Genomic DNA, 288,358 nt, shown 5'->3' with positions numbered 1-288,358 from the left:
TTTATATTCGTGTGAAGAACCTGAAAATCATTTTTTATTTTTTTACTTTGGACTGCATTGAAGCTAATGATGCTGGACACTTCTCTGCTCAGTTCTGTTGTAGCTGTCAGATGTAGTATATTGGATTATTGTCCTATTAGAGAGAAAAGACTGTAACATACTGATATAACCAGTTTTATGTTCACTTATACTTTGCATATACTTAGGCTTTATTATTAGCCTTGTAGTGCACACACAACTCCCTGCCTTTCTGCAGATACTGTATTCTACAGTAAGGCCAAACATCAATGCAATCACAATTGTTCCTTTAAATTTGGTCTTATGCCTTGATGATGGTGATCTTGGAGATTACTAGCCTATAAATGCTACAGCATGGGGGCATCAGTCTGTGAGACCAGGGGCAGAAATAGGGGTAGTCAGAAAAGGCACATGCTTAGGGCAAGGTGGCAAATCACATTGTCTAGGGTACCTGGTTGGCTTGGCCTGGCACTGTGTGAGACCAATGCTTTGGTCAGGAAACATTTTTCCCAAGAAACACAACCAATCAGGCAGGTGGCATCCTGTAAAAAATAGTAAGGAAGGTAAATAGTTAGAGCCATCATATAGTATTAAACCCCTATTTGCTAAAATATGTGCACATGAACAGAATGTATTACAGGTATAGGATCTGTTATCTGGAATGTTTGGGACCAGGTGCTTTCTAGATAAGGAATCTTTCCTTAATTTGGATCAGCCTACCTTGAGTCTGCTATAAATCATTTAAACACTAAATAAACCCAATGGAATTGTTTTGCCACCAACATGGATTTATACAACTCCATTAGGATCAAGTATACCGTACACTTTTATTATTACAGACAAAAAGGAAATCATTTTAAAAAAATCAGAATTATTTTCTTAAATGGACTCTACTGGAGATGCCATCCTGTAATTTGGAACTTTTTGGATAATGGGTTTCCAGATGAGGGATCCGATACCTGTACTAATAAAACTCTGGGACAGGGAATGTGCTTTGATCAATTCCCCTTTTTGCCTGTTAAAACTGTAATAAGAAAAGGAGAAGCAGCTACAGCTGATTCTCAGTATAAATCCATTCTTTAAACAACAATTTTCTTTATTAATCATATTATATCATATTATACGTGTCCTTTCCAGGGTTGCTTGACTTAATGGGCAAAAGGCCCATCTACCCAGGGCCCATTGATTTGGGGTGGGGGCGAACACTGTGCCAGAATGTTTTTAACTTTCATTTTTTCGCTTCCTTCCCTACTCCCCTTCCCACCACTGCCCTCCTCACCCGGCTGCATTGCCTTTTCTGTTCTTTGCAGAAACTCATAAAAGCAAATCCTAAGTGCAGGCTACTCTCCCATTAGCTGATGCAAGGTGGCACTCTCCCATAGAGAACTCATGTGTTTGTAGAAATCTATTAACGAAATGGTCCAGGGACAGATTTGCCACCTTTCAACAGCACCCATCCTTTACTGCTAATGAAGTAATACTTTATAGAATTCCTAGCAGTTGCTAGTATGAAATACTTTATTGTTGTTTTCTTTACTTTGGCTCCAACCAAAATCTTTAAAAAGAAACATTATGATAAAAACCAAATACAACAAAGGGAAAGTTGCCACAGCTAACATCCTGCAGCCCATTATGATGGACAGTTTCATAATTACAAAAACTGTAAAATGTTTTAAGATGCTTCTCCAGTTCTTCAGTTCTTCTTTCTAGATATTTCTTGAGCCTTCTTTGCCTGTGGGTTGTCATCCTTATTTCACATAAACTTAAATGTCATTTAATACCCCTTTCTTGGTTCTGCATCTTTGTCCCAGAGAATACATTCAGATCTTAACTTAAAGTGATACTGACACTAAAAAACATTTCTTCAAAATAATAATGTACATTTAAAGTTACCTATAGGTCATGTTGATCATTTTTCACTGATAGAGTTGTTTTTGTTAGTAATTGTTACTTGAAGTCCCTAAACCTGTTGTGCCAACCTGACTGTCCCTTCTCAGCCTGTCAGTTATAGCTTGTAATGCTTACAGCCTACTACTGCACAAATATGGCCGCCCCCTCATAGAGGAACATAGGGGATCAGATAGGAAATGTGAAAGCATTGGGCAAGTACTTTTTAGGCAAAAATATAAATAGCATGCAAAGACAATGTTATGATAGATATAAAAAAACATTTAATTTCCAGTGTCAGTATCTTTTTAAGAAATGCCATAAAGCAGATCCAAAATTCTAACATCACGTTTCAACATTTCTGCTCCTGCACTTCCTGTGTTCTTAGAATTAGTCAAAATGGAAGAGTTGAAATTCCCCTAGAGCTTACAATCTACAACTAAATGCGTGAAAAAATAATGTATGTACAGTGCTGCGGAATATGTTGGCGCTTTATAAATAAATGTTAATGTAATGTAATGTGCTGCAATGACCACAGTTTGCTTTTTGGAGATTTTTATGTTTGTTGTCTTTGTGAGATGTGGATTAGTTTGCTATTTTGCATGTGGAGCCAAATGTTATAATCTAGCAGGGATCTCCCTCATTTTTTAGGCACAGATATATCCATGTCACCTGCACATGGTACAATATGTGGGAAACAAAGAGTTTTATTGAATTCTTCCTACTCTATGTGCATCAGTTTGTATTATATCTTAAGGGTATGGAGATCTAGTGGGCATTATTAGAACAATGGATTTCCCAATAACTTGTCTATGTAATTATTATATATTTTGTATATTTTGTTAAAGACAGACACTGGGGGCTTCATTTAGTTTATAGATTAGAATATATTAGGCCTAATTTAGGTCCAGTTGAAAAAATACCACCCAATCTGCTATGATGAAGATGAAAGCAAAAACCTGATTGGTTGCTACTAGCAGCCATTTTTGTGTAATGTTGAAGCAGCCAGTAACAGCTAATCAACAATCAGCTTTTATTAGTATGCTATAAGATGAATGAAAAGATAAAAACAATGATCTGATTAGTTGCTATTGACAACTCTCCTTGTACAATTTTGTATTTGCTAATAACACTCAATAAGAAATTTGTTTTGATCAGTAAGTTACAAGATAAAAGCAAATATCTATTTGTTGCTATTGGCAACTAGGCTTGTACTAAAGACTTGCACTTTGCGATGTATTGTTTACCGGGGCTATTTTTATAAAAAGGCAGATTTTTCTGCATAAATAGGGTTTCTGAAGAATGTGCTTTTGTAATGTTTTGGCTTTCTGAGGATAAGTGTGGGCAATGTGCTGTAACCCAAGTGTACTGTATTTGACCTCTGAGGTAAAATGTCTAAAACTGAGTTCTGAAAAAGAACTAAAACTGAAAATAACTTGTATATCTTTTCCATCTCTTGAAAACCTAAATACAGTTTTCAGTATGACCCCCAAAAGCTGTGAGGAACAGAAGGGGGTGATATCATTCCAAGTCACATGGCTGAGGGCACCTGGGATAGTACGAAAATGGATAGCCTCACATCAAAGTTTGCTCTTTTGGAAAACAGATTTCAGTACAGGATTCTGCTGGAGCAGCGCTATTAATGGGTGCATTTTGAAATAAATCCTGTGGTGGACTCCTCCTAGCTTCTATTTTATAGCCTGTGCCAGAAAAAATGCTGCTAGTCAGTTTTTTTACTTCTACAGTCCAGATCCTCTCTGGTGTCCAACATTTAGTCAGGACCCCTGTTACATCATAACAAGGTTACAGATATATAAAACACTGCTATAGTTCTATGTTAACAAATAAGTGTTCATCCCAAATCTCAAACTGAATGACCTTCCTGATGGACTTCAAGGAGTAATTATAAGCGTATACAGGTATCGGACCCCTTATCCGGAAACCCGTTATCCAGAAAGCTCCGAATTACGGAATGCCCGACTCCCATAGACTCCATTTTAATCAAATAATTCAGATTTTTAAAACTGATTTCCTTTTTCTATGTAGAAATAAAACGGTACCTTGTACTTGATCCCAACTAAGATATAAATAATCCTTATTGGACGCAAAACAATCCTATGGGGTTTAATTAATGTTTTATTGATTTTTTAGTAGACTTAAGGTATTGAGATCCAAATTATGGAAAGACCCCTTATCCGGAATACCCTTGGTCCCGAGCATTCTGGATAATGGGTCCTATACCTGTATAGTCATTTCCCTATACTTTACTATATCCATCACCACCAGTGGTCTGGCCACCACTTAGGGAAAGCAGAATCTCCTTTTAAGAATTACCTGTTCAGAGTGTTATACTTTATACAAACTTTTATACTTTTATACAAACATTAAAATAGAAACATGAGAAGAGACTACACTAGTAGAATGCATTGATATCATACAGTGACATATATGGCAGGTGAAAGTCATACAACTGATCTGTGACTGTTTAGAACAAGAATCAATTTGAAACATTCCCAGTTGTCACCCTGAGAGAATTCATTTCTTCTGAAATTATAAACAACATCCCATATTAATGTTTGCTTATGTGGGCTTGGGCTGAATCCCACAGATATTGTGGCTTGTATTTTTTACTGAATATAAATCTCCTGTCTTCCCCAAAGTACCATGAATTTCTGCAAGGAAAGTGCAGAGGCTGATTGCATTGCCAGGGAATAAAAAAGCTACAGATGTACAGAAAGATTCATATTCCTATGTTTCCTTAAAGAAATGAGCGACTGAACTGTTATTGCTAGGTTTATAAATTGAATTTTATACTACCAAAGTTCGCCTAAAATATATTAAAAGTCTGAAGTTGTACTCCTAACATAAATAACAGGGAAATAAAAACATATATAACTTTTTGCATAATGAAAAGACATGTCATTTTCAACTTTCTATTAAACTACAGAGTGAATTTTGATATATTAGTAAATGTATTTGCTATGGAATGCAGTATTTGTGCTTTGCTGTTCCCTGCGCTGCTGCGTGTATCCTGCATGTTGGAATATCCATCTCTCCTGTAAATCTCCTTCTTCTCTGTATGTTAATCACAGAAAGTGCAAGTGGAGTCTTGGCTGGAGGAGAGCTGAGTGCTGCTACACGTATTCATTAGTAAATGTAGGCAGGCCTTACAGTGCAGAAATTTGCAAGGGGCAGAATGATACTTCTTTCAGTAGCAAATGCTTTCATTCTTTTTGCTTTCATTATACATAATTTTATATTTTGGTTTACTACCCCTTTAAATGGCTTAGAGTGGGACTAACTGCAATTTCAGAGTTGGATTTATTATCTATTTATAATAGTATCTCTGTTGTGGTTTATTGTGCACACAGAGAATACTTCAATAATACTTGTATAAACTATAATATTACTTGTACACAGGTATGGACTGAAATCAGGGTTGCCATTAGTGATGAGCGAATCTGTCCCGTTCCACTTCGCAGAAAAATTCAAGAATCTTTAAAAAGATTTGCAAAACGGCGAAAATGTCGAGCGTCAAAATTTTTTTTTGCGTACCAAATTTTCGTAAATTGTCGCGACTTTTTCGTAGCCGTCACGACTTGCGCAAATTGACGCGACTTTTTCGTAGCCGTTACGATTTGCTCGTATATTGTAGCGACTTTTTCATATTGAGCACTCGTAAATGGCGGGCAAACCTTTCCAACTTTGCATGATTTTGGAAGCCTCCCATAGGAATCAATGGCACTCTGCAGCTCCAACCTGGCCCAAGGAAAGTCACCCATAGGACTCAATGGCACCCTGCAGCTCCAACCTGTCCCAAGGTAAGTCTCCCATAGGGCTCAATGGCACTCTGCAGCTCCAACCTGGCCCAAGGAAAGTCTCCCATAGGGCTCAATGGCACTCTGCAGCTCCAACCTGGCCCAAGGAAAGTCTCCCATAGGGCTCAATGGCACTCTGCAGCTCCAACCTGGCCCAAGGAAAGTCTCCCATAGGGCTCAATGGCACTCTGCAGCTCCAACCTGGCCCAAGGAAAGTCTCCCATAGGGCTCAATGGCACTCTGCAGCTCCAACCTGGCCCAAGGAAAGTCTCCCATAGGGCTCAATGGAACTCTGCAGCTCCAACCTGGCCCAAGGAAAGTCTCCCATAGGGCTCAATGGCACTCTGCAGCTCCAACCTGGCCCAAGGAAAGTCTCCCATAGGGCTCAATGGCACTCTGCAGCTCCAACCTGGCCCAAGGAAAGTCTCCCATAGGGCTCAATGGCACTCTGCAGCTCCAACCCGGCCCAAGGAAAGTCTCCCATAGGGCTCAATGGCACTCTGCAGCTCCAACCCGGCCCAAGGAAAGCATCCCATAGGGCTCAATGGCACTCTGCAGCTCCAACCCGGCCCAAGGAAAGTCTCCCATAGGGCTCAATGGCACTCTGCAGCTCCAACCTGGCCCAAGGAAAGTCTCCCATAGGGCTCAATGGCACTCTGCAGCTCCAACCTGGCCCAAGGAAAGTCTCCCATAGGGCTCAATGGCACTCTGCAGCTCCAACCTGGCCCAAGGAAAGTCTCCCATAGGGCTCAATGTCACTCTGCAGCTCCAACCTGGCCCAAGGAAAGTCTCCCATAGGGCTCAATGGCACTCTGCAGCTCCAACCCGGCCCAAGGAAAGTCTCCCATAGGGCTCAATGGCACTCTGCAGCTCCAACCTGGCCCAAGGAAAGTCACGATACTGAAGCTTGAATGAATCCGAAACTTTCGTACTCGGCGCGACAATACGAAAAAGTCGTGACAATTTGCGCAAGTCGTAATGCTACGAAAAAGTTGCAACAATTTATGAAAAAGTCGTAACGGTTACGAAAGAGTCGCAACAATTTACGAAAAAATCGCAAAATACCGATCATTACGTGGATTAGTAAATGTGCCCCTAAGTATCATAACGTATCATCTTAATTGGCCAGGATAGTAAAACACAGGAGAGGTGCCAACCCTGAGATTCAAAACAGGTCCTGGCATTTAAAGTACACAGAAAACTCAACAGCAGAAAATAAATGATTGAATCTTATAATCAGTCATTTCCAAAAACCCAAACTATAAATGGTGTCATTCTAAGTGCAGCCTATGCAGTGCTCTACTAATAACCTGCAGGCCATAAAAAGCTAATGAACTATTGTTGCTATGGGTTACTGCCCAAATGAAAATTTTCCTAACGTTGGTAAATGAGCCCTACTAAGTTTTCCCAGGTGCAGTAATGCATAGCAACCAATCAGCAAGCAGCCTAGGTTACCTGTTTAAAGGGGACCTGTCACCCAAACATAAAAAGCTGTATAATAAAAGCCCTTTTCAAATTAAACATGAAACCCAAATATTTTTTTATTAATGCATCCATACCCATTTTAAAGGCATTTAAAAATCCCAGCTGTCCATCATATCTTAGGTATAGAGGTGGAACAGACAATACTGCTGCCTGCCTGCTTGTTGTGATTGTGTAATTCCAAGACTGAAGGAAACAAGAATTATATTATTTATATAGTGTAAGTGAAGGTAATTGTGTTCAACTAACATGAAATAAATTTGGAATTATTTCTTAGGGTGACAGGTCCCCTTTAAAAGTAAACATCTTATTGGATGCTATGGGTTACACCACCTGAGAAAACTTAGTGCCTTTTATTACATATAGTGGATACAGCTCTGTGACTCTGCGAAGAATACCCTGATTGGTATGTAGTTCATACTATACCATATACTTGCAGGCTTACGTCATACAGAGCCTTACACTGGCTTGTATTACTGTTGCTATGGGAGATGCAATGATATGAAATAATTTATTGGGCCTTCCCCCCACTATCATTTTATATATCCATCATTCCACTGAAATTCTGCTTTTCTTTCTTTCTTTATCCTGCGCTTCTATTTTTCCCTCTAACTCTCCTCCCCTCCCACTTGGTACACTGAGAAAAACAGAAGCCTGCTTCTCTCACAATTATTAATGACAATAACTATTTTTATTATCTAGCTACATGATTAGATATAGATATACAAGTGACTTTCCATAACACAACCTTCCAGAATATTTAAGATGTGGATAAATAAAAACCACCACCGATGCGATACGGCATAAATGAAATTAATACACCATCTAAAGCAAACCCTTGGGAGTGAAATACTGAGAATGATGTGAGCTGTAAATGGCTTTTCCGGTACAGTACCTAATAGCTAATGTCTGTGCCTGCAGAGCTAAGGATGGAGTATTATAAATGTAATCGGAGTTTTGCTGCAAATAAGGATAATCATTCACAGCACCTGAGAGGAATGTTTCAGTTGGATGCTTCATGTGAAATCTGCAGTGGCGTACACGGTAATCATTTTAGCAACATGGCACAAGGTACTGTAGTTTAGGGGGGTTTAAATGGAACTGTTTTACTAACATCTATAAATGTTTTGTTCCTAAACAAAACCTAGCACCTACAGGCACAGACTGGCAATCTGTGGATTCTGGCAAATGCCAGAGGGGCTGCTATAAGATGCTATAGACAGTCACTATTTATTGGGCTGGTGCGGGCTGTTTGGGCCTCTGTGTACTTGAAATGCCAGGGCCTTTTTTGGCTCCAAGTCCAGACCCATCTACAATGCAATGATTGACTGGAAGTTTCCCACAAAAGAAAGATAATATGGAGAAGTGATGATGGCCATGCAGCACATAGCAACCAATTTCCTATGGGTCACCAGACCTGTGTCACCCAGGCTTGAGTGGAGCAATACCTTAAAACGTGTATTGTAGAGATGAGGTAAATTAGGACTCCCTACTGGTTTCTTTCCCTATCATAGTGCCTAGGAGCTTACCTAGCTGTTTGCATGTTTCCCTCAGCAGGAATATGATAGGAAAGCTTAGGCTAGCCCACAATGTAATGAGACATCCTAGAAGTGTCTGTGTATGTCATTATGGCAGATTTGATCACGTGTAAATGGATCAGATGAAGTATCTTTTGGAGGAGGTTGAGCTTAAAGTAGAAGGACCCAGAGAAATCTAAATGACAGTGGGGAACATTGCGAGGGAGAGATACAGGGCCGGATTTAACTTGGCGGCGCCCCGAGGCCGCCCCCGCGAGTGCGCATGCCCAATCGCACAGCGCCCTCTCCCCCTGATTGCGCATGCGCATTCGCGCATTTAAACTCCCATACGGAGCAGTGGGGACAGGTCCCGACTGCTCCGTATGGGAGACAAATTTAAAAATTCTGTTGCGGCGGGGCGTCATACCGCCCCTAAACTTGTGCCGCCCTAGGCCCGGGCCTTTGTGGCCTTTCCACAAATCCGGGCCTGGAGAGATATGAGCCAGAGCAGAGGGAGACCTTGACTAGATGTAGTGGTACAGTGTGAGACCTGAAGAGTGGGAGAGAATACCAGTGACAGCACTGATTAATGGAAATTTTCAAAGTGATATGGCGAGCAATGCAAACTGTAAGCAATGCGCTCGTCCCATCCATTGTTGGGGATGTCACCTTGGGAAATATTTACTTAGATGAGAATTTGTCAATACATCATTTATATTTTCAGGCAACATTACATATTTACATAAAATCACATTTATGCCATTTTGAGCAAAATGTGCCAATATTTTGCTGGAGTAGAAACTTTGTGTAACTACCCCAGTGTATTCTCTTACCCAGTCCTCCTAATAAAATTATAATGGCGAATTATTAGCAAAAAGCAATGACATGAGGGATATTAGCATGGAGAATAAGATGTACATAGTGAGATGCAAATTTGTAATGGTGCGCTTGATAAATTGTCATGTTTTTGATGTTTCACAGTAGATTACACCTGACAAAAAGATGAAAATGTTCATCTATTTGAAGTTAGCCGAAATTTGTTGTCCTTACATCTTCAAATATTGCAGATGTCATGGCCAATTATTGATTTTGCCAGAGGCTCATCAGATTTGAACTTTCACACCTCAGTAAATATAGAATAATTATAATGTGCAAATTAGTGTTCGGATTTGATTTAGTATTGAGACCAATTTTTTGTGGAAGGTATGGAATTTAATAAAAAAGAATCAATTTGTTGTGTTTCTAAAAGGTTTTTACTTTTGCCCCAGGCACAGTTGGTAGAAAGGATAGAAGGGTATTGGCTTCTGGCTCACAGGTGTTTCTCTCAATTATATCTTTATACGTTAGCAGAAAAAGCCTTATGTGGATTCAAAAGCACTTCCTTTTACAAAAATGTACTACAGAGATCACAGAAGAAAACCAGACGACCAAAAAAATGTTTAGTTAGTTTAGTATCCATAACACAGCCCCTGTTATCTATGGTGGATAATAAATTCTGCCAGTGTATATGTAACACAATTTAACAGATTTATTCAGTTATTGTTAGAGCAGTTCTAAGGTAAATGCCACATGAGATACATTTATATGTGTAACTACATCAGTGCTGGTCTTAAACCATCAGCCAGTTGTATTGTCTAAACTGAGGGTCGCCCCCTTGCTATGAAATAAAACATGGACAGTGAAGCCAGTGGATCCATGGGATGATCATCAACAATCTTCAACAAATGAAAACACATAAGGCTCAATATTATTGCCCTGGAGTTCAAGATCACTAAGTTGTGCCAAATTGTGCTCATGTTGGAATAACATCTGTGGGAAATGGTGAAATGGCAGCACTCTGAATCTTGCGCCAAATGCTCCTTGAGCCCTCTGGTGCATCAAAAAGCTGGGTGTGGACAGGGGAAAGTTCAAATAATGGCCAATTGTTTTTTGAACTTTGCCCTTGCTCAGTAATAGCAGACGAGGCATCCTGGGCTAAATAACAACATTATATGCAATAAGCACTGAAGGCAAAAACATATATTGTCCTATATTGCCCTTTATTGCAGTGATTTTTATTGGTCCAATAGTTTGTTTTTTTAGGTAATTCCAATGAGGTGTGGGATTACGGTGTAGTTGCAATATAGATGCGACACGTGCTGTATGGTAGTACAGGTATGGGATCCGTTATCCAGAAACCCATTATCCAAAATGCTCAGCATTACGGAAAGGCCATCCCCCGTAGACTCCATTTTAATTAAATATTTGGAAAAAAGAATAGACACAAATCTATATCTCCACTCCCAGAGATGAATTATTTTCAAGCTGTGAGGGTATAAAACATTTTTTTCATTATTATTATTAAATATTATTACTATTACAGGCTTATGCTATACTAGTGGACATGGCGTATGCCACAAATCTATACTTTTGCAATCTCCCCTACTAATCTGTAGCATTATGTAGAAAGTCTTCTTATGGTTCTTGAACAGTATATTCTATTTTCCATATGTAATTAAAGACTCTAAATTTGCCCATAGTAACCAATAAGATGTGACCAGTAAATGCTACCTGTTGATTGGTTGCCTAACACCTAACCAAACTTAGTGCCTTTTATTACATAATTGTTTATTATTTATTACATAACCCATGATAGGTTTAAAAGAAAATTACGGAAAGGTCATCTCCCATAGAGATGACCTCTATGGGAGGTCACATTTTTAAAAATGACTTCCTTTTTCTCTAATAAAAAAACAGAACCTTTTACTTGATCCCAACTAAGATATTATTAATCCTTATTGGATGCAATACAATCCTTTTGGGTTTAACTACTGTTTAAATAATTTTTTTAGCAGATTTAAGGTAGGAGATCCAAATTACAGAAAGACCCCTTATCTGGAAAACCCCAGAACCCGAGCATTCTGGATAACGGGTCCCATACCTGTATATCCTTGTTCATGGACAAGATCTGACTAGGGTCTCTTCTTGGGGATGCAGTTTAAACTGTGTACCCTAAAAGTATGGAAAGTGAATTTTCTTCACTTAATGAATCAATAGGAATGTCTGAGCTGATCCCAAATGCCCACTCAGCCCTCGGCGAAGGGTAATTAGACAGAATGATTACTTTTCCTGAACAAAGTGCATGCTTGACTAAACAGACTACCCTAATTATATCATTAACTGCTAGAGCGCCTCTGGACTAGAATAAGGATAGTAATAAGATCAGTCAGCAAAGTCATATTGCTTGTATCATGCAGGAGGTCAGTACTAGTCCCTAGAACACCAAACTGTATCTTTCTGATGACCCATTTGCCATGATCTTTACAAATGCAACCTTAAAATCAAAAAAGTGACAGGCTTTAAGCTGAGGTACAACAGGTTAAACACATACATACCTACTAGTAATGGTATTATAATTATTCAGTCATAATTATCCTTGCAGTCTTGACATTTAATAGCTAAAACATGTTAAACATAATGCACAGAATAGCTTTACACTAACATGAATGGAGTCTCAGAATGCTGAACGCTGGTTTTCAATCACCTTTCAAGGGCTGGCAAGTGTTCTGACATGTTGTATAGCCCAAACTAATGCATAGCTTTAGGATTTCTTTTAATGGCTTAGGGCTCTTACAAATGGGCATTTTGCCCTGCATTTCTCTGAAGTTGATTTCTCCTGCATTCACCCGCAGGGGATAAAATTCAATTCATTCTTTCTTATATGCCTGTACTGACACAGGCACATGTAAGCACTGAATGCAGGTGGAACGCAATATAATAAACGTCATACAATGAAGCCACACAGATTGCCACATGGGACATTGCTAGGGTTGCCACCTCACAATTTTAATACCAGCCATACATTAAATCCACATCTTGCACGTTATATTAGCAATTAATTTAGATGCATGCTGCAGACTATACTGATTTATGTGCAGCCATGCAACTAAATTAATTATTAACTAGCCATGCAGGATGTGGATTCAATATGTGGCCGGTAGTAAAGGGGTTAGGTGGCAACCCTAGACATTGCTCTAATATAAATAAAGCAGCAGCAGATGAGCCATGGCATAACTTAGTGGGGAGAAACTGCTCCCATCAGGCCTGGGGTCAGAACATTAGAGCAATAATTCCAAAATCTAAAATAAAGCTAAAAGTCTGAAGCCATCCAAATGACTTCGTTTGCACTCTGTCTAATTACAGTACTACATATTACTTTTGTTATTACGTATTTATAAAGCGCCAACATTTACATCAACATTACATATTTTGCCATATACAGGACAATAAATTGGTATAAACACTGAACATCCAGATTTGCTTAAAAAAACAACCAATAACCTAGAAGAAAAACTCAAAACAGGGAGACTTGGAGCCCAGGAGAATTTGCAGTTAGCACTGGGTTTTTCAGGCTCTTTATCAGAGAAAATACAGACACTTATGCCACATAAAAGTAATGCAAAAAAAACTCATCCCACAATGCAAGTGCATCAACCATAACTGCACATGGAGCATTTTGAGCACTGCGTTTTTATGTAGCCAAAAATGGTAGCACTAAACCACCAAAAACTTCCATCATAAAGTTGTTTACTGACAGCTGAAATTGCCCAACAATGATAGGGCACAACATTTTTGGACAATTTAAAAACATGGTGCACAAAGCACCCAAAAGCATCCCATTAGCTATTACCCTAAAGCATGTGAAAGCTACTGCATTGATAGAGAAAGGAATATAAAACAATTTATTATGCTTCCCTATAACAGCTAAAAAGGGATTTATGTTAACAACACACTTTGCTCTCAGGCAGGAATACTTGCACAAATATTATTTGTTTTTAGATAAAATTGAAAAAGATTCACTAAGATCATAGACAAAACAAAAGGATTTGCCAGCTTGCAGGTGGTAAGTTGCTTTCTTCACTGGCATTCCGAAAGGACAATTTCTGTTTATAACGTCAGACTAGTTTCCTAGTTTCAGTATTTTTGTTTGTTTTGTATATAAAATATGCATTGGCAACTAATTTAAACTTCCTTTTCCCATAAACCAACTCTGAGCTATTTTGACAAACAAGTTTCTCTAGGAGTCTTGTTATGGATTCATTGTATTATCTCACATTCATGTTCTTCTTCAGCATGCTAATCTTCTGTACAGGGACTGTTCCCTTGGAATACTGAACTGAAGGAATGAAAAGCTGAAGACAATAATTACACTTTAATATATAGATTAGTATGTTCATATATATATATATATATATATATATATATATATATATATATATATATATATATATATATATATGAAATGTATACATTTACTATGACCACTAGCTTAAGTGCAAGAGTAGCTATAGGGACTTCTGTTCGCTGGGGTGTACTACCCCCTTCCCAGACTGCATGTAGTACTGTATTCATGGGGCCAGCCACAAACCTTTGTGCTCCATGGAGAGAGCATAGAATTGCAGCAATTTATTTAGGCTGGAAGAGAGGTTACAAAGTGCAAAAAAATGGCAGATTGTACCATTTCTTGCACTTCTTTTTTCCAGTTTATAAATGACAGCTTTAGTGTCCATTTAATATATACCCAAGTTTGGAGATAGAGAAAGGTCAGAGCCTTTTAACCTACAGGCCTCCTGCTATTGTTAAACTGCAGCATGCAGACTTTGACAGACTTTGATGGACTTTGCAGTTCAACAGCTGGGGCTATACTCAAGAGAAAATGCCTAAAACCTGCCATACAAGTTTTCTTACTGCATAGACTCTAGATAAAACTAGAAATATAATTCTTGGCAAGGTTTTCCAAGTCTTTTCAACGGCTGGGCCCGATAACATCATCAAGTCTCAAAACATGCAGTACAACTGCAGGGAAATAAGTATCAGACTCTCACCATTGGTTGGATAGATGAGGGAAAGGAGGCAGCAGGTGGAACTGCAATGTTTGGGTGCTACCTATTACTTTGAGGTTATTTAGGTCATTATGTGGACTCTCCTTGCAGCATAAGTCCTGCCCTTGTCTATGCTGAAACCTGACATATGCTGCCTAATTTAACTACCTACTTTTGGGAGTAAAACATTTTGCACCTGGTTCCTCAAAACAGCTCTGTGATCATGCCCTTTATATAGATGAGCAGGACAAGAAAAAGAAATCTGAACTTATAGTATGTGAGCTTTTCTGATGCAGCTTCTTATTAGCTCTGGTTTGCATCTGGGGTCCATACAAAGATGATAGTTTTTGATCTTTTGTCAAATTCCACAGTAATACAATTATGGCAGGGAATTCTTTCTCAAGGTAATCATTCCAGGGCTTTCTGCCTACACAAGTGTGGGATAAATGCCTATAAGGCAAAAAGGCATGGGCAATAATAAGGGGTCCCTACTTTTAATACATTTTTTTTTTACAAATTACACCTGCCTAACACATTTATTGTTCAGTCACACTGCTCCTTCTATTTAGAGAGTGTGAGGCGAGTAGTTAATCAGTTTGATGGTACCCAGAGGAGCTTTCCTGGATGTGAACTGAAAGGTCAAAATCCAGCAACGTTACTTCCCAATTGGCTCTCTGAGGGGCTCCCTGGGAACATTGTGCATATTATTTACATGATATTTTATAACAAATCATCTCTGCACAGAAAGGCAGGAGCTTTCTAAAGACATGCTGCTCAAAACAGGCAGACGACAGCAGTTTCTGTTCTTTTCTGGTGTTCCCTGTGGAGTTTTTTCTTAAATTCTTAAACTGATCCTTTTGTTTCTGAACTCAAGTCATACATTACTGAGGCCCCGGGATTAACATTTCTGTCAGCAGCTTGCTCATGTCATTAAACAGGGGCAAGTTACAGTTCTCATGTTACATCATTTGGCACGGGTTAGAGGAATACACTATAAACTATACTGAAAGTGTCCAGAATAAAATATGATGAAGTAGTGGGAGGCTTGTGCAACAGAAAAGTAATATAAATAGTGCAGTGCTGTGTGTTTGTGTATATAACACTTGTGTTAATAAGGGCTGGGGGCTTACAATGCAACAGGCACATTTAGGAGCCAACTAAAGGCAGCGCATGCTATGCAACTTTCTATGTGCTCAAATTCTTGCAGCGATTAAGCCTATTTATGTGCAGCGAACCATTCCGGATCTTTGTCAGAAAGTACTGCTGAGTGAGACTGTAATTTCCAACTTAATTTAAAACTGACTGTACTTCTTTATATCCTGCCAACATTCAAATATGTGTGTTTGGCATCTCTCCATTTATCCTTTGCCAAATGCCCTCAAACTGTATTGCAACTGTTGGCAAGATCTCAGGCTACAAGATCATGAATGAAAGCAATGGGCACTATCAGAAAGTGGTGCAGTGTAACTTTAAAGAAAAGAGCACCTTTAATATTTTCATCAAACAAGCTTACATACTTGTAATATTTGTATCTTATCTAATATTATATGTGAATTGTCTGTGTTTTTATCAACAAGGCCAACAAAGATATATGAACAGCCTGATTTTTTTTACTAGGTAGAATTTTTTTTGCCCCTTCTCAGATTGTTCCATTATATCATAATCACACAGGAGCTGTTTATATAGGTGCTAGTTCTTTATCATGTTATTATTTATTTTGTTAGTTTGAAGCTTTAGGCTAATACCACATGGGTCTGATTCTCGGCTGGTGAGAATCAGCCCCTACACCGGCACAAGCCTCTCTTTGCGCCAGCATTCAGAGCCATTGTGTCAGCCCGGGTACCACCACAAGGAACTGATTTCGGTGATGGATTTGGATTCAGTGAATTAAAAGTATTCAGCCAATCAGAACCCTAGAAAGGATGTGACTTTAAAGGAACAGTAACACTTTCGTGAAAATTTGCAGCAGAAAAGTTTGTTGCACGTAAAAAAATTCCGTCGCGCATCCGTCGCGTCAAAAACAAAAAAAGACACGGGCGACCAAAAAAGACACGGGCAACAAAAAAAGACACGGCCAACAAAAAAAACGTGCAACAAATGCATTTCACGAATTTTCTTGCCGTTTCACGAATTTTATGGCAGAGCGAAATGGGACAGATTTGCTTATCACTAATAGGCCAGTAAATAATCCATATAGATTTATAAAAGGAGATCATTTTTGCCTGTCTCTTTTTGGTGTTGATATGTTGTAAGCAGGAGTAATAGCACTAATAGGCACAGTTTATATCACTGTTTGTTATTTACAAATCTTATTGGATTACTGGTGTAGATGCCCCAGTTGTAATCTAGGAACATTTGGCTAAAAAAAACTGTAGTTACATTTATGTCCCCTAAGCTGGCCCAATATAGACTCTAAATCTCTGTACAACCTGCTTACACACAGATGACTTACAAAGCTACACATTTGGCTTGGGTTGTCTAATGTCATTCAAGTAATTTGTCAGAGTTTAATGAGCAGGACACAAGAGTAGAGGTGACAATGACTTTCCACTGGGAAAAACTGAAAGTTTTACAATTATGGCACACCCACACAATGCCAGTGAGAGTTATCAACACACTAGATTTTTTGGACATACAGTATGTACAAAAACACAAACATAAAAAAATATTTTTCGATTTCGAAGAGACAGTTCCCTCATTCACTGGCCTACCCTACCAGGGGAGGTTGTGTTGGATTTATTAACTGGCATCAAAGAAGGCTTAGAAGTTTTATTTTACTTTTCTTTGGATTGTTTTACAGTGCACACACTGACAGACAGTGATAGGCAGTCATGTCTTTTTCTTTTTACATAATGTAGGGGTCTGTTTACTAACATTCCTATTTATTTTTTTTCATGATTCATATTCTTTGTGCTAAAACTCTGTTTTTTAGTTTCACCATTTATTATGCATCAAAATCATGAAAAACACACATACAAAACTTTGCCATCTAAAAGCTGTGGAGGTAATGTATAAGTCAATGGGAGATGTCCTCAGCGAAATGTAACAATTGTTATTTAATTTGTAGTTGTAGAGTTTTTCAGGGGATTTTTGTAAGGAAAACATAATTTGTGATTTTCGCTTTCTTTTCATTTTCATTCCATATTTTCCTTTGTTCATGCTTTTTCAAATTGGATCTATTAATAAATGAATATATATTTGTGTTTTTTTTGTTGAAATTAGTTTATTTGTGGTTTCAAAAAATTCTAAAACCACTAAAATCTGCCCCAAATTATATAACATTGTGACTATGCAAATTATAAAACCCACCTGCTACAGAGCTGCAAAAGTGGTTATGTAAGGGGTTATGTAATAAAAGGCACTAAGTTTGCCCAGGAGCCATAACCCATAGCAACCAATCAGCAAGCAAGATTTACTGGTCAACTGTATAAAAGCAAACCTCTTATTGGTTGCTATGTGTTAATGCTCCTTGGCAAAATTAGTGTCTTTTATTGCATATGGGAGTAAGAGTCCTACCTCTTATTTATGTGTTCAGTTTCAAAGGGATATAGTGGCAGCCATATTTATGACGCATAAAAATATCTTATATAGCAGAATAATTTTAAGATGAAAAGCAAACAGAGTGTAAAAGCCAATACATACTAAATACATATATTATAAGCAATAGAAGATAAGAATATCTAAATGTTTATTTAACAAAAGGTACTTCCAGTCCAGATAACAACTGACTTTTCCATCTGAATTGGACACGTACAAACATTAAATAAATTGGTTCCCAGAAAGCTGTGTGTACCTGGCACTTTACAAGGCAAACCTCCAGCTAAACACCAATAAACATAACAATGTTGCATGAAGTTGCTAAGTAATCTTCCTACTTTTGTCTACTTTTACAGTTACATATCCATGTTAACTCTGTACTGTGCTGGTTGGACTATAGCAATTGTTTGTCGCTTTCTATATGATTTTTAACTACTAGCAAATAAGTTAAGTACAGGAATGGGACCTGTTATCCAGAATGCTCAGGCCCTGATAAGGGGTCTTTCTGTAATTTGGATCTCTATACTTTAAATCTACTAAAATATAATTTAAGCATCAATTAAACCCATTAGGGTTGTTTTGTCTCAAATAAGGATTATTTATATCTTAGTTGGGATCAATCACAAGGTACTGTTTTATTATTACAGAGAAAAAGGAAAAAAAATTAAAAATTGGAATTATTTGCTTATAATGGATTTTATGTGAGATGTCCTTCCCTTAACTCAGAACTTTCTGGATGAACAGGTTTCTTTATAATGGGTCTCATACCTCTACATTTCAGTAACAGATGTATTAAAAAAATTGTGAGGTGCACACTCTTAGCTAACAAACGGTAAACTAAAGACATTGCCATATTTAAAATGCCATAAACAAAATGCCATAGACAGTCATTATTTAGTGGGCATGTGGGAGCTATTTGGGCCTCTTTGTAGCTAAAATTCCATTTCTAAAAGTAAATGGATATTACACATCACTATAGCCACTTTACAGCAGTGGCATAACTACACAGCACTAGTAGGCCCCCCCAAAAATAAATTCTTTAGAGGGGCCAGGCTCGTGGGTGTGAACATTTTCAGGCAGAAGAGCAGCTGGGGAGGGGGGAATTCTATAGTGCAGAATATAATGCTACTGTATATTTCAGCATTATAGCATGAATATCCAACAGTAAAAATAACTCAGGGGATGTAATGTAACAGAAGAGCTTCAAACATTCCCAAGGGATGCAGGGCATATGTCCCCAATATGACTCCCCAGCAGGACCCACATACAGACCCTCTATGTGCTACAAACAATGAAACTAGTTTGAATAGTGACACCAGAAGACAGATTACTTTTGCTTTAGGCCTTTAATTCACTGTACTGTGTAAATCTATGCTATCATGCCTCTCCTTAAAGGGTACCCAAGCAGGTTGCAGTTCTTACTATGATTCATTAGAATATATATACAAAAAACTCATTGAATATGGTTCTTTTTTTAGAAAGCCCTTGAGAAAATGAAATGTTAGCTAAGCATAGCTAAGCTATTCTTATTAATATTTATAATTATATTTGATTTATATTCCCTTTGTGAAGATGGTGAAACAGTCCTGGACATATTTACATTGATACATATGAAAGAGACAGCAGTACCAAAAGACACTTATGTATGCCTAATAGAGAAGCTGTGGTAATTGGTACCAATTGTGAACATCTTTGCCTATTTACAATATAAGGCCCAATTTACTCATATATATAAATGCAAATATCACAAATGCTAATATTACTGACTGATGACCATTTGGAATCTACATAATTACTTCTTTTTTATATTATACACAACAGCCACATTATGGAATTCTAATTGTCATAAATAGACCACATACGTACAATGACACTGTACATAGTTATTGCATACAAACTGAGCAATAAGTAATAGACAAAAAGGGAAGCAAGTTCATCTTTGAATCTGCTGCTGCCTAAACTATAATAGTAAGGCCTATTACTAAAGTGATGAGAATATGATTTAGTAAAAAATACTTGCCAAGTAGGGTGGCCTTGTAATGGTATGCTGCATGTAACACATTTGTTAGTCTACCACTGATTGTCAACAGGAATAGAACACAAATCATATGCTTGTGTAGCCCACTTTTTAAACGTTGGTGGCACTACCCGCTGATTTACTTGTACTTGTCGCTACAGGAGTCCTGAGCCCCCGCTTACTATGGGGGTTTACAGGGATTTCTCCCTTTAATGGCGTGCCTCCACCCAGGGATAGTCTTGTGGAACTGTAATCCACCCCCTGGGAAACGAACAGGATGCTATGCCCCTTTGGGATCCACGTACTCCTGGTGTAATGTAACCCACCTTGGGGTTTTTCCTTACCCGTAGTAGTGGTCCTCTGGGCTTGACAAATATTCCAACACAGCAGTATAGATGAAATAGATATAAAGGTTTATTCAGGCAGAGACCTCTCCAGGAGTGGCATATCATTTATACACAGTGCAGGGCATATCTCCATACTTCTCATTGAGAACCTTTTCCTGTGGGACTACCCCACGGACTCCCGTCCCGTGCTCCCCTCTAGGTGCTCTCCCCGGTACTCATGGCAAGACACTCCCTTATAGAGTTCTCCCAGTACTCACGCTAGGACGTTACACCACAGGGATCCACTCTGGGACTCTTGTATGGCACCCTCAGATCCGGCCTCCTGGACTAGCGGGGAATTGTTCCACCTACCTAGCCACTTTGTGCCCTGCACTCCAGCAGATGTAATGCTGGGGGGTCTTAACCCCACTACCACTCCTGGAGGGGCAATATCCGCCCATTCTAACTTGGTGTCCTACATGACACTCCTAGAATGTCCTATTACTTGAACTGTCTATCTAGTAACTGTGCATGGGAAGCTCCTATACCCAGAAGCTATCCCAGCCTAAGATAGCTAACAGCACATGGCTGCATCCCTTTATATGGGCCTATGCACCATCCTGTGGCCATAACCCGAACTACAGGTATATTCCCTGTTAAATATTTAGAACCCAGTCATCCCAGTGTCCCTGTTAACTAGCACCATCCAGTGGCCTAGTCTGGGGGTGTCTGTCCTAAGGGCCCATTTTTGGTAAACCCCTACACTTGGTATGGCCCTTGGCCATATGCCTCTGTAGGACCAGTCACAACAGAAAATGAGCATAAATCATCTAAATCTTGTGATTCCTGTTCTGTATGCAGAGCTTTATTTACCATATAGGCACCGTGGACCTATAACTCGGATACCTATTTGGTACATTTAAAAATGTTAAAATGAAAACTATCTCCCAGCCCACTAACAATAATGGTAACTGCTATTGAGAGTAAAGGGAAGTAATTCATGGCCAACAAATTTAGAAATGATGCACGCATGATAATATTCTTATACAGCATTTTTGGTGTTGCCAAAACATAGTTTATATAACCCCAGTAACCACATAAGAAGTGTTAGAGACTTAAAACATTATCCTACTTATTTCTAAAGCTGCTTTGACAATGTACTCAAAGTGCTAGGTTCCATAGATGCGTCACTAACCAAGAATCTACACCCTATAACATGAAATAACAGTGGGAGATGACAAGGGAGTGCAGAGATCTTAAATGGTAACATAAGAAACATCAGCAGGTTATTTCGCTGCATCTTTTCTAAAAACAAATAAACACAGATCTAAAGGGTCATGTAACCTTTGTAAAGGCCCTTTTCTTCTGTAACAATGCTGGCAGTGCTTCCTAGATGTAATAAAAGGCACTAAACTTGCCCATGTGCAGTAACCCATAGAATACCTTAAATTGTAAAATAAAAATGCTCAAACAAATGTAAATTGTTGTAAATGTATGCTTTGAAGCTTTATTATTATTTTGAAAATAAACAAGTTTAAATACAAAAAAAAAAAAGAATACCTTTAGCTTAAAAAGCTCCACTGGGGCAGTGGCTGATGTCAGTGATGTATGATCCCTGTAAAGTGCTGCTTATATGAATTTTAAATAATAATAACCAATTAGATGTTTACATTTAAACAGGTGACCTGCAACTCCTTCCTTGCTATAGGTTTTTAGCAGTAGCAAATTTTTCAGCCATATGAATGGGCGATGTAACTAATTCTGCTCAGAGGGCTGAGCTGCATACAAATGAAGTTTCTGCTGGAAAGGCCAGTGGCCGAATCAATGAAGATACATGGATAATTCAGTAGGCATCTTAAGAACAAAATGTGCTGGCATGAATGTTTACTTAATATAAGTGATTAGAATAGACATTTAGGTTACAAATGAGGTGAATAATAACTACAGAGGCAGAGATAAATGCACCAATCACAGACACATAGCGAATGGCACAGGACCAGAGTTTAGATGTGGCCAGTGCAGATTTAGGAGTTGTTGTTACTCACTCCATGTTTTATCCAATGTGCTAAATCCAGCACTTTTTGGACCCCAGCACTTTTCCCAGGATTCAGATGTAGTTCAGCTGAAGACTTATAGGGGCTGATTTACTTACCCACGAACGGGTCGAATGGAGTCCGATTGCGTTTTTTTCGTAATGATCGGTATTTTGCGATTTTTTCGTATGTTTTGCGATTTTTTCGGATTCTTTACGAATTTTTCGTTACCAATACGATTTTTGCGTAAAAACGCGAGTTTTCCTATCCATTACAAAAGTTGCGTAAAAAGTTGCGCATTTTTCTTAGCGTTAAAACTTACGCGAAAAGTTGCGCATTTTTCGTAGCGTTAAGTTTTAACGCTACAAAAAATGCGCAACTTTTCGCGTAAGTTTTAACGCTACAAAAAATGCGCAACTTTTCGCATAAGTTTTAACGCTACGAAAAATGCGCAACTTTTTACGCAACTTTCGTAATGGATACGAAAAACTCGCGTTTTTACGCAAAAATCGTATTGGTAACGAAAAATTCGTACAGAATCCGAAAAAATCGCAAAACATACGAAAAAGTCGCAAAATGTTCGTTTTCAAGTCGGAACTTTTCCAATTCGGGTCGGATTCGTGGGTTAGTAAATCAGCCCCATAGTCATGCGACTTTAAAGCTCTGGATAACTGATTTTTTTGTTCACAGATGATACAATTTTTACCCTCAGATTTGAAAATGCAGTATGGGTTTGGACAGTATTCTTTCAATATTCAGATGTTCAGTATTCTTTCAAAATTCAGATGTTTAGTTAATGATTTAGTGTTCATCCAAATCCAAAACTCAAACTTACAATGACCTTCAGTTAGAAACAAAGGATTGATTTATGATTCCTAGGCGCTATGCAGAACTGTGGCCATTAAAATACTATTTACAACACCCTTGTGCCATTTGCTCTCATCTATACAAGCCTTGTGAATCTATTTGCTGGCTGTACCTGATTTGCTATAAAAGGTTCAAGGGCAACCTGTACTCCAAACCTGCCATGACCAGGGGATAAGTAAAGTGCTCCCTTTTCTTGTTGTACAGATGCTGCTGTATATATTACAAATAAAACGAGCATTTATCAAGGACACATTTCTGTGTACTAAAGTATGGAACACAAATTAGAGTTATGAAATAAACAACACACTGTATCATTAATGGTAACTGATAGACATTCAGGACATATATACAGCAATGCACAGTTCTAGCTACAGGACTTCTATGTTTGTACACCATAACTGAAAGGACAAAAATAAATGTATATAAAGGACTATATTAAATACCCATAGATCTGTTGCCCTTGGCATTGACGCACCATTGGCCACAATCAGATAATGATGTCCCAATTAATCGCTATCCCTACTGCATTCTAGAGCCCAGCCATAACTCACTGCAGGTCCCATTGATGCCTGACAAATGACAGCTACTGGAAATCTTTTTGTTAAAAAAAATCTAAAACCCTTCCCTTATTCTCTGCCTTTTGTACAAATGATATTAAGGGAAACTAAATATTTAAGTTGAAACCTTTAAAAGCGTTTGTATATTTGACACAGAATTTTGAAAGTGATGTGTAGGAGGGAACAATGGCTATCTAGGCCGTAACTTGTCATTGCGCCAGGGGCGGGCCAAGCCGACAGGGCGCCCTAGGCAACCCGGTCAGCCACCTCGCCCCCATCCCCCGTGCTTTGGCGGGCATGCGCAGTCTGGGGGGGGTGTGCGATGCGAATTGCACTCTAGGCAGCTGCCTCTTCTGCCTACCCCTAGTTCCGGCCCTGCATGGCGCCGGGGAACACTTCTACCTTGAGTGATTGTCTAGAGAAGGGAAGAACTGCTATTTTGCAAAATATAAAAGTGTTTGTTTCCCCTTTAAATGCTTAGGTTATACACAGATTTCCCTCATGACTTACCCAATCAGCAAGTCTGTGTGTTATACATATTAGAATGAAATTAAATTTCTGATTGCAAATGATTTTAGCAAATAATAATGGTCTGGTAACAATGGTATGATATTGGGCATCTGTCTGCTCTGTGATATTTTAGATGATGACAGGCAGTAGAAAAACAATTCACTTTCCTCTAAACAAATTCCCCTTTGCTGCAGTTAAAACATAACATTTTCACACACTGCTAAGCTTCAAAGTAATTTACTGTATTACATATTCCTACTGTACTGCATATTCTAATAGCCAAGGATGATGAACATAATGTTCTCTGAATTTGCCAAGCACACTTGCTCGCTGTCTCCTCACAGTTAACACTTCATGTCGTGTAATGTGCAACATATGGTACTGACATACATACTGCACCATTATTATACAGTCACAGATGGTGGTTTCAGACCCAGATCATTTTTTCAAAAAGAACAAAGCACAAACTGCAAGAATTAAAATGGTTTCATGTAACAGAGCAATTAAGGTTGCAGTACAAGTTTAAATTTCTGGTGCCCCATCCTTGTAACCCTCAAAAAATCCTAATCATTTCTCTTCTTGGTATGGTGCCAAGTGCCAACCCACCCCCAGATGCAGCTGCATACCTTACTCACAGATATAAATAGCAATCATTTACAATCATCTACAATTATTGTAGGTGTTAAACAGATATTGGGGAAAAAATTAAATAAAGTTGTTAAAGGGACATTATTCACAATGCAGTATAAAAATACTTTTATGAACCTACACAAGGAATTCTGGCAACTTATCCCAAAGAGCTCCAAGAAAATCCTATAGGCTAAAGCTCACCCACTGGGTTTTTAAAGCAGAAACATGGAAGAGCTTTATCCTATAGGATAACCCCATGTGAATGGGATTTTCTTGAAGCTCTTTTGTATTAGTTCCCAGAATTCCTTGTGTTTATTTACATATGTATGAGGCAGTCTCCTCAACCCAATCTGGGTTTTAGGAACCCAGAAAGTTTATGAACTTTATAGCTTGCACCAGTGTATGTAATGTGAACAATGTATGTAATAAAACGTTTTACTGAACAAAATACTATGCCTAGTATGCCACCTTCAAGCACTCTGTAAAGTTCCCTATATGCAATTAAAATCCTCAGAGCAATAACTGTTTAAAAAAGGCTTACATTGACAATTTTAATTCATAATTATGCCATTTGTTATGGCTTTTATTACATTTCTCCCATAAAGTTTGCCCCAGTTCTAGTAACACAAATGTTTCCTTTCAAACAGGAGACCATTTAATGCTGCACTCCTATTGGTTGCTATCAGTTATTACAGTAAGAGAGGATTTTGATCCTAAAATTACATTACCCACTTAATAACATTTTCTTTGCATGTGAGTACCATAATTGTTTTTGTCTCCAATTCAGGTATTAAGAATTGTGCTGGGGGGATTCTGAAGCCTTACAATGTGACCATGTATCATGATTTATTCTCCTAGTGCAACTGCATGTGATTATGCTGCCAATGAAAGTTCAAGGGTGTAAATTGGTAGGAACTGACAATTCTCTTGTGACTGTTATCATTTTTTTTAACACATATGTTCTAGTATGATGTCTTTGTGTAATACATGATCGGTTACAACTGCAATTATTTGTGCCTCTGTGGCACTCAGGGTTGCTGTTTTACTGTATCTTTAAAATATTTTTTAAAAAGTTAGATATTCACTAGCTAAGTATGTCTAAATTATACTCATTCACTTCATCAGTTTTGCTTTGAAGTATTTGGAAACCAAATGATGGATTTTTGGTAAAGTATACTACATTCCTAGGCAATAATATCAATTCAGCATATTACCAAGGCAACAGAACAGAACATAACAAGGAATGTTTGGAATGTACTGAAATACAGTTTAATGTAAAGCAGAGCAAGATCTAGTACTAGTGAATATAATTTACAATTCAGGCATTTCCAGGACTTTAAAATTCTCTGCTGGGACAACAAAGGCACCAAAATCAAAATGTCAAGTCATCTTCTAAACTACGAATGTGTTTTCTAGACGCATACATATACCAATAACAATCTTTCCTGTAACCATTGGTCGTTCCTTCCCTCCATTGATTTTCAGGGCTGAATCGTCCGATATGGAGGTAGAAACAATAGGGGTTCTACCTTCACCTGAACGATTCAGTTCTAAATGCAGATTTTGCTCAAAATCTTTTGACCCACCCAGGCCCGGATTTGTGGAGAGGCCACAAAGGCCCGGGCCTAGGGCGGCAGAAGTTTAGGGGCGGCATGCTGCCCCGCCGCAAAAAAAAATTAAATTTGGCTCCCAAAGGAGCGCCTGCGCACTGGTGGGGTCGCTTTCGCGCATGCGCACGGGTGGGGAGGGGGCGATCGACAGGGGCGGCCTCGGGGCGCCCAAAACAGAAATCCGGCCCTGGACCCACCCGATTAACAAGATGACCAAAGCTTTTGTGATATCGGTCTGCTCTTCGATACACGCACCAAATATCGTACGAAACTAGGTTTTGTAAGATACTATCAGTGCGTAAATGGCCAGCTTAAGAAAGAGCTTCTGAATTTAAAACTAATGGCAATGGGTAATATAACTTTATCTTTTAGTTAACTCAGTGCCCAATATGTTTAGACAAGGGCAATGAAATGTGCTCTTAAAATATATTAGTGCTGTGGGCTGTAGTACATTTGAAGGAACAGGGTATAAGCTGGAGTCCTGGGCCCATGAGCAGTTACCTCTGTCTGATAGCTCTGTTTTTGCTTTCTTGTCCTCCACATGCATTCTACAGGGAAAAATATAAACAGAGTTAGATTTAGGGTACCCCGCTGAAGGTACTTTCATAAATTCCACGTACTAAGGGGATAAATGATACGTTTGTTGCATGTGCAACCACTGACCCTAGTCCTCATGTACATCCATCCAAACTGGGTTGACAGGTAAGCATGGATAAAGGAAATGGGATTAAGAAAGTAGTGACTGGGGCAAAAAGGTGGGGTTGACAAGTAGGGGCATGAGTTAGTTATGCTGCCTATAAAACAAATAAAGAATTGGAACATGCGCCATGTTACACTTTTATTTTTTACTAACATAAACTTTTTCAATAATTACATTTTATGACAGCTTAGGTGATGATAGCTAATAAATGGGCTACGACAGTAAGGCCTGATATAATACAAAGCAGCTCTAAGAAAACCCAAACCTTACTCTTACTCCCACATATGCTACAAGCTGTCAAATATATATTAAATATGAGTCTTGAGATTTTAACATTCAAGCTCATGAGAGGGTGCTGGGGCTTCTGGGAAGCTGGGGTAGTTATCCAACGATCTGTGGGCACATACAGTAAAAATGCAGGACTATATTAACTGCAAACGGATTTCATTTAAACTGTTCTAATTCTCTGGTTTTATTAACATGAATGATTTTGTGGGTTCAGTTTAGTTAGCTTGTAAAATGTCTGTGTTATCATATTCTGAGGGATGTTTTATTTATTCCAGTTTAATAAAGAATTTGACCATCCAACAAATTCAATCAATCGATTGTCTGGCAAAGGCTGTTATTAAGTGCCGTTAGGTTATTCAGTAATCGTGTAGGGCTTGTCTATCCCTGCTATAAGATTTCTAACAGCTGGAAGAAATAAGATAAACCCGAAGGGAGTGCATGCATGTATTGGTCCCATGTCTGCTGGCAGGCTGTTGGATTGATCACACATGCTGGGATATTGATGTACATCTCTGTGCAGGCAAATACTTTATCTGAGCGGCACTAAAGTCGCATTACATTGCTCCAAGAGCAAGTGCAATGGTTTCTCAACCTTTTGAAACTTCAGAGCTCCCCGTGGCTTATTCCACACGCACTGCATTTTTTTATAGATTGCTTTGTTTATTGCTCCAGCTGTATCCCTACAGGGCAGCCACACAATTAGTTCGACATATGCTGTATAACTCAACATGTATTCTCTGTATATTTTTTAGAATACAAGATAAACAGGTGGTTACTCAACAGATATTAAGATATTATATATTTTAATATCCCATGGTTAATGTATTTAATTGTTTTACTTGCAGCTAGATGTTTATCTTAAATCTGCACAATGGTTTCACCAGGTATAACATTCTTCTATACTACAGATTCCATCTAAATAAGGTTTTGTGTCATTCTACAAAAGAAAGCAATCAACCAGTTATCTTGACATCCATATAATTTAAAAAAGAACTGTTCAGAGAGAATACAGGTACAAAAGCAGATAAACAAAAGGGAAGCCTATCTAGAATTCAAAATCAAAATACATTTATTGAAACAGAGAGCATTTAGGAATAAGCAAGTAGATATAGAAATATGTAGAATAAAAACCCCAACAACAATAGATGTGGGGCCATCAGCTTCCCAAGGCCATTATCGGCATTAACCTTAATGAGTAGTATGTTACATAGTTACATAGGGTTGAAAAAAGACCATCAAGTTCAACCCATGCAAGTAAACCCGGCACACACAACCCACGCCTACCAATCTATACACTCACATACATAAACTATATATATACAACCACTAATACTAACTGTAGATATTTGTATCACAATAGCCTTGGATATCCTGATTGTTCAAGGACTCATCCAGGCCCCTCTTAAAGGCATTAACAGAATCTGCCATTACCACATCTCTAGGAAGGGCATTCCCCAACCTCACTGCCCTCACCGTGAAAAACCACCTACGCTGCTTCAAATGGAAGCTCCGTTCCTCTAATCTTAAGGGGTGGCCTCTGGTGTGTTGATCGTTTTTATGGGAAAAAAGAACATCCCCCAACTGCCTATAATCCCCTCTAATGTACTTGTACAGAGTAATCATGTCCCCTCGCAAGCGCCTCTTTTCCAGAGAAAACAACCCCAACCTCGACAGTCTAACCTCGTAGCTTAAATCTTCCATCCCCTTTACCAGTTTAGTTGCAGTCTCTGCACTCTCTCCAGCTCATTAATATCCTTCTTAAGGACTGGAGCCCAAAGCTGCACTGCATACTCAAGGTGAGCTAAATTACTAGAACTAGGCATAATAAAAGGGAAGCCTTTATTATCTGGCTCCTCAGATGTATAGACAGATGAAAAATAAGAGTTCAAAATTTCTGCCTTTTCCCCGTTCTCATCAACCAACTTACCCCCCCGTGATAATAAAGTTCCCACCCCTTCTTGCTTCATTTTTTTAATATTCACATAATTAAAAAATAATTTTGGATTCTTTTTACTCCTAGCTGCAATATCCCTTTCTTTTTCTATTTTAGTTTGCTTGATAGCTTTTTTGCATGCTTTATTTGCTTCCTTGTACCTGATGAAAGTTTCTGCTGTCCCAGCTAACTTGAATGCTTTAAAAGCGCGTTTTTTCTTACCAACCTCAACACTAACACCTTTATTCAGCCATAAAGGTTTTGCTTTGCGATGCCTCTCCTTGCTTACAAGGGGGATATACTGTTGTGTATACCTGCAAAGCAATGTTTTAAAGATGTTCCATTTTCCTTCTGTGTCTAACCCCATGAAAAGCCTTTCCCAGTTGACACATTGCAGAGATGCCCTTATACTGGCAAAGTCTGCACGTCTAAAATTGAGCGTTTTAGTTACTCCCTTATAGCGCTGTCTCTGCAGCATTATCTCAAAGGAGACCATGTTGTGATCACTGTTCCCCAGATGCTCACCCACACAAATGTTAGAGATGAGTTCAGTATTATTAGATATCACCAGGTCCAAAATAGAGTCATTCCTAGTAGGTTCTTGAACCGCCTGAAATAAAAAGTTGTCATTTAGCATATTTACAAACCTACTAGCTTTTCCTCTGTATCTCTGTGCACACTTACAAACGCATGGGACATGGCCACTGACCTATTCAATCTCCAGAGTTCTTGGCCATATATACTTACATAGCAGCTCTTGGAGACTGGGATGTCAATGTCCATTACATTCTTTAGAAGTCCTGTTTCATATGTGCATATACCATTGTGTTAGGTATGTTGAAGCTGCACAATCACTAGAATCTCTATTCTGACCTCTAGTGGTCTTTATTAATGAATAAGCACGTCCCCACCTATAGGTTGTTCACTAAAATTTAAACTAAAACAATAATATAGATATCAGGTATGTACATATTTACAAATCATGTTATGTCTATGCTGAACAATTCTATGTAAATCTGCACTTCAGTAGGCAGGTTATAGCACAACTGACAAGCAATTTAAAGGCAAAACTTGGTTAGGCATTTGCCAAGGAGTCAGTGAAGAGCGAGAGTGTAAAGGTATAGTGATGTTACAGGCGTAATGTCATTACAGTAATGATGACCTCTGATCCGCTCCACTGTGTGTGCCTGCACTTAGGTGGATACTGTAGTTTTCAGTGCAGACACATGGAGCAGTGTAGGGAAGTGGATCAGCTCCTCTCAGCCTGACAGAAAAAAACAGGGCTAAGAGAAGCGGATCTGCAATCCCTAATGTAACTAATGTGTCACAGTTTTCAACCAATAACCAATAAGCTGGTCAGTGTTTACCTAAAGGGCCACATCCAAGCAGTATGCCTAAGTGACAAAAGGAGCTTCCCTTTTTCAAAACAGTCCTTTACAAATTTACATGATGTTGAAAATGCTTGTGTGGCCAATAGCACCGATTCAGAACTTGGAAGTATTGATGTTTACCATGCAGATACTGGTGATAGATCTGTCATCTGGTTAACACCAAAAATAGCTGGCATTCCAGTTAAGATGGAACTAGACACAGGGTCTGCTGTTTCAATAATAACACACCCAGAATATAAAAAGTTGTTTAAAGACACACCACTTCAGAAAACAAAGCTGCTACTAAAAACATACACTGGACAGAAGATAGTGCCACTCGGAGTTTTAAATGCTAAGGTAGAGTACAATAATTTTAAAGGCCAGCTGGATTTATATGTAGTGGAGACAGGTGGTCCTGCATTATGGGGCCGGGAGTGGTTACACAAAATACCCATTGACTGGAAATCCATTAAAATGCTACATTCAGTGTCTGCTGAGAACTCCAATCCAGTGGAACAATTAAAGGCCATTTTAGCTCAGGCCTCAGAAGTATTTAAAAGAAGGCATGGGTACTTTAAAACACATCAAGGCTAATATATGCCTTGAGGAAAATGCTCAGCCCAAATTTCACAAAGCTCGTCCAGTGCCTTATAGTATTCGTCCAAAAGTAGAAGCAGAATTGGATCGTCTAGAACAAAATGGAGTCATTTCAAAAGTCTCTTGGAGTGACTGGGGCACACCTATTGTGCCTATTATAAATATATAAATACTATAAAGAGGGATGGTTCAGTTAGAATATGTGGAGATTTTAAAGTTTCCATTAACCCAGTTCTACAGTCTGATAAGTATCCCTTACCTTTGATTGAGGATATCTTTGCCTCTCTTGCCGGTGGACTAAAATTCAACAAAATTGATCTTGCACAAGCCTACTTACAAATGGAGGTAGAAGAAAATGCCAAACACTACCTTACAATCAACACGCCAAAAGGACTATACCGATACAACAGATTAGTATTTGGCATAGCCTCTGCGCCTGCCATATGGCAAAGGGCCATGGATCAAGTCCTACAAGGCATTCCACATACTAAATGTTATCTGGATGACATAATTGTGACAGGTACAGATGAATCAGAACATTTGGAAAACTTAAAGAGGGTTTTGACACGGCTGGAAGAATACGGGCTAAGAGCCAACAAAGAAAAATGTGCCTTCTTTAAGGACTCTATCCAATATTGTGGACATATTATAGATGCCAGTGGCTTGCACAAGTTTCCAGAGAAAATCCAAGCAGTGTTACAAGCACCACTGCCCAAGGATGTAACGCAGCTCAGATCGTTCTTGGGGTTTATTAATTATTACAGCCGGTTTGTGCCAAATCTTGCAACTGTGCTATACCCATTAAATCAATTGCTGCAGAAAGGTCAAAAATGGGAATGGAGTGTACAGTGTGACAAAGTCTTCAAGGAAGCAAAGACATTGGTCACATCCGATGATGTCCTTGTGCATTTCAATGCTTCTTTGCCATTAAAACTGGCATGTGATGCTTCTCCATATGGCATTGGAGCTGTGATATCTCATGTTCTCCCAGACAAAAGTGAAAGGCCAATAGCATTTGCATCAAGGTCACTCACGAGTGCAGAACGCAACTACGCACAGATAGACAAGGAAGCACTTAGCCTTATCTGGGGAGTGAAAAGATTTAACCAATTCTTATATGGCCGGAAGTTTACACTGGTAACAGACCATCAACCGCTGGTTGCAATACTTCACCCAAAGAAAGGAGTTTCTGCAACAGCTGCTGCACGTATGCAGCGTTGGGCTTTGTTTCTTGCTGGTTATGACTATGATATTGAGTTCAAGCGGACAGCGGCACGCGCAAATGCAGACGGACTGTCGCGTCTGCCATTACCAGGTCAGGAAACGTCTGAGGAAAATGCTGAATATGTTAATGTACATAAGATTGATTGTCTTCCTCTTACCTGTAAAATGATTGAGAATGAAACCAAAAGAGACCCAACTCTAGCATGTGTCTATGAAGCAACTCTTAAGGGCTGGAAGTACACGGACAAAGCCTCACTAATTCCTTATTACTCACGCAGACATGAACTGACTATACATGAAGGATGTGTAATGTGGGGAGTTCGTGTTATTATTCCTAAAAAGTTACAATCAAGAGTACTCGATGAGCTTCATGAAGGCCATCTGGGCATAGTAAAAATGAAGTCACTTGCTAGGAGTTTTGTGTGGTGGCCAGGAATTTATCAGCAAATAGAGCAACTGGCGAACAAGTGCCATGGATGTCAACAGGTACAGTCTATGCCACAACCTGCTCCAGTTCACCTATGGGAATGGCCCTCTGCTCCTTGGCAACGTATACACATTGATTTTGCAGGACCATTTCTGGGACTGATGTTTTTCATTATTGTGGATGCCCATTCAAAATGGCCAGAAGTTTTCGGCATGAAGTCTACTAGTACCTCATATACAATTGATATATTAAGAACCTTGTTTGCAAGAACGGGAATTCCTGAACAGATTGTCAGTGATAATGGTCCCCAGTTCATTTCTGAAGAGTTTCAATTGTTTATGAAACGCAATGGAATTAAACATACTACTTCAAATCCATACCATCCTGCAACAAACGGTTTAGCTGAAAGATTTGTACAAACTATGAAACAGTCACTGCGGTCAATGACAAACGACAGTGGATTCCTGCAGCATAAACTGGTAAGGTTTTTGTTATCCTATCGGAATGCAATTCATGCGACTACAAGCTGCACACCTGCAATGCTATTCATGGGCCGCAATCTTAGGTCTCGGTTAGACTTGCTGAAACCAGATCTCAGTCGTCATGTGAGAAACCACCAGTTTAATGTCAGGGAAGGAGAGAGGAGAACCTTGCGGCAGCTTAGTGTCGGACAAACTGTATTGGCAAGAAACTACAGAGGGCCTAATAAATGGCTACCAGCATTTGTCACTGCTCAGAGAGGTCCATGCAGTTACACAGTAAGAGTGGCAGACAATCTATATTGGCGTCGTCATATCGACCAGCTACGTAATACTGCAGTGACCACTGAGCAAACCCAGACTCAAGGCCTTGTTGGACTTCCCCTTACCAAGGAGGTACCCCTTGAACCCCAAACTGTGGCATCACCAGAGGCAACAAGCCCTGTAAGTCCAACAGAAATGGAGAGCACATTCTCTGAAGCATCGGTTGAACCTGGTTGTTCTGAGTATCAGGTTTCTTCCCGAGAAGAGAGCAACAATGATAGGCGTTATCCACAAAGAGAGCATCGACCCCCGGATAGACTTAACTTATAACCTGTGGCTTTTATTAACCATTTCTTTTACAGGTGTTACCACCATGAATCTGATGGGGGAGAGAACTGTTGAATATGAGATAAAGTAATTGTGCATGTTTTCTAGCTGATCTGCTGATGCTGTTCTAGGACTAGAGCCATATGTATAAGGCTTCATGTTGAATCTGCTGTTATGTTTCTCTGTTACTTTATTCTTACTGTGTTATTGAGTTAGCTTCCTGTTAAGCATTACAGAAATTACTCCAGCAGCTACTTGTCTGTGTGTTACTCTATATTCCATGGACACAACATTACCCATTATGCAGGAAAAGATGTGCAGGCAGAGAAACAGCCGGTGTGCTAATAGCACAAAGCACCTGCAGCTGCCCTGGCTGAATAGGTTTGAATACTAAAAGGCAACCAATCACATACAAAATGCCATCTCACACCCTGCCTGTTAATATATATGTAAAAAGTGCAACAGAAATAAATGATTGTATAAAAAATTGCTATAAATAGAAGTTGCACGTATTGCCCTTTGCGTTTAACAATACTAAGTACTAATATTCAGATTATCTGCCCTGTTCATGAAATGTATTATTTTTTGCCAGTCTTTTTTTTTTCCAAAGACAGGTAAACCCAACCAAATGTAGCTGTATACATCAAAAAGCAGCTAACTAACTGGCATCCTATTAATGAGTAAGTAATTGCCATATTTGTCAGGGGTAGGCAGATTCCCAGGGGGTGACTTCAGCAAAAAGGAAGGCTTTGTTGTTCTCTTTCGAGTAACACTACTAACAGACATTTTGCCAAATAATCTTTGAGACTGGAAACATCCAGATTCTATTTATGTTTTGCTCTCCCCTGAGAGGAACATGATGTACTGCTTTTAAGGATCACCAGCATGAACCCATCTTTATTTAGCAGCCTATCATGATACATTTGCAGTTATTAAGATTAATGTGAGGCAAAAACACAAAATTGTTGTCATATGATTTTAATGTTTTCTACTATAACATTAAAAAAGTCAAGCTCTTGCAAATAAGCTTACTATGTCCATTGCATAAATAAATAGTGGATATATGTTTAAGACATACATTCGGAATTGCAAATGTCACCTGGGTTTGTAATGTATTAAAAATGTGTTATTTTTATTAACACAACATTGTGCACATATAATGACAGTTCCTGGCACAATGGAGCTTGCAATCTAATTTGCCTGTCATAAGAACATACACTCACAAGAACTCACATTTATCATCAGCTTGGTTCATGGTTAAGGCAGGCAAGATTACCTGCCATAAGCATGATGAGTCCAAATAAGCCCTTAAATGATGGTTCAAAGATGTGGCATTCTACATGAGCTACAGGAGAGCTACTGAGGAGATTGTAGACAGAAGGCTAAGACACAGAATGGAGAGCTGCCTGGGTGCAGATGCACGGAATAGATATTCAGTGCCAATATTCATACTCACCCATTTCTGCTCTGAAATCCATTCTGTGGGTCTGCACCGAGACCAATGCAGTGCTTGGTAATGCAGACACAGAAGCAAGCAGAGGCAAGCAGTTCAGCTGTTTCTCGACCTGCATTAATACACAGGCCAAAAAACAGCGACGTGTGACTGCAGCCTTAGTATAAAACCAGAACTATTGAGGACATTGTAGCAGTTATGTCTGGCCTAAAAAAAAAAAAAAAGAAAAGACCTAAGAGAGAGACCTGCAAGGTAATGGCAAACTAATGAATTTTACAAGCATTTGCCATATTTGGATGTTGGAAAGCAACAAAACTGTAAGAATATAAAATAATAAAAGGCACTAAGTTTGCCCAGGTGCGGTAACATATAGCCACCAATAGGATAATTACTCTTAAACAGTAATTGCTATCTACTGATTGGTTGCTATAGATTACTGAGTCAAGGCAACCTTAGGGGCCTTACGGGCACTAGGCCTTTCCAAAATTGCCCTTGTTATAGCTACCTGCAGAGGCTATTTGACCTTTAACAAGAGACACAATATAATATATGAATTCACTGCTTGATAAAGTATATAGGGTATTAGGTATCTTCACAGCACCAGTCATATATCACTGGGGCAACTCAGCTTGTTATAGCTGACTCCTTAGGGCGTTTAGCCTTTTTGAAGAGCCAACAACAACTACAAGTCAATATGACAGGAGAATGGATACTTGATATAGCTAGCTGCATATGAGTACTGGGCCTTTCCATAGCAACACTGAAATATCTCTGGGGAATTACTGTTTTATATAGAAAATTGCATTTGGCCTTTCCCCATTTTGAAACTCAGTAGGAAATCATTGCCTGCAAGCAAATCAGCAGAGTGTCTCTAACGACACTTTTTGCTAATGTATTGGTGTTGCTGTAATAGGTGTCCTAATAATGTATTTTGACTTCATTTCAGTAAGTAATAATTTAGCTAGAAATAGGCTTGTCTGAACCTGGCTTGGATTTGTTATCAAGATTTAAAAATTGCAGACTTTAAAACTATTTCATTATCATTACACCTATTTCCTATACTATCCAGCACTGTTCAACTCCCACAAAACCCATATTATCTCAGCCCTGTTTGTTTTTAAAGAGTTCACTTGGCAGTACAGTAAATCAACTAGGGATCATGCCCATGACACCCTAGCATGGGTCATAGTAGAACTGATTCTGGAACTGCATATTATTCGGGCCTCACCAAATTGTTTTTGTCATTTTAATGTGTCTGTATATATGCTTCAAGTAGTTGGGTGTTAAACAAAGGGAGCCCTGTAATTTTTAGATTTTTACAAGGCTTTTTGAATTGTCAGGGGGCTCAGAGTGCACAATTTTGTTGCACAGAACATTATTTTACTATGGCAGGTCCTGGGTATAGACAAAGAAGAAAAGGATAAAGCATTTGGTTGGTGGGGCAGGGTCAGCTCATTTCTGTCTCTGTCATTCAAAACATACACAGAAAATTGTTGAGTCAACAAGCCCAGATTTTTATGAGGACACAGCACTTAAGCAAATAAATATCAGCACACTCAAATATAAAAGCAAAGGCTGTTTTGTTTTCCACTTTTCCATCCAGGATTTGTTATTTCATTAAACTGTGGTTGCAAAAGAGCACCCGGATGCAATTCCTCCTCCCGTATTTGATTCCTGGCACTGGTTTTCTGACAGGAAACATAAGTGTGTTTAACCTAATCCCTACTCCACCATAATATCAACCACCTATCTGATAAAGAGCTGAATCCTTTATTAAAAACTGCTTTTCCCTAAATCATAAATTACAGTCAAATGAATAATCTGCACTGTATAACCCCCTGTGGCACACAAATGTGCTGGGAAAAAGCTGTATAGTGTGGATATCTCAGTATACAGACCATTGTGTGTATAACTGATGAAACTGTGCAGAGGCAAAAAATGTTCTCTGTTTTACTGGGAGTTAAGATAACAAAACTTTGTAATGAATGTTTGACTTTTCCTTTGAAGTAAAGTCAGTACAAATCAGTAAACGGTATTATAATAACTTTCTACTAAAGTGGTAATCAGCCCCAGAGAGTCAAATTCCATTTCAATAGCCTTAATATTCTACAGTGGTTTCTTATCCACAATACCAACAAGTATAAGGGATTACTATTCTAACAGATACAGGAAAGCCAAACCCAATTTAATTTAACAGTCAAGTATGCAGATTTTTGTAAATAGGATGGTGAGTGACTCACAAAATGGAATTCCACCTGCTTCTGGCTTCCCCATTAGACTAAGGGAAGGAAGGCTTAAACTCATAAGGTTAATTAACAAACAGACGAACAACTGCAAAGTGTTAAAATGGACACATATTTTACAGGTACTTCCGTATAACTTGTGCCAAGTGCCAATGTACCTGTTCATTTTGTTCTGAATCATTCAAATTCATTTGAAGCTGCAACAGAATCTATAACACGTCCAGGCTATGCCAATAACACTTGCAGGCATTCATGCTTCTAATTATCTAGTGAAGGCAACTATAACTTTTAGGGAATTCTTTGTTCCAGGGTCCATAAATGTGTTCTGTAAAGGTGCTTGAGACTAAGCAAAATCTGGGTGAGATTCTGTAGAATTCAGTGGATATGTAAAACTGTAAATAAGGGCAGGGAAACTAAATTCCATAAAAGCCATCAAACACCATTTTGTGTCAACTGCTTTCCACACCCCAGTGATTAACACTTTCCTATTCCTTTAACTTTGTAAAAGGAAAACTATACCGCCGAACAATATTGCATTAAATAGCTCATACGTAAAACCCTGCTTTATATAAATAAACCATTTTCATAAAAATATACTTTTTTTAGTATGTGCCAGCCATTTTAAGAATTAAGGGCCGGCCTCCTGGGATCATAGAATTCACAGTGCACACAAACAAGCCAAGGCACACATACATGCTAGGCCCGATCAGCCAATTAATGGACAGAGTTCTGTCTTTTACTCCCACACTACTTCCTGTTACAGTTAGAGCTGCATTATTTCTGGTCATGTGACCTCTGAGGGAGCACACAGCCCATCACTAAATGGTGGATCAAGGGAAAGGATGTAAAAGGGCAATATTTACTGAGATATATATTCCAGTTTTGTAAGATTCTTTTATAGGTAATTTAGGTCATATAAACTATCTGTTGGCTAAGTAGAGTTTCTGGGGGTATAGTTTTCCTTTAAATTGTTTGTAGTCACTTATATTACTGTGCCTTCTAACAGACTGCATGCTCTTTTACTTTTCAGATTCCATTTAATACAGAATTCACCTGCCACATATGGTTTCATTTTACTAGGAATTCCTCTTACTGCACTTCAAATATTATGTAAAGCTTTTTACATTGTTTTTTGCCTGCCTCCGAGACAGCCCTGCTTATCCGCCTTCAAGCGTCTGTGAGTAACTTAAATATAAACTAAAATATACTTCTCTTCTAGTTTCACTTTTTTAAATAAACTTGCATAGTTTCATGGTACCGCTACCACTTCTAAAGTTTATATCTGTGTCAGTTATCAGGCCATTATGCAGCTACAGTAAAGCCACACTAGTTCCCCCAAATAACACTACAAAAAGTCATATGGGTTATGTAATAAAAGACATAATAAAAGACTGAGGCAAGTATTTCCCAGTGTAGCAACCAATCAGCAGGTAGCATTTAATAATCACCTGTTTAAATGCAAATATCTTATTGGTTGCTATAGGTTTCTGCTCCTGGGCACTTAGAGGCTTTTATTACATGTAAGGTGCCTTATTTTCCCTGGGTGCTCCAGGTAAGTCCCAACTATATGAACTCTGGCCATCAAGCTCCATTTAACTAACCCTAAATATTGTATAAATGTAATAAGGAAATTGTATAGTAAACTTCATTTGTGCAGTGGCTGCTAAAAATGATTGAGCTTGAAAGCATAGATAACATATGGTTATACTAATTAATAATGATAAAGTACATGGCTTCAAAGCCAGTTCCTAATCAAAGTGTTGTATTAAAGAATCACATATAAAATCCTGGCTCCATTATATCCGTTTATTAAACTTTATCCGGCCACATTTTAAAAGATTCTGTGTATGTGAAAAAGTAATGAAGAAGCGTTAAGGATTACCCAGCACATGGCAGGTTTCACATGAGCATCACGCTGATTCCAAAGGCTGCATTCCTCTTTGGCCACAAGAAAGCGTCCAGCACAAAGTCACAGCTGTACTGTTAGTTTGGGATTTCCTGTTTACTCAAAGCAAACGGAGTGCATGGAGGAAGTCTGGAGGGGACGGCAAGTTTGATGTTTTCCTTTATAACAAAAACATTCAGTATGAAAGCCTTCAAATAGATTTTTTTAGGATGCTTTGGTTATCAACTGGGTTTGAAACAGGCTAATATTTAAGAGAAAAAAAAAGTTTGGTCCATAGTTAAGAAGTGCTGGTGAATTTTTGGCCTAATGTATATTTTGGGATGCCTGTGAATGCTTTTCTAATATCACAACAGTCTAGAGTTTTATTAAGACAGAATAAGGATCATTTGCGATGGATGGGTGCACCACCTAGCATCTGCACCTCCCCACTCTTCAATGCAACAGGATGCTGCACCCCTGTACCACTCAGCCACAGAGGCTCTCTCTTTGCCTCTAACAGTGTGTGTGAGTGGAAAACTGATGGGCCGCCATACTTCATCTTAATTCTCTGCTTACATGACAGACCCCGGCTGTACCCCAGATACATACTATTCTCCACCTGCAACAAATCTTTAAAGTTTTACTACAGGGCATAAAGATTTGCAGGTTTCAGGAACATAATAAGTGAGCCGCCATGTGTCCAGGTTAATTTTGTGTTTTTATTCTGATGTTGATTGAGTTTGTTGTAAACTGCCACAGTATTAATAGCCCATTTTCCCATATATTTCTTTGGTAAAAGCAGAGGTTGAAATGTATTGGCACAGTGCCTAAAATAGTGAGTTCTTACTAATGATTATTGTATATGACAGTAGAAATGAATCCTCTAGACACAAAAAGCTTGAATGTGTTTACCACTAGTGATAGGCAAAATCCAGGCCAGCCAGGCATGGATTCGCAGGTAACAAAATGCGGCACATAAAAATTTGCCGTGTGTCAAAAAATTGCTGCCTGTGTGAAAAAATTGTTGCCAGTATCAAATAAAAAAGTCACGTGTTAAAAAAATGATGCACGTCAAAAAAAGTCATGTGCATCAGCATTTCACTCTCTTATACATGTCAGGCCTTAATGGAGATGGCAGCTTACAAGCAGGGGGCAGACTTTTGTTGTCTATTTTAAATGTTTTCAAATTTTCCACTCTACCTTTATTCCTCCTGACAGTATGTTTAGATAATGATAAAAGGTATGCTTTCATTTTAACATATTGTTTGTGTGTTGAGTAGGTTTGTGGATACATTTATAATGTATATATTTTGGGTCAGCTATTGAAAATAAAACATGGAAGATTCTTTTGTAACAGGGTGAAAGTTTATTCTTAAAACTAATTTGTCAATACTCAATAGGACATCTAGCTCACTTATCTTGCAGAGGTGACTGCTCTAAGAATTATAGTTTTTAGATGTTTAGGGTAATGCCCCACAGAGGGAAAGCAGGCATTTTCATTCCAACCTCCAATCGTCCCATGCTTCTCTCTGAAAAAAACCCACCAGGCTGAGAGCAGCGGAGCCAACACTCCATTGGACCTTACCTTAAAGAAGTAGATTTGAATGGCTCCAAAGCATGCAGAACTAGGATAAAGTCCCGAGGAGGGGTTCTAGGTTAAATTGGCATAGGAATAAATGTGTTAATAAATTTACCACAAGAGGTTCTTTAACCAAAGGTTACTCACAAAAACCTGATGAAGCAGACATCTAAAAGTTTGTACTTGTAGCTTTACCCTTAGTCAGACCTGCTTGTTTTATTCATGATCTACATTTAACTTTTGGCACTATTTCATATATACAGAAAGCATGAATTCAGCATCCTTTAGCAATTATTTTTTGACCACAAAGATCTTGTGATTGGTACAAAAGAGCCACAGCTATGGCAGCTATAAATGACTGCTTTTACCATGAAGTCAGATGTTACATTGATCTCATGTAATGCATCTCTGATCCTGGCTCTACTGATATTATTCGCTAATGCTTTATCAACATTTGGATATCCATTAGCAAGGCAAATTGTATCAGTATATTGTTTTTTTCCATCTGGGGTGGGGGGATTGAACAAATGTATTAACTTGCATAATTATTGACCCTAACAATAATGGGGCAGAGCCACATCCAAGTGAGCACATTGTGCAGGAATTATATGTTAGTATAAATACTACTTCATAATTCATAATTATGGATTTTTACTATACTGTACCACCTTCATCATGGATTAATGGAAAATACTGTATTTTTCAAATGTGCCCCTTAGGGACAGATTTATCAAAATGTGAGTGTAGAGCTTAATTCATAAAAATTCACCCACATTCTATTCATTCCTATGGGATTTTTAAAAGAGTATTTATCCAATAGCAATCAATAGAACGTGGGTGAGTTTTTATGCATTAAGCTCCAAACTCACATTTTGATAAATCTGCCCCTTAGATATTAGTTCCTCACTGTAGTCACTGGGACTAGCTGGCCCCCCATGTTAAGATTTTTGTCTCCCTAATGACCAATTTCAGTGCGACCAGACAAATTTAACATCTGTGGATTTTTCATCCGACATTGGTCAGAAAATTGATTAGGCAGTTTTTTATCGTTAGCAATTAGATTTGCCCATTGTGCAACTGTTTGCAGGACCAAGCAGGTAGTTTCCCTACCTTCAACTAGGCAATATTGCTATTGATGGATAAATCGTACTTTTGAACAATCTTTTCAAGATAATCTTGGTCCTACGATAATGAAAAGATCTTATTGTATATGGCCAGCTTTAGTTTTGGTCTTTATTTAAGATATCTGCTCTGCAAACGAATAGTGGATCTCTATATCCTTCCTCACTGTCCATTTATTCACTTTACTGAGTGATGTGAATCATAAAAGATTTGTTCTTTTGTCTGGCAATGGAACTGGTAATGTGGTGAGAGCTCTGACAGAGGCAGTTTGGCTAGAGGGCTGAAAAGATATAACTACCTTATCCCTTGCTTTGCCTAACACTTATCCAGGGTTTATAGCCACAGGGTAGGATAATAAACCCTACTGTATAGTACTATTCTTTTTTTATTTACTGCAGTGTATGTCATGCATAAGTTGAAAGATCCCTGCATAAGTTAAAAATCAAGCTAAACAGAGGCTTACTCAGAATTTCCAGTGCAACAAATATATATATATATAGCATTGCTGGAAAGCTGTTTTACCCATTCCATGACCTTTTCTCTGATCTAATTTCACTGTTTCCCCTGCTTGACTTACCCTGATCATATCTCTAGATGTAAGGGAAGAACACATTCTGAGGCATGACAGTTACACATTAGTGGAATATTCTGGAGAACATATTTTTTTTGCAATTCTGCATATCAATGCAGATAGATCTTATTATAAGAAATTATAGATTATTAAATATAGACCTGTCCACTGCAAGGATGAGTGATTTCCTTCCTTTGATTCTGTTACTGTATGGTTAAATAAAACCTTCTTTCTAAATCCCCAAATGAAATCCAATAAAGTGCTAATTTACTTCCAGCACGTGCCTTGTAGCTAAACAAGTCACTGGGCAAATTATGCTGTCCCCTTAAAATGTTTCACTATCAGCCTGGGATTCTGGTAATTGGCTCTCGCCAGCTCCACACCATGAATATTTCATGAACAGCTAAAAGCGCCTGTTCCTTTTTTTTCTTTTCTCTTTCTGCAGGTTGTGCTGTTCAGCACCAAAGTAAAGATCTTCTAGCTGCTGGAAGAAAAGTAGTCTTTTTCAGTTATAATAATAATAGCAATACTAGTCTAATGATAATTACAAAATAGCATTCCTGCTTTCTTCTGGTTTTATCCATTTAAATCTATTATTTATGGTGGCAGCTTATGAGTAATCATTGCAGATCCAGTATTTTTGCACAAGGCATCTAGAGGCAAGAAATGGGCTGCAGTGCAGCTTCTCCTGCACAGATTACCTGTGTCTATTAATGACAGCAGTAGGTAATTTGACCATGGGTGTGATCTGCCAAGCTAACATTTTAGTACCCAAATGTAAAGAATACCTTTTGCTTTAAAGGGCACGGTTACCTTAAAATTAACCTATAATATGACATAGACAATTGCAAGCTTTGTTCTCTAGCTCACCTGTTTGACATTTAGACTGATATCTGGATTTCATTAGACCTGCACAACGAAGAAGTATTTCAATGTCAGATTTTAAAATGAATAGGGGACAACCTTAACAGAAAATCACTAGATAATAAGAATCATTTGGCTTCACAATAAATCAGTTTTCTGTGTGATTGGGTTATTCACAAGCTAGCTAAACCCCAAAGTCCCTACTTTCCCACTGCAGCTCCAAAAGACAAACCTGAAAAGTTTGTGAATTGTTTGTAGTTGGGAAAAGTTTGTGGGCTTGTGCAGACTGAGGTTATGGTCGGCATAACAGGCTATACCTGAGATGGTTTTGTTGACTGGCCACAATTATGCCATATTTAAATTTCAGGTCCTGGAAAAGCAAAATTTAGATCAAATAATTTCTAAAACACACATTTTAAAAGATTATATGTTCTTACCATTACTTAAATGTACACTTTGCATTAAAGTGATTGCTCGTTAAACCACTTTCATTAAAAGTACTTGCATCAAAATGTGCTCTATGCACTTTTGTATAGTTGCTGTTGTTCCTGCCTTTTATTTACGTAGGGGAACCCTGGGGCTACCAACACCTCCTGATTGTGACTGATTTGTGATGAGACGCGCGTGCAGTTTGGCAGACACGTCACTATTGCATCAGGTGCAACATCCCCTTTGCAACCGCAGTGGCGCTGGAATGTTGAGGAAAAAATGCTGCATTGAGAGAAAAAACATGTTGATTACAGAAATTAATGAGCCCTATAATTACACATGGGCAGGGAGTAGACTCTGAAACAAAATGATGCTCCTTTTCCATTTTTACTAATTTCCTGGTAATGGTATTCTTAAAGTTTCTTTAGTTCTGTGCTGTCATACTTCTCTCATTATGACAGCCCTTGCCATCTCTAGCTCTCCAGCAGGCTTCCCATAAAGGGCAATATTCCTTGACGTTCCCCACTGTACACATAGGTGCTGTAAATTATTTTTGCATTCTTAATCACTAGACTTCAGCCATATTTACAGGCGCCTGACAGGGTATCCCACTGAGTGCCTGTGTGTGTTTCCACCACTTCCCTTTCCCTGCAATGATTCAAATGGCTTTAGTCCAGAAAAAGCATTAACAGAATTTTAGATCAAACGAGACAGAGTTTTTTTCTACTTAGCAATGGGGACTTTCTACCGGGAATAAAAAATGAGAAAAAGTTCATTGTCATAAAAATAGAGGTTATCACCACAGGGCACCTTTGGATTTCATGTTGTGTGAATAACAAGCACATGGTAATCACAGGTTGTGCTTTCTGCCTTTTTCTCTTTTCGTTTTAACACATTGCCTGTGTTACAGGCCCTAAAGGCCATGCCAAGACTCACAGTGCCTGTCTACATACAATTCCAAACACAAAGCAGATTGCCATTAAGTTTTTCCACACTTGATTAAACTGCAATACAGGTGATCTTGCTGGGAAGAGCTGCATACCATAAGATATGGAGTAAAGTGAACCAAAAACAGTTGAAATTCACATGACTCTAATTCTTGTTAATAACAGTAGGAGGCTTTTTTTTGGATGGAAACATTTGGAAGCCACCTACAGGGCAATGTAACAAAAGCTGTTAACCAAAAAATATTCACAAAGTGAATGTCTTTGTGCAAACAAATTTTCCTTTGCACAAATTTAATATAGCTGTTGTATACCCGGAAACTGTTTAGGGACCACTTCTACCAATGGAAGAAAAATTGTGAATTTTATAACTTGCACCAATGCGCAATATACGGTATGTAATACATAATCTCCAAAAGATTACGCCACCTTTACACTATGTGCAATTAAAATTTGTAATGGAATAACTGGCTAAGGAAGGATGTTACATTGCAAAATGTGAATTTTTATCATTTGTTAATATTTTTTTCCATTTAAGATGTTTATTAAATTACCCCCCCTATACCCTTAAAGGAGAAGGAAAGGTAAAAACTAAGTAAGCTTTATCAGAAAGGTCTATGTAAATACAGCCATAAGCACTCACAGAAACGCTGCACTGTGTCAGACTTCCTGCTCTCAGAAGGGCAGGGTACGAATTTGCTCAGTTTTCTCCTCTCTCCCCCTCCGTTCTCCACCTACCAACATCTCTCGCTCCCTCTCCAAACTGTACTGTGTAATCTGAGCTACAAGCAGCCAGATCTGCAGCACCAACACTACTGAGACCAAGATAAAATGGTAGCTGCTATCTAAACAAACAGAGGGAGCTTCTAGGGCTGTTTACTCAGGTATGGTAAAGCTTTCTGCAGAATAAATATAGCGTTCTAGCTTGCACTATTGTGGCTAATCTATTGGCAATAAAATGACAACATGCCTTTCCTTCTCCTTTAATGGGACTGCATTAGACAAATCCATAATGGAAAAAGACCTGTGAACATTTGAAGATTATAAATTTGGCTGTAGCAAACCATGGCAGCCATCAGCTGCAGGGACAAGCAAGGTTTTGTGCTGTATTAAAAGGGGCATAGATTCTTTACAGAGCACTGGTAAGGCCCCATTTAGAATATGGCCCACAGTTTTGGTCTCCAGTGCTCAAATGGGATATTACTAAATTAGAGAGGATCCAAAGAAGGGCGACTAACATTTTAAATGGTATGGATAAGTCAAGTTAGGTTTGTTTGCATATGTAGCGGTAAATGTTCCATGAATTTTTCATTAATTCCTAGCACAAACTAAGACATTATATGCATGAGAAGGGTCTGCAGTAAAACTCTCTAAGCACAACAGTAGGCCACTAGGGGAGCTCTGCTTATTGCTGCCAAATGTAGGTATTGCTAATATGCAGACAATGACTTTGTACACACAACATGGTTGGACCGTTTACTTTTCATATTTGTATTATGAATTGTCTCATCACTACTTGTAACCCAACAGTTCCCCAAGGATTTTCTATTTAGCCACAATAATTTGAGGGCAGTAAGGAAATCCTAAATAAGCAACATTTCTAGAATACATATCCCATGGTGCCGTGCACATTGTCAAACTTCTTAGATACTGTTAATGACAGTAATGAATTTGTCTCAACTTGGTAACCCAGTTCTAAACAATGCTAAGATGCTTTTACGATACACGGTGGAAAGAGTTAATGCATTTCCCATCATTGTACAGATATAAAAATACCCAGTGTATTACTGCTTGCTATTTTTTCTTGCCCTTTTACTGAAATACAGCCCACTTTCTTTAAGGGAAGCGTACTAGCTGCATGCATTCACTTCCCCCTCTCTATGCACTATAAATATCAGCAGCTCTTCCAATTACAGTTCCCAGGTTGCAGTTTAGCTCAGAAGTAAAGCTCCAACCCAAGAAGCTGCTCTGTTCCTACAGGATTTATGATATCTGCAGGCTCTTATTGAATCATCGCCCTCAGTATGAGAATGATGGGCGTGTGTGTTCTGGAGGGAGAAACTATACAGACAACTAAACTAGTTAAAGTAAGCAAAACATTATAACATTAAGAATGTCCAAAATAATGAGAATAAAAGGATAATGCATACACAAACACAAGGTCAGTCTGTTGGCTAGGTTTTTCCCAATGTGAAAACAAAATCACTAACTTGCTACCTCATGTTTGTAGGCCACCTTCTGCAGGGTTCAACCAAGATGGCTCCATTGGCCTCACAGGCCACAAAACCTTCTTGATGTGTTGGTCTCTTTGTGGCACCTAGTGGAGCAGAACTGATACATCATATCACAGCTACATTCCGCCCTTTAAATCAGGCTACACTTTGAAAAACATAAATAAGCCATTTTGATAAATGACTTGTTTTTTGTTCTTTTACCTTTTTATTTTGCTTATTTGTGCAAGTTAAGAAAATATGTTCCCTAGCAGTGTTTTCATCACCAATCATCATCAAGATCCAAACATGGAGTAGCTCAGTTGCCCTATTTGCTGTTTAGCCCAAGAAACAACAAAACAGCAGACAAAAAGTTTGTCAGCCCCATTCATTGAATTTATTGATCATTGCAAGCTTTTAGGCTCCATCTTCAGGTGTGCTCCAAATACAACAACCACTGATGGAATCCCTGTAACATGCCTGAAGGAGAGCCAGCGAGACAAAGAACTCACAATGCTTGCGATCATTTCAATATAGTTAGCCGTTAATGGTGTTACTTTTATTTTTTCTTTTCTGGTTACCCTCCTTTGCAAACCTAAAGTTATCTTTGCCCTTAACCTATCCATGGCTACTGGCACTTTATAATAATGGGCAGGGTTACCTTTGGGGTTTTTAATTTTGGCAGTTACATAACACATCATACAAAAGGGGTCAACAGACTGGCTCCCTATAATTTGAATATACTCTGATTCAGTGATCCTCAACCAGTGGCCCGTGAGCAACATGTTGCTCACCAACCCCTTTTATGTTGCTCCCAGTGGCCTCAAAGTTGGTGCCCATTTTTGAATTTCTGACTTGGAGGCAAGTCTTGGAGGCATAAAGACCATGTGTGCTAAACAGAGCCTTTAGTAACCTCCCAGTCCACATTGGGCTGCTAATTAACCAATCTAAGTCTTATTGGTCACTATTGGTACTAGGAAAGATTTTGTGCTTGTGTTGCTCCCAAACTTTTTTTTTTATTGAAATGTTGCTCACGGGTAAAAAAAAAAAAAGGTAGGGGGTCCCTGATCTAATATATATATATATATATTTTACAAGTACAGTAGAGGGGATTATAGGCAGATGGGGGATATTCTTTTTTCCCATAAAAACAATCAACGCACCAGAGGTCACCCCTTTAGATTAGAGGAACAGAGCTTCCATTTGAAGCAGCGTAGGTGGTTTTTCACGGTGAGGGCAGTGAGGCTGTGGAATGCCCTTCCTAGTGATGTGGTAATGGCAGATTCTGTTAATGCCTTTAAGAGGGGCCTGGATGAGTTCTTGAACAATCAGAATATCCAAGGCTATTGTGATACTAATATCTACAGTTAGTGTTGGTGGTTGTATGTGTGGTTTGTGTATGTGGGTGTATGGATTGGTGGGTGTGGGTTGTGTGTGCTGGGTTTCTTTGGATGGGTTGAACTTGATGGACTCTGGTATATACAGTATATATATATATATATATATATATATATATATATATATATATATATATATATTCTGTACTTAATATGGATTTTATTAAATTCACAGCAAAGGCTCACACTGACATGTATAGTAAGGGGAGGAAACTCTGTGGGAGAGCCTTGGGTATCTGTAGCTATATCTGGAGGTGATACAGCAGAACAGAAAGTCATTGGTAGGAAAGAATAGAATTAAAAAGTGCCACACCAGCCCAAACAAAAAGGGAGGAGCAGGATGTTCTCCCTTTAGCAGAAATGTTCCAACTGTAGAAACAACAAGGAAAACAAGTGAAATCTCATGCCTGTGCCTGAACTTACCAGCGTGGGGTCTATCAGAGGCACTGCCATCTGCGAGAACCATTTACTTATAGACATTCAGCATTTGCACTGCACAGATGGGAGAAAATATAGCCAGCAGCCAGGTAAAAGGATGACATTTACAAGCATTACAATGATTGCCTATTATTTATAATTTAATAGCTCTGGAAGATATGAAACCTCAATTTCACATACTGCAATAAAGATATTTTAAAGTGGCACCATATCTAAAACCCTGCCTGTAATTTCTTGTGATTCCTGTGAGTGTATGACATGCCGCCTGAAGCCGTCTAACCAACACTGCAAATACCACACACCCATTCTAATCCACTTAAAGGGGTTGTTCATCAGTTAACTTTTAATAAGATATAAAGATTAATATACTGAGACAATTTGCAATTGGTCTTTAATTTGTATTATTTGTAGTTTTTAATTATTTCAATTTTTGTTCAGCAGCACTCCAGATTGCAGTTTCAGTAGCTAGGGCCCAAATAACCTTAGCAACCAGGGAGTGCTTTGAAGGAGAAACTGATATATAAATAGGAAACGACCTGAATAGAAAAACAAGTTATAGAAAGTAACAATAACAATAAAACAGCAGCTTTCGGCTGCTGGGGTCAGTGACGCCCATTTGAAAGTTAAAAAGCACTAGAATAAAAATTCAAAAACTATTAGAAAAATACATAATGAAGACCAGTTGAAAAGATGATTGGAATTGTTCATTCTATAACATACTAAAAGTTAACTTAAAGGTGAACCACCCCTTTAAGGACACTGAGGGGACACTGTGGGTTGATTGTCTACAATAAAGTGTCAGCAGCTTCCCTGCTATTAGCACTGGCCAATTCGTTATCATTGTGTGTAAATAATCACAAGTGACAGAATTTACTGGAAATATTATTCAATTGTTTATATTATTGTTTGAATTACTCAAATAAACTTATACAGTGTTTTTTTTAAATAGGACACAATGCCACTGATGTATTTATAAGCAAATGAAAATATTGAGAATAGTATGACTGGCCACAACATCATGTCACACAGCCCCCTGCTGCTAAGTGCTGCTTTCTACTGGATTCTTATAATGCAATCATTACACAATAGGGGGCATATTTATTATGTTGTGTAAAATGTATTTGCCAAAAAAAATGGCTGAAAAAGCTATGTAAAATAAACAGAGAAGATCAGTGTCCGAACGCTAGATTTTACGCAGTTATTTTAAGAAAAAACGTGTAAAACATTCTGGTTTTCTTACTGTAATGACAATGGCTACTTAGAAGAAGCTGTATATGGTTCTGATTGTACAATGATAAAAGCATTTATTTCTATTAGAGGGGAAAAAACTAATTAATGTTTATATTTTACTACTAAAATTTCAAAAGCTCACAGGCATTGATAGGTTCCCATAGCACAGTTACGTCCAAATATGCCAAAAGATGAGTGCACAGTTGCATTCATTTTTGTGAATCAGGTGCAATTGCATCATCATAGCATCTGTAATATAACTGGAATTCTGGGGAAAAAATACTGCATTGAGAGACAAAACAGTCAAACTTGCACTTTGCTAACTGTACTGCGGACGTAAATGAGCTCAAAAACTTCTATTCACAAACATCCGGGGGTGTAAATATAGAGAAATTAGACCCTGTGAATGCTGGGGGTCCAGGAAATATTAGGGGCCCAGTAGGGCACTGACCAGTAAATAGTCGCAATAAATGTTTAGAAATAATGTCTATATAAAACTTTAAACAATGTGGGCAAACAGAAAATATGTACTGTAAGAAAACAGAACAAAAAGGAATTTTTTTTGGGTGGAATTTGAGATTTGAATTTAAAAAAATGCTCCCTAATCTGCAGTTATTTTTCATTAATAAAGCTGTGGAATAAAGCATTGTTTTCCATAATAGGTCAGTTCCACATACGCAGATAAATTGCTTCAGGATAACAGGGGTCAGAGGGCCGGCAGGACAGGCAGACAACAGGAAAACACTGTGGAAAGTGCAGAGATTAGAGACAAGTATTAATGTGGAAACAATGTTGGAACGACTTACTACAAATACTGCATCATCAGTAACGGGAAAAGGTAGAAACTGGAAGGAGAGGCTGAGTGTTTGCTGCCAATAAGGGGATGTTAGGTTATTGTTCCAGGCTGTGTGTTGGCTGCCTCTAGCAATGCTGTCATGCCCAGCAACAAACACACATATCAATGGGATGTCAGCGAAATGTCTGCACAGTGTGCACTGAGGCCTAATTATAAAGCAATTCCTCGGCCAGGGCATGGGTGGTGGGGCCCATGGCAGAACTAACTTTGGGCCTGCTCTATTTTAGAAATATATAAAGTTGGGTAGTGCAATCTATTGTTTTACTATAATTCCCACACCTCACGTAGTAGATTTGTTTGACCCAGTAGCTGTGACATAGTTAGTATTCAGACAATGGATCTAGGATGTCACAGAAACATTATTTTTCTGGTTATTCTGTATTCGACAGACAGCACGGCATTATGCAGTACAGGTTTGCAGCAGGATCTCATGTTGAAAAGAGTTCCCACAGATAGAATCTTTCAGTCCTTCATTAATATATATGTCTTCTTTCAGGTGACACAAAGCCAATGTGTTTCTTCCTTCTGTACAACCATTTTCATATATGGCCACCTCAGGGACAGACAGACTGTCCTATAATCTCACTGGATCACCACCAGTATACACCTTCTATGCCTTTTCTTGGCATACCTTTGAGTCATAAGAAGATATAGAAGTGAGGAGACTGGCAGCTCACTTGTATTCAGATTTGCTGTTTTTGGGCCAAATCAGCCAAATGAAGGAATCAGTTGATATTTGACCGTCTATGCATATAGCCATTTGGCACAATATCTGATTGTGTAACTTAAAGGCTCTGTCATACCAGTGATGTGCTGCTTAAGGCCCACATAGTTAAGCACACAGGGCAAGAGATAGATATGTACTCTTTATCCCTGTACACTCTCTCTCTTTAAAAGCCTTTTGGCCTTAAATATCACGATTCATATATATGCAGATAACATCCAGATATACATAGACACCCCTTCACTTAACACTAATGTTTAGACCCAGGTCAATAAACTGCATCCTAGCTATTTCCTCCTGGATGAGCCAATACCGCCATAAACAAAACCTTGCTAAAACGGAGCTCACAGTCTTTCCACCTTTTTCACCATGAGCCCTTAACTCTCAAAATGCTCTCAGAACCTCTTCATAAACAATCTCAGAACCTACCTTTTTAAGCATTAGAAAACTATTTGCCCAGTGCTGGAACCTAATGCAGATTACAGTGGGTGCCACTAGCAGAAGGGTTACTTAATACTAATGTATATTAAATACTCCTAAAAGAAGAGGTGCACTGCACATATTCTTTCCATGATGGACTTAAATTACATTCCCTCATAGGATGCTTATTTCACTTTGATTGCAGTTGCAGTAACTCTCTCTCTGTGAGTCCAGGGAGGGATCAGTATAACTATAGATCACTACAATCGGTGATCCCCACATAGAATATACTTATGCCTCTCTAAGGCCCAGAGACCATTCTTTCTTTTGTCTTTTCCAAAGGGCAAAAACAGTCTCAAAGCTCACAACTTAAATTGCATCTGTGTAGATTTAGTTGCATTTTTCTTTACACCCCCTGAAAATGGTAGCTATTATATTGTGGTGCACCTTCCCCCATAAGTCTGCAAGGGGCTCAGTGCAGGAAACTGCCCACAATTGTATTAAAGTGAGTGTTAGAGCGGTTTCCCCTCTAGGAATCTTGCCTATTGTTTAGTTTAATACAGTGTTTTGAGTAAACTGAATTGAAAGTAAAGAAAGCTATTTCCAGATCTGATAAAATGTACAATAACAGAGAATGGTTATAAAACCACATTTCACATAAGGGTAAATTGTATTTTAGCATTTAAGTCTCTTTTACATTTTGTTCAGGCAGATACCATATGCCATCTGGCAGAAGCTGGGTTACAGGCATAACTGAATTATAGTATTTCTTGCTTTCTTTTATAGCACATGCTGTAGGAACAATTTTATTATGGAAAATATCCCCTACTAATAATCTGGGTAAAGCATTTGCTTTATAGGGCAAGGAAATGAAAATGATTCATTTATACTGGCATGCCAGTTGTCTCTCTCCTGCGCCTGTAATTGGAGAATGTAATTTGCTGTGAGAAATGTCAGGTATCATCTCTCTCTTGCTCATTTTTTATTTGTTGCTTCATTTTTACCCCTAAGTAAAATTAAAAGTAAAAACTAAGTCTTCTTGAGTTGTGTGGGGTTCCCATGGGCTCCTACTGAATTGACTTTACTAACTCAACTCAAGAATAGGGAATATCCCCTATACCATATAAGAAGTGCTGGGGTACCTATTGATTTGAATGGGTCTTATCGGCTCTGAGCTTTTGGCAAGAAAATGCATGAAAATTAATAAATCACAGAATAACTGCAGGAAATCTGTGGGAAAAATTGTTTTTTTTTAGTCAAGATCAAGCTAAGAAAAAAAATCTTTACCTTTAACTAATCTGCCCCTTCGAGTTTAAAAAAACGAATACAGGTATTATAATTAGGGATGCACCAAATGCAGGATTTGGCCAAGATTCTGCCTTTTTCAGCAGGATTCAGATTCACAAAGGATTCGGGGTTCAGCCTGATCCTAAAATAGTTCATTTGGTACTTCCCTAATTCTAATTGTTTCGTTTATAAATCTCTTTAATTTAAACCTTCATTCTACATACATATACGTATACATATACAATGGCATCAAGTAATATTGTATTCTGTATATGTGTTAGCATGTATTTTATTCCAAGCAGTTTTAAAATGAGGTGGGAGGGTTAAGGATTAAAAACTTTTATGAATTATGGTGAGGGGGTTGAAGATTAGAATCTTTTGTGAAATGAGGTGTGGGGGCAAAGGATTTCTCTGTTATGTGTAGTCCTCTAATTTTTTAACCTTATTATGCTCATTTCTAGTAAGCCTATTGCTTAATATTGCTAAAATCAATGTGTAACGTGCTGGCATTTTATATTGCATTGTATAAATTTCAATACATGATTACATAGTAATAATACTAATGTACATCAATATATTGTATTATATTGTGAAGACTATGATTGAGATAGGACTGATTAATGAATTCAAGGGGTGGTTCACCTTTAAGTTAACTTAATATTTAATAGAATGTCCTATTCATATCAACTTTGCAATTGGTCTTCATTATTTATTCTTTATAGTTTTTTTTAATTATTTGCCTTCCTCTCCTGCATCTTTTAAGCTTTCATTGGGGGGACACTGACCCCAGCAGGTAAAAAAACTATTGCTCTATGAGCTTACAATTTTATTATTGCTACTTTTTATTCTCTTCAGGCCCCATTCATTCAAACCACTGCCTGGTTGCTAAGTTAAACAAGACTCTAGCAACCAGTCAGTTGTTGAAAATCCAAACTGAAACAACTGAAAAAACGACAAATAATAAAAAATGAAAATCAATATCCGTCAGTAAATCTGATAGGTAGTAAATGAGCACAAAATAAAGATGACTTTTCCAGCATTATTATCTGATGAAATGTAGGAAAAATAATAATAATAATATAATATAGTTTAGGAGAAAAAAAAATGATAATGCGGCAATGGTAGGGAACAGAATGAATACTCTAGAGGAGAAGTGGAAATAGTATTTATAATTTATAGTTATATTTTTGGGAGGAGGGTTCAGAGACAGGCATAACAAAATGGGATTATGTAGGAAAAGAGGATTATTTATTACAAAATGTTAAAATACATGTTACCAGGATTTGAATACATGATGGGCAGAATCTCTGATGCACCTCTCTGTTGTTGGATTTGTGCCGGAGCCTCCTGCAGGGACTGTTGCTAGCAGCGAGAGGGAGAGATTCATGCTTGAACAGAGAGATGAGTCAATCAAAATTAATGAGCCACTGGCGGCTCTATGATTGACTATCATGTGTTCTAGCTGAGTCTTGGCTTGCTTATGGTTCCTTATGGAATAATTTAAAAAAGCCTTTAATACAATAAACAGTGATTTAGCATATACAATAACCAGGACCACAATGCATCATTCCCTTACGTCCCATACAGCAATAAGATTTATTCTGTCTCCCCTGCTGAGTAGGACAAGTGGAAAAACAATAAAAGGGTTAATACACAACCACACCCATAAATACAGGCAACCAATCCCTGCTCCTTAGTATTTTTTGTCCTACTTGCAGTAGGTGAGTTCCTTATGAGTTTATTAATTCTTTGTTCTTTTTTTTAGGTTTGTTGCCAGGTCCCTAGGGGACTTGAGGACCGCAGGATGACTTTCTGAGGGATTGAACATCCGGGGGTGAGGAGATAGCCCCTTAGGTTTAAGCTGGTTCATTTTCTGTGCAGCCGAGGGTTGCCTAAACTAATATGGTGGAGGAGATCGCTGACGCGCAGCTAAGAGTTGGTTCGAGTGATCAGGGCGGCTTCAGATGATGTTACACGTGCGCTTAAGAAATCACACAGGTAAAAGCCTCTTGCGTTTAAACTGTGTGCCCCTTCTGATGTGCGAAATTTAACTTATTGGTCTCCCGATCTAAGATCAGCTCTGCAGTGGATTTTTCCACAAATTCGACCAGCCAGATTTTTTAGATGCCATGTCATTCAGCTGGAACTTTCACCTAGTGCACATCTTTCCTCCCATACCGATGATATCCAAGGTGTTACTGATCTGATCAGAGTAGAACACATACAGGAGATAATAATGACTCTTTTCTGTGCCCAAGAAAAGTTGGTTTTCCCTGTTGATTAGAATGTCGAGGAAACAGTTTTGGGTTCTACCACAGATTCCAACCCTTTTGACTTAGGGGTCAATTCAATGCCAACAATTACCAAGACTGCAGATGACAGCCTGGATAGTGACCCTTACAAGGATTTTCTTCAAAAGTGCTCAATATCCTTGTTCAATCCAGGGGAAAATCTACTAACAAAGTCTATGTTAGGATCTGGAAGATCTTCAGAGGTTGGTGTAGCAGACAGCATTTTTCATCTACAGAACCAAACATTTGTCATACTTAAGTTCCAACAGGAAGGCTTTGATAAAGGGCTGGCTGTCAATACTATCAAAGAACAGATTTCAGCGCTGTCAGCTTTATTTAATAGTTCCCTATCTTCACTTCCCATTATAAGAAGATTTATTAAAACAATCTCTAAGATCCGACCTAGGATTCTTCAGCCTCCTCCTTTGTGGGACTTACCCTTGGTTCTCAATAAGCTATGTGAGATTCCATATGAACCTACTAAGGACTGTTCAATGAAGTGTCTCTCTTTTAAGACCCTATTCTTGGTTTCTTTCACATCCGCTAAGAGAATTGGGGAACTTCAGGAATTATCAGTTAAAGAACCTTATTTAACTTTACGTGCGTGACGCAAAGTGCAAAAAGCTAATTTCCATATTTCCTTTGTAGTGTAATTTCATGACGATTGCACAGACTGGTGGCCCAGTGATGCCAGAAACCACCATGTGGTGATGCTATCACACTCCTGCAAGTGCAGTGCTGCTCTTGGCACAAAGCTCCAAGACAAAGGAGGTCAATGCCAGATTGTAGGTCCTTACTGAAGGTCCTCAAGAAAAACTCAGAAAAGTCCAGTTGTTTTAGACTTAATTCTTCTAGATACTGTATATCATGAGCTGGATGAATGAGAATCTTCATAGACATATGTCCTTACTGTATGTTCCTGGTAGAACTATTTTCCACTGCAATTTCTGTCCTGTGCCTGAATTACTTGAATACCTCACTGGACCTTTGCCTGGTTTACCTGTACCCCAGTGATAACTTTCATCTAATTCCCTACTTCCTGATCCTGAAAGCATTATGGCCCTGACAGGTGAGCCCATTGCTGCTCTACTGGCTCCCCTAGGCCTGATTCCTGCTCATAGAGTAAGCTATTACAGGATTTAGCTCTGACACTAGCTTAAACTAAATTGAATTTTCTCTACTGAGGCCTGTCTTGAATCTACTTTCCTCCAGTAAATGGGATCCAAAGAGGACTAAAGTCTTCCATTTTACCCTGAAGTATAGTTTTACATATTTTAATAAACATTTCCTTGCATACTTATAAATCTTTACAGGGGAGAAAATGAAGTGTTCAGCTCATATTTAAAGGACTTAAAGAACTGCCTGTTCTTTAGCAAAAGCATGAGGGGTTCTTTTAGCTGACAAATACAATTACAATTATAGTACAAATGTATTTAGTTTTTCAGGCAAGCTAATATGTATAATGAAGCCTGCTCTTCAGAAATAGTTCACTTAAAATAGCTTCTGTTCTAAGCTGTATTTTGGCATCTGGTTAAAGTCACTGCTGAGAAAATTCATGAATCATGCAACTCAAATTCTCAGAAACAACACATTTTGTTAGAGAAAAAAATATGAATGGAATGCCCTGAACACTGTTATTGGTAAACTTTCCAAACATGTTAGAAATCATTACAGGACAGAGCACTAGGGCAACATTCTGAGAGCCCTCTTGCACCACAAAGTTCTTTCTTCCTATTAAATAGCAACTCTATCTTCATTTTTCCCCAAAGATTTGTTAGAACAGAGACACAGATATGCTAGGGTATGCACACAGACCATCACAAAATGGTGGGAAAGAAGCACACATTACTTATTGGAATTTGTTGGTAAATAGCAGATAACTATTATGGAGTTTCCTACTGAAGTGACCAAAAACCTTGATGGACCAATGTCATGTCAGAGCAGTATTTCTCTGGCATGTCCAGGATTAAACCTGGCAACATTTGGCTGTGGGTCCACACAGAGACCCTTAATTAAACATGCAACAAGGGACTGTTGGAAGGTGATACACTTATCTGGAGCCAGCCATTTTGGGCAGGAACTGGGGCCATTGGTTTCTTTGATCTGTTGATCAAAGAGAGGCAATGGTGGACCTAAGAACTGCAGGGGGTGCAGCTTGGAGAAAATATGGATTATAGAAAGGGATCCATATCTCCCTTGCTTTAAGATTCACATCCTCATAAATCATATATTGGTTATAAGGAGGTCACATGATTCCTAATGATACCAAACAGGGACTGTCTATACTCACCAGTTTGAAGGGATAGTTTCTGGGGGACTGGGACATGAGACACCCCTCATGTTTGGTATCATTCTGATCACCCACATATGGATTAAAGTAAGCCAGTGCCAATATTATATGACAAGAAACTGGCCCAGTGTCGTACTGGGGTGCCAAGGGCCCACCAGAAAACCTTAGACCTTAGGCCCACTCTCCAGACAACCTTTCCTTCTCACTCATTTTCTTTAATGTCTTAATTACTTCTTTTTACATAGTATTATCTATTGTTTTCTTCCATTTCTTCTGTTTCTTCTCACATAGAATTGGTAACTGGTATCCTGGTGGGCCAGTCCGACACTGAACTGGCCTGAGAAGTTCAACTCTCTACAGGGGGTCCCAAGGGACAAGTTCCTGGACGCTCCCTCCTCATGCATACGGTAATAAAGTAGGGTCCCAGCAGGGGATGAAAGGGCAAAAGACCCAGTAACTATAGCTCATACTTGAGGTCCCAATTCTGATGACTGAGTGTAACCCCTTGAGCTTTCATTGGCCAAACTCTGTTTTTCTCTAAGAAATAATTTGCTATCTAGGCTGTTTATTCTGGTTTCATAATACTGGGCTTGCTGTATAAAATAGAATGATAGAGTGAAGACACTGTCAAATCTTGTTGTATATTCAATAAGGTATTTTTATTTATTTGTACATTTCCCGTGATCAAGTGCTTTAGCTACCCAAGCAGGATGTTGGATTCCTACTTAAGTTCCTGATTTTATAAAAATGGGTTTATTAAGTCAATCTCTGGAAGTTATTTGCTTTCTGTCATGTGACTAATTTGGTCAACATCCTTTTGGTTTTACATTAGTTTTTTCCACATGTTCATGAAATGATATGCAAACTAATAGTAGAAGTGTCAGAATAACATGGCACAAAGACATGTGCTAGGAATAGGGGGCTCCTCATGAGCCAAACAGTCCGTTGCCCTCCAGGTGCAGAGGAAAATGTTCTCAGAATAACCCTGTAAAACAAATGACAGTTCCAATAACAATACATATGAATTTAAAGCTGAAAACCACAGCTCACAGCAATAACACTCACCTACACATTACTTGGATCCCAAATTCAGTGGGGGTACATTTATTGTGCCTCTATCGTATTTAGCATTTGAAAAAATTAGATTTGATCATACAGTATGTTAAAATGTCATATGTTGATGCAAAGGGGGTGAAAACATAATTTGCAGTTAGGATAGAAGGTACACTCCAGTGGTTAAAGTGGTGTGGGATTATTTATGCAAATACATATTCAACAGATGAGGAAGCCCTATTTTATGTCTGAGATTTGACTTATAAATACCATTTTTTATGGCAGCTCAGAGCCACAGGCCTTCTTGTAACAACAGTATTTCTATCCTGTTTAGTGAACTGTGTTATTAATTGTTATGAATTGTTATGCATTGTTATGAAACACAGGGTCTAAATCTTGGAATACTGAGGTAGCTGCATCGCTGTGGCAACTGTGTCATGAAATGCTGGGGTCACTTAGTAATTGCTGGGACCAGTGTTTCAAACATTGGTGGGGCAACCGTGTCATAAATTGTTTGGTCTGGTGTGTCCAAGAATGCTGTGTCTATATGTCACAGATTGCTAGGGCTATTATATTGTATATTGCTGGGCATTAAATTCTGGGGTCACGGTGTCTTAGAATGCTGGGACTACTTTGTCATGAAAATGGGACCACTGTTTGTCTCTCTCTCTCAGGTTGAATTAATTATAGGTCATCTATTTGTAATCAAGCTCAGAGAGATAGAGGATATTAAATATAGTGTAGTGATTAAAAAAATAGTCCAACTTTGCATATAAATAAGATTTAATAATGGGCATGTCATTAGGCATATCAGAGGGCGGGGTTTCATGGTAATGCGGGTTGGGCTTTTTTCCATGCTGATGTCCACTTTTTTGACCCACTTCAACCACTGCTTAAATGATATTGATACAACAAAGGTTGTATAAAAATCCTGACTATGACTATGACTATAATACATCAACACAAAGTACTTCCACTGTGGCTTTGTTGAGTTTTAACCCTTTTTAAAACATTTGATTGCAGGATCCGTGATCTGCCCAAATAAATTATTTTTATGTAATAACCCTTTCAAGTCAATGGGAAAAATTCAGATGGCAAGTAAATTCTGGAGGTACAAAAATGCCATTTAAAAGGACCACAGAGCCAATACATTTTGTGTAAATGTCTAAGAATGCTCATCTCTCAAATGCAATTAGATAGAGAGGTTTATGCAGTCTTTATACTAGACTTTATATTGAACTTTACATGGAATAATTCATGCTGCACATTTGTTGATTTCTTTATTGTTACTTTCTTTTGCAAGATGCTGCTCAGCAAACTCGAATTTATACAGACAGAATTAGCATTTACATTATTCATGTTACTATTTGTGTCCATATAGCAGACTTTTATAAGCAAGGTTGCTCATTCATGGCCTTGGAGGAAAACTGGAGGAACAATTATTTTTTTAATTAAATGTAAATTGTTTTATTCAACTTGTTTCCAACTCGTTCAGTAATTGAGATAATGGAAGAATATGAAGCTGCCCTTTTAATAGCTGCCTCCAGGTGGTCAATTAACCAATCACATCTATATCACTTGCCTAAATGTTTACAGATCCACAAGTGCACAATGATCAACTAAATGAACACCAGAATATTTTTTAATTTAATTAGGGCTTTTACTGTTTAATGGTAATTATAACACAAAAGCATAGAAAGGTTATCAGACAGAATCCCTTGCAAATACTTCTCCTTTCAGCTAATGGTATAAAAAATAGGACATCTTCATGCAAACTTTTATTTTAAAAGGCTAGTGACAATTCTGTTCTTAAGCCAATATTGTGAGGCTATTAAGGGCTTATTTTTGAAGCATTAGGATTAAAATGATTGCTATATGTTGAAAGTGCAGAGCAGCCTGTGTGAGCGATTACATGCAGAAATGTCCAATATCAGCTTTTAAAATAGAAAGAATATGTTGACTTGACTTATATCAAGTTATATTATGATAATAATAATAATGATATTTATAGTTTACTCATCCTCAAGCTGTACTGTAACTTTTGTACTTAGCAAAGATTGTTATTGTACATGGGCAGCCCTACAGAGAAATATAACCAAAGAAACTGTGCGGTGATTCCACTAACGCTGATCAAGCAAAATGTGGCAGACAGATGAGCCAGTTCATCCATTCTAGGGCATTATTGTCATATCCAAAAACCATCACTTCCATGTAAGGATCTGATAAAATGGCCTGATCCCTACACTATAACTAGCCACATTTATGGCCAGACCCATGGGACATCTTAGACAGTAAAATAACATTTTCTTTGCCTGCCTGCACCAGTTCTCAAACTATGGCTATACAGCTTTAAAACTTTAGATATCCTATCCATCCATGTCATAAATTTACTATTGAAATAGTGGTAGTTATGGATCTGCAATTAATGTAGAGCAAAATGACAAAACTATTTGCTCTAGTGTTGCTAAAGGCTGTCTGGCAGATAAAGAACAGATGACTTTTTCTTCCTATAGCACAGCATGCACAGCTGCAGGTCAGTATTTACAGACCTCCCATATGAGCTGCAAGATAAAATCACATCCAATGCTAGAATAATTATTGGAAAACCTGTCTCTAAAGACTGCACAGCTACAAACACTGGTTCTTGGGAAGTCAAAAGAAAGTCTTGTGTTTAACTAAGATCAGTTTATTCATTCATTTTATAATATAAATCTTTAATTATAGCCCAAAATCTGTTAGAATATGTACATGATCTTATGTCATTTTATGCAAATGTGATCGCTAGGTTCAGATGTTGTTCAGTTTTGCCAATGACACAGTCAAGGTCCTCCTCAAGTAAAATATTGTATCATTAAAGAAATGTGGGACATAATAGGTTGTGGGTGGCAAGGGCAAAAGATTGTAAAATGATATGTGCAGGAGTTCTGCCACAAACAATAAAATAAGATCATTCCAGCTTCAGTCACAGCAGCCAAGCATACAAACTAATTTGTATTTGAAGATGTGTTTTAGGACAAAACTCCAAATAGATGCAGAAAGTTTATGAGAAATGTATTGGATTATTACATTAGGCAGAAAGCAAGCATATGAATAATAATTAGATCTTTGGGTAAAAGGTTCCCAGGATAACGATAAATCTAACAGACTGTACACAAGTTTATTTCTAATGCTGATTTTAAGTCTCTTTTATGGATTTGAAGAACATTCCAAGGAGACACAAACATGGCCTCCTACAATCCATGCATGCCATATTTATACAAATATGTATTGTGATTTCTTTATTTGTTTAGGAAATTGGCATATTTCCAAATTTTCTCAACAAGTTTTTTTGCTATACATAAACATAAACAGCTTGTTAAATAAATGGGGTCATAAAGGCAAAAAGAGTAACCAATGGTTACAGCCAGACACATCAGTTCTGCTGGCCAAGACGCTGCTTCAGCATAATTTACTCTTTAGTAACACCACTGCTCAGTTGCCCAACTGGTTATGGCTGAAAGATTAAGGCAAATTTAAATGCATATAAAGGCAGAGAGAGTTTGAAAGGCAGCACACTCTAATAAAAAAAGGCAAGAAAGGCCCAGGTGCTACCGCAAAAAATTATATCGGTATGTAGACCGCAGAGCACTTATGGGACTTAAATTAGTGCAAACAACGTTACGGTCCTCTGTGTAGAACTGAAACGTCGGCTTAAGGTCCCCATACACGGTCTGATTGTAGCTGTTAATATCGGTCCCTTAGACTGATTCAGCAGCTAATCGGCCCGTGTAGGGGCAGAAACGAGGGGCCTACCCGACCAAAATCTGGCCTGAAATTGGCCAGATATCGATCGGGCAGGTTAAAAGATTCAGTCGGATCGGGGACCTCATCGGCTCGTTGATGCTGTCCCCGAACCAACTGCCCCATTACCGCCAATATTATTCGATATCGGGTGAAGATCCTGTAACCCTTTCTTGGCACAGTCACTTAATATTGCGCTGTATGGCAGGAGATATGTGTTCTCAAAGTGATATTGATACTGGGAACTGGGAACAGCGCAGTGCCTCCACCTAGTGGACACTGAGGAACACACCTCTAGGGGATTTCCACTAGGAAATAATAACACACGGTTTGCAGCAATATCAAACTTTATATAACTTTTGGACATAAACAGTAGAACAGCTTTGGGGTGACTGATAATCCTTTCCTGAGGAAACTTGGGAGGGCTATCCACAACTGGCACAGTCTCTGTACTTGCCCAGCCCACTTTGGATCTGGATAGACCCCCAACCCTTAAATCAGTTCAGTCCCTTCCCCAAGAGCTCTTTAGTCCCCCCAGGTAGCGCTACCTGCCCCAGAGTACCTTCCCTGTTGAAAGGGGTGGCTGCTCCTACGTAGCAGGCAATTGCAATACCTGTTCCTCCAGGGGACACACACACAGAGTTCCACAGAGGATTTATTACACCTTGGCAGTCCAGCAGACTTTGATTCCTTTTAGTTTGAACTCACACAGTTTATGCCGGCTGCTCACTCTGGGACTCTTCCTCTGCACTGGCAAACAACAGCAGGGGCTCCTTTTATAAGCTGCTGGGCCCGCCCCTAGATTTTTGGCTCCAAAACTTAGGCACACCTCTCCTAGACGTGCACTGGGGCAGCCAGCCAACCGGATCCCTCCCCAGGCTGTAGCTAGGCTGGATGAGGTCACAGACTGAGAAACAGGGGGCAGGGTTCTCTGATCCACTACAATCCGCTCGCTTGGTGATCTCGCCAAGCGAGCGAATCTTAACGTGTATGGGGACCTTTACACCATTAATTTACATCCCATGAGTGTTCTTTGTTATACATGCCGATCTCAGTCTGGGCCTGCCAATGAAGTTTATGTAGATATGTCTACAGAAACAAGCCATATGGCAGACAATTGTTAATGGTATGCCACTTTTTCACTGAGCATGCCTAGCATTTCTTCAGGTAAAATATAATGAAGGTGTGCTGCACTTCATGGCAATTCTAACCATCCAAAATACAAGGGAACTCCAAGCACTTTGTGGCTACCTCTTTTGCCAGCAACATTTCAGATAATAATCATGGCAAATGTTGCTGCTCATTTCAAAACACAGATGCTGCAGTGCTCTTCTGCTTCTCAGCATCAGAACTGTGGCAGTTCCAAAACATTATGACAATGGCAGTAATGTGCATGGCTTGAATAGCAAATTCAGGCGAACAGAGCACAAAATCCTTCCCAGCTGAGCCTTGTATTGATTTCTGTGAAGTATTTCAATCAAGCCTTTTGTGTGTGTGTGTAAAATGTAGCTCTGAAATGAACAAGGGCTGAGTTTTATTATAGCAAATAAACATTATACAGTGTGTTCCTTTCTGACTGAATGATATGATCATTGCTCTGTCAGTAATCACAGATACATTTGTAGTCTAATGATAAGGGGCTGTTTGTTGATTACCATTCTGTTCAGTATTAAATATTTTATCTAGAATCGCTTTGTCTTGAATTTTGAATGCATTTGTTAAACATCTATTACTCAACAAATCTAGAAGAAAGGAAAAAACCCTTGGGGCTGCAGGGACCCCATTGGATGAGAATCAGTTAGCGATAGCCTATTTCCTATTACAGTACGTCCCAGGTGTGTAAGATAGTCAGGGCTAGAGGGTAAAAGCAGTTCTGTACTCCACTGAGGAGAAGTAGTGAAATCTGGAGTAGGGGCTCCAGCCTGGTAGGGCTTGGAGCACCACTGAACAATGCAGTATGCTTAGGCTGACACCTGTGGTAAGGTTACCCTAAATGGGCTGCACAGTGTATTGCTGATTTATTGCTTCACTTGCAATTGTACCAAGGGAGTGCTCGTGTGAACGTAAGTGTTTAGTAGATAACTGACCTGCTTTCCCGGGGAAAGTAATGTGTCCTACAAAAATAGTTTAGCGCTTCTCAGATATACAGAGATTGTTGTCCTTTTAAATCCTATAATTAAATCACCTTTGAAAAAGCTTGCAGTTCCATTCAGAAGAAAAACAGCCATTTAAAAAGGTTCATGAGGATATAAAGCGTGTCTCCAGCTGCTATGTGTAGGTGGGTGCTCTATATTCCATTCATAGTTATTATGTGCCCATTATGTTTGTCATACACAATAAAAGCCTACCCTTGACGCCATTCTGTTGCCGATATCCTGCTGCATGAAATATAGGTCAAGCATCCTTTTCCAGTTGGTACACTAACCTCCTGAGGGCAGATAGCAGATTAAAAACTCTCCTGACATATTCTTGTAGTAATTGGTTGCCATGTTATGTAATTGGAGGTGACGCAGCAATTTTTGCAGAGAACATGCAAATACAATTTTTTATTCCATGCCTTGAAGCTACAGTCTGACCTGGATAATATAATCTTGTTTGATGACTAGAACGCAGACAGGAGCCTATGTGTAGGTGTTATTGATTCTGAGACAACAAAACAAAGTTCTGTTTTTTTTTTTTTAGAAAAAATTAAACTTCCCACGTTGTAGGAGGGGAGACAATGTTAACAAGGAGGGGGAAGATTTATCAAAGTGTGAAATTAGAGCTCACCACAGTAAAATCCCTCCACTCTCTATTCATTTCTGTGGATTATAATAGGTGTATTTGTCAAATGATGTGTGATGAGCTCTAATTCCACACTTAAATATGCCCCTAAGTAGAGAAAATGAAATCATATTGGGAACCTAATGCATGACAAGCACAATGTCCAATTATTTGGTGTTTTCAAAAATAGGTTACTTTCTCTTGGTGTACAGTGGTGTAAGGATTCCTGAGCCAAGCATTATAAGAAACCAAAGTGGAAACCAATAGAATTGTTGGATTGTATGATTCTGTCAATCAATAACCACTTCATTCCAAGAATAAGGAAATGATAGGAAACAGCAGGAGTTATACATCTCTTTTGTCACAGTCTACCATAGGACTGGACTATCAGATGAGTACAATTTGTGGCCAAACCTAACAAAATCAACGTATTAGTCACCGGGGAGATCACATGGTGTTATGCGACCAACAATGCAGTGCTAGTCATTCTGATGCTTGGTTATTTAGGGCCCATACCTTTTGTGCTATTAATTTACAGAGCAATAATAAAAGAGATGAGTAAACCTATCCCAGATTCACAATCCAGATTCACAATCAAAAATTCACATAGAATTGTATGCCATTTCATTGCAAAAGTGAATCATGGACATGGACATGGTTTACTTTTATGTAACTGGTGACATGTTCTGTTCATTTCCACAAATTTTTCCACCCATTGTCTGATAAGTAAGTGCCTAGGGACGACAGACGGATGAAAAAGCTGTTAAGGACCCATGAAGTAAATGAAACCTCTCAGTATGCTGATTAAAATATCTGCTGAAATGCAGAAGTGATCTTATGGTAAAGGCTCCAGCATTCGTCTTAGTTATGTGAATCTTAATGTTGCAAATGCTCCTCGTGCCTGATTATCATGCAGTTCTTTCTTTCCTTTAGAGACATTAAGCAAATGGAACGCTAAGAAATTGAATACATTTAATAAAGCAATCCCCATATGTGCAGAGAAATGCAGAACTGGAATAATGAGTTTATATGAATTTAATTCAAATGGAAAGTTAAACTGTTACCAGATGTGCACTAAGCTATGTAGAACCGCCATTAATTAGTCTTAATAAATAAGCATAATGGGGTATGTAGGAGATTCCTTTGGTCTTTCTCTTTTCCCTTCCATCTGTGAAAAATGTACAAAAAGATTGCTTGTCAGTCAGGATAATGTATGTCTTTCCCAACTAATTAGTTTTTCTTATTTGTACTGACAGTGGTGTCATACATCATGCCCACAAGGCCACATATGATGGAAATGACCCTTAACCCCCTCCTTATTTTATAGTGGCTAATGAGTTGCTGTAGATCTCCCAGGAGAGAACAGGATATCTGCACTCACCAAGGAGGGTTAGGAAATGTGCAATTTAGAATGCTGTGAGCAGAAGCCATATCAAAGCCTTATATAGAATGCAATGAAATGAAAGAAAGAGCCACAGGGAAGATTGCACCAGAGAGATACTGAGTGATTGGGAATTTGAAACAGCATGGGATGAGGTAGAATGCAGAAAGGTTAAAAAAAAGTACCCCCTTAGATAGAGGTAAGATGTGTGGGGACCAAAGGTTTATTGTGGGTTGTGCTTGCTATGGAGCTTAGAAACTACCCATGGCAAAGAGCCAATTTAGAGATTTACAAATATCTTTCTCCTTGTGTCAGGAAAGAGTGCTAGAAGAATGGATCCTTGTGAAAGAAAACTAAAGCATATCAAGAAGTAGGGTAGGAATGCTACACATTATGTTTTGAGCTTCAGTACCAGCCCAAAGCAACCACAGCCCTTTAGCAGGGAAGATCTGTGTCTCCAAATTGCCCCCAGTAGCTCCCCATCTTCTTTTCTGCTGATTCACTGCACATGTTAGGGACATTGAGCTTAGGGACAGGCTCACAATATACTGTATAGATAGAATATAAATGTCACAATACAAGGCTGATTATTACATAATTTAGATTTACATTACATTCACAGGGCACTTCAAAACCAGTCCAATTAGCATCAAAATGTAATAATCAGCCCTGTAGTATCAGCATCTATGTCCTGTGAGTCTCATTTTCTGCTTTATGATTTGGATTTAGCTTCTTAACAGCTGCCCAGAGCTCACTGAGCATGTGTGTGTCATTGACACTTTGTTTTGTAGCCAGAAATTACTATGGAGGAACAATCCTTTTATAACAGCTTTATTCAGCCATTACAACTCCAACAGAATCTCCACTATATCACTATTAGCAGTATATAAAGCACTACATATACACAGCATATGTCTTGTACATAGTAATATGTACAAGTCATAAACACTACAAAACTCCTTACAAAATCCAAGATGGGGAGCTCCTGTGACAATTTTGATGGCCTGGATTATTGCAATAGAAGATGCTCAAACTTTTAGCTGGAACATTACACTTAGGGGCTGATTTACTAAGACACAAATTCGAATCCGAATTGGAAAAATTCTGATTGGAAAACGAACATTTTGCGACTTTTTCGTATTTTTTGCGATTTTTTCGGCGCCTTTACGACTTTTCAGAAATTGTCGCGACTTTTTCGTTACCAATGCGATTTTCGCGAAAAAACGCGAGTTTTTCGTAGCCATTACGATTCGCTCGTATCTTGTCGCGACTTTTTCGTATTGAGCGCTCGTAAGCGGCAGGCGAAACTTTCAGACTTAGCATGATTTTGGAAGCCTCCCATAGGACTCAATGGCACTCTGCAGCTCCAACCTGGCCCAAGGAAAGTCTCCCATAGGGCTCAATGGCACTCTGCAGCTCCAACCTGGCCCAAGGAAAGTCTCCCATAGGGCTCAATGGCACTCTGCAGCTCCAACCTGGCCCAAGGAAAGTCTCCCATAGGGCTCAATGGCACTCTGCAGCTCCAACCTGGCCCAAGGAAAGTCTCCCATAGGGCTCAATGGCACTCTGCAGCTCCAACCTGGCCCAAGGAAAGTCTCCCATAGGGCTCAATGGCACTCTGCAGCTCCAACCCGGCCCAAGGAAAGTCTCCCATAGGGCTCAATGGCACTCTGCAGCTCCAACCCGGCCCAAGGAAAGTCTCCCATAGGGCTCAATGGCACTCTGCAGCTCCAACCCGGCCCAAGGAAAGTCTCCCATAGGGCTCAATGGCACTCTGCAGCTCCAACCTGGCCAAAGGAAAGTCTCCCATAGGGCTCAATGGCACTCTGCAGCTCCAACCTGGCCAAAGGAAAGTCTCCCATAGGGCTCAATGGCACTCTGCAGCTCCAACCTGGCCCAAGGAAAGTCACCATACTGAAGCTTGAATGAATCCGAACGCTACAAAAAATCACAACATTTTGCACAACTTTCGGAATGGCTACGAAAAAGGCGCGACTTTTTGCGCAAGTTTTAATGCTACAAAAAAATCGCCAGATTTTGCACAACATTCGGAATGGCAACGAAAAAGTCGCGATAATTTTCCGAAAAATCGCCAAATACCGATCATTACGAAAAAAACGCAATCGGACGCATTCGGCCCGTTCGTGGGTAAGTAAATGTGCCCCTTAGTATATAAAAATATGGCATTTCTAGGGCTTATTGTACAGAACATACTGGCACTTAATAAATACATGTTATTATTATTAATTATAGTAGAGTCTAGTTCTCCTTTAAGAAAAAATCAGGACAGAGTTGCAGCAGTTAGAACTAAGACTATCCAGCCAGAAGAACTGCAGGATAGGCCAATCAATTCTATCCAGGATGTGACATCCCTGCAGCAGGATCTGGCAGATGAGATTTAATGTGGATAAATGTAAGGTCATGCACCTGGGATGTAAAAATATGCAAGCCACTTATACCCTTAATGGGACTGCACTAGGCAAATCCATAATGAAGAAGGACCTTGGAGTCCTTGTAGATAATAAACTTGGCTGTAGCAAGCAATGCCAGGCAGCAGCTGCAAGGGCAAACAAGGTTTTGAGCTGTATTAAAAGGGGTATAGATTCACGGGAGGAGGGGGTTATTCTTCCCCTTTACAGAGCACTGGTAAGGCCCCATCTAGAATATGCTGTTCAGTTTTGGTCTCCAGTGCTCAAACGGGACATTATTGAGCTAGAGAGGGTCCAGAGAAGGGCAACTAAGCTGGTAAAGGGTATGGAAAGTCTCAGTTATGAAGAAAGACTGGCCAAGTTGGGTTTATTTACACTGGAGAAGAGGCGCTTAAGAGGTGACATGATAACTATGTATAAATATATAAAGGGATCATATAATAACCTCTCTAATGTTTTATTTACCAGTAGGTCCTTCCAACGGACACGAGGGCACCCACTCCGTTTAGAAGAAGGGAGGTTCCATTTAAATATTCGGAAAGGATTTTTTACAGTGAGAGCTGTGAAGTTCTGGAATTCCCTCCCCGAATCAGTCGTGCTGGCTGATACATTATATAGCTTTAAGGGGCTGGATGGATTCTTAGCAAGTGAGAGAATACAGGGTTATGGGAGATAGCTCTCAGTACAAGTGAGAGAATACAGGGTTATGGGAGATAGCTCTCAGTACAAGTGAGAGAATACAGGGTTATGGGAGATAGCTCTCAGTACAAGTGAGAGAATACAGGGTTATGGGGGATAGCTCTCAGTACAAGTGAGAGAATACAGGGTTATGGGGGATAGCTCTTAGTACAAGTGAGGGAATACAGGGTTATGGGGGATAGCTCTTAGTACAAGTGAGGGAATACAGGGTTATGGGAGATAGCTCTCAGTACAAGTGAGGGAATACAGGGTTATGGGAGATAGCTCTCAGTACAAGTTGATCCAGGGACTGGTGATGTCACTGGATGGATTGGTGGTTAGCTGGATGGGCCAGATCAGCTGGGATGACAAAGTACATTTCCAGAAAATCTGAATCATCAGCACCGACTTGGTGTTCTAACCAATAATATACCAGCCCTGTGGTAACACTAGTAATGGATTGATGTTCTGTGGGTCTAGGCTGGAGTGCCACCTGTCCTGCTTATGAGGTGCATCTCTGTGGGCATGCTGGGAATTTATTTTAGAAATACTTCTAGGCAGCTACTTTTTTTTATAGAAAGATGACAATAAATATGTTTTAATGAAGGAATCCTTATTGTGGGTTAAACAACATCCTAAACTCGCAGGACCTATCTACTACAGATATCAGTCCCATGATTTTAATAAATGTGGAAGTGATATAGAAGTATAGCTTGTGCTTCTGCATATGTTTATACGTGCAGACTAGAAGGAGCCAACAGAATTTCTTCTGCAATAAAATGTTACAATTCTATGGCCTATGCTGTGTCAGCTAATTTGGAGGAAATAGTTTTTTCTGTCCTGTTATTTTTTTCTTGCTGTCAGAAAATGTGCTTGGAAATAACTGGAAATTGTATTTTACTTTTAACAAGCAGCAAACACAGTGACAGCCTTCTGCTTGTTAAATGATCCAGTCTTCAAAGGTCTCCTTGTAACATTCATTCTGTGACTCTGTTCTCCGTGGGTGATAGGTTCCCCTGCCTACTGGAAAATATTTATTATGTCTTAACAGACATAATATTGACATTATTAAATTAGAGAGGGTCCAGAGAAGGGCAACTAAGCTGGTAAAGGGTGTGGAAAGTCTCAGTTATGAAGAAAGACTGGCCAAGTTGGGTCTGTTTACACTGGAGAAGAGGCGATTCAGAGGTGACATGATAACTATGTATAAATATATAAGGGGATCATATAATAACCTTTCTAATGCTTTATTTACCAGTAGGTCCTTCCAACAGACACGAGGGCACCCACTCCGTTTAGAACAGGGGTGTCGAACTCAATCAGAGAAGGGGCCAAAATCTAAAATCCAGCCTAAATCGAGGGCCGAATGGTTTACTGAACAGTCATGGTGACAACGGAGGCTTGTGATCTCGCCGGCCGTACTTGCTATCTATTAGCATGCGCATAGAATCTATGCGCATGCGTAATAGATAGCAAGTACGGCCCGCGAGATCACAAACCTCCGTTGTCATCAGCGGCGTGCAGTGATGACAGCGCGGTGCGGGCCACATTGCAAGGCCTGGCGGCCCGGATTTGGCCCGCGGGCCTTGTGTTTGACATGTGTGCACTAAACAGAAGATGGGGCTGCTCTACCCACCAGATCTCACCTGCCCAGGCCAATTCCTCACTTCATTAGTATTAAGAAAAAAACTGTCTTTATGTGTCACTTGCTGTAAATTGACAGAGTCAAGGAATGTATATACCAGTAGTAATGCTGATAACTCCTATGCACAGTATTTATGATAGAATATACTTTGTGTACAGTACTTATTACACATTCATACCTTGCTGCATTTAAGGCATTTGTATGTGCCGTTGTTGAGCAGCAGCCGGGAGCAGAGCAGGTCAGACTCCACCTTAATGCTCTGAGCCTTTTCTCCGTACATCGGAGGCTGAGCTCTGGGGTCCCCATAGCGCCCTATGGCCTGCCTGTAGTCTCCGTACAGTCCACGTAATCCTCTCTCTGCGCTGTACAGCGAAGTGGGCGGGGCTTGGGGTTCCCGCTCTCCGTATAGTGAGGGGCTTCTGTCCAATGCTGCGGGCCGGTAATTGTGCACCAACTGTCGGAGCTCCGAGCGGGCAAGTTCGTCCCAGGCGTACGGCTTGAAGGGCATAGAGTAGGGCGGGGACTCATCCAGTGAGGGGCAGGCGGACTTTTCTGATGCTGGGAAAAGTTGTCATCAGCGGCGTGCAGAGATGACAGCGCGGTGCGGGCCACATTGCAAGGCCTGGCGGGCCGGATTTGGCCCGCGGGCCTTGTGTTTGACATGTGTGGTTTAGAAGAAGGGAGGTTCCATTTAAATATTCGGAAAGGATTTTTTACTGTGAGAGCTGTGAAGTTTTGGAATTCCCTCCCCGAATCAGTCGTGCTGGCTGATACATTATATAGCTTTAAGAAGGGGCTGGATGGATTATTAGCAAGTGAGGGAATATAGCTCTTAGATAGCTCTTAGTACAAGTTGATCCAGGGACTGGTCCGATTGCCATCTTGGAGCCAGGAAGGAATTTTTCCCCCTCTGTGGCAAATTTGAAAGGCTTCAGATGGGGTTTTTAAATTATTCAAAAACTATAAAAAAATGAAGAACAATTGAAAAGTTGCTAAGAATAGGCCATTCTATAACATACTAAAAGTTAACCTGAAGGTGAACCACCCCTTAAGGCACATACAAGGGTGGCCTTTATTTATACATTTTGCGCCTTGCCCATGTTAAGCAGCATGTTCTAAATGTGGTGCTAGACATGGGAAGCACCTGGAATGTCCTCTAACTTGCCATACACAGGCTAGGGTGTATCAGGGTGCCAGCAGCGTACAATAAAAAATGAGCTCTCACAGTTCTGCATTACTCAGGAAAACTATAAGAGGTTGGGGTGGTATTGCTCAATATTTGTAAACAGGGTATCTCAGCTGAGCTTTTAGCCCAGGTTGATTATGGGAAGGTGACCAATGAGCTACTGGTAGAGCTGGGGTAATATTATGAACCCAACTGGGCACACAGCTGTTAACTGCCTCCAGGTGCAAGGCTGCAGCAGATGCTGGGGGCTGGTGGATACAGCTAGGGCATATGGGGGGGGGGGCTTTCTTCATATGCACTTTGCTGTCTGGAAAAGCACCTGGACACCCTGCACTCCAGAAAAACATTTAAAAATAACCACAGCTAAAATGTGTACAGTTGCTATGGTGGTGGGGATAGTTCAATTGAATAGATTAACAGCACAACATTTCTTTTGCAGCTTAAAAATAGAATCTTTAGGGTACAGTAGATATGACAATATCATTGTTAAAACATTGTTTTTTAGGGAGGTCTCTGCAAATTGACAGGGGCTGGCTGAAATTACTTTACAATTACACCTTATAATTACGATCTTTTCTGTGACCATTGGTTGCAGAAAAGATTGCTCGTTCCCTCCACTAACGTTCAGTGCTGAATCGTTGATATAGAGGTAGAAACAATAGGGATTCTACCTTCACCTGAGTATTCAGCCCTAAACGCAGATTTTGCTTGGATGTCTTTCAATCTTCAATCCATTCAATTGACGAGACAACCAATATCTGAAGCTTTTGTGAGGAGTACTGTTATATTTTACAAAATATGAGCTACAGAGAAGGAATGTTCAAATGCACTGCTTCACGTCTCTGGGGCTGAGCAATGAGATATAAAATTAGCTTAAGAACTAATTGTCTCCTTTGAGAATAACACCAAAATAGAAAAACAACCAAAAAAACCCAGATGTTTCAGCATAGTATAATTGTTTATAGTGCATCACTAATCTCAGTAGAGATAAGGAAGAGGACAAACAGTACAACAGAAACAAAGTAATATCAAGAGGCCAAAAGATTCTGCACATAAAGAATCAAAATGATGAGACAGCAGATATGTAAAATCACATGCATCACTCTTTTTCTACAGGTATTGCAGTATTGCATTGCATAGCCTCATAAAATTAGCCCCAACAAAGTATAGAAAAATCAGAACATTCACTTATCTGGGGTTTTTATTACTGCAGCAAAATCTGTACTCTGATCAAGTCTGTGCATGCAAGTGCACAAATCATACTATAAGTAACTGTTCTGACTCTCCGATACCCCTAACCCATGCAAAAACACAGAAGGCTGACCAGTAACATCCCTCATCAGCCAACAACAGTTACTTATTATAAAAGGATTCCAAATATAACATTTGGATAAAACTTTCAGGTTAAAAGTTTTATTCAAATGTTATAGTCATACAGTTTATAGGAATCCATAAATCACCGGTTTGAGATCTGCCAAACTCTGTGCTAGATACCAACATATAATTGTTTGTCTTCTTTATTGACATTACATGTCATTACATGCACTAAGGGCTGTGACAGACGGGGAGATTAGTCACTGTGCGACAAATCTCCCTTGTCGCGGGCGACTAATCTCCCCAAAATGCTATCCCACTGATGAGAATGTAAATCGCCGGTGGGATGGCATACAACTAATCTCCCCATCTGCCACAGCCCTAAAAAAGGTAAATCTGAGCTTTTTTATAGTCCTTTATATACTGACCCATTGTAATAGAAGAATAGGAAATCCTATCATCCTGGAAAAAGATGGAAAAAAAAACAATGCTCATCTACTAAAGTCCAGCAAGGTGCAGAGTTCCATGTTTTTTTTCTCTACAATGTACCTTACACCATTGTATTTGTACCCACCACTGTCTGGTGCAAATGTTTGTATCAAGTTCCAGACAGCCAAAGATTTTCACCTAACATTACATGGCATAAGGGAGGCATGTGGACCTACCACTTGTTTAAGGCAATTAGTAAAAACAAGGCTACCTGGAGGCACTCTGCATCTTGCACCCGATCTGCTAACAAAAGCAAAAGCTCCATAAGGGTGCAGAGTGCTGTTAAAATGCACCAGTGGTAGATATGTGTGCAAAGTGTATACCAAAGGTGTATGCCAAAGTTTATACCCTTAATAAATAATAATAAAGGCTATTTGAGCCTTTGTTAAAAAAGCAGCAGCTGGTGCAAATACAGGGGCAAGGTGCACTTAGTATATAATATAAAGAGATAAGGCTGATGCCACACCAGGCGTCTGGCGTATATTTTCGGCAAGCTTGCCATACGCATAAGCACCATATGCTCGGGTGTAGGCACATGTAGCCACAATACGCATAAAAACGTGAGACTTTGTATTCTCTCATGTTTTTATGTGGATATCGGCTACATGAGCCTACACCTGAGTGTATTCTATTCCTTACGGTGCAGGCACAGGTAGGGGCATATGGCGCATATTTTCAGCAAGCGTTTTTCAGCTTGCCAAAAATATACGCCACACCCCTGGTGTGACATCAGCCTAAGAGGCTACAAAAGCTAGCGGATAAATATATTAGCATGTAGCAAGGATTTATCTAAGGTAAAAAAGATAAAGTAAGAATGTCAGGAGTGAAGAACTTTCATGACAAGGGATGGGGTTAATTTTCATTGCAATCAATTAATGCATAGGAAGTATACAGTAAATTTACAGTGATGCCAGTGGTGACCACTTGCCTAACCCAGACTGGCCCAAATATTCTTACTGAAAAACATTTCTATGTACTGTATGAATCCAAATGGATTATCAAATGTAGTCTTGCAGTGAAATAATGAACAATGCCACAATGTCCCCTTTAATTCAGTTACATAAAGTGACAAACTGTGCCTTTACCACATAAAATAGAGGAAGACAATTAGGATGCCATTGGAACAGCAGAATCAGGCGAGTAAAACAATCAGATAAAGAGGACATAGAACAATGCCATAAAAACATCAGAGGTAACGGCGGACCTGAGGATTTACTGCCTTCTCTGGGAACATTACAGTGTTCTACGTCAATAGTAGCACTATGTCTGCTGGCATGTAGGGCTTACTCAGTGCTTCACCAGTAAACTGGCGTCACTGCTGTAATATGATGCTGAGTTTTGAGCAAGCAGCAGTGAATTTTAGGTACAGCTGCCTGAACTGTTATATAGACAATGAAGATGGGAACTTTGTGCTCTCTGAATAAATGCTATACAGTGCATAATTGATGCTGGTTAGAGCCCTTATAATATGTAGGAAACAAAGACAAGCTAGTTGTCTAATGGTTGTTGGCATATTTAATGGAGTTTTCTTGAACAGTTGCTTCCTCGGGGTACAACACCATACAATTTAATACAAGTTGATAGGGATTATTTATTTCTACCTTTCAATTAATTTGTAGCACTTCCTGGACAGTGGGATTGTAAGCCAATATGCAGTGAGTTTTGATCTATTTGTTGCTTTGGTTCGGTTACATTTCAGCTTCTATCTGTTTGATTGGATCACAGATCCTTGCAACCTTTCCTGAACAGCAAGATAAGTAATAAAAAATCTAAAGCCAAGATTCACCTCTAAATAAACTGTAGTGTAAGGAGGGAATCTAGAAGGGCATTCTATCTGCATTGTTCACTCATATATAAATGTGAATATTCATAATGTTTTGTATTTACCTTAGACAGTGATGCTTCAGAAATACCAAATGGAAGGTTCTCTTGCTGCTATCAGTAATAGAAAATGCCTAAGCAATGTAAGCAAAAAGGCAGCTCTCACTCATATATAGAAATACAAATAAGCAAAATAGGAACAGAACAGAATAGGTACAGAATGAGAAATTCTATTAGAGTCGTACCTTTTGTTCAAACTAAAAAGTGCCATCTGTGTCCCAAAGTAAAAGAATGGCAGTTAGCATATGATTTATGATGTTGGAAGATTGTCTCCTGTTGCCCATCACAGGTGTAAAATACCCTAAATCTATAAACAAAATGACCCTTATATAATTTGCCAGCTTGGGACCCCACTCAGAAATGATTGGCTGTTTATTTCTTCTAAAATGATTGTTTTGCTGCAGTTTGTTATTTTCTTTTTAACTCTTTCTCAAAAGTTTATTGAAACTTAACATCAGTGTGCAGGGCTCTCCACATTCCTAGGTCAGGGTACTTTGCCACCCAGTATTTCTATGCTAGGTTAATACATTCACAGCTAGCTTATTATAGTGCATACAAAGGATAAAATAAATAACACTTTCTATCATTTAAATATTCTGAGGTACTGATGAACTCACAGCTCTTCTGTTTTCTCTGATTTCCTTTTGCATTTATTTTTTATTGGTCCAGTTTTCTCTAAACACTGATTGCACTGATTGCAATCTTTAGTTAGATGTCCAACACTTTAGAACCATGTGACTTGCCATTGTCCGCTCTTCATATTCTCCTTCCATGCAACCAACCTTTTATTTACAATGCTACAATTTTGACACAAAAAAGGTCCTTTCATATACAAACCTCGGAATTTTTCCAATTCGGATTCGGATTTGTGGGTTAGTAAATGTGCCCCTTAGTATTTATCAAGGTTGTACTCGTGCCTTTAAGGATGGGTGTGTAGTTGCCGGAGGGAGCTGAAGATAACTAGCCTCACCTACACCTCCCACAGAGAACAGTCACTGAGAGTAGGAACAGGACTGGCCCCTGTGGAGGAGTAGCAAGAGTGCCGTAGGAAGAATCAGACATCAAAGCAGAATCAGCGGGCAAAAGCGTAGTCGGACAGGCAAGAAGGTCGGTCCAGGCGGCAGGAAACAGGATCAGAAGTCAGGCAGGGTCAGGAACACAGAGAATCAGGCAGGTAATAATGCTTAGGGGCAGATTTACTAATCCACGAATCCGAATCCCGAAAGGGAAAAAATCGTATTGGAAAAAAAAAATTTGCGACTTTTTCTTCACCGTCGCGATTAGTAAATCTCCCCCTTACAGTCAAGGCAATGCTCAATGATCACTTCGCAAAGGATACTAGGCCGCAGCGGACTTATATTGTCAAGGCGCATGCGCGCTGCATCAATGCACATGCACGCAGAGTCAGTCTGAACATGTGGTGTCAATCCGGACGCGCACCAACGGGAGCTGCGAACGGAGCGAGCTTGACAGTATTCAGTAATAAAGTAATTCCTGATGTGTTTTAAAGTACCCATGCCATCTTTAAATACTTCTGAGGCCTGAGCTAAAATGGCCTTTAATTGTTCCACTGGTTTGGAGTTCTCAGCAGATACTGAATGTAGCATTTTAATGGATTTCCAGTCAATGGGTATTTTGTGTAACCACTCCCGGCCCCATAATGCAGGACCACCTGTCTCCACTACATATAAATCCAGCTGGCCTTTTGACCCATGGATGTCAACAGGTACAGTCTATGCCACAACCTGCTCCAGTTCACCTATGGGAATGGCCCTCTGCTCCTTGGCAACGTATACACATTGATTTTGCAGGACCATTTCTGGGACTGATGTTTTTCATTATTGTGGATGCCCATTCAAAATGGCCAGTAAGTAGTGGAAGTATTGATGTTTACCATGCAGATACTGGTGATAGATCTGTCATCTGGTTAACACCAAAAATAGCTGGCATTCCAGTTAAGATGGAACTAGACACAGGGTCTGCTGTTTCAATAATAACACACCCAGAATATAAAAAGTTGTTTAAAGACACACCACTTCAGAAAACAAAGCTGCTACTAAAAACATACACTGGACAGAAGATAGTGCCACTCAGAGTTTTAAATGCTAAGGTAGAGTACAATAATTTTAAAGGCCAGCTGGATTTATATGTAGTGGAGACAGGTGGTCCTGCATTATGGGGCCGGGAGTGGTTACACAAAATACCCATTGACTGGAAATCCATTAAAATGCTACATTCAGTGTCTGCTGAGAACTCCAAACCAGTGGAACAATTAAAGGCCATTTTAGCTCAGGCCTCAGAAGTATTTAAAGATGGCATGGGTACTTTAAAACACATCAAGGCTAATATATGCCTTGAGGAAAATGCTCAGCCCAAATTTCACAAAGCTCGTCCAGTGCCTTATAGTATTCGTCCAAAAGTAGAAGCAGAATTGGATCGTCTAGAACAAAATGGAGTCATTTCAAAAGTCTCTTGGAGTGACTGGGGCACACCTATTGTGCCTATTATAAAGAGGGATGGTTCAGTTAGAATATGTGGAGATTTTAAAGTTTCCATTAACCCAGTTCTACAGTCTGATAAGTATCCCTTACCTTTGATTGAGGATATCTTTGCCTCTCTTGCCGGTGGACTAAAATTCAACAAAATTGATCTTGCACAAGCCTACTTACAAATGGAGGTAGAAGAAAATGCCAAACACTACCTTACAATCAACACGCCAAAAGGACTATATCGATACAACAGATTAGTATTTGGCATAGCCTCTGCGCCTGCCATATGGCAAAGGGCCATGGATCAAGTCCTACAAGGCATTCCACATACTAAATGTTATCTGGATGACATAATTGTGACAGGTACAGATGAATCAGAACATTTGGAAAACTTAAAGAGGGTTTTGACACGGCTGGAAGAATACGGGCTAAGAGCCAACAAAGAAAAATGTGCCTTCTTTAAGGACTCTATCCAATATTGTGGACATATTATAGATGCCAGTGGCTTGCACAAGTCTCCAGAGAAAATCCAAGCAGTGTTACAAGCACCACTGCCCAAGGATGTAACGCAGCTCAGATCGTTCTTGGGGTTTATTAATTATTACAGCCGGTTTGTGCCAAATCTTGCAACTGTGCTATACCCATTAAATCAATTGCTGCAGAAAGGTCAAAAATGGGAATGGAGTGTACAGTGTGACAAAGTCTTCAAGGAAGCAAAGACATTGGTCACATCCGATGATGTCCTTGTGCATTTCAATGCTTCTTTGCCATTAAAACTGGCATGTGATGCTTCTCCATATGGCATTGGAGCTGTGATATCTCATGTTCTCCCAGACAAAAGTGAAAGGCCAATAGCATTTGCATCAAGGTCACTCACGAGTGCAGAACGCAACTACGCACAGATAGACAAGGAAGCACTTAGCCTTATCTGGGGAGTGAAAAGATTTAACCAATTCTTATATGGCCGGAAGTTTACACTGGTGACAGACCATCAACCGCTGGTTGCAATACTTCACCCAAAGAAAGGAGTTTCTGCAACAGCTGCTGCACATATGCAGCGTTGGGCTTTGTTTCTTGCTGGTTATGACTATGATATTGAGTTCAAGCGGACAGCGGCACACGCAAATGCAGACGGACTGTCGCGTCTGCCATTACCAGGTCAGGAAACGTCTGAGGAAAATGCTGAATATGTTAATGTACATCAGATTGATTGTCTTCCTCTTACCTGTAAAATGATTGAGAATGAAACCAAAAGAGACCCAACTCTAGCATGTGTCTATGAAGCAACTCTTAAGGGCTGGAAGTACACGGACAAAGCCTCACTAATTCCTTATTACTCACGCAGACATGAACTGACTATACATGAAGGATGTGTAATGTGGGGAGTTCGTGTTATTATTCCTAAAAAGTTACAATCAAGAGTACTCGATGAGCTTCATGAAGGCCATCTGGGCATAGTAAAAATGAAGTCACTTGCTAGGAGTTTTGTGTGGTGGCCAGGAATTTATCAGCAAATAGAGCAACTGGCGAACAAGTGCCATGGATGTCAACAGGTACAGTCTATGCCACAACCTGCTCCAGTTCACCTATGGGAATGGCCCTCTGCTCCTTGGCAACGTATACACATTGATTTTGCAGGACCATTTCTGGGACTGATGTTTTTCATTATTGTGGATGCCCATTCAAAATGGCCAGAGGTTTTCGGCATGAAGTCTACTAGTACCTCATATACAATTGATATATTAAGAACCTTGTTTGCAAGAACGGGAATTCCTGAACAGATTGTCAGTGATAATGGTCCCCAGTTCATTTCTGAAGAGTTTCAATTGTTTATGAAACGCAATGGAATTAAACATACTACTTCAAATCCATACCATCCTGCAACAAACGGTTTAGCTGAAAGATTTGTACAAACTATGAAACAGTCACTGCGGTCAATGATAAACGACAGTGGATCCCTGCAGCATAAACTGGCAAGGTTTTTGTTATCCTATCGGAATGCAATTCATGCGACTACAAGCTGCACACCTGCAATGCTATTCATGGGCCGCAATCTTAGGTCTCGGTTAGACTTGCTGAAACCAGATCTCAGTCGTCATGTGAGAAACCACCAGTTTAATGTCAGGGAAGGAGAGAGGAGAACCTTGCGGCAGCTTAGTGTCGGACAAACTGTATTGGCAAGAAACTACAGAGGGCCTAATAAATGGCTACCAGCAATTGTCACTGCTCAGAGAGGTCCATGCAGTTACACAGTAAGAGTGGCAGACAATCTATATTGGCGTCGTCATATCGACCAGCTACGTAATACTGCAGTGACCACTGAGCAAACCCAGACTCAAGGCCTTGTTGGACTTCCCCTTACCAAGGAGGTACCCCTTGAACCCCAAACTGTGGCATCACCAGAGGCAACAAGCCCTGTAAGTCCAACAGAAATGGAGAGCACATTCTCTGAAGCATCGGTTGAACCTGGTTGTTCTGAGTATCAGGTTTCTTCCCGAGAAGAGAGCAACAATGATAGGCGTTATCCACAAAGAGAGCATCGACCCCCGGATAGACTTAACTTATAACCTGTGGCTTTTATTAACCATTTCTTTTACATGATGTTGAAAATGCTTGTGTGGCCGATAGCACCGATTCAGAACTTGGAAGTATTGATGTTTACCATGCAGATACTGGTGATAGATCTGTCATCTGGTTAACACCAAAAATAGCTGGCATTCCAGTTAAGATGGAACTAGACACAGGGTCTGCTGTTTCAATAATAACACACCCAGAATATAAAAAGTTGTTTAAAGACACACCACTTCAGAAATTACTCCACCAGCTACTTGTCTGTGTGTTACTCTATATTCCATGAACACAACAATTCCATGTTTGGGGGTGTCTATTTCAGCAGGTAGCATTTGCTGGACAGCTGTTCAAAAGCAAGCATCATATTGGTTGAGATTAGTTATACATGTGTGCCTTTTGTTACAGTTCCCATTAAGTTCTTTACTACAGGCCTACACTACAGTGCAATTAATCAGAATCCAATTAGCTTGTCACTATGTTTTTGGAACATGGGAAAAAATCCTTAAGTAAATTTGGGAGGAAACAGAGAATCAAAACTGCAGAATCAAAACTGTTCATTCTAAAATTGTTGTGCTGCCATGATGCCAGAGTAAAATTCTACAATACCCTCAGACCAGGCAAGCCATTCTTCTCATTTATTCTAAAGGAAAGCATTTCACCAGTAAGGTAGGCTCACTGTCACCAACTCTTTCACCATAAGCTAAAGAGACAGTTATAGATAATTACAGCAGTTGGCATAAGGTCTAATGGCATGTTGTATTGTGTGGGGACTAAAATATGTAGTTATGTATACATTTACCTGAGTTCTGGTGTGAATACTGGTTTCTCCTGCTTTTTCTTTTTTTAACCACAATTTAACCACAAAAATTTTGCATACCTCAGCTATTGACATTTGCAATGAGGTTATAGGTAAAGCTTCCTTATTGTAACAACACAAATATAAACCAATACAAACAATGATTAAAGTTGAACAATCTGACAGCATTTATCAGTGATATCATTCGTGATTTTTTTAAGGAAAGTTAGGTCACAATAGAAAAGTTTCATAGCTTCGGTTTTACAACTGCACCTAACTTTGTATAAATTGTTATACTGCAAGGAACCTCTGATTGGTTGTTTTCTATCTAGTTACCTGGTCAAGTACTACAATTAATGCACAAAATACAGTATATGTATAAAATATTACATGTATATACATGTGAACAACTAGGAGAACATTAAAAAGGAGGCTTTGAATATGATGGTTCTCTTTTAGAATCACTGGCTTAAAAAAGCCTTCTGTGTGTTGAAATAAATGTATAAGAAAGTTGTTTGTTTTTGCACTTATTCCTTTATCAGCTTTCTTGTTAAGTGTAAAGTGGAAAACTGCAAAGCTGACTGATTCTGTATTAAGTACAGTATCACAGTATGTCGATCAATTAGTCCTTGAAACAAATCTCTATTCTGATAATAGAACACAAATGTGTTGTTTATGTATATTATTTGCTCATACACCGTACATGCAATATCCATTATAACATTCACTTAATGCGACACCACACAAAATGAAAGTTATTGCACATCTATTCTATGACTTGTGCGGCGACATTAACCACAGAATCTTATTCTCACACACACAGCAGACAGTCATTGATTTTCAATAAAACCCTTGCAAAAGGCAGAAACAAGCTGACTTTACATTACTCCTCAGGGTGAGAGTAATTTAGTTTCAACATATTTGTTGGTTGATGAAGAACGCACAGGCTAGATGAGGTAAATGAACAAGGACGCTTAAACAGCTCACATTCACGTCATTAGCTCAGCCCGGGGGGACAGACTGGAGCGGCTCAGTGTACAAGACTGTTACAGAGGAGGTCATGAACACACATTACATTGCCTGCTCCTAAAAACGTGTCACCATTATGAACTATTCCTGAGGGTGAAAAAAACCTTTTTTTGCACTGACCAAGATTTGAATGCAATACTGTTTGATGACTATACTATAAATGCTGCTGCCATTTGGGCCAGTTACATTAGTGCCAGGCCCGGATTTGTGGAGAGGCCACAAAGGCCCGGGCCTAGGGTGGCAGAAGTTTAGGGGCGGCATGCCGCCCCGCCGCAAGAAAATTTTTAAATTTGGCTCCCATACGGAGCAGTCGGGACCTCTCCCCACTGCTCCGTATGGGAGTTTAAAGTAGCGCATGCGCACTCGCGGGGGGTTATCGCGCGTTTGCGCATGCGCACTGGGGGGGGGGGCGCGTTTGCGCATGCGCACGGGTGGAGGGGGGGCGACGTACAGGGGCGGCCTCGGGGCGCCCATAACAGAAATCCGGCCCTGATTAGTGCAGCTATTAGAACAGTTGGGTTTGCGTGGGACTATGGCAAGTAAAATCTAGCGGGCTTAGCTTTGCATTGCTGACAATAATCTAGAAAATATTTGTGCTTATTCAGGATATTCTGATCTGCACAGACAAATCTTCAAATTTGACTCCAAGAAGAAGCTAATGGGATGACTTACCCTTCCAACAGATGGCCAGTCACTCTTCCGTGGAAACAATTAAGTAAATGGATGCTTCATCATGTTTGAGCATTAAGTAGTAAGTAAAATTGTTTCACCAGTTATGCTGCTTGACAGCAATGCAGAAGTGCCCCTTCCCCCTCCAGTCCTAAGTCAAAGATGTGGGCTTATCCCATGAAAAAACAAGTGCCAACAACCTGTAAAAAAGCTCTAAAAATTGAACTGGGCACATATTAAAGAACAAGGCAAAAATAAAACTGCCTGCATGAATTATAAAAAGATCATCTAAGCAAAGTGCTCATACCACAGCTCTGCATTAATGTAAGCAGGCTTAGCAGTTTTTCTGGGGCTGCCAAGGTTTTCTGTGAATGCAAGCTGAACAAAGCTCTTCCCCACCAACTTTACTTTAATGGGCAGCCAGAAGGGTCCGCAGAGGAGGACTTAACAAACAGTAGAGACCAACTGGTAATAAGTACACAATTAGAAAGGAGAACGCTGTTGGAAAAAGAAGGACTGCAGGGACATTGCATCTGAATTCATGTTGAAAAAACAATTTTCATGTTGATGCCCATTGCTGTTTAGGCCTCTCCTAATTATATTTCAGTCAGTCTTTAAGCAACCAGGTAGTGGCTTGAATGAGAGTAATTTACACCCAAGCAACTAGCTGTTAAAATTCCAAACTACATAGCTGCTGAACAAAAAGCAAAATAATTATAAAAACATCAATAAAAAATAAAGACCAATTGCAGATTGTCTTAGAATAGCACTTTCTATTTCATTTTAAAATTAATTTAAAGCTAAACAACCCCTTTAATGACAGAGACTCAAAGGAAATTCAATTGGTTCCCAATAAAGTCTATTTAAATCAAGAATGCAATGGATTAAATGCTGAATTTAAACTGTGACAGAACATTCGTCTGATTGAGGGAAACTCAGAGCAGATAAATTGGGTACATTTCCATAAGGTTGAAAAACCAATTCAATAACAAATGCATACAGATGCATCTCTTGCTCTAATTTAGTTTATATTTCCTTAGGTACCAGTTTTATTGGTTGGGAATAGCATTGCTCCCTAGAGTGCTAGTTTGAATTCCAGCCAGGGCACTATATACAAGGAGTTTGTATGCTTGCATGGATTTCCTCTAGACACTGCAGTTTTCTCTCACACTCCAAAGACATACAAGCAGATCAACTGGCTCCTAATAAAGCTGATCAGAGTGTGTGAGTAATAGAAAAATTAGACTGTAAGCTCCGCTGGGGCAGGGACTGAGGTGAATGTTCTCTTTAAAGCACTGAGGAGTAAGAATAACAGTTGCTACTTGCAACAATTTATATTCTTTAAAATCCTTTATGGGGATGACACTGTTGTAGAAAGAAAAGGCAAACAGTAAAAGATTTTCTGCCTTTTAGAGCATGATAAGCTTTAGTTACCCACAAATGTGCCATACAGGCTGCCATTCGTATTGCTTGTCATGGTCAGTACAATTAATAGCAGTGGGAACAGTGGAATTTTATAATCTAAGTTACGAACACAAAGGAAAATCTATTCTATTCACCATTCTAGCCCAACCCAATCTTAGAAGCCATGTATGGGAGTCAAGGAGAGCAACCGTCACTAGAATTTCAAGGAGAAAAATCCATTATTCCATTCTAAGGGGCACATTTACTAAGCAGTGAAGCTTCGCCTCAAAACTTCTGTGCAACTTTGCAGGTACTATGTTTAATTCATCAAAATGTGAATTTTCGCTGTGGCTAGAGAAAACTGGCGAATTGTTGCTAGTGAATTTTCTCTAGCGGCACAATCTTTCAGCAAAATTTTGTGAGCTAATGTTAATTGAAATAAGTGGCTATATACAGGACAGATATATGTATGTATTGATGATGCTGCTGAACTTGGTGAAAGTACCCAATTATGTTTTTAAATGTCAATGGAACCAAAAGGAAATATTATTGTTACAGTTCAAGAACAACATTAACAAGCTATTTCTAACAAATTGCAACACAAGGGTTGACATTTCTGAGTGCATTAATACCTGGACAAACGATATACACCTGGTAATGACTTTAATTAACCACAAACAATTAACAAGTTAATAGAATATTATTTCTTTGGAATCATTTCATCATTTCATTTAAAAAAACAAATCTTTGTGGGAGGCTGCCAGTCAGCATGTGTGAAATGCTGTCAGTAACAATACAGGAGGGGGAAAATAGGTTTTACATTAACAACTTATATACAGAATAATATTGTAAATAAGAAAAAACGCATACGTTTTGGCACTGGATATGACTATTTTAGAGGGAAAGCAGGATTTACTTTTATTAATACAGTAATACAGTTACTTTACAGATCTAAGTTAATCACTTCACTTCATCAAATGGTTTTGAGCGAAATGGAGAGCCCTTTAGTTAATTACCAAATTTATACTTCATCGACTTGGCGAAAATTCACAAGACTAAGAGACGTGAAGAGGCGCAAAGTTTCGCTAGCGATGACCCCCCCCTTTTATTTTCCAGAAAAAGACAATTTGCCCTTTAGTAAATGTGCCCCTAAGAATCCAGTTTTACTAAAAGTAGTTTTTAAAGTTTTTGTTTGTTTTTAGCCTACACAGTTACCCAATTTCTATGTGTTTATTTCTGCTTCCAGGCTCATAGTTGTCCAACTGCCAAGCTCCAGGAACGAGGAATAATTTGTTTCAGCTTGGTGTTGCTTGATTGTAATGTCTGTAGATCTAAAAAAAATCCTGTTTTCCTAGAATTGGGTTGTTTTGTGGAAATTACTAGTGCACCACATGAAAATGGTCTCTGTTTAATAAAGCAGATATTTCTCTGCAACAGTTTTTATAATGGTGACCTTATGTTTGTACTTTTGTTTAAAAAATGTTATGTTACCCTCATCCGTTTCATATAAATATACAAAGTCATACGATAGCCTTGCCATAAAGCGCAGCTTAGTTGGTACGAAAGGGGCGGAAGGATTTGGAATATAAGAGGTCAGTATGTGTTTTGCTTTTGAAATAAAGTGTGTAGAGTATTTCTGTGGTGTGTGTTAAAGCTGTTCTGTATATCAAATCAATGGATCTAATGCTGCTGAGAGCATGAAAAGAACTAAGCAATTTAGGGTACATTTTAGGCTATTGTTTCCCTTAGTTTATATATTCCTCTATTAAACAGAGACTTTTAAAAGCCCCCCCCCAACAAATACACTGCTGTTTGCATTGAGCAGTTTTGTATTCACAAGGCACATAGGCGTCATTCAAATGTGCAGGTTAAGGAGGCTAAGCACTGCCCCCCCCATGCTGCAAAAGGCACACGGGCAGGATAATAGACGCAACCCTTCATTATTATTAGGGCCGGAACTAGGGGTAGGCAAAAGAGGCACCTGCCTAGGGCGCAACCACAACGATTGGGGGGTGCCAGACAGGAACCTCTCCTGCCTATCCCTAGCCCGTGCTCCCTTCTCATTGTCCCTGCCAGTTGTCATTATGGCAATGACTTCCCCCCACTTGACAGGACTGAGCATGCGCGCAAACGCGAGGTGGGGGGAGGTGCAGGGGCGAGGTGGCCGACTGGGTTGCCTAAGGAGCCTGGTCGGCTTGGCCCGTCCCTGATTATTATATTACAGAACTGTTTAAAGATTGCACTTCTTGTTCTCGTGCTGCCTGTATTATATAAAGAACATCAAGTTTATTAATAACATCAAGTATAAAGAACATAAAGTGCCTTTGCTCAGAAGGGGTCTCAGCCTTTCAAAATTGTTGCAATCTTGGAGCCCTTTCATGCATTTTTAGCACATTCAGAGGTCCCCTTGCAAAACAATAATTGGCTATGGCCAAGTGCACAAAGGAATTCCATACTTTATTTTTCCATATTTTATGCTTTTATTTCCCATTAGTTGACAAACTGATGCATTTACATTTAATTGCCATGTTCATATCATGGAATAGTCCAAGCATGTCTAGTACATGAGCTTGTGAAGAAATGGCTACATGTTCAGTCACTTCTCTGTCATGTGAAAATAACCCAGGTGTTCAGGTAAGGAAAGCTGGAATATTGCCTGCATCCCATTGTTATTCATCAGCAGTGACATTTAGCTGCACATGTTGATTTCATTTAAATGATGACCCTGGTTCTGTGTTTTTTTTCATGGACAGATAGAGCAGGTTGCGAATACAGAGACTCTATAATATCAGTAATGCTTGAAATGGCTATTCTCTCTATTTGTGCGGGTTATGGTGGGATTGACAGAGTCTAATGCACATATTGCAGCCAGGTTCTAAAAATATGGCCCAGTGGGTGCAGTTGTACAATGGCATTGCTATATGTGACATATATCTCACAACACTGTAATCAAACTGTGTTCCAAAGCTCTTGCCCTATGGTAACCATAATAGCATTGATTGTATGAAGATTGGCAGTTAGTATTAGGATTTATCTAATAGACAATTAACCAGTTTTTTCATCATACTTGTTATTGTTTAGAGACACCTATGACATGTTGTATAATATACAGCATACAAATGTAAAAAGTAAAACAGTGTGCACAATATACATATCACCAGGCTATATATACCAGTGCCCTCACTTTTATATTGCACCTTTTTTACAGTGGTGTAGGTTTTCTCTCATTGTTGAGTTTGCAGTTGAAACCTACAGGTGGAAAACAGATATGCACAGCCCCAGTTTCATTTGCTTTTTCTCAGGGGATCCAAAGCCTGAACTCAAGAACTGGGTTATTTAATTATATACTGTAACTTGTTAGGATTAACACTTACCAAGTCTCTAGCACCAAGATTTGGAAACATGAGTGAGATGAATGTGCATTACCTTACTGTAATGTTCAGGGCTTGGGCCTGACAAGAACCTTTATGTGAGAAGCAGGGAATAGTGAGCATTCAGATGGGAGCCAGCAGTGTGCCTTGAGTACAACACTTGTTCAGAATGATGGGAAACATGACAAATTACCTTTTCAGCAACAAAATGACTTATCACTGCAGTTGGCTTATGAGGAGCATTTAAGTGAATTGCATTGAATTTTAACCTATTTGTTTCAAGACAGAATGCAATTACCCCTTCATTATATTTATCTATTTGCTTTATGAAAAAGCCTTAAATTGGCAAGTACATTTTGCACCAGCAGCTTGACTCTACAAAGTGGCACTGGACATAATGGCTTGTGGATAATAGCACTTCGTTTTCTACATTTCAAACAAATCTCTCTCCAAACACATACATTATCTGATTCCAGTTGGGCCCAGTGTTAGTGAGTCTCTTTGCCAACCGTGCTTTAAAACACTGCTGCATCCTGTGGCCCGCTGTAGTATAATCCACTTGCCAATGTGCATAATAAAAAGGGGCAACTATTGCCCAGTAGCCAAAATATATCCTCTGCATTTATGCTCACTAACCTGATGGCTCAAGAATTCATTTGAAAACTAAAATAATATATTGACTTCTTGTCTATTTAACCCCTATGTGTCACATTACCTGTTGTCTAACTACAAGCAGCAAAGTGACTGGCATGGAAAAAATACTGTACTTTCATAATTTTTTTAATTTAATAGTACTTTTTTCAGGCATAACTTAGTAAAGTGGTATACTGTCTCAGTAAGTGATATTATGGACAGTTAAATGGATGTTTCTTTTCTATTAAAAATACTCATCTATTTAAATATACATATAAACACTGATGCCATGAAAAGCACTCCTTTATAAGTCGAATGTCTGAGTGCTATAATACTGCACTCTCTGGACTTATTCAGTAAAATATCAATATGGTACATTGATCTAATTCAACTTTTCTGTCACTTAGTGTGACCTTCCTCAGGGGACCAGCACACAGTTTTAACATAAGGTCATTTAAAGTGACCCAAACATTGAACAAGATCAATAAACCACATTGTTATTTTACTGCAAGTGTCTGGAAAGAACCACGGGCAAATAGATACTGTAGAAGGGAAAACTGAGCTTAAAGCTAAATGCAATATATTTTAGTATTTTTTACTTGCCTGCAATAGCGTCTCTCATGTTTTTTCTGGTTGTTAGAGGCTGCCGCAGTGTCCTGCTCTGAGCACAGGTCAGTACCTATAACAGATGTGCTACTCTCCCTCTTTGTGGAATCAGATAATCACAATAATCACAACCAAAGGTGCGATTGCAGCCTGCTTGCTGGCAACAGGGCCAGATTTGTGGCAAGGCCACAAAGGCCCGGGCCTAGGGCAGCACAAACTAAGGGGTGGCATGCTGCCCAGCCGCACATGGAGTTGCTTACACCTGGAGCACAGCAGACCTGGCGCACATCCCCTGTGCTCTGGGTGTAAGTCAACTGATGCACAAAAATGTAAGTTTGACAACAGTATCAGTATGGTCCCTGACAGCAAGCAGTTTAGAATATAAATTTAAAGCAGTCAATGGCATTCCTAAAAATAAACAAAGCATTAATAAGCACATGACATTGTCTAGAAAGCACAATAGACACCAAAACCAAGACAACTGCATAGTTGCTTAATATCATATACTGGTCGCTTGTACTGCTTTGAAATGGGCTTTCTGTGTACAGAGGGCAATACTAATTTCTCCCCACAGTAGCTGTCTGGCAATTGATTCTAGATGCAGTCGCCAAGATAAATGTGGCCAAGACAAAAAAGTCACCACAAAAAAAGCCCATTAACTTTAATGCATTTGGAGTAAGAAAAAACGCCCCTTGAGTTTGCATAAAGAAAAAAAAAATGGCAAGTAAAAAAGGTCACCTATTAACATCAATGCATTTTGCTAAATTTTCAGCAGTTTCACTTTTCAGCAACACAGGACAGATTCTAGACTTTTGTTCTCTAGTACAAGACATGGTCCACTAGCAGCGTGTAGGAAAGATGTGTTGCTTGCCGTGAAAAAGCCAGACATATTGTTCAGCACACAAACATTACAGTAGAGCATGCAGACAAAGAACAAGATAGGCCAATGTTTATAAAGACATTTATTGTTACTTTTCAGCTCATGCAATTTAGTGGTAAAAACAACATCATTTGTAATGGTCCAAGCTGTTAGCATATGTTTAATGTGGAACGGCCCTTCAATATTAGCTGGCATGTTTTTCTTTTTTGATCATATAAAATGAGCCAGATAAGAGAAGCAAGAAGAACCTCTAACAGAGGTTAGAACTGAAAGGTGAGGATGTGGAGGGGAAGGGATGCTTTTAGTGGCAGTAATTGCTGTTCAGTCTTTAAAACTCATCTGGAGTTTCGTTTTTAGTCTAACAACCCTTTTAAAGCCTCTAAAACATTCATCAGCATAAATCAGTTTAAGTCAGAATGTGGAACGCTTGGCATTTTCAAGCATCCCGTACTGCCAGCTGAATTTCTAGTGGGTAGGAGGCAGATAATGTAAATTTTCTCAATACTGCACAAAGAACTGGGTCAGAGATGCTTCTGGCACAAGAGTATAGATATTTTTACTCACGGGATGGGCACAATTCCTCATTTACTGTGCCACTACTAAATGAAAAACAAAGGTTTGTACATGAGCTTATTCAACTGGGTTTTGTTTAAAATGATGAAAAATAAAAAAACAATACTTTCAAAAATAAACGTTCACTTTTTCCAGTGAACTCTGCTTTCCAGAGAATCTGTGTACTGCCTACTATGGGAAGCAGAGGGCTGTCAAGTCCCAGAATCCATCATTTCTCTATGGAACAAGGTAAGGGAGGGGTTGGACAACCAGTCCCAGCACAAACAGAGAAATTACTGGAACAAGGTGCTTAAAAAAATTAAGCCCTCTGTATAATGAGCTGCACCTTGCTTCAAAGCCAAACAAAGGCTGCAGCTGGAGGAAGGGAGGGGTTTGTTTATACAGTAGGCTTCTCAGAAAACTGGTTATTTGATTTAAACAGAACATTTATGAGTTCTCTATAAACCTGCCCCCCACCCCAAAAGTTACAAGGTCTGCTTCCCATATGGTTACCCCCCTCCCCACTTGAGGTAGAGAAATAGTACATAGCAATAAAAATACACACACAAAGATCTTGTGCATTATTTATGGCTAAATAAAAGATCTAACAAATGTTGCAGTGTACTATATTATCTGTATGAATGATGCAGAGATCTGAGAGGCAGGGATGTGAGGGTGGAGTGTAGGATCATGCCATGTGTTATTATGCCTACAGTTGTTACTGAAGGTAGAAATAAATCATTGAAGACCTGGGGTTTCTAAAATTACAAATTGCGGCTGGAACCGTTTTCACAATGTAGTAAAAACAACTTATTCAAAACCCATTTCAATTGAAATTCCAAAAAATAGTGCCTTCCAGTAATACTGTATATAAATGCAAGTCACAATCACTGTAAAAAAAAGATATTACTATATTATAACCCATCACTTAAAATATAAGATAGTTAGATAAAATGGTTGCTGCTAAATATGTTTGACTGTGATCCAAAGTAATAAGGCATCACAGCACCGCAGGGTGCAAGGCATAGAGTCAATCCACACTCACCAGTACACCCTGGCCTTTCCACTCTGTTCCACCTGGTGCACAGTATTAGGAGAGACTTTCCAAACTGCACAAAAATACCGGCACAACAGGACTTATTTGAGCGGGATCAACCCTGCTGATTTTTTATACTAGCAAACCTTAGAACGTTTCGGGGACATGCCTGATGAAGGGGCGTGCCCCCAAAACGTTGTATGGTTTGCTACTATTAAAAATCAGCAGGGTTTATCCCGCTTAAATAAGTCCTGTTGTGCCAGTATTTTTGTGCTATTTGCAAGGCATAGAGTCACTTTGTTTAAGAAAAAAAATTTTTTTTCAGGTGCAAATAAGGAAAATTACTATGCTGAAGTGTTGTGCATAGTTCTCTTCCAATAAATGTGGTTTTATGCCAGGTATGTGATACCACAGTTGAATTAAAGGGATTCTGTCACAGAACATTTTTTTTTTTTAATTTAGTCAGGCTTTACTCCTGTGCTGCAAGCTGGTATGATATCACCCCCACTCCCTCCTCCAGCAGATCAGCAAAACAATAGGAAGCAGGGGCGGGCCAAGCCGACCGGGTGCCCTAGGCAACCGGGTCGGCCACCTCGCCCCTGCACCTTCCGCCCCCCCTCGCGTTTCAGCGCGCATGCGCGGTTCCGGGGGAGGGGGGACGATAGTTCATTGCCCGTACCGCGTATTGACAAGCGGCGGGGGCAATAAAAAAGGAGCTAGTGGTAGGCAGGAGAGGTTCCTGCCTGGCGCCCCCCAGTGTTTGCGCCCTAGGCAGCTGCCTCTTCTGCCTACTCCTAGTTCCGGCCCTGATAGGAAGGAAACAAGATAGCAGCTCCCTGACACCCGTATTACTAAAAATTCTCCCATGTGATAATTGCACTCAATAGTAAAACACCGAAGTCCAGCTCATGACTCCTCCAGTTACACACAGTAGGAGAATCATTAGCTTATCAGTTCTATTGTGCAGTACTAGCTCTTTCTAAAAGCACAGGACCAGGCAAAAAGACCCTAGATGGCTGCTTACACACAACTAAAAAAATACATTTATTGGTTCAAGAATAAAATTTGAAATTACAGAATAAATTATTTGCAATGTACACAGTGTAATTTATTAATAAAAACTACACCATAAAAATCATGACAGAATCCCTTAAAGCAACACACTTAAGTTTGGCTAAAAATGTCCAAAGTAATGTATTTCTTCCCATCCAATAACCAAAGTAATGTATTTCTTCCCATCCAATAACCAAAGTGATGTATTTTTTTCCCATCCAATAACCAAAGTAATGTATTTTTTCCCATCCAATAACCAAGGTATCATATTTTTGCCATGTAAATAACATTACATGCCTTAAATAAGTAGTGAATTGTGCAAAAAAAATTAGTTACCTTCTATCCTCATACAAGTTTGCCTTTACCCTCTTGTACAATAAAAAACAAAAGATCAGTTGATGAGCAATGTATAAAGCTATCTTGATCCACTGGCTCTAATAATAATGCAAGTTCGGTGTATCACACATGGCACATGTTGTGCCCTTCTACAGAAAGTCTTCCGTGACACACTAAATCAGTAACAAGTCTCTAAAATACCTCCATGAAAACACGCAAGTTTTCCTTTTTTGGATAATATATATCTTTGTCACAGAATAATCTGTGCTACATCTATTTTACTGATGTATAGGGGAGAGGGGACTTCAGTTCAACATCTATGAATAGTGATGTCAAGTTGTCTCATCTACAGTCATAATGACACCTAAGTCTGAATCCTGATACAGAATTAACCAAATGCTGTGCAAGGAATCCAAAGCTGCAATGAGCTCAAAGTTGTCATGAGGAAAACATTCTTTCACAATAGCATTTATTCACAAAACAGGAGTACAAATAAAATAGAGGGTGCTGCCCATTACAAGATACTGCACTGTTATCAGATATTTGCAATTTGTTGCAGAATGTGAATGTATCACTGAGAGCACAAGAGGTTACTAGAAATCAATTAGATCTGGACAGTGGGTTTTTATAATATCCTCTAATAACCTCCATTTGCTGTAAGCATTATTCTTCTGGAATTGGAGTATTGCAGTTGCCATGAAGAATCTTGATGTTGCCTTCACATCTGTAATAGTCATCAAAAACATCCATGTAGCCATGGTCCTTCCACCAGGTGCAGAGCTGCCTGTTCCAGCCACAGTCCAGAACATAGAACAGTTCTGGGTGCTCCATCCCAATCATGGAGAAAAAGTCTTGATCTCCCAAGTGGCCTTTAAAGTGGTATTTTTCAGCAAGTTGCTGAACAGCATTAGGTTCCAGAAGTTCATTGTAAAGTCTGGACTGCCTCATCGCTTCTAGATTCAGTAGCATCACTCCGCTGTTGAACCCAGGCATTCCGTCAGGTGGAGGCTCACCAACCTTGGTTGATGGGTTCTCTTTGCGATACTGCCAAAATGTATGCCTACCCAAGAAAAAGAGAAGGAATTAACAATTTGGTACCTTGGTAAGGTTACTATTTATCATCACCAGAATAAACACAAACCTCACAGTATGGCACTGGTGCAGCAACACAAAGTTTACAAAAGCTCTAACTAAATAAATGGTGGACATGCACTGTGGGATTTTCCTTCACCCCTTTTTAATTTTCTGTTCTTTTATACTGTAAAATGTAAAAAAGCATTAATATGCTCAAATATTCTTTTTATTCAGGATTTAATTTATCCCTTTCTTCAGCGTGAGTAAATGCAATACGGCTTGTGCTGAACATCCTCCTGCATAATGGACTTATCTGAAAGCCAAAACCATCAAAACAAAGGGTGAAGGGAGGGGTGCTGTTCAAATAGATATTATTTCTATTTAAAGTGAAAGGCTCATACACTTTTTACATTTCCTGCTGCTTGAAATGGCAGTAGCAGGCTTAATAGTAAGAGGGAATGAAATAAAGAGGCTTAGCTGACCAATGCAAACAGATCTGTTTATAAACAATATACATAAATTTGAACATCCATTGAAAAAAATAATGTTTAACACTTCAGCGCAGATTTATTAAAATGTGAAATTAGAGCTCACTACAGAAAAAATCACCCACGTTCAATTCATTCTACATTTTAATAAATCTGCCCTTTAGTGTATGAAAAACCAATAGTATTAAAGGTATAGGACCCGCTATACAGAATGCTCAGGTCCAAGGATATTCCGGATAAGGGGTCTTTCTGTATTTTGGATCTCCATCATTTACATCTACTAAAAAAAACAGTAAAACATTAATAAACCCAATAGGATTGTTTTGCATCCAATAAGGATTAATTAGATCTTAGTTGGGATCAAATACAAGGTACTATTTTATTATTACAGAGAAAAAGGAAATCGATTTAAAAAATCTGAATTATTTGATTAAAATGGAGTCTATGGGAGACAGGCTTTCCATAAATCAGAGCTTTCTGGATAACGGGTTTCCAGATAACCAATCCGATACCTGTATTACAAAAAGGGGAAATTTCATCAAACTTTCTATGATCTCAAACATTTGTTTGTTGATTAGAAACAAATAAAAATTTTGTTTAGTTCAAACCCAAATACATAGTGAAAAAAGACCAAAGTCAATGTCTAAGTTCAACTTCCAAATGAATCCCAGTGCACCTATATACACACACTCATACTGACCTATCTATATTTGCCAATATCTATACTAACTGTAGATTTTAGTATCACAATAGCCTTGGATACTATGCTTGTACAAGAACTCATCTAGGCCCCTCTCAAAGGCATTAACAGAATCTGCCATTACCACATCACTAGGAAGGGCATTCCACAACCTCACTGCCCTCACTGTGAAAAACCACCTACGCTGCTTCAAATGAAAGTTCCATTCCTCTAATCTAAAGGGGTGACCTCTGGTGCGCTGATCATTTTTATGGGAAAAAAGAACACCCCCCAACTGCCTATAATCCCCTCTAATGTACAGAGTAATCATGTCCCGTCGCAAGCACCTTAGCTTAAAGGGGTTGTCCACCTTTGAGTTAACTTTTAGTATGATGTAGAGAGTAATATTCTGAGATAATTAGCAATTGGTCTTCATTTTTTATTATTTGTAGTTTTTTTAATTATTTCCAGCTTGGAGTTTTAACAGCTATCTGGTTGCTATGATCCAAATTACCTTAGCAACCAGGGTGTGGTTTGAATGAAAGACTGATATATCAACAGGAAAGAATCAGAATAGAAAAATAAGTAATATAAAGTAACAATAGTTAAACTGTAGCCTTACAGAGCAATGGTTTTTTGTTCAGGGGTCAGTGACCCCCCATTGTAATGTTGCAAAGAATTAGAAGAAGGTAAATAAATCAAAAACTATGAAAAACAAATAATGAAGACTAACTGAAAAGTCGCTTAGAATTGGCCTTTCTATAACATACTAAAAGTTAACGTAAAGGTGAACTACTCCTTTAAAAGAAAATAACCACAAACTTGACAGTCTAACCTCCTAATTTAAATCCTCCATCCATTTTACCAATTTAGTTGCAGTCCTCTGCACTCTTTGCAGCTCATAAATATCCTTCTTAAGCCTGGAAGGCCAAAACTTCACTGCATACTCAAGGTGAGGCCTTATTAGGGACATACAGAGAGGCAACATTTTTGCCTCTCAACTTAATCAATGCTCTTTTCTATACAAGACAGTAGTTTATGTGCTTTGTAGCCACTGAGTGGCACTGCCTAGAGTTACACAGCTTGTTATTCACAAAAATCCCCAGATCCTTCTCAATTTAGGATGCCCCCAAGCACTATCGAGTGCATAACCTTGCAATTATCATTGAACCTCATTTAACAGTTTGCTGCCCAGTTTTTCAATTTAATTATATTGCTGTGCAAAGTTGCACCATCCTGCATGGAATTTATAGTTTTGCACCCTGGAATAAATACCATACGGTCCTGGACCTTTGTTTATGTTTACATGTTTTAGTCTTTTAATTTCTTCATCATTATTCATATTATTATAATTTGGACCATTAAACTTGAAGCCTTGATTAGCTGGTTCCTCAGTTGTGTAGAATCTCTGCTTTTTCCCAACTGTCATCAATCATTGGCCTCCATCTGATACTAAGGGTCCCAACCCCTTCTTGCTTCATTTTTTTGTTAATATTTACATATAAAAAAATTGGGATTTAACTTCTTGCTGCAATACCCTTTACCTCCTATATTTTAGCTTGTCTGATAGCTTTGTGTACTGCTAAATTCTAAGCACCTTGGCCAGCAGCCCTATGCCACATAAGGAGTTAATCTGAAACCCTTTTGACAGGGTTCTATTTGCATTTTAAAGGAAAGGAAAGACAATGATTACTGTAATTATATTACTATACAGCTGATTAGACAGAACCAGCAACAGACATAATACATCAATTTATTCATGTATCCACTAAAAATGAGAGTCACCAAATGTGTGGATACTTTGCCAGATATGGCTTCCTAACCAGTGGCCCAATCCAGGCTAATTGGGTCGAGTGACCCACATGCCCCATGGAGTCTGACCCACTTTAACACCACCAAAACAAGCACAAGTATAACCAATGCTAAGCCCAAATTTATTGCAGTGTATTTTGACACAGCTGGTTGAACCACAACAGAGGCCTACACATCCACAAAAAAGGAGGGGAGAAAATTCCCTTTCTAAGTAAAACACCAAAAGCCTTGTGACAGCTCAGAGGTTAAATGTGGTATGTTAACACTAGGAAAATTATTTCATCGAATTAAGGTCTTTTCTCCTAATCCCCTTAACAGCAGTTTGTTTGTAGTGAATTTTGTCTTTGCTTGGGAATGTCTTGTAGCTGTCAGCTTTTAATTCAATTTTGCAGTTGATTCCTTATTTATTTTCACACTGTTTTTGGCTACTGGAGCCTGCCAAAGCCAAAGGGAATTTGTTTTGCGTAAAGTAAAAAGTACAAAAAGCTAGGGCTGAAGGGACATGTCCCTGTTTGTGCTCTGTACAAAATATAAATATAAATAGAGAAAATAGTGCAGTGCTCAGTTTGTGTTTGCACTTATTTATAGATAATTTTCTTTATGAATCAGTATTTGTAATCATTCAACAAACAATAAGAACAAATGACTGTTACATTAGTCAACCCTTGTATGTCATCAAGAGTCTAGAATTGGACCCTGGGGTGACATTTGCCACATGGGAACCATAAAATTTTACATCTTTGTAACAACTACAGTCCCAGTGTCATCCACCCCCACAGACATTGCTTTTAGCAACCAAGCCTAGGACAAGAAGAATATTTAGCCAGTTAGTAAAACTGGCCTTTGGCCATGATCATTAAAGAATTACCTTTGCAGCAAAAACAGACATTGCTTGGTCATTGTTTACTTGTTGCAATGATATTGTCAGATTTACTGTTTTTCCAAAGTTGAATTATTTTATAGAATAGCCACAAAACAAAACTGTATTGCTAACCTTGAAATTCAAACCAGCAGGACTTTCACTAGCCAAGAAGCATATTCATACTTGTGTGTTTGTATTGTATGTAGATTATCAACTCTTCAATTAGTCTTCTTTATTATTATTTATTTATTTTACTGAACACTTAACAATGTATTATTATTGTTACTTTTTATTCCTCATCTTTCTACTAGGGCCCTTACTAAGGCTAGGCAGAGAGAAGATTCTAGATAATAGGTCCTATACCTGTAATACATTACAACCTCCACAAATTAATAATTTTTCCATCAGTAAATTAGTTGTGTTACCATATACAATTTTGTTTTATGCAAATACAGAAGAGGTGCATCTCCCTACATTTTTAAGCCTTTCCTGTCATGCCCAAGCTCTTCCCGAGAGGCTATAGATATACAGTATAATGCAAGTGAAATTCAGTCTTTAGCTTCATGAAGCATACTAAATATTTAGTGTTTGCTGCTGCTCCGTAGGGTTATTCAAGGTAAAATGTCTAGAACAGTTTAAATCAACGCTTGAAAAGTAGGTTTAGTAAAAAATTCTAATCAGACTTGACTTTCATGATGCAAACTTCAGATTAGCAACAATGAATGAGAGGAAATGACTGCTCGGTGCTACAGTATTTAACACATTATACAACACTGATCCCAGCAGGGGACAAAATGAACGCCCCAATCACAGGATTTATATTTCCTAAGGGTTAAAATATGACTTAAGCATATCATCATAAGGATAAAGATACAATACCTCTTTGTATCTCTAAACATTCACTATAAATAAATGTGTACGAGTAGGTGCTGCTGGGGGCCATAATGGAATAGCAGCTTCTTAATGTACTTTATGTAAAAAGTTTTCAGGCCATAAATAATTTTGCTGTGGAGCTCTGTAATTTCTATTTAACACAGCTAGTTCTGAATCATTCTGTTTAAGCAAAGAACATGGAGTACTTTGCAGGAGAATGACGGATAAACAGTTCTGTATAGTTTAAGCTTTTACAAGAACAGTTATTAAACCTGGTACTGCACGCTACAATATCTGTATTACTTATGTCCAGTTAATGCATCTTAACAGGCATTATGTGCAGGACAGGTCCAAAGTGAGGTTCAAAATAGGCCCTGGCATTACCACAAAAAAAAAAGTGCCTGTGTAAGAAATCTTACAGCAGCCCCTCTAGCATTTACCATAATGTATAGATTGTCAGTCTAGGTCTGGATGGAGGCTCAGCAAAAACCTGTTAAAGAACTGATTCCCTCTCTACCATGTCCCCCCAGTACCCTGTTCCCATGGGGCCCTCAAGTATAAGCCCAGGCATCCCAAGCTACTCCCTTGCATGTGTATGTAAATTCCGTATGTGCATGCTCTTGAATGCCTATTCCAAAGAGTGGCTATGCCAAAAAATACCAGAAATTGCCACCAAACCTTTACACCACAATGGACACTGAAAATTTTCTACAGACACATGAATTGTTAGTAAAATTGCATGTGCTGCAAGCAATTCTTAAACAATTTTAGTAAATATGCTTCTAGTTCTCTACACTTCATGGCATTGCAAGCCTTTTTACACCTCTTTTATAAACGGTATTCACAAGGATTTTCCGATTCAGCTGTGCAAAGGAAGATGTATGGCAGCACCAATACATATCTATAAATACATATATGTAGATAAATAAGACACTGCAGAAATGCTTATGCTCATCTGTTTTACTTTGGGGGTGAAAGTAATTTCTTACTTATAAACTAGTTTGAAACTTTTCCTTAAGATAGAGCTTTCTTTTTCTGAAGAATTTTTTCAAGCAGATGGCTTGGTTAAAAGGACTCTGAGAATTTAAGTTGACTGCCAAGAATCATTTTTATGTGATGCCATATTTAATGTAGCATTTGTTTCTGTGAGCTGCAGTTCTTTGTCTTATTGAACTGTCTGTAGGAAGAGCCTACAACGTTTTTTCTTCCTGTGTTTGGTAGGGAATGATGTTATTTTAAGAATGACATGCCAGTTTGTTTGCGCGGAAAGGATTTGCTGAGAGGCTGTGGTTCAATGGATGCAATTTCTAATAACTGGCCTGAGCAGAGCAAGGACAAATAACTGGTTTATTGTAGATTGGAGGGACAAGTAACCCTGTCTGGGTCAGCTTGTGTGAAACAAGGTCAGAACATGTTTCAGCTGCCACACAGAGCAATAGCCAACAATAGGGGCGGTAAAACCCCTAAATGACAACATTTAGAGGACAGCAGCAGGGATTAAAACATATTTTTATTAAAACACAAACCCACATTTAACAAATTCCCCTGTATGTATAAATCAATAGTGAAAGCCCTCTGGTACTGGAATTGTATTGCTTAGGCATGCATGCTATGTTGTGTAACAACCGCTGCCAGGTTTCGAAGTTTCTTGTCCAAATTAACAAATGTCACAAATGTTGGTCCCATTCTATATTAGAAATACAGATAAAGGACCTATTATTGAGAACGCTTGGCACCTAGACCTTTCTAGATAAGGGATCTTTCTGTAATACAGGTATGGGCTCCCTTATCCGGAAACCTGTTATCCAGAAAGTTCCGAATTACGGAATTGCCATCACCTATAGACTCCAGTATAAGCAAATTAAGCAAATAAGCCTATTGGGTTTATTTAGTACTTAAATGATTTTTAGCAGACTTAAGTTATGGAGATCCAAATTACAGAAAGCACCAGGTCCCGAGCATTCTGGATAACAGGTCCCATACCTGTAACTTAAATCTAATAAAGTAATTTACCCATAAATTAAACCCAATAAGATTGCTTTACCTTTAATAAGGATTAATTATATCTTAATTGGAATTAAGTACAAGGCTATTGGAGATAGCCTTCCTGTAATTCAAAACTCTCTGGATAACGGATTTCAGACGAAGACAGACGAAGGGGCGTGCCCCCGAAACATTACATGATTTGCTACTATTAAAAATCAGCAGGGTTTATCCCACTTAAATTAAGTCCTGTTGTGCCGGTATTTTTGTGCTGTTTGGATTGTGGTGGAGAGTCCTGAAGTCTCTCCTAATACTGTGCACCAGGCGGAAAAGAGTGGAAAGGCCAGGGTGTGCTGGTGAGTGTGGATTGGCATTTATAACTTGTGTGTCAGCTCCTAAGGCCAGAGGATTAAAACACAAACAAAACTGTCTTGCACTTCCTCCTCTTAATATTTACAAAGAGTTACCACTGCCTTTCCAGCTATGTAAGACTGCAAGCTATAGCATAGTTCTTAGCAGTACCGTTTTCTCTTTAGGAGGCATTTTTCTTGTGAGGTATCCAGGGACATTGCATAGAAACACACACACAAAATGCAAGGTCATGTTGTGTCTCCGCCAATCAAAGTCATTTGCTGAGACCGGACTCTCTCTTTAAGTTATACACACACAAAAGAAGGAAAATATTGTATTATTATTATTATTTCTATGCTGACCTTGACAACACATTCCTTTTATTACCCAACACGTCTCTCCAGAGGAACACTACAGCTTAAAAGGGTTCTTTGTAAACACATAGTCTCTGGCCTGAGGAAACATCTGGAGGATTGTACTTCCAAGCATTGAATCACGGAGTCAGGCAGGACATTCCACAAGGACTTCCCCTGCTGTCTCAGCATTCGCTTACATCTTTCTGTAACTTTGTGTTTTCTAATATGTTGTTTCACTGGGCAGCTGCATGCAGCCTGCGGCAACATCCCCAACCCCTGTGCTTTGTCCCTGTGCAAACAAACACGGCGCAGAGCACAATGATGTAGAGTATAGTTACAATAAAGGCACACGAGAGGCAGAATCCTTGAGGTATGATGCTGATTTTGAGGCGTGCTATATAGGTAAATAGGCCGTGTGTGAGTTTCACCCAGTAGCAGGCCAGGACTGGGATTCAAAATAGGCCCTGGCGTTCCAAGTACACAGAGGCCCAAATAGCCCCAGCCCGGGCATGCGCAGTAAGCTAATGTATTAACAGAAATGTGAAATGAATAATTCTGAGACAATATGTAATTGGAATTCATTTTTTATTATTTGTAGTTTTTTTTAATTATTCAGCTTTTTTAATTATGTAGCTTTTTGCTTTCCAGGTTGAAATTTTAGCAGCTCTCTTGTTGCTAGGGTCCAAATTGCCCTAGCAGTCAGGCAGTGGTTTAAATGAGAAACTGGGATGTGAATAGGAAGATAAGTAATAAAAAAAATAATAAAATTGCAGCCTCTCAGAGACCAATCCACTGTGCAGATGTCCATGTGCAGTATAATATAGGCAAGCACAGAAACATTTCAATAGAGAAAGACATCCCTTCTATAAAAAATTGTTATTGTAAATTATACTGTGCAAACACTACGATATTTGGGGGCTCCTGCCTCTCTTCCTCAGGTGGAGGGAGGCAGGCGATCCCTCAAATAGAAACTCTGTAAACAAACAGAACCGGTCTCACTTCCACAAAACTGCCTTTATTTGCACATTACAAAGGTCTGCACAGAAACTTTTCATGCTCCACCTGACCCTCTATTGAGGTGGATAAAGGGACAGCTAGAGCCTGAAAAGTTATTTTTGAGGCCACTATAAATAGATGTTTTGTGAGGAAGGTATCTTAACAGAGGTTGTACTGACTAGTACTGTATACTGAGCAACAAACAGAGCCACAGGCTGCAAACACCTATATAAATACAAATTTATAGACAAAACCTAAAACCACTAAGGGGTGCCCAATAATTAGGAACTTCGCTGGTTATTCCAGATGCTGTTCTTAAAAAAATAAAATAAATAAGTAAAAAATAAATAAATAAGTAAACAGAGAAAAAAAATAAAACACACTGGCCCAGTTGTTTTTATGCTTGGTACCATGCTGCCATCTTTTTTTGTACAATGATATCTTCTCATGACGCTTAATTACTGAGCTACTGCACACTCTTACTTTATTTCTGTAGTGACAAAATATCTCCTATAATGTTCAGTGCAGCCAAAGATTGCTAAAAACTGTATCTAATGACAACAATTAAGCTAAATTCTCAGCCTTTTCATCAAGAATATTAAAAAATGCAAATATTGTATCCAGGTAATACTAAGGTAATACACAAACGTATACATCTAACAAGAACAAGCTCACATAAGGCAGGCACGAGGCTTAGACTCAGCTTCATTCTTTAAGCACAAGGCTTGACTCAACAAAGAGTACATTAATGTAACAATAGAATCTTTTCAAATATTTACTCTGGGATACAGCAAGTGACACACTGAATGGAATTTCCTTTAAATCTTAAGAACAAGCATGTGAGTTACCAAAAGAAGGATCCCTAAATAAATCTACAAACATCTATGAAATCATTTAAGATCGTGAAAACAATTCACCCAATAAGAGCTCTTTGTTTCCTTTGCTAATGACCATCACACAAATATGGTGGAATAATAATGGAGCAAATTCTATAATAAAATGGCACTAAAGAATTCCTCCTCAACAGTGGGAATTCAATACAAGTGGCTCTATCACATAAGGAGCAATACAGTCCTCAAATACCATGTCAGTTTCTACCAACTTATACCTATAACAGTCTGGTAAGTGTTCATTTAGGTTAGCATGCAGGCCCAGATGGGCAATCTGTGGATTCTGGCAAATGCCAGAGGGGCTGCTGTAAGATGCCATAGACAGTCACTATTTATTCAACTGGTGGGGATCTGTTTGGGCCTTTGTGTACTTTGTGAAATGCCATGGCCTATTTTGTATCCCAACCTGGACCTGTTAGTGCACTTTTCAAAACTCTAATATTTATATGTAATGTTGATCTGTGTAATAAAGCCCTCCAATCTTTGTGAAGTAAAAATACCTTACTGAAAGAAAGAAAAAGATCAAGCCTAGTTTCCATATTTGGCTTCTTGTTTTATCCCCTATTCACAATTTGATAAATGTTGAAGTGACTTCTACTTCCAGCGGTGTACCTAGTGTGCGCCAGGCCTCCTGCAAAAACTAGTAGGTTCACTTCTGTAGTACTCTGATTCAAGTCTTGGTTGAAAAAAAAAATAAAGAACTTCATTAAGAGTCATTAGCAATTCATCATACATCGTAACAAATTGTAATCTTGGCCAAGCATACTTTATTAAATGTCTTGGAAAGGAGGCTTACTCATTTCAAAAGGGGATAAAAAGATTTGGGGGATTAATGCAAACCTCATTGTATCTTCCTTTTCGCAAACTAATGCAAGGGATGCACAGGACACTAATTTGCTAAAAGCAATGGTAAAGGAAAATGAAAGCATATTCTCCTAAATTCTCTTAATCTTATGTGATTAGATCCATATTTGACCTTGGTTGGACTGATGCAGTCTGCACACACCACTGACTTGAGCCAAGTACAATCTACCATTATCTATTTGGGGGATTCCAGGGATTAGAAAAACATTTAATGCAACAGAGGATATTAAAAAGCTGAACTTAACCTTCTTAAGCAATCATAAACACAGCAAGTTCCCTCATGTGCTCTGTGCCCACGTGGCAGCAGTGTCTAAGATATTATTCCCATATTACCAGCTGCAGGCCTTAAGTTTTCTTGGCTGGTGATTTCTAAAAAAAAAATCTAAAATTCATATGTGAATAAAGTAATAAGGGATTTAAGAACACAGTCTAATTTTTCATTGTCTTATGAGATACAGACAGCAGTCTTGAGAGCTACACAAGAACTGCATAACGGGAATCTTGGTTTGAATAAAGCAAAGTAGAGATGCAGCATACCCTTTAGTTCAGTATCAATTCATTAAACAGGCTAAACACTGAATACATGTTGCCCAACAAATAACCAAAGAAACTTTAGTCTCGCATGGATCTCTGTATTCCAGGGGTTAGCTAGGCCCACACTTGTAAAGCCATTGAACAGGTATGAGTGTGGTGATCCACTGTGAACAAGTTACTTAGTCAACAGTAGTGGGGGTAGATCTAGAACCAGAAGTCTAGATTTATTTATTTTCTAAGGGCATCTGTTTCACAGAATTCAAACAGTTTATCATTACTGGTCATCATTAATGTTTGGGAAAGCTTTGGTGAAATAGCTTAAGCCCTTCCATAAAGATTTTTTACTTTTGATTTTGTTAATGAATTTAGCTTTTTGCAGGTTGAACAACAACTGTTTTACCACTGTTTACTGCTTATTATACAGGTATATCAGCACAGAGAATACACACATAAAATAAAGCTTGCACAGCAGGGGAAAAATTCTCTAGGTTACAGTGACAGAAGGCTACATCTTTGCTAAATGTAACTTGGCTGGAGAAGTGTGTTAATTAGATGTGGAAATGGAACATTTGCTTTATTCGATCTGTTCCAGATATATCAAAGCAGAATTGTGTTTTTGTTACAGCTATCTATGTGGGTCAGAAGGGAAAAATGAACAAAAGCCGACACTATGAAGGTTTGAAGGTTCCATGTTAACAAAAGGGAAACACTCCAAACGTATCGAGCAATTTATACACTGGAAAAGAGCAAAGCTCCACTTAAGATATTAAAAAAGGAAAATAAATCTATAAATCATACAAAAAGGACTAAATTCTCCTAAGCAACATGATGGTACACATGTCCAACATTACAGCCTTCAGTCTTTCCAGGCCAGTGGAGCCACCCATTACCAGGCCTAAAAAGGTGACAGCGTTCTGTATGTTGCTGTAAAAGATAATGCAGAAATAAAATATTATAAAAATATAGGTTTTAGTAGTCTAGCTGAAAAAGATCTGGAGGAAACCCATGCTTACACAGGACCTTGGACTCCAGCGCTGCAAAAGAAACAGTGCAAACATTTGCAACAAGATGCTACCTGATGTCACTAGATGAGACACAGCTATGCTTATGGGATGGTTTTATATGTTTTTAACATTACAATTGTAGTCCAGCCCTGCTCAAGGGAACTGTCTGCTTAACTCTAGGACCAAGAGGGCAAGCAACAGATCCATATCTAAGAGTAAGCAAACCACCCACACTGGAGCAGCACTCCTTTCTTGTGTGCAGTGGACGTTGCCTCAGAATTTAGCTATTTCTCTACATATTGCTGTTTTATCATACCTGCACAGTTACTCATAATACTGATTATATGGAAGTTCAGCCACCCTCTGCACTCAGCTGGGTGAGGACCAGATAGGCTGACATTTCTGTTGGCATTTCCAGTCCTTGTGTGGCTCAGTGCAGAGATGTTAAGTGTTCCAAGACTGCCATTATAGACACCTTAATAAAGGTTATTAGTATGCAGGCACGTAAAAATTCATTATGCAGTAGCATTCCACAAACATGATGGGGGGTTGCTTAAGACATACTGCAATAAGGATCAGAAAGTATTAGGAGAGGACTAAAATTAAAAAAAAAGAGGGGAAATGAAGGATAAATGAGGGGCAGGAATATTGTGGCAAAAAACAAACTATATTTTAGGAGTTTTTGAAGAAGTTTTGGGTTACCCCCACCAAAAAATATTTTGTGTTTGGTAGTATAATAAAAGGGGGTTTGGCGCCATGTGAATCTTGTATCTTGCTATGTCGGTTTAAGGAGAAGTTGAGCAAATATCCAGGGAAATCAGCACACATAAGTGGAAGTGACGTTATTATATGTTATTCTACAGGTCGTTATTATGACATTGCAAAGAAAACACTGGATGGCGCAGTGAAATGTTCCCTTCCGGCAAAGGCTGTCATATGAAAAAGGGGAATACATATTCCCAAGGAGAAAAAAGGCTATTTATTTATAGAGAGATATACTGATACTGTGAAGCAAGCCTTGCTGCTTTAAAATGGGATATACTGTGCTTAGCTCTGCATAAGTAGAGACTCAATGCAGCCATCAATTAGAAACAAATAAAAAATCATACAATTGTATTTGTTCCATTTACACAGTAAAAGATCTGAGTCGATAACACAGGCTTTGTTTGTATGTTTGAGGCAGCAAAGGAAGTTGTCTATACACATGCTATCCTGGCATTATGATGTTATGGGTTTTTTTGCCAATGGATAAAGATAAAAAGCATTGCAGATAAAGATTCATCATTGCTGTGGGCCCTGCAACACACAGATATGGTCTTGTAGGGAAAAAGGTTGTATGAGAAGTGTTAACGATGCATAAAATATGCTTACTGAATGCACTTAATTTAATTTTACAGAGCATTTGCTGTTGCTCTTGATGGAAAAGGACTCTGAGATAGGAAATAAATAAGAGACAAGACTGAATAAGATTTAATACATTTTGCATGCAGGTTTGTAACTAAGCATTAAACCTTCAAAATGTATTTATCCACAAAGGTGATGGGAACAAAATATTCAACCCCAAGAAGCTTGTAGATCAGTTCCATCTGCGTATTGGTGAATTGGTGCTATATATATTTATTTTAAATACAAAATAAGCATATTAATAGTTTCCATAATAATCTGGCCCCTAGGTGCACTGTTTTATTGGAGCTGAGTACATACACATGGGGGTTTGTATCTGCTGCCATAGCTACGTCATACTATTCTGACCTGGTGATTTCAGATAATAACTCCTGGCTACAAGGCAATGCATCCTTTTGTTGACAATTATAGCACAAATTTAAGATTATAAAAGCAAGGAAAAGATTTAGGAGCTAGGCCATTCTAAAAGCAAAAGGGCAGAAATATAACAAAACTAATCACTCATTTTAACATTTTATATAAAAACACAAAAAATGTACCTTTAATCAAAATATGGTATTCTGCCGTAGGTCTATAAGTTTCTCCTAAATGTAAGCTTGCCTGATTCTGGACCCACCAACAAACACAGTAACCCCTGTTCATAAATATAAGCAGACGGACTATGCTTGGGGTAACTGTTGTAAGAACAAAATCTTATTCATGCTAATAACAAGGAACCCAATGGCAGTTTTCAGTTTGTTTAAGTGCCTTAGGTAAAATAATTTTTGAAACATGTTCTGTATATTGGGTGTCCAGATAAAAGATTCCATACCTGTACAACCGGAATTAAAGGACAGTACTAAAAGTTAACACAGTACTTATTTTTGTTTGAGAATTTAGTGATACCCTAGTGTTACTCTCAAACTTAACAGTTTTAGCTGAAAGCAAACAAAAGAAATGCTTGAAACACAGAAGAGAAAACAACAGCTTGAGTTCAATTACTAAATCAACAGGACCTGCAAGGCGCATTTGGCTGATGCATCCGCAATCATTTTACAAGTGCATAAATCTCAGAGATTACAGAAGCTTTCAAAAGCTTGCTAAATGGGTCAGTTTTGACACTGCACCTCATAAACTAACACTGAGGGGTCCTGGCAAGAGCACTTATCGGAAAAGATTCACGCTGTCCAAAAACACTCAATCTTTGGCTCGCATTAAGCCTAATTAAAAGCCAGCTCTATGGTGCAGCCTTTGTTTCCCTCGGGAAATTTAGGCAAAGAGGTTAAAGTCTGTTTACCAGTTATATAAGCAATTATATCACTGCTACAAATATTCCTGATGTAACACAACAGAAATTCAAAAGGCGTAGAATATGTAACAGGTGCTCTGTTGTGAAGATTGCTGCTACGTCAAGAAGCGGTAAAATTAGCCGTCCATTGTTCTGCTTACTATTTCTACTCTGGCAACAGAAGGCTAAGATTAGAAAAAGGTTCATTAAGGGAAACAATCACAGGGAAATAAGGCTTTCTAAAATGGCTTAAACTTAGTAACAAGAGAGACACTCCCTGAGGTCATAATACAGGACAAACCTTGCCACATCTGAGCACTACTAGACCTGAGCATAACATTCCTGGGACTGATTGGGCAATGTGCTGCTACAAATCACTGCTTTACACTGGTAATGTCTGCATTACCAGTGTAAAACATTAAAAGCCCTTATAATTACTGAGGATTGTTAAATGTTTATAAGAATTTTAAGCAGTGGCCACAGAATCCTCAGTGGCTGCAGGAAAGAAGGATTTATGGTCTGCACAGAGCTGTGTGGTTATGTGAGCACTTTTGCACCAAAATAAGTAAAATAATGTGTAAAAGAAATGTTTTCTGATAGATACTGATATGAAGTGGGACATTTCAAAACTACAGGGCACTGAAAGTGGTAAGTATACAGTTAACAATACAGGAAAAAACTCTCTTTTTTTATAAGGTAAGTAGGTTACAAAATTCTTTTGTGCTACCTTGCACAGACAGAACCATGGCAACCAGGAAAAGGCTTATTAAGGATGGGAAACATGTTTAAAGCCCTGTTGTGGAAATCTGTTACAGATACCAGCAAGCTGGCTACAATAAATTTCCCTCTCTGCTAGTTCAGCCAACATGCATGTGCCTCTTGAACTACAAACACCAGCATCCTTTGTCAGATCTTATTTAAAGGATCACTGACTCTTCCTAACAGTGTTTCAATCGATCATCAAAAAATGGTGCCTGCCTGTCCAACTTTTGCCCAGGTTCCCATGACCTCAGCAACAAAATAACAAAACGTGACAAAATAATGATAGGCTGTGTGCTTGCCTACATGATTGCAAGTTAAGTAATAGGGCATAATGGAGAAAGTAATGGAAGTCAGGGAAGGGATGGTAGAAATGCATTAAGAACTTGTCAGGTTTTGTACTTTAGTAACAATAACACATTATCACTTAAGTGCAGTTCTTGCCTTTATTGTTATTTTTGGGTGGGTGCCTTGATCATTAATTGTCTATGGTGGATTGGACTTGAGGTTTAATTAATCTTGTGTATACAATCATATACAGTACTTCAAGGATCACCCTTTATGGCGCAAGCCCCCTCGCAGCGTGGCTGATGTGCAGCAGTCCTGTACTGAAAAGAGAACATCTATAAAGAATAAAAGGTAAACCGGCACCTAACAGTAGTGTATAGTATATGCTTAGTATGCAGTTTTTTAATTAAAAAAATAACTGTTGCTTGTTTAAATACAGCCCCCAATATTCTGACTTCTTAGAAAACAGCTGGAAAGCCATGGGTGATCTATACTTTAGATGAACATTCATGACACATAAGAAACCCATTGCTAATAATAATGTTCTGTGCTATAGGCCGCCTTCTGGAAAGCAGGTCAGTGTGCAAAACACGTATCACAGCTTCTCATTGTATTCGGTGAATAGGCATTCAATGTCACAGTGCAATCTAAGGACAAAAAAAACCCCACAATAGAATGAAACTATAGTGGCTATTTATACAGAATAGGACAATTTTATAGATTCATGGTAAACAATTAAATACAATGACATTGCAAAGAAAAGGGAGGAAGTCAAAATTTAAAAAGCATACTGCCCAATAGTCCTCCTATTGTTTAGTAAAAACGCCACACTTTTGGCTCATCTAATCAAATATTTACTCAGTCACACTTACTTCACATTTTCTAGAACAGGCAGCCATCTTTGGAAAGGTATTCTCCCTTCCTTTCCCTCCTTGCTTCATACTGCACGTGTGTTTCATTCCCTCCCCCCTCCCCTCTGCCAGATCCGCTTCTGATTGGCTGGTGGGCATGTGTAGCTCAGAACAGGAGACAGGATCAAGTTACACACATGCTCAGAGAATAGGAAGGCTGCCGCTGGCACCTACAGGAAGGACAGAGAGATTTCAGTGATGTCACTGTAGTCTTCACACTGCTGTAGGCTGCCAGCACCATATCTCAGAGAAGCAAGCAGGGATCTGGGAATTTAGATATGCAGTAAGTACTTAAAAAGAATGCCTTTAGACTTACTTTTAATGACCATTATGACTTTCGTGAATTGTCACGACTTTTTCATAGCCATTATGACTTTCGTGAATTGTCACGACTTTTTCATAGCCATTACGACTTTCGCAAATTGTTGCGACTTTTTCGTATTGAGCGCTTGAAAAAGTCGCAAAACATTGATCATTACGGAAAAACCGCATTCGGACGCCTTTCGGATGTTCGTGGATTAGTAAATGTGCATGTGCACTTGGTCTGGGTGTCTGTGCAGGAGTGAGGCATTTTGGGAACTTTCTTTACACGGCTCAGCATTTTTTCTTCCTGTTTGGCTTCTGATCATCTGAACAGGTGAAATATGGGGAGACTTAAGGGCACTATTGAGACAACTGAAGGTATGCCTGCAGCTTGAGATTAACTCTTTATTAGCCTTTCCTTCTCCTTTAAGGTGGCCATACACCCTACAATAAAGATCTTTCCCACGACCACTGGTTTCAGCATTAATGCTACATTGTTCTGGCGCCTTCAAAGGTGCCCAATGAAAATTTTCTGTCTCGCCCAATCGACAAGGCTACCAATATCCAAGGCTTTACAGATATCGGTCACCTCATCTCCCACCATATACGCACTGATTGTCGTACAATAATTCATTTAGTTTAATTAGTATATGAATTTTACCTAAAACAAGTCCTAAAAGTAGATAAAGAAAACCTAGTTTAACAAATAAAACAAACATGATTGTATGTGGGTTATATGTGGTCATTTAATTATTGAAAAATGTATCCAATAACATATCTGTATGTGGCAAAAGTAAGTGAATCCTTGGGATTATCATATACTTTGAAGGTGAAATCAGAGTCTGGTGTTTTCAGTAAATAAGATGACAATCAGGTGTAAGTGAGAGACGCTGTTTTATTTAAAGAACAGGAAACCAACAAAGCCTGATCATACACATAACACAACTGTGGATGCTTATCGAAGAAAGGAGAAGTCTAACGACCTCAGAAAAGAGTTGCTGATGCACAAAAAAAGTTGGGAAAGACTATCTCTAAAGAGTTTGGACTCCACAGTTCAACAGTCAGACAGATTGTGTACAAATGGAGGAAATTCAAGACCGCTGTTACCCTACCCAGAAGTGGTCAACCATCAAAGATAACTAATCTAATAGTGCGAGAGGTTACAAAGGAACCCAGCGTAACGTATAAGCAACTGAAGACCTGTCTCACAATAGCGGACATTGATGTTCATGAGTCCACCATCAGAAGAACACTAACAATGGTGTGTATGGCAAGGTAGCAAGGCTAAAGTCACGTCTCTCCCCAAAATATACTGATGATCATAATGTAGGTAAACCAGAAGGATGTTTTGTGGACAGATAAAGCCAAAATAAATATTTTTGGCTTAAATGAGGAGGGTGTCAGACAGACACTCAGTAGTCAGAGTTGATCCCTGGTGTACCAACTGTTGCTTCTTTACCAGTCCACTCGATCCCTACAGTAGCAACTATCTGCTGCTGCTGCTCTAACTGCTCCCTTTCCCTGGATTCCCACTTAAAAGCAACACACAGTGGAATCTATTGATCTTCAGCTTTTCTACAATGTGGCCAATAGCTGGGTAGCTTGATATCATGGCAACATTAACCAGGATCAGCTAAAAAGAACAAAAGGATTATGGTACCTGATTATTATCAGCTCATAGAGGAATTAAAAAATATATAGTAATTCACCATCAATATTATAGGCATCAACCAGAAAATCTCCCACATATTTCAAAAATGTCACATACAAAAGTACATAAACATCTGAGTTTATCTTAACACAAAGAATTATAGGGACAAATAACACCATAACACAAGTCAGAAGAAAATATGCAGTACAAATGTGGTGCTTGTACTCAACTAGATTTTTAAGAAGGGATTACATCAGTGGGCATACACAACAAAACACTGCAATTAACAGCAGCGAATATAACATTCCAAGCAAACTGTACGGATATGTTCTGACAGACAACAGCTTGTATGCAGCAAGCAGCTGCTCAGATGTTCCTCTCTGGATCCCCCTTTGGAAAATTATAGTCATTTTGAACATATCCTTCTTTGTACCATTCAGTGTTTCCAATAACATGCCACAGAAGCATTGCACCAAGCTGCAATGAATGTTTCTCTTGTATGGCCCTGATTAGCACTTCCATACAGTTATGGAGACATGTCTGTACAGTAATCATACTGCCAACAATCACTGCTGGAACATAACACAATGAGGCCCATCGAGCAGAGAAATCACAGTAGGTTTTCAAAGTAACCAAGTACAGAGGATACAGAGGGACAGACCTCTCAGATATCATAAGTTACTTGGGGGCAGGGACTTAATTCCAACTGTGTAGTAAACATTCATATTTATCAATCTATAACTGAGCCCCCCATTTGTGTTTATGCCTTGTACAGCACAACATACATTTGTGGTGCTATATAAATACAGTATAATAACAGTCTGTAATATCTCAGTGGCACTGATGGCACTGTACAGACATTTCGTTATATTGCTCCTAAGAGCCCTCTCTACATGGCTAATGCTGCAGAGATCCTATAATCCTAATAGACACTGTTGTGACCATCAGAGGGGTTGGGATCCCCCTTCACTGTATGAGTTTATGATTGATTTCTACCTATAGGCATATGGATTAAAACAAGCAAGATCTTATGTCAGTTCAAATTAATGTAACTTGTATGTAGTGGAATGCATACATAAAATGTAATTTTTTTATTAAAGGGATTCTGTCATGATTTTTATGTTGTATTTCTAAATTACACTGTTTACATTGCAAACAATTCACTCTACCCTTTAACATATTATTCTTAAACCAATAAATGTATTTTTTTAGTTGTAATATTGGTGTGTAGGCAGCCATCTCATTGCATTGTGCCTCATTCTGAGCTTTCTGAAAGAAGCAGAGCTACATATTAGAGTCATTAGCCAGACTTGGATTTTACTATTAAGGGCTGTGGCAAACGGGGAGACTAGTTGCCCGCAACAAATCTCCCTTGTTGTGGGCGGCTAATCTCCCCGAAATACCATACCACCGGTGAGTATGTAAATCTCCGGTGGGATGGCATACGTGGCGCTGCGATTTCCCCAAAATCGTGGAAGTTTACTCTGAAGGCAACTTCTGCAATTTTGGGGAAATCGTGGCACCAATATGCCATCCCACCGGCATTTTACATACTCGACGGGCAGATGGTATTTTGGGGAGATTAGTCGCCCGTGACAAGGGAGATATGTCGCGGGCGACTAGTCTCCCCGTCTGCCACAGCCCTAAGTGCTCTTCTGATATTTACCATATTTAGCAATACAGTTGTCAGCAAGCTGATACATACATACCTTGCTACCTTCCCATTGTTATGCTGATTGGCTGCTGGGAGGGAGTTGATATCACTCCAACTTGCAGCTCAGCAGTAAAGTGTGACTGAAGTTTATCAGAGCACAAGTCACATGAATGTGGGCACCAGGGAAATGAAGAAGATGGCTAGTCCACTGTGAAATTTGAAAATTAAATATAAATAAAATCTTTTTGCGCTTTTAAAAAACGGATTCTGCTGAAGAAGCTCTATTAACTGATACATTTAAAAAAAAAAATGTTTTCCCATGACAATATTCCTCTGAAGTCTGGAGGGTTCAAACCCCTGGATTCTAAATTTACTGTCTGCTTTCAAAGCACTCTTGTATAAGAATGACTATAACTGCACCTACACAGACAACATTTAAAAAACTAAAGGTACAATAAATGGGGGGTGCCAAAATGTTAGGCAGCCCCAGTGTTTATAATAACTTATCTGACACCAGGGCCATTGACTATACCTTTATTTCGCCTTTAACACTTGCTACAGCCATCTTTACTTCTCTTGCATGTATTTCTGCCTCTGCCATGCTGAGAGGAACCAACTCATCTTCCTACAGGCCACTGAATTTGTTAGACTAGTTATGTTAATCTTCCAGTGCCTGAAATGCTTGAATACAGTTGAGAGAAAAGATCAATGAATGCTCTAAATTATATGAGATATTTTAGGCTACAACACTGTACTACCCAGGTTAAAGCACTGATCCTTTTCAAACCTGGTAAAAGAATTGTGTGAAAATCCCCTGTGTGTTCATAATTCCTATAGCAAGAGGGGAGATTGAGGGAATTTTGATAAACTTTAGACCTGAAAAAGCCCTAATACTTTTCCACAACTCAAGGACAGCTCTGTTAGAATACTGACAGGTATAATGTATGAAACAGTGGTTGTGTAGCAACATCTTAGAGCAATGGCCTGAGTCTTGGAGTTTTGTTAGCTGGGCAATTTATAGTCCCACTGGGCAGGAAACAAAATGCTTCAAATTGCTCTGCATTCCTTTGAATGGTGAGCTCCTGAACCTAAAGTTGCACTTGAAGGTCGGGCAACTGTCGCTTGAAAACACCAGTCAGATATTTTCAAGCAACAATTACCTGAGAGTTTTTATCTATCAGCTAGCTGCAGAGTCAATAAACACCTGGGCAACAAATTTCCCAGAACTGCTCCCTGTGCCACAGCCCTAAACAGTAGAACAATGGGCCTATCAAGTTAAAGGTGCTAAAAGTACAACAAATAAAATAAATTTGACATGTTTCATTAAAGAATTTATAGATAGAAGCACTTACACTTCAGATGTTAAAGCATATGCCATGTTTATTATAACCATGATGATCTCTATATAGTAATTAGATAATGTAGAAGGCAGCATGCTAAAGATCTTAGCCCTCCTTCAAAGACTGGTCTCCAATAGAGTAAATACACTTAGGGGCTTATTTATTATGCTGTGTAAAATAAAATTTGCAGAAAAAATGGTGTAAAAAGCGGTGTAAAATAAATGGAAAAGTTCCCTGCAGAAGAAAAATGTGTAAAAAAAACCATGCCAATTTTACCCCTTTCTTTTTTACACAGCAAAGCCTGCCATATGCCTGTGTACCATATTTTGTCGCTATTTTTTACACAGCATAATAAATCTGTCCCTTACAGCAGATTTAACCTACACCTGGTTATGAACCCTGAGGCTATCCGTCTGTTACTGATCTACAACTCTCAGCATCCTAGAGCAGCCACTTGATGTACCACACTTCTTCAACAGCTGGAAGAGCAAAGGAGCAGTTGCACATCTCTAATGCATAAATAGATGCGCAATGTGGTTATAGGTCAAGCAACACACTCAACTCAAATCTGCTGAAATTAAACTGCCATAGAGGATGTGAAAGAAGCACAACACAATATTCAATTACTGTGCAACACAGAATGTATTGATGGTCTTAGCAGAAAGGCATTTCACGTGTTTGACCTTGTCTTTGTCACTGAACATATGAATCGGTTGTGGAATAAAGAAGCTATTGTGTAGAGCACACATAAGTAGACATCACAGGCCTTTACTTTGGAGATTGTGTTGGAAATTACTTTCCGTCATTAATACATTACAAAAAAAAACCTCAGTGTTTCTTACTCAACTACTCTAAAGGTCCCCATACACGGGCCGACTATAGCTAATAGATAATCGGCCCGTGTATGGGGAGAGCAGAGGGGCCTGGCCGACCGATATCTGGCCTGAAATTGGCCAGATCTCGATCGGCCAGGTTAGAAAATCCGGTCGGATCGGGGACCGCATCGGCTCGTTGATGCGGTCCCCGATCCGACTGCCCCATTGCCGCCCACATAATCCGATTGTTTGGCCCCAGGGCCAAACGATCGGATTATTTTTTTTTCTTACCTAAATGCTCCCCGATATCGCCCACCCGTAGGTGGGGATATCGGGGGAAGATCCGCTCGCTTGGCGACATCGCCAAGCGAGCGGATCTGCTTGTGTATGGCCACCTTAACATGATAACCTACAATTCATATTTGCTGTGGGTTAAGGATTTGCATTCTGCTCATGTGTATCTATAAAAATAAGGGAATATCAAGACTTGAGAATAAAATACAGCATTTGCTTGTAACTGGTAAGGCACAGCTGTGCCCCAATCCTAATCATCATTTCTCATTAGAACGTCTAAAGCAGATGTGGTGGCAGACCAGACACTCTATGGGATTCTCTAGGTGTATTCACATTAAAGGGCTGAAACTATAAGGTTGTAGGAGGGGCAGCACTGGGAGGGCAAATTCTTCCTGGGGGTGGATGAAAGGAATAAACTACAGACACACAAAAAAACTGGGTGTCAAAACTCCCATACCACGACACCCTAACACTGCAAAACTGTGTTTTCTAGTTTGTAATTTTAAAAAAAAGAATGCTGAAAATTTCAATTCTCTATGTTACCATTGCAAGAGAGGAAGGAAACAATTTTGACTGCAGTGTATCTGATCATAATGTGGTGTACCTAGGTGCAAAAAAAACTGATTTAAGGGCCTGTTAAATGAACATAATGTACTGTACTACCCACCCACATTCCTAAAAATAATCCAATGTTAAATGGCATACTTTCTGCTTTCACAGATTAATGCCACATCACATTGCCTGGCTTCCTAGCCAATTCTCCAGTCTGTACACAGCCTATTAATAGATAGAACACATTAGTTCAAGTGTGTCTTCATTAAAAAGATTAGTGCAACCAGATCAAAAAAACTTTCTGGAGACTCTTTTCGTAATTAATGTCATTAGGAATACAGTTTATGATATTACTTGACAGCTGCTGGTCTTGTAGGGTTTTGAACAGGGCTAAGTAACAGATCATTCAAATCAACTAAAATAAACTGGATCAGGAAGATGGTGAACACTTAAAAGGCCCATCTGAAGGGCAAGAAAAGAAAGAAAAAAAAAAGAAATTCCTGGTTATGTAGGTGTAGGTTCTCTACAGCACTTTTGATGCACAGACTTAAAGTGGACCTGTCACCCAGATATAAAAAGCTGTATTATAAAAGTCCTTTTCAAATTAAACAAGAAACTCAAATTAATTTTTATAGTAACACATCCAAACCCATTATAAAGGCATTTAAAAATCCCAGCTGTCAGTCATATATTGCCTGCCCTGTCTCTATGCCTTAGGCATAGAGGCAGGGCAGACAAGTACTTTAACTTTCAATTCAGCTCTCACTTTCCCCCTCTCTCCTAACCATCTAATTGTGTAGCCAGTGCATGGGCCTGGGCATCTGGTCCCCCATTCTGGCACATACACAAGATTTTGGGGTGATACAAAGCTTGCCTTGATAACAGTGTCCACAAAATGGCCACTGCCTATTTGATGTGATTGTGTAATTCCAGGACTGAAGAAAACAAGTTTTACATTACTTATATAGTGTAAGTGAAGATTATTTTGCTTAACAGACACAATATAAAAGAATTTTGAATTATTTCTTAGGGTGACAGGTCCCCTGTAAGTTAAACACAATTAAGGGCTGTGGCACACGGGGGGGATTAATCTCCCCGAAATGCCATCCCACCGGTGAGAATGTAAATCGCCGGTGGGTTGGCATACACGGTGCCGCGAGGCAGTTGCCTTGACAGGGAACTTCCGCATTATCGGGGAAATCGCGGCGCCGCATATGCCATCCCACGCGGGCGACTAATCTCCCCGTGTGCCACAGCCCTAAATATCTTAGTACATCCTTAATGTAAACAATTTCTCCACTTGCTAAAATACATGGTAGTTTATCTACCAGCAAGTCATTTGTCCAAAACAGCGCAGTGATAGCAGCATAGAAACATGGAGGTGCTATCAGCTCAGGCAGCTGAATCCTTCAGGAAGACCCACTATCTTGTTACCAGTCCATTGTTCTGTTCTAAGGCTGCTGAGGGGGAAGGGAGATAAAGATATTTCTAGTAAAACTGCCTATTCAAAAGCTAGACAAAATGTCCAAGTAATAACTATGGAATATAGTTATAGCACAGAAGATTGGAATGTACAGATTATAAAAGGGGATGAGGGGGACAACAGTTTTAATGAGGATGAATTGACTGAGATCAAAGAGTAAGTATCTAATATAGTTGACATATACTGTAACTCTAACCCAGTGCTGTCCAACTGGCGGCCCGCGACCCCCCTCTGTGTGGCCCCCCACCTGTCTGGCTGCTTTGATGGCTTACCTTTGAGTAATCTTTAAATGGTATCAGTACTGAGATTAACTGGCCCCCTGCATGGTTCTCACCTCAGATTCAGGCTGTAATCCTCCTGTATTGTTTAAAAATGTAATCCCCTCTGTTTTTCACACCTTTTAATACCTGCATTGTTCCCCCCCTGCAGTGTTCACACCTCAGGCTCAGGCTGTAATCACCCCCATTGTTCACTTCTTCACACCTCAGACATAGGTACTGTAGGTACCTATGTAGGTACTGCCTGGACTATGCTGCCTGTGTGTATGGCACACACAGGGAGCATAGGGCAGGGAGGGTATGGTACACACAGGCAGGGTAGGGCAGGCAGAGTATGGCACACACAGGGAGCATAGGGTAGGCAGAGTATGGCACACACAGGCAGAATAGGGCAGGGAGGGTATGGTACACACAGGAAGTGTAGGGCAGGCAGAGTATGGCTAACACAGGGAGCATAGGGTAGGCAGAATATGGCACACACAGGCAGCATAGGGCAGGGAGAGTATGGTACACACAGGCAGGGTAGGGCTGGCAGAGCATGGCACATACAGCCAGCATAGGGCAGGCAGAGTATGGCACATACAGCCAGCATAGGGCAGGTAGAGTATGGCACACACAGGCAGCATAGGGCAGGGAGGGTATGGCACACACAGGAAGGGTAGGGCAGGCAGAGTATGGCACACACAGGCAGCATAGGGCAGGTAGAGTATGGCACACACAGTCAGGGTAGGGCAGGCAGAGTATGGCACACACAGGCAGGGTAGGGCAGGCAGAGTATGGCACACACAGGCAGAGTATGGCACACACAGGCAGGGTAGGGCAGGCAGAGTATGGGACACCCAGACAGCATAGGAAAGGCAGAGTGCTGCTTGTGTGTGCCATACTCTGCTTACCCTATGCTGCTTGTGGGAGGTGAACCTGGCAGGGGTTTGTGGGAGTTTGTTAGCAGTTGGAAATAGCCATTAAATGGTCCCTAAGGTGTGTAATTATGTACTGGGGGTTGCTCTGCTATCCACAGGGGAGGAGAAGGCATATGGAATTTAAGGGTATATCTTAATATGACATAATTCTTTCACATATGAATGATGGTTGATATCCCCACAGTAAGCACCAAGCATTTGGGATTTTGCTGTGCTACCACCATTGTGATAAAATAGGTGTGGTTTGAAGTGGGTGTGGTTTTAAAAAGGGGAGTGGTCAAAACTGGATTCCATTAGCGGCCCTCCACCATGTATGCTAGAGAAATTCTGGCCCTCGGTACCGCAGAAGTTGGACAGCACTGCTCTAACCCATATAACTCTACCTTTGTCAGCACTTGTGAAGCTTGAAAAAAATTATTTTACAAATCGTAACAATCTACAGAATCACCCAATCTATGGGAAATGATTTGGTTAACACCATAATACTCATTCAAGTGTGCAAACAAAAGTTGTAATAACTTCATTACTTGACTAGTGATGAGCGAATCTGTACCATTTAACTTCTCCAAAAAATGTGTGAATCTAATAAAATGTCACACGTCGAAAAAAAAAAATGACAAGTGCTACTTTTTCTTGATGTAGGCAACAGTTTTTTGAAGCAGCCTAAAAAGTAAAAGTTTTTTGTTTCGTAAAAAAATCCGCTAACGGTGAAACGCGGAAATTCGCCATGAATCCATGCATGGCAAATGATTTCGCCCATCGCTACTTATGACACTTATTATAATGGCAAGCAACAAGTGACTGATTCCTAAAAGAAAAACCATACTTTCATGTTGCCAGACATTTTCCATGGCCACAACACTTCACAAGTGGCAAATTCTAGAAATAATATGGCCCAGAAAAAGATATTTAAGACACCTTTTTTTTAAAGAATTTGTTTTTATATACCAACGAAATGCTATTGACTATAATGGATCTTTGAGTAAAACAGTTGAAACTAGGGATGCACTGAATCCTGGCTTTTTTTTAAGGATTTGGTTTCGGCCGAACCGAATCCAAATTAGCATATGCTAACTGGAATTCGGAAAGGGTTAAATGGGCAGTGAAATTTTTTTATTAACCCCTTCCAATCCTACTCAGCATATGCTAATTAGGATTCGATTGGGGATTTGGCCAAATCCTTCTGGGTGGGTTCGGGGGTTCAGCCGAACCCAAAAAAGTGGGTTTGGTGAATCCCTAGTTGAAACACTTCGGACAGTCACTGTAGTCACTTTGGACTGTACTGGATATTTCTTGGACATTTTATCTTACTTGTGAATAAAGCTTTTTACTAGAATGACCTGTATTAAGTTTTGAGCATCACATATAAGGTTAATGGAATGGTAGTAGACATTAAGGTTTTTTTCACCTTGTGATTTCGTGGTTACTACCACCCCATAAACATTGTGGTTTTTGCTCTAAATAAACACAGTTAACCAGCAATGCATCCTTCTTTTTGGTGTCCTTATTTTGTCTCCTTGAATTAAACTGCCTAACTATGTTAGGTACTACACTGTATATTGTGTTACTGAGAATACCCATGCTCAAACAATGTAGATAGAGTTTTTGAAATGTATTTTCTATTCACGTAGCTGAAGACTTTATTGGCCAATTATACACAATATAGGCTAAAGTGTGGCAGTATGTTGCCAGCAATAAAATCTCTATGCAGTTTCCTTAAAGGTTATATCTCATTTCTTCTGGCCATTATTGGCTATTGAACAGGGACCAATCAGCTGACATTGGCAATCTTACTAATGAATTCTCATTTCAGCAGCCAATCTTGAGAGGGATTTGCTGTAATCCAGCAATTAAGTTTTCAAATCCCGCCCACATTATAAACTCTTAAAATGTGGTCAGAGATCAGCTGTAACAGGCATTAATCACTAATACCAAGACCCTGAATATATATACTTTTCTTTCCAAACAAATCAAGGCATAGCATATGTTTGCTGTGTGGCCTGAACTCACCTTCCCTGCAGGTATACATTTTACAGATGTAGAATAAATGTAACAGTAATAAAATGTAATTTATGTTAATTGACAGTGGCAATAATTTCAGAACATTGCCTATTCCAGTATGTTCTTGTACTGCCTATTTAAGGGGAAATAAATAGAAGATCCACTTGCCTATTAACAATATTCTTTTCCCTGAGGCTGCATCCTATCATGTTGATGCCTGCCAAGCTTTTTGTACATACCCATAATGTGACACTAAGTATTCTTTCAAATACATTACCCCTCCTACACAATATTTATATGGAAATTAAAATCTATCAGTAAAACAGGTTCATGGAGTACATATCTACTTTTGTTTGCTTATATAACATTTTCCCTTTTAGAATAAGCTGTCAAATACTATATGATCCTAAACTTTTTTGCTTTAAGGAAACTAATGTCTGCATTTTTCAAAAATCTTCACCTGACACTGCCAACATCTTCCTTTGCAAGTGCTTTTTTCCTTCAAAAAAAGTCAAAAGCAGCTGCAGGCCAGTTGGTGCTGTCAAGTAATCATTTGTGTGAGTGTTCCTGAGCAATGCCTATATGAAAACATATGGAAGCAGCTGCAGCAAGGCAAGGGCATTCTTGCTGAAGTGGTTTTCCCTGAGAGTACCATGAAGGTTAACCAAAACATGTGCCACTGATCTTAAAGGTCTAGCAGCACAACATATATTGTGAACTAATGCTTCCCAGAGGCACCAGAAAAAATAATCAGAAAGAAAATTAACTAACCAATGGATCACTAGTAGTTACCTAGTTTGGAACCCTCTCCCCACCCCCCGCACTCCTGTCAGTGGCTATTCCCATTTTTTAAAAAAAATAATGTTCCCTCTAATTAAAATGTGCCATTTGTAATAAAAATTGTCATGCGAAAATAGTCCATTTTAAGGGGGAGGAGGCACATGCGCAGTGATATAATGAGGGATGTAGGGCTACGCCACACCCTATATGCTAATCTCAAGCCCGGGAACTTTCTATAGTCTCTGGGTGCCTGATGGGGCCGGGTGGGAAAGGGGCAGCAGGACAGCCTGAATGAAGGGGTTAGGAAGTTGATCAGGCAGGAAGTGAATGGATGGTTTTGAGTGTCGGACTGGGGTGCCGCCTCGGAGCCCCTCACCCATTTGGAAGCTCACACTGATCTCCCGCGCCACACATACTGCTTCCCTTCGCGCTTGCGCAGTTCCGTGCAGGGGAGCGGGCTTAGTCCGACCATGATGGTTCTTCACCTCAGCAATCCCTTAGCCTGGCAATAAAACAGCATTATGCAGCCCCAGCGCAGAGCCAAAGCTTATGGCGTACAGTTGTCTAAGAGGCAAACAGATTCAATAATACCCCTGGTTGCTTTCTTTATGCACTTATTATGCATACCACCCTTGTCTGTGCAATTCACCATAAATGTATCAATCAGCCCTGACATCCATTTTACTGCAATGCTGCTGCAAATAGATCTCGCTATTGGTTTCATTTAGTTATGTGTAAACTTTGTCATCCAGGGGCCTGGAAAGTAATATAATGGGCCCGAGCCCCCAGGAGGGGAGGCCCTACCAGCAAAGTAGTATGGGGATGTATAAACATAGCATTCAGGACTTGTACATACTAAAGTCTCCCTTGCTAAACTTTACTAGTAGCCTTATGTAGTCTTGTTAATAAAGGAAAGTAAGAAATACAGTCTAATGAATAGAGATTGGGCAGATGCTGCTCTCTTACACCTTCATAATTCTCGCCAAATCTAAGATCTAAATCTTGTGTTTTTACTGCAGTGTGCAACTGTATTGTACTAGCAGAAATAAATGTGCAAGTAAATGGCACAAATATTATCTAGCATTGTACTGAGCAGTAAATTATGTTTTTTTCGTTAGGCAAGTTGTGTGGAAGCAAGGCTACAGTATGTTTAGCTTCTGTGTGTCAAGCTAAGAACATCTTGCTCTCAATAGTCCTGCTGCAATGTTAAACAATGCACACTGCACCTCCTGAACCATGGTAATGGTACACCAGTTGAAATAATATATATGTATATTTATTTTTTTAACAATGAACAATTTTTGTACAAGTGCCAGAATTCATTACCTGTACACAGGCTGCATTTCTTGTGCTATTCCAATTATTGACATATGCATAAAGTTGTCAAACTCCTCAAACAGTTCCCTGACGTTGGTCTTAAACTTCAGATCCAGATCCAGCTGAATGATCCGATATATTTCTGCATGGCAAAGAAGTGTGGTTATTAAATGAAAGGCTGTTTTAGACATATATTTGCATTTAAATAAAATCTCACCAACCTAGAGGTAATGCTATGCAAAGATTAGAAAGAAGAACCCTATTTTAAAAATGCATAAACCTATTCAAAAGATAAATAAAATACACAGAAAATTTTTAGCAATTTTATAGTAATTTGTCTGAAAGAGTGCCAATCAGTTCGATATTAGAGGAAAGAACCACAGCGGGTCAACTTACCAATACTGACAATGAGTGATGTACCTGTAGTAATTATCAGGTGTATTGGCTACTGTACATCTAAATGCCCTGTGTGATAGTAACCTTACCTGAATATTCTACAAACAGTTTACAAGTTCTCTGTTAATTATAAATTGGTAAGTTAAGTGTGGTTTAAAACATATACTGTCTATAATACTGCAGAGGTAAAATTTTTCATTACAAACATATTACATAAATATAACAAAGGTATGTTATCCGTGAGTTAAAAAGATGGTTTAAGGGATACTGTATTGAAAAAAAGAATGGGGTTTTTAAAAACGCAAAGAGATTATTTATATCTGATTTGGAAATTTCACATGGGGCTATCCATATTCTTTATTTCCCAAGGTACCACAGCCACGTGACCTGTGTTCTAATAAACTTCAGTCACACTTTACTGCTGAGTGGCAAGCTGGAGTCTGTTTATCACCCCCCCTCCCAGCAGGCGATCAGCAGAACAATAGGAAGGTAGCAAGAGAGCAGCTCCCTGACACCTATATTGTTAAAAGTGGTAGCACTGGCTCTTTCTGAAAGCTCAGACTAAAGGTGGCCATACACGCACCGATAATGTTTCGTACGATATTCGGTGCGTGTATGGTATGTCGGCGAGTCGACCGATATCGCAGGAAGCTGCTGATATCGGCCGACTCACCGATCGGACGCCATAGAAGGCGCCTGACCAAAATCTCCCTTCAGCGCTGAATCGGCAGAAGGAGGTAGAAATCCTATTGTTTCTACCTCCTTACCTGCCGATTCAGCCCTGAATGGTGTGTGGCGGATCTGACGATGTTTCGTGCGACCAATGGTGGCACGAAAAATCGTCAGATCGCCACGTGTATGGCCAGCTTTAGGCACAATGCACTTGAGATGGCTGCCTACACACCAATATTACAACTAAAAAAATACATTTGTTGGTTCAAGAATACAATTTTAAATGGTAGAGTGAAGTATTTGCTATGTAACTGTAATAAAGAAATAAACAAAAGACCCTTTAACTTTTAGAATGTTAGAAAATGTCCTACTCCTAGAAACTTTTCAACTGGTCACCATTTATTTTTTTTAAAAAAATTGTTATTTTTTATTACATTCATATTTTATTATCCCATTCATATCATAGCCTGGTTTGCTAAGGTAAATAAGATCTTAAGGACCAAATAACTGGTGAAATTCCAAACTGGAGACCTGCTGGAAAAATACCCAAATAACTGAAAAAATAAAAAAATGAAGACTAATTGCAAATTGGCTTATCAATATCTACATTATAGTAAATGTTAATTTATAGGTGAACCACCTCTTTAAGCACCCAAGTCAACATCCAAATTACATCAGAACTAATTATCTTATAACAACAAAATGGGGACACAAAAAATAAGGTCAACAAATATGGCTGTTCATAAAAGCTATTTAGATTATGGACTAATCCATAGAGGCACTGAACACTATCAGTGGCCCAGCAAACAAAGCATCCCTTATTGCATTCTTGGCTGCTGTCTCAGCACAGCAAATGTCAAATCTATTGATTTGACACACAGAACAAAAATATGTCATAAAAAAGAAGAAGAACACATAAGGAACTACATGTTTTCTATGAAAGCAACAAGATAAATAAATAGATAATATGGTTTCAGAACACTAGGCCTGAGATCTGCAGTGACTTCAATAATGTGTATTTCAGTGGTTTCCTTGAAATAGCAGAAATTGAATTACAACATGTACAGCACAAACTTCTGAGCATAAAAGCAGGAAAGGCCCAATTACAGAACACTGCTTGGGAGAGGCCTTGTTCTATGATTGCCAAATACATTAAATGTCTTCTTATTAAACAAATGTAACTTCTCCTTCCATGACTCCTTTACCAATACAAGCCATTACTATTTTCCTGATGAATCAAGTCAGATCCCTCACATGGAAAACCAAAACCCCCTTTAACTAATCTGTTATGGCAACTCCAAATAACTGATTTAATTAGTTTTCTTAATTTCTATTGGATTGAAAAATGGAAATGAACAGAACTGAATGCAACTATTTTTAAAGATGTTGAAACCTTCTACACAAGCACTATATACACTGAATTTTTGTAAAATATCCTATACAAAGTTGAGTACAATGCATGTCATACCTTTTTGGATCCCAGCTTACTAGCTGCCGGTATATGATAACTGGTCAGTTATAACTTAAATTAGTCAAAAAAGTACATATAACTGTGTATAATATTGCAGTGTGCTTGAAAATGCTGCCTTTTTGGCCAGTATAAAAGTACAAAAATATAAGTCTTAATTTTATAGGGGCCCTGGCTAAGAGTTGGACCTTCAAGGACCTTCATTATGACAGCCAATGCTTTGTAGTTTGAAAACACTGACAGACCCAAATCCAGGCCTTCAGGGAACAAACACAAACTTCAGATCTATAACATCAATGTTTAATGTGTAAAAACCCACTTTACCAAAAAATAATTTATTTTCTCTTTGTAATAATAAACCAGTACCTTGTACTGTTTATTAAATGTTTACATCTTTTGTAGTAGACTCATGGTACGGTGATCCAAATTACAGAAAAATCCCTTATCCCAAAGTCCCATGCATTCCGTATAATAGATGCTTTGAATTGCTGTTTGGTAGCATCATGAGGTATGCTAGCCTACAGGAGACTCTGCTTGGAGTGAAATCATGTCTCTGTGCTTCCAAAAGTGTCCTCAAGTCAGAAATGTGAAATGGACACCTACTCTGAGGCCACTGGGAGCAACATCAAAGGGGGTGGTCAGCAACATGTTGTTCATGAGCCACTGGTTGGGGATCACTGCTTTACCTGTACTTAATGGACCTAACATATTGGATTTAAATAACTATAAAATGGGTACATTTCATAACTGAAACAGTACTGCAGAATTGTAGCATTATATCAATAAACAACAAAAATGCCTTTTTACTACCTGCAGAGCCTTAATGCCTGCATAGCATTTAAGGTAATGCCACATGTGGCTTTTTGTTGCCTAGGCACAGACGTACAGAGTTGATTTCAGCGCCAAGATGCTTACATCAGAGAAGGGAATGAATTGGCTATGCAACAGAGACATAAGGGATCTAGGAATGCTTGGGACCTATGATTTTTCTGGATAAGGAATCATTCCATTATGTGAAATTTCATGCATTAGAGTCACTTAAAACCTTTAAAGGAGAAGGAAAGGTAAAAACTAAGTTAGCTTTATCAGAAAGGTCTATGTAAATACAGCCATAAGCACAGAAACGCTGCACTGACTTCTCTGTCAAAAGATACAGGATTTCTTGTCTGTTTGTTTTCCTGTGCCAGAGACACACAGCTCTCTCCCCTCTACCTCAAGAATGCTAAGAACTCACTCCCCCCCTTAGCAATGTGGATCTGAGCCAATCAGCAGGAAGCTTCTCAAAGTCTTACAAACTGAGCATGTACATGGGTCTTGGTCTCAATGCATCAGTGAGGCATTATGTGAACTTTTTTTTTTACAGAGCTCAGCGTTTTTATTTCCTGAGACTTCTGATCATCTGCATGGGAGAAATATGGGGAGACTTAAGGGCACTATTGAGACAACTGAAGGTATGCCTGCAGCTTGAGATTAACTCTTTACTAGCCTTTCCTTCTCCTTTAAATGTTAAAAAGGGTTGTTTGGCTATAAACATGTTCTGTTATTATAGGTACCATCAAGTACATGGTACATGATACACAGGACAAAAAATTGGTTTGCATAGCTCTCTAGCTAAAGTTAACCCATAACTAGCCTTTCAACTTTTGTTCACCTTCAAGTTAACTTTTAGTATGTTATAGAATCATTAGTTCTTAGCAACTTTTCAACTGGTCTTCATTTTTTTTTTAAACAGTGTTTGAATTATTTGCTGTCATTTTATAACTCAAGCTTTTAAACTGAGGCCACTGACCCCAGCAGCCAAAATATATTGCTCTTGGGGGCTACACTTCTTTTTTTTTTTTTACTGCCATTTTTTATGACCTACCTCCTATCCTATTCTAGTCTCTCATTCAAATGAGTGCCTGTTTGCTAAGTTAATTTGGATTGTTCAAAAAACACAAAAAATGAAGACCAACTGCAAATTGTGTCAGAATATCATTCTCTACATCATACTAAAAGTTAATTCAAAGATGAAAAACACCTTTACAGGAGAACGCAAGTCAAAGATTAAAAAGCATACTGCCCAATAGTCCTTCTGTTGTTTCATAAAAAAGCTACACTTTTGGCTCACCTAATCAAATATTTACTCAGTTACACTTACTTCACATTTTCTATCTGTTTTTTTGAACGGGCAGCCATCTTTAAAAAGGTATTCTCCCTTCCTTTCCCTCCTCGTTTCATACTGCGCATGCGTTTCTTTCCTTCCCCCTAACCCAAGGCGCACGTCCTTATAAAAGAAAAAATTAATTTATTAAAACTCCATAATTTTATTTTTTTTTTTTAATTTTCAAATTTGACTAAATTAGCTTTCCTGAATGTCTGATATTTACTAAAAAAAAAAATCACTTTGCTCTGAGAAAAATTGTAAAAAAAAAAAAAAAAAACTTGACTTTTTCTAATTGTCGCTGTGAAAATCCCAACTTTACAAAACAAAATCTTTAGAAAACTTTGAAGCGAAATCTCTAAAGAAACTGAGTTTTTTCTCTGCGACTTGTGTTTAAAATTAAATATCGATGGTTAGTAAATGAGCCTCAGAGTATGCAACCAGAAAAAGGTGCTATGAGATACCAGATATTACTGTGTGTGGAAAGTCAGTTGGGAACAACTGAGAAACATTGAGGATCTCATGCTCAAAGATAAAATTGTGTTCAGTATTATCAACCTTCCCCCAAAACAAAATCTTGTTGCTGATCCTGAATAAAAGAGATAAGATATGGGGGCATGTGCAACTGAACAGCAGATGCAAGCTCTTTCATAGAGCAAAGAAAAAACAAAGGCAGGAACGCATAAAGCAAAGCATGCAGAAAACACCTGACATGGGGGCTCATAGCTGCAAACAGTGTAGAAAAGGGGACAAACCAAAGCAGTGTTAAACTTATGGAGCAACATGTGGGGGAAAGAAGTATTTTAAATCCCTCTTTTGAAAATTAACAAAGAGAAGTCAAAGGAAACAGACTCTGTTTACTGGCGTCTTGAAGATGGCAAATTATTGCACACAGAACCAGAAACTGGATGATCCCTGGGTGTAATGATATTACCACTGGAGGAATTACAGTTACATTTAGGTTAGATACTGGAGCAGAAGGTAATGTATTACCAGGTGCACTGTTAATGCACCGACTATCTCTGTTTTTGTTTCATATGGGGGTCTTCATTTTATATCGGGGCCATACAAATTTGAAAGTGATGGCAAATCACCAAAAAGTAACCCCCTAACTGTTCATCACAAATAAAAATATTTTTTTTTAGGAAGGAATGTATGTATGCACATATTTACATCTCATTCAGAGAATCACCCGCAACTTAAAAAGACTTAATGTTAAAATACCCTAAAGTCTGAATGACTTAATTGCTTACCAAGAAAACATAATTTATGTGGACTCTGCAGTGCCACCTGTCATACATGGTTGTAGAAAAATTCCATTTACCACCATGGTATGCTTTCAAAGTTGTGAGCCCTGTGACTGTATCTACACCCAGGGTAAATGGGCTCGTAATCGCTAAAAACAAGGGCAACTAAATGCTCCGAAATGCCTTTCCACCAGCAACACTTGCTGTTGCCAGTGGAAAGGCCTATGTATCGCTATGGCTTTATGTTTTTTGGTGCTTTTTCCAGCAATTCTGAGAATTTTTATAAAACTGTTATCTCTAGAATGCAAACAATATTAATAAGTTATTGGCTGGGTTAAATCTCTCAAAATATTACCACGCTATTAAGTGGAAAAAAAGCAATACAAGTGTCCATTTAATAGAAAGCATACTTGATAAGCCATCTTTGCACTTGATAAAAAAAATCCTTTAAGTATCTTTGGTTACTATAGGTAAAATAACCATAGGCTGGTAAGATAACTGTAGGCTGGTAAAATAACCATAGGCTGTACACTAAAATACCTTATGGGTCATTTGCATTTCCAACCCTATCAGCCCCAGCACACTGCAAAAAGAAAATGCTCATCACAGGGTAAAGAAAAAAACATTTACTTTGTCGGATAGTCCAGTATGTCAAGTACATCACAAGCTTACCACAATTTTTTTCTTCTTAATCTTCCACAAGGTGTTGTGATGCCGACTCATTATCAGTTTATCTCTGTCAAAAGCTATTGGGAGATCATCAGCTGTGAGGTTAACGTGACTGTTCTAAGGCAGAATGACGCAGAGAGAAGGACTTGGTGAGCCCATTAAGCCCTCTCAATATTCTACAAGAAGTGTCCGCTATATCCATTCAGTTGTCAACAAGCTGTAATTCTTTCTCTTACCCCCTCTTGATAACAAAAAGTAACCGTCTTTACTAGGGAACTAGGGTACATTTCACCATGTAGGCAGCAGCCTACTCCAAGAGCCAAGTCTGATACAGAATTCCAATTTTTTATTTCCTAATGACAAATATTCAAGGTAAGCCCACTGTTTAACTGTTTTAGCTTGTATCTTTTAGTTGTTTGGATGAATAAAAGTAACTGAGGCGGAGCTTTTGTCAGGCTGCTCTTTACCAAATTTAGGGCTTGTCCTACTCTGGCCCTGTTGCCACACAATGCCCTTTTTTTTTTTTTTTTTTGAAGCATTCTCAAAGTACTCAATGATGCAATCTTGACATATATGTAGTGTGCCAAGGAAACACCTTTCTTATCTTGTGGAGGTGGCATATTTTATATATTGCCGAGATTTTGTTATCATCAGGTGTGACACCATGTGAAGTTATGATGTGGCCCATGTACTTCTTTCACAAAATATTATTACAACGATTATCAAAAAAAGAGAGAAATCAATCTATTTATGAATAAAACATCAAGTGTGTATGTTATAACCCCTTCACTATTAGAGGAAATGTTTTAACCTTGTTGGCTGTATAAAATACACAATATAACTGATGTAAGGCAGGTAATGTTTTAGAACAGGGCTGTCCAACTGGCGGCCCCCCTTTGTGTGGCCCCCCACCTTTCTGGCTGCTGTGACTGCTTATCTTTGTGTAAACTTTATATGGCATTAGTAATTAGATTAACTGGTCCCCTGCATGGTTCACATCTCAAATTCATTCAGGCTGTAATCACCTGTATTGTTTAAACATGTAATCCCCTGTACTTTTCACACCTTTTAATCCCTGCATTGTTCACACCTCAGGCTCAGAATGTAAGCACCCACATTGTTCACCTGTTTCTACCTCACACAGACTGTAGGAACAGTGCCAGCATTGTGTCACTGTATGCTGCCTGTGTGTGCCACACTCTGCCTGCCCTATGCTGCCTGTGTGTGCCATACTCTGCCTGCCCTATGCTGCTTGTGTGTGCCATACTCTGCCTTCCCTCAGCTGCCTGTGTGTGCGCCTTACCCCGCCTGCCCTATGTTGCCTGTGAGATGTGAACCTGGCAGGGGTTTGTCCTGGAAGTTTGTTAGCATTTGGAAATAGTCATTATATGGTCCCTAAGGTGTGTAATTATGTGCTGGGGGTTGCTGTGCTATCCACATGGGAGGAGGGGGCATATGGATTTAAGGGTGTATCTTAATATGACATAATTGTCAGGTGCAGCCACAAGAGGGTGGCTGGCAGGTAGGAGCCTATATGCTGTGTAATACGGATACAGTGGGTATGGGTACTTCGCTTGTTGATAAAATGGAACCATGTGGTATGTTGAAAAATGATTTATTATAAGAAATGATAATAGAATTAGCAATAACACATACAAAAGTCCTTACAACGGGCCAGTATGTATGTATATGTATGTATAACTTTATTTATAAAGCGCCACAAGGATACGCAGCGCTGTACAATCTTACAAAATACAAAATTACACACATGGAGGACAAGTGATATAATAAATAAATAAAATATATATATATATATATATATATATATATATATATATATATATATATATAAATGCATAGGGAATAAGTGCCATGTGGTATGAGACACAGTAGGAAGGAGGTCCCTGCCCCGTGGAGCTTGGTCAGAGGCAGGCAGCAAACAATACAAGGCCGTATAGCAGGCAGAGGGTCTGGACTGGCAGTAAGCAAGGAGGGTCCGAAATAACAGGGAGTGGTCAGGGGCAGGCTGAAGACAGGGAGAAGTCAAATAAACAGGCAGAGGTCGAAACCAGGAGATCCAACAGTGGTCAGGAACAGGAGCAGAGGAACAGGGTATGGCGAACGGAACCGGGCAGGAATTTGGGCAGGAACCAGGCAGGTACGGGCACTGGATCAAGGAAAAAGGCTTAATGATCAAGCAACCAGGGGTTGCTTTTAATGGGCTTATAAAGCCCGTTAATTGTCAGATTGCAATCACCTGGGCTTACTGAGGGAGGAGGAGGTGAGCATGAACAAAGAAGTGAAGACGGGTTAACAATATGTTTAGGTTCAGATGCCCAAGGTCTCCAGTGGCTTTGCGAGGTAATGCAGAACCTGCCTAACATACAGCCCAGAGTTCGAGCACAGGCAAGTCCTGACACATAATATAATTCTTTCACATTTAAATGAAGGGTGATATCCCTACACCAACCATTTGGATTTTTGCTGTGCTACCACCATTAATGTGGGTATGGCCTTAAAGGAGAAGGAAAGGGTTAATAAAGCGACCCCCTAACTGGAAAGGCCTCGTGTCCCTGTAGCTGATCGCTACCTTTTTTTACCTGGAAAGCCTGCACTTCTTGATTTTCTAAATCGCCGTTGTTGTTTTATTGCAGCCGCCATGTTGGATATCCAACATGGTGCCACGTAAGGAAATGCATAGGGAATAAGTGCCATGTGGTATGAGACACAGTAGGAAGGAGGTCCCTGCCCTGTGGAGCTTGGTCAGAGGCAGGCAGCAAACAATACAAGGCCGTATAGCAGGCAGAGGGTCTGGACTGGCAGTAAGCAAGGAGGGTCCGAAATAACAGGGAGTGGTCAGGGGCAGGCTGAAGACAGGGAGAAGTCAAATAAACAGGCAGAGGTCGAAACCAGGAGATCCAACAGTGGTCAGGAACAGGAGCAGAGGAACAGGGTATGGCGAACGGACCAAGCAGGAATTCGGGCAGGAACTAGGCAGGTACAGGCACTGGATCAAGGAAAAAGGCTTAATGATCAAGCAACCAGGGGTTGCTTTTAATGGGCTTATAAAGCCCGTTAATTGTCAGATTGCAATCACCTGGGCTTACTGAGGGAGGAGGAGGTGAGCATGAACAAAGAAGTGAAGACGGGTTAACAATATGTTTAGGTTCAGATGCCCAAGGTCTCCAGTGGCTCAGCAAGGTAATGCAGAACCTGCCTAACATACAGCCCAGAGTTCGAGCACAGGCAAGTCCTGACACATAATATAATTCTTTCACATTTAAATGAAGGGTGATATCCCTACACCAACCATTTGGATTTTTGCTGTGCTACCACCATTAATGTGGGTATGGTCTTAAAGGAGAAGGAAAGGGTTAATAAAGCGACCCCCTAACTGGAAAGGCCTTGTGTCCCTGTAGCGGGGGACCCTGTAGGTCACTACCTTTTTTTACCTGGAAAGCCTGCACTTCTTGATTTTCTAAATCGCCGTAGTTGTTTTATTGCAGCCGCCATGTTGGATATCCAACATGGTGCCACGTAAGGAAACGCGCATGCGCAAACCTTCTCCCTGCCCCTAGACGCAAGCGCGACCTACTCTGCCCCAGCCGCTCCTACTTGTTAGATGGAAAGCGCGCTCACAGGGTATGTTCAATGCGCATGCGCTTACTCGTTAGCTGGTCGTAGTGTCTGTGCAGGAGCAATACATTCTGGGAGTCTTCTTTACACAGCTCAGCATTTTTTCTTCCTGAGCTATTGAGACAACTGAAGGTATGCCTGCATCTTGAGATTAACTCTTTACTAGCCTTTCCTTCTCCTTTAAAAGCTATTGTGATAACATGGGTTTGGTTTAAAGTGGGTTTGGTTTAAAGTGGGTTTGGTTTAAAAAAGGGGAGTGGTCAAAACAAACTTCCATTATTGTCCCTCCACCATGTAGGCCAGAAAAATTCCAGCCCTCGGTACCACAGAAGTTGGACAGCACTGCTTTAGGAGATTAAGGCTCTAAAATGAGTTAATGAAGCTTTGTTACCATCCATATTCCTGTATAGCTGTGTCTGATCTGAAGAGATCCTTTGTAAGTGCACGTGCGTGCCAAGAGATGACAGATCTGGAGCACCACATAATCAATGGCACATAGGAAAGCATATTACAGAAGTAATTGGGTCTGACATTATCCCCCCCTAGGTAGAACTGGTCACGTTGTGCTGAAATCAATATCGAGCATGGGAATTCAGTATACAAAGACAGCAGGAACTGTATGTGCTATAAAGGACCTGACATGCCACTTGTTGTAGGTACCATTTAAGCTTTATGATAGCATATCTATTCAACAAGCCAGGACTGGAAAATATAAGCTTTCAAATTCCAATTGTGCTTTGAATTTACATTTTAGTTGGGAAGAATGTCAGACTCTAGAGAGGTGTTGTCAGCTTAAAGGTTGTCAAGGACAGCTCTCAGCATCCTCACCAGTGGCTGGCTGAGCAGAGTTCTGGAGTACACAAAAGCAGATGGGTCACTTTACATCAGCACTAGGGAATACTAATCCGTATTGAAGTGTAGCACAACTGAAAGTAGCTATATTCTGAAAGAATTTAGAATTACAATCCCGCATGTATAACAATTCTTCCATGCCTTTACAAAGATTATAGGGGGAATTCACAAACGTGGAGATAGCCCTTTTTTGGAGTAAAAGTGGTGGAAAAACTAGTGGAAAACCCTTTCTCCAGATTCACAAACAGAAATCTGCCTGAATTCCGCCACTTTTACGTTTTTGGTGAAATGAGTTTACAGACACTTTTGTGAATTTGTCGTTTAAACAACATTTATACGTTGTTTTAACGTCATTTTTTCCCGACATTTTCAAAATGAAGTAAAGCTCAGTGTCAGACCAATTCTGAGCTTTTCTGTTTTGTTTTGTTTCACCCAGTCTCCATCACACCTCTGGTAGGGGGCCCCATTGGGGGATCAGTAACATTTTAATGGGGATTAGCAGACTCATTGTTAGGGGACAAGTTTCTGTCTAACCCTAGAACAATAGGTGCAAAAAGCCTCATTAACATGATTGATATCTTATATGTAACAAGTTTTTACCTCACATTTGCATTGTTATGCTAGTTTTAGCTTAATGAATGACACAATAACATTTTCAAGTTAATATATTGTATACATTTTTATTTAAAGGAAAAGTAAAGCCTCTCAGGCAAATTTTTTGTTTTAGCAGCAGTGCCACTTGTCCCAATGTATCTGTGCCCCTATAGCATGTCCAGAACTACAGAGCTGCTTAGCATTGGTCCCCACCTTTAACTGTGCCCCTTTTGTTCCCAGCCGCCATCTTGGGGATCAGCAAACAGCACATACTCACTGGCACCCAAACTGGGATATTGGGGTACAGGGTTGGACTGGCCCAACAGGGCACTGGACAAAAACCCGGTGGGTCCTAGTCCTTTTCACCGGGCATGTTGGGGTAGGGGCCGGACTGCTGACCAGTAATGAGTTTCTTATCTAGATAAGAAAGTATTTAGACCCTTAAATCTTGTTACAGAAGTGGAATTACACAGAATATAGAAAACATTTGAAAGCCCAGCTAGTCCTGAAAAAATGATGTATAGTTTCTCTGGGCAAACTAAAATTACCCCTCAGGAAATGCCCCTAAATGAAAATGAAATGACAAATGCCATATGAAATGAAAAAACTTGCTGATAAAATCCTTATCCCAGGGCTCATGTAGCTGTGGGACAGGGTATGAGGGCGCACGACAGATTTACTAAGAGCTAAAGGCAAATTCATAAACAAAAAATGTTGGTAAAATGACAAAATCTGAAAACTGTCTGTTTAAAAGACAAATTCACAAAAGTGGAGATAGAGGTTTCTGAATTAGGTAGAGAATCCAACAAATCAATCTCCACTTTTATTTTGTCTCAATATCACCACTTTTGTGAATTCCCCCCTATGGGGGGAATTCACAAAAGTGGAGGTAGCCCTTTTTTGGAGTAAAAGTGGTGGAAAAACTGGTGGAAAACACTTTCACCAGATTCACAAACAGAAATCCGCCTAAATTCCGACTCAACCGCCACTTTTCCGTTTTTGGTGAAAGAAAGACAGTTTACAGACACTTTTGTGAATTTGTCGTTTAAACAACATTTATACTACGTTTTAACGACATTTTTTCCCGACATTTTCAAAATGGAGTAAAGCTCAGTGTAACTCTGTCAGACCAATTCTAAGCTCTTCTGTTTTGTTTTGTTTCCCCCAGTCTCCATTTCACACCTAAGGTTAACATATTAATGGGGATTAGCAGCCTATTGTTAGGGGACAAGTTTCTGTCTAACCCTAGAACAATAGGAGCAAAAAGCTTCATTAACATTTTATAAACACTGATTAAAAAAAGTTTAATTTATATATAAAAAGTTTTTACCTCACATTTGCATTGTTATGCTAGTTTTAGCTTAATCAATGCGGCAATAATAACATTTTGAGTGAATATATTGTAAACATTTTTATTAAAAGGAAAAGTAAAGCCTCCCAGGCAAATTTTTAGTTTTAGCAGCAGTGCCCCCTCTTTAATCACTTTACTGACATTTGCCCCAACTTATTTGTGCCCCCATAGCATGTCTAGAACTACAGAGCTGCTTGACAGCATTGCCCCCACCTGTTCCCAGCATTAGAAAGCCCAGATTGTCCTGAAAAAATGATGTATAGTTTCCCTGGGCAAACTAAAATTACCCCTCAGGAAATGCCCCAAAGTCAAATGGCAAATGGCATATGAAATGCAAAATCCTGCTGGTAAAATTCGTATCCCAAGGCTCCTGTCGCTGTGGGACTGGGTTTGATGGCACCGACAGATTTACTAAGAGCTAAAGGCAAATTCATAAAAAAAATGTCGGGAAAATGACAAAATCTGAAAACTGTCTGTTTCAATGACAAATTCATAAAAGTGGAGATAGATGTTTGTGAATTAGGTGGAAAATCCGACAAATCTATCTCCACTTTTATTTTGTCGGAATATCACCACTTTTGTGAATTCCCCCCAATGTGTTTAATTTGCTCTCAATTTAACCCTGCAATACCCAGGGCTGCCCTGCACTATTAGGAATGAATGGGAATAAATGTATTTAACATTTGCCCAGTTTGTGTTGCGACCCCTGACTGGACAGTGTTTTGGCAAATGGAACCTGACCACTTTAATATTCATTTTGTATAAAGATGCAAAGGCAATTCGCTACTCAGAGTTCATTAGTAATCCATTTAGATACATGAGCCGTGGCTGCTTGGGAATCAGTGTAGCCTGCAACATACTCAATACTGGGGCAGTTGTCTAGACAAAACAGCTAAATGGTTAGCGTACCCCCTGCTGAATAATATTCTGGCTGAAGAGTTACTGATAATGCATAGAAGTAGGGTGAATCTCCTGTACCATATACCAGCAGGGGATAACAGATAGCGCTCAAAGGATATCGCCTGTATTACATACCATTTGGGCACTATTATACGGCTCAGGGAATATCTCCATTACTCTCCTATCAGCTCCCCAGTGTAGATTCTGTTCTATGATTATTTCCATATTTCCTAATCAAATTCCCAAAAATAACCCTAAAATGCACTTGCACATTGTCCCTGTGCTGCAGCTCAGCTCACCTATCAATTGGCTTCTTATTGCCAGTGATAAGAAACCGATTTATCCTGTGACAGTTGCTTTCAGCTGCCATAGACAGCACAATTCCCTTGAAAATGCAAAGAGAGGATTTGTGGAAAATGTAAATGCAGCCACTGAAAAAAAATCTGGACATCGCTCCACCAGCCTATTTCTAAAGGCTGATATCTTCACGTTGGGAGGTTATGTGACCGTGCCCAGGGCAGTCACGAGGCGGACCCCGGAGGAGGGAATTGAACCTGCAACCCCGTCGTCACAGGGCGGTCTCCCTACCACTAGGCTATCCTACCTCCTCCCACTTATAGGATGTTTTTTATTTGCTACATAGTGGCAGTTGGTGTATCCTAACTGAGAAGCCTGCTGTTTGCTCAAGACATTTATAACTAGGGGGACTGTTTAATAAGTAGGGAGAATGAATCCTCCATTTATCAACATTCTCTGAGAAAGTTGTTAAGTGAGCCCCGGGGGGGGGGGGGGGGGGGGGGGGGGGAGAGGACAAAAAGCCTCATTGACATTTTATAAGCAAGTAAAACACTGATTAAACAAAAAGTTGAATTGATATGTTTTATATAAAAAAAGTTTTTACCTCACATTTGCATTGTTATGCTAGTTTTAGCTTAAATGGAGCAATAATAACATTTTCAGTGAATATATTCATTTTTATTTAAAGGAAAATTAAAGCCTCCCAGGCAAAATTTTAGTTTTAGCAGCAGTGCCCCCTCTTTAAAGGACAAGGCAACTCAAAATATAATTTTTTGCCTAATAAAAGAAACCAACATTGTTGTTTGGGTGGAGTTCCCCTTTAAATAATGTAAACTCAGAAAAGACAAAGTAAAAAATCCTCAATACAGTGTGCGGCCTCTCATAATGACTATGAATGATTATCCAATCACAACTTAATATGATAAATAATGACTACGATTGATTATCCAATCACAACTTAATATGATAAATACTTCTAAATCTGTTTCTGTTTTGGCAATGTTTTACTTGCAAATTGTTAAGACCTGTGTAAAAAGCTCATGTCCACAAGACAAAAACAAATGAAGCAACTACACTTAGCGGTAAAGAAAATATTTCTGGTGTCCTTCAGTAAGTTTCCTAAAATGTGGCTATAGTTTCAGTAAAACACTCTCTAACACACCCTACAAGCAGCAAAGTAAAGATTAACTGGTTACAGATTTACACTTTTGTGAGTTCTATGTTACAGGGACCTTATTCCTCTTTAACACTATCAAAATTCAAATTTGCAAGGTCTTAAGAGTTTTTTCTACTTTGAATAAGCTCACAATTAAAAAAAAAAACTTGAATATTTGCTTATTTATTAAAAAATCTGAATATAGAAAACAGTTCTACATGAACTTGCAAGCTTTTAGATGTTGAAGTGTTACATTTGAGTTTAATACTTACCAAACATTCGAGTTGTGAATACATAATTCAAATTTAAGCATTGATTAATTACCCCCTTAGTACTTAATTGTCTTTTATTTATATTTTTATTGTATTTTGCTATCTGTGCTAATAATATATTGCTTTAATGTATAGCAATACACAAGTAGCGCTACATGACAAAAGTATTATTAATTTGTTGCCTACAGATACACAGTTTGCCAAAGCAAACAGTTTATCAGCTCACTACATAAGCGAAAACACAAACATTCAGAAAAAGGAAGTTACATTTTAATGATATTCAGACAGACAAAATGTGCCCAGGGAAATACCAGTGAAATAAGAAATGTTCAATGATGGGTTCTTGCTGGATTCCGACGTAATTGCTGTGGCGTCAACTTGACTTCAAATGACGTTCATTTATTTTTATTTTTAATATCTTGGGAGTCACAAATAGGATGTTGCTGGTTTCTCATTGCCACTATGAAAAACTGCAGATTTAATGGTGGAATTTACTACCTCTCCAAGACTTGCTTTATGCTTCTGTGACCAACACATAACTTTTATAATGTGTTTCTGAATTTCAGTATGAAGGTCAGTTAGGGTGAGAATAACGGAGAAAATGCATTTACTCCCCCTAGACTCTTCTGTAACCTCGGCTTGAAGGGCAGCTAGGGTAAGATTGTGGGTGAATTTGTTTTTCAGTCTTCTATGACTGAATGGCTGATACAACAATATTTTGCTATATCTGTAATCGTTTAATGAAATAAGGGGGATCCTAGACAAAAGTAGCAGCTTTAAAGTGGACCTGTCACCCAGACATAAAAAGTTGTATAATAAAAGTCCTTTTCAAATTAAACATGAAACACAAATTATTTTTTATATTAGCACATCCAAACCCATTATAAAGGAATTTAAAAATCCCAGCTGTCAATCATATATTGCTTGCCCCACCTCTATGCCTTAGGCATAGAGGAAGGGGCAGACAATAACTTTAGCTTTCCATTCAGCACTACCTAGATGTCACTGCACATCTCAGTTTCCCCCTCCCTCCTCATCATCTAATTGAGTAACGAGTGCATGGGCACCTGGTCCCCCATTCTGGCACAGAAAAAAGATTTTGGCATGATACAAAGCTTGCCTTCATAACAGTGTCCACAAAATGGCTGCTGCCTGCTTGCTGTGATTGCGTAATTCCAAGACGGAAGGAAACAAGATTTATTTTATTTATATAGAGTAAGTAAAGTTTATTTTGCTTAACTAAGAATATAGAAAATAAGTTGGAGTTATTTCTTAGGGTGACAGGTCCCCTTTAAAGGCACCCTGGCCAAAGGTTAGATCTTCTGGTGATGCTAAAACAGCAAAACTTTGCAACTATTGCCTTCTGGTTTAAAGGTTGGTTAAAGTTAAATATGTGGATTATTAAAAGAGAAACAATGTATTTTAAGTAGTGATTCATGTATTTTCTTGCACTTCAAATTAACTTTAATTTGTATGTCATTTGTACTGATTTGTATTAAATAGTAGAACAGTGGGGAAATCTCAACATTTGTCTGACGATCCGAGCGGTGTTGGCTGCCCCTGAAGGCAGGGCAGCCTAGAAGTAGTAAGAGAGAAATAAGAAAGCTGATGAAAAGATTGCATTCACTGGCTCAATGGTAATTATTTTCTAATTAGTACAGTAATATGCTCATTTTAGTGAGTAGAATTGGAAAATGTATTCTGAATTTTGGACTTTACTTCCCCTTTAATATTTGACTGATTTACAAGATGAAAAGCAAATCTACTTAAAGACCGAGTTCATTTTTTATGCCTTTTAGGAGGTGGGTTGCTTCTAAATGATAGACTTCTTAACACCGCTGCATGCTCAACAGATCTTAATATTATTAATTACTTTGTCATGTACACAAACAACTTATTCACCAAGAAAAGAATTAAAGAGAAGTGGTACTGTATATAAATTCTACCATATTCCAACAGACTAATACTGTTGTGACAAATCTGGAAATAATTAGCAGAGTTGTTGAGATAAGAAACTGTGCAAATCATCTTAAACCATGATAGTATTAAGATAAAAGTCAGGATTAACATGCCAAATAAATGGATATCTAAAGTTTGTTTTGTTTTTTTAAAAATATTTTTAGAAATTTATGTTGCTTACTATTTTCTTTGCTCTTATAGGCCATTCCATTCATCCATAGTGGTTTGTGTCTGTATTTTCTGTAGTGTCTGTATATTATCAGAATGCATTACCTCTGGCCTGCAAGTCTGAAATGTGTTTTTTTTTTTATCAGCCTCAACTACTACCAAACTATATATGCAAGTATAAATAAAGCAGGATGTTCTAATCCAGGGCTAATTGTTTGCAGTGGCATAGGCACCATGCTGTAGCTGTTGTAAAGATAAAGGGCACTTAGGGATTTGAAAGTTCTTGCGAAGATGATGATGATTAAGGAATATTGTACTTTGTATGATAAAGGTATGCAGTTAGGTCCAGGTTGGAGAACCTTGTTTAAAGGGCTGATGGTGCCCTCCCCCATCCTAGTGGGAACTAGGCCAACTTTCTTTTTTTTCCACGTTTACTAAAGAGACCCTAGAATAGTGATCCCCAACCAGTGGCTCGTGAGCAATATGTTGCTACCCAACCCCTTTAATGTTGTTTCCAGTGGCCTCAAAGTTAGTACCAATTTTTGAGTTTCTGACTAGGAGGCAAGTTTTGGAGGCATAAAGACCATGTGTACTGCTAAACAGAGCCTTTAGTAGACTGCCAGTTCACATTGGGCTACTAATTTATCAATCCTTAGTGGTCACCTACTAGGGATGTTTTTGTGCTTGTGTTGCTCCCCGGCTTTTTTTTATTGAAATATTGCTCACATGTAAAAAAACATTCAGGGTCCCTGCCCTAGAAGGATGTGCCTACTCTTTCCATGAGTGCTTGCTATCAATGTGGAAAAGCCTTGATAAACTATTTGGGACACTGAGTATTAAAATCATGGAAACAGTGCAAGTGACATCTATTTAGAGCTTTAGAACAAGTAGAACACAAGCCATTTCTAAATGGCAATAAAGGGATGTAGATATAAATATATACAGATAGTAGTAGTCACAAGACAGCTGCAGGCCCTTCAAAGAATTTAAGAAATGTATAACAACACAGATTATAACCGTGGCTTTAACTGCCAACAACGTGTCTCATATGCCGCTTCTGCAGAGAGATTTTAGCGATGACAGCCCCCTGGGCAAACAGCCAGGGGGCCTGTCATGTCGGTCCTGCGACGTGATTGTTGCAGGACCGACCTCCAAGCAGCAGATCCCCGCTTCCTGCTTCCCCCCAGCGCCACCGTCCACTGATGAGGACTGCAGCAGGAGGACCAGGACTGCCATCCCTGCTCCAGGACAGGTAAGGTGGGTGTTTTTGCAATTACACACACTTACAGCACACAATTTAGCATTTTTTTTTGTTTTTTTTTTCATTTTGCACACTTATATACACTTATTTACACTAATATACACACTGCCACACAAACACTTGTTTTTTTTCATTTTTCCACTTTTTAGTTTATTTTCCCTAAAAACTGTTTATTTTGACAGCATGACTATTGGATCAGATATTCTGACCCCTAATTACACTGTTGTGTGACTTATTTTGTTGTTTCACTGATTTGCACAATTTTTGTGGTTTTATTGCATTTTTATCCCTGCATAAGTATTCCTAATCTGTTTTTAGCATAGCTTTGCCATGTGTAACTTTGGTGTACAAAAATAACTTTACCTATTTTGAATTCATCAGAATGTGTACTTTCCAAAACTATATGGTTTTCTGGTTGTCTCTGTATAGTTAGGGGGTGTTACGGCACATAATATGCTGACAGGGGGCTCTGTATGCAAAAGCTGAGTTGACAGGCGAGAAATCCATATGCGCTATTTTCATTTTGGGGTCAGTACACACCACAGACTTTGGTATATCTATGCATATTGGGCATCAAACTGCTCAGTAGACCTTAGGTGTTCCTATTTGGAGTGATTTGCCTTTGTACGCAAGAAATTGTGTGAGATAAATGCGGCAAATTGCAACTTTTTTAGGCGATTTTCTGAAATGTTATAAAAACCACTAATTTTAGGAAAGCTTTGCAGATTGGTACTTTGGTGTAGAAAGGACTCTTTAACCATGTTGGTTTTGTCAGAATGTGTACTTTCCAAAACTATATGGTTTTCTGGGTTTTTCTGTATAGTTAGGGGGTGTTATGGCACATAATTCGCTGACAGGGGGCTCTGTATGCAAAAGCTGAGTTGGCAGGCGAGAAATCCATATGCGCTATTTTCATTTTGGGGTCAGTACATACCACAGACTTTGGTATATCTATGCATATTGGGCATCAAACTGTTAAGTAGACCTTAGGTGTTCCTATTTGGGGTGATTTGCCTTTATCTGATTTTTATCAAGAAATTGTGATTTTCTGAAATGTCATAAAAATCTGCAAACTTAGAAAAGCTTTACAGCTTGGTACTTTGGAGTAAAAAGAAATGTGTACCCATTATAGATTCGGGGGAATGTGTACTTTCCAAAAATATATGGCTGAGTGTACTTTTTTTGTAGCGTTGTCCCACATAAAGGATGTAAATGTGTGATTTTGCAGAAGCTGAAATGACAGATCATATGGGGGTATGTTCCCATTGGGGCCCCTACATGCCACATATTTAGGTAAATTTATACATATTGGGCATCAAACTGTTCAGTGGACCCCTGGCATTCAAATTTGTTTTATCTTGGTACCTAACTCTATGTGAGAGATAAGACGCTGCAAAGTGGAAGCTTTGAGGGAATTTTTGGAAATGTCATCAAAATCTGCAAACTTAGAAAAGCTCTGCGGCTTTGGAGTAGAAAGACACATGTACCCATTATAGATTCGGGGGAATGTGTACTTTCCAAAAATGTATGACTTTCTGGGGTGAGCGTACTTTTTACTAGCTTTATCCCACATATAATGATGTAAATGTGTTGATTTTGCTGGAGCTGAAATGACAGAAATGATAGATCATATGGGGGTATGTTCCCATTGGGGCCCCTACATGGCACATACTTAAGTAAACCTATACATATTGGGCATCAAACTGTTCAGTGGACCCCTGGTGTTCAAATTCAGGGTGTTTTACCTAATGATACTTGGTTGATAAGATGCTGCAAACTGGAAGCTTTGAGGGGATTTTTGGAAATGTTATCAAAATTACTAACTTTAGGAATGCTTTACAGCTTGGTACTTCAGAGTAGAAAGACACGGGTACCCATATTAGATTCGGGGGAATGTGTACTTTCCAAAAAAAAAATGACTTTCTGGGGTAAGCATACTTTCTATTAGCTTTATCCCACATATAATGATGTAAATGTGTTGATTTTGCAGAAGCTGAAATGATAGATCATATGGGGGTATGTTCACATTGGGGCCCCTACATGCCACATACTTAGGTAAACCTATACATATTGGGCATCAAACTGTTCAGTGGACCCCTGGTGTTCATATTTAGGGTGTTTTATTTGGTTACTTTATGACCTGTAGAAGATAAGATACTATAGACTGGAAGAATCTGTTCTTTCCAAAAATGTACAATTTTCTGGATTAAACCTTCTGAATTTTTGGCCTTGAAATCTAAAGTATGCAGCTTTCTGGAGCAGTGCTTTGGAAATTTGGTAGTTTACTGCTGGGAGTTTTTCACCTATACAAGTGAGAAATCTCCAACACTACATATATTTGGTATTGGCACATTTAGGAGACATGGGACTTTCCAAATCAGTTGTATTTTCGTGCATAAAATAATTTTTGTTTCTAGTATGTGGGTTTATATTATGGTGTATTAGATTTTTTTTTTTCATTTTTAGACATTTAGAAGACTATGTCTTGTTACAGAATTGGAATTACACAAAAATTCTACCATATTTTGAAAGCTTAGGTTGTCCTGAAAAAAACTAAAGATTGTTTTCCTGGGTAAACTAAAAGTCCCCCCATATGGCTGGCAGTAAAAGAGTTAAAGTTAAGGGCCTGCTATTTATTATGTGATTATAATAAATGGCAGAAGAAGAAGCAGAGAACTGTAGACAAATTCACATCATTCTTAAAAATGCACCAGGATGGTTTCTGCCTAAGGGCACAAGGCATAGAGCTTATATTCACCATCTTTAGTTGCCTTTTAAGTAATAGCCATTATTCAGTGAGTTAGAATCAGAATATTTTTTGTGCTCATTAAATTCAATGTTAATAATATGCTGGAAAAAGCCTCTTTCCCTGCCATACTGACAGCAATCATTTTCACTGTAGTATCACTATTACCTCAGTTTCACATTTGCTTCAAATAAAATATGTTGTTTGCTTAGTCACAGGGCCCAGGCAATTGGAAATAATGTGTGTAATCAGGCCAAAAACCCTGGAAGAAAATGATGTCAGTGAGGATGGATTGCCATTGACCATTTTGCTCTGTCTCTTTCCCTCTGCTTGTCTGGTTTTGCTGTGTTACATATACTGAGTACATTTGGCTGCCAGTGATTTATCATGGGAATTCCACTAACCTGAGTTTAAGCCACCATGATAAAATGTGATACATTTCAAATATGTGTAATAAATGTGTATTTCTTTTCTGTTTTTTGTCAGTTCTTCTTTCTAATGCCAAATCATGTTTTCTGTAGCATTCCAGCTGATCACTGGAGCCTGTTTATTGATGGGTCATTATAATAATTTATTCGTATTTTTATTGCCATCTGTGTGTACTGACGGATCACTGCCCCTGGGCAAAGGTCATTAACAGCACTGTCACCGTGGGAAGAAAATCGAACAAGATATCAGTCAGGCAGGTTTGAAAATCCTATTGGTGCAATGATAATAAAGGCCTCATCTGATGCACCTCTGTAGGCCCTAGTGTATGATCCAAATGTTTGCCCTATGGCCACTGATCAGATCAGGCCATGGTATATTGGTGGTTGCCAAATTGGGCGCAGATAAGACCTTCCTAATAAATTTCTAATACCACTTTATCCCCTCCAATCATAACTCAGTATGAAGGCAAAAATATTTCTTACATATTGTCGCATTCCTTATTTTATAAAATAACTTATAGGCCACAAACCCCTGCTAGCCACGCACTACTCAAATATGCTTGAAGTTTTCTTTTTTTATTAAATGCAAAAACAAATACCATTACAGATAAGGAAGATGAGAAAGAGGAGCTGGACAATATACCAGTAAATAAAGACGAAGAGAACTATGACGAGGATGAATCTCAAAACAGCAGAAGCCTGGATGGTAAAATTCAAACTTATTTTCATGAAAACTGAAAAACCTTTTAAAACACCTTAAAAGGCACCATGAACAAATTTCTAAAAGAAAGTATTTTTTTTCCTGTTTGTCTGTAGGCATTTCTGGAGTGGTGTCATCACCAGATGCTGCAGAAAGTAGAGGTAAGCCCATTTTTATATTATGCTCCAAACACTAACCCACTTTTATTAGGTTGCATCCCTTTTTATTTTTCGTGCTGGTACTTTGGTTTATGAGGGATTTGTTCAATGCTTTCTCATCTTATTTCTCTTTAGAAAAGAAAATAAACCTGATCATCTTTGGTTCAGTTTTGGGCAGCGTATGTCTGCTGCTGATTTTTGGACTATGCTGCTGTGTTTTATGCACTGCCCCTTTAACTGCATATTTCCCTAGGATTAATAATTAAAGAACGGCAGCAGTTTAAATTTAAACCAATAAAAGTCAATAGGTAAATTGTGATTGGTGGTTACCAGCATTTTACGGCTGTTGGTGTCTCCGCCCACTTTTGTCTAATTTTGAATGGAAAATACCCAGTGAGTAACTCTGGAAAGTTTCACAACTCTAGAATTAATACTTAAATAATGGCATCAGTTAAATATAAACCAATGAAATTTAATGGGTGGAAATGGGTTGGCTGTTCATGGCTCCGCTCACTTGTTCTAACCCTGAATATGTGGTCAGCCAGTTACTGACTGTGCAAAGTTTTGGGACCCTAATATAAATAGTGTGAGAAAGGCAGCATTTTAAATTTAAACCAAAAATAATTCAATAGGTTAAGTCTGATTGGCTGTTGGTGGCTCCACCCACTTTTTTAAAACCTAAAAATGCAGTCCCCTAGTGACCCTGGTGTTAATACTGTGAGAATGGCAGCAGGTTGTGTTAGACTAGTGTTTGTACACTGTCAGTTAGCAACAAAAGCTAACCAGCTTTTAGCTGGCCAGTAGGTGTCAGTATACATACTGTTTTGTGTTTATAAAGCTTTTATAAACCTATGCATTCTGGGAAGATTCTCCAGGATGTGATGTTATGTTCCTGTTTCCTTCGTGTTGTAAGGTGAATAAAGTATCAGCCATGCTTGCAGCATCATCCTGATTGGTAAGAGTCCTGACTGTTACTGTTACTCCAGATTACCCAGATACTCTGCTAACAGGTTGAATTTCCCTATTGAAAACCAACAGTTAAAATCTGATTGGCTGCTGGTGGCTCCACCCACTTTTTCCAACTCTGAACCACAGTTATCTGGTGACTAGCTCTGCAAAGTTTGGGGACCTTAGTATTAATATTTATAGAATGGCAGCAGTTTAAATTTAAACATATGAAGTCTATAGGTGAAATCTGAAAGTTTTGGAACCCTGACACCTAACCAATAAAATTCAATAGGTGAAATCTGATTGGCTGTTGGTGGCTCCGCCCACTTTTTCAAAACTAAAACTGTAGTCCTCTAGTGACCAACTGAAAAGTTTGGGGACCCTGGTGTTACTTTTGTGAGAATGGCAGCAGGTTGAATTTCCCCATTAAAAGTCAATAGGTAAAATTTGATTGGCTGTTGTTGGCCCCTCCCACTTTGCATTTAAAAAAAAAAAAAAAACTTGAATATGTAGTCACCCAATGACTGACTGCAAAGTTTGGGAACTCTGGCATCAAACCAATAAAAATCAATAGGTGAAATTTGATTGGCTGCTAGTAGCTCCGCCCACTTTTAAAAACTAAAACTGCAGTCCCCTAGTGACCAAGTATGAAAAGTTTGGGGACCCTGGTGTTAATACTGTGAGAATGGCAGCAGGTTGAATTTCCACCAAATCAATAGGTACAATCTGATTGGCTGTTCACAGCTCCGCCCACTTTTGGGCATCCAACAATCATCATATTTTCATTCAGGCTGAGCCCATGACTGTGTGATTCAAGTTTGGGGAGTGTAGCCTCAAAGCTGTAAGATTGGCAGCAGTTTCAGTTTCCCCATTAAAAAATTTGATTGGCTGTTGTTGGCCCCTCCCACTTTGGGGGTCATCAAACAAATGTCGCTGTTTCATTCGGGGTGTTCGGAGCAATGCCACAAAAAGACGGGGGGCAGGATTGCAGAAGAGAGTGTGGAGAGTTGGGTGTTGTACCTCTAAAACTGTAGGAGGAGTAGCGTTTAGAAAATGGGGGGCGCTAAGAAGGAGAAGCGGAAGAATAAGCCAACGTCGAAGAACAGGATGTTGGGGTTTTCAACCCAACATAATTCATCTCCTAACAATAAGATAGGAGACTTTTACTCTACTGCACAAACCTGGGATGCCTGGGAATAAGGTGAGATGGAGGCGCACTGTTAGTTATTACCGCAAATCAGTGCATTTTTTATCTAAAAGGAGCACTTGCCTACAGAAAAAACTGAAGTTACTGGGGGGGGTGGGGCGGGGAACCTAACATCTTAGCAGCCCCAGTTACTTCACCTTTCATTGTGTTTGTATTTTGGATTAAATTATGTAAAAAAATGTAAAGCCTAACTGCCACCTTTGTTAGCAAAACAAATAAACCTCAAGTCTGGCTATGCAGGTTACTTCTGCTAGAAATCATAAATAGTGCTTCCTCATGCTTGGAACTGTATAATTATTAATTTAGCGTGCCATGTTCCATGCATTTCTGATCCCCTAGCTATAGGCAATTAACATGGTTACCCGTATGTCAACCTAAGTCTAGTTGGTAGTTGATTTATTCAAATATAGCTTTAGACTTTAATTTGAGCAACAAGATTTGCACAATCCAACATTTCATTACATGTGTATGATTTTTACCCCATTAGGCCAACAACACCCAGAGCCAATGATCAGATTATACTGTGGGCCCTGAGAAGGTCTACATCAGACCACAATTCAGTCCTATTTGATCAGATTTTCTAACCTGCACAATAGATACCAGTTTGAATTTCTGCCAAATATCAGTTGGGCAGGCCCCACAGATGGGCCAATAAGTTGCTGACTGGGTGAATTGGCAGATTTTATTGGCAAGTGTATGGCAGGTACTGTTCCCTAAAATTCTTGTGAACACCACAATTTATTGTGTGCACTGGGCTCAAAACGCTTTGCATCTACACGAGTGCACAGCTTAGAGGGAACAGTGATGGCAGGTGATTCCAAGTGTTCTCTCACTCAAGCATTTTCCAGGTTCAGAGGCAAGCAATAAAAAAAAAACTGGGATCACCATGTAAATAACAAAAAAAACAAAATCTAAAAGGTCAAAAAATCACAACAGCTGCAAAGTAATAAAAATTTTTTAAAAAAATTTACTTTTATTAGGACATATGAAGCCTTTTAGAAAGCCTGTTGGGATCACCATCCTTTTATTCCTATGGGAATCACATGTAGATGCTTATATGTAATAAGAAATTCCCTATTCCTGCCTTGGTTTCCTTTGAAGCTTTGCAAACCATCCCATTTTTGCAGTGGCTCAGGTAGTTGCTTTTTCTGTTTCTTTCTTTATGTGTTTTACTCTCATTGTCATATTAAGGCAGGCTGTTATTTCTTTACCTCTCAGTTTCATTTGGTTAGTTACCCATCTGTATTGAATAATATGTGCAAGGGCTGCATTGCTTTATAGGAATCAGATAGTCAATAAACTTGCTAATTGATGACATCATAACGGATGTTCACATTTACTGCATTGTGCTGCTGGGATTGGTCAGTAACTGTCACAGTGGTTGAATATTTTTATTTTCTTTATTTGTTTTTCATTTTTCCACTTTCTGATGAAATTTCATGTGCCTCTGATATTATCAAATTATCTTACCATTGATTTTTCCACTGTGTTTTTATTGTCATTATAATATTAAAATACAAAGAAACCCCTATTCACTGGGGAGGTGCTCAAACATTAGGTACCCCAAGGGAATAGAATTAATAGGTTTGATCCCCAGGCTGGTGCTTCTGTTAGGAAAAACCTAGGCTTTACCTTCCCATGATTGGCAGCCTGGGCTTTGCAGACACATGCTCAAAAACACTAGAATTGTTTCCATGTTGCTCTATTGTGCATGCATGCGTGGCAATAGCACTAGGAACACTGGGAAAGGCATGGAAATACCAGTGTGGTACTCTATAAGGATTGCATTGCCTTGTAGGAATAAGCTTGTCACTAACCTTGCAGCTTTATGACATCACAATGGACTGCATTCTGCTGCCACTCTATCCGTGTCACAATGATTTATGACATCACATGACTGATATCAAGCTGAGCTATTCAGATGTTTACTCATTTGCAAACAAACTAGTCATGAAGACACACATGAAACCCTGTTTCATTATTTTTTTCTTAATATTAATTTTATCAATCTACCTATGTGCAGCTGAAGGTAACCATTTTATCATTATGAGTTTTAATGCTATTTTCCTGTTTTACCCCACTTTCTGCTGAGAATCTGTTTATGGTTAATACTCGATTCCCTATTCCTGCCTTGGTTTCCTTTAAAGCTTTGCAAACCATACATTTTTGCAGTGGCTCAGGTAGTTATATTGGGTTGAAAACCCCAACATACTGTTCTTCCACTTTGGCTTCTTCTTATTCTTAGCGCCTCCCAGTTTCTAAACACTACTCCTCCTACAGTTTTAGGGGTACAACACCCAAATGTTCCATACTTCTTCGCCCTATAGGGGAGCAGGTTGCTTGTGCTTTTCTAAGCGATCCCGCCCCCCGTCTTTTTGTGAACCCCCCAATTTTCCCATTGTTTTTGACAGGGAAGATTTTCAAACTGCTGCTGCACTTACAGCTTTGAAGCTACACCCCCCAAACTTGAATAACATAATCATGGGCTCACCCCAAATGAAACAGCGACATTTGTTGGATGACCCCAAAGCGTTTGGGGCCAACAACAGCCAATCAAATTTCACCCATTGACTTTAATGGGGAAACTGAAACTGCTGCCAATCTTACAGCTTTGAGGCTGCACTCCCCAAACTTGAATCACATAGCCATAGGCTCAGCCTGAATGAAAATATGATGATTGCTGGATGCCCAAAAGTGGGTGGAGCTGTAAACAGCCAATCAGATTTTACCTATTGATTTGGCAGAAATTCAACTTGCTGCCATTCTCACATTATTAACACCAGGGTCCGCAAACTTTTTACACTTGGTCACTAGGGGACTGCAGTTTTAGTTTTTAAAAGTGGGCGGTGCCACCAGCAGCCAATCAAATTTCACCTATTGATTTTTATTGGTTTGATGCCAGAGTTCCCAAACTTTGCAGTCAGTCATTGGGTGACTACACATTCAAGTTTTTTTTGAAAAACTGCAAAGTGGGAGGGGACAACAACAGCCAATCAAATTTTACCCATTGACTTTTATGGGGAAATTGAAACTGCTGCCAATCTTACAGCTTTGAGGCTTCACTCCCCAAACTTGAATCACATAGTCATGGGCTCAGCCTGAATGAAAATATGATGATTGTTGGATGCCCAAAAGTGGGCAGAGCTGTGAACAACCAATCAGATTTTACCTATTGACTTGGTGGAAATCCAACCTGCTGCCATTCTCACAGTAATAACACCAGGCTCCCCAAACTCTTCAGATAAGAAATAGTGGGTGGAGCCACTAACAGCCAATCAGAAATTACCTATTGACTTTCAATGGGGAAATTTAACCTGCTTTCATTCCCACAGTATTAACCCCAGGGCCCCAAATGTTTCACAGTTGGTCACTAGAGGACTGCAGTTTTACTTTTGAAAAGTGGGCAGAGCCACCAACAACCAATCAGATTTCACCTATTGATTTTTATTGGTTTGTTGCCAGGGTTTCCAAACTTCAGTCACTGCGTGACTACGTACTCAAGGTTAGGAAAAGTGGGCGGGGCCGCCAAAAGCCAATCACATATCTTTCATTGTTTTCAGTGGGGAAATTTTAACTGCTGCCATTTTCACATGTTTAATGTCAGGGTCCCCAAACTTTGCACAGTTTGTCACTGGGTGACTATGTTCCAAGTTTAGAAAAGTGGGTGGGACCAACAACAGCCAATCAGATTTCAGCTATAAACTTCATATGTTTAAATTTAAACTGGTCCCATTCTTTAAATATTAATACTAAGGTCCCCAAACTTTGCAGAGCTAGTCACCAGGTAACTGGGTTCAGAGTTGGGAAGAGTGGGTGGAGCCACCAGCAGCCAATCAGATTTTAACTATTGGTTTTCAATGGGGAAATTCAACCTGATGCCATTCTCACAGTATTAACACCAGGGTCGCTAGGGGACTGCATTTTTAGGTTTTAAAAAGTGGGTGGAGCCACCAACAGCCAATCAGACTTCACCTATTGAATTTTTTTGGTTTAAATTTAAAATGCTGCCTTTCTAAAACTATTTATGTCAGGGTTCCCAAGCTTTGCACAGTCAGTCACTGGCTGACTACATATTCAGGGTTAGTACAAGTGGGCGGAGCCACCAACAGCCAATCCATTTCCACCCATTAAATTTCATTAGTTTATATTTAACTGATGAAATTATTTAAGCATTAATTCCAGAGTTCTTAAACTTTCCAGAGTTACTCACTGGGTATTTGCTGTTCAAAGTTAGAAAAAAGTGGGTGGAGACACCAACAGCCAATCACATTTCACCTATTTACTTTCAATGGTGATGTGTAAAATGCTGTCAGTCTCACAAGTTTTTTGCCAAAGTTTCCAAACTTTGCACAGTTGGTCACTGGGGGACTGCAGTTCAAAAATAGGAAAAGTGGGTTGGGCCACTAACAGCCAATCAGATTCCATCCATTGATTTTTATTGATTTAAATGTAAAATGCTGCCATTCTCACACTATTTATGCCAGGGTGCCCACTGTTTATCACAATTCACCTATTGACTTTTATTGGTTTAAATTTAAACTGCTGCCGTTCTGTAACTATTAATCCTAGGGTTCCCAAACTTTAGTCACTGGGTAACTGCAGTTCCAGGTTAGAAAAAGTGGGTGGAGCCACCAATCAGATGTCACTCATTGACTTTCAGTGGGGAAATTTAAATTGCTACCATTCAGACACTATTAAAACTTTGCACAGTGGTTTTACTATATAAGTGTGGTCCAAGGTTAGAAAAAGTGGGCGGGGCCAACGTGACTTCACATTTTTTCAACCCAACATGCATGGGCGTCCACAGAAGGGGGCAAGAGGGGGCACTTGCCCCCCCCCTGGAAAAGTAGCAAAAAAAACCTTAGTCGGACTTCTGACTTGCCGGCTGCAGCATCTCCCCGGCACTTCCCACTCGTGACGTCAGAGGCAGCGCCACCTGATAGCAGCGCCATCTACGGCCGGCAGACAGTCCAGCGGCAGCTGTCTGAGGAGGGTCCATAGGCGCTTACATGGCACAGGGTTATGTTGGGTTTGAGTGCAGCTGCTCAACCCTCATAAAATAAACCACTGTCTCCTGTGAATGTTTCCCGCACCGATGTTGTTTCCATACAGGTTGGAACTGGCCAGTGAGTCCAAACACAGGACTGTAATTTTAGAGGCGATTCCGGGATATTATTAGTTATATTACATATGTGCAACACTATATACTGTTCTACTCCAGTTGCCCTCTGTCTACATGTACACGTGCAGCACTATCGCTGCTCCTATCCATTTTCCCCGCTAAGAGAGAGCCTTCCCACACCAAGCATTCCTACACATACACACTCCCATGCCTCCCCCCCAAATCCCAAACAAATGAAAGGGTGCCCCGCCTCCGGCTGCACAACTGGACGCATCACACCGGCCGCTCCCTGAAGCCCTTTCTGTAGCTCCTGTAGCCGCTCGGTACGACCCTCACACCCACCCCAGTTCCGTAAGCGCAGCTTCACTCGCAGCCCCTCTATCTGTACACATCTGCACCGTCCATGCCCCCTATTACTACAACCTTCACCTCAACTCCTCTCCCCGTTTCTCATATGGCACTGTGAGGAGGCGGGCTTTTCCCTAGCAGGTACAGGCGCTGGACAGGCCCCTAAGTGACTTCAAACTGTCCCCGCCCACATTCTGGTCACGTGACTGTGACATCACGACCTCCTGAAAGTCGCTCCAGTCTGGCACCCAGTGAGAGTTTACATCATGTATATGTATATATATATATATATATATATATATATAAGAGCAATACAGGCCAGCACTCACGGGTCTTTGAGAAATAATATATCAAAATAAAAATTAAACAACATTTTGTTGTTTAATTTTTATTTTGATATATTATTTCTCAAAGACCCGTGAGTGCTGGCCTGTATTGCTCTTATATTTGTATTTTTCTGCATAAGCACCCGGGCAATTACCACTCTGTATGTGGTGTGCTTCCAGTACTGGAACTATATATATATATATATATATATATATATATATATATATATATATATATATATATATATATATTGGGTTTATTTTACCAGCAACACAAACACAGGATTCCTAGCTTGCGTGACCATCTGTTTTTTTTTCTTTTTACAGATACAGAGAATATGTTTTTAGATTATGGTGGTGATGATTATGCTGAGGTTGCTACTGCTAATGCTAAACCAGTGGATGGTAAGATTTAAATGTTACTTATTTATTTTGTTTAGGAATTTTCTGCGTTAATCTATTATATGGTTGCTAAGGTATTCTGGATTTGTATTTTTTTTCTTTATTCCCATAGAAATTTCCAGTACCACGTTATCCCCTCCAATCATAACTCAGTATGAAGGTAAGCATATTTCTTACACATTGGTGTATTCATTCCATTTAAATTAGTTATAGGCCACAAACCCCTGCTAGCCACGCATGCAAATATGCTTGAGGTGTTCTTTTTTTATTTCTTGCAGAAACAAATATTACAGATAAGGAGGCTGACAATATACCAATAAAAGAATATGATGAAGAGGACAAATCTCAAAACAGCAGAAGCCTGGATGGTAAATTTTAAACTTGTCCTATTTTCATTAAATGCCTTTTCAAAAACCTTAAAAGATGCCATAAACAAATTTCTCTAATAAAATATTTTTTCCTCTTTAATTTCCAGATGAATCTGGTGATGACACCACTCCAAAAATGCCTACAGACAGAGGTAAGCCCATTTTTATATTATGCTCTAAACACTGTAACCCACTAACATCTCTTTTATTTCCTGCACTACTTACTGTGCTGGTGCTTTAATGCTTTCTCATCTTATTTCTCTTCAGAAAAGAAAATAAACCTGATCATCTTTGGTTCAGTTTTGGGCAGCGTATGTCTGCTACTGATTTTGGGACCATGCTGCTTTGCTTTATGCACTTCCCGTTCAACTGCGTATGTATTTCATTTATCTACTTATTTGTAGCACTTTTCTTCACAGTTTTCTCACAATGATTTTTGTATTTTTTTTAGTGGGAAAGATGAATTGATCCAAGCTGAAGAAGGTAAATACCTAATAAAATGATATATTATATTGCATTATTTACAAGTAGGAATGAATTATAAGCTCTACTGAGCAGGGCCCTAATTACCTCTTGTATTGGTTATCGTTTCATTACATGTAATATGCTTGTTCAGTGTATTCACCCGGTTACTGTACAACACTGTGGAATATAATGGCAATTAATAGATATGTGTTAGTAATAATAATTCTAATTAAGTTTTTTGTTATCCAGGAACAGCAGGTAATAAAGAGGAAGAAGAGTCAGAAAGTGAATGCTCATAGAAGACTTTTAAAGAAAGTTGCCCCCCTGAAATGCTATAATGATTTAAATGTCAACTGTTAGATAAAGGAAGGACTAAAAGAAATTGGTAGGCACCTAGATCCTGCTATCTTGGTTACAGTCACAGTACTTGCTGCTACTCACACTGAAGACTGAGACATGCACAGTCCAGGCATAGAAACACCTGCACATGCTCAAGTCCCTGGGTGCCAGCTCAGAAAAGGGAATTGGAAATAATGTCATAATAGTGTGTGAGAACACAGGGAATAAGCTTTTCAGGAGAACTTGAAGTACTCACATAATTGAGTGTGACCTTTCTACAGCAGTGTTTGCTATGTCACTGTGCTTCCATATTATGTACAAGCTCCTTCTTTGCCTAGGACTTAGTCTTTTTTGCCACTAAGGACCACTGCCTTTTGTTACAGATGGATATTCTTAAGTCATCCCCTGAACCCAGTTGTACCCTGACACTGGCCTGTCCTGAAGAGCATCACACTGAATTCTTGTGGATCATCCAAGAAAACTGGTGATCTTGAACTTCATAACAAGAACTCACCAGCATGAATAACCAACAGACATCTGTCTAGAAGAATAGCGCTTTATTATCAATATTAGTAGTTTTTGTAAATCTTATATATATATATATATATATATTTTAGAAGCACAGTGACGTAGCAATGTTCCTGTCACCATGTCATAGAGAATACAAACAAACTTTATAATAATAATATAATAAAAACTAAATAAAGTAATATATGACTATATTTAAAAAGGGAGGAATCCACGGGTGGTGGTTAAAGAGCACTAAAAGTTGTTTTTAAAAACATTTTTAAAGTAATTAATATATAATGTACTGTTGTACTGCATTGTTGAAAATTATTGTATAAAACAAGTAGTATATATAACGTGTGTCTTTTCTTATTTTTTTCCATTTGAATAGCTACCCCCATGGCTACACAGCAGCTTTGTTTATATAAAATATAGTAGGGTTTCTAAAGAAACACCCAGCTTTTACCAATGCAGGACAATAGCACATAGTATATTAATTACTTTGAGACACTTTAATTTTTTGGTGTTACTGTTCTTAAGAATGAGTTTCAGTGGGTTCTCTAATGCCACTCAATGCATATATTTTTGCATGTTTGCTAAGATTCAGGTAGGTCTTTTTAGTATCTGAACTGCGGAATCTTAGTGGGCCACTCATAGCATTGAGGGGGGTGCAAACACAGGGGACGAAAGACTGCCCACTGGTCATGCACTAGCAGGGGCTAGTGAAGTGGGGGTATAAATGAGGGGGAAAGATTCGTTATACTTAAGAGGGGAGGTAGAGGATGGAAGAGGCTGGTTCACAGCTTGTCCACTCCAACAGAATTTCCATTTTAGGGTGGAGATCCTGGATAGACAGCTCAGAACTGGCATGTATGGAGCAGGCTGACTCTCAAAGCACCCTGAGGGGAAGCTGCTCAAGTACAGGAATGGGATGAGTGAAAGTAAGGAAAAGCAGATTGTAGTATTAGGGGATATAATTATTAGGAAGTTGGATAATGTAATTTGTTGCTAGTAGCGTAACTTGGTCACGTGGGACTCCCTGCAAAAAAAATCTGAGGGGGCCCGGCACTTGCACCACTATTTTAAAGGACATGTAAAGCCTACATTTGCCTACAATGTTTATCAGTTGGGCACGTCTCCCCCACCCAAATGGCATTATTTGTACTGCATATATCCCCTCCGTTTGCCAGCACCATCCCATTTTCCTAAAGCAAATAGCAGCTTTCACCTGGTGGCCATTTTCCTTCTGATACATAATCAGTTACATTTAAATCTGCAAACAGCATATACACACACACAGACCCTTATTCAGCATACGTTTCTTCAAGAATACAGGCTCACACAGGCAGAACTGCCTCTGATAAAAGTTCTGCTTGTTTGAGCTGAGCTCAGGAGAGAAAGGAGAAAAAAATTTGAAGCAGACAGCTAGAGCTGAGTTTCTATGGGAACCAACAATGCCATCTCTTCACTGGCTGCTAGACTGGGGGGGGTGTATTTAGTAATCTGAGCTTAGAACAACTAAGCATGCCCACAAGCCAACAGCCAAAACATATTCTGGAGGGAGGGGGCCATGTGGGTTACAGGAGGAGAAGGAAATCTAAGTGATTAAGGGGATGTTGCAGCCTTACTATTAACCTCTGGGCAACCAGAGTGGCATGTATTGAAAGATTTCAAAGAGGCTGTTCACTGATTACAATTTTGCATGTGGGGTTTACATGTCCTTTAAAGGTAGGAGAGTGTCTGGGGAGACTACAATACAGCAGACCCCACAGTCCGGGCTCACCTGTCAACAGCAACAACGGTGGTTTTCTGTATAGACATTTACACCCCTGCTGCTTGCCTGGTGTTACTTATCTACCCATGCTACGCAGTATATTAGGGAGGCAGACAGAGCTTAGAGTGATTCATTTGTCACTAAGAAATTAGTCTAGTGTAGGGAGGATTTGGATTTTTGAAGAACAAGGCTGTTTTTTACATCGCAAGTAAGCTTTTTTGCCAGGGATCCTCTGTACCTAAATGTTGATGGTGCAGCTGTTTTGTGGGAGAGAATGGCTAGAGGGTTGGATTTTTTTTAAATATAAAAGAAAAACACAGGACAAGCAAAATGCAGTTGTGAAGCAGAATATGGGAAAACAGTAATGACTGATATATTATAAAATACATATTAATTATACAAGTTGTCCTGACTAATCGTGTGTTGTTTGCCTGGGGCATTGATTAGTCACTGCAACTTTTTTAAAAAGTTGTGATGCCGCATGTGTTCGCCACCTATGGTGGCTTAGCAATTTTACCATCATGAACCTATAACTTAAAAACATGTCTGTGAAAATACATGTACCAACTAAATGGCTAATAAAACTTGGCTTCAGGAAATGTGCATTGATCAATCCCTCCATTTTATAAAGCACTGTAGTTACTCAATAAAAGTAAATCTTTGCTCTAAGTTTAGAAGGAAGGGGATTAAAAATAGCATTACCTAAAGGGAACCATTAAGACTTTCCAATGCAGGGACACATCTGGTACCTGAAACACTCCGAGGATTAAGAGACACAGTTTATGGAAAAACCGATTAGCTAAAAATACACAGAAGCCTAAATTATTTTCATGCCTTTAATAAATAAGGGGAAAGCTTAATTAGACATGATGGTTGCCACTATTTCTTTTTAAGTCTGAAGAGCCAAATAACTGGCCAAATAAGCTGAGAAGTCAGCATATACGGTAGGTACATATATGCTATCATTAAGCAGGATAACAAATGTACTATTTAGCATGTAATATTTGATTTGACATTTGGAATACTAATCTACTGATTTACAGATCACTGGTCAGCAGAGCTTCACACACAAATAAAAGCAAGCAGAACACTCCCCTATAGCTACTTTAACACTCTAGAGGAGTTTTGGCGCCAAAACATGTTGCTTGGCAACCAGAGACACACTCCCACATGTAAAGAATACCTGTTTACAAAAAGTGACTAAAACATCTGAAATCACCTGAAAGAATCCAGGTTAAAGCCATATAGTGCTAAGTAAGAACAGCTGCCTTAAAACATGTTAAATCTATTTAACATTCCTTGTGCCTTGTATGTGCACTCAGCATGTGAAAGTGACCAAGCTGTTTGCCTTTGCTAGGCAGCACGTTTACACACACACACTCACACACACATATATAAATATATATAAAGTATATATGGAATGTCTTGTTATTCCATGAGCAATGGAGACTGAAATGTTGGAATAACAAATAATATTTACTCCTTTGTGTTGTGCATAACAAAATCCTAGGCGCTGTCTCCAAATGACTTAACAGTCCAAATGAAATTTATGGCTGTTGCTGTTTTCTGCCTGAGCACAAAGACTGCCTGAACAGTCTGTGAAGATGATCTGCTGAAAAGAAATTAAAAAATTGTCCTTATGCAAAATGAATATTCAGAGAGACTGGCATATTTTCTATTGAAAATTACCTGACCAGCAAATGCACCACAGGATTCAAGTGGCTGCGTATAGAATTGGAGCAGAACCCACAGTGAGTTAAACTGAAAAGGTGTCAGGTGCCAATATTGGGAGAATCCTACCTTGCATTGGGTCAGTATACAGTTCATCAGCAAATTACCAGAAGCACACATATAAATTGTCAGCTAGTGAAAGATTGTATATAGCCGTTGCATACAGATACAGGCAATGTTTTAGGTTTGGTTGACAATTTATCAGCATGCTACTGGATTTTTGCTGGTGTACTAAGAAAAGTGGAGATGATTTCCAGCATCTGCCCAGGTAGCAAAACACTCAGCATGGCCATGTGTTTCAGTGCCTTTACAGATAATACAGTCCCATAAAGCCATAGTTGTAAAGACTGTGAAGAAAAATGCCTCACAGTCACAAAATGGCTGCAGGTTAAGGCTGTGCAACTTTACCATCATAAGAACCAGGGCATAAATCCTTTGTTCCTTGTCCTCTGTCAGACTGGCATGTGTATATTTACATAGTGCTGCAAAAGGAAATCATACAGAACCTCCTCCACACAGCAGTTATGTACAACAGTTACAGCATCCTCTATCTGAAGTACAATATAGCTTCAGGGATGTGTGATACATCAACAATGTTTACAAGTCTCTATCACAATAATATGACATTTTTGCAGCCACAGCATTGCAGGGATTTACCTTTAGGCATTATCTGGTGAAGTGCCACAGACAGGAAAAAGATTGAGTCACTGTAATAGGTCCCAGAGCCAGAACTGAAGTGTTTCTGCATGGCTTCCACTATAGGAAAGAGTTTCTCTGTCAGCATACCCACATCATGGAATATGACCTATGGTATAAATAACATGTATATTAGGTACTAAGAGATCACATACAGTAGTACTTAAAAAACAATTAGAAGCATGGAATAATGGCAAGCACAAAAATTACAAAAAGCTTAAGTAAAGAAGTAGGGCCAAATGTTAAACATTATGTTTTGAGGTTCTGTACCAGCCCAAGGCAACCACAGGGCCTTAGGCAGGGAAGATCTGTGCCTCTAAAGATGCCCCCAGAAGCTCCCCATATTCGGTTCTGCTGATTCACTGCACATGCTCTGTGCTTCTGTAAATTACTGATCTTAGGGACCGACTCACAATATACTGTGTATATAGAGTATAGATGTCACAATATAAGGCTGATTAGTAATGAATTCAGATTATTAGTACAGGTATTGGACCCCTTATCCGGAAACCCGTTATCCAGAAAGCTCTGAATTACGGAAAGCCCGTCTCTCATAGCCTCCATTTTAATCAAATAATTCAGAAATTTAAAACTTATTTCCTTTTTCTTTGTAGTAATAAAACAGTACCTTATAATTGATCCCAACTAATATATAAATAATCCTTATTGGATGCAAAACAATCCTATTTGGTTTAATTAATGTTTTATTGATTAAGGTATGGAGATCCAAATTACGGAAAGACCCCTTATCCAGAATACCCTTGGTCCCGAGCATTCTGGATAACAGGTCCTATACCTGTACATTGCAGCCCGGTAGCATCAGCTTCTATGACAAACAAACCTCATTTTCTGCTTGATAATTTGCAACTCCTAAGCTTAGCTTTTGAACAGCTGCCCTGAGCACACCGAGCATGTGCGTGTCACTGACACTCCAAACACACACCAAGATAGGGACCTGCAGGCTACTACTATAGAGATACAGAACCTTTTGGTTGGTGCAATTAGTTCAGTATAGGAAATATTGCATTCCTATTCATATTAATTTTAAGGGTTTATTTCTATTTCTTTAATCTCATAATCAACTTTAATACTTACATTTAATTTTAAGGTGAAATGCCCCCTTAAGTTCTGTCAATTGAAGGAAATATAGCATACCATTGTGCCAAAATGTTAATTCTACAGTTATATGTGCTGCCTTTGCCTTTTATTTACAATCAATCTTGCAATACTATACAGATTAGGAGCAAATTATTTAGATATCCCTAGAGTACTGAGTGTATCTAAGCAAGCAGGGAAAGAAAATCCAAGTGGCAGCCAATGGCAAGACAAACAGAAATGCTAAAAGCTACCCAACAGGACTGGCTATAAACCAAAAAACCTAAAAGATTAAATACATTTCTGCAACCATTTCCCGGAATACACTTTCTTAGGTAACTTTCCTTACAGTGATGGCCGCTATTGTTAAAATGTTTATCTTGGCTTGCAGCTTATTTTGCCGACACGATCATACATGCGATGAGCATATTTCTCACCTATTTCTCTAACATAAAAACAATCAAGCAAATGGCTGGTCACTAAGGAAGCATACAGCATAGGGAATTTGTCCAGGGCCTCCCAGAGCCATTAAAATAAGCATAGTGTCTATCAGATCAGCAAGGTCATTTAAGTACATGAAGATCTTGCACCACTACCTGGTATTTTTCTGTTTAATGTAAAAGACGGAGCCTTGCTCACCAAGCAACAGAACTGAAAGTAATTGTACTTGAACAAGTACTTCATAGAATGCCATTTAAATTGTAATGCAAACATTTTCTTTTCTGCTCAGTTTGTACATCAAAAGGAATAGCTGCCATTTTACTATTTCAGCTAATTTTACAAAACTATTTACTAACTGTCTTGCTGTATTTCTATGTAGGAAGGGTAAAGCTATTTAAGAGCAATCATCATTGTTTTAAAGGAGAAGGAAAGTTACAAAATCACTGGGGGGTGGAAAATGTTAGGCACACCCCCCCTCTTTACTCCGAGCTCGTGCTCCTGTTATGAGAAAACTGCACCAGCCCTGGGTAGCTGCGAGCCAGTGATCCTCTTCCTTCTTTCTTTGTGCCGCTTGTGGAAGCGCAATAGAGTGAAGAGCTGAACTTTAACCAAAAAGCCGGCTTTCTAAATCTACTTGCAGCTACCCTGGGCTGGTACAGTTTTCTCCTAACAGGAGACTGTGTTCCACACGTGTTTGCTTTTTCTGTATGTATGTATGTATATCTTCATTTATAAAGCGCTACTTATGTACGCAGCGCTGTACAGTAGAATACATTAATACAAACAGGGGGTTATTAAGATAATAGATAAATACAAAGTATTACAATAAAGACAAATAAATAAAAGATACAGTTGCAATAAGAGTCAAAAACACAAGAGGATGGAGGTCCCTGCCCCGTAGAGCTTACAATCTATATGGGAGGGTAGCTTACAGACACAAATAGGCAAATATAAGTGCTGTAGGTCACAGTGGGTGACACTACAATAGAAGTGTTAGTTTCCAGATCAGGTGCTGGTTGAGTGCTCCAAAAGGTAGTCTTTAAGTTTAGTTTTAAGACTGAGGGAGGATTCTCTCAGGGAGGGCATTCCAAATGACAGCAAGGCAGAAAGGTTTAAGGCGGGAAACAGCAGTAGTAGTGGGGGGCGCAACAAAACGGTTGCTCTGCGAGGAACGAAGGGGTTGGCCAGGAACGTACAGAGACACAAGGGAAGAGATGTAGTGAGGAGCAGAGGAATGGAGGGCTTTGAAGGTTACGAGAAGGAGTTTGTAAGATATTCTTTGTTTAAATTCTCTTCCTCTCATCCAGGAGAGTTCAGGCCCTTCCCCTGCTAAAGGCCTGAACTCTCCTGGATGAGAGGAAGAGAATTCTGGCAGTAGTGTTTATTATAGACTGTAGGGGGGAAAGATGGGAGTTAGGGAGGCCGGTTAGTAGCAGGTTACAGTAGTCAAGTCGGGACAAGATGAGAGCATGCATGAGCAGCCTAGCTGTTGCAGTAGAAAGAAAGGGACGGATTTTGGCAATATTGTGTAAGAAAAAGTGACAGGTTTTGAAAGTGGTGTTAATATGGTCAGAGAAGGAGAGACTGGAGTCAAAGATCACCCCCAAACAACGCGCCGAATCGACGGGGTTGATGAGGGTGCCATCAATAGAGATAGAAAAGGGGGGAGTAAGACCAGGCTTAGGCGGAAAGATCATTAGTTCAGTTTTTGTTAGGTTCAGTTTAAGGTGGCGTTGGTTCATCCAATTGGACATAGTTAGGAGACAGTTAGAGATTTGAGTCTCAGTTTAAACTGTTAACGAGGGGGTCGAAAAGTAAATTTGCATATCATCAGCATACAGATGATATTTAAAGCAAAATGAACGGATAAGATCTCCCAAAGACCGTGTAAAGGGAGAACAACAACGGCCCAAGTACAGAGCCTTGGGGTACCCCCACATTAAGAGGAACTGGAGATGAGGTTTTGTTAGCATAGGAGACAGTGAATGAACGGTTAGAGAGGTAAGAAGAGATCCAGGATGCAGCCTGACTACAGAGACCAATCGAATGCAGAATTTACATCAGGAGGGAGTGGTCAACCGTATCAAACGCAGCCGATAGATCTAGGAGCATTAGTATAGAAAAGTGACCATTGGCTTCGGCAACCTGAAGATCATTTGTAACTCTGCACAACGCCGTCTCAGTAGAGTGTGCAGGCCGAAAGCCAGATTGCAGTGGGTCCAATAAATTATGTGCATTAAGAAAGTTAGTAATACAGGAGAAGACGATATGCTCTAAGATTTTGAAGGCAAGCGGTAGAAGCGAGACAGGACGGGTCCAGCATGGCCTTTTTAAGGATAGGCTTGACACAGGCCTGTTTGAACGAAGAGAGGAAACTTCCAGAAGACAGAGAAGAGTAAAGATGTGAGTAAGAGCCGGAGTAATTTCAGCAACACGGTGTTTAAGCAGAGAAGAAGGCATGGGGTCAAGAGAGCAAGTGGTGAGGGGACCCGACAAAAGAAGCCGGGAGACTTCAGAGACAGTTACGGGACCAAAAGAGCTAAGACATGCAGAAGGGGGCTGAGGAAGGAGGAGCTGGTTAGTATTAATAGAGGGGGGGGAATTTGATTGCGGATGGACTCCACTTTGCTCATGAAGAAATCAGCCTGGGGAAAGTGCATAAAGTGAGGTAATGGAGTCATTTTGTCCAACTGGTGGTATGTATATTATGCATTGTCATTGTATTTACTGTTCTGTGAATTTTTTCCATATAAAGAGCATTATATGTTAAACATACCATTTGCTGCCTTTTGTGGTTAGTAGGTGTGCATTGAGTACTGTATATACTCGAGTATAAGCCTAGTTTTTCAGCAACCAAAATGCACTGAAAAAGTCGCCCTCGGCTTATACTCGAGTTGGGTCCCCCCAGACTAGCACCTTCTGTCCTTTGTGTGCAAATTAGGCCACCCGCAACCAGACCCTCCAGTGCCTATTGTTTTTGTTGACCCTCTTCTCCACTTATAGAGCTAGTTTACTGTTTTTCTTTGAAATATATATTTAAAAACACATACCCCACTGATGCCTCAATTAATGTATTTTATTGGTATTTATTTTAATTATTGAAACTTAGCAGTAGCTGCTGCATTTCCCACCCTAGGCTTATACTCGAGTCAATACGTTTTTCCAGTTTTCTTAGGTAAAATTAGGTACCTCGGCTTATATTCGGATCGGCTTATACTCGAGTATATACGGTAATTGATTGACTGAGAGGTTCCATGACCATATAAAAGTATGAGTCATGTAACACAAATTACATCATTAGGCACCAGTTTATAACTGATCACTAAGCACTGCTTATAAGGATATTAGTTACAGGATATTCATGGCTCATGTACCAAGTTCACGTGTTTGGATGTCAGAACATTCATAACTTTAAAGAGTCACACACAGAATGCATGTACTGTACACCATGCAGTACCTGGCTCTGGCCCACTGCTTTCTGCCCCGTACAGAATCTCTCCACCACTTCTGTTTCTTACCGCTCTTGGGGGTGTAACCTGTACCCCACCCTTCTCACACATGCAGACTCTCATTCACGTCCCATTTCACATGGGATATCGTATTTTTGTTATTTGTCACGTAACTGAAAGTTGTCTATTATAAAAAATAATGTACCCCCTCTCATAAAATATGAGGATGTTGGATGCCACCACAGAATTCCATGACTGTATAAAACCACTCTTTCTGTGGACACTTTTGTATGATTATGAAGCTCCTCTGTAACTTCTTATATCCTTATAAAAATTAAAAAATTAAAACTTTAGCCTATATATGAAAATAAATAGTCAAAATTTCTCTCAAATATAGATTTGATACCTGCTGTCAGAGCACATCTCAGTGGGCAAGCATTCAAGTTTTCCTGTGCGTTCCACTTCATTACACACAGTCCGGCTCAAATGAACCAGAACATTTAAGAAAATTCAAGCACGGTACCTGGTGAGACTTGCCCTAAAAAAGGTTTACTTATTATTTAGTCACAAAGCAATGCCTTGGTCAGGATACACTTAACCCAAGATAAGCTACTATGCACGGAGGTGTCAGCCTATGAAAACATTTAACTGGTAACTAACTAAGGTAAATAGTTAGGACCCCCATATGGGGTTTACCTTGAAGTGGTATGGTGACTTGTCAAAATTAATAATCATAACTTTTACACACAATAAAAAAAAAAAGTAAGACCTAATTCAAATGACTAAGCTTTTACCTTTATCTTCTTAGCTCACAAATAGCTAAAGTGGCGGAGAATTAAATTTTAGCTTTATTAAGCAACTTCAGCATAAATAGTAATATTCCAACATGTCTTATATAACAGTTTTTAAAATATTTTTAAATATTCAGTTTTTCTCCTTTCTCTGTATAATTGGCACCCTCAAAGGGAATTAATAATTATAAGTGGACACTGTTCTTCTATTTAAGTAACTTATTAGAATTAGTAGAATTATTGAGATATTGATTTGTGCAATTGCTTTCAACATTGAAATAAAAAGTCCCATCGAATTAGAAAGATATCTTATGGTGTGAGTATGTAACGATGCAAACCGTGCAAACTTTGAAGCTAAGGGGGCATTTATTAACATTTGGATTTCTGTGGTTTTATAGTTTTTTTAAACCATGACTAAACTCATTTCCATGAATTTTAGTCATTTATGAAAAGATCCATACTGAAAAAGCACAAAAAAAAAAAAAAAAAAAGTCATTGAAAACCACGAATTTTTCATACAATCGCACTAAAGCCAGTGTCAAAAACAAGCCTGAAAACCTCTAAAACCACAAAGTAAAGAAAGATCTAGTCATAAAAAAACCCCAACTGAAAAAATTAAGTGTTAGTAAACACCCCCTTTAGTTAACGGGGTGGGTTTGTGAGAGTCTCCAGCTTTCCCAGCTATATACCCATACATACAAATTTTCACACTAGGGGTAGTTAAATGCAGTCATTTACAAAATGAGAACTGTCAAAGCATAATGAAATTTACTGCATGCACTGCACCCTTTAAGGCACTGAAACGTCTAGCAATCTGAGGATATTTAATGTCTGCTCAATCAATCATGGAATAGATTACTTCCGAAATAGGGCATCACCATAGAGACAAGGCAATGACATACAAAATAAGGAGAGGAAAAAGCATGCAAGTGAAAAGAGAGAACACAGCTCAGTGACAAGCTGCGGTACATAACAGCAAAGTGCACATCCAGGCACCATTCATATCTGAGTGGAGCATTAGAGACACCTATGGGTGGTTTTATGATTCAGGGGTTTATAAGGGCTCTGGCACATGGGGAGACTAGTCGCCCGTGACAAATCTCCCTTGTCGCGGGCGACTAATCCCGATTTACATTGTCGCCCGTGGGATGGCATTTCGGGGACATTAGTCGCCCGCGAGAAGGGAGATTTGTCGGGGGGCGACTAGTCTCCCCATGTGCCAGAGCCCTAAAGTCTACAAAAAAAAAAAAATTGGGCAGGTGTACAAGTCAACATGTACACTAAAGCTGGCCAAGTTAAGATTTTTAAAAGATCTTTTCGTTATCATAGGACTAAGTTATCCTGAAACGATTGTTTAAAAGCACGGTTTGCCCATCAACAAAAACTACTCATCATCTAACTGAAGCTAGAAAAACTACCTGCTTGGTCGTGCAAACATTTGGACAATGAGCAAATTTTATTCAAATATTCAAACCTTTCCAACCGATTTTCAGACCGATGGATGTGAGGCACTTTTGACATTTGTCCACCAGCCTATGGGTACTTTGCTCTGCCCCCAATCAGAAAGTCACAACTTCCTTGTTCTTGAAACTTGTGTCAGGGGTCACATCTGAGTAGCAAAAGCTTGCTAATGCAGGATATGTGATGGTCACTCTTATATAGGCACAGTGACATTTTATAAGATTGGGGGACAGAGCAAAGTACCCATAAGCTGGTGAACAAATGTAAACAGCGCTCAACCTATTGGTACTTTAGCCTGCCCCCCAAGCCCAACGTTCACTACAACTTTCCTGTCATTGAAGTGTAGGGACCCATAGGTATTAGAGTCCCTATGGCTTTAAATCCCTAGTTCCTAGTGCTGTTGCTGGGCAAAGCACCATGTATCTAGTTCATACTATATTGTGCCTTATTGGTTTACTTAGGATGACCACTCCCCTTGCAGACTGATAAAGTGTCTAGCAAGGAGGGGTGGCTTCCTCTTTGGCTGCCTTCTGATTCTCAGGTAACATCTCCATCGAGCCTGGGATCAGACTTGGCCCCAGTAAAAGCCATTTGCCCTAGAGTAGCCCCTTGGTGCTCTAGTGAAAGTCGGGGACAGGGCCCCGTGAATGAGGTGAAGTTAGCAGAGGGATAGATCCTGTAATAGCACACTCTATATAGTGTGAGACAGTCAGGGCTATCTAGCATGAGCAGCACTCGCTCCACCATAGGAGATCTAAAAAGGGTTTAGCAATACCCAGGCTCTGTTTGCCTTACTGAAGGGACCGCAGTCAGACATAGGTATCAGGCAGTTTCTTCCCCTGATCCACCGTTGCTGTAGGGATCCGGCCCAGTACCAGGTGATCATCCTTAGGATGCCTTGCATAACTACAACTGTTATTTACTGCTTCACCATCTACCTCAGTATTTGTGAGTATTACCCTGCATCATCCTGTGTGTAACAATAAATGTTAATAGTTGATCAGCAAAGAACCTTCTGGCGTCCTATTTACTATTCACTACACCATACAGCATCAGGGAGGTGTAGTTCAATATCATCCTCATTTCCAAAACAGCTCCTAAAGGTCATCTCCCACCTAGCGGAGGCCCATCCTGGGAAAGGGGCATCGCATGTAACACATGCTCTACCTAATACTAGTCTGGATTGACCCTTTACTGGCCAAATATGTGTTACAGAAGCGTGTGCTTAGTATTGACATGGGGAGTAGTAAAGGTCTGAGGGTTGGCAAGGGGGCAGAATTAGTGCTAAACATTTTTACATAGGGATATTGTTAAAACTGGAATGTGTCACTATACCTTTTATGTTTGGTACTTGATCTACAGATCAATGCATAGGGCTTGGGCTCAATATTAAAAAAAAAAAATGTTAAAAAGGGGAAATTTTGCATTTTCCCACTGAAATCCACCAAATGTAGTTTCACACAGTTCGACGCCGTGCTTGTCATCTAGAGGAAAGAGCGGATGACAGTGGATCTGCTTTCCTCTGCCTGAAGTCTGAGGAAAATGGATAACCCACTCAGTGTGCCCCTGCTCTGCCCCAGCCTTGCTTAAGTGAAATAAAAAGGTTTATGCAGGCAACAGGCATCAGGAATGCATAAATATATTGTTTTCACCAGTGTACCTCTTATTCTTGCTGTCACACAGAGTTAACATGAAAAGGCAGATGACTGCACAGAGATAAAGATGGAGCAGGTACCTAGCTCTCTGCAAAAATACAATCAGATAAACAAACAGTGCATTATACTCCAGCATAGAGAGCTCCGGTGTTGTGGGGATTAACCAGCAATAATGCAGCAGATGGGCCTGGTTTAACTGGCTTCCTATCCTCATATCATGCCCCTCCCGGCATTCATTCAGTTTAGGCTTTCTATAGCACATGCAATATTTCACTCAGCTGCCCTAGAACACCTGTATACCACAATGCAATACTCATAGAATTTACTCCTAGACAGTATATAATGGAAAGTGGGGACATACAGTGGTGCTTAAAATTTGTGCTTTTCTCTATTTCTATATACGAGTAAATGTGACCTAAAACATCATCTGATTTTAAACAAGTGCTAAAAGTAGATGGAGAAACCTAGTTAAACAAAATAAACAATAATAATTATACTTGGTTATGTATCTATTAAAAAAAAGATCCAAAAACCTATCTGTGTGTGGCTAAAGTAAGTGAATCCTTTGGATTATCATAAAATTTAAAGAAGAAGTCTGGTATTTTCAGTCATAGAGATGACAAACAGGTGTGAGCTTGTTTAAATTATGGGGATCCAGCAAAGCCTGATAAAACATACAGCACATTTCTGGATGTGTATCATGGCTCAAACAAAAGAGGTGTATGAGGACCTCAGAAAAAGAGTTGTTGCTGCTCGTAAAGCTAAAAAAGCTTCCAAGATTATCTCTAAAGAGTTTGGACTCCACCAATCAACAGACTCAAGACCGTTGTTACTTCACACCAGTGGTTCTCAACCTTCCTAATGCCGCTACCCTTTAATACAGTTCCTCATGTTGTGGTGACCCCCAACCATAAAATTATTCCTAAGACCATCAGAAATATGTGTTTTACGATGGTCTTAGGCGACCCCTGTAAAAGGGTCATTTGACCTCCAAAGGGGTCCCGACCCACAGGTTGAGAACCACTGCTCCACACAAGAGTGAAGACACACAGAGCTACTAGTAGCAGCTACTTTTTCACAGCTACTAAACACCAGAAAATGCCTTGCTATAGACAATACTGAGAATCAGTAATTGTCTATTTTAGTAGCCATGACAAGTAGCTGCTACTAGTAGCTCTGTGTGTCTTCAACCTAAAAGCCTGAGAAGTTACAAAGGAACTGAAGGCCTTTCTCACAATGGTGAATGTTAATGAGTCCACCATCAGGAGAACACTGAACAGTAACGTATGTATATATTGCAGAGTAGCAAGGAGAAAGTCACTGCTCTCCCCCAAAATATTGCTGACCATCTACAGTTTGCTAAAGATCATTTGGACAGAATGTTATATTTAGAGAAAAACACTGCATTCCAGCATAAGAACCTTATCCCATCTATGAAACATGGTAGTGGGAGTGTTCTGGTTTGGGCCTGTTTTGCTTCATCTGGGCCTTGGTGGCTTGCCATCATTGATGGAACAATGAATTCTGAACTTTACTAGAGAATTCTAAAGGAAAATGTCAAGACGTCTGTCCGTAAAATGAATCTCAAGAGACAGTGGGTCATGTGGCAAGCCAACGATCCTAAACACACAAGTCTTTCTACCAAAGCATGGTTACAGAATAAAGTGAATATTCTGATACGGCCAAGAAAAAGTCCTGACCATAATCCAATTCAGCTAAAGCACACTTTCATGTGAGGAAACCCACCAACATCCAAGAGCTGAAGCTGTTCTGTAGGAGGAATTGGCTAAAATTCCTCTGAGTTGATGTGCAGGACTGCAAAACAGTTACCGCAAATGTTTAGTTGCAGTTATTGCCGCACAAGGGGATCACACCAAATACTGAGAGCACAATTCACTTTTGCCACACACAGATATGTTATTGGATCATTTATTTTTCCATAAATACATGGCCAAATATAATAATTTGTTTCATTTGTTTAACTAGGTTTTCTCCATCTACTTTTAGGTCTTGTTTGAAAATCAGACGATGTTTTAGGTCAAATTCATATAAAAATACAGAAAATTTTGAAGGGTTAACTTTCAAGCACCTCTGTATACTACTCCCAGCAACACTGCACATTCACTAGGAGGGCTTTCTTTATACCCAAATTAAAAACAATGGTGGAAGATAGATTTAGGGCTACTTTACCTAAATATGAGCTTTGCAGAAAGGCCAGAACATAGAAAGGACTTGTGACTTTGGAGGGACAAAGATGTAAAGAATGAAATGAAGCAACACTGGTTAAGTATTAGGTAACTGTAAAATCAGCAGCTCAGGTGAAAGCAGCATTTGTGTTTTTGTAATGCAGCTGAATCACTGCCCTATTGAAAGGTTGGTGGGCTATGGAAAAGCATTCCTAAACAGGGAATATAGCAGAGAAATCATTGTGCAGTTAATTTTAGAGGATTTGTTGCTCTAAAACATTCCACTTCTCCCAGTCTGACATTATTGTGCAAGGAACTCCAGAGCAAATATAAGGACAAGTAATATCTTTAGCCAATTTTCTTACTGTACAAAAATGTTCCAGCCACAAATAAGTTTCAGTCTGCAGTAGAAAAACATCCAAAATAAATGATATACAAAGATTCTCAGTGCTTGTATGTGAGTAGGGTTGCTAAGAGCAAATAGTGGGATGTTTGCAGCATAAGTAAGCTTTACAAGACAGGGACCTCTATCCTCCTGTCTCTTTGATTCTTAACTTATTGCAATTGTATATTGTATTTATTATTATATTTTGAATTGATCTGTTATTTTAATAACCCCCTGTTGTACATAAGTAGCACTTTATAAATAAAGATATACATACATACATGTTTCAGGGTTGGCACAAAGGGGTTATCAGTAATGATGGCGGCAGGCTATGGCCCAGGTTCCAAAGTGTTTGTATACCTAATTAAATCTCTAGGGAACAGTCACTAATTCTTGGTGTTCACTGGTCTAATTCCAAAATTGGAAATAGTTTATTTTTTGATGAAAAGAAGTATGCAATTCAATTGTGGTATTTAAAACAAATGCAGGTAACGCACATGTACAGAGATACACCCAATTGGACTGGAATGTCTGAGGAATGTAACTAAACCAGAATGTACTACTTTGCAAAACAAGGCAGCATCGTATAACAAAATACAGAAAAGCAGTTTTGAAATAACATGAACAAGGGCTACCCCAGAGAATATAGTGGAAACAAAAAATGAAGAAGGTAGAGGGAGCCTTGTGGCCAGCTCAGTTTTTGGCAGTTGCAGAACAGTGACATCTTGTGGTGTTTTTGTGAAATTATTTTGTGTATAACAATACCAAAAGCATGAAACTATAATTTCTCTTACAAATATATTATATAGGAAGAACGCACTATGTGGAACCTTTATTCCAAGTTGCTATAGATACTATTAAGCTGTCATTCTTAATTTTTTTTAATCTTAAATGTTTTCTATTTATAGTAAGAATGACAAAATCACTGTATTCTACAGCGCTTATCTGTTAACTTTATGTAATCACATGCCCTAAAGACAAATGACAACTTGAATAGTTGCCTATACAGCTTAACAGCATCTTGTGCAGGACACTTTAAGTGACTTCGCAAAAAAAATGTGGCACAAAAATGTGGCACATATGCTTTCTTACCAGCAATTCTCTTTTTAGCTTCTAGGAAAGCATATCAATGAGACCGGCCCACAGTAGCCAAGATTTAACTGTGGTCTATGTGCCATTGTGCCAATCACCCTATGCGCTATTGCCCTAATAGTGCTTCTAAAGGAAATTCATTTTTCTTTTTAGTAGTGCACGCTAACAGTGCAGTATATTAAAAAGCATACAAATCCCTTTAATTTTTTGGTGCTACTTATCCTTTAGGCAATGACACAGGACAAGGAATCCCCTAAAATAAATGATGGTTACCTGAAAGAGCACATAAACCAATATGTTCTTGTGTACACAAATCCCAACTAAAACATCCTATTTTATATGATTGATTTACATAATTTCTGCTGAAGTCTAAGTTCCAAGAGTGGGAAATGCAGCAGCTACTGCTAAGTTTCAATAATCAAAATAAATACCAATAAAATTATATTAAATGAGGCATCAGTGGGGTATATGTTTTTAAATATTTATTTCAAAGAAAAAACAGTAAACTAGCTCTGTAAGTGGAGAAGAGGGTCAACAAAACAATATGGTATCAACAATGATACCTTAAGAGTACTACCCCCTTAGCTCAATCAGCAACCAAGCCAAAACACAAAGGGGCATATTTATTAAACTGTGTAAAATGAATTCGCTTAAAAATGGAATAAAAAGCTGTGTAAAATAAACTGAGAAGATCGCCGTCTGAACACCAGATTTTACGCCATTATTTTACGTAAGTTCTGGTGGAAGAAAAAACAAGTAAAAAAATTTACGCAGATTTTACGCCCTTTTTACACAGTGAAGGCTGGCGATGTGTGGTGAATTTTCCCACCGTTTTTTACACAGCAAAATAAATAAGCCCCAAAGAGTTAAAATCCTTTAAAACTATATATACTGTAGTTTATATAGAATATAAAGTGAAATGTCTAGTGCAGAATGGGACAGGTGAGAATAGTAGATTAAGATGAATTCGGGAGCGGGCCAGGGCACTGGAGGGTCTGGTTGCGGGTGGCCTAATTTGCACACAAAGGACAGAGGGTGCTAGTTTGGAGGGACCCATGGCACCCGACTTGAGTATAAGCTGAGGGTGACTTTTTTAGTACATTTTGGATGCTGAAAAACTAGGCATATACTCAAGTATATACAGTATATGTTAAGAACCAGCTGGCTCTTAGTTAGCAGCATGAGTGGGCCATGCTAATGTGAATTTTTTAGCTGTGACTGAGCACCATGAGCGGGCAATGGCAGAGAGTAATGGGAAAAGAAAAAAAACTCTGCGCAGTTAATTGAATGTCACATACACTAAGTATGGAATCTAGCACTGCCCAATGCTCTCTCTTTCACACAAATTTATTGGGACAATGCTTAGCTTATCTAGGAAAAAAAAAAATTCAGAACAAACAAAGCTTTGCATTTGCCTTTTAATGCAATTGCACTTTTGTTGCAAGGTTTAGCACTCTAAGGCTAAAGGCAGACAGGTTATCTTTGCCTGTGTATATAAGGGCTCTGGCACACGGCTCTCCCTTGTCACGGGCGACTAATCTCCCTGTGTGCCAGAGCCCTAAAGCTGGCCATACACGTGGCGATCTCACGATGTTTCGTACGACCGTCGGTCGCACGAAACATCGTCAGATCCGCCACACACCATTCAGGGCTGAATCGGCAGGTAAGGAGGTAGAAACAATAGGATTTCTACCTCCTTCTGCCGATTCAGCTCTGAAGGGAGAATTTTGGTCAGGCGCCTTCTATGGCGCCCGATCAAAATTTTCTAACTTGGCCGATCGGCGAGCCGACCGATTTCAGCAGCTTCCTGCGATATCGGTCGGCTCGCTGACATGCCATACACGCACCGATTATCGTACGAAACGAGGTTTCGTACGATAATATCGGTGCGTGTATGGCCACCTTAAGAGCTGACCTACTGCCTTCAGCTCCCTTTATGTGTGTACACTGGCAGGCATGGGATCAACATGGCAGCCCATATACAGAGCATATTTTTACAGCGAAATCCATCCTTTATGTGTGCCGATGCCCTCATGCGTAGTCTGTCAATGCACACACATTCATGGAAATCAGTGGATCAGGTTTTCTCCCCTAGTGTATGTACTCCAGTGGAGAAAACAACCCATCTGCCATTAGCCTAAACACCTGAAAAAAAATAGAAGTATATATTTTATTTGCAAAGATACAACCTGTTTGGACAGCCTCAACTTTAAATATGAATATATTTTATGGAGATTTCTAACTTGTAACCATATATTTTTGGAATACTGGTGAATGCAAAATTGGCGAAAATGCCTTTCTGCTTCAAACGAAAAAAGTGCAATACTTTTCTAATTTTAGAATTTTTTACAAAATAATTTCTGACAGCATGTTATCTGCCACATCATTGCCAAAATAAATATGAATTCCAGGGGTCTGTATAGCTTTATGCCCAATACACATAGGATTTCCCCAAAATTAATATAGTGCATTCAAATTGTCATGGTGGTCACCTCAGCTATTGCAAGATCAATACATTTACTGTATTTAACATGGGTTAAAGGAGAAGGAACTACTTAGAAGCTATTGTTATTGCTAATAGATTAGTCACAATAGTGCAAGCTAGAATGCTATATTTAATCTGTAGAAAGCTTTACAATATCTGAGTTAACAGCCCTAGATTCTCCCAGTGTTTAGAATAGCAGCTGCCATTTTAACTTGATCTCAGTAACTTCCATGCTGCAGCTCTGGCTGCTGGTAGCTCAGATTACAGCAGAGAGGGGAGCGGGAGGAGGAGAAGGGAGAGGGAGAAAGGAGCAAGCTGGGCAGACTCGTGCTGTGCCCTGAAGGATGTCTGATACAAAAGAACGTGTACACAAAAGAAGAAAATAAATCCTGTGATTCTTTTTCACAGTCTGGAAACCACAGGCCTAAAGTGAGTGGAAGTGTAGCCTGGCTGGCCAATGGCCTGATATTACACTGAACTGGGTTATCAGGTGGCATAGCAAACTACACAATAAGCCTGTGTGTAAGTGGTCATCAGTAGAACCTAACAGCAGCACAAAAGAGAAAGTAAGTACATCACAAGATATAACTTGAGAACCTTTTGAATTCATATACACATATTCTCTATTCATTCTTAGGTGCATTTTATATTCTAGGAAGAGAAAGACAGGTGGAGAGTGTATTTAATCTGCATTCTCTAATGTGCTGCTGGCTAAATTAAAGATAAAATCATAAAACCTTCCTCCGGTGGCCCTTACCAAATGGCAATTTATCTCTTTATTTATTTAATTATTTATTTATTACAGTGTTTGTATTCCCTGTGTGTAAGCATATAGTGGTGCATAAATGACACATACCCTTGGCATTGCCCAGTCTCTCTACCCCCTCACCTTATACTTGAAGCTGGCCCCTTGCAGCAGGTCCTTTAGCAGGGATTTTCCTATCTCTTTGCTGGGCTCGTCGGACACAAAGTGAAGGCAGAGCACCTCGTTACTTTCAAACTTGCCATATTTGATGAGCGAACTGAGTGCGACCTGGAACTTGTCCCGGAGCCCTGGGTTCCTGTGCACCTTAGTAAACATCATGAGTAAGTGATAGTCCAGTGGCCCCCGGCTCTCTAGGATCTTTCCCTTCTCACTCAGCTTCAGTTCTGAGGAGGCGGCGTCAATGAGGTCTAGTTCAGTGCTGGTGCTCTGGGCTGCCCGGTTCTCTTTAATCCGCCTGGTGGTACTAGAGAAATTCTCCTTTCCTGACCCCAGGTAATAAAAGGCAAAAACCGCCAGGGCAGCGGCCAGCAATAATATCCCGTGAAGGGCTCTCATGCCAGTAATCCTACAGGCCATACCTAGCAGCCTTTTACCCTAGGACTCTATACACCCAAACTCACATTCTGCTAGCAGCCTGAGCACTCATCTGGGAGAAGCCATGTTGGATGAACTAAGAGCATCACATGACACTATCTCTTCCAGCCAATCACTTAATTGCCCCACTGGCCGTTGTAGAAAATTTCAATTAATTCTGGGGGTGAGTGGCCAGACCTGTGACTTCCCCGGTGCTGTAATGCATGCAGCACTCATTCACAGTTTGCTATTTGTCATCTGCACCTTTGCTCATCACTTGTGCTCTCCATCTTCAAATACCCTCCAAATAATACCCATGTCCAGCTGCATTTGACTTATTTACCTTCCATTTACACAAAGTCCAAAATAACACTCCTCTCCATGCTATGGATACATTTTTGAAGAAAGCCGATACAGCCCCTCAGTATGGAACCTTACGTGCACACCCCCAACAGCTCTCCTCCTCACAGGATATCCTGCTGTAACCCGGAAGTCCAGTCATTGCAGGGCAGAGGAGGAAGCATTGCAGCTGCTAAGTTTTCCCTCTTCGCATGTTCTTTTCAATGGCTGGGGGAGAGACACACTGAGGGAATGGCTGGGGGGAGGGAAGGGCTTTGTTACAAGAAATGCTGGGTGAGAGGTATACAAAGGGAAAAGCTTTGTGAGAGAAACGCTGAGGGAATGGCTGGGGGAGGGAAGGGTTTTGTTACGGGAAATGCTGGGCGAAAGGTATACGAAGGGAAAAGCTTTGTGAGAGAAACACTGAGGGAATGGCTGGGGGGAGAGACAGGCTTTGTTACAGGAAATGCTGGGTGAGAGGTATACGAAGGGAAAGGCTTTATGAGAGAAACACTGGGAGGAGGGGAAGGCTCTGTAAGAGGAATGCTGAGGGGAGCGAGAGACTGATAGAAACTTGAAGGCTGCTTGAGAGAGGCTGAATGGTGGTTGTGCGGGGAAGCCTGACTGGGGGGGCATTGCATGGGAATGGCTGTGTGAAGGGGAACAGTGTGGGGGGAAGCCTGACTGGGGGGGCATTGCATGGGAATGGCTGTGTGAAGGGGAACAGTGTGGGGGGAAGCCTGACTGGGGGGGCATTGCATGGGAATGGCTGTGTGAAGGGGAACAGTGTGGGGGGAAGCCTGACTGGGGGGGCATTGCATGGGAAATGCTGTGTGAAGGGGAACAGTGTGGGGGGAAGCCTGACTGGGGGGGCATTGCATGGGAAATGCTGTGTGAAGGGGAACAGTGTGGGGGGAAGCCTGACTGGGGGGGCATTGCATGGGAAATGCTGTGTGAAGGGGAACAGTGTGGGGGGAAGCCTGACTGGGGGGGCATTGCATGGGAAATGCTGTGTGAAGGGGAACAGTGTGGGGGGAAGCCTGACTGGGGGGGCATTGCATGGGAATGGCTGTGTGAAGGGGAACAGTGTGGGGGGAAGCCTGACTGGGGGGGCATTGCATGGGAAATGCTGTGTGAAGGGGAACAGTGTGGGGGGAAGCCTGACTGGGGGGGCATTGCATGGGAATGGCTGTGTGAAGGGGAACAGTGTGGGGGGAAGCCTGATTGAGGGGGGCATTCAACAGGAAAGGCTGTGTGAAGTGGTTGTTCTAACTTGTTTTACAGAAAGCTTCACATATAGTAATGCTCACTATTACCAACACTAGTTTTGCATACGTTCTGGCATTCCGTCCTGATATACAGTTCATAAAGTAGATATATTTACCCATTATTATTACACTAGACTACATACACTACACTATATGGTGCTGTTGTATGCCACAGCTCTTTACAGACACAGACCTGCACCCTCCACCCTCCACTCCAACCCTGGATAGACTGCATATCAGTCATTCATCGCCTGGGTTTATGGCTACTTAGGATGCCACAATAGGAAACCTATACTGGCCTGTGTAGTCCAAAAAGTTTGCAGCACTTTCCCAGACCCTGAAGGACATTACAGGGGATTTTTGCAGCCATTTGATTTTAATGCTTTTGATATGGCTTTGGGGTGATCATTGTTGTGTTTGTTTATTTTTCATTGCCGTTTTTTTTTTTTTTTAAATATTTACTTTTTTTTTTTTTTTTAAATAAACAAAAAAACACACAAACATCACTTGTCTTTGCTTTTCTTTTATGACGCTATGACACTGGTTTCATAAGCATAGGTGAACATATGTACATTGAAATATTATTACATTATCTGTAAAGTACCAATTACATCACCAACCACAGTTCAGGGGTCTACTATTACTACTAGTGCGTAGGTTGTGGAGACCAAAGGCCAGGTCTGCTACAACTATTTGTGCATAGAGTGGGGGGGGTATCACACGTCTGGGGTCTACTATTTCTAGTAGTGCAGGGGTCTATTGTGCTATTTGTGCATATGGTGGTGGTGGTGGTGGAGGGGGCACAGGTCAGGGGTGTACTATTACTATTTGTGCATAGAGTGGGGGGCACCAGTCTGGGGTATATTTCTATCATTTTTATTACATAAGAGGGCAATTTGTTCCTTATAATACACAAGTTTTTAAGTACAGTGTAACACATCAAACGTCAGTAAACAACAATTGTAATTCATGACATCAATAATACACATTTATATAGATATAAACTTATGTATTATAAAGAATCCTTTGTAGTAAAAGCAGTTTGTGCAATATTAGCAGACCCCAGACCTGTGGGCTCCCCGCTGAAATATGTAATAATAGCAATCCCAGGCCTGTGGCCCCCCACCGCATATAAAATATTTGCAGATCCCAGACCTGTTGGCTCCCAACTGAAATATGTAATAGTAATAGCAACCCCAGACCTGTGGCCCCCCACTGCATAAAATATTTGCAGACCTGTGTGTTCCCCTCTGAAATATGCAATAATAGTAATATGGATTCCTTTGAGCGCCAAGAAGAATATAAGCAAGACTGGCAGTGAAGATTTCAGGAGAATCAATCTCTTCAAGCGCCAAGAAGAAAACGAGGAGGAAGCCGGTCCCTAGTAACTTGTGGTTGCTCAGTGACTTCACTTCCGGAAGTGGCACCACGGAGGCAGGAATTTTAAACCCAAAAACCAGGAAGAAGCTGACGGCAGTTTGCATGTAGGAGAGAAGAAGCTTTCAGACCCCATATACTCTACAGAAAAGCAGTGATTGGGATTTTTTACTCATTCATTACAAAAAAACAGAATGCAGCAGAGTATTTGAAGTTATAACTGTAAGTTGACTGATTGCAATTGGGATGTCTCCCTTTAAGAGGGACTGGCTATGTTTTATTTACAAGGTGGGCAGCAGTGCAATCAGTTATTTGCTACTTGAAAAGGGGTGGGGATAAAATCAGCTAAACCTTTTTGGTCCATGTGTTGTCAAGAATGTTGTGTTGATATGCTCGGGTCTGGGAATAGGTTACCCCCACACAATGTAGGCCTCTATAATAAATATATTGCATAAAACAGCTCATATGTAAAACCCTGGTTCCCCTCAATACACCATTTGTGCACCATGGTGCACACAAAGAAGCCAAGGCACACATACATGTTAGGCCACATCAGCCAATGAATGGCTAGAGGTGTGTCTTTTACTCCCTCACTTCTTCCTGTTACAGTGAGAGCTGCATTATTTTCTGTCAGGTGATCTTTGAGGGAGCACACAGCCCATCACCAAATGGCGGCTCAAGGGAAAATATGTAAAAGGGCAGAAACCAAAAGGTGTGTTTAATATAGATCAAGCCTTATGTTGTGTGTGTTGGTTTTGGGTACAAACCCACAGGAATAACAGACCACTGTAAATCAAAAGGAACAGACAATTTTCCTTTATAGCTATAAGAAATAACTTAAGTATAGATCTGTTTTGTCTACAGGCAAAAATTATGTTCAAGAAAAAAAAGATGAGAGATATGATAAAAAAAAGCATAAAAATATTTGAATATTTGTTTTATTGAAATTTGCATATTTTTCCATTTTGCAGTGTACAAATTCTTAAATCAAGTATATACAATTCTTACATAATGTACATTATCATTTAACATACATATGTTCTCTTCCTTTAGTGAGGAAAAACAGAACTACATTCAAGTTTTAGATGCATGGTAAATATGGATATGTTTGACATATCTTATCTGATAGGGGCAAAGGAGGAAAAAATCTACAGTAATGGAGAGATGTTACAGTAGTTTAGACAGAATTGACCATCATATACGGACATGCTGTGTTTTATAGGCCACTCACAAAATACTGAATGCACTTTAGGTTGAGGGAAAACAATTGCACTTCAAGCAAGGTATTAAACAATCTTGGTATGATTTACTCACTGTATAGTAAATCACAATGGGCCCTTTAGCCACACAGATAGAACATTGCCAACTTCAGTCCCCCATTACACTGTAATTAACTGTGCAGATGAGAACACTTTTATATGCACCTACTTTCGTAGGGCTATGGCTGAGGGCATTTTATTCTACTTGTTCTGTCAATAAAACCAACTCTACCTGGCTCATATTATTTCCCACAAACTTCAGTGAAATTTGCAGTAGATCAGCCAGCACCCGATTAGTGCTGGAAAATGCACCAGTGTTTATTGTGGGTTCTGGCCAACCTGCAGAGCTTACATTCAAATAACTTGAAAGATGTAGGACAGGAAGCAATATTCTGATTGACATCACAATAAGTTGCAATTAAAACCAACAAAGGTTTTTGATACCACAGTTTGAGCACAGAAAAACCAGAGTGGGAAATCTGCCCAAAATTACCGTGCCATACCCCCCCCCCCCAGATTATAAAAGCCCCCTTAACTGGCCTGCCCCTCAACCCCCCCTCACCTCTCCCTTATAACATCCTCTGTAACTTAAAAATCTGCCCCTGTTGCAAACCTAAAAATGCAGAGCAGCGCAGCTGTGTACCTGGCCGCCCATCTTCAATTGTAGAAGCTTTGGGTCTCACCGCTGACACAGAAAATGACGCCCCAGGTACGCGGCTGCGCTGCTCTCCATTTTTAGGTTGGAGTTTGCGACAGGGGAAAGGTGAGGGGGGTCCAGACAGGCCAGTTAAGGGGGCTTTTATAGCTGGGGGGGGGGGTGTAGTTCTCCTTTAACAATCGATTCCTCATCTATTCTACCTTATACAAGCACGAAAAAGCACTGGGAGGCTAAAACTTTATATATTAAGCTCATCATCTGTCCTTGCACCGAGTCAAGGGTAGTTCTACAAATAAACTAAACCCTACTTACACATTTCCTATATACTACCCCACAGGAGTTCACAGTGCTATAGGAGACAAGTTGGGGCACCGATTCATCATTGACAAATGGCAGTTGTATGAACATCAAGCTTGTGCAAACACAGATCTCCTAACCCTTACATGTCTACTACCTATGGTAGTTCTAAACCACTACTTCTACAATAATCTTAAAAAAGGGTCGTGGGTACCTGAAATGTTGTGTAAGCTACATTATAATAAAGTGAACACTGAAGAAATTAAGCTGAGGGTTGTCTATCTTTTCAAGCTTTTTTGCAAGTGTGTTGATGGGCACAAAAACAGCAAGGGCCAAAAGTCTGTTGCAAGTATCCTTAATTGACTCTGTTACACTCCTCCAACAGGGAAATCACTGGTATACAGAAGAGGTATTGATCAGTGGTTAGTTTGAGTAAACTACCCAGTTTATTGCTGCAAACAGATGGAAGGGAAGCTGGCAAACAAGAAAATGTCAGGAGCAAGTTAGGATAGGAGTGTAAACTGTTCTTTAAACTAAGAAACTTTGTTTCAATACAAGCACCATTTACTGTTTACTGACCTCATGTAAAGTGAAAACTTCAATCATTTAAAAAAAATCAAAATCTATGGGAATCATTTCATTTTTTCTTTGAAAGCCAAAGCCTAATCTGCCAGGTAACTTCAGTTCAGGCTCAGAATGCCTTCACACAAGTGGTGTGTTGAAAAGAATGGATTCTTTCAAATAATAAATGTGAGTATATAGGAATATTCTGTTGCATGTTTAATCAATATGCTCCTAAATCCCCTAGAGCAGTGGTTATTGAGCATTTTTAGTTTAGTGGATGGTCCAGCCTCTGATCAGGGCCACTTTTAGAACATAAAATGTTAAAGATAAAAAAACATTGGTTTATCATTCGCCCACAGTTCCTCTAAGACAGCAAAATGTTTTCACCACGAATGTTATCCTAAAAGTCACCCGATAAGGATTTGATTGGACCATGGATCTGGCCAAATCTGAATCCTGCTGAAAGGCCAAGGCCAAATCTTGGCAGAATCTTTAACTGAATCCTGGATTCAGTGCATCCCTACCTGAAAGCAATTAAAGCCATTTGGACCACTCCAACTGGATTTCTGTAAACTGGTATGTTATTGTCAGCTGCAAATATTCCATCATAAAACTAGATTTAAATATTTACAACACATGCTTGTCAGGGTTACCAACCTGTAAATCCTAATAGATTTATATTTCACTTTAAAATACAGATTTGCAGCTTTTAACCTATTTTTGTACAGTAGTTGCTGATAAAAGACACGTGCCTTCAGTCACAGAACTACCAGTCAAGGGTGCTGACAACACTGATACTTGGGCTTTTTAATGTATAACTTATACTTCTGCTTTTCCCCAAGAAATACATATAATACCAATATAAATTGGGTACATTCAGTATACATGCTTTAGCTAGAGAATATACAGAAGAACTGATACACAGTGTAAGTGTCCCCAACACTGCTAAGGTACCAGACTGAATGCAGAAGTGGTATAATGCTGTGATATACTGCATGCTAAAACAAGATGTGGTTACAGTAAATATAGTATTAAAGCAATGTGATAATGTACATTAGGCAAAATAAAAACAAACAAAAGCTGTATTACTGTATATGACTGTCACAGGTAAAAAAACAAATGGAATACTGTACATTGGGCTAAAATGTAAAAACGCTTGGAAATCAAACACAAATGTGGGATGATTGGGTCGCATTGTTTGACTACAGATGCTCTAGGTGCATAACCAACCAGATACTTGGATTGTCTGCTAGAACTGCGACAATGAACAGAGTATGAAATGAACAAGGTGCTCTGCTCACAAACACATCTTGAAAGGAGAAATCTGTCATTTGAAATAAAGTATTGTGTTCTCTTACATGGCAATTAGAAAACTATTTGTTGCCAGCCGGCCTACCACAGAAATAACATAGGATTTGATGAGATATGACTATGCATGTTTCTTTGCAGTAAATACATGTAGTTAAAAATAGATTCTTCTGTTTATGGGGCAATGACAGTGACAAACAGACGTCAGAGCCTACTGGCATAAGGCATCAATAACATTCTGCTAATTAAATGACCAAAAATAAAGGCATTTATATTAAATATAGATCAGCATCTATATCAAGGATATATGCAATTATATGTTACAAAAACCTTTGCAGCTTTAGAACTAAAGATGTCTGAATGGCATTTGACCAACCCAAAGGCCAAACATTCAGATCAGCCTGATCTGGCCCACAGCTTGAAAGGCCACACTAAGAAATGATCCTCACCCTCAGTATACTGGCCAAGTGATACAATCTGTATGTGTATGGCCAGATTAACAACTGGGCCTATTAAAACCAACGGTACATTAAGAACCATTATTATACTGCAGACACATCATATGGCCTCTGATTATTCAAAAGAAGTTACAAAGGAAATTATACTTGATTATTCCATCATAACTGGTATCAATATATTGCCTACATTATTGCCTCCCCCTTTATAAGCAAGTAAATGTTGTGTAAATAGCCCCTAGGCTATTTCTGGCTGTTCATATGACTGCATATATCACATATGCAAGAAAACAGCCACTAATTTAAGGAGAAGGAAAGGTAAAAACTAGGTAAGCTTTATCAGAAAGGTCTATGTAAATACATCCATAAGCACTCACAGAAACGCTGCACTGAGTCCTCTATCAAAAGACACACAGGATTTATTGTCTTCTTTTGTTTACACATGTACTTCGGTATCTGACTTCCTCTCTCAGAAAAATCCTTCATTCCCGGGGCTGGAGTCTGCGCACCTCTCTCCTGCTCCCCCCTCCCATAAGAATTCATAAAACTCACTCCCCCCTCCCATCAGAATGTGTGATCTGAGCTACCAATGGCAGAGCTGCAGCAGGATGCTACGAAGACCAAGCTAAAATGGCAGCTGCTATCTTAAACAAACAGAGGGAGCTTCTAGGGCTCTTTACTCAGGTATGGTAAAACTTTCAGCAGAATAAATATAGTGTTCTACGAGGCACTAATGTGGTAAATCTATTAGCAGTAAAAAGCTAAAATGACTTTCCTTTTACTTTAAAGGAGAGGGGTTGAAAAATAGAATTTGGATTTGGATTTTACATTTACTAGATTAAATAAAAGGTATGTCTCATGAAATAAGAACTGCTTTACATCTAAACTTAAATCACAGCTTCCATGAAGGAAATGGATCAAAACAATTTCTGGTTTAAGATTGATAATGAATTTTAGTTATCTTACAGTACTGACAACTGTGTTCTTTCCAAGTCTCTCAGCAGAAATAATGCAGTACACAATATACTCTTCTGTAGCTAATGACAATGCTTTAAGAGTCTTGCATTTTAGGCATGCCATTTCTGCATGGTATCTAAGACATAAGTGGAATGATGTTGATTATACTACCAACTTTTAATGGCAGTGTCATTTATTGAGTGTGCAATTTATTTCTGACTATTGGTCCACTTTGTACCTTAAAAATGCTAATCTGGCTAATATTATGCAAGGGGGTTTGATTTTAATAAGTCACAGCAGGGCTGGAAAGAGATTAATACAGCAAAAGTTGATTAACGGATGTGCATTCCACGTGATTCTACAGCACCATACAAAAATCTTTTACAGCATTTGCACCTTTCCCCCAAGTGCCTTTGGCTGCCACGTTGGAAACATATGACCTAATCTTTCAAATATCCCTCCCAACATAATGACATTAGCTTGGTATACAGCAATATGACAAATTTTGAACAGTAATCAAGACTTTGGAGAATCTGACTGATGGAAACGGTTCAATTTTTCAGGGTTGTTAGATGCCATGTGCGAAAAATCTCTGAAAATGTCCTGGTATGTTTCATCCCCTATAGAGAGAAAAAAAAATACAACAAAAATCAGTTTCTAAAAATAAACACCTTAGACCAGTAATATCTAAAATCTGGATTCAAATTCCAGGTACAGGATCTGTTATCCTAAAAGCTGGGCAACTGGGGGTTTCCAAATAAGCGATCTTGCCAGACTATGGAGCACCATGCCTTAAAGCTACAGTAAACAGTAAAACACTTAACATGGATTTATTCTAGCCTTATTACCTTTAAGTACAAGATACTCTTATTATGACAGACAAAAGTTATCAGTAAAAAATATTTCTGGATAACAAGATTCTGGATAATAGATCCCATACCTGTATTATAATGTGCATGGCAACGACTCCTGATTTAAATGTTATGTTACTGAGCAGATTATAAATAACAAAACTCAAGTGATTGTAAGACAAGGTAACCATCACACAGAACGTCTGCATGCAGGAATGGAAATTATAACTTACATCTAAAAGCTATAGTAGCTAGAGGCCTCCATGCATCCAGACAGATAAAGGGGAAAAAGAAAAGCAGAGTATCCACAAGTTTAAGATGGTAAGAATGAATGAATTTATTGAATGTGAAATAAAAAAATAAATAAACTGTTACTTTGAAGCTGCTGCATGCAGTTAATCTGGTCTGAAAAGCGTAGTTCACCTTGCAAGTGGCTTTTAGTGTCAGAGAGAAACTTTGAAATTGATTTTTTTAAAATTATTTTAATGGTATTTGAATTATTTATGGGTTTTTTGTTCCTACAGCTCTCAGGCTTCTAAGTTCACTGGTGTCTGGTCAATAAGTATGGATTATGTTAATAACCAACCAGCAGAGGTTCCTAACAGAAAAATAAGAACTAAAATATACGTAGAACAATAAACACATGGTCACCGGACTTAGAGAGCATGGCAACCAGACAGCATTTTTAGCAAAGAGTCTGAAGGCGAATAATCTAAAAAGCATACAAAAAGGGAACATTTGTATTCTCGGTACAAAAGCACACACATCCAGCTATTTTCAAGTGAAGTCTTTGAACTCCAACCCAAACACCATAAAAGTACTACTTTGTATATTTAAAGTAGCACAATACCCATTAAGATAATCATAGCCTGTACGGCAGTAACAAATTTTACAAACTAAGGAAAGTGGCTACATAATCTTCAGTTCAACACCCCCAAAGTACCTCTGCCTGAAAACAACAAGCATTTCTTAAAAACAACAGGGGTAGAAAAATCCATTTATTCTAAAACAAATGAACTTTGTGCCTGCATATAGTCTATTTGCTCTCTAACATGGGTGTCTACATCCTTCCCTTCATAAAGCAGCAGTCCTCTCTAAAACAGAATATTCCATCATATGCTCAAAAAACCTCTATCTATAGAACCAAAGCATGCTCTAAGCCAGTGATCCCCAACCAGTGGCCCCGTGAGCAACATGTTGCTCATCACCCCATTGATGTTGATCCCAGTGGCCTTAAAGTAGGTGCCATTTCTAAATTTATGACGAAGGCAAGTTTTGGAAGAACTGAGACAAAATTTTACTCCAAGTAGAGCATCCTGTAGACTAGCAGTCCATATGGGGCTACCAAATAGCTAATCACAGCCCTTATTTGGCATCCCCAAAGAACATTTTCATGCTTGTGTGGCCCACTATCACGTTTTACATTTGACAGTGCCTCATGAGTAAGAAAGGTTGGGGATCCCTGCTAAGCTTTGGGTAGCCCCCTTTGCCAGCATAGAATACTGGCCAGCAGTGAAGGGTCAAGGTGGGTGATGTTGCAGGGGAAGGGTGTGACATCATAGGGACAGGGCTGCTTTAAGGTACCAGCGGGCCCTGGGCAAAAATTTAATTGCGGGGCTTGCTCCAAAAACATTTATGATAGACTAACCCTCAAGCATGTGAAGTTCAATATAGTAAGGCAGACAGTGAAGGAATGGACTGTGCTTATTGATGTGGACATGATTCCCAGGTGTGTCTCCCTTGACATTTTCTTCACCTGAGTTTTTGAGTGTTACATTGGCCTTGCTCTTGAATGACAGCCTCCAGGGCTACATAGCGGTCTATATAAACTATATTACAGTTTCTGTAGACAGCTTATGTATGGAGCCAGGTAAAGCCACACCCATCATATCAATGATCTGCTGTAATATTTTTAAGCTTGCTGAAAAGCTTGTGTTGGTCCCAATTTAGATTAATAAAAGAAGAGGTTTAGATTCCATTTATTGTAATACTAACACTAACACCATTTATAAGTAAAGCATCGTTTATAAGAAAGGTGTTCGTAAACAGCCTTAGGTATATAATTTGTAATGAGAACCCAGTTTACAGTAGAGGCAACCATATATAAACTTATCTCAAGGGAAGCTGCTGTCTTTATATGGATCTAGCTTAATTTTACTGCACACCTAATTTAAGATCATAAAGTGTTCCCAAAGCTTCCTGAATCACTTCACATGAGATTTTAATTCCAAGCAATAACATCTTTTCCAAAGCATAATTTGCAGTTCGCTGTATTCTGCTTGCTAACCCAGTGGGAATTAAAGGACTACAGAGCAAAGAACAACATGATATCAGAAGTGCTTTTGCAAACTATTTAACGTTGCTTGACTGGTACAAGCTTAGTAGCCTTTTTCATTGTTGTGGCATGAGTTTGCCTGGACAGATAATAGACAACAATAAATACAACATGTCATGTGCATGTTCTCCCTTTCGGCATTTCAGCGGATTCCATTGTATACGAGAGAGCTGAGTCTAGCTGTACTAACATTCTAATGTATATCAACAAAATCAAGGCATCTTGTAGTGATTTTGACTTTGGCAGGCACTAAACAGCAATAACTGTGGGAGCTATTTGATTTAATATATTTTTTTTTAGCAAATTTGTCTTCACATAGAATATATATATATATATTTATAATTTTTGGATTTAGGTGAAATATATATATATATTTCACCTAAATCCAAAAATTATAAATCTGGGGAATTCCACCTAATTTACACTACATATACACAAATATATATTCTATATATATATATATATATATATATATATATATATATATATATATATATATATATATATATATATATATATATATATATATATATATATATATAACTCAACAGTGGGTGTCTGTCACTGCACACATGGTGCATTTTAACCAGAAAATGTACACTTTTTCAATTTTCAGGGCAAAATCCTCTCCCATGTGCTCAGTAACAGATGAGCACCGATAAAAGCATGAGGCAGAGTTAGTACTGGGTGGCATTGGCGTATTCTGAACAGACGTAGTAAATGCCAGGTCTGAAATTAGCCTTAGGGGTTTCGTATAAAAGAAGTATGTATGTTCCTATTTAGTTTCTAGCAATGACACCCCTAAAAACATGGCATGCACAAGATTGAGGAAGAATGCACTGATTTAGCCTGTTTGTGCAGAACATGTTAAATGGGACAGTACCCTGAAGGAATGCTAACCATCTTACTTTGCAACCTTTTTTATCTTTTTCAGCTCTTCGGGGTGTATATACATATATGACCTTTTGAAGTGAAGATCCTGTTTAAATTAAAGGCACTTGATATGATATAACTGGCATGCAATAATAATAAAATAAGTCCTATGCAAAGATGCCTCATATCTACTTCACATTATATATTTTTTAACTAAAAAATTGTCAAAGTCAAAAATATAAAAATCAAGCCAGTGATATATGTCATTTTCACCTTACCAGTTAATATGCCATCAAACCATAATAATAAATAACAACACTAAGAAAACAAGCTATGCGTATTATCTGATCTTTAATATAAATAGAAATAAGCTGGGAAGTTGCTTGCCTCACTAAATGCTACTACTAAGGGCCATGACACACGGGGAAATTAATCTCCCCGGAATGCCATACCACCGGCTAGAATGTAAATCAGCGGTGGGATGGCATGCGAACAAGTCGGACAACAAAATAAAGAATAAAAAGTGCTCTCATAAGAACCACCCTGTGTAGATTGCTGAAGCTACATATTCAACAATGAGCCTATTACAGACACTTGCTTTCACTCATGTGTGCACAATGTTTATACAATTAACAGACAGGAATATGTATTTTATTTTATTTTTCTATATATGTAGAAATACACGGGTATAGATTATTTTACAAAAACCCTTATTTCTATCCACATGTCTGGCAGAGTGAAATTAGCTCTGTTTCATAAAGAGTTCCTCCAGTGGTTTAATACTTCCAAGCAACAACCTCTGATTAAGCACTAAATAGGAGTATAACCTTGGTTTACTCATCAAGAAAAGCCATGCAAAATATTTATTGCTTTGAAGATCCTGGAAAGCATGACACTTTATGTCTTATAGTCACAGGTTTGAAGTTAACATTTAAATTAATGTGCATCACAGGAGGTACCATGTGGCACTTCACAGCCTACCAAAATGTGCCAACCTTACAGTAGTTTGAAATTTATTCTACCTAACTTTTTTCTGGCTGCAAACAACACAGTCTTTCTGCGGGCTGCTGTCTAATTGGCTTATTCCTGCAAATTGCAATAAACCACTGGTTAAAGCTACCTTGATTTACTACTTTTTAAAAATGGATTCTGCAATACACCACGCTAACATTCATACATTAATTTGCTAATATAACACAAAGGGGCAGATTTATGAAAATGTTAATATTTAGCTTAATCCATAAGAACTCACCCATATTCTATGCATTACCATGGGATTGTTAGAATCGTATTAAAGAATGAGTAAAATTTCGAACTCACCATTTGATAAATATGCTTCTAAAAAAAACATATATGAACAAATAGAACATTGGTGAGTTTTTATGTATTAAGCTCTAAACCCACATTTTGATAAATCTGCAGGTTTAGCAATTTAACACGTGGGAAAATATCAGTTAATTAAAGGGGCGGTTCACCTTTAAATTAATGTTTAGTATGCTATACTATTGGCCTTCATTATTTATCTTTTACAGATTTTTAATAATTGTCTTCTTATAATTCTTTGCAGTTTTTAAATGGGGTCACTGACCCCTGCAGCCATAAAAATATTGCTCCATGAGGCTACAATTTTATTGTCATTGTTACTTTTTTATAACTTATATGAATAGGAAAGGACCTGAATAAAATAATGTTGCTAAGGTATTTTGGACCCTAGCAACCAGATAGCTGCTGAAACTCCAAACTGGAGAGCTGCTGAACAAAAATTTAAATAATTAAAAAAAACACAAATAATAAAACAGTAAGACCAATTGCAAACTGTTTCAGAATATTACTCTCTACATTAAACGTTAACATTAACAACCCCTTTAAGGGTGGCCATTCTTTCATTAATATAGGCAGAAAAATAATTTGATCAGCAATTATTTGTTGTGCTCACAACAAAAGTAATAATTTTCTGTTACTACAAAATATAAAATCACATTATTTGGATGTTTTGCTCCCCAAGGACATTGTGTCTCCAAGTTGTATGCTAATAAATTCTTCCATGCATTTTCTATATTGCATTTCAGTATGGTTATTAGTGCAATATTGACCTGGCTGTCCGTAAAGTCCTTCCGATTCGCGCATCTCTTCATTCATACGTGCCAACCGCAATCTAGGTACAGAAGAAAAAGAGAAATGAGCAAGCTGTAGATCAGAGGATCTATCACTCAGATCATTCCCTGATGCTAATTAAATATATGCACAAAATAAATCCCAGAATACCCTGCTATGCTCTCACAACTTCTACTCTTTTCCACCCAACCATCAGCACAGGACCCAACTGTATCATCACCATTATTATAATTTATTTATAACAAGCACTGACAATGACATAAACTGGTATAAGTTTTGGAGGTCTGGGGTACTCTGGTTGAAGCCTTCTAAACTCCATGGAAAGTCCCCTTGCAAATATTTGCAATATGAAACACATTTCTAACCAGCTACAAGAAGAAGCTACTAAAACAATCCTAAAACATTGCTTGTTCTTCCATAATTCATGCCACCTTCATCCACTCCCCTGGAAAGAAAGTACACTCACAGTGTTACTATATCAGCATTAGCTGCGTCTATTGCAATAGTTAAAGGGTCTTTCCCATCTTCATCACTTGCATGCTGGTTTGCTCCTCGCTTTAGAAACAAGCAAACTTGCCTAGGTAAAAACATTAAGTGTAAGATTAACAGTGCATATTATATAAAACTGATCACAAATAAATTGGCAATTACAATGAAATAACATGAAAATATTTTTTTAAATCTGAAGTTGATACAAAGTCTACTACAGGGTAATGGCATGTGTTGCTTTCAGACACTCTTGGTCACACCTTATTAAAGGAACAGTAACACCAAAAATTAAAGTGCATCACGTAATTAAAATATAATGTACTGTTGCCCTACACTGGTAATAGCTGTGTGTTTGCTTCAAAAAGACTAATATAGTTAATATAAACAATGCTGCTGTGTAGCCATGGGAATGAAATTTCAGCTGGAGAAAAGGCATAGGTTACATAGCAGATAACAAATATGGCTGGTAAAACACTGTTGTATTCTATAGGGCTTGGCTGTTATCTGCTATGTAACCTGTGCCTTTTCTCCTTTTTCCAGTATGAATGGCTGCCCCCGTGACTACACAGCAGCTTTGTTTATATAAACTATAGTAACTTTTCTAAAGCTACTTTTTGAAGCTAGCTTTTTTGGAAACCTCCCCCCCTCTCAGTAAATCTCATGGCTACACAGCAGCTTTGTTTATATAAACTATAGTAGTCCTTCTGAAGCAAACACACAGTCGACAATCAGGCCCAGTCTGACCCTGCCTGGATTGGTGCTTGTTTTATTAAATAATGCATCACAGTGTCACTATCTTACTAACTTTTCCCAATATTTCCTAACATTTTTAGATTTTATTCTACTGTGCCTGCACATGTCTAGGTCTGTGCTTCACTATATTGTGCTTCAAACTTAATGGCACCACACAGTGAATCCGCATTTCCTCAGTAGTTATGTAAACCACCTGCTGGGACACTTGGAATCTAACTGCCTGGGGTCTGGATTAAGATCCAGGGTTTCTAGATTAAACCGGCACACTTTTCATTAAAGAACATACAAGTCACATATACATTAGATTTCAGAGTATTCTAGAAGGACATCATATTTGACAACACCGCAAAAATGTTCCAGTTAACTTATAGCAACCTTACTTATTGTTTATCCCATTCCAGACTTAATAAAGAAGGAGGGAAAAATTAGGCAAACACATACCCTGTGTGGCCAAGCAGCGTTGCATGATGCAGTGGCCCTCTTCCTTTAATATCACGATTATTAACATTGGCACCATTCTGAAGCAGGAACTCACAGGTTACTAAAGAACCCTAATGAAAACATGTAAAAATAAGGTTGCATTTACATTATATATAATTTTCCGCATATCAATTCAACATTATTATTACATAGTTTAGATATAGAGAGTATAGGGGCACAACAAATATGCTGTATAAAGGGACAACATGAAAGAGAAGATTAAATGCCAAGTTTTAGAAGACTTGTAAAGCCAAGAAAAAGGGGCAATGTCACATAATACGTTTGGTTGCAGCAATTATTTCCTTAAAAATGTGCAATGACCACAGGACAGGAATTGGCACACAATCTTTGTTTACAATTGACACCTCTACCAGCAAAGTAGGGCACTGAATAAGGTGGCAGGTCTGACAAACCCATGTTAATTCACACAAGCTGAAAGGAAACACACTCACGTTATGCTCACCTATAATTACATATGCTCATACAAAAACCGTATGAGCATGAAAAACAAATATCCAGGGAAGTGACCTTACTTCCTTGGGAGATGGCAGGTGAGTAGTGTTTTGCTTTACATCATATGCCCCTTGTTTAAATTTGAACACAACTATCCTTTCAAAAGGAATAAACACTCAACTTTGTCAGAGAAGTTTATCCTGAGAAAGCCAGCATTACAGACATTGAACCATGCTTGTAATCTGGGTCCCTTCCTGAATGATTTTTTTCTACAGAGCATGTTGTAAATAGGCCAAAAACTTAAATTCCCCATGTGCTAAGTTATTGGATCTGCATCTGCTATGTACCACTGGGGACCACTTGGACAGAATCTTCTTTGGTGATCCGTTTGTAAGGGCAAATTTTTCCTTAATAAATGTTTTGTTTTTTTATGAAATCACTATGTGTACACTCAATTTTTTATGTATTTTTAATACTTTTGGAATAGCTGCTGTCTTGAGGAGGCAGCAAACAAATTACTAACAACATCTTGTGCGTCTGGACTAACAACTACTACTATTTATTGCTTCCCTCTATGAGAAGGTGACTACAGAGTTATAAACAACAGTGTATTTTTATTAACCAACCACCATGAATTTATTTGTAAAACAATTAATTAGCTTTTTCAGATCATACCCCATGCACAGCTTGTATAAGTGGTGTGGCATTGTTGCCTTTTGTGTTCACCCAGTTCACTTCAGCTCCATGCGCTAATGCCTCAGCCATGCCTGGAAGATTTCCCTCATAGGAAGCTTGGAATAACTGAGGCCCAGGAAGAAGCTTCTTAACATTTAGTTCCTGAAATGCTGAAGAATCTTGCTTGTCATCTTTCTTCTCCCCATCTGGAATAAAGATTTAAAAATAAAAAAATATATAAATTGAGTTTTTAGGGAAAAGAAAAGCATTTTATTATTCATTTAGGAAACAACTAGATGCTTTTCATCTAGAAGCACTGAACCACATAATCAGAGTCATCCATGCTTACACAATATGTTCAGTCTACTTTAAACTAAGAGTTCTCAACATATATGTACATACTGTAAAGAAATATATTACAGTGTCACCACACAAATAATGTGCTGGACAAAGCCAGGGTCCTGAGTACCAGATGATCGTTTTGTGGGCCCCAGCAAAAGACAATTTCCATTTGGTCTACTTTTTTCCACAATAGGACAATATAACACCAATTGCATTTAGCAACATCTACATCCAATTGTTATAAAAGTGTGCATTTGGTGCCAGGTTGTAAGTATGGCCCTCGGAGGCCCAGTCCAACACTGGACAAAGCATTTCAAAATTACTTCTTGAGTCAAATTATTAAACAATTTCAGCAGAGCAATGTATTGTATCTGTTTTCTGACACACTATTCTTACTGCCTACTGCTCATCGGCTCATTATTAAATAGAATTTTAAATTATACTGTACCAAAACCACTGTGCCAAATTGCATAAACCTACTGTCAAGATACTGTAAAACTAGTTAAGAAAAGGGTAATACCTACCTTGATCAAACAGACTGTTGGAAGATGCAGTTACCGCTAAACCTTCCCGGCTAACCTCGGCACTAAACTGTATCCCACTGTCATTGCTTTTCACTGATGATAAAAAAAGAAGTATAATACTATAATGAATCCTTTACTAACTGTGTTTAATTCACTGTACACATTACATTGTAATACATTCACATGCAGAAGGCTGGCCCCATAAAGCAGCATACAATAGTAACCCCCATCATGATATTATTTCTTTTTTTAAATAATAAAAAGGAGTCTAAGGACTTGTATAAAAGTTAACTTAACAAGCAGAATATGTGTATTCAATTGGAAATAAGCAGTGCATAAAATAATAGCTGTGTTATGTGACATGTCCAAAACAAATGAACATGGACTTCCATGCCCATATCCATATGCATGCAAAATAAAAAACAAGGCAAGATGTGTCTGAATCAGAGGAAGAAAACAATCTTTTTTTATTGCACACCCTAAAGCTGACCAAACATACTCAAAACAATATTTTTGTGTATTACTGGTACATGTATGGTGACCCGCTGATCCTAACCTTTGTCCATGCACAATTGATATATTGGTCAGTTTGGGAATACGGCAAGTTTGAAAATGTCGTATGCTGATTTACAGTGTCGGCAAGTGTATGGTGCATTGGTAAATTAGAAAGTGAAGAGGAGACATAGCCACTCTTCACTTCCTGATTTTCCAAACTTTTATATTCTCTGTATGAGTGATGAGGGGGATGTGTACCACCCTAAGGCAGCCCTGGTTATGCCACCCCCCTCGCCCCTCCTCACTTAGGTTTCTTGTGTCAGAGGGGAGCAGGGTGGGCCGCATTGCTACTGCAGAGAGATCTTAAAGTTACGGGATGTTACATTTATCAGGAGTGGCTTTTTGCTGCCCCTGGTAACTGCTGCTGCCCAAGACAAGTTTCTCAACTTGCATTATGGGAGCGGCACACCTGTGATGGATCTGAACAATAGAAAAGGCCACCATACCATATGTGGCCCCTCATTATACTCACCATACCTTTTGTCAGGTAAAGAGCATACCTGGTCAGCCAATGTCTCTTTAAAGCACAGCAAATATAGCTGCTGATCAGTTCCCAAGTAGAGACTAGTTTTACCCTCATTGTGCTTTTGTGATAAGCATATACAGGTATCAAAACTCAAAATGTGCATTTATTTAGTTATTTATTTATTAAGTTGTGAGATAAATTGCATACTCAATGAGCACCTCATATTTGCCCCACAGGTGTAATTACCACCTGAAAATAAACATGTACTTTTTGTGACAATCACCAAACCAGAAACACTTGCATTGCTTCTCACTGCAACAGCCTCCAGAGGGTAGTGGGTCTTTTAAACACTTGTAGGTCCAAGTTAAATTACAATTACAGATAAACATAGTCATGAACCAGACATTTATAAGCACTACATAAGAGCATTCTAGCACAAAAATCACAGAACTGTCCATCAATGCTGTATTCTTGATGAAGCTAGTTTTAAAATTAAATTGTTCTGGCGATCAATGTATGCATTTAAATACTACTGTTACCCTACAGTTTTAAAAGCTGCATTTGCATAAGAATTTCTAATATAGTTTACATAAACATGTAGCCATGTTCAGTAAAGCTATAGGGCTCACAACTGCAAACCATGCAACGGGTGTCAAATGTAGTTTATGGCTCTCTTCACACCTACTGGACAAAAGCCTTTCTATATTATTTTTCCTTATATACATAATGCCAACATATTCTGCAGCATTTTACACAGATTACACATCATTCATCAAAACCTGCTCCAGTGGAGCTCCCAATCTATTATCCCTTTTGCATTCATACACACTATAGCCTGTATGTTTTTGAAGTGTGGGAGGAAACCAAAGCACATGCAAACTGCTTGCAGATGGAACTAAACCTACACCCTAGCACTATGTGCTAATTATTATGGCACAGTGCTGCCTATTATTAACGTGGCGGTTACTGTCATGAAAAACTATATTTGCAGATACAGAACAAATGTAAAATACTGGTGGTCCTTTAAATATGTGTGCAAATGCGGATTTACACTTCTATTGATTGCATGTCTTAGAGGCTGATACATTTCTTTAGGAAGGCTAATATAGGTATGGGTTCTATTTACATTATCCAGAAAATTCCAAAATATGGTAACGCTGTTTCCCATAGTGCCCTATTTAAACTAACTTTATTTTCCCTGATTTTGCTCTTTATATTAAAAATACTCTTCATTGTACATATTGCTAACTAAATCCATGCTGATGGTAAAATAATCCTTCTGAGTTTTTTATATTTAAATGTTTCAGTAGTACTAGACATGGGGCTCCACATTAGGAAAATACACCTTAACCAGAAAAGCCCATGTTCCAAGCATTTCAGATAAAAGATCCCATACCTGTATATCCCGGGGAGGTAAGAAACCTATTTCTAATCAGCAACAAAACTTACTGTATGAAATTACCTTTAGAGTAAGACGTGCTTATTTTGTGGTATAGTTGTGTGTATGGACTGAGCAATCACTGGTGTAATAGTAAGTTAACTCTGGTAGAACACACTAAATAAGTGGTAAGTCAACATAAAATGCTACTAACTAAAGCATGAAATATGAAAGGAAGAGAGAGTATGCTCTATAAATATGGAGGGTTTGTTTTAAGTACACCATTCTGAGGCAATGGCTTAGCTTACTTTAACTAAAAAACAACCCTTAGATGAACCCTAAAAACTATTTGAAGAAATCAAGCACCATGCCAGCTCTGCAGCTACTGTACACAAAACAAATTTGAGTCCTTATACTTTACAGCAGGGGTGCCCAAAAGGTAGATTGCAGTCTACCAGTAGATTACTTTAAAGGTTTTGGTACAAGGCGGGAGGCGCCCCCCGCATTTATATATTCCAATGTGTATTTAGGTATTAAACTTTAAGAGTAATACTTTTTCTAAATGATAGATGTTGCGCTATTTTTATTAAAGTAGATCTCATGATGGAGGCCAGGTGGCAAGAATAAATCACAGGCTGACAAACTCTGGGTACCTCTGCTTTACAGTATACATTGACTATGATTCTTGCATATTATATGATACACCCAAATTAAAAACAGAGCATATTTTCCCTTCAACAGCAAAATAAAGTTGTAAAGTAGACAACACCTGTTTAACAGGGATATCTGATATACAGAAAAGAAGCAAGAAAGCAGCACCTAAAGCAAATAAAACGTGAGAAAGCAAACTTTGCACACTCTACTAGAGTAGTTACTTACTACTACGCAGTTTTGAAGAGGTGTCAAAGTAGGAGAAGAGTGAGACTAGCTCATCAGGACAGAAGAGAGACTCTCGCCTTGCTTCGTCACTGCTAACAGCAACCGCTGGGGACATGCAAGTTAGCAAAGCATAAAGCAGGCAGTAAAAGAGGAAAGAGGGTCAAGATAACCAGACAACTCTCTGGTGAAAGAAAAAGTGTGACGGTTTGAGGTTAGACACAAAAACACCACCAGTCACCTGTTCATGAATTGGATCACAAGCAGAATAAAAACTCAGAATCGTTACCAAAATATAACTCAAATGTTGAATTAAATGATCTCTAAATAAAAAAAAATAATGGACAGAAATTTACTCAGGATGCTTTTCTGAGAAATTTGGATATTTACATTCATTTTATATTTAGAATGGTTTCTGAGATATTTGCTGTATTAATCTGCTAATCTGTCTAATATTAGGCTTCAGGCTCATCAGTGCATCAGAGGCCACAGGGTTAAATGAATAAGCAGGTGGAATATAGTCAATTAGGGCTGACACTTTGACTTTCAAAAAGATCCGCCATGCAGCACTGGGGTACTCAGTTCGATTCTGGCTCGGACACTATCTGAAGGAAGTTTGCACTTTCTCCCTGTGTTTGCGTGGGTTTCCTCAGAGTAAGCCAGTTTCCTCCCTCACTCCAAAAACATACATGCAAGTTAACAGGCCCTTATAAAAATTGGATCTACTGTGTGCGAACGTGACAGGGACCTAAGAATGTAAGTTCCATTGGGGCAGGGACTGATGTGAATGATGTATGATCTCTGTAAATGTGCTGCGGAATATGTCAATACTATATAAATAACAGGAAATAAATTAATAACATAAGTTAAAAGCCTTGCATTAAAAGTCTGGTGCTGCAAATATCCCAGAAACCACTAACAGAAAATTGCAAACATACTCGGAGGAAAACGCTGCATACATTTACATAAATCTTATTTTTCTAATTAAAATTCTTAATTAAAATTGCAGGCTTTTGACATCATTGGAAAGAAGTGAAGAATTCTATTCTACTTTAGCCAAAGTCATAATTTAACACTGGTAAACTAGCATATAATTATTTTTATTATACAGGTAATAGAATCCGTTATACAAAATGCTACAAGTTACGGGAAGGCCTTTTCCCTAGACTCCATTATAAGCAAATAAAGAGGATTTTCTTACCAGTAAATCCTTTTCTGCCAGGCCTGTACTGTCAGTACAGATGTCTGGGGTTAAACCTGGATATCTCCAGAGGTAGGACAAAAGAATCAAGTCTCCTTATTATCTATCTAGTATAAATAAATCTAAAGCAACTGGACTTGTTAAGTAATCATTGAAGATGTTTAACTACTCATCCGAGAAGCTTCTTCAGTTCAACTGACTGGTATGGGAAGTCCTCAGCATCTACACTTTTCCACTAATCCAGTCACAATGGCACGTTGTAACTCTTCAGAAAGGTGACATCTGAAACTCAAAGGTGTGGATGCTGTGGAGTTACTTTGAAAGGATTACCAAAGTATCATGCAACTCTTCCAAACAGGTGTTACTTGTTCGAGTTGCATGAATGGATGTGTGAAGAGTTCTGAAACTGCCGGGGTACAGATGTACAGCACTGTATGTAGTAGACAGATGGTGTCGAAGTCCCCCGCCTGTTTAGTGATGGTTTCTCCACTTTAACATGAATGGCCTCTTTTACACCTCTTTCAAACCAGTGGGCTTCTTTGTCCAAAATTTGGATGTTGCTATTTTCAGAGGAGTGTCCCTTGTCTTTTAGGTGTAGAAATACAGCAGAGTCCTGGCCTGTAGAGTTCACCCTCCTATGTTGAGCCATTCGCTTGGAGAGCAGTTGCTTTGCCTCACCACTGTAAAGGTCTGTGCACTCCTCACTGGACTGCGTATACAACATTGCTTTGTTTTTCCTTTGGTGTTGGATCCTTTGGGTGTACAAGTTTTTGTCTCAGTGCATTGCTAGGTTTGAAAAACACAGGCATGTGGTGTTTGTTGAAAATTCTCCTGAGTTTCTACAACACTCCTGCTACATATGGGATGACTATATTGTGCCTCCTCTCTGTCTCAGGACGGTTATTCCTTTTGGTGTTCCTGTTGGGCTTAGTTGCTGTTGTTTTGACAAAGGCCCAGTCTGGGTAGCCACAAGCTTTCAGTGCTCCTCTGAGATGTTTGCATTCCTTGTCCTTGGACTCTGTATCGGTTGGCACACTTTCCGCCCTGTGGTGTAGAGTTCTAAAGACACCCAGTTTGCGTTCCAGTGGATGGTGTGAATCAAACAACAGATATTGATCCATATGGGTTTCCTGTATACTTCTGTTTTCAAGTTACCCCCCTCTTGGATGGATATCAAACAGTCCAAAAAAGAAAGTTTGTTCTCATGGACATCCTCCCTCTTGAACTTGATGTTATTGTCCACTGAGTTAATGTGTTCTGAAAAGGCCGCCACTTCGTTGGATCTGATTTTAACCCAAGTGTCATCTACATACCTGAACCAGTGACTTGGTGTAGTTCCTACTTCCTCCATATACAAGTTTGCTACAATGGGAGAAACTGGTGAACCTATTGCACAGCCATGTTTTTGCCTGTAAAATTGGTCCTTGTATTTTAAGTATGTGGAGTTAAGGCACAAATCTAGCAATAAACATACTTGGTTAGGACTGAGTTTCGTTCTGCTGCTGAGGGTGTTATCTTGCTGCAGTCGATTTCTTATAGTCTCAGTAGCCTCTTTGGTAGGTATACCTGTGAACAGTGAAGTGACATCATATGATACCATAGTTCTTTTGCCTCTAGTTTAACTTCTTGAATCTTGGTGACAAACTCTTTGGCATTTTGGATATGATGCACTGTTTTACCTACTAATGGGGCTAAGATGTTGGGCAAGTATTTTGCAATGCTATAAGTCACTGAATTGATGCTGCTGAAAATAGGCCTGAGTGGTGCTCCGTCTTTAAGTATCTTGGGGAGTCCATATAAGCATGGTGTAGCTTCTCTGGGGTACAGGCGGTGGTATAAAGCTCAATCAATGGCTTCCTCCTTTTCAAGTTGTTGTAGGCAATCTATCACCTTTTTCTTGTAACTGCTGCTTGGGTCTCTCCTTAAAGGTTCATATGTATTGCTATCAATGAGTAGCGTGGTCATTTTGCAGTGATAGTCAGTTGTGTTGAGCACAACTGTGCATCGCCCTTTATCTGCTGGCAGGATAGCGATGTTCGGGTCCTTACTACGAGATGTGAGAGCTCTCCTTTCTTGTGTAGTAAGGTTAGAGGGGGGTGTTCTGGCAGTTGACACTTTTAGACGGAGTTGTTCTGCTTCCTCCACTTTTATATGGTTGTTATTGATGGCAGATTCTGTGGCTGTGATGAGCTCAACTACTGGGATGTGTTGTGGTGTCACTGCATAGTTTAGCCCCTTGGCTTGCACATCCTTTTCCGGCTGAGTAAGTACCCTGTCTGATAGGTTCTTAACCCATGTATCCTTGGTATTCTTGGATGTCTCATCTTTCTGCCTCCAGGTTAGCTCTTCTGTCCTTTTCAAACTGCTGCTACGTGACAGTAAGTTCACTACTCATCCTTATTATCTAGTTTCCTACTTACACACAAGTATCACAAGTTTATGTAGCAAAGCCTTGGTCAAGAAGAAACGGTGGAGCACATACAACAAGGTAACCAAAACTAGAAACAATGAACTGGTAATGTGGTCCAATAGGGACCATGGCAACGTGCCAAAATCTCCAGAGAAAAAGAGGAGGAACTACTGCACTGACAGTACAGGCCTGGGAGAAAGACTTATTAGTAAGAAAATCGTCTTTTTTCCAGGGTGCTCACTTCTGTCAGGGCAGACATCTGGGGGCATACAGCAGCCACCCAAACCAGACAGAGATAGTATGTATGTATGTATATTTTTTTTTATAAAGTGCTACTTATGTACGCAGCGCTGTACAGTAGAATAAATTAATACAAACAGGGGGTTAATAAGATAATAGATAAATACAAAGTATAATAATAAATACAGATAAATACAAGATACAGTAACAGTTGCAATAAGTTAAGAGTCAAAGACACAAGAGGATGGAGGTCCCTGCCCCGTAGAGCTTACAATCTATATGGGACGGTAACTTACAGACACAAATAGGCAAATATAAGTGCTGTAGGTCACAGTGGGTGACATTACAATATAAGTGCTGGTTCCCAGATCAGGTGCTGGGTGAGTGCTCCAAAAGGTAGTCTTTTAGTTTGGTTTTAAAAAGACTGAGGGAGGATTCTCTCCGGAGGAAATCAGGGAGGGCATTCCAGATGTAAGGGGCAGCAAGGCAGAAAGGTTTAAGGCGGGAAACAGCAGTAGTAGTGGGGGGCGCAGCCGAGCGATTGCTCTGCGAGAAACGAAGGAGTCGGCCAGGGACGTACGGAGACACAAGGGAAGAGATGTAGTGAGGAGCAGAGGAATGGAGGGCTTTGAAGGTTAAGAGAAGAAGTTTGTAGGATATTCTTTGTTTAATAGGAATCCACGATAAGGCCTTTAGCAGGGGAGGGGCCTGAACTCTCCTGGATGAGAGGAGGAGAATTCTGGCAGCAGTATTTAATATAGACTGTAGGGGGGAAAGATGGGAGTTAGGGAGGCCGGTTAATAGCAGGTTGCAGTAGTCCAGTATGATTTAAGCGGGACTCACTGCCTGCAGCACTTTCCTCCAAAATTCCATGTCAGCGAGGCAGCAGGATAGCAGCTCCCAGTAGAATAGCACTCAATAGTAAGAAATCCAAGTCCGGCTTGGAACTCCTCCAGTTATTTGGGAGTAGGAGAAACAGTAGGTTATCTGAAAGCAGTTCTAATGTGAAGTGCTGGCTCTATTTGAAAGCTCAGACTCGGGCACAACGCACTGAGATGGCTGCCTACACACCAATATTACAGCTTAAAAAAAACATTTGTTGGTTCAAGAATAACATTTTAAATTGTAAAGTGATTTTTTGCTATGTAAACAGTGTAATTTAGAAATAGGGTATACCATAAAAATCATGACAGTATCCCTTTAATGGCTTAAGAACTTTAAGTACCATGTTGAAACTGCAGGGAGGTGTTAATTCTCTGTAGGGTGGTCGTATGTGCATCACTGCATGGAAAAACTGTTTAACTTCCAGTTGAAGCGCCCACTGAAACTGGAACAACATCGACTGGACGGACCTTGGTCTAGAAGGCTTCTGAGCTTTCAGTAACATCTGTATTACTGCTTAAGAAAAACCTCTCTCTCCCGAGCGTGGTCTCACGCCACTAAGTGCAACATCCGAATGTTGGGGTGTAAAACTGGACCATGCAAGAGCAGGTCAGGCTGCAGAGGAAGAAGCCACGGCGGAGAGGCAGATATGTGAACTAGATCTGCCCATCACGCCCTACAAGGCCAGTCTGGGGCTATCAAGATTACTTAGATGCCTTCCTGCAGTATCTTTCTGATCACTCTGGCTAAAAGAGGGAAGGGTGAAAACATATAGACCCTTTTGAGGGGCCACAGGATGAACAGAGCGTCTGTTGCTTCCATTCACTGTCCCTCATCTGGAAGCAGTACCGTGGTAACTTGGCGTTTTTGTGTGATGCCATCAAGTCTATTTCTAGTACTCCCAACCTGTTGGTTATTAGTTGGATGGTTTCTGGGTGAGGTGACCATTCTGCCTGGTCTATTGTATTTCTGCTGAGATAATCTCCAGATCTCCACTCCTGGTATATAGTTGGCCAAACCAGAAGGTCCGTAATAACACGAGAGTTGGAGGTGGTAGGGATGCGCATCAAGACAAGAGCACCAAATATAAACCCAGTGCAACCATACAAGTGCTGGGAACTGTACCCTGGCCCAAACACACTTTGGGGGCTATGGGGAAGGGCTTATGACTGATGTTCCTGGGGAGTGCAGTTGGTGAATACTTACTCCAGACATCTGCACTAACAGGACAGCTTCCCTGGGAAATTCAGATTTTTAAATACGATTTTCTTTTTCTATGTAATAAAACAGTACCTTGTACTTCACCCTATTCAAGTAATCTTTATTGGAGGCAAAACCATCCTATTGGGTTTATTTAATGTTTAAATTACTTTTAGAAGCCTAATTACAGGAAAATCCCTTATCTGGAAAACCCCAGGTATTCTGGATAATAGGTCCCCTACCTATATTATATATATATATATATATATCAGTGTTATCAGAAACATTCAGTCTCATGTTTATATGACTAAATGATATAATGCTGGAAGCAGCTGTCAGATTCTCACCGCAAAAGCAGCTGTCCTGATAAACATACTACAATACCCCCACCCCCAATTTCTCTGCTCTTAAATATGTTACATGTCTCATTTAAGTATAAGCTAGAACAAATTTGTGACCAATAAATACATAACATCATTAAATAATGATACTAAAGGGTTATATATCACAATATTTATAATGCACTTGTATATACCTGAACTCTTGGACGGCGTTCTTGTCAGTGGCTCTGAGCTGAGACGGTCCGCCTTGCTCAGGGAAGGGCTTCTCTTGTAGACCATTAGTGAAGAGTCAGAGTACTTATCCACAAACTTTTTTTCCACGTACTTAGCCTTGATATATGCTTCTTTCTCCTGTCTTCCACACACAAATACAGCAGCATGAGTATACAAAAGCAGTCTTCAGCCAAACACCACATACAGACATGGGACCAGTCATCCAGAATGCTTGGGGGTCTGGGGTTTTCTGGTTAATGAATCTTTCTGTAACATGGATTTCCATACCTTATGTCTTCTAAAAAGTAATTTAAATCCAATAGCAATATATTGCCACCAATAAGGATCAATTATATCTTAATTAGGATCAAGTACAAAGTACTATTTTATTATTACATAAAAAAGGAACTCATTCTTTAAAAAGTTGAATTATTTGATTAAAAGAGAAGGAAAGGTAAAAACAAAGTAAGGTTTATTGGAAAGGTATATGTAAATACAGCCATAAGCACTTACAGTAGTGCCGAGTCCTCTATCAAAAGAAACACAGGATTTCTTGTCTCTTTTTTTGTAAACATGATGTCTGACTTCCTCACTCAGAAACATCCTTAATTCCTGGGCCAGAGTCTGTGCAGTTCTCTTCTCTCTCCCCTCTCCTGCTCCCCCTCCCACTAGAATGCCAAGAACTCCCTCCCCCCTCCTTTAGGAATGTGTGATCTCAGCTATAAGGGCTAGACTACAGGAAGGTAGCTACTTAAAATGTCAGCTGCAATCTTAATCAAACGGAGAAAGCTTCTAAAGCTGTTTACCTCAGGTATAGTAATGGTTTCTGCAGAATATATTGTTCTAGGTGGCACTAATGTGGCAAATCTATCGGCAGAAAAATGCCAAAATGACTTTCCTTCTCCTTTAAAATGGAATATTTTGCAAATGGCCTTTCCATAATTCAGAGCTTTCTGGATAACAGGTTTACGGATAACGGATCCCATACCTACGCTGTTTGAATTTAATATGGTATTGGGCTTGCTAAGATTACATTAACACTGGTATGGAAAGTTGGGTTGTGCAGTTCCCATGTACTGTGTGTGGGGCAAAAAAAAAAAAAAAAAAAAAGTCTAAACAAAAAGTTTAATTTTGATGCATGACAGGTAATACAATTTAAGTTACCTTTGACAACCATGCTGAGGTTTTCGGACACCCATTTTTTCCACTCGAGCTTCATATATACTGTTCATTACATCATTTCCCAATTCACACATTAGCTATGTCAGACAAAGGGAAAAAGGTCAGTTCTTTCTGCATCAGCTGAAAATCTTATGTGTACTACAAACCTGAGATAAAACATACACATTAACACTAGAGAGATCCAGTTAAAGACACGTATTTGACACATTCATAAATATGCATTTAACCAAATACCTTTGCATCACAAAACCAGTTTAATGGCCACAGCACTGTACCTGTTTCAGTTCATTTATAAATAATAGCTTCAAAGGGTTTAAGATACTGGAAAGCTGTGTACAATATTGAGATAAAATTGTGGTTTTGTTTAACTCATACATTCATAAATTCTTAGATTTAAGCCATTTTGTCATTTACAGCAGCCTCATAACAGACGTCCAGGTACAAATGAGTATTAAGCAAATATGAGGTGAATACACACAGAGCAGAGATTCAAAAAATGTGGTGCTTCCCTCTTGGGGAAGCTCAAATCAACCCATGGTGGTTAGGAAGCCTCAGAATATATTGTATGTGGGGAGGGATAAATGTTTCTTAAACTACAACTATAGCACTGTTACTTTTATACTGATGGTTTCTAAATAATGATAAATAATAAGAAGCTTTAATGAAAAAAAAAATCAAGTATACAGGGCAATTAATAAAAATGGCAATACTTGCACCATATGCAGTGGCTCACAGAAACTAAATGGATGCTTTAATTATTTTCAAAATTAAATCATTACCGATATCCCAGAAGGTTTATTCGCAGCCCAGCATCTAACCATCTACAGCCCTTAGATATATTAAGGACATAGCAGCTGGGTGGTGCATTGAGATACACACAGGCAGCATAGGGCAGGCAGCACATACAGTGACACAAACCTGGTACTGCTCCTACAGTGAACAGGTGAACAATGTGCTGGCTTTCAGACTGAGCCTGAGGTGTGAACAATGCGAAGACTAAAAGGTGTAAACAGTACAGGGGATTACATGTTTAAACAATACAGGTGTTTACAGCCTAAATCTGAGGTGAGAACCATGCAGGGGGCAGTTACCATTTAAAGCTTACACAAAGCAGTCGCAACAGCCAGACGGGTAGGGGGCCACACAGAGGGGGCCCCCCAGTTGGAAAGCACTGATTTAGGTGGGTGAAATAGGTCATTTTCTAAGGATATTAACAAATGCAGTCCCCTATTTCAGCAATGGCTAAAAATTCTACCTTTAGAAGCTCAGGTTCCCATGTGTCTAGAGTTAGTGATCTCACTTTGGAGAAGTGTACCCCAAGACTCCTAAAACAAAAATAAAAAGAATTATATAAACAATTTATTGCAAATCAGTTCAAGTATTTAACAGAAAAAAGGAACACCTGACGGAATATAAATATCTGAATCCCAGTATCTTAATCTTTGTGTTGCTATATAAAGAGAAGAGCTCTGCTGTGCTCAAAACACGTTAGACCTGGGAGGAGAAAATCCCCTTTGTAATGTAAGCCAATAATGTTTTTAGAATTTTTGTTTTGTTTTACTAGAAACTAGAGTTGCTGTTCATTTATTTTTTCCAGATGAAACAATATTCATTCATTCTGCCATGTTCTGAGCTGCTGTCAGGTAGGGACCTAAAATTAGGCTTCATTAGAAAGTTATAGCATTTCAAGCAGACTTTTTTTTTTTTTTTTGCAGCAAAAAGTATAACGTTGCTGCTCTATTGCTAATTTTGTCAAAGTATATGGGTCCTGAAAAGCCGTAAAATTATCTTTACAGTTATTTTCAAGTCATCAACAACATATGAACTAATCTACTTAGAGAAACTACTCTTTTGCATGCAAGATGTGAACTGACCACTTACACTGCAGGTATTTTTTTTTTTTGTAGTAGCAGTATTTATGCCCTTAAAAATGCCATGGTTCTGGTACAAATGCAACCCATGCAGTCCTTGTTGTTGCAACCCTCTTTTCTTTTCTGCTTACCTGTGTATTCCTGAACACTCAATGCATAAGGTAATGCCCAAATTGATACTAGCCCAGCGGGGATCTGAAAGCCCACAGTCACAGCAATTTGTATTGCCAGGAATACACTGAACCCGTTGAAGTGCGCTCTCCCCTTTAACTAGATTCTCTTTTGTTTCAGATTCTGGACTAGTAATTGAAACTGATGGCTTCTTCTCAGCTTTCTGCATTAAAATGAGGATTGAAAAAGTTAAAACACAAATTATGTATAAATTTATTGAGAAGAGTTCTCTACAAATTTGAACCACCTGCCTTTTTATGTTCTTCAGAGTGTCAGCAGTCAGGACTTTCCACTGGTACACTGCCTGTCAGCTGTGCTCTACTAACCCTGAACAGAGAGTTTTCCAAACAACATGTCTTGGAATCGCTGACAGGCAGTATTTAAGGGGAAGCCATGACCCTGGACTTCTGGAGAATGGAGTTAATCAGACTAATTTATGCATACTATATATGTTTATTGGTTTAAGCAAATGAAACTTTGTTAACATGGCCCAAACAGGCAGGCCACTGGACAATTTGCCTACACACATTGGTAACCAAATTTACAGGTACTGGTCAACTTAATCTTCAGTAGCCAAAATAATGGTGCAGGTGGGAAGCCTGTTAAGCTATTCCTTTAAAGAATGAACATAAGAACAGATATGATCACTGTTTGAATCAGTTTATGCACGTGACCAATTGCAATACACACAATGTCATCTGACTGTAAGACAATGGCTGTTTTTGACAGGTTTGCCAAACACTGGCAATGCAAGATAAAGTTAACTGACAAGTCATAAATCTTCCACACTTCATTTGATGTTCATGGCTTCCTTCTGCAGTACTATAACTAATGAAAAGGGTTCTGGTTTGTTTTTGTTTTTTTTTTTTTTAATTGTTGTGGTAATTATTGATTATATAGGTCATTGTTAACAAAGAACATCTGTACATAGGTTTATATACACATAGCAACAAGAGATGAAATACAGTTTGCCTAGTTTTCCTCAGCTAAGTTAATCACCAAAGACACAACTTTAAAAACTTCATCTACTAATAACCACTAATGGCTATTCATATCTTGTACTGCTCACTTAAAAGGGAAAATAAGACAAATATCACATATTTTAAAGGAGAAAGAAAGGTGAAAACTAAGTAAGCTTTATCAGAAATGTCTATGTAAATACATCCGTAAGCACTCACAGAAACGCTGCACTGACTTCTCTGAAAAAAAATTCTTGTGTCTGTAATTCCTGTGCCACAGACACACAGCTTTCTGCTCTCTCCTGCTCCCTCCTCCCTCATGAATGCTAAGAACTCACCCCCTCCCTTTAGGAATGTGGATCTGAGCCAATCAGCAGGAAGCTGACTCATAATCTTACTAACTGAGCATGTTCACTTAATCTGGGTGTCTGTGCAGGAGCGATTCATTATGGGAATCCTCTTTACCCAGCTCAGCGTTTTTTTTTCCTGTTTGGCTTCTGATCATCTGAACAATGGCAATTTGGGGAGACTTAAGGGCACTATTGAGACAACTGAAGGTATGCCTGCAGCTTGAGATTAACTCTTTACTAGCCTTTCCTTCTCCTTTAATATAAATAGGATCTATTCTTTGCTTGCGAAATGGTCTAAATGATTAGTGCTTTGTTGTGCTTGTTACTTAATATTTTAGTCTGGATGCTAACCTCAGCTTCATCTCCCTTTTCTCTATAAGCTGTGGCAATGCTGGTTTGAACAGCTTTGATCCATGCCTGTCGCAGTTTATCAGAGTCGGCCTGCAGTATGCAGCTTCTGCAATAAGAGGGATTGGAAAATAATACATTAAACCAAATGAGTAGGTGTTTAGAAAGATTTCTTAAGAGTTACCTCTTAAGAAAGAAACTTTGCCTAAGTTCCATCATAATGATCATAACTCATAAAATTTACCATTGGCTATTAAGTATCGATAATCAGAATTTCAGTATACAGATTTGCTATTTTGAAGTGATCTATAACTATTCCCCAAAAAAGGGTTGTTTCCACAAGCAATGTGTGTGTGATAGGACTATTACAACAGATGTTTAATGTTATAAGCAAAAAAGGAAAAAAGGGGTGCATGGTAAAACTTAAGACAACACATTGGGGCAACCTTTTGTAAAATTGCAAAATTCCTGGATAACTAGGATTCCATGTGTAATGAATCAAATCAAATAGCTTGGGCTGGATAACCAAACGTGCACTTTAGTGAACCTGCACCGAAAGGGAGAAGCAGGAACAGATAGACAAGAAATTAAGTGGAATAAGAGGTAACACACATGCTGATAGAAGTAAACAAACTTACTTGGTTGGTGAAACCACCTCAAAGCAGAAACGCCGTTCTATATCTTCACACGGCTTCACTGTGCAAAGTCGCAAATCTTCAACAACTACAGTTGGATTATCCTACAATAAAGCAAAGACAGGCAGACGTTCTGCAGTGTTTAATGGATTACTATAACAGGATATTATATATGTAATATGTATATTCATATCACTTAAAACTCTACCTGAATGTGTGATACAAGATAAATAAATCTCTGATAACAAAACACACAAAGATACAAGAAGAAATATAGAAAAAAATACATATTGTTGTATTTATTCCACATGCTTTATGATTTTTACAATCTAATAAATCTAATTAAATACAGAGGAAACTCTACCTCTAATTCATCTGCAAGTTTTAGATTACTTTAATAATTTCACTGTAAAAACTGTAAATACATTCCTACAATACTTACAGTAAATCACTTACAACCCAAAATTACATTTTTAAATTCCCAATCAGGATAAATGTAAAAACAGCATGAACCACTTCATTAAATGATAACTTTCATGAGCCAACTAAAAATGATCCATCGTACATGAAAAAGTTGACTCACTTCTGACAAATACCCACAGACATGTTTTACCTTAAATTTCTTCTGGTAAACTAGCTGATTATTCTGTATTGAAAACCAGCGCCTGCATGAAGAAAAAAAAAAAAAAAGACAAAAAAATGTTTTCTTTGTCTCCAGATGAAGTTAAACACAGCATCACAAAATTTACTACAAACTTATCACAGTTATAACTCCACAAGGTAGTATGGTAATGACAGCAGAACATCGATGAGATGGTAATTTAAAGGAAGTGAGATGATTTGAAATGAATGCTTGTTATTTCACTGCAAAGTAAAGGATCTTCTCAGGCTTGTGAAGATGTGTAGTTTAAGAATATGATTTTTATTCATTTTTTTACAAATAAGCAATTAAGTTGTGAGGAATTGCTCAACTTGTGCAAGTCTCTGGCCTAGCATAAGGCATATTAATACACATAACTGACTGCACCCAAAAAAAACCGCAAAATGATTTCAGTGTTATGGTGCATTATACAATTTCATTTTTGTGGAGCAGGGTTTAACATTACTCTTAGCAAAACAAGTTAGAAAATAAGTTAAAAGGGAAAGAAGCATGAAACCTACTTTTAAATATTTTGCTTTGTGTGTCTATGCAAACATAATTATTTAAACATTTTTTAATGGTTTTAAAGGCCAGCGCTGTCTGTGCCTAAACCCCCGCCACTGGCACGGTCTCTCGGCTCATGTATAAGAGAGGCACAGAGGCAGCATGGGTGATAAGGGATCAAGAGTTCCCAGCCTATGAAGTGAACCACTACAAACTTTAATTATTTAAATCATTTATGTTTACAAATGTAACCCACCGGACAATATTATTTAAAAACAGATTTCATGATAGTTCCATTTCAATAATGGGAATCAGATGTGTGACCCCAGAATTGTTTTTGACTAATACACCTTGATCTTTACAAGGTTTGTAGCACAAAAGTGTAAGCATGGAAGCCCTGAAAATTACATGGGGAAGCAGTTTTTTTTTTTTTTTTTTTAAGATCAATGGAATGCACCAAAACTTAGTCCTGAACCTGCAATTCCTGCTTGAAAACAGGAAAGTGAGTTTTTTTTAACTGATAACTAGGGGTCCATGGGGGCCACAGTGCTGTCACTGGTACTTTGGAGTCACAGGCATTTTGCTTACCATTACAAGTAGTGCTAATCAAAATGCATAGTGTACAGTAGCACTTGCGATATGACATATGTATTTGGGTGACTTTTTTCTTTTATATTTAGTCTCCATATCTAATTTTCTACCTGTATAATAAATATTAAACATATTTAAAGGAACTAATCTGCATAAGCAAAAAAAAAAAGTTTTTTTTACTGCTTTGAAAGCACAACACTGTACACTACCAAAAGTCTTTTGACTTTTTTACAATAACAAGTCATCACTAGTGTGTACTGTGAAGAAAGCACTGTGCTCTAGAACACTATTTCTCAAACTACTAATGCAACACAGGGACCCATATCACAATCAACAATTTCACCAGGGCAAGGACAGTTGCATTTCCCGGTGTTACCTATTATTTAATTCATGGAATACTCCTATCTCAATAAATGTTTTTAAGACGGCTGATGGTACACAAAGATTTCAGGGCATGTAAGGAAGGGAAAACTGCAGAGACCACAATGTGCGACAGTCGTCCCATAATCATATCATGCATTAACTGTAATTGGTCATAACACTAAGTTTATTCCAATTACTGTTGCCATTAATTATTTATATTATTTTAAAAGAACTATATTTTTGTGTTCACAATGGCTGATATAAATCAGGTCCATGTAGAGTTCTGATTTTTTTTCCAGATCAAAACCCTAACTCTTTTAGCAAGGAGCCTATGAGAAAACTTTTTGGCATCTCAAGACCTTGTAGTCTGGCATGCCCCCCAAAATGTTTAGTATGTTATAGAATGGCCAATTCAAAACAACTTTTCAATTGGTCTTCATTATTTAATTTGTATATTTTTTTTAATTAATTGCCTTCTTGTTCTAACTCTTTGCAGCTTTCAAATGGTGGTCACTGACCCCAGCAGCCAAAAAACATTTCTCTGTGAAGCTACAGTTTTATGGCTACTTTTTATAACTTATTTTTCTATTCTGGTTCTCTCCTATTCACATACCAGCCTCTCATTCAAATCACTCCCTGGTTGCTAAGGTCATTTGGACCATAGCAACCAGGCAGCTGATGAGATTCCAAACTGGAGAGCTGTTGAATATAAAAAAAAAGCTAAGCTTGATGTGGATGAGTACTAATGGTGGGCTATGCTGCCTGGCTATGATGCCAGGATTTCATGGGGAGAGTAAACTTCTATAACTGAAGTAACCCAAGCTGTTATGAACACTAAGTTCCTGGGCCTGGATGGTCGACATTAGTGGGAGACATCATTTCATGTTGGTGGTAGTGGATTATTGCGTTAGACATTAGTCTTTTGATTATCTGCAACTATGTACTGACATGGCAGAAAAAGAGATCAGGTTTCAGAATTAGTAAGTTTACCTTATTACCTTACAGCTTAGAAAATGCATTGACCTATGGTGTTAATCATATTAGTTGCAATTTTATTAATTAAAGGTCTTTATTAGATAAAAACTACATGAGGTTCCTAGAATTAAGTTGGTCATCAGCAAATCTTCCACACATCATTGATACAGCTTCAGAACTTAAAACAATAATATACTTCAAATACCATGCGTAAAACAACTGAGCTAATGTTTACAATCTGCATTTGGAATTGGAACAACTTCTTGGCTTTTTCCAAGTGCAGGAGACACTGATATCCTTGCTTTTGCAAGGAAAAGATAACTGATATAGAACATCTATCATCTTACAGGTAAACATAGCCTGTTTAGGGAGCCCATGTCAGAAAGGCTGAAGCCACAAGGCTCCACTTCTGACCTATACCCATCAGGTATATGAGAATCCCTAGGGCCTTGATTTGGTAGCAGTCATATGTTTATTGTATTAAATAATGAAATGCGACATGCCACTATTTACACAACAGAGGTGCAAATATAAAACGTTAATATGCAGATTATTAGCATGCACGTTTTAGCATATGAGAGTTGATGTGAGCTTGCTTACTACTGGTTCTTAGAAAAAAGTGCCCCTTGAATGGGTTTTCTTCTGCATGTCACCCTAAAAACTTTGTCAGCAAGTTTAAAATGGGGATATTATAATAAAATAAACATCCACAACTGTTTTTTTTGTGTGATGTCTAAATAAGCAAATCATGCCAAATCAATAGTTTACAGATTACTGTGAACTGATCTCTTATTTGTAGGTGTTAGTTTAAATTATACTTCAAAGGATAGTCAGTGAATTAACATGATATGAAATCTACAGGAAAGAAATGTGAATTTCTCTTATGGAAGCAGACAATGATTAACCCAATGGTGCATTATTTGGAAGATAAGTAATAGCCAAAAGAAGCTGTGATTTCGAATGCCTGCAGCCACATGGCAACACCTGCTGTAATACCTAATAGTTCCTTTAATTTATGGGGAACACACAAAAAACCCAAGAGTATAGAAAGGCATGTGAGGAGGCAAAGTAAGCCAGCCTAATGTGATGTTTATAAATGCACCGTGTGTACCACAACAGTTATCCCAGTGATTAGTGCATATGTACAAAACAGGGTGCCAGAACTAGTGCAAAAATTAGAACCCACCTAGACTCCACCTTCAGTCTTCAGTGTGATCCTGGGCATGAGTGTTATCCTGTTTTTTCACTAGTTCTGGTGCCTTGTGATGTATATGTCCATCAATCACTGGGAGAACCACACAGTGGCTTATTCATTTATTAGGGATGCACTGGATCCACTATTTTGGGATTTGGCCGAAACCCCCCGAATCCTCTGAAAGATTCGGCGAATGCCGAAACGAATCCCAATCCTAATTTGCATATGCAAAGTAGGCCACTGAAGAGTTAAAGAGAACTGCACTGGAAAATGTTAAACTTCTGTGTTTATGTGACAAAAAGTAACGTGATTTTAAGGATTCAGATTCAGTCGGCCAGGCCCCTTGATCTAACCAAATCTAAATCCTGCTAATAAAAGGCTGAATCCCAAACTGAATCCTTGATTTGATGCATCCCTATAATTTATACTCTTTAAAAACATAGGTGAGGCTACCTTACCTGCTCTTGTGCTTCCTGACCTTTTAAGATTATTATATACTTTGGTTGTGTGCTTAGTGGCTCAATCAACATAAATTGCCTATACAACCTTGTATACAAATAACATACATAGAAAAGAAAAATTGTTTATTAAAACTGGACAATAAAGAGTTGATAATTGGTAAGAAGAATTCTACAAAAAAAAAATGGAGGAGAGTTTAGAAGACAGGATTGATTTTTTTTTCGGTACAATATAAAGGAGAGGTTAAACATAAGTCACAGCAAGCAAAGAAAGAATGGATTCAAAGAATGGAACACATGCAATGGAAAAAATCTCTGGAGATAAAGCAAATGTGCTTTCCAGTTTTCCTTTTGTTTAATGAATACCGATTACCATTAACAGTTAGTACCTATTTAGTTTAAAACAGGAATGCCAAACCGATTACCCTCCAGCAGTTGGGTGCTGTAATTCCACACACTTCTAGATGAGTTGCAGCTTACAGCATTTTTAGGCAGCTAGTCTGGCATTCTTGATTTGAAATATTTATAAGATCATGCATAAGGTAGTCCATATGTACAAGTGCTCTGTATCCTATTTTAGCAATCCTTGCCCACATAAAGCCAACAGATATGAACAGGCAATGAGGTTTATGGCACATGTAGCAATCCAGTTTCCAATATGACCACTGTGAAAGCTGTGCAAGCAGCCAATTTTGTGGGATCTGCACTGAGGTTAATGCAAGCAATTTGTGGCAGGTGAGGCACTACAAACTGCTAAGTGTGCCATAAATTGAATGAGTTATCACCTCTGCAACTGTATTTTCTTCAGATTGCAGTAAACCTATTTAAAAAAAAAATGGGGGACTTAATCTGTACAATAATGAAAGATTCTATTATACATCCCATGCCCTCTAGTAGCGGATACGAGATATGTCCATTGCAAGTAATCAAAATTAATGGGTTAATATGGAGAAGAGCACGTGCCAAAGAAGTCATTGGAAGGTACAAGGAGGCTGGTTGATACCTGGTGTGGTCTGGCTTTTTCCTGTCATGTAAAAAAATGGGTCAGGATTAAAACATACTAGAAAGGAGGAGAAGGAATGAAAATGCAAAATAAAGTACCAGCAGAATATGAATTATGGTGGCAGCAAAAGAAATGTTTTCAGCCTTCTACTGGTAATATGCATAGCTAATGGTGTTCTTGTCCCTTTCTTCAGTTTGAAAGGGAATTACTTGAAAGGGGTTATTGTTTGAACTGAGCTGCCTAATAAATAACTGCATCCAAGTGTACCACACAAGCACTACTCTGTGGAAGAAAGACAAATGTTACCTGTTCCATGTTTTGAAGGCATTGCTGGCTCGTTTAAAGAGGTATCCTTCCATAACAATCCCACTTGTTGTATCAACATTACATTCAAGTTTGGTGTCATCGTCAGCAAAATCCTAGTATAGACAGTGAACAAACTGAGAAAAGTGGACTGGATGGAAATAATTTGTTTTTAAATAAATACAATAGAGCTCCTAGGGCTTTGTTGTAAAGTCCCAATGCTTTTATCTACACAGGTTTACATTATGAAAATGAATGCAGTTGCACTGTTTTAGAGGCAACCAGCCATTATGTGTTGAAAGAAAGGAGAAGGGGGGCCTTTTACCAACATATAGATTTACTCCAAAACATTTATTGTGAGTAGTGGTAACCACTACCCACAATAAATGTTTTGGAGTAAATCTGCTGAAGCTTTTTCCTACTTTTTGGATTTTTGCAGTTGTATTTGGTTGCAGCACAGAGCAACAGAACTAGGAGCTAAAGCTTTTTTCGTAAGTATTTTATACAAAGTTCACCAATAATTTTTTAATTTTGAATATAGATTTACTCCTCACTTCATGCTGAATCTATTGCAGGCCTCTCTAGCCACAGGTCATGCACTGAAAAAGTGACAGCAACTGTAGAGCTGATGGCATGGGTGTTTTCTCCACAGGTGGCAAAGCACCCAAAACTGCCAGTGTAGTCTCCTATTGACCAAGTGAACAACTCTGAAGTGGTTCTTTGGCCAAAAATGTACATTACAGCATTTTCATGCCAACATCCACATGACCAACGTGAGCTGAAATAATGATTCTAAATCTGTGGATATACATGCAATTACACAGAATTACCAAACATTCCAGTAAAGGGATGGAAAGGAATAAGAATGCGGTCATGTAATTATGAACATTCCTAACTACCACAAATAATGTTTATATAGGAATTGAAGATTGCTTTCATATTGTACAAGGACAACATTTAAAGTAAACACTTCATGTTGTGCTCTGTGGTTGACCAGGTACAGTATATAACAAGTAATGGGGAGATATTTCAGTAAATTATGTGTACAGCACTTACCTTTGCTTTAAATCTCTAACCCATCCTCGATAAAAAAAGGCTGACCAATGTAACTACCATTATTAAACAACAGTATTTCTATTAAAGGAGACGGCAAGCCCAAATTTATAAATGGTACTACTTAATAGAGCTACAATTGATAAGGAAAAACGCCACACTTTTGGCTCTATTACAGCAACAGAAACGTTTAAAAACTTGAAGTTTTATCTCTGTTCAAAGAATGGCGCGGCCATCTTGGAAGTGGTATGCCAGCTTCCTTTCCTTCACTGTCTACACTGCGCATGCGCAACCTTCTCTCCACCCCCCCGGTCCTCCTGAGCGCATTCTATCATGATTTTTATGGTGTACTTGTTACTAAATTACACGTTGTACATTACAATAAATTAATTCTACCATTTCAAATTTTATTTTTGAATCAAAGAATGTATTTTTTTAGCTGTAATATAAGTATGTAAAATAAAGCAGCACAATGCAAATTATAGCAAGGCACATTATAAATCATATACCAGGTAGGGCAAGAAAGCTTTGAGTGTACCTGCATTTTTGTTTTAACTAAAGGCACATACAAGCTCCTTTAGATTCCTTTTGCAAAGTTTCATTGCACTACTCAGAATGATTACAAAGTTGGTTTCTTTAATTTACAGTGCCTTAGTAACAAAATATAAATTGTTCTGTGGATCAGATTAATAATTCAGTATGATCTATTTACTTGCAAGCCGTCAATGATTGGAAACCCAACTCTACTAGAAGACAGCCAAACTAATATTATGTTTCTCAGTAATAATGCTGCATGGATAAGTCATTGAACTAAAAATACAGCAAGCTTCCTGTAAACTGATGCAACTTTATAATTTAATAAAATTGTACCTTTTGCTGAATTGTTGAATGTTTAATTTCCATATCTCTTTTTTCCTTTGCAGCATCACCAACAAGGTTATCTAACTGTTAAAAAAAAAAAAAAAAATACAACCACATTAAGGGGGTTATGATTTAAAAACTAAAACCAGAAACACCCCCCAAAAAAGCACCCTTTCATCTCCTGACCATTCAAATTCTAAATGTTCTCAATTTATACATCATTACATAAAACATTTATGAATAAAGTAAAAAACACAAAGGTAGTCAATTTATTATCCAAAATGTGCAGGGTTTTCTGAATGATAAGTCATGGAGCACCATGTATTAAGACTATAAAAAAAAACATTTTGGTATTTTACCATGGGCAGAATCAATTAAAAAAAATAAGCTGCCTAGACGAGAGTGTTTTCTGTATAACATATATTAAATATATTTTCAATATTTTTATATGAATGTGACCTATATGAATGTGAACTAAAATAGATGAAGGAAACCTAGTTAAACAAAACAAATTATATTTGGTCATGCATTGATATATATGACCCAATAACATATCTGTATGTGGCAAAAGTTATTCATGCTCTCTGTATTTGGCGTGACCCCCATGTGCGACAATAACGGCAACTGTTGATCAGTCCTGCACATTGAGTCCTGCACTCGGAGGAATTTTAGACTATTCCTGCATACAGTAAAGCTTCAGCTCTTGGATGTTGGTGGGTTTCCTCACAGTTCCCAACATTTCAGGACAGGACAGGACTTTGAATTGGCCATTCCAGGACATTCATTTATTCTTTTTTAACCATTGTTTGGTAGAATGACTTGTGTGTTTAGTATCATTGTCTTACTGCATGACCCAGTGGGGGTAATTTATCAACACTGGGCAAATTTGCCCTTGGGCAGTAACTTATGGCAATCAAATTGTTCATTCATTCAATCATTCATTGTACTACCTGCTACCTGCAGCTGCAATCACTGATTGGTTTCTATGAGTTACTGCCCATGAGCAAACTTGCCCAGCATTGAAAAATGAGCCACAATGTTGCTTGAGATTCAGTTCACGAACAGATGTCTCAACACTTTACTTTAGCATTCTCTGATATAGTCAGAATTCATTGATATATCAATGATGGCAAGCTGTCCAGGCCCAGACGCAGCAAAACAGGTTCAAACCAGAACACTCCCACCACTATGTTTCACAGATGGGATAAGGTTCTTATGCTGAAATGCAGTATTTTTCTTTCTTCAAATGTAAAGTTCTATTTTGGCTCAATCCCTCCACAAAATATCCTTCTGGTTTGAGGGAGACTCTTCTGGTTATGGGGAGAGCAGTGGCTTTCTCCTTTCTAACCTGCCATACAAATCATTGGTGTTCTGTGTTCTCCCGATGGTGGACTTATGAACATCAACATTCACCAATGTGAGTCAGGCCTTTAGGTGCTTAGAACTTACCCTGTATTCCGTTGTAACCTTTTGGACTATAAGATGCCTTTGATGGTCAACCACTTCTGGGCAGCTTGAATTTCCTCCATTTGTACACAATCTGTTTCCCTGCTGATAGGTGGAGTCCAAACTCTTTAGAGATAGTCTTGTAACCTTTTCTGAGGTCATCAGACACCTCTGTTCGAACCATGATACACATCCACAAATGTGTTGTATGTGTGATCAGGCTTTGCTGGACCTGACTGTCATCTCGTTGACTGAAAACACGAGACTGTAATTTTACCTTCAATAATGATCAACAATGATTATCCTAAGGATTCACTTACTTTTCCCACACGCAGATATGTTACTGGGTCATTTTTTTTCAATAAATACATAACCAAAACCACCACAAAACACTATCCATGTCTCATGGAAGGAATATGAATAGTACTTATAAACCAAAATTCCAAAAAAACAAAAAATCCATCTGCCAAAAGAATTTTTTGTGTTTTCATATTTAACTTGTCATGATTTATAATCACATCATTGCTTTTTTTTTTTTTTTTTTTTGCTACTGTGTAGAAGCATATAAATGGTATAGAGAGCTGTCTGATATAAACAAAGCAGCTCCCATTTCAGAAAATAAGCAAAGACCTGAGGGAACTTTACTAACAGTACTTATTGGGTAATAACTGATTTCTATGAATCTGGGAAGAAACAAATGCAGAAAGAGGCCCAAGACAGGAAATATGAGGCACATTCTTGAAGAAAAAAAAAAAAAATCAAGATACGCTGTTCTTTTGTGTTAAGAATTTAGGAATGGCATTGTTTCTGGTGAGAGAAAGGGCTTAACACTGTAGCAGGGAAATTGCTATATATAAAAGAATGAGGGGGTATTATTACACAAAATACACTAGTGACATTTATCCCTATATTTCATATTCTCTTTATTTCTCTCTGTCTTCTGCTTTTATTTTACTCTACAGCTCTCTCTTCTTTAACTTCTCTCTTCTTTAACTTCTTTGCAAGTAACAGGAGTATGTTAATCAGGCCTGCCTAAACATTTGATGAAACTGGGACCAAATAAGAACAGGAAATAGGCAATATGTTGCCGAGTGGGAGATTTAAACTCCCGTCACACAGCTCAACTCATTTTGCCAGTCATTTTTGTGCAGCATGTGAGTATGTGAGTGCAGTAACCTAGAAGTTCGGGCCATATTTGCTGCTGGGAAAACAGAATTACTTGATCCATCAATACGAGCCATATTTAGTGCAGAATTACTTAGCAGATATTGATGCTTTTAGACTATTCCATAAGGCTGCAGTCCAGCAACCAGCTTGTTTACATTATGCACAAAGACAAGGTTTGAGTAAAAACACATGTAACATATGCTCTTAGGGTACTGTCACAGGTGACATGGTCTCCACCAACAGAAAACATGAGTTGAGGAAACACCAAACCTAGCTGGCTGGCAAAGCCAGGGTCACACTGACTGCTGTTTACTAGTGCCTCATAGTTTTTATACCAAGAAGGTAAAGTGCTGTGTTTTGGTGTGTGTGTGTGTGTGTGTGTGTTGTCATGATTTTGTGACACGTCGATTTGCCTATTGTCACTCCTGACTGCACATAACAATATATAAGTAATGAATTATGAGAAAATCTCTTTGCATACACCAGAATTAACCTTGAGCTTCTCATGTGGCAGCTGCGTAAAAGTACACATATGATGCCTTACATGAAGATCATTTAAATAATTAAAACCTGCAAAAAAACTATTCCATTGAAAAATAGCATTTTGTCACATTCAATCAATTCTAATAAATACAATGTAATTCTTATAAAAACAACAATATCACAGTGATGACAGTAGGCCTTAAACTTCCACCTACACAAAAACTACACACACACTATTTGCCAGAGCTTCTTTGGAACCTGTTCCTTCAACATCAGAATCTGTTCTACTGTCCTAGCAGAATGGATCACAAGTAGTACTGTATTTCATTTAATATTTACAATATTTCACTAAAATGTTCTGGTGAACTGCTGCAAAAGATTATCAGATTTGGAAATTCCAGTTTGGGCAACTGATAAAATACAACATTTACCTGTGCACCCAGGTCCTTCATATGTGGTTCCAGCTCACTGAAAAGATCATAGCCCTGATGAAAGAAGGTCAGGTGGGCATACATGAAGGATAACATCTATGAATAAACAAAATGAGTAAACATTGACATACAATGTAGAAATAAGTATTCAATTCAAAAGAAAATGATACAAATATATATATATATATATATTACAATATATTATTGTAGATATATTGTACATTTTGGAAAAAAAAATCTAAAGAGTGTTACAAACCCATTCTTAGGCTGTAGATAAAGCAATTAATTAACATGTGCTCTAAACAGTATTACTGGAGCTCTCTGTTACTTTTATTGAAAGGGCCTATAAAACATATATAAAAATAGGACATGCGTCTCCACAAAAAGAAGCCATTGAAAAATAATCCATACAGCCTCTTCCTTTGCTGCAGTAGCACATCTTCCCAGCACATAGAGATGCAGACACATCATTCTGCATACCAGAAAGGAGAAAAGAAATCAATACCTTCTCTTCACACACCAAGCAAGAAGAGTATATGGGTGTAACCATTATAGTCACTAAACCACAATCAATGTAATTTTGCCTGTATGTGGTTTAGTTGCTCTGGTACTAAAATAAAAGGGCCATTGATTAAAATGTTGTACATGTCAAAAAATTGTTCCTCCAGCAAGAGAAAATTATTTCAATGTGCTTGGTAAATCAAACTGCAGAAACAAGGGAACATTTTTACCCATTCACTCCTGGCAGAACTCTACAAAAATATAAAATACCAAACTAGACCAGCAAAAAGCTACAAATAGTTGCTGGCATAAAAGGGAATTTACTTATAGATGTATTTAGAAGGAACTCCAAGCTTCTTTGTGCTGCCACATTTAATTATCAATGGAAAAGAAGTGAGATTTAAACTAAAAAGGAATTTAATCACCCTTGGTACAGACTACAGAAATCGTAACAGGTGGCTTTAGTGGCTTTTTAGAGAAAGACAACCGAAGACTTTACATTTGTACAAGGTGCAGTGGTGGTCCTGATCATTTTTGGGGATCAGATAACGGACAATACCCTTATGCTAATAAAACAACATAATAGTAGGATTAAAAGCAGAATCTACGAGTATTTAAAATTAAGTAATTCCAAACACACAAAACCATTTCTGCAATATATTCTTTAAACAGTTTCTATAGAATTTTGAAAAACTGGACAATTAAAATAATTTTTTTGGCTTGCACAAAGCATGTTTTATATTAGAATGTACTACTGACCTAGTATTTCACAAGGATCAGAGAAAGCCCTACTGCAAAAGACAATTTCATGCAAATGTTGCATCCTAAGTAAGCAACAAAAAAACTCAATCAACTATTTTTCATTCTTATCAGCTTCTTTAAAATGTTTATTTTCAGATTATTCCCTTTAATTATGGAGCAGTGGGAGCATTCAGGCTGCTAGAATCTGCTTAGGCAAGCTTCCTTTAATGGCATTTCAAGCACAACTTCTAATTTTTATGAGGAGGGTGCCATTAACAGAAAAGATCTGAAAGGTCTGGCTGACTCTGTAAAGCGCAGTGAGAACTATTTAACGGCGCCCAATCAAAATTTTTTGTCCCATTCGATCAACAAGACAACCGTTATCCAAGGTGTTCAACGATAAAGGTTGTTGTCTCGTTGATCCACCATACATGCACCGAATATCTTTGTACGATAATATTGGTGCATGTTTGGCCTGCTTCAGGCACAGTGTATTGAGATGGCTGCCTACACACATAAAAATACAATTTTATTCTTAAACCAACAAATTCAAGTGATAGAGTGAATTATAAAAATCATGACAGAATCCCTTATGTACAATGTTTAAATTATATTTTAGCAGACTTAAGGTATGGAGATCCAAATTATGGAAAGAACTGTTATCCGGAAATAGTAACTGTGGTACATATATGCACAATTGATTGCCTAAAAGAGTATACAAATAAGAAGCTATATACAGAATCTACTTTGTACAAAAGATACAGCATGGAAAATTCCCAAGCCAATGTATATACTTACAGACTTTAAAATTTCAGACCTTCGTTTTGATTGGAGTACATTAATCTAGGAACAGAAGATTTTCTTTTTTTTTTTTTTTTTTTAACAATTCGGTTTATTGAAAAGGCACATAGTTATACATACAGTTGAGCAAGATAAGCATATTGGTTGCACAAACTTCTCTTTTTTTATTTTATAAATAACTGAAGAAAAATATCCATTGAAACATGTATACCTAAAAACCTAAATAAAATGCTAATCCTTCCATTTTTTTTTTTTTTTTTTAAAGAAAACTTAAGGAATTAATCCTGCCTTATTGGTAAATGTATATATGTATAGGTGAATACATGGCTAATATTAAACTAAAGCTGATACAAAATTCTTATTTTCTTATTTTATAGATATACAGTATATAGTTCATCAGTGCTTTCTCAACCTAACAGCAACCAACTCCACAATGTTGTGTGTCACACTGTTGACTCATGCTGGAATTAGCCAGTTAGAGCAGGGAAAAGTCGAAGTTTTACCAAACTTAAATGTTTCCTTATTTTTTAAAAAATTTAACAAATAAAACTGTGGAAAAAATGTATTAAATTCATATTCTACTCTGGAAAATATTTTGAAAAATCTGAAAAGTAAAAAAAAAAGTACTTAAATTTAGCCTAGAACAAGTCCCACTGACTTCTACATGAACTCACAAGCTTTTAGATACTGAAGTCTTACATTTGAGCTTTTTTACTTTTTGCACTCATGAATCCATGAGTTTTAGCTCAAAAAATTGTGAATTGTGACAAAAATTTGTATATAAATGTTGATGAAATCAGCCCTTGTGTTGTTTGACTGTCTAGTAAACGAGACAAGAGATAGCAAAGAATGCAAACTGCAAATGTTTGGCTAATCACCTAAGGGCTGTGGCAGACGGGGAGACTAGTCGCCTGCGACAAATCTTCTTTGTCGCAGGCGACTAGTCTCCCCGAAATACCATTTCGGGGAAATCGCGGCGCCGCGTATGCCATCCCACCGCCAATTTACATACTCGCCAGTGGGATGGTATTTCTCCCCATCTGCCACAGCCCTAAAGAGCATTATGTTGCTCCGAAACCTTCAGCAGCTAAACATTTAATGAAATCTTCATTAAGTGCCCCAGACATCTGTACTATTATGGCTTTCAAAGAGAAAGAGCATCAGTAGTTAAACTTTCTCAGTAAAAGTGCAAATAATAACTAAAGTTTGATTGTGGCCATCATATAACATACAGTATATGAACCAGAACAATCGTGGTATATTTTGTAACAGCAGTTATGAATTACATAATTTAGAAACTCAAAAGCTAGGAAGTGGATTTGCCGTGGACAGTTTTTGAACATGAATGTGGAACATTCATGTTCAAAATTGTAGTCCCAAGCAATGGTCTGTTTTGAAGCGACACAGATAATGATTTAAATATGACCGAATTCTTTTAATTTACCACAAATGTTCAAACCCCCATGCTGACAAGCATAGGAGTTTAATGCAATCAAGTAATCTATGAAAAGATATCCTGTATGAACCCATGTCCATTATTTCTAAAATCCCGTCACTAACGTGAATCTGTTACCTGCAGAACATAATCCAGTGCAATGTGTCGGAAGCATTTCCGAGTTGCTACCAAAATGTTAGTTGCTTCCTCTACTTCATGTTGTTTGGTTCTTTGAGCCTGTGCATTTTTCACCAAAGCGTTTTCTTTTTCCTCACTGACTTTATCAAATTGCTTTTTGGCATCTTTAAATTTTTTAAGATCTCTGTAAAAGAAAAGTTTGGATACACAGTGGCTTATTTAAATCCAAAATTTTTAAAAGGCAAACAACAATTTTTATAATTGCAAAGTAGCAATTTATTATGTTTAAAAAAATACAAATTGTTTTGGTGTAACTGATGCTTAAGGCAATGGAACGCAATCACAATAGATTGGGTGTGGGAGAACACATAAAACTCACTTCCCATTCACTTCTGCAGCAAGCACCTGAAAGTAAAGACATATGCTTGCAGGTGATCACCACAAAAATGAATGGGAAGTAATTATAAGCATTTTGTCATCATCTTTGATGTTATTTGTTCCAGACAGGAAATCTATAAAATTGACAGGAAACATTTTACAGACCCATATTATCCTTTTTAAAGGGATACTATTATGAAAAAAATCAGGACCATTTCCCTCACTGTATATGCAGACAGGGAAAGTCGGCGCTGTTTGTGCCAGCTACCCTGTATGCCCCACCCCCCCCCCCCCCCCCCCCCCCCACCCACCCCTGAAGATTTTTTTGCAAAGAACCCAGCACTTGAAACATGTTCATAATTTTTGGGTAAAGGCCCCGTTTTATTTATAATTACTATGAGATAAAAGTTTTTATTAAACATCTGCTTTCATGACAGTTCCCCTTTAACAATACAGTTTAATAATCTTGGAAACAATAAAAACTTACTCTTTAACGAATGTTTGAAGCTGTGTTTTGATTGATCGTTGGGCTTGGTCAAATAACATCTGCAATAATAACAGATTGCCAAATGTTGCAAGTAAACTGAAACAAACAACACATTTCATCTTATCTTTATTCTAACTTAATGCTTGATTTAAACATTTTTAAATGTAATCATTGTTAAAGTGGCCATACATGGTCTCATCCTTTACAGTATCCAACCACCTGGCCCCCGAGCTTGAATGGATGGATACGGTTAGACTGGCCATAGATGTTACGTTCTATCGTTCTGCTACTCTTCCCTTGACATCATCATCATCTGACAATACACCATGCTCAGGCAGGCACAGTTTAGTAAAATAAGGCCACGTTTAGCACAAAACTGGGAGTATCCCTCAAACACTTTTCAAATTCCACTATTTAAATTAGAATTACAGCAACCAGCCCAGTAATAAACATTAAGGAACTCAGGCCAATGCCAGACTTAGGGGCACATTTACTAATCCACGAACGCTCCAAGCATATTTTCCGCAACTTTTTCGTCGTTTGCGACAAAATCGTATTGTCGCGCAGAGTACGAAAGTTTCGCATTCATTCAAGCTTTGTTATCGTGACTTTCCTTGGGCCAGGTTGGAGCTGCACAGTGCCATTGATTCCTATGGGAGGCTTCCAAAATCATGCACAGAAGGATCAAAGTCGGAAAGGTTTTCCCGCTGTTTACAATCGTTCGGTATGAAAATTTTGTGACTATCGGATCTCCAATACGATATTAATGTGACTAATACAATTTTTTAAATTTTTTCGTAAGCATTTTCATGATATTTGTGATCTTAAAGGAAAGGTAACACAAAAAAATTTTAAGTAAAAAATTCTATTCTACCCTGCCCCAATAACTGCCCTATCCTGCAAACCATTTATTATTTTGAATGCTGCAGTACAAAATACCTGTTAAAAGTTGGCTTCCGTTCATTTTGACTCCTTCCTATACAGAAGGAAGGCTAGGCTCGATCAATCGATCGCTGCATAGTGGACACTTCCCCTGATACTTCACCCGCATCGCTGTATCGCCTTTCTTCAAATGACCGGAAGCCAACTTTTAACAGGTATTTTGTACTACAGCATTCAAAATAATAAATGGTTTGCAGGATAGGGCAATTATTGGGGCAGGGTAGAATAGATTTTTTACTTGAAAAATTTTTGTGTTGCTTTTCCTTTAAGAAATTATTGTATCCAATCCGAATTTATCCCATTAGGGATTCGAACACGTGATTCAATGAATCTGGCCCTTAGCGTTAGCCATAAGGTGGAAAACAGCGACAACCAAAGTGACCCTCTCTGTCACTGGCATTCATATAAATCTGAGAAGCAGTGGGACATTTTGACTGTTGCTGTTTTCCCTCAATCAGCTTCACAAAAAAAAAAAAAAAATCATATTCCTGATGCATCATGACAACACAGAATGCAATTACCAAACTAGGAGTTGCCTACAACCACACAGCTTTAGATCAGTGATCTGTATATTTTTTTTCTTGGGAGGGTCCCACATTTAGTCCCAAATAACTAGCTTTCTGACCCACTAATTGTTTTAATATATAAGTTTTATTGGCTATTTTCATTGTACAATTTATGCCATTTGTATTAAGGGCGGTCTAACCCTAAACAGCACTGGAACCAATATCTGTACACTGAACTATAGGTTATAAGTTGGAGCCCATTAGGGTGAGACTTTAGGAGAATGCCTATTTGTGCTTCTATATACTCGTGGCAGCTTAGACTGAAGGGCAAATAGATTGGATGTGAAAATGAACACTTATTTTATGTCCTAAATATTGTAAGACCAATGGGGGGATGGCCGATTTAGAAGTGATTCCTATTTCTGAAAATATTAGGCAAACTTAGTGATTCTGCAAGAAACAAAACAGCAAGATTAGAGTTTATGACGGGATGTGCATCACTGTAGCAAGTCAGGCTGATATATGCCTTATCTTATTAAACTTACTGCATGGTACTTTATCATCTCCTGTAAACTGTCTGCGAACTTTGTCAAGCTGCTCTGTGGAAAGAGAATAAAAAATGAAAGATAAATCTGTTGTCTACACCTACAAAAAAACTACAATAGTGTGTTTGGATATTTTTTCATTTTATTATGCAATAGCTTATTATAAACAGCTGAAAATAATGATTTCCTTCAATCGAAAGTGAGGAGTTGAACAGGAAGTCACACAAACATAAACAAAAGAATCAGACAATGGGATTCTTTATTATACGTGATCACTTGCAGGAAATGGGGAAATTCCTGGTTAGCAAATTAATTTTCACTGCGTAGGTCAGGCACAAAACTACAGTTTCCATTGTTATGAGAAAATTTTACTTACTTCAATCACAGAGTCTTTGCTAGAATACTGGGCAAGGTCCCGAATTCCATTCATAAACTGCTTATTGGCAGCACAAAAAGCTTTTCCAGCATCAATCATTCCAATGCAAAGCTTCACCAGCTAAAAAGAAAAAGGGAGACATTATTGAACAATATATTGATCATTTATAGATTTGAAGAGAAATAAATGTAATTTCCATCAATTTACTCAGCAAGAAAACCCACAGAAACATTATATATATATATATATATATATATATATATATATATATATATATATATATATATATATATATATATATATATATATATATACATACGTATAATAATATATAATAATAATATATAATATGTATATATACACACACACACATAATTGTGTTCTAGGGTTCATGGCTCTTCGCACAGGAGGAAAACTCCTGCAAAGAAATATTATATTTGCAGACGCTGCACAGACAAATATATGCTCTAATTGTAAATAAAACATCTTAAGGTGGCCATACACGCACCGATAATATCGTACGAAACGTCGTTTCGTACGATATTCGGTGCGTGAATGGTAAGTCGGCGAGTCGACCGATATCGCAGGAAGCTGCTGATATCGGCCGACTCTCCGATCGGACCAGTTTGAAAATTTTGATTGGGCGCCATAGAAGGCGCCTGACCAAAATCTCCCTTCAGCGCTGAATCGGCAGAAGGAGGTAGAAATCCTATTGTTTCTACCTCCTTACCTGCCGATTCAGCCCTGAATGGTGTGTGGCGGATCTGACGATGTTTCGTGCGACCGATGGTCGCACGAAACATCGTCAGATCGCCACGTGTATGGCCAGCTTTACTCTTTACCAAAAAGCATTGTCTTTAAGCGATCTTGTCATGATTTTTATGGTGTACTTTTTATTTCTGTTTCTGTTACACTGTTTACATAGCAAATAATTTACTCTACCATTAACAATTTTATTCTTGAACCAGCGAATGTATTTTTTTTAATTGTAATATTGGTGTGCAGGCAGCCATCTGAGTGCATTGTACACAAGTCTGAGCTTTCAGAAGGAGCCAGCGCTACACACTAGAATTGCTTTCAAGTAACCTACTGTTTCTTGTGTTTGTGATTTGAAAAACAGATTTCAATGCAGGATTCTACTGGGGAAGCTCTATTAACTGATGTGTTTTGAAAAAACCATGTTTTCCCATGACAGTATTCCTTTAAAAATGGCAGAATATGGTTCAGTCAACTAATAACTTTATTTTTTTTTGTGTGCCCACTTTGCCATCTCCAAGGAGAACGATTTCCTGCAACGACAAAGTTCCTCACTCTTATAAGAATTTTCCACAAATTTAAATTGCAGTTGTTTACCACAAATAAAATATGTAAATTAGCTTGCATTTTATGCCTAGCAATAAGCTTTCGTGAGAACAGCAGCACTATTCTGCAGAGGAAGGATATATGAAAGAAACCTTACCTTATCAAGCTTCATTTCTAACTCGGCCACATCGCCTTCAACATCTTCTAAAGATGCCCTGTAAGATACACAGCATTTTGTATATAGTTAAATCAAATGTTTCAGCATTAATAGCACAAACATGGTGTTCATTTCACGCCAGTGCTTATCGCAATGTATATGTGCAGGTTAACATGTGGCACAGTTCTATGGGCTCAGGGTCGGACTGGGGGGGTGCAGGGCCCACCGGGGCTCCCGCCCCAGGGGCCCTGCAGGTGCCCCAGCCGCTTCCCCTAACCCCCCCAAGGGCCCCCCTAACCCCCCCCGAAGGGCCCCCGCCTGACGTCCTCCCCGAGTGCGTATAAATTGAACGCGTCGGGGAGGAACAGTCAGTAGCGGGGAGCGGCGGCAAAGGTCGGACTGGGCCGCTGGGGCCCACTAGGGCCGGGGCCCACCGGGATTTTTCCCGGTGTCCCGGCGGCCCAGTCCGACCCTGTATGGGCTTCACCACACAACATCAGGTCTATGTTCTTATTCTGCCCTGTTTGTAAGGATAAAGACTAATGCTGAGCACAGAGATAATGTACTGTTTACTTAAGGGCAAGGGCACACTGTGAGTATATCTGTTTTGCTCAGCCCAGCATTTTTCAGTCAGGCTGAGAGAGCGGATCCGCTTGCCTACGCTGCATCATGTAGCTGAACTAAAAATGACAGTAACTGTCTGATTGCAGGCACACATTGCCTTTTTTAGGCTGATTTCCAATCCGCTCTGTTCTTTGTGCCCACACTCAGGTGGTTAATGTAATTTTCAGTGCATGTACATAATGCAGCATAGGCAAGCAGATCCGTTCTCTTAAGGTGGCCACACACGTGGCGATTTGCGATCTTTCGTGCAAAAGATCGTACAATCAGCCACACACCGTTCAGAGCTGAAACGGCAGATAAGGAGGTAGAAACAATAGGATTTCTACCTCCTTCTGCCGATTCAGCGCTGAAGGCAGATTTTGGTTAGGCGCCCGATTAAAATCTTTTAACTGTCCCGATCGGCGAGTCAACCGATATCAGCAGCTTCCTGCGATATCGGTCAACTCGCTGACTTGCCATACACGCACCGAATATTGTACGAAACGAGGTTTCGTATGATATTATCGGTGGTGTATGGCCAGCTTTAGCCTGACTAAAAAACAAAGGGCTGAGAGAGGCAGATATACATACCGTGTGCCTTTGCCCTTAGGGCTGTACCACAAAATGGTTTCCTGTTTATTTTAGGTGGTAGATAAACACTCTTGTGAATAAAAAAAAAAACTATGGAATACTTAAATTAATAAACAGGCAGCTGTATATAGCTGTAATACTTCCCCATTTGCTTCACAGTTTACAGACGGTGGTAAAAGTTTCACACTAAAAAAAAAAATATGTTACAAAAAATGTTACATCTTTTAACTTAAATAAGATATCTAAAAGACAGGGTGTAATGCTGTGCTTACCCTGCCATAGACAATACAATTATCAGTAAACAATCAGCATTGTCTATTATTGTAGCTGTGACCAAAAGCTGCTACTAGTAGCTCCGTGTGACTAAATGCTCTGAAATGCCTTTCCACCAGCAACAATAGGAGTTGCCGGTGGAAAGGCCATTGCATTGCCTCGTCGAAGGGCATTCCACCGGCGACTCCTATTGTTGCTGGTGGAAAGCAGATATCTATTAAAGGTGAGTGAACCACTCTGTGGGTCCATAAGGTCCCCATACACGGGCCGACTATAGCTGCCGATATCGCTCCCTTGGACCGATTCGGCAGCTAATCGGCCCGTGTATGGGCAGAACAGAGCGGCCTGGCAGACCGATATCTGGCCTGAAATTGGCCAGATCTCGATCGGCCAGGTTAGAAAATCCGGTCGGATCGGGAACCGCATCGGCTCGTTGATGCAGTCCCCGAACCGACTGCCCCATGGCCGCAAATGTAATCCGATCGTTTGGCCCCAAGGGCAAACGATCGGATTATTTTTTTTTAAGGTACTTGCTGCCCGATATCGCCCACCCGTAGGTGGGGATATCGGGTGAAGATCCGCTCACTTGGCGACATCGCCAAACGAGCAGATCTTATAGTGTATGGGTACCTTTAGCCTTAGGGCTGGGAGATTAGTCGTCTCCCCATGTGCCACAGCCCTTAATGTCAGAAATGTTTTAGCAATACTGAAAATACAGAGTACAAAATTCAGTATGGGTTAAAAAAAAGGAATCAACAAATTACATGCACTGATAAAAACCTTAAAGACAAACAAGGGCCAATTACTTGACAATGGGCCCTTGTCTGTCCAACCATTGTGTTAGCTAAATGCCCGAGCATTGTCACTAGTATTTATCCATGTATCAGGTGGGGATTTGTATCCTTTCATTAGACATAATGTTTGCCATTGCCAAATATTCCCAGCAAATTTTATAGTAAAGTAAATGGTAAAAAGTAATTAGGGCTTCAGCCTTGCAGTAGTGGGGAAATCAATTCTGTTTCAACCAGGGAACTACATTGTATGTTCTCTCGATGTTTTCTTTAGATTTCTCTGGGTTCTCCATTTTGCCCACAACATGTGTTGTTTGAATGTGATAGGAATTAGAATGCAAGCTCAACTGAATCAAGGATGGATGCGACAATATGAATATAGCACCGATACAGTGGATATAAAAAGTCTACACAACCCTGGTAAAATGTCAGGTTCCTGTGCTGTACAAAAATGAGACAAACATAAATCATTTCAGAATGTTTTCCACCTTTAATGTGACCTATAAACTGTACCACTAAATTGAAAAACAAACTGAAATCTTTTAGGTGGAGGGAAGAAAACAAAAAAAACTAAAATAATGTGGTTGCATAAGTGAGCATACCCTCTTCTAAAATCATGTTAAATAGGAATCAGCATACACCTGCCATCATTTAAAGTGCCTCTGATTAACCCCAAAGTCAGCTTCTCAAGTTGGTCTTTCCTGACATTTTTTTAGTCGCATCCCACAGCAAAAGCCATGGTCCACACAGAGCTTCCAAAGCATTAGAGGGATCTCATTATTATAAGATATCAGTCAGGAGAAGGGTACAAAAGAATTTCCAAGGCATTAGATCTACCATGGAACACAGTGAAGACAGTCATCATCAAGTGGAGAAAATATGGCACAACAGTGACATTATCAAGAACTGGACGTCCCTCCAAAATTGATGAAAAGACAAGAAGAAAACTGGTATGGGAGGCTACCAAGAGACCTACAGCAACATTAAAGGAGCTGCAGGAATATCTGGCAAGTACTGGCTGTGTGGTACATGCGACAACAATCTCCCATATTCTTCATATATCTGGGCTATGGGGTAGAGTGGCAAGACGACAGCCTTTTCTTACAAACAAAAAAACATCCAAGCCAAGCTACATTTTGCAAAAACACATCTGAAGTCTCCCAAAAGCATGTGGGAAAAGGTGTTATGGTCTGATGAAACCAAGGTTGAACTTTTTGGCCATAACTCCAAAAAATAGGTTTGGTGCAAAAACAATACTGCACATTACCAGAAGAACACCATGCCCACAGAGAAGCATGGTGGTGGCAGCATCATGCTTTGGGGCTGTTTTTCTTCAGCTGGAACTGGGGCCTTAGTTAAGATAGAGGGAATTATGAACAGTTCCAAATACCAGTCAATATTGGCACAAAACCTTCAGCTTTCTAGCAGAAGCCTGAACGTGAGGAGGACCTTCATCTTTCAGCATAACAACGACCCAAAGCATACATCCAAATCAACAAAGGAATGGTTTCACCAGAAGAAGATTAAAGTTTTGGAATGGCCCAGCCAGAGCCCAGACCTGAATCCGATTGAAAATCTATAGGGTGATCTGAAGAGGGCTGTGCCCAGGAGATGCCCTCGCAATCTGACAGATTTGGAGTGTTTCTGCAAAGAAGAGAGTGCTGTAATAAAATCAAAAGGTGCTTCAACAAAGTATTAGTTTAAGAGTGTGCACACTTATGCAACCACATTATTTTAGTTTTTTTGGTTTTCTTCCCTCCCCATAAAAGATTTCAGTTTGTTTTTCAATTGAGTGGTACAGTTTATATGTCACATTAAAGGTTGAAAAAGTTCTGAAATTATTTATCTTTGTCTCATTTTTGTACAGCACAGGAACCTGACATTTTATCAGGGGTGTGTAGACGTTTTATATCCACTGTATGTTATGGAGTGCTATTCTATCAAAGTATAATGAACTCTTTTTGGCACCATATAGTGGATTATAATGGATTATTTTCCATTTAAGGTAGAGAAAGTGACCTTATACTGCTGTATTTATAATCAGGTTTTGCTTTCTAGCTGTTGCCACAACTTAAACTTATTTAAGATGAATCTGCTGGCATTCTGTTTGAGCTGCAGTCACACAACATTTTTGCCAAACAGTCAGCTATAGCTTGGAACAACCCTGGCACACTGATTTCCTCCCACACAACAAAAACATGCATGCAAGTTAGTTGGCTGCTTATAAAACTAACTGAAGTATATGTGCATATTTGCATACGTGACAGGGACTTAGATTGCAAGCTCCTGGGACAAATGAGTCCCTGGCTGCCTAGCCTTAGTACTTTGACATAAGACCTACATAATTTTTCACTAATGTAACGCTAGATGTTCTGGGCAAAGAAGAAAGTAACTGTAAAACCTCTATTTAGCGTAAGTCAAAAATTCATACGAAGCAAGCAGGACAGGCACCTACAGTACAGTATTGTGACAGCAATGATAAGTTACAGATAAATCTACGCTTGGTATTTTTTATTTTGAAGATTTTTTTTCCCTCAGGTATAAAGCTAGAGGATTCATTAGACACTAAATTTTTGGTAGGTGTGTAATTATGTTGCTGGGGGTTGCTGTGCTATTCACAGGGGAGGAGGAGGCATATGGATTTAAGGGTGTGTCTTAATATGACATAATATAATTCTTTCATATATGAATAACTGTTGATATCCCCGCAGTGAGGACCAAGCATTTGGGTTTTTGCTGCACTACCACCATTGTGATAAAATGGGTGTGGTTTGAAGTGGGTGTGGTTCAAAAAAGGGGAGTGGCCAGAGAGAGAGAGAGAGAGAGAGAGAGAGAGAGAAGGCGATGTTGGACAAAAGGCTGGCAGAAGTTTCTATCACAGATTACACATTTTGTGCCTGTTCAACTTTCATAGCATTTAAATTAATTTTTCTCTGTATACTTAATTTCCGGAGTACCGAGGTCCATTTTTGGGCAGTATGTTCCAAATGTTAAGTATCTTTGTTTTTGTTTCCAGAGCACTGCTGATGGAAGAGTTTATGGTTAGGCGATGATATTTGATTCTGCTCTGTTTAATTATCAATACTGTTTTTACTTCATAAAAACTACTGATAATGCTGAAAACCTTGCAGCAATCTTTTGGGGCGGGTGCATAATCAGAGGTAGATGTTTTGCAAAACCATCTTTACATTAGTAAAGCTTTTTGCAGCCCTGATTCTTTTTCATTAAACCTTGGCAGCTACAACACATTTAACTCCTTTCCAATATATATCATGCGTAGGGAATGGCTATATTCTTATTTACTTTATTTGCAAAAAACACGGTACAGAAAGGAAAAATATAGTTTATTCTGTAAACCACATTAAACAATGGGTAGTCAATAACATTTAAAAATGATAAGGCTATCAAACTCAAAATGAAAGATTTTCTGCATCGAAACCAGGACTGGCCCACCAGGATACCAGGCAAAACCTCAGTTGGTGCCACACAATACACAACACCGCTGACACGCTGGGGCCACCACCAATTCATGTGTGAATGACAGTTTATCTCTGTCAGCTAGTACAGCATCCTTCATGTGGCAGAAAACCACGAAGAGGCACATGAAGGAGCTGGCTAAAGGTGGGCATACAAGGAAAGATTTGCTCATTTGGGCACGAAACGAGCAGATCTTCTGGTGGGTAATATTAGGCTAATTTGGTCGTCAATCAAATTACAACAGCGGGCATAGGCGCCGTCAGACCGAGGACCACATAAAGGAGCCAATGCAGTCCTCCATTCGAAGGAAAGTCAAACCTGCCCAATTAAGATCTGGCCAATAGCAAATACCAAATACTAAACCAAATTCGAATCCTACCTTGCATATGAAAATTAGGAGAGAGAAGAGTTAAAGAGAACCACGCGCATGTGACAAAAAGTCACATGGCTTTAAAGATTCCGATTCTGTTCAGCCAGGAGCGTAGATTCTGCCAAATCCTGCTGAAAAAGGCTGAATCCTAGATTTGGTGCATCCCTAATGGCCACCTTGAAAACTAGCGCTTGGCAGATCAGCCAAGGACTACTTGTATGTTTTGGGCTGCACGTATGTATTTAGTGGGCCCCAGAATAAGACTCAGACTGAAAAGGATCCTAACAATGCCAAAATGATGAGTAAAACAGAAATTTTAATAGTTTACCATCAGAAAAACAAAGAGCTACAGCTGGAAAAACTTAGTAAAAATCCTTATTGTTTCTTTTAGAGAATACATCCAAAACTACAAGAAAAAATTAAAGACAGCTGCTCAGTTTGCAGTTTTTACTAAACATGGACCATGCCCTCTGGAACATAACTACAAACCATAATGGCAATTATTAACTTCATAAGATAAGTACAAAAAATGCACAAAATAAAACGTCAGCATGAAAAGACATGGTCTAAAAAGGCATGGACTATTTTGTATATATACTCCTCATCTATATGAGAATTTTTAAAGAACTCTACAGGTATACTTGAGTACTTAATAAGCATAAGGATACTTGAGACTGCAAGGTAAAAGAAAGGGTACACTTAGAAATATGATCCTCAAAATTCTATAGGCTACAAAATATGCATGGTGCATGTACATTTTCATGGCTGCCCCTGAAAACAAAAAAACAAACAAAAAAAAAACACAGCCTGTGCTTTATGAGTGTTTCAGAGGAACTGGGTCATTTTTGGGTAATGTATTTGTACAAGAAATAAACACCACAAGTTTTAAGTCAGTGATTTTTAAAACATTTCCAAAAGTAGACAAAATGTGTAGCATTTCATTTACCTCTGTTCTTATACACAAAAGCATCATAATCAAGAATACCACAAATAGAAGGCCTTATTGGCATGTGACAAGGTGAGAATTTGTCTAAGATGACACCAAGGGTGATGAGGGTGAAACACGACACATCAGGTCTGTAGCCTCAGACAAAAGAACAACATCTCTGAAACAAACACATCTTATGCATCACAATCACCTCTACTAACAAAGGAAACCCATGGTTACCACCTACACTATATGGTCACAAGTGTCCACACCATACTGCCAAAGGTATCTGAACATCCCTTCTAATATATGTTCTTAGTTGAAATACAGTGCCAAATTAGAACCTCTGGAAGCAACCTCAGCAAAATAACAATTTGTGAGGAACAACATAGGCTTTTAGTGGGTTAGCAGTGCACACAAAACCAAGAACACCACAGGCTATGCCACACTTTAGCTGTAAAGGTGTGTAATTGTCACTGATGGAGTGGCATTCTTGAAGTGACACTTTACCACCTGGTGGATGCCATGAGAACATTACCTGCTTAATTGCACAATACAGATTAGAAAGTTTTATAAAAGAGGAATATAATCTGGGCTGTGTTTTAATGGTTTGGCTTTGGGCCCCTGGTCCTAGGGAAAGGAAATTTTACACTACTGCTTACAATTATATTCTTGACCATCAGACACATCCTTTTTTATGGCAAACATACTTTCATATTTCTCTCATACACAAAAATCAAAGAATTAGTTTTCCAAGATAGGAGTGAAAAAGACCTGACTGGCCTAAACAGAGCCCTAACTTCCTCAACACCTGCGGGATGAAGTGGAATACCAAGAGCAAGCCAAGCCCAATCAATCACTTTACATCAGTGCCCAACCTCAGTATGAATGAAAGCAAATCCCACAAACAATGTTCCAACATGTAGTGAAAAGCTTTCCTAGAGGAGTAAACGCTGTAGGGCTCTAAGGGACAACAAGCTATTTATAAAACAGAATTATTAAACACATTTGGCATATATATATCAGTTACCTCAGAGATCACCTGACAGAAAATAATGTAGGTTCTGATTGTGACAGGAAGAAGTGTGAGAGTAAAAGACAAGAGTTCTGTAAATTCATTGGCTGATGTGACCTGCAAGTATGTGTGCCCTTGTATGCGAGCACAGTGAATCGTACAAGCAAAGGGGATTATCCAATGGCAAAAGCTACTACAAAAAAATATATTTTTGAGAAAGCGGTTTTACATAAGTGCTGTTTTGTGTGATATATTTTTATAGAGACCTGCCATGTTAAAGAGTAGAGTTTCCTTTTAATATCCTTGATTTTGGAAGTTATTGGACATGCAGATTTCTAGATACTTTTGGTTATATAGTGTATATATCAAATTACAGATATCCTGGACATTTCAAAAAGCCATGATACTTAAACAGAACATTTCCAAAGTTCTCAAAGGCTCACAGTAGAATGCAACCCTTGCCTCACTTTGTATCACAGTGAAGTGATGGATTCTGGGACATTTAGTCCCTCTGCCTTCCATACAGGGTGGCATAAAGATTCTATGGAAAGTCCAGAAGCTATGGTAGATTCATATTTGCCTATTTCTATGACCACTCTATCACGATACTGATTACTGGTAGCTAATTTTCTAGTCATGCCTCAAATGTTCCAGACTGCATCCCAAAGTCTTTATTTTGTACAGGATTATTACAAAAAGGTTTGGGGCAATGACAAATAGAGCTGTTAGGCACTGACATGAGTGCTTGTCTAGTGATCTCACTGTTAGTTAATGGGGGGGGGGGGGGGGGGGTCAGTTTCTGAGTGCTTTAGCAACATAGTTTTGGAATACTAAAAAAACAGGGCCAAGCCTGACACTGACTTTACATTGAAAGAGGAAGTTTGAATGATAAAGCGGATTATGACAGGAAGAAAGTACCATGGTTTTTACAGCCATGTTAGAATCTGTAACTCATTAAAAACACCTCTATATAAATACAAAAAAAAAAAACTTGCATAAGGAATTTTATATATATATATATATATATATATATATATATATTAATATATATACAGTGGTGTGAAAAACTATTTGCCCCCTTCCTGATTTCTTATTCTTTTGCATGTTTGTCACACTTAAATGTTTCTGCTCATCAAAAACCGTTAACTATTAGTCAAAGATAACATAATTGAACACAAAATGCAGTTTTTAAATGAAGGTTTACGTTATTAAGGGAGAAAAAAAACTCCAAATCTACATGGCCCTGTGTGAAAAAGTGATTGCCCCCCTTGTTAAAAAATAACTTAACTGTGGTTTATCAATTTCAATTTTCAATTTCTGTAGTCACCCCCAGGCCTGATTACTGCCACACCTGTTTCAATCAAGAAATCACTTAAATAGGAGCTACCTGACACAGAGAAGTAGACCAAAAGCACCTCAAAAGCTAGACATCATGCCAAGATCCAAAGAAATTCAGGAACAAATGAGAACAAAAGTAATTGAGATCTATCAGTCTGGTAAAGGTTATAAAGCCATTTCTAAAGCTTTGGGACTCCAGCGAACCACAGTGAGAGCCATTATCCACAAATGGCAAAAACATGGAACAGTGGTGAACCTTCCCAGGAGTGGCCGGCCGGCCAAAATTACCCCAAGAGTGCAGAGACAACTCATCCGAGAGGCCACAAAAGACCCCAGGACAACATCTAAAGAACTGCAGGCCTCACTTGCCTCAATTAAGGTCAGTGTTCACGACTACACCATAAGAAAGAGACTGGGCAAAAACGGCCTGCATGGCAGATTTCCAAGGCGCAAACCACTTTTAAGCAAAAAGAACATTATGGCTCGTCTCAATTTTGCTAAAAAACATCTCAATGATTGCCAAGACTTTTGGGAAAATACCTTGTGGACCGACGAGACAAAAGTTGAACTTTTTGGAAGGTGCATGTCCCATTACATCTGGCGTAAAAGTAACACAGCATTTCAGAAAAAGAACATCATACCAACAGTAAAATATGGTGGTGGTAGTGTGATGGTCTGGGGTTGTTTTGCTGCTTCAGGACCTGGAAGGCTTGCTGTGATAGATGGAACCATGAATTCTACTGTCTACCAAAAAATCCTGAAGGAGAATGTCCGGCCATCTGTTCGTCAACTCAAGCTGAAGCGATCTTGGGTGCTGCAGCAGGACAATGACCCAAAACACACCAGCAAATCCACCTCTGAATGGCTGAAGAAAAACAAAATGAAGACTTTGGAGTGGCCTAGTCAAAGTCTTGACCTGAATCCTATTGAGATGTTGTGGCATGACCTTAAAAAGGCGGTTCATGCTAGAAAATCCTCAAATAAAGCTGAATTACAACAATTCTGCAAAGATGAGTGGGCCAAAATTCCTCTAGAGAGCTGTAAAAGACTCGTTGCAAGTTATCGCAAATGCTTGATTGCAGTTATTGCTGCTAAGGGTGGCCCAACCAGTTATTAGGTTCAGGGGGCAATTACTTTTTCACACAGGGCCATGTAGGTTTGGATTTTTTTCTCCCTAAATAATAAAAACCCTCATTTAAAAACTGCATTTTGTGTTTACTTGTGTTATCTTTGACTAATAGTTAAATGTGTTTGATGATCAGAAACATTTTGTGTGACAAACATGCAAAAGAATAAGAAATCAGGAAGGGGGCAAATAGTTTTTCACACCACTGTATATCTTTCCTTTAATATATATAGTATGGACAACAGAAAAAATGGGAGGGAAGTGCATTATATTTGACACCAGACATTTTTCCAGTTCTCTGCGGTAGAGAAAAAGAGCCAAACCATTATAAAATGCAGAGCTTAAGTTTAGTCTCGTGGACAGCACTATGAGTCAGCAGAACGTGATATCGACACTGCTAACATACAGGAATGTGGTTCATACTTCCTTTTCAAACATATGCCAATGAACACAAAGAGCAAAAAAGAAGCCTGACAATGTGTACTCCGCCATCTTTGTTGAAAAACTCAACAAGATTTCTTGCTTTTAAAAGCATGACAAGTGACATCAGTTACTTTTTTTATTAATGTGACACTGACAAATTTTCATTCCCTTTCAATAACACAGCTGTGTTATCCCCAGGGGGATGGAAGTTTTGTGTTTCTCACCAAAGCTCTACATGTTCAGTGATATTTACCCTGACTATGTAGACCGCGGTCAGCACTATGCCTACAGAGCATCAATCCTGGGAACAGGAAACAATAATGAATAATGGGGTGCAGTACTCAAAGAATAATACTCCATGGCTGGGATCTGAGGTAATAGATAATCACTGGGTGGAGCATATCAAACTGGCACCCCCAGTTATTAACCCCTTTCTTGTTAAAAGTACTGTAAAATAAAAGACACAAAAAAGTAAATTGCTCAGAGGGCTCTCTCACAAGTACTTCTGTAATTTAAAATTCTGTGTTAAAACTATTCAGAAAATGCAAGCTATTTTTTACTGTTAAATGGGAATTAAGCTGATCTTGCAGCTGCAGAAATTGTCCTATTGCTGAAGACTAATCATTTGGTATAAATAACAATGCATATTACCATGAAGACAGCTATCTTGCAAATAGTATAGTTCATCAAACTGGTCATGTAGGCAATTTAGATGAATTTTCAAGAATATCATCATCTAGAAAGATTGTACGATTGTGCATGTACAGATGATGTTCTCCGGAAAAAAGATACAAATCAAATAAATAAATGCCACCTAAGGGCAAAGACACACATGGCAACTATTCTGAGCAGCGAAACCATGAGTGATTAGTCGCAGTTATACACTTATACATTAATCATATTTATTTTTATTCTTATTCTATATTTTTTTCACATATGGCTCAGTTGGTTCTTGGATGATATGCACAGTATGGCTTCTTTTTGATATTCTGAAACCGTGAATATTATGTTATACGGCTTTGTAATAACTTCTTTTAGGTAAATGTTTATACACGGGTGTCTCCTATAATGTTATGTAGGGATCCCGGATTGCTTTAGTTAGTAGTATCTTTTATGATATTTGGTATTTGCACTTTTAAGTGTTTTTTTGTGTGTATAGAAGCGTTGTGACGTCACCACTACACGTCTTGGTTCTGTATTTTCCCGCCTCTCGATGTATTTATGGCTTGTTTGCACAGTGTGTGTTAACTTTGAGAAAGGCTGAGGTGTTCAGCCGAAACGTCAGTTCACCATACAATAAAAAAGACTTTATTTTTTGTACTTAAGACCTGTGAGAGCGGCTTCTTTCTACTTGACACTTATACATTAACGTATGGTGAGAAAGTCTCCATGGTTAGTTGCCGCTACTTACTTTTAAAAAAAACTAATTGCCCCATGTGACTTCACCCTAAACTCAAAAACCATCCAAATATTTTAGACACTATAATAGTTCAGATGATTTGGTCAACACGCATGAACAGCTTATCCAAAAAATGTTTAAAAAAAGTGGAGCACTCACCACATTTGCCAGAGTGATATCCTGCTGCTCTCTATTAAATTTATTTGGGATTTTTAAAGGCATATTTATCAAGATGTGAAATCTCTTCCACCCATTAATAAATATGTTCCCAAAGATCCCACAGAAATTTATACAAATAAATATGTAGAATAACAACATCTGTATGTGATGCGTCTCTCTCTCATTTTTTGAAGGCAAGTTGGCCAGAGACTGGAGGGTTGATTAAAATACAGGCATGTCTCCAATAATGCCAATCTATGGGCCAGATTCACTAAGGTAGGAATCCGAATCACGAAACCCAATCATTTCCGATGATCACAAATGTCCCAAAAAATTTTTCCGTTTGAATACAAAAATTTCGTATTTACGATCCAAAGTTTTCGTATTGAAGCGATCGTTCGCAATAGTCACAAAATTTTCCTATCAGAACGATCGTAAACAGAAAGAAAACCTTTCTGACTTTGAACCTTCAGTGCATGATTTTGGAAGCCTCCAATAGGGCTCAATGGCACTCTGCAGCTCCAACCTGGCCCAAGTAAAGTCATGATACCGCAACTTGAATGAATCCAAAACTTTCGTACTCATTGCGACAAATACGATTTTGTCGCAAAGTACGAAAAAGTTGTGCAAATTAACGAAAAAAATTGCAAAAAATATGCACAGTTCTAAAACTTAGAAAAAAAAGACTTTTTTGTATTTGGACTCAATCGTACTTTGATGAATGTGCCCCTACATATTGCACAGTCTGTGATAAATTTACAGCTTTTAATTGTCCAACAACTCTGTTCATATCTAGAAAATTATATTAGGTTTCCTCAGCCCTGATAAAATAAAATCTAGAGATCACAAAAGGCTAAAATGATTATACATTGGTAAAAAAAAGGATCTAAAAATCACACAATAAGCATTGATGATTGCAATGCATTAGATGGGGGAAAATCCAGACAATTCAGGACTTCAAGCTTAACAAATGATTGTTGTTGCTATTATCCTTCCCCTTGGTTTTGGCAATTAACATGTTTTGTTGAAGTGAAAAGACGTTGCCACAAACCCTGCAGAGAACAAGCACAAAACATAGCATACTTCTGCTAACTGTAATCACTATTTATTTGCTGAATATGAAAAATAAAGCATAAAATATATAATGTACAAATAATAGGTACCATTCCAACTGATCCACTAGTAGTCGTTTTTCTTATTAATTTGACTTCCTGAGCATTAATCCAGTCAATTTTAGAGCCCACAAGCCATATCCAAGTCAGTCCCATATGGCATCCTACCAATTGGGGTGTAGGTTGAATGGACAGTTACCTTATGAGGGACTCTATGGCCACCTTTCAGGCTGGCAGCATTGAAGATCAAAACACGAGGAAATGAAGATAAGTGGAGGCTGCCCTGTTCAGGTACACAAAGTAAAACTCATCTCCATGCAAAAGACTTTTGCAAATGTTCAGCGAGCACTGGACTAATTGTACCCCGTTGTATGGTGCACATGCTTTCAGATAATATGCATGAATGATCATCGAGAAATTTTGTTTTGGAGTGCACATCACTCACCAAATGCTGACAATGATGCCAACTGGACTTCAAAATATTCAGCACAATTGCATCCAATTTATGACGCAGTGCAGGCTCCATTGTACTAATGTTAATGCATCAGCCCCATTGCATCCGAAGGGTGCAACAACACTGGGAAAAAGCAGCATCAATTACACAAAAAAGTACAATCCGGGGGGAGGGTTCTACTGTATCATGAAAACAAATATCCAATATGTATTATTTAAAGCTTCACCACATGGAAATAAGACACTTTCTATATCATCAATTAAAAATTCAGTGTTTTTTTCCCCAAAATAACTTTCCTCACTTCCCCATCAGCAATCTGTCTCTCTGTATGCAGCTTTGTGTTGGAATTTTGTGTTGGCAGTTAGCTCACCTTATGTAGGCAAAGGAAACAAGGACCAAAAATATGTAAGAACTACCAGTCCATCAGAAAAAGACCCTGATGCAAAGACAGCATGTAGATAGACAAATTTTTGACAAGACAATAATAAATATTAGGATTAACCAGATTATTTCAGAAATAGCAGATTTTTAAGTAATTATAATTAGAAAGTTTATTTTTATGAAATGAATCTTAGAAATAATGCACAATAGTTTATTATAAGTTGTTTGCAAATTAGCTCCTCTTTCAGAATAGGGATGAATCTATCAAGCTTTGGATTGTGTAGCAGATAAAGTGACACAGGAAACAGAGATGACAACCTTTCCTCTCCCTTTTTGTATGATTTTCCTATACTCCCAGACCCACCCAGTTACGCCCTCACCACAAACCCACTGTTTAAATTCAGGAGTGTTGACATGTCTGAGGAAATACTGCGCTGACAGAAAGAAGAATAGATGTTACAAGTATCAACAAATATTTGAAGCTAGTGCCCCACAGTTAGCTAGTGCTCCAAATCAACAGGGTAACTCACCACCCTGCTCTGAAAATGACTGAAGGGGCATGCTGGCAGCCACAGGTTAGTGCTATAGATTCATCAGTCTATGGCAAGGACTGAGTTAAACAGAATATGCCCCCAACAGCTGTTTATGCATAATGAAAGAAATTGTCATTCTAAGCAACTTTCCAACATATATTCAATAACAATTGTCAGTGGTTTCAGTCATATAGAAATGTAACTAAAAGTATTTGCTTATCCCTTTCTAGTTCCAACTCTTGAAACAATGTAGCAGAAGTCAGTTCTCCGCCAGGTCTGTTAGTCAGATGGTGTCTTCTACATTGTCTCACTGTACCAGCTGGACAGATTCTGCTTTCAGTGGCAAACATATTCACAAATAGTTTTAAAACCTCTGAAAATCATGAATGCTTATTAGAGAGTTCCTTAGAATGACATGTTTCTATTTTGGGTTTAAATTTCCCCTTTGCAGTTACCATCTCTTCTTTCAGTCACATAATCATGCAATTTGGATTTGGTCAGAGGTGCCAAAAATCGGGACAGCAATGTATAACTAGGATTATTAGCACAACAGACCATAGCAGATTTAAGATTTTAAGCGAGTGCTATTTGCCAGTGAAGAAGCCTTTAAATGCCAACTTTACAACCCCCAACCCCCCCCCCCCCCCAACAAAACTTCACCATACACACTCATACATACATACATAAGTCAAGAACAAGAGCACAGGGGGTGTGCAAAGGGCGGCCCTCCAGACAACAAAATGACCTGCGAGATGCAGTTCAAACAGAGCTGGAGGGCCGCGGAAGGCCACATGAATGTCAATGTACTGGAGAGTGCCAGTCAGACCGGTGACTTCCCAGATGCAGCAACACCCAACATTTACCGTCGCCTAGGGATGCTGGGACTGGAATTTCGGGCGACAGCAGGGAGTCTCCTACTCGCATATCCCCGCCTTAAATGGGAAGCCTGCAAACTCAGTTTACCTGAAGCGAGGCGAATCCTTTAGGCACTCCTCGAAATCCACTATCATCTTCATTTTCCCAGCCCACTGATATGGAGAAGACCTTAAGTGTGAAATAGGCCCCACACGAAGCTTTAGTGGGCGAAGCAGGGCACAAAGTAGGTTGCAGACGGTAGTGGTTAAGGCCGCTGTGCGGCGCTCTAAATTGCCCGGTCTCGCCTTTCTATATCCCACTGCAGCCAAACTACCTATAAGTGCCAGAGACAAATTCCACTTGCGCCCCGCCTTTCGCTATAGCAACGGAACTGAGTGACAGAGTCATTACCCTATCAGTAAGTAGCACGGAGACGTAAAGGGCGTAACTGGTTGTTAAGGGGAAATAACAGGAAGTGGAACGAGTCACCCTGGAGGCGTAAGAAGGGAAGGAGGTTTGGGAAAGGATATGGAGAGGTGAACCTGGGTCTGATTTTCAGTGGTGAACGGCTGCCTGGGCTTTGGCTTAAACCCTTCGTAAATTATTACTGAGGGGAGACTCTTATGTCAAGTGTATGGTGCAAAGTTCCATCGCAAAGGTTGGCATTAGTTAGTCTCAAGTGTGCCAGGCAGGAGATGGAATGGCTGCCTCTATGGCCGTCTTACCTGCAGAATTTTGGTCCATGTTCATATGCCTAGCCAGATAGTAGCGGCGTCAGGGACTCTCATATAAAATAGACTCGTCTGGTAAGGATTATAATGAGTACAGCAAAATAATTTATAAAGAGGTTAGGATGCAGCCAATTTATGCTATCTTTATAGGGACGTATTGTATGAAAAACAGTATTGTGCTAATGAATTGTAGAGAAGACGTGTTTCTGGCTGATTTATTGAAATTTTCTCCAAAAACCCCACTAGTCCTGCCTATCTGTTGCACTTCCTGCTGCCTCCTTTCCCAGGCTGTGTAGGGCCCTACACCACTCAGCACACTGTACTGTAGGATAGGAAGTAGTTGGACCTGATGGGGAAGTGAAGCCTGTCTTTGCTTGTGTGATTGCAGGCTGTAATTGGCTATCCCGCCCCTACTGTACTTCTAGAGGGAGTCACTGACCCTAGCTGCCAAAACACTATTGCTCTGTGAAGCTATCATTTTATTGTTACTTTTTATTACTTATCATTCTTTTCAAGGCCTCTCCAATTCATCCCACAGCCTCTCAATGAAACCACTGACTGACAGCTGCTATATTCCAAAATAAAGCTTCTGAACAAAACCCACAAAAAAAAAAATGAAAACTAATTGCAAATAGTCTTAGAATATGAATGTCTACATCATGCTAAAAGTTAATCAAAAGGTGAACCACCCCTTTATCTTAACATGGACAGGCATAGAATCTAGCCTGGTGTGCATAAAGGGGTTAGATCCTAGTGCAGATATAGCTCATTTAGTTATTACACTACTACATTTTAGCCTATACATTATCCTATCTCTAGTGCCCTAGCCCAGTAGTCTCCAACCTTTTTTGCACCACGGACCGGTTTCAAGCAAGACAACACCAGGGGCGGTGGGTATAATACTGCTCATCATAATACAAAATCACTGGAAGACCGGAAGAGCCTATGATTAAGTACCCTATTGATACGAAACGCGTAAGGCTTCCCTTGTTGTTTTATATGGATTAAATAAACTACATTTTTTACTCATAATACGGCTGCTTTTTGACACCTCATTTTTGGTTTATCGGAGTGCCTGCCAACAACGATTTTCCTGGTATTTTCCTTCACTGGAAGACCTGAGCTTGTTACCCTGCAACTAGATGTGCCCATCCCCCTTGCTCTTCTTACTCCCACCTAAGTGGTGATATCCCCTGATGCTTAGTATGGAGCTTTAAGTACTTTGGTCCTTTTCATGATTAGTAGAAAGCTCCCTGGGCTTTGCATAGCTGTTGTCATGGAGTTGGGATAACAGGTAATTGGGACCGGAGGTGGCCCAGTTCAGCACAGCCCGGCACCGGTCCCCGGCCTGGTGGTTGGGGACCCCTGCCCTAGCCTATGTACAGTATATACACATATAGGACACAGGGAAATTCAGGGTGACAGTTTAGCACTTGTTTTGAGCATTTTTTTTTTTTTTTACAAATGGTATTGTTTCCCCCAACCGGAGGGAGAACAGTTATTCACTGATGACCTTTAATTAAATCCGTTTTTTCTGAGGGTCATATCTTTAGTATGATGGTCAGTTGAAGCTTGGAAAACTTTGCACAAACCAATTCAGGAGAACAGAAAGCATTAAAAGGTCCAAATAGGTCTCTCACTACTAGCTAGAAGGATGGGGCACAGGATATGAACAATTAGTAAGTAAGTTCTGCTGATGGTAAGGTTATGCTGCTTTGTGTCCCTTGCACACACATGTTTCCCTAGTGTGCAAGTAATGGTGCTTCAGAATCACCCTTAATTCCCCCCAAGCCCTTTAACCAATAATCCTGGGCACAAAATCATGTTTTGGACCATTACATTTATAGTCATCTATAAATGTTTGTTTGCCCTAAAAGCCTTATAAAAAAAAGTATCAATTCCTTTACAGCTGCAGTAAGGGCTGTGGCAGACGGGGAGACTAGTCGCCCGCAACAAATCTCCCTTGTCGCAGGCAACTAGTCTCCCCGAAATGCCTTGAGAGGACATCTTGGCATCCCCAAGTGACTTTGCCTTTCCATGTGCTTTAAGCACCACCAATACTATTCAGGAACACATTGTTTGTAAAAAAAAAAAAGTCCAGCACATAAACATTTTTTACAAAAAAGACCAATATAAAGTTCTGCAGAAGTCCATTCTCGCACTATCCAGAGTACAAATGTCAGTTGGCCACGTCACTAAGAGCATAAATTAGTGCAAACAACATACCGGTATGTGGAACTCAAGTATAATAAAAGAAAAACACTGTTATTCATGCACTATATCGCAAAGCAATTATTAAACAAAAACTCTTTTTCACCAGTAGGGCTGTTAACTTTACCTTAATTTCTGTTATCCACCACTAGTGCTGGATTATCTGTGAAAATAAAGAATCTGTATCAAATACTATTTACAAAAAACAAGACAAACTGCAATTTTCATTTAACCCCTTAGGGAACAATGTATCAAGTTTCCAAATCCAATATGCTTCTGGGCAGAGCAGTTTTTTTGTTTGCAGAAAACCCCACTGAGCAGGAGCAGTTTTCCTCAAAACATTCACCTCAGGTTTTATATCGTTGCACTATAGGGAACAATAGCATAAATAAAAAAAGATAATGTTGCACAGTATACAAATTTGCACAGAACTAAAGGAACGAACAGTTATGCTGGCCATACACGCAACGATAATATCGTCCGAAACCTCGTTTCGCACGATATTCGGTGCGGATATGGCAAGTCGGCGAGTCGACCGATATCGCAGAAGGCTGCTGATATCGGCCGACTCGCCGATCGGCCAGGTTAAAAGATTTTGATCGGGCGCCATAGAAGGCGCCTGAGCAAAATCTGCCGTCAGGGCTGAATCGGCAGAAGGAGGTAGAAATCCTATTGTTTCTACCTCCTTATCTGCCATTTCAGCCCTGAAGGTTAGTGGCGGATTTAACGATCTTTCGTGCGACCGATGTGGCCACGTGTGTGGCCACCTTAAATTGAGAAGGTACTGTTTGCTTTTTTTTTGGGGGGGGGGTTCAATTTAACTTTTAGTATGTTATAGAGTTGACTATTATTAGCAGCTTTTCAGTTGATCTTCACTTTTTTATTTTTATATTTTTTTTTAATTATATGTCTCTGTGTTCTGTTTTTTTCCAGCTTTCGGTTATTTCTATTCAGGCCTTTTTCTATTCATCTTCAAGTCTTTTATGCACATCACTAACTGGGTGCTAGGGTAAACTGGACCCTAGCACCCAGATAGCTGCTGGAAGCTCAAACCAAAGAGCTGCTGAACAAGAAGAAAAATCCTTTAAAAACCATAAAAAAATACTAATCTCAAATAGTCTCAGAATATTACTGTTCACATCACATTGAAATTGCATTAAGAGGTGAACTAACCCTGTAAGGGCAATGAAATTGTGATGCTTTGTCATCTGACAGAAACTGCCTCTCCCACGCATGAAAAAGAGCTAAATATATCTATTGATTCAGAAGAATGGAAATTTCATGTAGCACACTTTACATTAGACACACAGGAAAATGCCTTCTCCTGCAATGATCTCCAATCTGGATCAAAAAGTATTTTTGTGGGGTTTGGTGGCCTGCAGGAGAGGTGATTTCCAGTGGGTGACAGAGCACCCTGTTAGTCATTTCCCTTACTAATAAAAAACAACAATTGTTATATAGTGACATAACTTTGGTTATTGCACTTATGTAAAAAAGTGCATAAAGTGTGTTTTTTTACACATATTTACATATTCCCTGATTGAGAGGAAAAAATGGTCTGATTCTGACTCACAGGTACCATTTCCCCACCCTACTTGCAAAATCATGGAACCACTCTCTCACCCCTCTCCATGTTGAAGTATTGGATTCTAGGGGGTATATTTATCAAAGAGTGAATTTATAGCTCACTACAGTCCACTATAGTAAAAATTCTGTCTCCATTTCTATGGCATTTTTAAATACATATTTATCGAAGGGTGAACTTTCACTTTTCACTCTTTGATAAATATGCCCCTAGGCCTTAAAGTTTCTCTGCTTTTCCAAAGACTCTGTCCCAGAATTCATCACTTCCAAACAGAAAAAAGATGAGAAAGGGGTTGAATTACTATACACAATAGGATTGGCTTCTGTTCATGTCAATGATGTAAAACCAGGACAAACATCAGCCCAGTTGCCTTCTTGTGATATCATAGATTAGCCCCTGACATCACAACACTGCACCCAAACCTTACTGGTCCACCCCTTGATGTAATAGTCCCGCCCCTGACAATAACCCTGCCCCCTGATATCATCCCACCCATTTTGTCCATATTTTGCCACTGGCAAAGGTAATACTCCCTACAGATAAATTGTAAAAGCAAGTTCAAGTGGTTGATCACAGGCTATTTGATATAACTTAAAGCAAAAGTTATATAGTGGAAACTTGTTGCATAAGGTCAACAACATGCCGCCATCTATCACATATCTGGCCACCTAGGAGCCAGGCTAATGAATGAGATGACCCTGTCTGCTTCTCCAAGTTGTTTATCAGGCTTTGTTGGCTGTAGTGGGTGTCTTATTTAGGACCTAGAAGCCCAACTACCAGGGTACTATAAAGCTGTTGTTGAAATGGTATTGAAGACAGATTCCTTATCTTCATATTGCTGCTGGTTTTGTCAGAGACAGCTGGGAACTCATACAATAAATATAAAAAATATGCCTGATATTAATAAAGATGCTTTTTCTTCTTCCTTATTGCTTTTATACTGCACTGTTCTCCAACTAGACCAGGGATCCCCAAAACTACGGCCCACAGGCTGCCCCCCCAGGGTAATCCTCAACCCTGCCAGCAGAGAGAGAGAGGACTTAGTGGGGAGCTGAGAGGGAGGGAGGAAGGACGGCGCTGGCAGAGAGAGGACTCAGCATTGAGTGGGAGGGGGGAGCTGGAAGAGGTAGGACTTAGAAGGCAATGGGAGGGTGGACGGACGGAAAACGGGTGCTGGAAGAGAATGCAGGAGTGGGCCATAGTCTGACGTGGGGGTGGTGGTCCGGCCCCCCAACAGTCTGAGGGGCCATGAACTGGCCCCTTGCTTAAGACGTTTGAGGACCCCGGAACATGAGCGTTGGAAGGTTCAGCCTCCTACTCAGTGAAAGTGCTTTTCCTCCTGTGCAAAGAAAGATTTGCTAACAACTACTGTGTACTTTCTAATGAAGGATAGAATATACTATTGAAGAGAACATACAGGATATTAAAGGAGAAGGAAAGTCATTTTGGCATTTTACTGCCAATAGATTTGCCACATTAGTGCAAGCAAAACACTAAATTTATTCTGCAGAAAGCTTTACCATACTTGAGAATGGTAAACAGCCCTCTGTTTAAGATAGCAGCTGCCATTTTAGGTTGCTCTCTGTAACTTCTGTGTTGCTGGTAGCTCAGATCACACATTCTGATGGGAAGTCTGATACGAGAGTACATGTATACAAAATAAGACAAGAAATTATGTGTTTCATTTGATAGAGGACACAATGCACCTTTTCTGTGAGTGCTTATGGCTGTATTTACATAGACCTTTCTGATAAAGCTTACTTAGTTTTTACCTTTCCTTCTCCTTTAAAGCAACAGATTAGAGCTGTTTGTTTGAATCCTGCACCACAATTTGGAGCTTCAGGTCTCAGGCTTGATGCAGCCCACAAACTGCCATTTAGATCTTTATGTGGGGCTCCCTTATTACCCAATCAGCTAAATCAGCAACTGAGCTGGCCAGACTTCTACAAATGACAAGTTCTAGAGGGCACAGCAATCAGCTAGCCATCCATACTGGAAGGAAGCCATTTCTTTTTTAAAATGTTGCCAAGCTTTTTGGTATTAAAGGATAAGGAAACTTAAAGGAGAAGGAAAGGCATTTTAGTACCAATAGATTACATTAGTACAAGCTAGAATGCTATATTTATTCAGCAGAAAGCTTTACCATACCTGAGAGTAAACAGCACTAGAAGATCCCTGCCTGTTTAAGACAGCAGCTGCCAATTAAGCTCTGTCTCAGTAGCTTCCGTGCTGCAGATCTGGCTGCTGGTAGCTCGAAGGTGGAAGCAAATTCTGATGGGAAAGGGAGGATAAAGAGGGAGAAAGAAGCAAACTTGTGCCCTGAAGATTTTAACAGAAGAATATGTGTACACAATAGAAGAAAATAAATTCTGTGTTTCTTTTGATAGAGGACTCGTTTCTGTAACTTATAGCTGTATTTACATAGACCTTTCTGATAAAGCCTACTTTATTTTTAACCTTTCCTTCTCATTTAATTCAGTGGGTTTCACCAATATGTCAGACACCCATCCAGTGAATTAAATATACTGGCTGGAGCTCCTTGAAAAAACTGCAGTCCTGGGGAACTTTTCAAAGCAGCACCATATCGCCATTTTACATGACCTTACTTGAGGAGAGCAAAAACCACTCAAATATATGCAACCTCTATGACTTATTAAAATATGCTTTTAAAAGAGCATATATAAAAGCTTTTAAAGCAAATTATGGTTAACATGACATTATATATAAAATGCACTAAAAAAAACTAAAATATTTCATAGTTACTGCCCTGGATATGTATGTCTGTGCAATTCTAGATAACAGGACAGCTTGGGGCTAAGTCTCCACCTAGTGGCAAAATGACTAAACAATAAACAGAAAGCTATTACACACATTATCCTTCTTATCATTTATTGACATCATATAGGTAACAAACAGTCTCAGGATGTTTCAGTAGTTTAGCAGCACATATTCACGCAACCTTTTACGTATCAGATACCTGCAGAACTGTATTTCAAACCAAAAAAGATAATATAATAAGGAAAACTATTCAATTATAATCAGATAGTTTTTATACCTTGTATACATATAATACAGACAATGTCAAATTTAACATACATAATCAATGATGCAGCCTATTAAGTCAAATAAATCTTTCCAATTGCATGCTACACATCCATAGCTATCAAATTTGTTTAGCCCTCTTAATTATCTTCTGCATTTTGTAACAAACACTAGATATCCTGTTAGAGATTGGTTTATATTGAGTCAGGTGGCAGTGTTCTGGATTTTGCCAAATAGAAGCTACTTCTGCCATAAGTGCTTTGGGACTGGTTATTAATGGTCTATACATACATACGGATTTTGTGCATGCCACTATACTCTGTCTACTAATTCTTCAGATCATTGAATAGAAAGTTAGGCTTTGAATTAATGTGATGGTAGTTACAATCATGCTGGCCAAGGTTCCCTCTGACACCAGCGCACAGAAAATATATGCATATACTCTAGCACTTAGGCTTCTGTTCACACTGTCAACAAGTAATTAGAGGGGGTGTTGCTGGCCACTTTCTTTTATATAAACAGATTTCATTTAATACCTGTAATAGATAGATTATTTCCACATGAGCAAACATGACGATCTTTGGATAAACATATGGGTAATACTTAACTCAAGTTAACCTATACTGAATACAAAAGACTTAGAAAATGAGAAAGTTTTTGATTGGTTTGTGTCTGCTAGCCATTGGCCAATATTCAAATATCAAAACATGGCATGCACACTGTTAAACTGAAAAGTAGGCAACATTTTTTTATTGTTGTTTTCAAAGAGAAATCATAAACGTTTCCTATTATATTCTCTGTAAGAAAAATGGCAGGAAGAGATTACAAGAAAATGTGCAATATGTCACTAAAGGTGTACTCTCTTTATAAAACTGATGGTTTGTTGATGGACAGCAGTTAGATTAGATTCAGTCCAAAAACACATTTATCTTTTTTAAACAAAATTGATAAGAATCTTGATTTTGTTTTACCCAATGCTGTGTTGTGTTTTTAGTTGTTTTATATGAAAAAAAACCACACCATTAAACTTTCCCGGCCAACATGCACCAAATAATGAGCACCCAAATATTATTTCAGTGGCAAACAATAGTGTGTGTAGTAACTCTGCGTGTGCAAACTAGTTCTCCAAAAATACTTTCTGATTTATTGGGTGGTATATGCCAGACAAACCATTAAATCAGTGATGGAACAGAAATGGTTGCTGAATGAAAGAGTCTGACAACATAACATTGGCAATCGTGAAGTATTTTTTTCTTCTATGCTTCATTTTAGTCCATACATTTGCAGATCAGTGCACTGGGGTGGCAATAAAAAGGCCTTCAGCAAGCAATGCAGTGCAGTGCAGCCTCCACTTAGACGATGATGACTGATCCACAGCAGGTCAGGATGAGCTGAACACAAATAGAAAATTAGGTAAATTTTTCTGAAAAGCAACTTGGTTCTAACAATATTCTACAAACAGAATGTAACACTGAATACTTGATTTAGAACAGAACCTGCCAAAAGGCTGAACTGCTTGCCTAGGGCAATACTGTTTAACAAAGGTGAGCTTTTCAGACCAGAAGACCAGACCCACAGGTTCATCAAAAGATCCATTTGTATTATATTCACATTATGATTTATTAGATAATAGGCTCATTAAAGGAGGTTACATAGGGTTAAAAAAAAAAAGACCAGAGTCCATCAAGTTCAACCCCTCCATGTAAAACCAGCACACACAAACCTATACTGACCTATCTATACACTCACATACATAAACCCTATATACCAACATCAATACTAACTGTAGATTAAATATTCCTCAATGTTATCATTAACTTTCTGTGAGGTTCTGGATCAAACCCTTTAGCAAAATCTAAGTAGATGACAACCACTGCCATTCCAGCATCAAGCTTCTTACTCACCTCCTCATAAAAGGCAATTAAATTAGTCTAGCAGGAGGTGGCAAAACACCCTAAATTACAAATGAGTCAAATAACACTAGTGACAGCAATATAGCAAGGATCTAATGCCCTAGACAGGGCAATCTAAACAGCAGCCATTAAATGTAGCAGGTGGCTGTGTGTTATGGAATGTGGGCAGAAGCTGAACTGCATTGCTAAAGGGTGCAAAAGGCAGAAGCTACATTAAAATATCTGTATCAAAGGCACACAGTCCCACTAGACTGATGCTAGAAATCTTACAAACAACTTGAAAGTGTCCAAAAAAAGATCCTGCCTCGGTTCATGAGTGTCTCAACAGACACACCTTTGTGTGGGCTTTCATTTTTTGGACAAGTCTGTAAATTGCCACAGGAAATTCCCACTCAGTGCTTGTGAATGAGGTGCCACCAGTTGCTCAACGGAAAGACTTACTGACATCTATGACAGCCTTAATAAATTAGAAAATTCTCTTATCAGGATAAAAATTTGGATCAGTGTTTCAAGAACAAAATGTTTTAAATTATGAATCATTATGAACATAATAGTAGGTCAGTACTGCAGAAACTGTACATTGGCAGGATAAGAAGGGCCAGGGGGCATTTTATACTGTGTAGGGCTAAAATGAAAATGTGCAAACCTTCGGTCTGTGATGTCTTGCATCTCTTCATCTTCATCCTCATCCTCGTCAACTTCCCCAGCTAGTTCCTTTGCAATCAACTGTCTGGCCAGCTTAATATTCATGCCCTCATTATAATGATGTTTCCTTTTCATTTCAAATTCCTTTCTTTTTTCTGAGTGAGAAGCAGAACCGCTTTACTTTAAAATTGCAAGAAAAGTTTTTGTAAGTCCAGTTACAATAAAAAGGACATAGCTGAGGTTTCTAGCTTGCCCAGTAGGTACCATACGACTGTGTGAATAGATTATAGCTGCTTATCATTAGAAGAAGAAATAAAGGTATCTGTCTGTGGTGACAATGGTGAACTAATTATAATTAATATACATTTAGTAAATTAAGTATAAAGGCGCCATTCTGCACATTTATTACAAACAGTAATAACATTACTAACATGTATATATGTATAATAATATATATATATATATAATATAAATATATTATATATACACACACACAAACACACGTTTGGGTAATTTATTTATATAGTTGTGTGCTGAAACACTGTGGAGAAATCAGGCTCCTGGCTAACTAAAGGAGTATCTGTCTGTCCTTTGCTTTTCTTTTCACTGTTTGTCTGATAAATGAAACAATGTATCAGCTCCCCTCTAGAAAGACTAACTCCCACAATGCCTTGCATGCTTCCATGATACTAAAAAACGTAAAACTTTTTCCTTTTGTAATTAACCAAACAATTCTATTGATTCTTAACCTCACTTTATTTGTAAAATAGGGGTTATATTTGTTAGGTGATCTGCTCAATACCTATTCTTAATGCCTAATAAGCATTTAAACTGAGGAGTAATTCAAAGTTGTTATGCCCACAGTACAAGCATCAGCCGCTGCTTTGGAGGAAATAATTAGTGCTTTTAAAGTTTCACGCCACAGCCACCAGAGCAGAGAATAGAAAGGACAGGCAGACACTGCTTTTCATAGCAATTATATATACAAATGACTAAAAAACCATTACAAATATGTAATGAATGTATATCGCAAAGTTGCTTAGAATTAAGTTTTCTTTTATTAGGCAAAAAATATTTGGCATGTTCTTTAAATGTAAACAGATAACTAGCATATATTACAATGTTTATATTTACAATGATATGGGCAAATAATGGTTCATGCATTTACTGTTTCTTTAGCGCTACTACGAACATTATTCCAAAACAATTTTAATACAATGTAGATACAAAAAACAAATTCATGGCCTAGCATATGTCTACATCCCTTTGCTTTCACAAGAGAAAGAAATGTGAAACACATGGGAATAAAAGCTGCCTTCTCAGTACCTCTCTCCTCCTCTGTCAGCTCCTCCTCCTCCTCATCGCTGCTTTCACTCTGAGCCAAAAATTTAGGATCTGTTCCTTCTGCTGCTGCTAACCTGAAGATATTAAACACACTTGAATTTTTTTCTCATAAAATATCTGTTGGTTTAGAATGGACCTTAGATGTGGTTAAGATATATGCATAATGTTAAATTAAGTATCCACATTGACTCTTCAGCTAATAGAGTTAATAAATAAACCCAGAGGTGCTAAACTTTATAAATTAACATATATAAATTAACATATATTACTGTCAAATATTATGTGGAGATTCTCACTTTTCCGCCAGAACATCTGCAGTAAGGTCTTCATTTGATTCGGAATCACTCATTGCTCCTTCATCATCATCTCCGATCATCCTTAGAGGAAAAAAATAAATCTGTCACGTCACAGATTTTCTTCGCCCAAAACCTTATCCTTTCTGCAGAAAGGGATGTGATGTGATTCAACATTTAAAGAAATTAAATTAACATTTATTTTGAGGCTTTTCCATAACCATAAACAGCTTGTCTGCAACAGACAATTTACAGCACCAGTTATCAGATACCTGACTGCTAGCACTACAGGTTTTAGGTGTATAGGTTAATCTTTGAAGAAGCCACTGCTACCCCTGGCATACTAGGGGTTAAAGCACACGTGTATACAGCATGTTTATTGCCCCTACCCTTTATACACATTAAAATATTTAATATAAATATGTTATAATAAATACATAGAGGACCGTAGGTTACTCCCTGAAGGACTGAGAGCTGATCTATGACTGCAAGGGAAGACAGTTAATATTGAGCATAAACTTAAATGACTTTAGAAAGAATATAGCATACAAATATTTTTTGTGCTGCTTATACATTTGGGTAATTTTTGGGGGGCAGTAGCCAATATTTATGTGATGCACCAAGGCAGGATGGTTTTAAATGCAAACTATATAGGCTAATCACTGTGGCTTTGGCCAGCTTAAGAAAATGTAAGGAAGAAATAGAAGAAAAGTAAAACAGAGAAACAAAAAGATCCTAACAGCATAATGAAGAGGAAGGCATTTTATGCACCTTTTCCAACAAAATTTACTTGGCTCTAAGCAAGGGTATCACTATAAAGAAACCATATAAAGAGAAAGCACTGTATATTATACATGTCTGTCTAAGATTTTAGTCGAACCGCATTTACAAGTAAACAGTATAACATATTTTTGTAACAAAAAGTGTGATTATTATTACCTGTGATATGGGGTACTGGGCTCATCTATTTTCATTAACCCATAGTCTTTGTCAGAAGGGTGATAAGTAGCAAGAATATTCATTTCATCCCATTTTTGGGATTTTTTACTAAAACAAAGCACATATATACTAATTAGTACAAGTTGTTAATTTTTGCTTAATGGGGAATTCAGATATATATTAAGTACTGTTCTGTAGTACTAGTAATGTAAACACCTCTGCAAATGAAATTCTTTTTTTGAAAACGAAAGACTAAAAGGAGAAAAAATGGAGCAATTATCTTCCTATGTCTTGCATATTCCCACTGGGAGGTTGGGGTAAAAAGATTGGACAAAATAAAATTATAATTTTGCTTGCAATGTGGCAGAAGGCTAGGTTTATAGTGAAATTGTTTTAATACAGTAGTAAATATAAAGTTGCTGTTTTATTATTACCCAACTACAAACTAGCTTAAACATGTTTCCTGCATAAAACTCATGTATAAGTCAAAGAATTTAAACATTGACATACGTATTTGAAAACAGTGTCTTCTAAACTAGCACTCTAAATAGCAAAGCAAAGATGTTTATTTTCGAAGTTTCATCAAAAACAGCTAAACTATAGGGTTAATGTAATAAAAGATTCAACCTCGATGTCTAGTAACCCATAGCAACTAGTCAGCAGGTCAATTGTATTGATCATCTATTAAAAGTAAAACATCCAAATGGTTTCTATGACTTACAAGTCAAACAAATAGTTTTGGAGGGCACACCACAATTGCTAAAGCAAAAAAAGCTGGCTTTAAAGTGATACTGACACGAAAAAACTGCCTTTCAAAATATGAATGTACATAAAAAGTTCCCTATAGGTCATGTTGATTGATTTTCGCTGACAGCTTTGCTTTTGTAAGTAATTGTTACTTGAAGTTCCTAAACCTGACTGTTTTGCCAGCCTGACTGTCCCTTCTCAGCCTATTGGTTATAGCTTGTAATGCTAACAGACAAATATGGCCGCCCCCTCATTGAAGAACACAGGGGAATCAGACAGGTAATGTAAACACATCAGGCAAATACTTTTATGGCAAAATTATAAAGTTCTTGCAAAGACAATGTTATGATAGATGTAAAAAAAGATTTTATTTCTGGTGTCAGTATCTCTTTAAAACAAAGACAGCAAAAAAAAAAAAAAAAAAAAGAGAAAAAGGGTGCAAATAAGAATCTGTTCCCCAAGCCCACATAGGGGCAAACAGAATATTAATACAAATCAATCAATTACTCAATGCACACCTACTAACCACAAAAAGGCAGCAAATGGTATGTTTAACATATAATGCTCTTTATATGGTAAATATTCACAAAACAGTAAACACAATTACAATGCATAATATACATACCACCAGTTGGACTAAATGTAATATACAGAAAAAGCAGACATGTGTGGATTGAGAAAACCCCATGTTTCGGAACACAGTCCTTTGTCAAGGGGATTTTCCGTGTTCTGAAACGTTGGGGTTTTCTCAATCCACACGTGTCTGCTTTTTCTGTATATTACACTGAAACAAACATATCTCCATTAGGGGGACGCGGCGGGGGCACCTTGGGGGGCCAATAGTAGGGCAGCCCCTGTGGGTCCTGCACCCCCAGTCCGACCCTGTCTCCACATACTTCTGCTACCAATAGTGATAAAAACCAGATGAAATGTACAATGATATGCCATTTCCTGTTACTCGCACTAACGTAAGATCCAGCTTGGGAGCTGACAGAAGTGGGCAATTGCAGCACTCAGGAGCTAATATAATTCCTGGGATGGGAGTGCCATTAATACAGTAAAGCTGCCAATGGAAAGATTAGAGGGAAATCTTATTGCTACATCTAAAAGCAACGTCCAAAGTAGCAACACGGAGCGTGAGGGCGTTGTTTAGTAAATATATGAAAGAATGATAGATAGGATGTAGTTGGCGCGAATGAGAGGACAGTGAAAACAGCAGCATCTTTGGTTGCCTAGGGTAACCAGCTTAGCAGCAGCACCAGCCGGTATGGCGCACCATCCAGTGGGAAAGCTCACGGCGCAACGCCTACAGCACAGTCCGACACATGGGAGCCATCCATACACACTGCACTGCATACAGCACCGGTATAATGAGTCCTCGGCACCCATAAGGAACTACAACTCCCAGCATTCCCAAGGAACCCGGAACAGAGGAATATGTGAGTCTGGAAGTTGTAACTATAGAATACATAGAGCCCTAACAATTCCAATATCCAGTGAGCACGCCAGTGTCAAACATACTATCATATTGATTGGTGGTGGAGAAATATGTTTGCCTTGCAATCTGTCAGCAGGCTCCGTACTAAACTAAAAGCCTGTGCCACACCTTCCTACCTCTGATCTTCTTCCCGATCCGAAGCCGTCTCTGGCTTGCTAATGACACATACCCCATGCTTCTCCGAACCTTTATTCTTTAAAATGCCTTTAATGGGCCTCTGGGTCTGCGCCGCCATGTTCCCAGAGTTAAAAACCGGTACGGAGTACTCTCCCAGCCCAAGATCACCCCCACCCACTTTCTAGCACCGCCCGCTGCGTCATTATTGTCACTCTATGTCACTTCCCCTGGAATCAGATTTGTTAGAAACGCCAAAGTAACTTCCGGGTGGGAGTTCTAGTGAGTGTTTTGTTTAGGTTTTGGTGTGCGGGTGTTTTTGAAAAGTAGAGTTGAGCAGTAATCTGCGCTGTACATAGTAGTGAGAGGATACAGAACTGCTTAACGTCAACCGTTATCACAAAATATCCCAGGGATGCCCAACCTTTCATACTTATGAGCCACAGTCAAATGTAAAAAGACCTAGAGAGCAACACAAGTACCATAAAAGTTCATGGAGGAGCCAAATAAGGGCTAAGACTAGCTATTAGGCAGCCTCTATGCACACTATCAGCTTCTTTTTGAAAGGTGAAAACACATTAAAAATTGAGTAAATTGATATTTTCACTCAAAATAAAAATACATTTTGAAGGGTTCAGCTAAAAATGTTATGATCTTTATTATTAGTGTATCACATATGTAATATGCAGTTACAAATGTCAGAGTTATTTGCATATAATTAATGAAGTTCCATATTTTACTCAGGTAACTTGTATTTGATACAGGGGAATGCAAATAAATTCACTTAAAACCATCTTAACCCATCCCAATTACTCTAAATTAGGAGTGCTCTACCTAACAAAGTTCAGCATCTCACTATTTTAAATGAATGTAAACGTGGCCAGGCTGTGACCAAACACCAACAACATGGCAACAGCATCCACCATTCTAAAGTCCACCCTTCCTTATCTAAATTGACCAACTGCCTCTCTGCTATATTCTCTTAAATGTCCTGTAGTTTTCTAAAAGCCGACTTTGACAAAACAGAACTTATTCTCACACATGCACCCTACCTCAATGTTGTCTATTACTGCAAACACCACAATTACAGCAGAAGCATGATTTTCATCCTTGGATTTTACATTTTCCTGGATTTGATGCCATTTTTTCATGGTCCTGAACAGTCAAGCTGCTTTGAAAATGTTATGTCTTTGAGTCATATTTAATTCCACACTCACCATTCCTCACATCCAATTCCCTGCAAAATCTTGCCAACTTTATTTTAAAGGAGAAGGAAAGGCTAAGTCACTGTGGGGTGCCAACATGTTAGGCCTCCTCAGTGATTTTAATTGCTTACCTTTTACCCTGGGCTGGTGCCCCTGTGAGAAGAAAATAACACCAGCCCAGGGTACCTGCGGCGAGTGTCTCCTCTTCCTTCTTCCGTCTTCGCGTGCTTGTGCTGCAGCTACCCACTGTTGGTGCAGTTTTCTGCTAACAGGAGCACCAGTACGGGGTAAAAGGAAAACGATTAAAGTCACTGGGGGTGCCTAACAGTTGGTACCCCCAGTGATTTTTACCTTTCCTTCTTATTTCAAGAAAATTCACCTTTCTTACCATTAACTTGCTTATCCTTTCTATAATCCATTCAAAATACAAAATCAAGACTGATCTTCCTCACCCATAAAACCACATTTGCTGCACCTCTGTGCAAGTCCCTGCTCTGGTTACCATGCATCAAAATTAAACTCCTGACCCTTACATACAAAGCTATGGGTAATAATAATCTACCTACCTGTGAAACACTTTTTCTATAGCCTGGATTGCAAATGTAAATAGCACTCCAGTCTATATAAGGATCTAGTCACCTCCATTTCAGTGTCACAGACATAACCAGTTCTCAGTTGGATGCTGATTTGACATGTGGGATCCCTCTGGTAACACTTTATTGGATACAGTGTTTTAGCTGTGGTAAATCAAGGGTGTTAATCCTCTGCCTGAGCAGACAAAGAGGGGCAGCAGTGGGTTTATTGTGCTACAGGGGCTCAATGGTGGCAGGGAGGCAACTAGAAGTTCAATACAGTAGGGATGCACCAAATTCACTTTTTTGGATTTGGCCAAACCCCTCAATCCTTCGTAAAGGATTCGGCCAAATACGTAACGGAATCCTAATTAGCATATGCCAATTTGAAAGTGTTAAAAGTTGCTGCACGTGCAGCACACGGTGAAGAATTTTCAACTTCCATGTTTACGTGACAAAAAGTCACGTGATTTTTAGGATTCGGTTGGGCCAGGAGTGTGGATTTGGTGCATCCCTACAATATAGAGCAAGGGGCTAAAGAGGCAGTTTTGCTATTCAAAGAGTTAGTCCTGTGTTTGGGTTGTAGGAGGGTGATATAAAATAGCAGCCATGGTATCTCAGCTACTCCTACTGCAAGGGCTGATAAAATTACAAAAAACATCTATATCTAGGATTTAGCTGTCTGTGTGGCTCTCTGCTAAAGGTCCTAAATATAGGCATTTTATCAGAGAGATGTGCCCAGACAGAAGCACATGCCTAGGGCGCAACATTGGGGGACTGGGCATGTACCTTTTCTGCTTTCCATAATTTTGGCCCATCTTGAAGGCCTGATGCTTTGAGCACAAGTTGTGCGCACAAGGGGTGGGGGAGATGAATGGTAGACAAGATAGAGTGGGGGCTTGCTTTGGGCCTCTACAACCTTAGGCCCAGCACTGGAATTGCCCAAGGAAGGAAGAGTTATGGGCACTCCTACACCTGCAATTTTTTTATTGCTTGTTTTGATGTGTACCAAATAAATGTTTAATGTTTGCAACTGCTATTACTTTGTTACTATGTTTGCTGATATAGAAACACTTTTTCCTCACAGGTACTGGTTGAGAGAAGGAGTGGTGGGATGGGTGGGTAAATTATGCTGCAGTGGTTTGCAAAGGAGGAATATTTAAAGTACAAGAGAGGGGACATTAGACCATCTGCAGTGGAGGTCCCCGAACTTTTTTACCCTTAAGCTACATTCAAATCTAAAAAAAAAGTTGGAGAGCAACACGAGCATTCAAAAAGAACCTGGTGTGCTAAATATGGGCCTGTTACTGTGTTGTAAGAAATTAATACTGCAAACACAAGTCATACTTTATTTTTTTTTATATATATATATATATATATATATATATATATATATATATATATATATATATATATAGTTTTTATTTAAAAAAAAAAAACAAAAAAACAATCCAGTATGGGTTGGTGTAACTGTAAACTGTCTCACATTGCAGTGCTCTTTGCATGGTAACCTTGCATATTCAAATATTGAGAGTATGGTGTTTAAAAGAATTTTTTCTTTGTGGGGGGAGAGCTTTTTCAAGTCTCACCCTGGGAGCTAAATACTCTTTATAATTGCTCTGCAGTTCTCTGTGCTGTTAATGACCTTTTTTGATCAGGCTACAACAGTTCAGAAAAACAAGACACTTTCTCACAGATTTAAAAACAATACATCCAAAATAGTTCCTCTGGGAGCATAGCTGGCAGAGGTGAATGACAAAGAAGCAAGCAGGAAAAGAAAATAGGCTGGCTTATTTTGCCAAGCACAGGGTGAAAACATAAAGCGGCTTTGTTCAGCTTTCACACAGTTATGAATGTGGGTGTCTGTCATTCCTCCTTCAATCAAGAGGATCAGCTTAGTACACAGGTAATAGGGTAATTCAGCCTTTAGCTGGAACTTTTACCAAGAGAAGTAGATGAAAGATTTAGCATTATTTAATATAAATTAAAAAAAAACCAGAAAGACATCTACTACAAATTCCAAGAATTAATCTATTTTTACTGCATAACAAAAACACTTAATACATTAAAGGACAAGAAAAGTACAATTTTGACATTTATCCATCTTAACAGGCACTTTAAAATGAATTGTACAATGTGTAACAATTGTAGCACTTTGGGCAAATTCCTCATACTTTAAATATATTTAATGTAGAACTGTTTAATTACAAAATCCCTTGTTAATAAAATGGATATTATATTTGTTATAAAATTATAGTATTAGCAAAACAAAATTGAATTTTATTTAACCCTTTTTACGTCAGGAATCCGATCTTGCTTTACCACGTTACCAGTAAACATGCAGTGTAAACTGGAAATATGAATTGTATGACTTCATAGCTGGCACCAAAAATGTATTTTCTACAGCAGTCAAATAGTTAAAGGCACCAAAACGGTCACAGATGTAAAAAAGCAGTAGTAATCTATAACATGGCAGTAGTAAGATAAAGAAGGCCAACTTATTACAGGAGTCATATTGAGATTGGGCACAAACTGGTGGTTGTTAAAAGGCAGAGAAGTATTGTTAATATCCTTAAAATAATTGACAGATTATAATGTGAACTGATCACAGTCAGATTCATCCCACCACCTAAACAGCTAAATGGGTCATAGATCCACTAGTAACTGTAGCCCTTCCAAACATGCAGTATTTCCCCATGTATGGACAACTGTAGTATTCACATAAGTGCACAAAATTCCCTGCACTGTGATTCAGTTAATTTAAACAGGGTCACTTTAAGGCACTGCTGGGTCCGGGCCCCATGCACTCCAACACTCCTAACAAACTTGTAGCAGAACTGTACCCACTTTTCTCCTATGGTATAAGGTTTTATAGTTATGGTACAGACATACAGACTGCTTCAAAACCCAAGCGTGGTAAAGACGAACAGCCTGACTAAATAAAATATTGTTAGTTCCTTTCATAATCGATACTAGAACTTAATTTGTTGTTTTTATCCTCTGCATGCTATTTTACATTTGTAATTGAGAGTAAAGCAAACACTTCATAAACAAAACTAAAATATAACAAGGTTTATTTATTATAGGCAAGTAAACTGCACCACTGTGGTTCCCCATAGCAACCATATTATATCTAATTTTATTTTTAAACTTGTTGCAGACTAATCAAAACAAATTGCTTAAATGTCATATGCTTGTCCCCTCCCCCTCTATGTTTGATTACAATTAAGTAGATTCATTTTTAAAGAATTCTGATTGCTACGAGCAACTGCATTTGTGTGGTCCTGACATCCTCATATCAGCCATCCATTCATATCAGGGTTGGCAGGTGCTATTTGATCAAAAAGAATTTAGAAGAAGTTTCCAGTCCAATCAGGGCTTCTAACTCTCAAAAGTCTCAAGAGACTGTGGCCCCTGCAAAAGTGCAAATTGCTACACTGCCACTGAATATATTCATAGAGCTTCTTTTTCTACAGGGGTTGCCTGATTCAAGCTCCAGAACTTCCTTTTTCAATTTAAGATTGCAAAATGCATGATTGTCAACAAGAGCAAAAGTTTAACATCCAGTGGTCCAGAATACTAAAGGACTTGTCTACTAATTTCTGGTCAAGAGTTTAAAAAGATAATGAATTAGTAATAATGCACAATCTGTGCTGCAGTAGCCACCTAGTTACAATATTACCAATATAAAAAGTGTTCATAAATCTTTTAGTAACTGTTTTATCAACCTCTCTAATACTTTCTATTACCTCTCTATAATCTAATGCAGGAGGCATATCTTGTACCACCCCACATAAAATGGTATTTTATGGTCTCATAAAATACCATTAATTTTAAGGAGAACTAAACTGAATATGGCTAGATATGCCTATTTTATATAATAAACTGACTGTACTTGCTTAAAGTTTCAGCATCTCTACAGTAGTAATGATATAGGTCTTTACAGTTGTCACATTAGCTTCCTTTATTGGATTCTGTTAGAATAGTCCGGGCTAATACATATTGAGAAACTAAGATTAGGGGTCATCACAAATTATCAAGCAGAAAATGAGATATGTCTGTCATATAAGATGATTCTACAGGGCTAATTATTCAATTTTGATGCAGCTGCCCTGGTTTCAGATCTGTCACTTAATGTGAATCTGAATGAATTTCTAATCAGACTTTTACTGTTACAGTTAAATACTATATATACAGTATATTTGGAGTGGGTCCCTAAGCTCAGTAACTTAAGCAGCACAGAGCATGTGCAGTGAATCAGCAGAAAAGAAGATGGGGAGTTACAGGGGCATCTGTCAAGGCACAGATCTGCCCTGCTAATGGGCAGTAGTTGTGTAGGCCTGGTACAAAAGCCGAAAACATTATGTACATTTCTGCACTATTTCTTTAGTTAGGATTTAGTTCTCCTTTAAGCACAGAATGGGGGACTATTTGCTTTCAGGATAAGTTCAACAACTACTGTTTGTTGACAAAACTTTGGTTCCCCAACTACAGGAGCTGCCACTCTATCTGACAGACAATTTTTTGGCATTCAATAGGGTACAGCTACATGCCACGAAATGTATGTATTTGGGAAGAGGTCAACAACTACTTTTTTTGCTGCAAAAAAAAAAAAAAAAAAAAGATATACTACTTGCAATACATCTGCCACCATTCCACAGTATTGAGAACTATTTAGAAACACATTGTGGCAAAGGGGAAAATTATATATCTAGGGGGTTTTAAGGGTTTAAGAGCTAGGTTATGCAGTCCATTTATCTTGCAATGCTTGCAGGGCCGGATTTAACTTGGTGGCGCCCCGAGGCCGCCCCCGCGAGTGCACATGCGCAATCGCGCGGCGCCCTCTCCCCCATGCGCATTCGTGCATTTAAACTCCCATACGGAGCAGTGGGGAGAGGTCCCGACTGCTCCGTATGGGAGACAAATTTAAAAATTCTGTTGCGGCGGGGCGGCACGCCGCCCCTAAACTTGTGCCGCCCTAGGCCCGGGCCTTTGTGGCCTTTCCACAAATCCGGGCCTGAATGCTTGGCACATGCCCAGCTACATATCTGACCAATGAAATTGTGGTATTCTATAGTACTATAGAGCTACATAGCAGCGTATTTGGGGCAGACACAGAAAATATACCACAACTTCAGTATAAATAGTATACTTTTAGAGCATTCAGTAGTACAACCTAAAGTCCTGTTACTGAAGCAAAAATTCTGACAGGCTGTGCCAAAGCAGAAAAAGTATTCATACTGCAGATACCTACGATTCCCACAAATATGGCTTTTCAGTGCAAACATTTACAGTTTCCAGTGTGTCTTGCTGTTGTAACATTCAGCTGCAAAGCTTACATACACAAATTATATAGTTATTCCACTTAAAGTATATATTATTATTTTCCATAATTTCTAATATCAGATTCTATTAACATTTCTGCAATGGTAAAGCTGTTAACATGGCTTTTTTTAAATTATATTTTTAAAAATACCCTAATTTTATTTAAATGCAAACATTCACCCACCATAATATACTTTCTTGACAAGAAGACAGGGTTAGATTCAATCTGAGATGAAAATGTTATCTTATGAAAACTTGTAACACATTGTAGCCTAAGGAAACCCGTGAGATGAGTTTATTTCCTTAAATTGAATCTAACCAATTAAGTGTGAACAGCCAGAATAAAGCATATGGTCTGTATTGCATCTTCAGCAAATAAGGCTATATTTATAAAGGTGTGTAAAAATAAATCTTTAGCTTAAAGCAGTGTGAAGTCACAAGTAATTATAAAGCTGTGTAATCAATGTTGGCAAAATGTGTATCAGGTTGTAAAGTTCTGGTGTTAAGAACAGTGATGTGAGTTTTAGGCATAAACATCTTACACAGCTTTATAAATATGGCCCACTGTGTGCCTGCTGTCTCCCTCTAGCAGGGTTCTCCTCATACATTCACATTCATGTACTAAAATTCCTTGTCCCCATTTGACCTTTGAGAGATGCTGTAAGTTGTGGTTCAGAAGAAGCTGGAAAAGTGCAGATTGGATGGTACCTTATAATAGGCTAAGTATTTAACCTTCATGAAGCAGGAACTTGAGAGGAAGAGAAATGGTTGGGCACTATATATTAGATTCTGAAAGAGAGACACTCCAATAAAAAAAAAAAACACAATAAGAAAAAGATTAAAACTGTGTCAGGAAATGTAAATCCAGTCTGCAATAGCAGTGGGAAGGTGAGACATAATCTGAAACTCTATCCACGAATAGGTGTCTGCGAGGGTATAGCGTGTGTATGGAAATTTAGATCTCAAGGCATCTGTTATGGCATTTAGAACATCAGTTGTTTCTTTTGTGCCACAACCAACAATGGACTTCATCCTGGTCACCTGATGCACGAGATGAGTCTTTCTATAATCAGCACGCACTAGGTCTGAGGCTTCCTCCCACATTTCTTCACCTCGTTTCTCAACGCCTTCCTTGGTGAAAAGCTCGGTGGCAGCAATAAAGTTTCCAGCTTCAATATTAATGACCTTTACACCCCATTGGTACATCTCTTGTCTCAGGCAACCTGTGAACGCTTCAACTCCAATTTTGGATATGCTGTAACAAGAGCGTGACGGCTTGCACATTCTTCCAAGTGTGCTTCCCACACAAACCACCCGCCCTTGAAAACAAAATCAGTGTTCAGAAAATACATATCTATCCAAACTCTCCCTTATAAATGTAACTTGTATATACAAACAGAAGCTCTCTTTTTTATTCTGTCTCTGCCCATATACTGTATATTACACTTCTTCTAATCCACAATTAGTGTTTAGTGTTGCACTCACTAAACTTGAATAGAAAATTCTGAAAACATACATAGTGTAATGTAACACCATTACAAACTGCACTTCTCAGGTTTTTGATCCCCATGATCCTGCTTCTTTAACTGTCATGGGTTTGAGCAGGGATGTCTAAATGGATGGCTTTCCAGGGGATTTTTATGTAACTCTACCACCCCCCCCCCATGAACAGTTTAATATAAGCTAGCCCTCAGTTATGGGGTTATGGGCCACCTTTATTTTTTTATGTCACATGAAAGGTTCAGATTTAATTTATCTATGGTTTAGAATGTCTGTTTGCTTTGCCTTTACCTCTTATCTTTTTACTGTCATTGATTTAGCCATAGGCATTCCAAACAGTAGTGCAGTAAATCATAATTTTAGATAAAAAAAAACTTATCTAAAATTCTTGCTGTAAAAGTAGATAGTGAAATATAAATAGTCACATATTTATCAGAAAATGTGTTTCTCCATGCAAGCATAAAAAGTGCAAATAATCTTTACAGTAGTACAGAAAAAACAACTTTCAAAATTGCAGTATTTTAACTACATATAAAAACAATGTGAAATAGGGTATGAACACTAAGGGGCTGATTTACTAACCCACGAATCCGACCCGAATTGGAAAAGTTCCGACTTGAAAACGAACATTTTGCGACTTTTTCGTATGTTTTGCGATTTTTTCGGATTCTGTACGAATTTTTCGTTACCAATACGATTTTTGCGTAAAAACGCGAGTTTTTCGTATCCATTACGAAAGTTGCGCATTTTTCGTAGCGTTAAAACTTACGCGAAAAGTTGCGCATTTTTCGTAGCGTTAAAACTTACGCAAAAAATGCGCAACTTTTCGCGTAAGTTTTAACGCTACGAAAAATGCGCAACTTTTTACGCAACTTTCGTAATGGATAGGAAAACTCGCGTTTTTACGCAAAAATCGTATTGGTAACGAAAAATTCGTAAAGAATCCGAAAAAATCACAAAACATACGAAAAAATCGCAAAATACCGATCATTACGAAAAAAACGCAATCGGACTCCATTCGACCCGTTCGTGGGTAAGTAAATCAGCCCCTTAGTATTTAATGTTCCACCTACCAGTGACAATTTTTTTTCCCCACTGAAAGCACAGGATAACATTTTGTGCAAAAAAAATGCTGCTAATGAGGACCATGCAACCAGCACCAGCAGAGAGGTCCTGGTGTGGGAGGCCATGTTTATTGATTCATGCGCTTAATGAGGAAGCCATCTAGCTTGCTTATTATGTGAATATGTATGAAATCATGCATGAGCAAACTGGGACACTAAACTTCATTTGAATGCTTGTGTTGAACATTGCTTGTATATTATATTATATATTATATTATAATTATATATATATATGATTGATAGATTCTCCTGATGCTGCAGTTTATCAGCCTGTGTATGGGGACCCCTGACGGGTCTCCCCAACTCTGGACAAAAATTGGCCAGGTGTTGGTCAGGCAGGTTTGATTTTTCCGTCAGATCAGAGACTGCATCAGCTCATTGATGCAGTCCTCACTCTGACAGCTACTATAGGCCTTAGGGCCAAACTATCAAATTAACCTGATATCGCCCAGTTTAAGGTGGGCATAATGGGAGAAAGATCCGCTTGTTTGGTGACATTGCAAAAGAGTGGATGTAAGGGCTCTGGCACACGGGGGAGATTAGTCGCCCGCGATTAACTCCCTGTTCGCGGGCGACTAATCTCCCCGAGTTGCCTACCCCTGCCATCCCACCGGCGAACATGTAAGTCGCCGGCGGGATGGCAGACGCGGCGGGGCGATTTGCGCGAAATCGCGCCGCCGCGTCTGCCATCCCGCCGGCGACTTACATGTTCGCCGGTGGGATGGCAGGGGTAGGCAACTCGGGGAGATTAGTCGCCCGCGAACAGGGAGTTAATCGCGGGCGACTAATCTCCCCCGTGTGCCAGAGCCCTTAACGTGTATGGCCACCTTAAGAATAGTGGACTCACCTTTAGCTTGACGGATAAGAGGCAAGAATGCTTTTGTTATTCTTACAGTTCCCCACAGATTAACATCCATAACCTCTTTATATTTATCCAAAGTTGTGAATTCCACATCTCCAAATGTAGAGATGCCAGCGTTGTTAACCACTCCCCACAAACCTGCATAGAAGAAAAGGAGACTCAGCTCCCGTAAAGACAGAAAAGTCTGAACAGCCACAAAATCTTAAAATTTTTTAAAAAGGCTATATTTATCTCAACTTAATTCAGTTGCAGTAAATATTACCCCATTCTCTAATGCAAATAAATATATTCATTTTCTTATTTGCCCATTAGTATACATGATTCTTCAGTATGAAAGGAAACCATGTACAGGTATAGGACCCATTATCCAGAATGCTCGGGACCATGGGTATTCCGGATAAGGGGTTTTTCCATAATTTGGATCTTCATACCTTAATTCTACTAAGAAATCAATAAAAAATTAATTAAACTCAATAGGATTATATTACATCCAGTAAGGATTAATTATATCTTAGTTGGGATCAAATACAAAGTACTGTTTTATTTTTACAGAGAAAAATGAAATCAATTTTAAAAATCTGAATTATTTGATTAAAATGGAGTCTATGGGAGACAGGTTTTCCGTAATTCGGAGCTTTCTGGATATCGGGTTTCCGGATATCGGGTTTCCGGATAACGGATCCCATACCTGTAGTAAGTGTCTGAGAACCATTTCACCCTTATTTGCAGGTAGTGTCACTTTTCTAGTATCCTACTTGGATTGTGGGACTTGAAGTCTCAGCCTAGATGTGTTTGCCTTCCAGTGACTTTCATTCCCCCCTTCCTTCACTTTACCTCCTAAATCTTTGAATTTGCATTAGCGGTTATATTCATAGTATTAGTTTGTGCTTAGAAACACTGGTGGAGAAAAGTCCAATGCACTTTAACCTGTCAGTGTGGCTGATATTGGACCTAAAATGCATACTTTCATCTTTCTGCACCAAGATCCGCCTGTGTGCACCTATCAGTTCACAGACAACAAAAAGTGGCAGCTAATGCATTGGCCTTTTCTTTGCCTGTGTGTGCCATTAGCCTAACTCAGGGATCCCCAACCTTTTTTTACCTGTGAGCAACATTTCAATGAAAAAAGGGTGGGGAGCAACACAAGCACAAAATCTTTCCAAGTAGGTGACCAATAAGGACTTAGATTGGTCAATTAGTAGCCCAATGTGGACTGGCAGACTACTAGAGGTACTGTTTAGCAGTACAGATGGCCTTTATGCCTCCGAAACATGCCTCCAAATAAGAAATTCAAAAATGGGCACCAACTTTGAGGCCACTGGGAGCAACATCAAAGGGGTTGGGGAGCAACATGTTGCTCAGGAGCCACTGGTTGGGGATCACTGGCCTAACTGCTCATTTCCTTATCCCTTTGGCAGTCGCAATAGCAAACATGAATTAAGCTTGTCTGCCAGATGGAGTACAGATATATATCTTAATAAGTTCAGTTTATGCCTTGATCTTCTCACTTCTTCATGGTACATACTGCAGAATGCATGTATGTTTCAATATTCCTACCTGCTGCCATCTAGTTGTTGTTCATAAGGGTTCTACAGTTCACTGACAGTTAATAGAGGTGCAGATATAATACTGTTCCTGTAATTCCTTAACAGAAATATTAGGAAGTGCAGTATGCCTTTGTAAAATTCCTGGGGGACACTGTATTTACTGTAGAGCATTTACCTTTTTCTGGATTCTCTTGATGCTGTTTGACAAACTCAACTGCTTTGGCAACCTCTTCCTCATTGCAGACATTCAGTTGGAAAACATGCATGCGATCAGACTGCATTCCTTGTAGCTCTTCGGCTCCATTTCCATTTTTATCCTGTAAGCACACAAAGCTGCTGAAATTTAATGAGCTTAAACTCTGTGCCAGGAAGGGTGCATTTCACATTTTAGTTTAACAACAGTACATAACGCGGCTGTGACCTACACAATTTGGTCAGTTTATTAGTGCAGTTGGGGTTAAGCTATGTATTAGTGCTCTAAAGTAAACTTGCCTCTGTTCCTCCTAGGTTTATAGTTTATTTGTAAATTACCAACATTTTCCATAGCACTTACACACACTGGGAGAAAAAAAACACTGCAAAAACTGAACCAATCCAAGACAGACAGTGCCAAAGTTCCCTGCCCACTGTGAACTTACAGCCTGAGACAGGACTGCAATGATCTTCGCAGATCTGACAAAATCCTGAAGAGCAGAATCCCTCAAAGGCAGGAGCAATTACAGACACACAAGGATGGTGCTCTCTGGGATATTCAGGGCACAAATAGAAGAGTTGAACAAGGAAATTCCTAGGGAGAGCCTAAGAGCATTTTGCGGACTCAAAAGGTTAATCTGCATCAGCCTTTTCATTAACAATCCTGCAGTCTGACAATAATTCACTTCAGTATTTTTCTTTTTATTGCCAGGTCACCAAGCAGGGTGTCCTTTGCCCACTTAGGAGCAGTAAGTTAAATCAGGATTACTGGATGACTATTACACAGTCCAGTATTCAGATCACATGGCAGGATTGTTGGTTGCCAATCAATAGCACAGCCAATGCAGCCGTCAACTGATGATGTTTTCCACATGGCCAAATTAATAATACCTGAATGATGACCTGATCAGATATAATAGTGCAAGGCAGTCAGCTGAAAAAAAGAGGCCAAAGGAGCAGGCAAGATCTCCAAATACCTACTTTTAACAAACACCCAGCAAATACTGTAAATCCTAATTTATGCAAGTGCTTTGCCAAAGCAAATCCAAATCCAGTATCACAGCCTGTGATCAGCACCTCCTTTCCCTCGACCTGGAGAGCAGAGCAAGGCATCTGATTAGTAAACTCCCCTAGAGAACAAGCACAGGGTTATTGGTACAGCGACACAGGCAAGAATCAGAGGAGACAAATGAATCATAGAGAACACTGAAAGCAATATTCCTTAAGCCTATATCACTTGAGAATCTCTGAGCTTCATGCCTGCAAATATGCATTTTCAGGCTGAGCAATGACCTGCCAGGCAGCTTCCATTGTTGTTATCTGGCATTTTGGCACAGAGATATTTCAACTTTTAGCTATAGGTATCCATTTGAGAGCTGAACACCTACTGTTATGGCACTAGGAACTGTGCCTTAACTATAACAGAAAAAAATATATATAAAAATATATAGGTCACATAAGCAAGTAACATTCAATGAAACTGTAACTGGAAAGACAACCATGGAGTGATGGTGTAGCTACTAAGGTATTTCATTCAGCTGTGTAGTATATTACAAAAACTTCAGTGATTTGTTTAAGGGAGAACATTAATACACTAGCAAGTGTATGAAATGCTTTACCTGGTGTAAACAAGAAACTTTCTGTAGATAATCCTGCCTACCTGTCTCCATGCAGAGTCAATTTTTTTGTATAGCTCTAAATTATCATTGATCTGTGCTCCCTTTGCTTAGATGATGTACTAGAGCCAACGGTCTTAACAAACTTAGCTCTGACATTATTATTTCAGGAACAGTACAAGATTTTCCAGTGATTAAAATCTGAAAGTTCCCTGTTTCCTTGCGATGAAGTTTCTATTCATTATCTTGCAAAACACAGTAGTTTCCCTTAAGCGCAAAAGAAACCTATTCATATCATGCGAATATACATGCGATAGAAACGTCTACTAATGCGCTTATTTAACAGCCCCCATAGCAGTGCAGCAGTTACCGAATAAGCAGGGATAAATTATGCATCTTGCACATCTTGGTACTGTTACCAGCCTCCCGATATACTATTACCAGCCCAATATACTGTTACATTATTCTTCCCTACCAGATGCACATATGTATCTTTATGCAGACTGATACATACATAGCCCCCTGAAAGAGCGCTACATCTCCTGTTACTGATATTACAGCACAGTAGGACTGAGCAATGTTACTCACTGGCAGACTGCCCCTGGGTATAGCTGGCATGGCAAGCCACAGCACAAACACCACGTACAGCAGCACAATGCCATGTGTCACACTGTCACTGGGGAACCCCAAAATCCTGAAGATGAGCTTTAGCGCCTCCGGGAGTGCGAAGCCAAGAGCTAGGGTGAGGCCGAGGGATAGGAGCACCAGCAGCACCGCCCTGGCACAGGTAACACGGAACCCCATGACTGCGCTCTCCCTTAGCACTGCGTTACTGCTGCCCCTGATATACAGTGGGGGAGGGGCCAGGAGCTTCTCTTCACTTCCGAGGCAGCAGCGTCCCGCCTCTTCCAGGCTTCGTTCAGCCACTGTGAGCTGTCAAGGGCAGGCGGGAGCTGCACGGTGCTTTCTGGTAGGCATTCATGCGTTAACCCTGTTAGTGTGATCCATCGCTGCTCTGTGTGCATCCCTCATAGGCATGTGGCGCTGACTTACATGATAGCAAACCCAGCCTGTAGCGCTAGTAGTGTGCGCTATGTGCATGCTGATCTCTTCCAGTAGAACTGGATCTGCCTGTGACATATGGGGAAAGGCTGCTGACTGGGCTCCACTGACTTGTTGCTTAACTGTACAGTCATTATCCCGCCTGTGGGAGACTCATGCATGCACTGAATGCGAAAGGACACCATCTTTATCTTCTTTCATTTACTCTTTCCCCCTCTTATATTTATGTTCCCCCATAAAAATCCTATACCGTCCCATACAAGCTGTGAAGTTTCCCTGTGACAAACTGGCGAGCTTTCATTCAACCTTTTGCTAAATATGCCCTTTGCTCTGTTATATTTCAACCTCATACTGCATACAGTCTAGTAAATCACATCGCTTCAGAATTTTCCATATTTGGACTGGTTATTACACCTTATGATTAGTATATGCATTATTTTAGTTAACAAAAACATTAGCCATAGTCTAATTCCATTACTTATTTATGTAAAGGACATGAGGTTTATAAAAAAATTATTGCACCCAAGAGATCACCCTTGAACTAATCTCTTCAACTTTTTAAAATAAAATCAGTGGTTTGGTTTCCAAAAACTGCTGAACTTGGTTCTTTCTGTTTGTAGGTGTCAAGGTGAATCGACAGAAGTCATGCTGTGCGCAGGGACAGTTATGGCAAGCTGCCATCTCCCAGTGAGAGCATGTGCAAACCATTTCAGGTATGTTATCAGAACACATGACTATGGGCTACATACACCATATAGACATGCAGAGGTCAGTGCTGTGTAATAAGCAGTTGCTTAGTTATTCAATTTACCTTCTGCTGAAGGGCTAGAGGAGAATATAATGGTGTGTTACAAAGAAGCCTGTGAATCTCTTTTGCAGGCTGGGTGTCCATAAAAAAAAAAACCTATGGACGGTTGAACTCAGTTCTCAAATTTCCGTTGGACAGCACTGCCCTGCATAACTTGCCTTGGCTGCTACAGGGATAACACACACACACATACATACATACATTTATACATACATACACATTATATTAGGTCTGCACCGAGACTGAAAATAGGCTAATGCATTTCAAGTACACCAAGGCCCAAACAACCCCCTACCAAACCACTAAATAGTGACTGTCTATAGCATCTTTTAGCAGCCCCGCTGGCATTTGCCAGAATCCACAGCTTGCCATTCTGGGCCTTACATCACACTGCAAAATAAGTATTTGATGTCAGCAGATAAATCTTTTTATTAAGTAGTACAGGTATGGGACCAGTTATCCAGAATGCTCGGGACCTTGGGTTTTCTGGATAAGGGGTCTTTCCATAATTCTGATCTCCTACCTTAAGTCTGCTAATAAAATTATTTAAGCAGTAATTAAACCCAATAGGATTGTTTTGGCTCCAATAAGGATGAATAATATCTTCTTTGGGATCAAGTACAAGCTACTGTTTTATTTTTAGAGAGGAAAAGGAAATCAATTTTAAAAATGTGAATTATTTCTTTATAATGGATTCTATGGGAGATGGCCTTTCCGTAGTTCGGAACTTTCTGGATAATGGGTTTGTGGATAAGAGGTCCAATACCTATAGTATTTGAAGAAAATCATCAGATTTTCAATAAGGCATGTTTGTCAAAGAAGCTTTGTCACAAAAGTGGCCATAATATAATCTTGTCACCAGTGGGAGGACTCCGCAGCCTACCAATAAGTAAGATCATATAATCGTGCATATCATGCACACAGCTTGTTTTTTTATGCAATTCCCAGTCAAAATTAATGTTTTAGAGAGAAACGAGCTGGCAGACATACATGGTTTACAAAGATAAACTTTGCCCTAGCCTGGCATCTCAAAGCAATTGAGCATACAGTGTAAGGTTTTATTTGTCTTTTTGTGTCAATAACTTTGTAACATAAAAAAGTTGAAATCAAGTTTACCTCAAAAGAGACTCCCTCACTACAATGCCTTTGAGAAGTTAATAATCATAGTAGGCTCTAACTAAAATAACATCTAATACCAAGTCACCTGGTTGATCTTGGTGTGAAATTCTGTCCTGTTTAGTTTTATATCTCGCCCCCCCCCCCCTAAATAAAATGTTCCACTAATATGGTATATACTGAATCTCCATTCCGCATAATATAAAATACCTATTTGTATCCAAACTGTATGGACTTAATACAGTATGTGTATAAATGCTCAGAAAATACAGTTTTTCCAGAAAAGACAGTAGTGTTCATAATTAGTGGTATTTTGGGAACCTTTGCCTCCAGGTTTATGCCGAAATGGTCCTTTCCTCTCCAATCAGCAGTTGGAAAACGTCCCTTTGCAAGCCACACAGCTGAGGTATGTAATGACACTAATGTTCATATTTAAAAATAAAATTCCACGCTAACCCCCAATTTGAAGTATATACTAATTATGTTATTTTGAGCAGGATAGTAAAGCTGTACTTGTCACAGGATGCGATTCTGGATTTGGATTTTCTTTGGCCAAGCATCTGCACAACAAAGGATTCATCGTTTATGCAGGATGTCTGTTTAAGGTAATATATGACTGGAATCAGTGCAAACTTGTTTCAAATGCTCCAGTCTTGAATGGGGTTTAAAGAGTTGACTAGATCATTAGTGTTTAACATTTAGACTTGCTACTTACCTCCATCCAAGGTTTGTTGGGCCAGCAACTAACTTACTTTAAAGTTAGGCTGTGAAAAAGAAAAGTGATCAGTGTTTTACTAGAAGCCAATATGCATGCAAAAATGCACTCTACTCCAGATACTTAAAGGAATAAAGCACTTGCAAATTACGCTGTTACACAATTTCTACTCAAGGTGATAAATATGTAAGAATAAAATGTACTTAACTCTTCCCAGGAGCTTAACTAAGGTCAGCAGGTGCTGTCATAGTATAGGCAAGACTAAAATGTATGTTTGGGGGCCAAGCAAAACAAGTGGTATTGATAGCTTGCCACTGTGGTGTGGAAACTATTTTGTCTGCTCACATTCACTTTTAAGGCTCCACTCTAAGATTTTTTTATTTATTTTTTTTAAAGGGGTCATTTACAATGCAAAATACAGTGTTCAGGAGGGAAAAAATATGCAATTGCCTGCTATTTTTTGCACTTTGCAAACTTTCGCATTAGGGAGGCACGTGACATAGCTCACATTGGGGCTCTTTCTTACCAAATACCCTAAGGCTAGTGGTAAGGACTGAGCTTTGATTAAGGGTGAAGACACAAGGAGCTACTAGTAGCAGCTACTTGTCTTGGCTAATAAAATAGACAATGCTGATTATTTACTGCTAATTGTCTCTACATGTGTTTTTAGCAGAGGCAGTTCTCAGTACTCTCTATGGCAAGGTATATTCTGGAGTTAAGAAGCTGTGAAAAAGTAGCTGCTGTAGTAGCTCAGTGTGTCTTCACCCTAACCCCCTGATGCTTCTCTCTGCACCAATGCTGTATTTTTCATCCAGAGCTCAATGCAGAGAGCAGCAATCCTCAGTGCTACGTTAGTACGTAAGAAGGGGCGTGCTACTTGGCTGATTCCACACAGGGCTGATTCTTGGCCTGCAGAAAAACACTTACTGAGAATCAGCCTCCTACCTTGCCTGCACCCAGAAGCATTGTGTCTGCCTGGGTGCAGGCACACATGGCATATATTGGCTTGAAATGTGAACTCATGTCTTTTTGCCAATATCTGCCACATGTGCCTTCATCCAGGCGGACACAAGGCTTTTTTTTGCATATTTTTCAAAATCATTAACATTTCTCAGTTTCAACATTTGATATATTGTCTTTGCAGTTAAATATAGTGTTTAAATGATTTGCAAATCATCCCATTATCTTTTTATTTGCATTTTACACAGTGTCTCAAACATTTTGGAAATGGGGATTGTATATCGTTTCTCACATGATCATATACTGAATACAAGCACAGCTCAGGTTTCTTGCTGTATGCAATGTTTGATTGCACTTCAAAGCATTGTTTCCTACACAGGACAAAGGGGAAGCCGGGGTGAAGGAGCTGGACAGTATGAAGAGTGACAGAATGAGGACAATTCAGCTAAATGTTGTAAAGCAGGATGAAGTGGATAGGACTGTAGAAATCATAAGGGAAAATCTTACGAATCCTGAAAAGGGTAAGAGTCTTCCCAGTAGATAAACTTAAGTACAAATGTTGTTTACAGTTATGGATGTAAATAAGTGATCTGCATAAAGCAAGAGGCTGACAATCATTGCACAGGGGTCCGTCCCAGTCAAGCCATTCTTTATTTTGGCTAAAGATTTACATTAATACAAGCATCACTTTTTAGTTCTTTTAATTATGGAACGTGTCGGCAATGGAACATGGGGTGATTGCCAGTGATTTGCCATCTTCAAAATTTTCATCTCACAATTGCGCCTTCTTTTACCTGAATAATGGGCTAGACCTGCAGGTCAGGCAGTTACCATTCGGAAACGCATGCTCCAAGGATCTGAATGATGCATATTATCATGCTGATTGAGTGTCCTGGCTCCAGAGTGCTCGCTCAGTATGCATAGGAGTGTGATCCACCATCACCTCCCTCACTGAGAGTTGGGTCCTGGTGTGAAGCAGGGATGGGGGTTTTACATTTTTAGATATGTACCTTGCGACTGGCTGTGCATCTGGTGTCTTGGACTGTTCTCATGTTATGTCTCCCACAGTGACTCCTAGGGGCTGATTTACTAATCCATGAATCTGAATCCCGAATGGGAAAAATTCGGATTGAAAACGAACATTTTGCGACTTTTTCGTAAATTGTTGCAACTTTTTCGTAGACGTTACGACTTGCGCGAATTGTCACGACTTTTTCGTAGCCGTTACGACTTGCTCGTATATTGTCGCAACTTTTTCGTATTGAGCGCTCGTAAACAGCGGGCAAACCTTTGCGACTTTGCATGATTTTGGAAGCCTCCCATAGGACTCAATGGCACTCTGCAGCTCCAACCTGGCCCAAGGAAAGTCACGATACTGAAGCTTGAATGAATCCGAAACTTTCGTACTCGGCACGACGGCTACGAAAAAGTTGTGACAAGTCGTAATGGCTACGAAAAAGTCGCGACAATTTACGAGCAAGTCGTAATGGCTACGAAAAAATCGCAAAAATGGACGTTCGTGGATTAGTAAATATGCCCCCTAGTGTCCTGAAAGATTGATATTATTTTGCTCTGATTAAAGCAAAAATGTGTTATTTTGTTCTGCATTTTTTTAAATTCAGGTTTGTGGGGTGTTGTTAACAATGCTGGAATCTCTACATTTGGAGAAGTGGAATTTACCAGCATGGAGACATACAAAGAGGTTGCTGAGGTTAACCTGTGGGGTACAGTCCGTGTTACCAAAGCTTGTCTCCCTCTTATTCGAAGGGCCAAAGGTAGGCTCAGTATTGGATGCATTTTTCTTTGTGAATTGTTATTTATTTACAGCTTTCATCAGTGTGTGCGTATGTGCAGATAATCATTACCTTTCCGGTAAATAATTACTGTAAAGCCTGTTGATTTTACTCTAAAGAAGATGCTATGGATTCTCCATCTGTGCACTTACTGTTACTACTATCACCCAACTCCCATGCTTTGCAGAACTTCAGTGGGAGCATGATGGGGTCTGTGGTTCTGTTCTAGCAGTTGAGCCTTATGCTGCCTAGGTAACAGTTTTTATTTTTTTTAATCTGTTTCACTACTAGGTGTTTAGCAATTTTTGTTCACCGATTATGAATTACCCACTGACAGACATGTCACCAATGTTTCTCTGGCACAGTGTTTTTGTCATCAGACTGGGACTCGGCCTGAGTAAAAAAATATAATTTTGAGGAGTAAAATATATCTTGAATTAAATTCAAATATTTTATTTTAACAGTTAAGAAAAAGTTCTCCTTCCCATAAGATGCAAATTTGTCCTAAAATTTCAATAAATAGTGAGGGGCTTTATAAAATATGGCTCTCCAGTCCAGCTCAGGTAGTATCAAGGAAGATAACAGGTAACCCCAAGCTAAAGCCACGAGATACTTTCATGGAACCTTTACCTCCCCCCCTGTAAGTTTATCCAAAAATGTCCTTATATATCATTTAACCCTTAGCACTTGTCTTCTCAGGCCGTGTTGTGAATATCAGCAGTATGTTGGGTCGTATGGCCAACCCAGCTCGCTCCCCCTATTGCATCACCAAATTTGGTGTAGAAGCTTTCTCTGACTGCCTTCGCTATGAGATGCATCCCCTTGGAGTAAAGGTCAGTGTGGTGGAGCCAGGGAATTTTATTGCTGGCACCAGCCTATACAGCCCAGAGAAAATTAAGGCTATTGGTGACAAGATGTGGGCGGACCTTCCTGAAGTCATAAAGAATGATTATGGCAAAAAGTATTTTGATGAAAAAATAGCCACAATGAACACTTACTGCAATAGTGGATCAACAGATACCTCTGAAGTTATTGATGCTATCACTCATGCCCTTACTGCTTCCACACCCTACACACGGTATCACCCCATGGATTACTATTGGTGGCTTCGAATGCAGATCATGACACACATGCCTGGTGCCATATCTGACAAGATTTACATTCATTAGTGTGCCTTGATACTTTATTGGTCCAAATGCAGCCAGAATACAATAAAATGTTGCCCTCTTGGCTACCTGTTTCATGTTATTAATCACCAAATAAAAAAAAAATGAACCCTGTCAGAAAGATGTACTGCTATGTATCTCTCCCTGACTAACAAGCTGTGAATGTAAAATTCTGCAATACAGCATTACTGCAAGGATAAGCTTTAAACCATGGCTTCCTTCAGCTATATGCCTCAAGTCCTACCTCAACTCTCTGATGTTGGTCTCAATTTAAAGGGAAGAAAATGATGAAAAAAAATTTGATCATGAAATTGTAAAGCAATAAACTTGTTAGTAGTAATCTCAACTCAATCTCACAAGCAAGTGGGCAGAATGTAGCACAACAAAGTATAAGACCCCCTGACAAAAACCAGCATTTTTCATTGCCTAAGAGGACTGGAACTGCTACTAGCACCATTGCACTGTGGTCATAAATTGCCCACAGTAACTGTAGGGTTAAAAGGCTAGTTGCAGAATGAATATATACTTATTGCGATGATTAGAGAGAGATTGTAGAATGATATAGAGAGAAATGATGGTGGTGGTAATGAGAACATTCATTTCAGCTAGTGGGGTGTATTGCTAGTAACATCCATGTTTATTTCCACAAGCTGTGCGAGAATGCCAGGTTACTGTATGTTTCCATTCCAGTCCTCACTCACCATTCCATATTACTGATTACACTAAAGACTAATGAGAATAATGTTTTGAAACACGTTGCCCGGTAGTGCGCGCACAGCTTACTAGGAGATTGATACATTCACAAAATCTATAGACCTACCGGTCTATAGATTTTGTGAATGTATCAATCTCCTAGTAAGCTGTGCGCGCACTACTAGTTAGTTTGTATCCACTGCATATGGCTAAACATTGGGGTTCACATCAGACATTATATTAGTCATGCACTGGGTTAGGTACCAGGAACCTAAAGAATAACCAAGTGGTTAGGGAACATGGCAGGGTAACAGATTCTGTTGTTGTGCAACAACTGCTGCAGCCAGTTGGTTTATTTGGATCTTTAGTGGAACTGCTTGCAGATATATCAAGGGCAAGGTGGCATAGGTCCTTGAAACAAATGCATTGAGAAAGGAAACACAAGCCCTTGTATCATCTTTCATTAAAGCTCCAAATAAATAAACAGGCTGCAGAAACTCTTGTACATTTTCACCACTGTGTACAGTTCCTTTGTTCCATTTATGTACAAAGCTTTCACAGTGTGTCATTGTGCTTAGTGACATTCTCACTCCAGTAAATGCCTCTGGTCAAATCTGCACCAGTGCTGTTACCCATGGGAACCAATTAAAAATGAGCTGGATTTGAGTCTAAACTCAGCAATTTAGGTACAAATTTCTAGGTGTTAGTCAACCCCAATCTAGACCCACAATGGGCTCTTCTCAACCAAATCTGGCTCCATGTAGTCCTACCTTCTTCAGATACATGAATAATACAGTCTGGGAGGCCAGGTTATCCTTATCTGTTATGTAGCTTCAGTCACCTTAAGAAATCTACCTTCATTCAGTTATAATGGTTTCTTATAATTGCACATATTGGACCCATATTGCACTTTATTAGATGTATGAATGTTTTCAAGGGGACCTATTCACTTTTTTAGTGCCTGGATATGCTAATTAGGAAAATCCTCTGCACCCAGTTGCACTGTATATGAGTGGGCACAGCAAGATGGTCTTAGTGCTGTAGCTGCCCATATGTACAGAATGTCCCTGCTACCCTTTATATGTCTGTATCAATGCACTTAATATATTCTCATTATTCTCTAAAAAAAAATATAGATGCAGCACTACTCTCCTTTTAAGAAGCTACACTACTATGCTGGAGAAAATATTGATTTCTGGGTTAAAAAAAACAAAAAAAACAAACGGAGGCAAAGATTAGGAAAATAGGAAATGCTGCACCAATAAGTAATTAAGCCCCACTCTCATCAGACACGAATTACACTTGTTCTAAAGCTGCTAAAAAACAACATGTTTTGGGACCAAAATACATTTCTCAAATGTGTATTTATTGCACACATTTATAACTGCTAGATTATTATGTTTTATATATATATACAATGTAGCAAAGGCTAGCACTCACAGGACTTAAATAAGAGGAAAGTTCCTGTGAGGAACTGAAATGTCTGTTCAATAAAAACCATGTAAGGATCATGTCTTGTGAGACTTTTTGATTTTGATTTTTTCTTTTTTTCTCAATACACTTATTTAAGTCCTGTGAGTGCTAGCCTTTGCTACATTGTATTTTGCTATTTTGATTGCAGTAGCACCCAGGCATTGGCCCCTTGCTAGGTGGTGTGCTACCTCTAGTGGAATTATATATATATATATACAGTATATATATATATATATATATATATATATAAATAAAAACTCTCTTTATCCCTCCACTTTTACTTAAAGAATTGGTCTCTTCTATTGTTAAAGTGCATCCTTAGAGTCCATATTAAATCTTATCTTTAATATATTGCGCAATGAAAAAACTCCCAAAAGTCTATTTTTAGAAACCTAAACAATGTAATTCAGGATAATCTTTCTGTCCAAAAGCTCAGTTATAAGCTTAACTTAAATCTACAGAATAGAAAGATATGTATCCTCAAAATAAATTGTGGGTAATTATGAAATAAGAAGATATATTTTATTGTTGGGTTATTCTACTAATGTCATAAATGCTATGTTTTCTTTATCTCTTTAAATGCATTGGAAGCTGTGGATGAGTCTTGCTATGTACACCATCACTTTTAACATAAAATAGGTTTGTAATTAAAGGCTATATGTATTGTCTAACTGTGCCTAATTTACATTGACACTTATTTTTTGTGCCATGCATGTAAGGGAGATCTATCAGTATGAAATAATATATTTAACTACTAATTATATTTCAACTTCTAACCATATTTAGGCATATTCATTTACAAATACTTACAAAAGGCAATAAATATAAGATGTTACTGTTCAAATAATCCTAAGATCTTAATATTTTATACATTTCTATTGTCTTTATCTTTAGCTGTATTGGAAAAAAATAAACGGAAATTAAGTTATCCATATGGTTCAGTGTGGTTAATATGAGTAAATGTTACACAACTTAACTTGCACAAGCAGAAGGGAAAATGCAATGCTGAATGGTAGAGGTACAGACAGCAGGGTGTGTTGTGTATTAATTATGCTACTGATAACATCCTGTACAGTCAGTAAGATACACCCTTGTTGCTTGCCAGCATTAGCTGCTCTTCTATCTTCTGTTGGTAACTTCAGATGTTTTCCCTGTTCACATGCAGCTTGTGCATTTATGCATACACCAAGTGGCTAGCTGAGATGAGATAAGGGTGAAGACACATGGAGCTACTAGCAGCAGATACTTGTCAGCTACAGCTACAGAAATAGACAATGCCGATCATTTACCGATAACCATCTGT

General features: G+C 38.9%; 6 protein-coding genes and 1 pseudogene across 8 annotated transcripts; 3 read left to right on the top strand and 4 right to left on the bottom strand.

The window, feature by feature from the left end:
• The first annotated feature begins 31,525 nt into the window (after window positions 1–31,525).
• LOC105947297 lies at window positions 31,526–34,428 on the top strand (annotated as a pseudogene).
• Window positions 34,429–79,213: 44,785 nt separating this feature from the next.
• LOC100494190 (uncharacterized protein K02A2.6-like) lies at window positions 79,214–82,192 on the top strand. The gene has a single exon (XM_031902536.1). It carries the CDS (start codon window positions 79,339–79,341, stop codon window positions 82,165–82,167), a length of 2,829 nt encoding a protein of 942 aa, XP_031758396.1. The 5' UTR covers window positions 79,214–79,338; the 3' UTR covers window positions 82,168–82,192.
• Window positions 82,193–94,671: 12,479 nt separating this feature from the next.
• Window positions 94,672–179,830, bottom strand: xxylt1 (xyloside xylosyltransferase 1). Its single transcript, XM_002937833.5, has 4 exons — window positions 178,555–179,830; window positions 162,587–162,734; window positions 125,329–125,461; window positions 94,672–95,596 (listed from the first exon to the last, which is right to left on the bottom strand). Exons 1-4 carry the CDS (start codon window positions 179,005–179,007, stop codon window positions 95,200–95,202), a joined length of 1,131 nt encoding a protein of 376 aa, XP_002937879.1. The 5' UTR covers window positions 179,008–179,830; the 3' UTR covers window positions 94,672–95,199.
• Window positions 179,831–187,435: 7,605 nt separating this feature from the next.
• acap2 (ArfGAP with coiled-coil, ankyrin repeat and PH domains 2) lies at window positions 187,436–248,679 on the bottom strand. 2 transcript variants are annotated; one of them, XM_004914369.4, is made up of 24 exons: window positions 248,373–248,679; window positions 232,437–232,494; window positions 230,978–231,097; window positions 230,602–230,655; window positions 228,609–228,667; window positions 227,744–227,927; window positions 226,168–226,212; window positions 224,128–224,223; window positions 220,610–220,684; window positions 218,690–218,802; window positions 218,384–218,404; window positions 213,268–213,319; window positions 212,658–212,758; window positions 212,023–212,128; window positions 210,323–210,525; window positions 209,576–209,645; window positions 208,303–208,397; window positions 207,120–207,280; window positions 197,377–197,469; window positions 196,511–196,716; window positions 195,344–195,453; window positions 194,127–194,237; window positions 193,639–193,700; window positions 187,436–188,106 (listed from the first exon to the last, which is right to left on the bottom strand). In XM_004914369.4, the coding sequence occupies exons 1-24, from the start codon at window positions 248,423–248,425 to the stop codon at window positions 188,003–188,005; spliced, it is 2,352 nt and encodes a 783-aa protein (XP_004914426.1). In that variant the 5' UTR covers window positions 248,426–248,679; the 3' UTR covers window positions 187,436–188,002. The 2 variants fall into 2 exon arrangements, with proteins under 2 accessions (XP_004914426.1, XP_002937889.2); XM_002937843.5 differs by lacking the exon at window positions 218,384–218,404.
• Window positions 248,680–256,553: 7,874 nt separating this feature from the next.
• Window positions 256,554–263,465, bottom strand: ppp1r2 (protein phosphatase 1 regulatory inhibitor subunit 2). Its single transcript, NM_001170496.1, is given in 6 exon segments — window positions 256,554–257,224; window positions 258,393–258,546; window positions 259,718–259,809; window positions 260,032–260,112; window positions 260,968–261,075; window positions 263,329–263,465. Coding segments are annotated over 6 exon segments (564 nt in total). The 5' UTR covers window positions 263,448–263,465; the 3' UTR covers window positions 256,554–257,214.
• A 6,808-nt stretch (window positions 263,466–270,273) lies between these two features.
• LOC100497276 (D-beta-hydroxybutyrate dehydrogenase, mitochondrial) lies at window positions 270,274–278,198 on the bottom strand. 2 transcript variants are annotated; one of them, XM_002937842.4, is made up of 5 exons: window positions 277,858–278,198; window positions 276,635–276,745; window positions 275,637–275,778; window positions 273,900–274,052; window positions 270,274–271,747 (listed from the first exon to the last, which is right to left on the bottom strand). In XM_002937842.4, the coding sequence occupies exons 1-5, from the start codon at window positions 278,071–278,073 to the stop codon at window positions 271,278–271,280; spliced, it is 1,092 nt and encodes a 363-aa protein (XP_002937888.2). In that variant the 5' UTR covers window positions 278,074–278,198; the 3' UTR covers window positions 270,274–271,277. The 2 variants fall into 2 exon arrangements, with proteins under 2 accessions (XP_002937888.2, XP_004914424.2); XM_004914367.3 differs by lacking the exon at window positions 276,635–276,745 and having other exon boundaries at window positions 277,858–278,143.
• Window positions 278,152–287,983, top strand: bdh1 (3-hydroxybutyrate dehydrogenase 1). The gene is made up of 7 exons (XM_002937832.4): window positions 278,152–278,239; window positions 278,952–279,044; window positions 280,589–280,661; window positions 280,753–280,860; window positions 282,310–282,451; window positions 283,553–283,705; window positions 284,423–287,983. Exons 2-7 carry the CDS (start codon window positions 278,977–278,979, stop codon window positions 284,890–284,892), a joined length of 1,014 nt encoding a protein of 337 aa, XP_002937878.1. The 5' UTR covers window positions 278,152–278,239; window positions 278,952–278,976; the 3' UTR covers window positions 284,893–287,983.
• The last annotated feature ends 375 nt before the right edge of the window (window positions 287,984–288,358 follow it).

The sequence above is a fragment of the Xenopus tropicalis genome, chromosome 5, assembly GCF_000004195.4.
Source record: "Xenopus tropicalis strain Nigerian chromosome 5, UCB_Xtro_10.0, whole genome shotgun sequence".
NCBI lineage: Eukaryota > Metazoa > Chordata > Amphibia > Anura > Pipidae > Xenopus > Xenopus tropicalis.
Note: the sequence above shows the minus strand (reverse complement) of the source record. Positions and strands in the feature narration are given on the sequence as shown.

Coding starts and splice junctions, on each gene's coding strand:
- LOC100494190 (XM_031902536.1), top strand. CDS start 79,339: ATGCTACATTCAGTGTCTGCTGAGAACTCCAAACCAGTGGAACAATTA.
- acap2 (XM_004914369.4), bottom strand. CDS start 248,425: ATGAAGATGATAGTGGATTTCGAGGAGTGCCTAAAGGATTCGCCTCGC. Junction 228,668..230,601: donor AGATGATAAAGTACCATGCA/GTAAGTTTAATA, acceptor TTATTATTGCAG/ATGTTATTTGACCAAGCCCA. Junction 197,470..207,119: donor AACGCCGTCCAAGAGTTCAG/GTATATACAAGT, acceptor TTTTATCATCAG/TGAAAAGCAATGACAGTGGG.
- LOC100497276 (XM_002937842.4), bottom strand. CDS start 278,073: ATGGGGTTCCGTGTTACCTGTGCCAGGGCGGTGCTGCTGGTGCTCCTA. Junction 276,746..277,857: donor TACCCAGGGGCAGTCTGCCA/GTGAGTAACATT, acceptor TCTGCTCTCCAG/GTCGAGGGAAAGGAGGTGCT. Junction 274,053..275,636: donor TCAAGAGAATCCAGAAAAAG/GTAAATGCTCTA, acceptor TCTTCTATGCAG/GTTTGTGGGGAGTGGTTAAC.
- bdh1 (XM_002937832.4), top strand. CDS start 278,977: ATGCTGTGCGCAGGGACAGTTATGGCAAGCTGCCATCTCCCAGTGAGA. Junction 279,045..280,588: donor GCATGTGCAAACCATTTCAG/GTATGTTATCAG, acceptor CTTTGCCTCCAG/GTTTATGCCGAAATGGTCCT. Junction 280,662..280,752: donor TTGCAAGCCACACAGCTGAG/GTATGTAATGAC, acceptor TATTTTGAGCAG/GATAGTAAAGCTGTACTTGT.
- xxylt1 (XM_002937833.5), bottom strand. CDS start 179,007: ATGGCCTGTAGGATTACTGGCATGAGAGCCCTTCACGGGATATTATTG. Junction 162,735..178,554: donor GGGCCAGCTTCAAGTATAAG/GTGAGGGGGTAG, acceptor TTTATACCATAG/GTCATATTCCATGATGTGGG. Junction 95,597..125,328: donor GAAATGCAGCCTGTGTACAG/GTAATGAATTCT, acceptor TTTCTTGGGTAG/GCATACATTTTGGCAGTATC.